We start from the raw sequence: 281,398 nt of genomic DNA, 5'->3' as shown, positions 1-281,398 counted from the left end.
TCATCGGGGTACAATATATGTGCAGTGAAACCTGGTCTGAAGTTGCTGAAAGGCTTAGTACCTGAGGTACACAGGTACACGGTGCATGTGTCATACCCCACAGTTCTCATGAGGCTTGTCCCACCTTCTTTTGGACATCCTTGGGTCAGTTTGAACATAGGTGGATGACAACATTAAAGTCACACAGACCAAAAGCGGACGCACACACACTTTCAGATACTATAAATTAGCCTCAAGCTTCCCTTTTACTGCAACTTTTCAGAGCTGGCAATCTTTCCTAACATTAGCAACACATTATTCGTTTTTAGTTAACACTGTCAATCCAAAATATATGTTCTCTATTATTGTTTACAAGCAGAGGTTTGTGTGTTCAATAAGCAGTAAGTGGAAGGTGAACAGGGATGCATGCTAGCTAGAGCAGCTGAGAGATGAGTGGAAATAGTAATTTGCATATTCATAGTCTGCATACTGAATGAGGCAAAGGTGTAAAGTTACATCTAAGGCATTTAAAGGAGTTCGGTAAAGTTGGAAAGATATTCACAGATTCGGACTTCCGGCATCAATAACTCATTAGTGATACGTTGTCAAAACATAAACGAGGCCTCTTTCCCATCGTTGTAAGGTAGACAATGTGCTACAAGCCCAGTTTTATCAAAAGTAGCTGTCTTTCAAGCTGCAGAAATAACATTGGTGTCAATGAGCAGCCGGCGGTGAGACGAGTGGATAGGGACCGTCTGCAAATTGCAAAACCGCTACAGCAGCGAAGAGAAACACTACACAGATATTCAATAATCAGTCTTATAGTATCAATCATTCTATTGCAGCTATCATGCTGTTGTTGATCATACATTGGTTTGATAAAAAATCATATTTTATGAATTTTTCAATCACTTTATCACTGCAGTGTCACTGAAAAATTTTATGTCTGCTGTTTTTAAATTCTTGACATTTTTAAAAATTTTTTAAGAATTTTTACACATTTTTTATGCACTGCAGTATTTTTAAATCAACTATAATAATTTTTTTATTAAAAATTTATGAATTTTATTTGTTGCTGGTTAATTTTTTAAAATCATTTAAGAATTTTTACACACAGTTATCACTACTTATTGTATCAACTTGGTTGTTGGTTTTTAAAATCATATTTTAAGAATTTTAATTCTAATTGACAAAACTTTTATGTACTGCAGTGTCACAATATTGCAACATCATCTGATGTCTTGTTGTTTAAAAAATTTAATTTTAAATTTTATTAAAATTTTATTAATTTTTATAATTTTTCACGAGCCATAATTTGGTTTGATATTTTTTTTAAATCATATTTTATGGAATTTTTATTTGTAATAAATGTAATAACTCACTCTATGTACTGTATGATTTTTATTAATAATATTCATATAACTTCACTTTTACATACTGTAGAAGAATTAAATCTCAGTTCAACTATCATCTAGCCTGTTGATCATACTACAACACTTTGATATATAAACAAAACAACAACATAATTCTAAAGAATTTATATTAATAATAAAATTCAATAACTTCCCTCTTGTGTACTGTAGAAAATTGAAACTTTGTCCAACTATCAACCGGCTCCTGTTGATCATAAGAGCCTATCTTGCCTACAGCCTCTTCAGCTATGGCTGTTGCACATCACACAATACCAAGGCGTATCTTTGTTTGGTAATTGGGCTGTCGTCATGATTTTTTAAATAAATATCAAACCAAGTGTTGTAGTATGATCAGCAGCATCCAGTTGATGGCTGCAATGATTTTGGTGACACTACAGTACATAAAAGTGGAGTTATTAAATTTTATTATTAATAAAAATTCATAAAATTATGATTTTTAAAAAGAATATCAAACCAAGAGTTGTAGTATGATCAGCAGCAGCCAGTTGATGGCTGCAGTAAATTTGGTGACACTACAGTACATAAAAGTGGAGTTATTGAATTTTATTATTAATAAAAATTCATAAAATTATGATTTTTTAAAAAAATATCAAACCAAGTGTTGTAGTATGATCAGCAGCATCCAGTTGATGGCTGCAATGATTTTGGTGACACTACAGTACATAAAAGTGGAGTTATTGAATTTTATTATTAATAAAAATTCATAAAATTATGATTTTTTAAAAAAAATATCAAACCAAGAGTTGTAGTATGATCAGCAGCATCCAGTTGATGGCTGCAGTAAATTTGGTGACACTACAGTACATAAAAGTGGAGTTATTGAATTTTATTATTAATAAAAATTCATAAAATTATGATTTAAAAAAAAATATCAAACCAAGAGTTGTAGTATGATCAGCAGCAGCCAGTTGATGGCTGCAGTAAATTTGGTGACACTACAGTGCATAAAAGTGGAGTTATTGAATTTTATTATTAATAAAATTCATAAAATTATGATTTTTTAAAAAAAATATCAAACCAAGAGTTGTAGTATGATCAGCAGCATGCAGTTGATGGCTGCAGTAAATTTGGTGACACTATAGTGCATAAAAGTGGAGTTATTGAATTTTATTATTAATAAAAATTCATAAAATTATGATTTTTTTAAAAAAATATCAAACCAAGAGTTGTAGTATGATCAGCAGCAGCCAGTTGATGGCTGTAGTGATTTTGGTGACACTACAGTGCATAAAAGTGGAGTTATTGAATTTTATTATTAATAAAAATTCATAAAATTATGATTTTTTGAAAAAAATATCAAACCAAGAGTTGTAGTATGATCAGCAGCATCCAGTTGATGGCTGCAGTAAATTTGGTGACACTACAGTGCATAAAAGTGGAGTTATTGAATTTTTATTATTAATAAAAATTACATAAAATTAAGATTTTTAAAAAAATATCAAACCAAGAGTTGTAGTATGATCAGCAGCATCCAGATGATGGCTGCAGTAAATTTGGTGACACTACAGTGCATAAAAGTGGAGTTATTGAATTTTATTATTAATAAAAATTCATAAAATTGTGATTTTTTAAAAAAATACCAAACCAAGTGTTGTAGTATGATCAGCAGCATGCAGTTGATGGCTGCAGTAAATTTGGTGACACTATAGTGCATAAAAGTGGAGTTATTGAATTTTATTATTAATAAAAATTCATAAAATTATGATTTTTTTTAAAAATATCAAACCAAGTGTTGTAGTATGATCAGAAGCAGCCAGTTGATGGCTGTAGTGATTTTGGTGACACTACAGTACATAAAAGTGGAGTTATTGAATTTTATTATTAATAAAAATTCCATAAAATTATGATTTAGAAAAAAATATCAAACCAAGAGTTGTAGTATGATCAGCAGCAGCCAGTTGATGGCTGTAGTGATTTTGGTGACACTACAGTGCATAAAAGTGGAGTTATTGAATTTTATTATTAATAAAATTTTAAATTATGATTTTTAAATAAATATCAAACCAAGAGTTGTAGATGATGATCAGCAGCATCCAGTTGATGGCTGCAGTAAATTTGGTGACACTATAGTGCATAAAAGTGGAGTTATTGAATTTTATTATTAATAAAAATTCCATAAAATTAAGATTTTGAAAAAAATATCAAACCAAGAGTTGTAGTATGATCAGCAGCATCCAGATGATGGCTGCAGTAAATTTGGTGACACTACAGTGCATAAAAGTGGAGTTATTGAATTTTATTATTAATAAAAATTCTTAAAATTATGATTTTTTAAATAAATATCAAACCAAGAGTTGTAGTATGATCAGCAGCATCCAGTTGATGGCTGCAGTAAATTTGGTGACACTACAGTGCATAAAAGTGGAGTTATTGAATTTTATTATTAATAAAAATTCATAAAATTATGATTTTTTTAAAATACCAAACCAAGTGTTGTAGTATGATCAGCAGCATGCAGTTGATGGCTGCAGTAAATTTGGTGACACTATAGCATAAAAAGTGGAGTTATTGAATTTTATTATTAATAAAATTCATAAAATTATGATTTTTTTAAAATATCAAACCAAGTGTTGTAGTATGATCAGCAGCAGCCAGTTGATGGCTGTAGTGATTTTGTGACACTACAGTGCATAAAAGTGGAGTTATTGAATTTTATTATTAATAAAAATTCCATAAAATTATGATTTAGAAAAAAATATCAAACCAAGAGTTGTAGTATGATCAGCAGCAGCCAGTTGATGGCTGTAGTGATTTTGGTGACACTACAGTGCATAAAAGTGGAGTTATTGAATTTTATTATTAATAAAAATTCATAAAATTATGATTTTTTGAAAAAAATATCAAACCAAGAGTTGTAGTATGATCAGCAGCATCCAGTTGAGGGTTGTAGTAAATTGGGTGACACTCCAGTGCATAAAAGTGGAGTTATTGAATTTTAATAATAATAAAAATTCCATAAAATTAAGATTTTGAAAAAAATATCAAACCAAGAGTTGTAGTATGATCAGCAGCATGCAGTTGATGGCTGCAGTAAATTTGGTGACACTATAGTGCATAAAAGTGGAGTTATTGAATTTTATTATTAATAAAAATTCATAAAATTATGATTTTTTAAAAATAATAACAAACCAAGTGTTGTAGTATGATCAGCAGCAGCCAGTTGATGGCTGTAGTGATTTTGGTGACACTACAGTGCATAAAAGTGGAGTTATTGAATTTTATTATTAATAAAAATTCCATAAAATTATGATTTAGAAAAAAATATCAAACCAAGAGTTGTAGTATGATCAGCAGCAGCCAGTTGATGGCTGTAGTGATTTTGGTGACACTACAGTACATAAAGTGGAGTTATTGAATTTTATTATTAATAAAATTATAAAATTATGATTTTTTTGAAAAAATATCAAACCAAGAGTTGTAGTATGATCAGCAGCATCCAGTTGATGGCTGTAGTAAATTTGGTGACACTACAGTGCATAAAAGTGGAGTTATTGAATTTTATTATTAATAAAAATTCCATAAAATTAAGATTTTGAAAAAAATATCAAACCAAGAGTTGTAGTATGATCAGCAGCATCCAGATGATGGCTGCAGTAAATTTGGTGACACTACAGTGCATAAAAGTGGAGTTATTGAATTTTATTATTAATAAAAATTCTTAAAATTATGATTTTTTAAATAAATATCAAACCAAGAGTTGTAGTATGATCAGCAGCATCCAGTTGATGGCTGCAGTAAATTTGGTGACACTACAGTGCATAAAAGTGGAGTTATTGAATTTTATTATTAATAAAAATTCTTAAAATTATGATTTTTTAAATAAATATCAAACCAAGAGTTGTAGTATGATCAGCAGCATCCAGTTGATGGCTGCAGTAAATTTGGTGACACTATAGTGCATAAAAGTGGAGTTATTGAATTTTATTATTAATAAAAATTCCATAAAATTAAGATTTTTAAAAAAATATCAAACCAAGTGTTGTAGTATGATCAGCAGCAGCCAGTTGATGGCTGCAGTAAATTTGGTGACACTACAGTGCATAAAAGTGGAGTTATTGAATATCTGTGTAGTGTTTCTCTTCGCTGCTGTAGCGGTTTTGCAATTTGCAGACGGTCCCTATCCACTCGTCTCACCGCCGGCTGCTCATTGACACCAATGTTATTTCTGCAGCTTGAAAGACAGCTACTTTTGATAAAACTGGGCTTGTAGCACATTGTCTACCTTACAACGATGGGAAAGAGGCCTCGTTTATGTTTTGACAACGTATCACTAATGAGTTATTGATGCCGGAAGTCCGAATCTGTGAATATCTTTCCAACTTTACCGAACTATTTAAAGGCACGAGAGATTTTCTTTAACGGAAACAGCGTATAAATATGTTTATTTGATGAGCAGAGATTTTTTAAAAATTTTTTAAATTAATGTCAGGAAAGGAACTTTAACAGAAAACATATGAATAAACCAAGTATCAAACACTCACCTGCTGAAGGACTGACGGCTGGCTCTGAGGACTGAAGCTAGCATAAACTCATCTTTTTTTCAGAAAAGCGTCTGGTTAGCCAACGTTAGCTGCTTTAGTGTCTCACAAACGTTAACGTTACACCGTGCTTAGCCCTGTCCGAAACTTCGAGAAGCTACACTAAGGTGAAATTTATCATTAATACCATTTATTGAAGATGTTTTTACGTCGCATTTCGGCTTTTCGAGAGAAAGGATTTCGACGATGCGTGTCTGGTTTATCGTCCTACCTCCGGGAAAGCGTACAGCCGTTTCCTGTAACTTTGTCTCACGGGAGCTTCCGTTACTGTCCCCAGCGTTGCTAAGTAACGTTCCGTTACTAAGCAAAAAAAGTTATTCAAATTGAGAAGACATTAATATATGTAGAAAATTGTTTTTAAAAAGCTAGGGGAAATTTTTTAGGGGGAAAAAAAAGACAAAAGCCAGAGGGTAACTATATTTAAAATTATTATAATTACATATGACCTTCCTTTTTGTGTTTTTGTTTGTTTGTTTTGTTTTGTGTTGTACTAATTTTTAGGCGACTTTCTTGTACTTTTTTACAATTTTTTTTATTTACAAATTTCTTAATAGTTTTTGGGTGATTTCGTCTTCCGCTGCTCGTTGTCTTCTTTCCGTGTTTTTGAAAGAAATCGAGCCAGTTGCCCAGGTTTCAAGGGGTTAAACGAGGGAAACTAGCTTAATTTTGAATAGTATCATTTTCATCATAATAATCAAAAATGCAGTAGCAACAGTTTAAAAAAAATATAGGCCTATATCGTTATTATTATTATCATTATTATTATTAGTGGTGGTAGGTCTACTAGTAGTGTTATTTAGTGGTAATAGTAACGCTGGTAGCCTGACATAGGCTGTTGTTATTGTTGTTGTCATCTTGCTCTGGAGTGATAACACAGGGCTGTTAGTGTAATATCACCCTGCCTGGTTCCTCTCTGCTGTCAGTCTACTTAAAACCACGTCAGAGCGGCCAGACGGAGCGGACTGCACCCGGTCGGAGCTCAGTCAATGCATGGACTCACACATGCACAGTACACCACATGTTACTAGGTCTTGAACAGTTTGGTCTTTGGGCATTACTCACCTTGTAATTGATCGTTTTTCTTCCTCTGATCTGGGGACAGTTTGTATGCATCATGGAGCACATGTCGTCTCCGGTCAGGTTCCGCAGCACTAAGAGAGGTACGTCTATAACTGACTGAAGTCCTTTATTTATGCACAACCTGCATCACTGATTTATAGAAATAACTTGTAGTTTCTGCTATATAAATTGCTCAACCAACTGAAACATCATTATAGCGTTTTTAATATCCGTGTGGAGATGTATATTTGTGTATGACACTTGTATTCTTGTATTCATGGTGACCCTTTTGCATCTTATTTACTGTATTTTATCATCTAAGTCTGTAGAATGGACCTTATTTATTGATATCAAAATGGTATAGTAAAGCTACTTACCTTTTTATTTATTTATTACAATAGCAATCATCTTTTGTTCCAATCACTCAGTTTTGTTCAGTCAGCCTATATGCATTTTTTATTGTTTTGTTTTTTTCCTTACACACATTATATTTTCTCCCATTCTGCCATCCTTTGCTCAAAAAAAGCTACAAATTTCCCAGAAAACAAGGTAGGACACGTTTGTAGAATAGTCTTGAATTACAGTGTTTATAGCTTGTGTGAGTGTGTGTTAAGAGTTAATCTCCAAACCCCCACCCGGTCAGAGCATAAGAAGCTGGGTTAAGCCTGCTGCAAAGCTTTGTGGGTAATGAGGACTGACAGGTAGAGGGACACTGGATGAACCCTGATCAGGCCAGCGGCACTGTGGGCCACTGCTGTCTTCAGAGCAGCTCAACAGGACGATGACTGGAGAAATGTTCATCTCGTGTAAATCAGAAGTGGGGGTTTGACTGTCCTAACTGCTCATGGTAGCAAATAGAGTCCCTCTGTGAGGAGATTACCTGTAAGGTATCCAAAGCAGGTGTGGATATCCACTAGCTTTGTGTGCATAAGTTCCACACTGAAAGATACAAGTTAAAATTATCTTTAAAACTATTCTTTCTAGTTTGTACATCCAGTTTGACTCAGTGTTTACTCACCTCCAACTGTTGAGTGTTGTTTGTCTCCCCTCCCTGCCTGGACAGATGGATGAAGTCAGGCCGCTGTAATGGTATAATGGGATCACAAGTCAGGGCTAATTAGTGAAGAAAGGGTAGCCACTACAACCAAAGACACAGAAGACTCGTCATGCATTGTACTCAGAGAGCGTGACCCTGACTGCGGTCATCAGCAGTCAGTTAGTGTTGGTCTTTGCACCTGTAAATTTATGTTCATATATCAATTATCTATTTATGATATAAGTTACCTTATACATAAAACAGATTCGCCTTTTAAAACCTAAATAGATTGGCTTATTTTTTTTTTCAAAAACAAGGGAAGAAGGCAATGAGCAACAACAGAAGAAAAGGCCCAAAAATTACAAAGAAAGTAGTAAAAACTTCAAGAAAATGACCTGAAAATTTGTGGGACATCTCTTATCAAGTTGCTCATTGCTTTTTTAACCATGTTTTCAATAGAATGGTTTAACTAGAAAGCTGATGTCAATCCAGGTTTCTAAGGGTTCACAGTATAATTGTAAAACGTCGCAAAACAAGGTGCTAAAAACAAACATATAGCCTATACATAAATGTGAATACATGCATACAAACAAACAGGTATATATGCATATAAACACCCAAACACAAATGCTCTTTACATATGCTTCACCACACATATTCACATAAACATTGGCTATATACCATACAGTTTATGTTATATAGATGCAAAATAAAGAGGGACAGAGAGAAACCTTATTAATCCCAAAGGGAAATTCAGGTTTCAAACAGCTCATTACCTTATTGAGACCTTATAAAACTGGCATCCTAATAAAATATATTTTTCATAGAGAGTTTTATTATTTTATTTTTGAAACTTTTGATCTTCCATACAAAACCAAGTGTAACTCTGCTGCCTCCTTTCACAGTTGGCCAGTCTTTCCATTGAGGACCAGGAGGACACTCAGTTTCCGTTCGCCATGAGGGATCTGCCTCCCATCTCTCAGCCTGGTGAACAGCACCATGCACCAGTCCACCATGAGGCAGAGGAAACTGGGATGACAACCAACGGGAGACTCCCCAGCCTCTCTGGGACTCCCCCTCTGCCCCATCCCATCCCCTGCCACGCTGCTGGCTCTCCGACAGTCCCTCATAGACCAAGTCGTGTGGGAGCAGACACAGAGTTTCAGTCCCATCCACTGAGGCGGCAGCTCGCCTCTCAGGTGTCTGTGGATTGTCCACTCAGCCCAGCCTCGCGTCCACACAGCCCTTGGGGACGCTTTGACCCCTATGTCTCTCCAGAGGTGTGTGTCTGTGTGTTTGCCAGAGCCTGTGTCAGAGGTCCCTAAGTTACATTTGTTTTAGCATTCAAGTTTTTCCAACAAATAACAAAGTAAACAAATTAAAAAGTGTCCTTGGACACTGCTTTCAAACCCCCTTAGAGAAGCATAGCAAAAGTACAGAACACTATGAATGAGTAATCATTTTTATAAACAATAGAGGGGTGCAGGAGTCCTAAAACTTGGAAATGAATCAGCATTTTTCACCTCCAGTTCCCTCATCCCTAAGTCAGTGGGTTTTTGGTTTGATGTTTTAAATCAGGTCCGTAGTTAACACGAGGTTAAGAGATTTTTAAGATTTGTTCTTCGATAAAAAATACGTAATCAAATACCCCACTTGTAAAGTTTGAAGTTTTTACGTGTCTTAAAAAAGGCGGTTGCTGATAAGTAGCTAAATGAGACTACAAAACGTTAACACGGCGCACACAGTTTTACAGCCTCGTTGCGGTGGCGGCATTAAATCATGTGACTGTGGTGATTGCATTTATGGTTAAAAAAACAAGTGGCGTTCATTTGTGAAGATTATGTTGCTGAACAAAGCATTTAAGTATGTATGCTTATTTTCTGCAGTGATCTAAAATCCAGTAGAAAAATCCCACTGGGACCAGGGTGATGCTAACTTCATCACTGTACCTCTCTATATGCACGAACATAAATGTATGTTGGTGTTTTCTTTCTGCAGGATCAGGACAAGGAGTATGTGGGCTTTGCCACATTGCCCAACCAGGTTCACAGAAAGACGGTGAAGAAAGGTTTCACATTCACGCTCATGGTGGCAGGTGAGTCCTCATGTGTCGGCTACTTTTACAGGCAGCTGTAATGTAATGTACCGAATGTGACATCTCTCCCATAATGGGAATTTTATTACAGACAAGCAGTATTAAAAAGAAAAACACAACAAATCACATCTCCACATACAAACATCTAGAAAGATTCAGATGATAACATCTGAGTGGACGTCACTTAACAGACTCAATGGGCCTGATGCAGCAAAATTCTCTTAAATTTCTCTTGATTTTCTGGTAAGAGAAAATATGTAAATATAAATTAATATATAACGCCCCCCCCAAACACTATATAAGGGCAGGTTTTGTGCCATGTGCAAAGACATGACCAAGACTGGAGACATAACACCAAAAAAGGCTGTAAGAAGAAGAAGGACTAATACAGTAGTGAAACTGGGGTAGGCCTACTGTTAAATAAATTTAAACCAAGTAAATGTGATTTTAGGAAGATGCTTTTAAGTATTAACAGTAAAAGTACACATGTAAAAAGGTTTAAATAAATTTAATAAATCAAATTAAAAGAAAATGCAGCAATTCCTCAAACATAGAGTATATATGAGATCTTACCTCAGTGAAAAGCCTCTTACCTCTTACCTAAGAGAAAAGCAAAAATAAGACAACATTGGTGAATCCCCAAAATCATTTGGTACTAACAAAATTAAATCCTGGATACGAGCAAAAATAAGAGAAAATTTGGCCGTATACAGATTCTTGCATGAGGCCCATTGTTAAGAAACGCCTTCATCAGTGTACATTACAGACATACCTGCTCTGAATTCTACATTTGTCAGCCATGATTCAAAATAAACTGGGAGACAGGTGTTCTGTCATCTCGTTTTATGTGTGGAGAAGTACTTTATTTTTTGGGACTTTACGAGTTGAAGTAAATTATTCAAAGGAATACAGAAATTGCACAGCTCAAGGTGATGTTTCAGTCATGCTACATTAAGAGTCGGGGCTGTGTGTTTCTCTGTATAGGGGAGTCTGGCCTCGGTAAATCTACATTAATCAACAGTTTGTTCCTCACGGACATCTACAAAGACAGGAAGGTTCCTAACGCACAAGGTGAGATAAGTTCTGTTATTTATCTACATGTTACCCATGTAAATGAAGTGGGAAAACAAAGTGCATTTTAATGGTCTCTCCAAAAAAAGACATTATTAGCTGTAATTTTTCTTTTTCAAAATGTGATGCTGCAGCTACTCTCTGACCCTGAGGTGTGTGTGTTGTTGTGTATGTTTGTACACACTGTTAACTTGTTGCCTGCGAAGATTTAATCACTTTGCACATGCATGTGGCTGCAGAAAGGATCGATCAAACAGTGGACATCGTCAAACACACAATTAGCATTGAAGAGAAAGGAGTCAAATTGAGGCTCACCATCATTGACACACCAGGGTTCGGAGACGCCGTCAACAACACAGAAAGGTGAGGTCATCAAAATGTGCCTACCCTTAAGTGTTTTTCAAGCAGTGTTTGACCCACTGCTATTTTGGTCACACAGTTGCTCTATTGGACCAGAAAACATGTTGGCATTGTACATTTCTCCAAACCAAGGATACGTTAAATTTGCATTATGTAGCGGAAAAGTTGAAATTTTACCACACTGTGGTAACTTGTGGTTAGGTTTAGGCACAAAACCACTTGGTTATGGTTGGGAAAAGATGATGTTTTGGATTAAAATATGTGGTCTTGGGGTTACAATTCCAGCAGGGAAAGCAGCAATGTGCCAGTAAGGAAACAAAGGCTTTTTGTGCCTAAGAAGCTGCTGTAACCATAGCGACAGGTAGCTACAAAACACCCCTGTTTGGTGCTTTAAAAAAGCCACTTGAAACACAGCAATGACTCACTGAAAGAAATCAGTTTTGCGTAATATTATCAGCCAGAGTTGACATTCTTTTAGTACAGGCAGTTTGAAAACTTGACTCAAGCGCTTCAGCCACAATCTCGGAGCAGATACAGTCTAGAAAATCCAGCTTTAAGCTGAACAGAGAGACAACTGTACCAGACACTGATTGTATGTTTGTATCAGCTGGAAGCCAATAGAAGACTACATCGACCAGCAGTTTGAACAGTACTTCAGAGACGAGAGCGGGTTGAACAGAAGGAACATCCAGGACAACAGAGTCCACTGCTGCCTCTACTTCATCTCTCCGTTTGGCCACGGGTACGCTGACGTGTTTCACTTACGCACATAGTGCTAAACTAGTAAAACAGAACTGCAGCAGCCTCAGCTAAAAGTTGTTTGATGTCTTTTGGGCATGTTCCTGCCTGTGTGCGCTCACACACTCATGCATCAGTCTTCGGCCTGTGGATGTGGCGTGTATGAAGACCTTGCATGAAAAGGTCAACATAGTTCCTGTTGTGGCCAAAGCTGACAGCCTGACGCAAGCAGAGGTCTACAAGAAGAAGATTAAGGTATGAGACCATAAACGAATGTTGTCTTCTTTATTTTTCTCTATTTGTCACAATTATTCTCGTTTCAATGTGTTCACTCTAGATCAGAGAGGAAATCAAGCAGTTTGGGATCAACATCTACCAGTTTCCTGAGTGTGATTCAGATGAGGACGAAGACTTTAAAAACCACGACCAGATACTCAAGGTGCTTCAGTTAATTTGTCCAGGTTGAAATGTATCATCTCAGCCATGTTGAGACTAGGCGGGTTTCCACTAACCCTCAAATTACGCAAATTGAAACTGCAAATATAAAATACACATTATGGAAACAAGGCCATTTTGAAAAATCTCCCATTTATTGCAAAAAAGTTTTTACGCTCACGTGACGTGGTATTTCAGGAGATTCGAAAAAGCCATTTTTTGTAAAACTGCGATGGAAACACTTTTTGTCTTTTATAGGTCACATGATGCTATGGCTATGTGCTTGTCAGTAGAAACTGGCTCCCTCGTGATGCAGCAGGTACTACAAGAGCTGTTATTGCATTGCATATCTCTTCAAAAGTTGAGCGGATCAGCTGGAAGTTTTGAATTTACAATTCCTCTGTGAAATTGTGGACTATCAGTTCCCCGAAATACCTCATACATGGCCACTCACACGTATAAGGGACTTGCTTCTCCATTAACCCTCGCATAACAAGCCTACGTTGCCTTTGATTGGAAATAATGACGGCTAGTGCGGTGGCTGCATTATAAATAAACCTGCTAATGTTTTGAACATATATCGCCGTGCTTCTCGGAATCTTATTGTGAGAGGAGAAGTTGCGTAACATCACTTAATGGAAACACAGTCATCTCGTAATTGTGTTTTATAGGCCTTTCAAAAATATCGGTTAAATTTTGCGCTAATCTGTAATGGAAACCCGCCTACTGACAGTTTATTGTTTCTGCTTCTCTCTGCAGGACAGCATCCCGTTTGCAGTAATTGGGAGTAACATTCAGGTGGAGAGTGAAGGTCGCAAGTTCAGGGGTCGTGTCTATCCCTGGGGTTTGGTAGAAGGTACTGCAGATAAACACACACTCAGTAGTTTTTTTTTTTTTTTCAGTTTTGTTTGTAATTTTACTCATTTTCAGTAAGCTTACACTGTGTCTTTGGACATTTTTACTTTGGTGAAACTGATTTTGTATCAGTGTTATACATTACTTTGGTTCTATCTGATAACAAGGAAAAAACTGTCTGATCTAGTGGCATGTTGTTGTTGTATGGGCAGTGGAGAACCCTGCTCACTCTGACTTCCTGCTGCTGAGGAACATGCTGGTGAGGACGCACATGCAGGACCTGAAGGACGTGACGGCAGAGATTCACTACGAAAACTTCAGAGCCCAGTGCATACAGAACATGACCCGCATGGTGGTGCAGGAGAGGAAGCGCAGGTGGGTGGAGTCAGGACACGGTTTGATCATACACTATATGAAAGAAGAGGACGTTTCCTCTGTGGAAGTGCCTTAAATCTGCAGTCTTTCTAATGACCAGCAGGGGGGGCAACTGCACTAGAAAAATCAGTCTGATTGTAAACAAATCTATCTAAGAATAACTTCTGACTCAACCCTTTGAAACCTGCATCAGAAAGTTTTTTTGTGCTGAATTCAGACTCCTTTTGAAAGCTGTTCAACCCTTTCATACCTGAGCAAATTTGTTTGATTTTTTTTTTAAACATGGGGGAAAAGGCAGTGAGCAACTGGCAAAAAACGTCCCTCAAATTGCAAGAAATTAGTAAAAGATGCTCTTTTTTTCAATTTTCAGCACTTTTTGGAGTAACTTAATGGTTTGTTTGTTTGTGGGGTTTTGTTTTTGTTTTTTTCCCTCAGTTAATTATTTCCTAACTTTGTATTCATTTCTTGCCAGTTTTGGTGCCATGTCTGGTTGTGTTTGGTTGCTCATTACCTTCTCACCATGTTTTTTCTAGACATGAAACCACTTTGCTCAGGTATCAAAGGCTTAATTACCTCAGTAAAAGCATGGTCTCAATTGCTAATTTAAAGTCTTTAAAATGCATGATGTTAATTTTGTTAATTATCGTCCCATTTAGAGTTAAAATAGAGTTTCATGGCGACCTGTCAATCAGGACAGAAACATAGCAACACGTATCCTCCCCAGGTCCATCCTCATGTCTGTATGTGGTCACTTCTGGTTCCAAAATACCAAGATAGTGATGGCCAAAATGCCAAACTTGAGGCTTCAAAGCAGTAATCCACAAATCAGTGGGTGATTTCATAGTGGCTACATCCTCTATTTAACTATAGTGAATGAGTTTGATTAATTGGTTGATGGAAATCCTTCCACGAGACATTAAAAGTGGAGTCTCTGTTTATTTGTGAACCCCCATTATTTGAATACATATCACAAGTTTAAATATAATATAGAACAATAAATCCTTGCAACAAGTGCACACTGGCATTTTACGATGATTGAGATAGAAGTTCACACAGGTTGGGTTTTTCTCTGTGTGTGTGTGTGTGTGTGTGTGTGTGTGTGTGTGTGTGTGTGTGTGTGTGTGTGTGTGTGTGTTTTAGTTTGCGTGAGAAGCATCAAGAGCGGAGCGAGGCTGATTTTCCTCTTCCACTGGCTGCCTCTGACACCGAAACAGAACAACTCATCTTTGAGAAAGACGAAGAGGTACGTTTCTCTCACAGACTCTCTTGTTCACTCACTCGGTTACAGAGGCGATACCCGCTCACTCCATTTGTTCCCCTCTGTAGCTGAGGAGGATGCAGGAGGTGCTGGACAGGGTCCAGGAGCACATGCAACACAGCCAAAGAGGTGGCTTCTGATTCTCCAAATATTCCCCGAAAAAGGAGACAAACAAGGAGCGCCCGGGAACATAGAGGAGGCGCCGTTTATGATGCACAACAAGCAAAGCAGATTGAACTTGTATTAAAAGGAAAGTAGCAACATTGAGGTCCTTGTCTGATCACTGTTCCCAACGACAACCTACAGTGATCAAAGCTGGAATCACGGTTCTTCGAGGATACAAGGATGACATTAGCGCAGTCTTTCGGTGCGATTCAATACACAACACAGCATCCTTGAAATTCGGTCATTTAAGATTCTTCTTGATTTTGAGATACACCAAGGTAGTCTGAAAAAATAATATTTGTTCCCTTTGTGGTAGTGCTTCTAATGGCATTTGCTAGAATTGACTGCGGCTAAATGAAAACAACCGACCAGAGCCCAGAAGTCTTTAAAGCAGCTGTCAATCATCTCTGTCACATATTTTAGTGCACTGTTTAGCAGTAACCTGACCAGCATGTTAAAAACAGTCAAGCCTAAACAAAACACAGATAAGAGCAAAATGTTCTCATTTTACAGCTGAACACCCCGCGCATTTTATACTATTTCTCTCGAAAAACACTCTTCTAGGTCTTGTGGGGCTCGGCTGCCTGTATATATAACTGGAGAGTTAGTGTTCGGCTGCCAGGCTAAAGGTGAGGGATGACGGCCTACCTGTTGCCTCTCTGTCCCTGAGTCGACAGCATTTACTCAGTCAGCATAATCCCACACTGCTTCGATTCAGCACTCTGTTCATGGTTTAAATGTTAACATTAAAACAGGCCTACAATAACAGGAAACAAAACTTCATGGGGAATGGAGGAAACATTCTTTTTCCCAAAACCCTCTGCTCCACGGGAGCTCCACACCTGGTCTAAATCAACTCTCTTAATCACTTTCCACCGCATCCCTCCAGACTCACACAGGCTCCACCTCTGTAAGCCCAACCCACTGAGCCTGACAGCCATGCAGGACAGCTGAAAAAAGAACAAGTGTTATGAGACACAGTACACGTTTCTGAAAAGATTTGAAGTGAGAAAGTTGTATATTTGATCAGTGCTGCCTGGTTTGACAGTTTGACTGCAGTTCACACGCTGACTCGGAGCAAACATTGACACAACTGAGTGCAGAAGCACTGACAAAGTGCCCATAGTTTGCTGAAATATGAAATATCTGCATGACAACGCAGTATTTTATCACCTTATGTCTCCCAGAGAGGAAAAGTTACATTGACAAAGTGAATATTGTCGGTTTATCGTCAGGTTTCTTCTCCTTACCTGCTTATCTTGCAGAAACTGTAACCATGAATGGACCCAAGTGACATACTTTGATATTTCCAACTGTTTAATCCAGTCACCATCATTTAAGCCAACAAAGATCAAAACCAGGCATCACATAGTTCAGTCTGCTTTAAACTCTACAGTTTGTCTGGCCAAATTAGCAAAATGTTTGCTGCATGTTGTCATGCAGCACGTCTGGATCCCAGGTTCCCCACATCTTCCTGTTGATGTCACATCTTATTGCTTATTGCATGTCGGGCGTGTAGCCCAACACAAAGCTTACAGGATTCTTGCCAAAGTCATCAGAGGCATTACGAGAAGGCAGAGGAAAGTTTTTTTTCACAAACTATCTGTGTCATTACAACTGTCAGGATATAACGACAGTTTGAGCAAATAAGACAAGTTATTTTTATAAAGGTTATTAACAAGAGCTGTAGTTCAGTTTGTTTTTTATTAATGTCTTTCAGGACAGCCTCTTGATTAGTAACAAGGACGTAACACTGCCATCTAGGGGACATTGTAGTGATGTTTAATTTGGGTTTTATTACTTTGTTACTTGTGAGTCAACTGTATTTTTATTTTTTTTGTATTTTTTATCTTTAACCTGCTGTTTCGTAAGGACGTGGAATAAAAAAATGTCAATAAAAAAGATGTATGCATTTTTTTTTAACACAAGACCAATAAACACAGGAGCAATATGTGTTGTAAATGTAATAAGATTTATTAAGAATCTTTATTATTTCATCAGCATAATTCTTCATCATTAATATGTTTTATCCATTATCATCACTGTTATCTTAAAGAGTGGACAGTTAGATCTAAAAGGCAGCCCAAAGTTTACAGGCGATATATAACTTAAAACTTTCTCCATAGGGAAAACATGTTTTTATATTCATATATAATATCAATGTAGCATGAGGTCCAAGATCCTGCCCACGTTATACAGTATTGTACATGGTCCCAAAAAAAAACACAAAACAGGAAAAACAAAACGTTTGAACAAAAGAAACTAAACGGCAATCTACATGCAAAACAAAACCAAAGAGAAACAAGCATTATAAATTTTAAGATACATACACTCATATGCCAAAACGTGCATACAATCACAAATTTACAAAACTTTCATACGTACATACAAATATTACAAAACTCAAATTGAATATTAGACATTATTATGTTATCAAGAAAAGAGCATCACCTTTTTTTCTTTCTTTTTTTTTTTTTTTTACTTTTTCCACTCCATGTCTCAGTCCAATTCACAAAAATGGAAAACTTAAAAACATAACAAAAAAAAACAAACAAACGAAAAAAAACAATCAGACAGTAAATCTTTGTCTCTTTCATTCGCTCAATGTGTTCGTGTTTTGCCAGAGTTGTCACAGTGTTCAGGAAAACTGAGTATAGGCACACACGATAGCACCCGAACAGACTCATACCATAAATCACCTCTTTGTAAAAAAATAGCTTGCTTGCTACACACACGCACGCACACACACACACGCGCGCGCTCACACACTCCGTCATGCACAGAGCAAACTGTAGAACCAAAAAACAGAGCCATGCTACAGGTACAGTAGGATTAACTATAGTACAGAATATAAAACATACTGAGTACAGTCACATATAGACATAAAATACACAAACAGCAGAGGAGGCGAGGAGCGGATCGACGCGACGTTGACGACACACACAGATGATACACTTCATGGTGCGACACGTATAGGCTGGCAAGAAGGCTGTGGAGCCGTTTTGAGTATGCGAACATAAACACACATAGACAAACACACACAAAAGACACACACAACGAAAAGTGGGTGACACAACACGTTTAAAAATTCAAATATTCTGAAACTGGCTCTCTGAACTGCAGCAGAGGGTTTGGCGTGGTGTTCAATATCATTTGCTGTTGAAAAAAAGGTCACATTTGCTGCCAATAAAATGAAACTGATATTCAGCCTAAAAAATACTTTTCCCAGTCTTTTAAATATTATTGTGCTATTTCCAAACTTTTCAAAAGTTTTAAATGCAAAAAAAACCTATTTCTCCTTGTTTGGCACACAAAAAAATCTTTAAGAGGCGGTGTGTGAGATTTAGGGGGATTTATTGGCGTCTGAGGGTAAAAATTTCAGATGAAATTCCCTGGTTTGGATTCCTTCGGTGTTCAGGAGCCAAATTATTGGCAGAGGTCTCTTCCTCTCTGAAATAACCGATTTATGTCGGTAAAAACACTGAATAAAGCAGTTTCACTTATAAATCTGTTTTTTCATGCTACTTGTCGCTGAGGGGCTGCTGACTGCGGTAGCTGATGTGAAAACACACACGGCCCAGTCAAGAGACAGCATTTGATTTGTTGCGGTACAACATCTCCATACAAAAGGACTTAAACAGCTCATTCTAAAAGGTAACAAATCCTAACGCTTCATATTTTCAGGAAAATATACACTAAAGGAAGCAAACATATTATATCATTTTCCATTTCTGCCAATATATCCCCCAAATCTGACACACTGGACCTTAAACTCAAAGTCCCGTTAGTAGCTTTTCTTATTCTCACAGCAGTTGGAGATTTTCATTATGTAGTATGTCATATAAACATACGTTTCTGAGTTAAGTTCTTTTGTTTCCACTGTTTTTTTGCCGGTTTTAAAAGCCTGTGCAGGAAGTTTGTGTTGTGTGTTGTGTGTGTGTGTGAGTAACGTCAGAGCGAGGGGTGGATGGTACGAGGCAGCAGAGGGAGCTGTTGCATCAGAGTGAGGAGGATGAAGCTCTGCACAGAGGAGAAGCTGTCACTGAATGTTTCGAGAGCAGTTGAAGGGGATCGTTTCCGTCTTTGAACCAAATTCACCTCCAAAATTTCAGGAGTTTGTGATAAGATAAGCTAACAACTTAAGAAGTGGACTCTTGTTCAGAGTTACGTCCAAACGATCTATAACAGGCCGTGATTGGTTCCAAAACATAACTTTTACTTCTGATCAAGCTTTTAACTGTGGGGCAGCTAATCATGCCGAAACTGGAGTGCGACATCTTTATATGATAATAGTTTTCCAAATTTAACTCTCAAGTCTTTTTAGGGGCTTTCCGACTGCTCATCTCAAACGCGTCGCTCCACCTTTAACTGTAGTTTGGTTGACTTCCTACAAGGAAACCCAATAACCAGCAGGCAAAGGTCAGGTCGCCTCGAGACTTCTCCACGAGGCCAGTAAAAACAGATGTTTCTGTATGTTGAGCAATCCAAACAACCACTGACCTTTAACCCTCGCCCTCACTTCTGGAGTTGTTCCTATTTCAAAAAAGGGACATTCCACTGTTTTGGAATCGCTCTCTAAAATGAAAGCTACAACGGGAAGTGGATAAAATAAATCCACAGCTGAGTGGGACACTTGCACACATTATCAGAAACAGAATTCACATTTTGAGATGCTGAGGTTGTTTCTTTTTCCTTCTTTGGTTTTATTTATATTTACCATTGTTGGATTAACGAGGTATTCATTATTATTAGCATTATTATTATTAACAGCTTCAGATTGGAGCTGGTCTTATCACTGCACTGCTCATTTTTTTTCTTCAACTATTCGTTATGTGTTTGGTATCAAGTGCAGGGGTGAGAAACCTTCATTTTGAAGAAGATGGAAAGGGATTAAAGGTCCAGTTTGTTTGATTAAGTGGCATCCAGCAGTGGGGTTGCAGAATGAAAACTTCTCCAGTGCGCCAATTGTGTAGAACTACGATGGTCGACGCAAATATGAAAGAAATGCATGCATATCTAGAGCCAGTGTGTGGTTTGTTCAATTTTGGCTACTATAGAGCAACATGGTGGACTCTGTGGGAGAAGACCTGCTCCGTATGCAGACGTACGCGCTTTATTCTAACAAAAAACAACAAATCTTTGTTTCAGGTGATTATAAACTTATGTATACATCAGCACTGTATTTGACTCAGTTGAATCAGACTTGGCTGTTCAACACAAATATCCGATGATTCATTTCTCTGAAGTTTGGACGAGTTTAACCGGTCGATCAGTGTGACACATAATCTAGTAAAAAAGCTAAATGCCCTAACTAGGGGTGTGCCGTATGACATCATTCAAGATGATACCTGTATAGTTTTAAATATGATGATGCAAGAATTCATAGCATGATGATGGCGATATTCTGACTTGGTGACATAATGATGTCATACCGTTACACGCACGGCAATAACACCAGGCAGGGCTGAAAGCGAGATTTCGCCCGGCTCCGCACTGAAAACTTTAAGAAAAACCTTTATTCTGTTTTTTTATAACTATAACTCTTATTTGTAGCAACTGTATTTTCTTGAAATTAATGATAAAATATTTTTCGGTGATTTGTCATATCATCAAGAATATTGTTATGGCAAACATTTCATGGTTGTCTTTTAGAGCCATATCGTCCACCCCTGGCCCTAGCAGGGGATTGGAAATGGACAAAACCATTTTTACTGACACTAAATATCAAACAAAACCTGAGACTGTGTCGCATTAAGTTGCAGTGAGCTGTAAATTCATAAGATCAAAGCAGATGAGAGAAAATAATGTTAACTCAGAGTCTCTCCTCCTCTCTGCCACTGCAACAGCGTTCAGCTTAAAGCGGTCTTATGTGACTTCAAACTGACGATTTGAATCTACTACTTTCAGCTGTCAGCCCTCGTAAACGGTCGACGCCACGCGGAGCTCCCTCCTCCTGCTCTCAAACACCTCAGTGACATTATCCCACCTGAAGGTCCCATGTGACATCATGATTATGTGAACACAAAACCGGGCACATACTGCATCGCCATGACAACAGCCTGACACACACAGCTTTCTCTCTCTCTCTCTCGTGCGTTCTCCCTTGATGAGTGAATGAACAGTTAAGGTAAGTCCTTGATGCCTGAGTGTGAACTGAGCTTATTATGTTAGTGCTTCTGGTTGTAAAGGAAGGAGAGGAGGAAGGAAGGAAAGGAAGGAGGGAAGAAGGCAAGAAGGAAGGTAAAACAGAGTTCCTGTCTTTGCAGCGCAGACAAATGTCACAGTCTTTTTTCACAAACAATGGCCTGACCCACCGACTCTGCTTATATGTTATTGTTCACAAACTAACAGAGCTGCGACCGAAATATCTCTGGAGATATTCATCACAAGTTGTCCGACAAAACAGTTGATGTTTTTTTTTTTGTGTGTAAATTTTCAGGTGTCTGTCAGAGATTCTCTGCTATTGATTATTGATAGGAGTGTGAAAAATCATCCAGAAGTTCTGAATCTTTCTCTCCTTCGACTGAGTTCCATCATCACTTTTTGTTTTATTCTTTCAGGCCAGTTTGACGGGGAAGGTTGGGACTGTAACCATGGTGACAGGGTTGAGGACAGCAGCCTGTCCGACCAGCTGGGGGTGAGGGGCCAGTACTGCTGTGGGTTTCCCTAGTGATGGGCTCCCCTGGCTGATCACGGCCGCGCCGTTCACCTGGGGGCCGTTAGTGTTGGCTTGAGGATTCGCCTGGACGTGCGGCAGAGTGTGGTGGGTGAAGGTGTGGGTGATGTGGCCCACCATGGTGGGCTGGGAGACAGACACGCCCTGGGGGTACAGAGTCGGGAGGTGGGATGGCAGGGGACCTCCCAGGTGAGCCACCGGGTGGACGGTGATGTGTCCGATGGGCTGGGCGGCTATCGGCTGGTGAGTGGCGGCAGCTGGTGCTGCCGCAATTGGCTGAGGGATGGAAGCGGTGGGGCCAGGCGACGGGGCGATGTGCGTTAGGTGCTTGAGGTGATTGGCTGGCAGGCCGTGATTGACAGCCTGGATGACTGAAGGGTGGGAGACGGCGGCGTGAGCGATGACGGTGGGCTGGACCTGCATTGCTGGCGACTGAATAGGATGGGCGGGCTGCGGAGGGGGCGGAGCTGGGGCTGGAGCAGGCGCGATGGCATGAGGAGGAGCAGAGGGGGAGGGCGTGGTCAGGACTCCAGAAAGAGGCAGGGTGGCGTGCTGGATTGACAGGTGAGGGGTGAGGAGCTGCTGGGCTTGTAAGATGGGAGGTGTTGGTTTGGGGAGGGACGCGGGAGCTGCAGGGGCAGGGACGTCCTCGTCAATGTCCTGCTCAAAGTTGTCTTCTCCTTCTGTAGACGAGAGAGGAAACTGTTAGTCAACATGTTATGATCCATTGTGTGTGTGTGTGTGTGTGTGTGTGTGTGTGTGTGTGTACATCGATGCTGAGATGAGACGGTGTGATCTGAACCTGTTTCGGTTTTTGAGCTGCAACACTCAGAGTTGGGGATGTCCCGATCTAATCTCAAATACTGGATCGGAGGCCGATCAAGGCAGCTTATAGAGCATCTGATCCTTTGTTTTGTGTCAGCTGTCACGCAGGTGTATGCAGAGAAATGCGGAGCGCAGCCTTCATCACCTCTGCTCCACGCAGCTGTCTCTCCTCTTCTCTGACCTTACGAGCAACGGCTGAGCTCCACCCGCCACAAAACACCACACATCATAAACGAAAACGCAGTACGAGACTGTTTATTTACGTTACATACTGAAGTTATGAGCGGTTGTTTCAGTTCAGCTTGTGAGAGAGTCTCGTGTTTTGCCTTTTGCGCTGTTTCTCCGGTCTGTCTCCGAGGAGAGACGATGCTGAGTTCACTACAATCTCACTCGTCACTGCGAGCAAAAAAAGCCAACATGGCTTATTTTTTCAATGAAGCGTAATCTGCCCAGAAGATGTGCAGACACGAAAATTAAAACTCAACAGAATGACGATCATCCAGGTTACTGAAACACAGACTGCACCGCAGCAACAAACACTGAACTCTTAAAGGGACGGAGACATTCCCCTGAGACAGTGAGGAGGATTAAAGGGTTTGTCATTTTATACTTTATTTTATAGAATAATTAAATATGTAATAATAGGCTAAGTAAAACAAACAAACAAACAAACAGAAACATGAAGGAGCAGCTTGGATGCAGATATTTTTCATAACTTTAAAGAAGTCCCCCCTGTGCAGAGGTAATATCTCGGAAAACAAAAGTATTGGATTGGTAAACTTCAAAACCACTTCAAAAAAAAAAAAAAACATGATAGGAACATCCCTACTCAGAGTGAAGTTTTAGAATCTGACCACATTTTGAGTTGGGTGTTGTTAGCTTGTGAGGACCAATCATGGCCTGATTAATTATTATTATTATTATTATTATTATTATTATTATTAGCCAGTGTGTCAGAGCTGCTAACCTGTTAGCTTGTGTGTGTTTGTGTGTGTGTAAAAGAGAAAGAGAGGGAGAGCGCAAGGGGGAGGAAATAAAAACTTGGACTGACCTGATTTTGCAGAAATTGACTTTTAACCCTTTTTGGTCCGAATGTCTTTACATGTATGAACCGTTCTTCCTCGACCTGCAGCCACAGAGCTTTCAAACTAATCTTTAATGACAAGAGCCGAAACGGTCTGCATGGCCGACAGACCGTTTTATTGGCTATTTTACACGGTCAGTGTGAGCACAGTTTGTGGCTTGCCGTTCAGATCGCACAGCGTGGCACATAAATCGCCATGGTTCCCTCGTACAGTGGGAGTTGGCAACATTTGTAAAATGTTTGCCCGGCGTAACTGGCACGAACTCTCCCATGCCCTCCCTTCTGTTAAAAGAAAGCCTCATCTGCTGCTCCTCTTCTTGTAATTTGTCGTGTAGAGGAGCATCAGGTTGGCGTGTATGTCTGTAAGCTGTTACCTGAGGCGGTGGATGTGGAGGCCTGGTCGTCCTCCGGCTGGATGGTCTGTCGGAGCACTTTGTCGATCTCGATGACATCCATGCACTGGCTGAGCTCGTTCTTCAGCTCGGCAAGCCGCTGCTGCGTAGCGATCTTCTCTCTGGCCAAACGCTCCATCTCGTGCTCAAACTCCTTCTCCTTACGCTTCAGAGTCTTTCGGGGGAGACACAGACATCAGAGTAAACGAGGACTGCTAAAACATCTAACAGTGTAAAACACTTCGAACAGACAATCACGGTACGATGTAGACAGTGTCAGTAGTATGTGGTTGGCTCATCAATGCTCAAATAAAAGCATTTACTCACAACTGAGGCTGCAAAAAACAAACAAAGGCCAGAAAACAAATGTGTAAAGAATATCTGTAACATCTGTATCATGCAAATGTTGTATAAAATTGATTGACATAGGATTGTTTTTATTAGCACAGTTACAGTCATTCTACAGTAAATCTTGGTCCCTCTGTGCTTTTTAAAAATTGTTTATTCAGTATCCAGTCCAAGAAGTCTTTTAAACTTTCTTTTGCTTTGTTGTATTTTAGGAAGCCTTGTGTAACACCTTGGCTGAGAGAACACAGATGAAAAATAGCCTCCTGGCTTATTCTGGCATTTTTATAGCTTCTTTATTTATTAGTTTGCACTGTCCCTTCTAAGATAAACTAAACTAAACTACACTAAACTACACTGAGTTTCTCTTTTACTGTCCTCAGTTCTGATCAATCTTGTCTTGCTTTGGTGTTTTTTTTTTGGTCATTCTGTCACACAGCACACCATGATGGGGGATTGTTCTGTCTCAGACCATTGTTACTACAGGCTAGAATTAGTTTAAATAATGCAAAGGACTAGCACTGCAACAGAAAAGGGAATTAAGACTTTCTTTCTTTCTCTGTGCAGTCTCATCTTGCACAATCCTGAATCACAGCGTTCTCAGCGTTCCCCACGCTCTCTCAGTTTCATACACACACAGGAAGGCACGCAGATTCAAGCATGCTCACGCTGCATTTGTTATTGTGATTTACTGAAGCTCCTCCTATTTCCTGGATATCCTGCTTGTTTTTTGAGGTCAGAGTGAGGGTAAACGCTCTGCCGTGTTTTATTTCCACCAATCACTCAAGTTCATCATGATCCAAACAACTCTGACGTCACTGATTACTGCGGCCTGAACGTTACAGTCATATAAGACTGAATGAACGTATTAATCCTGAGCACAGTCACTGTCATGCGCTGAGCTGCATGTGTTTGTACAGAAAAACTCAGCAGGAGACACAAAAGAAAGACAGAAAGACAGAAAACTAATGAGAAAGAGTGTTTCCAGCCCCACCATATTGTCTGCGTGACCCGCTTTCTGTGTAGGTCAGCTGACGCATGAACACCACACAGTATGACAGACTAAGGACATTAACAGATTACTAGGGGAGGAATGAGGGAGTGGGGGAGGAGGGAGGTACAAGAGGAAAATCGGTGGGTAAAGAGGGGACTGGAGGGGTGGGAAAGAAAGATTATATTGGTGACCAGAAACACAAATCAGTGAAACTCTGGTGCATTTTTGCTCTGTGTAGCTGGTAATAATAATAATAATAATAATAATAATAATAATAATAATAATAATAATAAGAAGAAGAAGAAGAAGAAGAAGAAGAAGAAGAAGAAGAAGAAGAAGAAGAAGAAGAAGAAGAAAGAAAGTATTTTTTTTAAATGCAAAGGCAATATATATGTAAGAAACAAACAATAATGCTTAAGGGCAGACAAAATGTATAGTAAAATTAAACAAGAGATCAAGGTAAGGCAAAAACATATTAGAGAGAGAAGATAATGAGAAGTAAAGAAATAAAACAATTAAAAAAACAAAAATAACAATAACAACTGATACCAATAAGATTACATATAATAAAAAGAATATAAGCTGTAAACATGCAAATAATAGTAATAACAAAAACCAAAAAGAAAGAATAAATTAAAAATCAATAAAAAAAAAAAACAGACAACATCCCACAAAAGCAAATCTATAAAAATGGGTTTTAAAAAGTGATTTAAGAGAAGTCACTGATTCTGCGAGCTTTATCTCCTCAGGCAGGCTGCTCCAAAGCCGTTCATTATGTCATCACATGACTGAAAACGAAATATCCAACAGACTTGTTTATTTGTTGACGTGAGTTCTGAAATAAAGCCATGACATGAAACTGTTTAATGTCCAACCTGCGCAATCAAAAAGATGAAATAAGGATGGAAATATAAGAAAGAGGACATAAAATAAGCAAGGAAGGAAACACATGATCCAACTAGAGGGGGAAAAAAAGCTGTTTACTCACTGCTGGCATGTGACAGCCTCACACGCAGGCAGCAAACTTTCCTCATGACTCACATCCAAATTCACAGCCCTCTTTACTACCAGTCCAAACTGGTGAACTTTGCCATCTTTCAACAGCACATCTTTAATCCAACTTCAGCCGCGACTAATTCATGATTTTATTCTGAATTCATCTATTGATTATTTTCTCATGTAATCTATTAGTTGTTTTGTCTATAAAACGGCAGAAAAGGATGAAAAAATGTGTTTTTCAAAGGCCAAAATGACAACCCAAGGATACCCAGTTTACTGGGAAAGTACAGAAACCACAAACTATTCACACTTAAGAGCTGAAATCAGAGAATTTTTACTTTAGAAATTACTCAAACTGACTGAGGATTAAATTACCTGGCAATTAATTTAATAGTTGACAGCTAATAGATTACTCCTTGCAGTGCTTACAACTGTCATTTCAAGTTGTATGTCCTTCCCCTCAGCCAAAAGTGCTTAAAAGCACAGAAAAGGCTCTACTTTCTACGGAAACTTAAGAAGCCTACATTCCAGAACAAGATCCTGCTTAACTTTCACAGAGGAGCAATGGAAAGCAGACTAACTGGAAACATCCCAAACTGGCATGGCTGGTGATTAAAACGGCCCAGAACATCACTGGTTCCCATCTACAGAGCATCAGTGACCTCGGTGAAGTGAGGTGTCTGCACACAGCCCAAAGCATACTGAAAGACAGCAGCCACAGTCTGTTCACCCTGCTGCATTCTGGGAAAAGACACAGAAGTATCCGTTGCCGAACCACCAGACTACAGAGCAGCTTCTTCCCCGGGGCTGTGAGACTCCTCAACTCCTCCTTCAACGCCAAAAGATGGAGCAGGATTGAGGATCACCTTTAAATTTTTTGTAATTTGACAATAAAGTTACGTTGTACCTTAAAAATGATTTGATATGCCTCGTGGGCTGACATGAAGGGAGAGACTGCCGTCAGCTACAGAAAATAATCTCACTGTATGTTACATTAATTTCATTTAATTTATTACACACAACACATTTCCATAATCTTTTCAAAACTTTCAATGTCTTTTCCAAGCCTGCTAATGTTATTGTGAAATTCCACAACTTTTCCAGGTTTTCCCTGACTGCGTGAACCTTGTTTATAGTATGTCTGCGGCATAAGCACCCTCACTGAATGTACTCCCTCTACAAGACAAAGCATGACACTACTGACACACATACAGTCACACAGACGACAGAAATCCTTCGAAACACGGACATTTTCCAGCTCCAGCCTGTGTTTGTGTGCATGTGCATCCATGAACACCACTTCAAGGTCTTCAGACCCAGACACCATTAGGCCTGCAGCAAATCACCAAGGAAACAGCTGTCACCAAGAGCAGTTTCCTTGGCAACCTCATCCGCAGTTTATAAAAAAGCATAAGGAGCGATCTAATTGGGTGAAGCACGGAGGTAATTACATGTAAGGAGTGATGTAACTGGACAGTTGCCAGTCGAGCGCCTCGGATCACTCCCAAACCCCTCCTCCCGCTCCCCCCTCGCTTCCATCCCACACCCCCTCTCCTTCTTCCTCTCCCCATCTATCGCTCCCTTGACACCCCCCCCCCCCTTTTCCCCTCCTCCTCTGCTTCATCTATGCCTCCTTTATCCTTTTTCTTTCAAGACGTCCTCGCCAAGAGAAAAGGTGAAATTGACTCGAGCGTGATGAGATTTGGCCTGACAGGTATGGCTGCCTTCATCGAACATGCATCTGTGTGGACACATGTGATCCTCAAAAGGTTGATATGAGGACGAGGCAGACAAAAAGTGTCAAACAGGAGCGGACGGAAGCGCTTTAAGTCCTGAACAATCGTTGCACCATCATCCATAACCACTGACAAAAAGACCAAAAAAAAAACAGGATTTGATTGGTTTAGTCTTTACATCACACACTCATACACACTCTTCCATGCAGACATGGAGAAACAGACTACAGTGCCCTGGCCACCTGCCGCCTGTTGCTATGGTTACCAAGGGACATGACACCGACAGCAATGAAGGCTGAGAAAAAACGGTGAAAAGACAAAGAACATCTGATACAGCTGTTGCAGATCTGTATCTCTTCCTCTGTTATAACCATGGAAACACTGCCATACCGAACGTCGCTCTGCAGTCTAGAGGTGCAGAGCAGATCGGAGTGGGTGAGCGATGGTGACGTCACCGGGCTCGCGCTAGCCATGTGCTCACATCTCACATGGCTCAGTGAGAGGGAGAGAGACACAGAGATTTGCAGGTTTACACAAGGAGAGGTACTGAGAGAAAAGACGGGGAAAAAGAGGGGGCGAGTCACCTGCCTCCAATAAAACTGACTGATGCTGTAGATCGTAGGTGGAGAAATACACAGAGCAGCAGCTGAAGTATATTACTATATCTATATTATATTACTATTATATTTACTATTTTTTTCTTTTTTTATGCATTCATTTATTTTTTTCTGATTAACAGGGTTTGGCTAAATGCTACTTTGGAGTTGACTTTTCATATTCATGTCATTTTTGAATATAATGTGTAGAAATGTTATACAGCTGAAAGAGAACAAAGAAATGTATACACTGCGTAAAAATTAAGTTCTAAAAAAAAGAAAAGAAAAAAGTGTTTTTTTAAATACTGTGTGCATCGCTCCGTTAACCAGTCTGTGCATCAGGGTGGACTGAGAGTACCTACTGGTTGCTGGGACTGATGAATGATCATTTGTACTATCAGTTATTTTGCGGATTACATTTTTGATTGATCTATAAATGGTTGACTCTATAAAAACAGAAAAAATGTCACCGATAAATTTCCAGAGCCCAAAGGTGCATCTCCAAATAGCTTGCTGGGTATGAAAACCAAAAACATTCAGTTCACATCATATGAAACAGAAAAACTCTCACATTTGAGTGGCTGGAAATGAATATTTGACACTAATACTTGATAATTATTGATCAGTTATCAAATTCATTGTTAATTTACTTTCTGTCAACGGTCAAATTGATTCATCAGTAGCTTTTATTATTATATATACTGGTGGCATTTGTTTTTTGTGGCTGATGAATAGTGAGCAGCTCTCTGTTACTTTCTTTAAAAGAAAGTAAACTTTTTGTAAGCTGTGCGGGACGGATTTCCTCACCAGCAGCTTGGCTTTGCCTCAACGCCATTATCATCTCATGTCAAAAACTGTCTCAGATCCCTGTATGTTGTGCTCCCTGAAGGCCAGTCTTGTTTTTGAGTAAGTTCTTCATCTCGCAGCCTAATTTAGCTCCTTTCCACCGACTCCCCGTTGCATATTCCACTGAACTCAAAATCACTAAGCTTCCACTCCACAAAACAGGAACCACTTCATCTAGCTCCGGGCTGAAATTCATTTCTGCCAAAGTGCAGAAATCCTCCCTCGTCTACTTTTGTAGAATGAAAACTCGCGTCTTCAGGCTACACGCTTCCCTCCCCCGCACCACCCTCAGCAACGCAATGTTACCACTCCACACAACTACAGTATGCTACGGTCAAAATGTTTACTCCTTCACACTCAGGACAGCCAGTCCTTTTTCTGTTTCATACTTCATCACACTAAATCGCTTCAGGATGGAGTGATATATAACACAACCTCAGATTAGATTCTCACTAAAATGCTGGAAAGTTTAAGTAAACTTCCAGCATGTTATAAAAACAGCAACAACATAATAGTTATATAATATAATAGTTATAATATATACTAACATAATATATACTATAATACCATAATATAATAGCTTTGTTGTGAGCTGGTTCACCATCATTTGGCAGAAACCATATCATAGTCACAAGAGACTTACCAACACAAAACAGCTTAGAGGCTAAACAAAACAGGCATTGTATATCAATTATAATGGACCAAAGCCAGTGTTGTTCCCAGAGCTGAACCAATCAATTCACAACCAGAGAAAGATGAAAACAATAAACTGAAAAAAAAAGAAGAAAAGAAGCGAGTAGGACCCAAAATAATGCGTGGGGCCGCACTAGTATGTTAAAGAAGTATTTCACTGCCGGGAAGATGGTCTTCTCATAAAACTGGGCTGTCTGTGCAGTACGCAAATACTTTTGAAATTGGTGCTAAACCAGGACAAATAATGCTCCCGCTGGTGGGTGAAATAATATCATTTGCCTGTCTGAAAACAATATAGTGGGTGGCTGGCGGCAAAGGATCTTGTGTAACAGTTAGTAACAGTAAAATAAATGGTTTCCTTCTACAGCCTCTGTTTTTACAATACGGGAAACAGTATGGCACCCACCAACTGTTCACAAATTCTTATACTACAGCCTATCAATGCGCTAAGGAAATAGCTAAGTTTGAAAGAGAGTGGGAGAGAGGGGCGCGTCTCCCTCTTCATCCACTTCTAACCTCTTTAGTCATTAAGCAGGTGCTAAAACTGTAGTTCAAGTATGTGCAGCCAGCATATCTGGGCGCTGGTATGATGGAGGTGAGTTTACCACAGTTAATTTACAGATACCACCCACACAGTTATGACACCGACTGGTGGAGAACTGACAGAGTATTCCTCTAATGTAAGAAAATGTAAGAAAACTCTACCTGTATGTAACGCAAAGCACTCCGCAGAACACTGAGGTTGGAGGTTTTCTTCTCATCCACATTTGGAACGTTCTTCTTCAGCGTCTCGAAACACTCTTTGAGGTGCGCTCGCCTGAAGAGTCACAGTCAGAGCAGAGAGAGGGTCGAACTTTTAAACACGGGTCTCATTAGCTCACTGTCTGCGAGAATATTTGCCATTTGTTCGTCAGTCAAATATTTGTTTGAAAGGTTAAACAAGTTGAGGTCATTTAAATAGCTTATAGCTCTAATTTTGCATAGGTTGAGGAATTTCGAGAAACAAACACAAACCTTAATGTGCATGTTGTGGTCAAGCTAAAACAAACGGAGCTGCTTTCCTTTACACTGGCTATGGTTACATGCACACCAATGTTCGCTTTTTATTTTTTAATTTTGGGGGTCATATAAACAGCATAATCTGTTTAAATATTCAGAATCAGGACGTTTTTTGAGTTTAGCATTTTCCGATTAAGATGTGTGGGATAAACCAGCATCATTCGGGTTTTAGGAGCATTATTTGGGCGTGTGTACAGCAAATTCATAATATTAGTCTCAGCTGCAGTTTGGGATACAAAGCCTCTTGCCTGTTCACAGTCGGTTCTGTGCGTTGTCATGGATACGTTATACACAAATCAAATTGCCAACATATTGCAAAGCTGTGAGGTAGAGATGCATGCAAAAGAAAATCCCACATTTCTGGTCAGAAGGAGAAACACACTTGCTTTTTAACTTATTGAAATATTTCTGATACATGCAAATATTGCAGCACATACTTTTTCAAGAAGGACGGAAAAAGAGTCAAACAAATCCACTACTGGAAGAAAAAAAAAGTTTTAAAAAAAATGGTATTTTGATGCAAGGAAGCAAAATGACAAGCTGTGGCTCCAGCTGTTCTACTTTTCCATATTTTAAAGTGATAAACGGCATGTTAGGGCATGTTAATCGGATTTGCAGAGCTGTGTATAAACTGGAGTGTAAGAGCAATATTAATTTTCATTATATATGTAAACAGCTTAGGAATACTGTCTTTTTTGTAATTAGGGCAAAAAACTGACTATTTTGTGCATGTAAACACACTCAATGAGAAATTTCTTACGACTCACCTGTTCTTCTCCAGCTTATTATGCACCTCTCTGGTCCCCGCTCTGAAAACACAAAACAAATGATCAAACACAATCACAAATCCATCTTCATTCTTACATTACTTAAACACACACACACACACACACACACACACACACACACACACACACACACACACACACACACACACACAAACTGACCCTCCTGGTCTCCTCTTCCCTTCCATCCCTCTCAGGTCCTCCATCGTCACCCCATTAGGCCGCGGCTGAGATGAAGGGGGAGCTTGATGGGGAACCAGTGCATGTTGAGAGCTGGGGCCGTTAGTGCTGATGGAGGCTGAGTACTGAATCTGAACCTGAGGCTGTGATTGGCTGGGCTTTGCATCAATCAGCTGTGGACCAGTCTCTACCTTAATTGGGGTAGTTTCTATCTTAACCGGGGAAGTCTCCATCTTAATCTGAGAATTGTCTAACTTAATTTGGGCAGTCTCGACCTTAAACTGGGGGCTGCACAAAAGGTGAGGGGAGGCCGGCTGCTGCTGCTGTGGAGGGGAGGAAGCGTTCTTGGCTGGCGGCGAGCCGTTGAAGGACGTCGCCGCTGCAGCAATTTGTGTTGTAAGGGGAAGGCGTGGGACCGAGGGCGTCGCAGTGACAACTGGGACCATCGGGATGACAGCAATGGGGACTTGAGGAGGTGGGAGAGAGGGGGGTGGAGGGACAGGAAGGTGATGCGGCTGTTGACGGTGGGTTTCATCGCCCCAATTGATGTGGTTGGTTCTGATTGGCTGAGACGACGAGGTCACAAGTTCCACACGTCTCGACTCCGCCTCCCTTTTGATGAGCTCCTTGTCATTGCGCTGCTCCTCTTCTGTAAAGAGGCGGGAAAAAAAGATGCACACGTGAGTGCGCGATGGAAACTATTGACAAACACCAAAGAAGTTATACAGGACAAAAATAAAAGTTTTAAAAAAAGACCTGAAAAAAAGAGCTACTATAATATCAATGATAATGATAACAATAAACATACATTATTGGCCTATTAAATTTTCTCTAACTTCATTTTATTAAATAATTATAAGAATTTAAAATAGAATTTTTTGGACATTTTTCCTTTTCAGGTAATTTTTGTCACCCTTTATTAATTTCTTTAAACTTGCAGGATATTATATGCCATGTCATTGATTTTGAATTGAATTTTGCGTAATTATGCCGCCTCGCTGTTCTGTAAATAACGTACGAGGGGGGACAGAATTGTGTCGCCTTTAAGCCACCATGGGGAGTAGTACCAACGTCAAAACGGTGTCTGAATAAACAGGACAGCCAGCAGGACGGGACCAAAGCAGCACAGGTGTGACGTTTTGTTGACATGTTATGCGTGCAACCCACAGCGAGAGATTCAAAAGAGAGCTGTTATCAGTTAGCAGCTAACTCACAGAAGCAGAAAAGTGTCTGTAATGTCCGCAAATTGGGAAAACAATGAGATTCGGGAGCTCCTTACCGTACGAGCAGAGGAAGAGATCAGCTGCCATATAACAGGGGCAGTAAACAACTGTTATTGCCACGTTATGCCTTTGTTATTGTTAATAAAGCGCTGCCGACTCATGTTATATGTCACACTAGAGGTAGACACTGTCGTGTTACATGTCATGACCGTCAAACATCTTTTGATTGTGGGACGCCAGAATGCCGTCTATAATCGCACACAGCCGAATGATGTCTGTGTTTGTTTGTGTATAAAATGCAGAGGCGGCGTAAAGAGGGGACTTCATAGTGACCCTATAGTGCAGTCTCTGTGTAAAACACGAGACTACTCTACTCACGCATCCTGACTAAAAATTCGTGTCCAAATCCAAACCAATGATGTAATTCAGTTAATCTGTGCCGTTTCATAGTTGTGCTACAGATCACTTTGTCATATAGTGAAGATCTGAACACTAAATGCACACAAACACACACACGAAAAATGATGTCATCTGAGACTGTTGGTAGGGGGAAATAATCACAGAAATCATGTCCGCGCCTGTGTCCTGGCTGCAGAGAACCCCCCTCTGTCTGCGCTGTGAGTGGACCGCTCCAGCACCGAGCATGCAGGGTTACGTCTCGATCGTCTGACCAACAGCAGCGGACTGTTGTCAGGGAGCCACTGTGCTGGGTCAACTGGAGTTGGCACCATGACAACATGTAAACGAGGCATGAAACGAAAAACCCGAAAACGAAAATTTAAAAATCACACGGTGGGATGGGAATGTTCCCACGCTGAGCTCATGTTGAGTATGCAGACGCAGGCACACACACACATACACACACACACACCTAATGGTATGAGTGAGTAGTTATCGCACACCGTAGCAGGCAGACTCAAAGCAAAGTGGAAAGCCCTCCGTTACCATGGAAACAGCAACATTAGAAACAGAAGATCCCAGGGATTCCTCAAACCTGCACGACGCCAACACACAGCTCAGCCATCACCACCATTATGAAAGGAAATAGAAACACCACATGCCAACGTGCCCGGCTGCCTGTTAAATAACACTTTCATTTCTTCTCCACATGAAACTGCAAACTCCTGATGATGACGCAATCCTTTCTCCCCGTGAGCAACAGCTCACCTCAGAGAGGTTAAATACAATAATGCAACAAAACTATTTCTCCGCTCTGGATGTTGTCGTTAAATCTGTGGGATTTAACAAAAATCCAGTTGTCTAATAATAGTGCTGCCTCGGAGTAACAGTGTTATGCCTCAATTATTCATGGGCTCACATCTCTTTTAACTCCTGCTGAGCAGCAGAGGACAGATGAGCAGTACAACTCCCTCTTTCTTTGAGCATTACGCTCAGTAGGACGGCATGAGATCTTACAGCATGATGTAATGAAACCGGACGAAAAAATATTCTGCAACTATTCCGATCATTGATGAATTTATCATTTTGTGGTTTCAGATTCACCAGCGTGTCATATATGAAAGCTGACGGAATATTTTTGGCTACCGTTCAATCATGACAAGCCATTTAAAGACTGACTTTAGGCTCTGGTGATTAGTAAACTCGTTTCACTATTTTCTGGCATTTTACAGGCAAAACAGATCATCAATAAATGGTGATAATAATCATTTTGCAGCCCTAGATCTGCAGCAGTACAGCAGTTTTAAGGTTTACCTTAAAATGAAAATTGATGGTTATCATAGTGTGTGTTTTCTTATCTATACTGTAAAAAAGAAACGCAACTAAACTCACCTTTTAATTTGATTATTTCCAAAAGGAAGACTTTATGCTCATACTTTCATTTTAAGTAAAGGTTTTGAAGTTCCAGTTGTAGGAATAACACATTTGTAATAAGTAAGTAACCCTTTCGTTTTCATTCCCTTAAAGTCTCAGCCAATAATGTTTTGTGAAGTGAGAGAAATTAGTAGATTTAGCAAAATATATATCCTTAAAATATAAGGAAAAATGTCTAGGGAGAATAGGTAAAAACTATATTATTAATAATAAGTTACATATTTAAAATTATGTTACAGAACAATATAATTTTTAAGCACTTTTAGCCATGTCTTTATTTTCCTTTTCTTTTTATATTATTGATTTCTTACTCGTGTTTTTCAAAGAAATCAAGCCAATTTGCTAGGGTTTCAAAGGCTTAAGAGTTAGTCTGACTGATAGTAATTATTCTGTGATACCTCGATATTGTGAAGCTATTATTGCACTGTAAAAATAACACACCATTATAACCCTAATTGTATCATTGTAAGCATAAATTTTATCCGGTTTCTGAGACATCATCTGAAATAGTTATTAAAGTTTGTTATTGACAAATATGAAAATGTTGGTCTCCATAATGTATAACAGAAAAAAACTGTTTTAGTTTTGTTTTTTTAAGAATTTGCATACATTTTACTTAAAATGATATACACTCTGCAATTATAAAATTTCATATACTCAGCCGTAATGTTAAGGATGCACTTCCAGTATGTTATTTAGGAGCCAAACAATGCAGCAGAAGTGAGGGGCCACAGTTACAGAAATAAAACAGACATGCTGCTCAATAATAGGACATAAGTTGCTATGAGCTGCGACCATGCTGACATATTCATGTACTCTGAATTGTTCTTCTGGCTTTCGTAGCTATATTTCACGCACACCATGCTCCAGACTGCCGATTGCACTCAAACGTAAATTACATAACTTCTGCATTGAGGGAGGCTGGGCTGGGGGGTGAGGAGGGAGGTTGCCCTACTTACCCCCCTTTCTCTCCCTCTGACCCGCCACTGTCAGTAGCCTGAATGGGAAGGGCGGGGACGAGGAGTGCGCGCGTGTGTGTGTGCGTGTAGGTGTGTATCCAGGAGAGGAGGGGGGAAGTGCGCACGTGGTCTTTGTGGGCGGACCCGGGCACGCGGGAGGGCAGGTATGCGGGGGGGAGGGGGTTGATTTGTCTGACACGTCATCAGAGGGGTGAAACACACAAAAAAGCAGTCCCCCGTCTCCTTAAACCACCTCACAGATCTTTGTCATCAATGACAACTCGTCGGTTTGAAATAAATATTAGAAAACTAATAAAAGTAATATGTTGCATGTGCTCGCGCGCGGACACACAAAAGGGAAGGGGTGAGCGCGTGAGGGCCCGCCCCAGTGTGTGTCATAAGATAGCTGAGCAATGTCAGGGTATTATGTAAAGAGCAGCCTCTGCTCGCCACCGCCCTGCCGGTGCTCGACGGACAAAAAAAAACTGGGGCAAATCGATCCTAAAAGCTCTTTTTAGTGGAACAGATATTTGAAACAGTGTTCTCTTTTTTAAAAATATGAATCGGCTATTTTATCAGAATTTTAAAATATATATATATATATATATTAAAAAAGTGCAAGAGCAACAACGTGCGCATTCTACAGATTGTTACTTTCTAACAAAAATACAATGCATGAATGCACCACGGTTTATTGACAGGAAATCCTCTGCTGTACCTCTCACACACATACGCGCGCACACATGTACAGTGACTCACAAGTGTTGAAACTGTCTCACACTGTGTGTGTGTGTGTGTGAGTGTGTCTCTCTCCCTCACACACACACACCGAGAGCGCGCAAAGTAGTTCGGAAAACAACTTTGGCTGTTTCCGCATTAAAGGAAGACAAATGTATGCAACAACTCGGGAATCACCGACACTTTGCAGCGACTCCTTTTTGGCATCGAACCAGGCCGATGAACAAAAACTACAAACGCTTCCGTTCGTCATAGGCGGGTCGGTTGAAATACAAGCTCAGACGTTGGTAGCAACTAGACACGGTTTCCTCATAAAAGCAGTTGAAGATGCAGCACTCACTAGTATTTGGTGTCATATACACAATGCGCCAGTCTCAACTCACCACGTGTGATCTGTTGTTGCTGGGCTTGCCATTCCAGATATCTGGCCGCCTCCAAAAGTGTATCGATGCTCATTGCGCGTAAACCCTCACGGCAGGCGACCCGGTGGCCCGGGACGAAAGGAGGAAAAAGACCGAGGGGGTTAGGTAGTGTCCCGGAAGGTAGCGCCGTGTGCACGGTTCACACCCGCAGGCGCAGCTTCTCGTCCCCTGTGTTTCTCCCGAAAGCAGACGGGTATTTTTTAATCCGCCAAAGTAGATCCTCGCATACGAAAAAAATAGGATTGCAACAAGATGGCGATGCGAGCACGGGAATACACACAACAAGGCGAGTCGTGTTCTCGTTAAGGCCCGCCCCTCCCGGATTCCTGCCCCGCCCTGTTACTACGGCCTCCGACAAAACCCGGAGACCGCATCACGACCTCCGGCTCCGCACGACGTGAAGTCAGCTTCTGATTCAGCAGTTAAACGAAAGTAACTGCTTAGCGGCCGATCCTCGGCTTTTTGCATCTTACTTAGGTGAGAGCATGTTGTTTCCACATTTGTAAAATCTATATTATATAGAGAGGAAATGCAAAAAGGTTGATTTCATTGCTTTTGTAACGTTTACCACATCATGTCTACATCTAGGTTACATGTGAGAAACACAGTGAAATTCTTTTTTATTCCACTATTTTCACAATTAGAATTAGGATGGAGGATTTGGGTCATGTTAAATAAAAAATATTAGATTTCAACAATAAAGCCACAATATTACAGGAATAAAGTAATAGTACTATGAGAAAAAAAAAGTTGTAATGTTTTGAGAAAAAAAAGTATAGTAATATTGCGATAATAAACTGACATTACAAGAATAAAGTATGAGAATAAAGTTTTATAGTTTGCCGGCAGTGTTTATTTCCGTAATATACCATACCCTTTCTAGGAAAATTACGACTTTATGCTTGTAAAATTACAACTTTTTCTCGTGAAAAGTATGACTTTATTCTCTTAATATTACTTTACTCTCATGAAATTAAGTTTTTTTAATCGTGAAACTAAGATTTTTTTTTCTGTTAAAATTACAACTTTATTCTCATATTATGAGTTTATTCACATAAAATTACAACTTTCCTCATAAAACTACGACGTTATTCTTGAAATATTAAAAGTTTATAGATAGATATAATAGACAGAGCATGACAATAACAATAACAATAGAATAACAATAGAATAAAGGTTTGACAGATCTGAAACTATTTTGAATAATCTTTAGCCTCCCTGGGATAACCAGATTTGGTTTAAGTGTAGGCCTGGCTGTTTTGACAGAGACTTGATCAACAGTGGTCAACATGTGAGAAAAACACTGACATTTGCCATATTCCATATTTACGGATAAAATAAAGTTTTTTAAATTTGGCAGTGGGTTTCAGGCAGTTTTGCCTCAAATGTTTAATATGCTGTCACAACAGTCATAGGTGCAAAAAGCTGAGATTCAGTCGCTACGCAATGAAAATTACTTTCCCATAACTACAGAATCGGACGCATCGAATCATAAGCGTACTTCACCGTCGTTTCCGCGCGGTCGTAAGCCGTTAACCGTGAGCCTTGATGGGTCTCCATAATACAACCACGGTTAGGCCTCCCAACTCAAAACAATGACATTACACCCATCATAAAATCAGTTTAGAAGCTCCTGGGGGAAAGAGGACTCGTGGTGTGCTCGCCTTTCTTCGTGGGAGTCGTGAAAATGAAGTCCCGTCGTCGTCGGCGGTCCTCCATGTTTTCGTCGCAGCCGCTGGCCCGCAGCGCATGAAGAACAATCAGGCGCCAGCGAGCCAATCAGCGCTCAGAACAACAAGGCATGGTGCTGGTCCACATGGGCACCCGCCCGGCCCGAGCGCGGCTCATTTGCATGGCGAGAGCGTGACTGGCCACCCTGCTGTCTCGAGATCAGAGCTGTCAATCAAACGGCGAGGGGCGGGCTTTACTATACTCTGTCTGAGGGTGATGGTGAGGAGAAGCAGCTGGCCGAAATGTACTAACGTGATGATTATTCAGCAGGCTACGTTCAACATTCAAATTTGAGAGGAAAGTTTAGAGATTTCCACTACTATTAAAAAATATGCATTTCAGTTTGTGGAGTGAAACTGTGTACAGTCTGAATGTACAGCAATATCCAAACATCATCCAATTTAAAATTAGAAATAAAGATATTTTCACAAGGTAGGGGCGTAAGGGAGGGCTTTGAGAATCACCAGGTGTTTACATGGATTTATATGTAGATAGGGATGTGGATTTGTTTGTACATGGGTATGTGAATATATTTTTATTTTCTATATAAATAGTTTATTGTATATCAGATGTACTGAATGAAAATAAAACAGTTGGTCAGGATTTGAATATCTGCAGTTAATTGATTAATAAAGTCTGTATGTATGTGTGTGTGTATATATATATGTGTGTATGTATGTATATATATAATATTTAGATGTAGAGTGTATATGCGTATGCCGATATATATTGGATTTCTATAGGGGATTTTTTGATAATAATTTAATTATATGTTTAAGGGGTAGGATTAAACAAGGTCATACTTCTTCCAACTCTTTTTCGCACACGGAAATTATTGATGGCATTTATTGCTTTGTTGGGTTTTTTTTTTCATTTTTCTATTCACTTGATTTTTAATGTTTTTTTTCTGTTGTAGTTTATGTTTACAGAGTAAAGACATCAATTAATCAATTTAAAAAATAACCAAAAACTTTTGTATAAAAATCCTTCATAATGTTTTGGAAGCATATATTGAGGTTAACATATAGATCAACAGCTATTATGTGATTGTGCAATAGAGGCTACTGTAATTGACAAGCTAAAATTTACCAGTTAAAATGTTGTTGTCACTTTATGAGGGAAAAAGAAAAAAACCCAAAAGAAATAAAATATAATATGGAGTTGAGTGGCAGCCAAATGACCTTAAGAATATGTCTAATCTGTTTATTAACTGTTTAAAAGCATTCATTATTAGGACATTTGTAAACACTTATGTTTTTAGTTATTATTTTTACCACAATACTTCTCTTTTTAAGAATGTATCTTTTCACTTCCCCTCTTGCCAGTTAACTGCATTTCTTATCCAGATTTTCGTTTTTATTCTCTCACCCACTGTTTCTATCTCACACACTGAAAAGTGTTGCATCACAAGGATTTTCTCTTTCTCTGCAACTACTCATGGTTTCCATGTGGTATGGTGCGTGTAAATACTGCTCTGCTTCTGCAGCATGTTGTGCCTTCTATGCCGGGACTAATGCTAGATGTGTTATCTATTATTTGATTATATGTAGCATGCGATGTAACAGCAGTGGTGTTTTATGCAATATATCTCCTGCCACCCAGAGGAAAATTCAATATAATCAATATTTTATGTTTAATATTACAGTGGTGTGTTTGTCTATACACTGTATACAGATGCAGGCATGTGTGTATGCGTTGCTGCATGGTAACAGTCTTTGATTGGACACTGCTCAGTCATATACATCCTTTACCACATCACAGGGTCTGACTGTCTCGGCCAATCAAAGCAGCAGCTCAGAGGTACATTAGAGCTGGCTCCTCCACGCCACGCGTCCTGCCTGCACATACAGACCTACTAACACCATTACTATCTCTACCGTAACGCCACGGATTAGCTTGTCCAGATATCCTGGAAAAAAAGAAAGAAGTACCTTCTAAAAATGGGAAACAAACATGTGTGGGTGTGAGGGGGGTATGAGTCATTTTGCAACAGGCTGTATGGCAGGATGGATGACAGAAGATGAATCAGGCAGGAAAAGGGGGAGGAGGGAGAGAATAGGGAGGGGAGAGCTGCTGCACATGGTAAGCACATGAGCTGCATGAAAAAAAAAAAGCTGTAAGGATATTATGCATACACAGAGGAAAAAAAGGGAGGAAAAGGAGGAGAAGGGGGTGGCTTGGAGAGGCACGGACGGTGGGAGGGATGTGAGGCTGGGACGGGGCTGACCCAGTTAGAAGTGCTGCATCACTGGTGAATCTCGAGAGCAGAGACAAAGAAAAAGCCGAGCAATACAGGAGACTTTAAACAGAGAAAGTGAGAAAGAAAGGAGATCAGATGGCAAAGAGTGTGTGGGGTCACAGACACGATCGTTCGTTTGGCTTTGATTAAACCAAAAACTTCAGGGGTGGTTGTGGTGCTTCTCAGTAGCAGGTGGTTCTAACATTTCTCATGCACAAATGGGGAAGAATTAAGACATATTTACAATAAAAAACTGACTTCCATAACCCTAAATTTCAATAAAGGTGGTATACAATGTCACCCCTGACGTGTTTCTTTGGTCAGTTTCCATGGGTGAAAAGTTCTCTAAACTTCTTGGATAATTACAATTGATTAGATTCAGATCTCAAATGTAACTCAGTACATTTTACTCAAGTACTGTATTTAATACCATTTTGAGGCACTCATCACTCACTTTGTATTTTCATTTTATACTCCTTTCTTCAACACTATGTTTCAGACGTAAATATTGTACTTTTACTGGACAGCTTAAGTTAATTGCAGATTTGGATTATTATTACAGTATATACTCATTAAATGATTGATGGTCATATTTTTGCACTTTCACTTAAAGGGACAGTTTAGAAAAGTCCATTGAGAAAAACAGTGATTTAACATTGTAACGGACTGATTGAAGCAGCAGTAAACCATCAGCTTACATGTTCAGCAAGCTAAAATTATTGTTTTATGGTGTCTGGTGGCTTTGACAATAACTGGCTTCCCAGTTGAAACGCACTTTCTGACAGAGAGGTAAAGTGGTGAAAATACTCTCAATATAGCGTACATGTATGTTATTAATTTATTCAGGTTGGCTCCAATGTTGGACTCCAGCCTGCTTCTCCAAACTGTGGGTGTGCCGACTGACATCTACTGTATGTAATACACTGACTACAGATAGGTACTCCATACAACCCCACTTCAAAAAATTCTAAAATATCCCTTTAAATAAAATGTTGAATGCAAGACATCTACCTTTAATAGAGTAAGTCGTATTGCTAATTTTAATACATCTGAGTACTTCTTCCACCCCTGCAAAATACTTAATCGAACCACAATGTAAATTACAAATACAAAAGTCCTCGACTTGGAAAACATGGCTGAGTTAAAACTGTCATCATTTTGAAAGGTTTCATCTGTCATTGTGGAGACATAATATGTGTTTCTCCTCTCAGACTCACGATTGTCAGATATATTATCTTTTCCATGACATCCATGTGACCACTGCTCACTTGTGAAAGGAAGCAGCAGGTTTTTTTCCCTTATAGGGACATGGACCTCTCAGCACATGCTACCACTAGAGAGCGCCGCATCCTGCATCAAAACTCCTGCAAAGCTGCTCCAAACCTCATCCCATCGTCCTCCTCAGGCTTTGCAGGGATTAGGACGCTGGTCACGTAAACTATAGTGGGACTCACGTAAGCTATACTTGGGATGACACACAAACCTATATATTAACGCAGGCCCTGCAGCCGTCTTAGCCTCGCTCTGCACTTGGAACTACTCCTGTTTGTAGTATATGTTAAATAAAGAAAATCTAGCCCGCTGTGTGAAATAGTTCAAGCCTCTGATAGAATCAATAGTGCTGCATCTCAGTGAGGCAGGTCTGTTGTTCACACTGACCTTGAAGCCTCTGGACACTTCCATATCATGCCAGCTTATCGGGAATCAATGCTGGCTCATAACGCTCTGCTGCGCCTTTCACTTTCTCTCTTTGCTATAAATCTGTATTAGTAATAGTTTGTCAGATGGAGAGAAATGGGTGACCTAGAAGAAATATAAATGAGAAAGTGAGCTGCTTCTTCTTCTTCCCTGTTTTGATGCCTTTAGCTTGCATGAGGGGAAAAGTGTGTGCAAGGCATGAGAGAGTAGTGGCGGGCGGATGTAGGCCAATGTTTCTACTCCAGTGCCTCTGTTGAGAAACAGGAGTTTCAGACTGAGACAGGTTTATTATCCTTTCATTAACCCTTTGAAATCTGAGATTGGTTTGATTTCATTCTAAAACATGGGAGAGAAAGGTGACCAACTTTGCAAGAAATGTCCCACAAATTACAAAAAATTAGAGAGGTTACGAGAAATTTATATAAAAACAAATAAATAATTAAAATTAAAAAAGAGGGTAGGATTATTAGAAAAGTATCTGAAAAGAAAATAGGGGAAAATGTCCAGAAATATATATATTAAATTATAGTAATTTATATTTTAAATTGTGTCTCAGAAAAAAATAAAATATATAAAATATTTTTATTTTCAGCAATTTTTCAGGACATTTTCTTTTTTCAAAATATTATATTATATTTAATACATTATTTTTTGCTTATTTTAAGGTAATATTATTGTAATGGGGTTTTTTTTTTGCTCATTTCTGGGCCATGTCTTGTTAAGTTGCTCATTGCCTTCTCCCCATGTTTCTGAAGGAAGTCAAACCAATTTACTCAGGTTTCGAAGGGCTAAGTCCCATGAAGCCACATCTCTGCACACACATTTAGCTCCCCTGTTTCACTCCCTCATACTGTCTTCCCATTGGTAATGTCCTTTTACTACATGAAATTTGTGCTCTAATAATTTTCCTTTTCGCCATCATTTACGCTTTACTCCGCCGCTCTCTATCTCCCCACCCTCACAGACCTGCAGGACGCAGCAAGGTGTGGTGCCTGCACACTTGCCATCCTGGCAACTGTTGCCAGGATACCACAGAGCAGAGAGAGAGTAATTGCTGTGTGGGTGAGTGAGCAGGTGTGTGTGCGAGCACAGACGTAGGCTGGGGTACCGTACATAATTGATAAGGGGGCCTGAACTGTCCCTGTTGCCTCCTGATGTCTTTGCCTCTCCAGTCTGAGCTTGCAGTGTGTAACTGGTCTTCACCTGAGGAATAAATGTCAAAACTTATTACACTGCTCTCTCCACAACACACTTGACATCTTCAACCACATTCTCATCTTCTCCAAGCTCATCTTTCATTTAAAAACTCTACTACTAGGTCAGGACTGATCTGTTTTTCCTTAATTTGAATCAATAACAGCAATGGCAGTCAGTCTGCTCAGATTAAAGTTACCTAAAGACACTAAGAGGCCACAGTGAAGCAGCAGACCAAGATCTGTGCACCAACAGCCAGTTATACATAAATAATCGCTGTCTAGAGGAGCAGTTTTCCAGTTTTTGTCTAGTGACCTATTTCTTTCTCAACACTTTTCTCAGATGATTTAAAGGAATAGCACTCACACAAAATTACATTTGAATGTCTGTTAGTCTTCCTGTGTTATGTCCAATATGTTGGAAAACAGCAACATATTGATTTATTTAAGGACTGAGGACCACCTTTGACAACAGCAAACTATATCAAAACATCCATTTTCAAACTCTCAAGCAACTTCTACTTCTTATTCTCATTGTGTGGGTTAAGTAAAGTAGTAAAGTGATCAGACCCAATTTTTCAAATTAAAACTTATACTTAATTTTTTTGCATTTAGTTAACATTGGTCTTCATGTTCTAAACTATTTGCCCAATTGAACCAAATTCTACATTTTAGTATTATCAACTGTCGTGGCACCACAACCTAAAGGAGAGACATCATTGCTTGAGAATAATCTTACAACTAAAAGAAAAACAGAGAAAACTGCCATAGTCTTGTGTTGTTGATCAGTTTCAACAAAAGTTAATGGCAAGTGCCTGTGTGCTAAGCGAACCATATCAGGGTAGCATTTAAATGCTGCTTAATAAGATTAAATATGTATTTCAAAATGTGAAAGAGTTAAGAAGTTCCCTTACTCTAACATGCAAACTTCTAGTTTAACAGCTACCTTTAAATTGCAGTTATTCAGATATCAAAGACTGACTTGAATGCAAAGTCCAAAGTGTCTACAGGTATCAGAGACATAATTTTAATGACACTTTAAAAATATTTTTTAACAACTTTAAAGACTGATTTTTTACAAATCATCTTTTTCTTGTTTATGTATTACAGGTAAGTATTGTGGTAGGTAGTATACATGTGGTTCACTGCAGAGGTAGGTTTCATGTAGGACTGTGGTTATTAAGAGTTAGTTATGTTGATATACATGTTGCCAACAGGTTAGTGCAAATATTTAGTATAGTGGCATTATACTGCCATGACTTTCATGCTGAAGAGCTGAAATTGTTTCAAAAGTAAATCAAAAGATAGATGAATGGTAAAATGTTTACACAATATTCTTGTTGAAACCTCATAAATCTGAATTTAAGACTATTTAATGACTTTTATAATTGAATTTAAGACATTTCAAAGCTTTTTAAAGACCAGCAGACACCCTCGCTGTGCCTGTGTGGTCACACAGCTCCTGAAATCACAGGTACATTTAACGTATTTAATGTGAGATGAAGTGAGAGATGTGCTGCAGTGTCTGACCTCACTATGAAACTGTGCGCTGGTAAATTCTGTCAGACTCCTCGAAGCTTTCCTTCACCTTATTTCACCTCCTTTTCCTCAAAAAAAAACACAGACAAATAAATTACTTATATTTACAGAATTTTATTTCATTATGTTGCAAACAATGACATCCAGATATATTGATACACAACTTTTACTGTGCGTGTATGTGCATTTGTGAGTGTATGTGTATGTGTGTGTAAAGAGAGCAGTGAGACCACAGAAAGCAGAATGAAAATCCCGTGTGAGGGAGCCCTCAATGGGTTAACAAGGCAGAGATAGCGAGCAAGAGGGCACTGGGCGATTCTCTGGGGCAACATACACACACACACACCAACCTCATAAAAGGTGAGCAGACTTTTTCCTCTGTAAAACACACTTTTGCTATGGGCCGTGTGCCTGTGCTCTCAGCAGCTTAGGGATCATTAAGGTCCTGTGAGTGTCTACTAGAAAGCAAGTTTGTTAAAAGAGATGAAGTAGTATGAATGAACACAGTGGGTGAGAAGCTTTGCCTCCTCTCTCTCCTCTGACCATCAGAGCAGAGACGGTGGAGCGATTCTCCTGTCATAATATACAAACACGCACACACTCACACAATGTATACACACATGTACACGTGCACTCACCCACAGAACCTCGTGTGATTCAACTAGGGAGCTGCATCCGGCTTAATTTTTCTCCGACTTGTTATCATTTTCTCTTGGACAGCTTCCACTCATTCTCTTTTATGCTTACTTCCCTCACACCTTCTCTATCACCATCCACGCAGTGACAGACCACAACAATAGAGGCATGGAGTAAAACAAAACTAAACAAAACCTAAACCCCCTCAACAAGGGGTGCCATTGGTTTTTCGTGCACTGTCAGTTAACTGGAATCCACCTGCGCCAGCACACAAGGATATTTACCCTTTGACCTGACAGGAAGTCATGACAACAGTATGCAAATTCGGCAAATTTAACAGTATACAATTTTTTTTTTTTGTTTGATTCACCATGCAAGGAATACTTCTTATCTTTTTGAGTGTGTTTATGTGTCAGAGATTGCGTGACATTTATTAAGCGTACCCTACATCCAGAATAATTTACATAAAAGGACAATAGTCATCTTAATAGGGCTGGACTGATGTAGGGGAGGAGGGAGGGAGAGGGGAGCGGACGGGGAGGAGGTAAAGCGCCATGGTCAACTATGGTTTGGAGTGCGAGAGGTGAGGGGCTGGGCGGGGTGTCAGGACAGGAGGAAGAGGGCTGGGGTGCAGGAGAGGGGTGGGACAGATTAGGGGGGGGCTTTAGGGCTGCTTTTGGAGTTGGGGTTGGGGGCAGGAGAGGGGAAGAGATGGAGACGGTCTCAGCGGCACTCCCAGACTTTGACTGTCTGATCGACGCTGCCTGTCACCACGTAGGGAGCAGTCTTGTGGAAATCTGCAAGAGAGGTTAACATTTGTTCAGGTATGCTGCATTAAATATGAACTCAATAATTTAAACCATGAGGCTGAAATAAGTCTAATGCGATGTACAAAGTGACCAATTCAGTTTTGTTAGATGTGAGACGCTTTTATCACTGCGTCTTACCCAGAGAGGTAACAAAGTGTTCATGGGCACACAGGGTCTTCATGCAGCGTTTGTTCTTGTAGTCCCAGATCCTAATGGTTTTGTCATCAGCACAGCTCACTATGAATCTGCCTCCAGGATGAAACAAAACCCCACGTACCCAGTTGTCGTGTCCCACCTGAAAAGACGAGACTGATTACACACCACTGCCCTCATTCACTGGCAGCAACGCCGAGACAGTCATAGAAATTATCGTTTTGACGACTCACCAGAGTCATAAGGCAGATGCCAATGCTGACATCCCACATCTTAATTGTTTTATCTCTGGATCCAGAGAGAAGGAAGGGGCCAGGTTTTCCGCTCTTCTTGCTCTGAAAAACAGAGACACAGGCAGGATGTAAGAAACAGAGACTAACTACATAAAAAACAATACAGCAGTCTGTCACTGAGAAAATGTTTCTAAGATATGAAGAGATTTTCATGCTCCAGAGGCATGGCTTTAAGGATGGCAATGTCCGTCAGTCCAGATGAACTTCCTGACTTTTCATGTAGCACCATCATAGGGTTCAAATCTTAGGGGCCGATCACACCGAGACACATCCCTAGAGAAGCGTCGCTAGCAAAACCATTGTTTCCCTATTCCACTTTTGGCCACGTGCACACAGCCCCACTCCACAGGCGCTCCCAGCTGTTTTTCAAGAGCGCTTACAAGGCATTTTTGGAGATGTCTCTCAATGTGATCGCCCCCTTAATTTGTCCATGACATTTGCGTTATGACTAAATACAAACAAAACAAATGACATTCCAATCAGCCTCAGTTGTACTTTGTGCTTACGGCTAATTAGCAAATGTTAGCGTGCTAACACACTAGGGGGCTGTGTTCACTAAAACATTTTTTTCCTGAGGCCAACTTAATATTTTTTAAGTTCTTTGCAATGGGAGCACTGGGTATTTACACTATGCAACAAACGCCAGCAGCGTGATGAGGCTCTGAGCATTTATTCTGTGCTGAATGCTGCCTGTTTGGCGTTCCTTCTGGTCTCCGTATGTCAAAAAATGTTTAACTGCGTTCATCACTGTCACTTTTTACCCAACCGTTCCATCATAGTGGAGGAGGGACAAATAACGCAAAGATCAACCGTCACAACTTCCGTGTACAAGTGCTGGACAACATTAACGGAGGAGAAATGTGTTAATTTAACTACACATTTTCACAGAAAAAATTTCGGAACTTTTTTTTTTTGCCCTACTTGCATATAATTGTAATTTTAGCTAGCTGGCCGATATGAAAGGAGAGCGTGAACGTAGGGTAAAAATGAACAAACGTATGTTTGCTGCAGCCATTCCTTCATTCAGAGCAAGTACACCAACATTTTTACTTCCGCAGATGTTCCATATGATTGCAACCAGACGCAACCAAAGCATTTCCGTTGAAAAAATATATGCAAGGTTTTGTATAGAGCATTGTGCAATATCTGATGTAGGGTAGTTACTATGAACTGACCTGTGCAGGGTATGTTTGCAATTGTTATGTGTGGGGTATAGCACCTCAGTGAAATTATTTTATGTAGGGCGTCTGTGGTGTATTGATTGGGGGGGATACTGTGTATTAATTGTAGTTTGTTTAGATACGTGTGTGGCCATGTCTTTTATGTTTCTCTCGACCTGGTGTATGGATTCAGGGAAGATACTGTGTTAATTGTAGTCTGACTGTATATGTATGTTGCTGTGTTGCCAGTGTCTCTCATATGTCCAAGACAAATTACTCCTTAGGGAGACAATAGAGGCTAATCTTATCTTATTTTAAAAATTGCTATCAAATGCTCCCAGCTGAGCGTTTCCTGAGGAGTACCTGGCGTTTTTAGGCAGGAAAAAAAACGCTTTGGTGGACACAGGGCCTGAACAAAGATTGTAAAGATTATGGTAAACATCATACCTGCTGAAAAGCATGTTAGCACTGCCATAGTGAACATGTAAGCATAATGATGTTAGCATTCAGCTCATAGCTTCGTTGTGCCTAAGTGCAGCCTCACAGAGCCGCTGCCATGTCTGTAGACTGGGCTATAAACATAGATTCAGATATGTAAATGCAATGTTTTTAAAAGTCTCACAAGATAAGATTCACAGAAGTTTTCACTAATTCTTCTTTACAACTCCTCCAAATGTTCAAAGATGACCATCATCAAAAAAGCCTCACTGGCTTCACTGAAACAGTGCTTCTTCTGCTTCATGTTACAATTTTATTTAATAAAAGTTTAGTGATATCTTATGAGGCAATCACTGCTTCAGTGCGCATCGGTCGCCTTTGCTCTACACAATCGTGGGAAACCCTCCAGCTGAACCCAAACATACACAAACATCCTCTGTAGGTAAATGTAGATCCTGCAGCAGCTGTACATACCTCTGAGCCTGTGGCCTCCAGGATGGTGGGGTGAGCACTGTCAGGGGCCCAGGCGATACACTCTACAACATGTTCATGCTCCCGCAACTCCGCTTTGCACTCCTTCGAGGTGACCACCCAAACACGCACTGTCTGGTCGTTGGAGCAGCTGGCGATCAACGAGCCGTCCTGGTTGGGACGCACCATCCTCACCCACTCCCTGTGGCCTGTAAATGTCTTCACACAGTACCTGTAGATGGAAATATTGAAAATAAATTCAATTATGAAAGAGCAGCTTTTAGCATAAATTAATCACAATCTCATGCAATATTATCAAGGACAAAATTAAAACCATAGGAAGGAAGATAGAAAATATGGAAATTGGATATAGGAAAAAAAGAAAAGAAAAAAATATGCTCAAAATGTAAAATTACATGAATCCTAATCTCTGCAAGAGCTTTAGGGGGGAGAGTTGAAACGAGGCACCCCCTCACTTACCCAGTGGCCACCTCCCACATCTTGATGGTCTTGTCTCTGGAGGCAGACACTATGTGGTCACCATTTGGCATGATGGCTACAGACGACACATTGTGATCGTGGCCTGGACGACACAATCAAGAGTTCAGTTGTGTAAATTGTCCGAGTTCAACTCAATATTTAAACCACTAAACCAGATGAGCCCAAAGTCACAGTGTACAAAAGCCTTTGAGATTTCTAAAATAAAACTAGCCCTTCATTAGAAACAACTTGGTGTTCAGTTTCTAAAAAAAAAACTAAATCCCAGAATCAGAAAAATAATTTATACTTATTTCTAGTGAACTGTAGCTACATGGACATTTTCCAAATTTTAGTGCAAGTCTTCTTGAGTATCATGAGTCTGTGATAAAACTGTGTGCTGTGTGCTTAAAATAAAGTCTACAGTGACTACAATATATGTAAATCCATTTGCTGGGTCCATTTGAAAGCAAAATAATGCATAATTCCACCATATCAAATACTTCAATTTAGTAGTTTATAAATCTCTCTTACCATGCATCGTTCGGATGCACTCAAACCCCTGAAAGTCCCAAAGCTTGATGCTCATGTCAGCTGAACATGAAGCCAGGAGCTTTCCCGTCTGGTCAAAGGAGATGTCCTGCACAGAGTCTGTGTGGCCCTTTAGGGTTCGCTCAAAGTCTCCTGCCTCATAGTCCCACACCTAAAACACAGACAGTGACAGTCAGTCAGGGAGGCATTTCAGTCTGACCTAATTATCAAACAGAAAAATACCTGACTTAAAATCAAATGTGACAATAACATTTTAATTAAGTCTAGTGGCCTAACCACAAATATTGCTATACTGACATAATTAAGTGTCAAGTCCTCGGTCGTTTCATGGCTGTAAAATCAGATGACTATTTTTTTTCACACCACATTCAACAGGCAGGATGGGGTGCGGGTTACATAATGTCTTTTGACACTTAAGACGTAGTTTCAACTGTTAAACACAGTTTAAATGGTTCAGAATATCCTTTCAGAAAAAATTGTGTTATATACATTAAACATTCTGCTGACATTATTTCATCCATAAAAGGCCATGAAGGAAAGAAAGATGAGTTGAAAGAGAAACAGATTTGCATGTTTCCCAAGGTGCTGTGCTCTGGGAGTGTTGCCTCTGACAACACAAACATCAGCCTATCTCCACATAGATGAGCAGTGACAAAGCAGAAAAAAGAAACTGAGGAAGGGGGGGCAGGGAGAGAAGGGGGGAGGGAGGAGGAGGATAAAGGGAGGAGGCAGGGGGGTGAAAAGCGTGTTGAAGCAGAAGCGCTGAGGATAAAAAGGGACAACAGCCTCAGATCTGCAGTACTGCTTTGATCTGAGGGGTCAGAGCTGCAGAGGCTGTGTTGTGGTGTGCTGAAACGCTCACTGATTTTGTCTCTAAATGCTGCTGCACGCAGCCATCGATTTAATATTCCTGCTACAGACACATTTTCAAAGCAGCGTTGTCCTTAGAAACAATTTGTCCAAGATTTTATATTATTTGAAGGTAGCAAAAGGAGCCTTAACAGTTCTTGAGTATACACAGGACCTCTCAATGGACAGATTGATGCATAATATATCAGTGTTATAATGCCGTTGTTTCTTGAAATTGACAGATATATGGCAGTGTTTTTGAGGCACTATTACAGAATGTCAAGATTGTGCCGTCTTGGTTTTCTTAAACTTTGAACTTTTTCTCTTTTTTTTCAAAATGATCATATTGTATTATCACACAATTATGCAATGTATCGATATCAATTCTCCCTGTGTACTGTCACACATTGGTAGAGAGTTGCCAGTTGCCAGATATAAAAGCCCCACAGTAAACCCCAGCGTCTGCTCAAACTGCCAAAAAAGTATCGATCATTTTGGAGGCTGCAGTGATGTGAAGTGTATTGAAACAGAAAGACAAAAAATAATGATACCATTCATGGGGTTCCTACAAACAGGGACAAGTCAAATTCAAAGACTTTTTCAAACTGTTTTCTCCATAACCGTTTGTTCCAAGAGAATTATGCAAATTTGTAAAGGAGCAAACATGCTTCCAGGACCTAAAATGAACTTATCCTTAATTCCCTGGTTATCATTATTCATTGATGTGGTTGGCAAAGGACAAAGAAGCAGTAAAAGTCCTCCCTGCAACCAACAAACTCAAAAAATCTATTTGACAGCCCCAATACCACCATCATACCACCCATAGGGCACTAGAAAGTAATTTCAAGCAGTGCCATTCTTGGCTTCCATTTAAAACGTTTTCTAATACATTTCATAAAATGTTTTATCATTCTGCTCTCCTCTTAGTTATATTTAAGTGCTTTTTCAAGGACCAAGTTCAAAAATGTCTGATTTTCAAGATATTTTAAGGTATGAACCCTGTATTCATTCAGTGAAGTATTAAGGCAGGGATGTTGTACTGGATTGCATCAGATGTAGCTTAGCTGCATAAACTTGGAGCTTCATGTGTAAACCCTGTTTATAAACAAACACACACACCTTGATGGTAGCATCCTCTGAGGCTGTGACCATGACAGAGAAGACAGGGTGGAATATGACACGTGTGACCGGAGCACGGTGCCCGCTCAAGGCGTATCTCTCTGGGGGACGGGGAATCCACTCCTTGGGGTCTCTCTTCTGGCCCACTGGTCCTCCATGTGTCATCTCCTCCTTCGCTTCATTCAACTTTGACTCCAGCTCCATCACCTGAGGCAGGGTGGCGAGTCAAGGAGAGGAGGAGTCAGAAAAGAGGTAGCAATGTCATTATCACACTGTCCATCTGGAGGCTTAGATTTGTAATAAGATGAAATAAAGGTGTTTTTGTATTTCCTTTTTTCTAGGATGGTGATGTCACACAGAATGGGCATTACATTACATGATGTACAGTATTTGTTATGACACATGGCCATGAGATGAGTGTACACACGTGAAATGTACAGTATTTATCAAACAGCTCTGGCAAATTTAAAATACACTATGAGCTTGCACACAATATTCCTTACCTTCTTCTGTAATCTGATGACTGAAGTCCATTTCTTTTCCAAAAGCCCTGCATACTTTTTATCTACCTCTTCATTCTATGAATGAAGAAAAGAAAAGACACTGAGAAAGGGATCAACATTGTTCTTCATAAAAATTACTGTGCAGTATTTTTTGTCATTTATGTTGTCATTTTTGTGCACCTGCCTGTCCTTACCATATCTATCTCTGCCTCTTTCTTGAAGGTGGAATAGGCCTCCTCGTATCCATTGGAACGGAGGTAGTCTGCTATAGCCCGGTTTCTGTGAAAAAGAAGAGGAATTAAATCGAATTTTAAAAAGGTTTTGGGTGTTACCCTCTGCCAATGCAAGTAGTCGGTGTTTCCTTTGATTAGGTGCAAAATTGTGACAAATGAATTACATTAATTTAAAAAGTAGCTCCACCTTAACAGAAATGCTGGTTCCTCCTTAAAAGAGAGGGGACCACACCCTGTATAACAGATGGGAGCAACAAGATTCAAATTTCACAGTTCCAGCTTAAATGTCAGCAAATCTGAGTGAGGGCCATAAGAAATAATCCCTCAGAGAAGAATACAAAACGTAACAACCGAATCACTGGGAAACTGTTCTGTGCTGCTATGGAAACCATAGACTTGCCACAAATAGAGAACACTGTGTGTGAACGACGCAAGGACAGCGCAACCATAAGCGCTTAAAAACACAACCATAAATATACGTATAGACTCGCACACATACACACAGACACGCACACACACACAGACGCACGCACGCACAACCACACATACACACACCGCTAAATAAATGACTGGGACAGCTCTTGTATGAGATGAAGGGTGAATATTTCATGAGTAACGGTGCTAAATTTAGGCTGCAGCTTCAGGGCCACTTTGAACGTCTGATAATTGTAACCCTTTCTGTTATAGACTTTGAATATAGGGTGGTACTGGCAGCAGGATTTCCCTAAATTTTCATTTTCCCATTTAAGTTCTTTTTTTAACTCATCAGAACATTAAAAAATCCAGATTTTCTTGAACAATAAGGGAAACACCATGATGAGAAGATAATATGTGTGCTCTTATATGCCGTCTGCACTGGGGTGTTTTGAACTGGGGTGCATACCGTGAGATCATCCAGGCACAGAGCCTCACACATCCTCCTCCTCCCCATCCCCCTCACTTCTTTGCCCATGTCATGTGGGTTATGAAATATTCACTAAGTAGCTATCAAATGAAGCACCTTGAAGCTCACTTCTCTCCACATTTCCTCAATGATCCCACATTCTTGTAAAGCTGTGCACTTTCTCACAACATCAGCATTACGCTCTATTGGAAGACTTTGCCCAAACAGCAAAATAAATTCCCGTTTTCGATCAAGAGAGGAAAACATGTGATGTGCATTCGTGCATGAGGTCAAACTTCGAGGCATTGCTAAAAAGTCTACATGTATGTTAACTTAAACTCAAGTGTGTTTTTATCTACAAGTCTGTTCTTGTTTGCATGAGTAATGAGCACACACACACACACACACACACACAGAGACAGAGAGACAGACACACAGACACAGACGCACACATTTACATCCAGGCACTCACAGTTCATCTCTTTGTCTCTGTGACAGCACCATGGCGGCTGCTGTTCTCTCCCTCTTGGGGGAGGTGAGGGTGAGGTGATGTGCTGGGAGGTCTGCCTGGGAAGTTTGTGGTGAGGAGGTGTCCGATCCCTCAGTGATGTTTCTTCCTTCAGAGACTCAGGGGTGGCGAAAAGTGTGCCACGCAGAGGGAGGTGAACTGGAGATGAAGCTGTCAATCAACTGTTGGGATGAAGCTCCACGACTGTTTACTGGCCAAAGTCTTTCTCACTGATGAGACCTGCCCATAACCTGATGAAGAGAGAAAGGAGAGAGATGTGAGTAAAAACAAATCAAACATACAAAAATAGTAATGCTGCGTTCACATTATGAGCAACATAACAACAGCTTGACCAGCTACATTATAGCAGTCGCTGCGGAAGTGTTGTTGGTACGCTCGTTACTAGAGGTCGACAGCTCATCTGCCTGACCGATTATCAGGGCTGATATTTGGCATTTTGCTGATTACCTGTATCAGCGTTTTATTTTAATGTTCGCAGATAAAATTATTTATTGATCAAGTGTGTATACTACACTCAATTCACAATATTGGTTGACCCCTACTCATTACTGTAGTTACGTCGTCGCTGACTTGTGCGTGCATGCTGTTTTCCACAAAGAACCTCGACTGAGCATCAGCTAAAGTTTGTATTACGCCATGAAAATCTCTATGCTTATGATCAGTGTCTGAGCCCTATTTTGACATCACATTTCGTCATCCCCTATCATCCCTGCATGCGCAAAGAGGGACAGACAGCAAACATGGTGTCAGCTAACTAAGCTGAAAAATGCAGCTAAAATCAAACCATATGACTGGCTGACGCTTTATCGCATCATTGGAGTGCTGAGAAAAGTTGAAGCTAGCTCTACTTTCATTTGTAGCGTGGCAAACCCATCAGCAGCGACTGATGGGTTTAGACGTCAGTCTGATGCTTCATGTCACCAGCTTCCACTGAAAATGTATTGTAGCCTGTTGCTTTTTCACTCGTGGTGTGAACGCAGCGTAAGAGAGACTCAACTGATGGCAGCTGAAAATATAAATTCTAGGACTGAAAGAGAAATTAATGATTACATTTGGTTGACAACTTTCTATATGAGTAGGTTACAAGACAAGTTATTTAGAAAATATCTTCTGAAGTACAGTTTAAATGTTAACAAAAGAATATTAGATCACAGAGGCAGAAAAGGAGGGAAATACATCAACTTTTCAGTAAACAATGCTGGGAAGTAGGGTAAAAGCCATCGTAGGGGCTTTTTGTCATCCTCCTGTTCATTTTTGCACAAATCAAATCCTTTACTGCTGCAACAAAATTTACTAGATTACATAAATTCCCAAGTAAACTGAGAAAAACAAATTAATGTAAAAATGAAAACTAAAAAAGCAACTTTCTTCCTTCTGCACACCTGATCTGAACCTCTGGATGTTGCTTAAACAGTGATACCTTATAGAAGCTGACTTTGAACTCATTAATGTATCTCAGATGTAATCTTTTGGCTTCATCAAATGTGCAAGTGGTAAATGCTGACTTTGCCTGTGGATGTTTAAAACACCTTCTCTTGTTGATCTAAATTTTGTGACCATCCCAATAGAAGAGCACAGCTCATCAACAGCACACGCTGACAAATCAAAACACAACATTCGGTGATTGTAAAGCTAATACGACTACTCATATCCTGAGCTTCCACACTGCTGGCACCTGGGGCCACAATAGCACTAAGCTGCTTAGCGGCCAGACCAGACAACCTACAGAGTGTGTGTGAGTGTGATTGTGTGTGTGTCTCTAAGTGATAGAGACCACAAGTCCTCCACAGAGCTGACAGTGCAATGTAAAGAAGGGACGGGACGGTGGCTAACAGGATTAACCCCCGACACGGAGAGAGGACCTTGACAGCAAGCCGTCCTTGTCTATATTATTGTCTGGTGCATCGTTCTGGTCTGTTAAACCGTCCCTTGCCAGTTGCTTCTTCTAAACACAAAAGACTCCTCCAAGAAAATAAATAAAAGAATGATGCCCAATTGGAAACTGGTCACAGCATTTCCATTTTTTTCCTGCATATATTCCTACTATGCACATGAGCACTTGAGCCGTTCCTGTTGGTGAGAGCCTGGCAGCCGAGCAGACAACAAAACATTTACCCAGGGACATATCTGAAGTGTCCTAGAAAGAACTCTCTTCTCTCCTGCCTGCAAACATGATGAGCGCTCTGAGCTGACAGGACAGAGCTAATGATTTTAGCTGAACAGCACTCTCAGCATGGTTCAAAAATAGCCATTTGACCAAACAGACCAACCTCCAAACCATTACATAACCGAGACAATCTCTGTAGCCTCTGCACCTGCGCGAGACTGCTGAAATTCACCAATCCGTGTTTGAAATATATATTTTTAGAAAGAACAAAGAAATGAATGAACAATCAATAAACAGTCAATAAAAGAGTATTGCACGAGTCCTCCAGTTATCACTACAAAAGGCAAATGTACAGTTATCTGGGTTTACAGCTAAACAGTGAGAACATGGTCAAAGTCATAAAAAGGGTTCAAGGTCCTGACTATTTATCGGGCTTATCAAAAAGAAGTAATGGAGAGAGGATTTGTTTATAATCTGTGCAATCCTTCAAACACTCCTTTTCTCCTAAAATGCAACAATTGCTTTTGATTAATTTGCCCAAAGATTATACCAAAAGAAGAGGAAAGCCTAAGCGTTTACAATGTTCTCATAAAATATGCATCTGCTCATGTATGGACAGCACCTGTGGTCAGTTCCAAGTGATAAGCACAAATTTTTGCTTGGGACTTCGACCTCCAGATACACTTTATTATTTCAGTATATGTCAAATTTCACATCTCTGTCACACAAGACGGTGCCTTTTGACAACATTATACAGATTAGGTGGTCTGGGGTTCAGCTTTGAAAGACAGTGGTTTAATTTTTAATTAGTGCTGAAACAGTCAGTTGACAGAAAAATAGTTGAATATACAACGTTGAAGGTGCTGATTCAAATCTATAACGTTAATAATCTTAAATTATAGATAGGACATCATATGAATGGAAATTCAACTGTGAGAACATGACTTCAGAATTAATGTAAAGCGATCAGAGGGAGAGAGGACGTTAGTATCACTCTGTTGGAGTTGGGAACTACAGAGCCACACAGCTGTACTGTGGTGTTACAGACAAAGTGGCGCTCCTTTTACCTCACAACTCTGCAGAGAGAACTCAAACCCGACACCAGACAAGCCTAACATCAACTTACTCATGAAATTACAATTTATTACTCTAGCAACAGTTGATTTGACCTGCCAACCGGCATTGTTTGTCACTTTGACAAGTGAAAGCAACGATCACTACCAGCTAAAATAGAAAGTTGTTTCCTGAATGTTTTGTACATTGATCTTAGCAAATAAGACAGAAGAGATAAAAGCTTTGTTTGCGTCAGACTGTCTGTATAGTAATATCATGGATGTACAGAGAAAAATTATATTTTCAAATGTCATCAAATCATTCTTCACATTAAAACCCTCTAGCCTCATTTTCTTTTGCAAATGGATAATGGTAAACTGATATGGACAAAATATAGGTGTACAGTCAAGAAAGGATCTGTTTTTTTCCCTGATACAGATCATGAGTTTTTGGTTTTTCAGCAAGAATTTACAAAAAAGACCACCTGTAAAACGATGACCTGGTGGCAGGTATAACCATCCATCGATCTGGATTGATATATCAATTCAATTAAGCAATTTGATCAATGCAAAGTGTAAACATGGATTCATACCATCATCTGAAGTATACGCCTTTATTTTGAAATTCTGCATCACCGTCAAACAGCGGCATGCAGATGATGGCAAGGAGCCAGGAGGAAGACGATGAGGATGAGGATAACGCTATTTACTAGGGAATAAATCAGCAGCAGATTTCTGAGAAAATAAGGGTCAACAGACAGAGCATGTCATATGCAAACAATGAGGTTACTGGATTAATGGAGACGTACTGTATCTGCCGGGCTGGGCATCTCACTCCGCTAACTTGATGCAGCACCACAGCAACATTAACATTAGCGGCTCTGTTTCAACAGTATCATGCTGAGAAAACGTGCATGCAGGTTGAAATTCAACTGTGCTGTTCTGTCAGGAAATGCAGTAACTAAAACCAGCAGTGAGTAAGTAAAAGTATAAATAACACATGTCAATACATGTCACTAACCGTTTGGCAAATTTATGCAATGTAACAGTGCTTAAGCTAATACTGGGCGATTAGCAAAATAACTTTTTTTTTCCCCCTTGAAAGCGGGCAGTTATCACTGAGCCGGATTTTATACTTTTGTTGAATGATCTTGTTGTTAATCTGTTTTATGGCTGTTGGGAGAAGGTTACCTTCAGAGCTTTAACAGAGCCCTGACGTTTTAGGAAAAAGATCATAACTTGGGTTCAACTGGAAACATTTCCTCCAGAAAGGTCTTTCTGACAGAAAGCCCTGAAAGTTAACTGATCCCATGTGCTGTTTGTGTGTTAGTGGTGTCAATTTAAAGTAAACTTTCCTGCACTTAACTGGTTACCCAATCATTAACAGCATTTATATGCTGCTTTCATCTTTTATGACCAAAAGCAAATAAGAAAGGGGCGGCAGCTTTTCTGTAACAGATTGTGTAAATGTGGCATATGATATCGTTTCATATCAAATGCAGACCTCTGAAATGAATTGAAAAGAATTAAAATCTGTTTGCGACAAATATCAAATATCAAATTGTTGCCCGAAGTATCAATGTAAATATCATGATGGAACTGGTGATTTACACCCCTAGTGGCAGGAATAGCATACCCTGACGAGAAGGACCTCAGTTTGAACTCTAGTGTGGTCATGCAATAAAGTGACATATCTCTGAGCAAGAACTGACCCCAGCCTACACCTGGGGAGCATGACCAGATTGAAAGTGTGAGCAAAATAGAGGGGAAATGACAGTTTTCCCCCTTAGGACATAAATACATAATTTATTTTTAAAAATTCAACACAATGACATCGCGCTGGCCAGAGTTTCAAGCTAGGGGTTGTCTTTATAACCAAATGGAATTAAAAGGAATTAATTTTATGAGAAGGCCAGTGAAGACCTGCAGTTCTTATCATGTACAACAGATGAAAACCATTGACACTCCAAAATACGCTCACCAATTTTGGGACAGCGACCTGCAAATAGTGCTGGGCAAATACTAAATATGGTTGTTGATCAATCTTCTGTTAATACTGTGATAGGATTGTATTTTGTTACCATTCAACATATTTCTGCCGTCTAATACAAATTTAATAAACAGATAAATAAAAGAACCAGATCGGACACAGCATCAGCAGATACTCAGTAGTTAATGACTCTGATCTGGCTAATGGTTAAAAAAAAGAGTTGATCAGGGCATCGTAAAGGAAAACATTTATAAATTTACTGACGACACCTGTCCATGTGGAGGATACACAGCATGACGACCACAGTTCATTTATCTGCCACTCAAGAAACTGAGATGTCACTGGGAGATCTAGCGGCCTCCCATCTCTCTGTATCCACTTAAAATCACAACACAGACAAAAAAACCAACATGCCTCTCCTACTCTCTCAATAACTACCAAATGTAACCACACTGTATCTTCCTGGCTTCAACTGTGAAATGTAATACGGTGAACAGATGACCTGATTAAGCTCCCATTAGGTTACAATAAAATATCAGTGTTCTGAGTAAAGACATCTTCAGATTCTCTCTGAAGATTTTAGCCATGATCAGCTAAACCAGTAGCATGTTCAGCTGTGATGTGACACACACTTAAACGCTTGTCTCCCAATTAAGAGCAGTTTCAATTCTGGTGTTAAAACTGCAACATTCAGAAATTGATTCTAAGATGTTTGATCCTCCAAGGAGACCATCTGACTCCATGTGCAGGGCTCTCCTCAAGATTACTGAGTTACATATCATTGTAAAATGTATACCTTTGGGTTGTCTGACTGTTAGTTTAAAAAAGCAAACAAAAACAAACCAAGCAGGTGGTACAACGTTGCTCTGCAACATAAACTTAGCTGAATGATTACCAACATTTTTACTTAATCTATCAGTATTTTTTTTTTTCAATTATTGTCAATAAAAATCCAGAAAAAAAGATTTAAAAAATATCCAACAAAGCTTTCTAAAGCCTGAGGTGATATCTTCAAAATGTCTTGTTTTGTCCCAGTAACAGTCCAATATTCCTTTTTTTAAATTTACAATGATACAACAGAAAAAAAGCAGTACATCCTCACACTGGAGTAGCTGAAATCAGAAATGATCATTCCTGCATGATATTTGACTTAAATCATCAATTAATAAAAATAATTTCTGATTTATTTCCTGTTATTCAAATAATTCTTTTATGGGCATTTATCTTTGTCTTTGAAATGCTTTCATAACTAACTAAATAAATAAATCCATATAAACTGTTTAAATTATAGTTTCAGCCTTTGTGGAGGGACATCACTTTTACATCATGATTACAAGTAGAGCCACACGGTTTACATGTCTTGACTCTTTTCTTATGAATTAATTCTCAAGTCAAAAAAACAGCTATGAGACCAATCGATCGCAGGCATCATTTGTGGCTGCATATCAAGCTTTTAGTCGTCATGTTTGTGTCAAGCTGTTGTTCAGTGCTCCTCCTTATGGGTGACCTTCAGGCCAAACAAGTCCCTGCTGGCACAAACTGAACCACGATGACAATGGTTGATTACAAATCCTGTAACTGTCAGCCTATACTACTTCATGACATTTGTTTTAATTAGTGATGTGTCCTCATAGCAGGGTTTAATGTGACTGCCCAACAATAAAAACACTCACTTTCAAAGTTTCTCAACCTTCATCTTAAACATACTGCTGCATGTCATCAATGCAACCAGTCATGATTTGATGTGACAAGCCAGTGACAAAATTTTGAAACAGCTTAGACAAAATATCAAAACATAATACCAACAATGTTTGATTTTCCATGCACCTGTACTTCATCTGTGTGATTATGATGCAGGGTAGGCATTTGCTATAACTATTCTTTTTTTTTTTTTTTTTTTTAATTTGGTTCTTTCTTTAAGCATAGGTTTGACTATATAGTACTTTGGCATGGATGTCTATGTTGCTTTCTTGTTATGTTTATGAAGTGTTTAAATATAATATGTACAAATGTTGTATACTGCTGAAAAAGGAAATGCATACTATGTATTGGTGTTGATGGAAACTAAAAAAAACAAAGTTCTAAAAAAAATATGTTTGGTTTTCCAATAAAATAATAAATATTGTACTTAAATAAGCAGAGCTCTGCTGATACTTGGACAAAAAAATAGAGAGCGGGGCAGCAGACTGAAATTCAGCAGAAACAAAAAAACATTCACTGCACTGCAGACACCTAATTGAATTCAAAACATCTAAATGATCAAACCCAAAGATACAGAAATGCTTTAAAAAAATTAAGCTCACATAGAATATTTTACCTACTGTTCTACAGACAAGGGCCCTAAGATTTAATGCTGTATAATAGCTGCTACTGAACAAGTAGGCACTCACTTAGGCAGTTAAATTGAGCTCACGAGACAGATTTGTTCATCTCATGTGAAATCTGTATAGCTTTTGTTGATGAACAGTATTTCGTACTGATACTTGTCAAGTCTCCACCCTGATTGTGGTTCATCAAACCTTGGTGGATAAGGAGTATGCGGTATGCATTAAAACAACCCATATTGGCTTGTTATCAACACAAGATGTCAAGATATAATGTGACAGGGCAGTGACATAATGTTGAAATAGCTCTGACATCAAAACATGTTTGATTCCCCAATTGAATAATAAATATTTTACTTAAACAAGCATAGTTCTTTTCATTCTTAGAAGGATTTAAAGTGGGGATGGAGGATGAAATGTGGCAGAAATAAAATATTCACTGCACTCCAATCAACTTTCTGAGTTAAAACATCTAATAGATAAAACCTCGAGATACAGGAGTGCTTTGAAAAAAAAATTAGTTAATATAGAACATCCTGAAATACACCCTGAAAGGTTTACAACCTATTATACAGACATAGGCCCTAATATTTAATGCTATACAGTAGCAGCTACTGCACATTTAGGCTACTGGGAATTCAATCAGACAGTAAAATACAGCTCATGAGACAGTTTTGTACATCTCACGTGAAATCTGTTCAGCCTTGTTGATAATCAGTATTTCGCACTGATCCTGGTGAAGTCTCCACCCTGATTGTGATTCATCAAACGTTGGTAGATTACCTTAGAGGAGCTTGCAGTTTGCATCAAAACCACCCCAATCCGTGTAATGCTGCTTAAATATTTAATAAAACAGCACTGAGTTCAAAATCTGTCTCGAGTGACGTCTTTCCAAGCTTCGATGGCCACAAGGGCAAAGTTGCAGCAATGGCTCAGCAACGCCCTTTCCAGCTAACGTTAGCTTAGCATGATAACGTAGACGTTAACCGGAGCTGTCACTTTGAGCAAACTGGATTTACACTACCACAAAGCCACCACACCAAAACACACAAAAGGGCGTTGGTCCACACGGACAAGTGGCTAAACAGCACCGATTATTGCTGAAAATAAAATAAGATGTAACCGTTGCAATTTAAGGGGAATTGGATGTGTAACCCAAGTTTGATTACAGGGCTAACACAGCAACGTTAGACAACACTAGTTTAGCTGTTAACGTTATTCACTGAGAATTTTCCACAAACAAATAGAGTCAACGGTCAGCATTTGATTTACGCATTTTCTACCAACATTATAATATTTGCTGTGAAAAATACGGCAGCAGGCTGACAGCACCTTAGTTAGCTTAGCCGGCTAGCGTACCACGTTAGCTCATCCCCAAAGAACTTCCATAAATAGACGCTGCTAACGTTAGCCAAATGCTCAGCTAGGCTTCACAACAAGTGTCTCCATACAAACCACGTACTGACCGAGAGGCGCCGAACTGCTCTTGAGATGACAGTCACATTCACCCTCGTTGAATAATATCACAGATAGATCATCCAGACACGCAGTCTCGAAATCGATGCTCCTGTGAATGCCAACTTTGCCACTTAGCCTAGCTTAGCTTTCGGCCTCTCCGCCATTTTGAGATCGGAACTGGAAAGCGCAGACACTGCAGGCAATTCGTCGTCAAAAATAACAAGTCTTTCAAGTGCCAAAACAAAAATGTGGCCGCGTGTAAAAACTAACAACTTACCCTCTGACAAATGGCCATTCTCATATCTCCTCGAGTGGTCTAAAACTGCGATGGGAAGCCCTGGTTTTGGTGTGGTACTGTGACTTTTCACATCACCCGGCACGGTCAGTCAGATTTTTTCTCCTCCCTGGTGCCGCCGCATTCGCCCGGCCCAGGCTAACGGTCGCGGTTGGACATCGGCTGCGCGCACGTTGAGGTGAGCGGAGGCGCGCAGCGTGCACCGCGTTCACTCTTGAAACACATAAATCAGCTACATTGTGTTTTTATTTATTTTACAGCCAAATTTTAATTTGAGCGATATGATGTGAGCATCTCAACTATTTTATTATTCATTGAAGTTGAGTGTTGTAACTGAATGTAATGTTGATATTTATATTTCTTTGTCTTTTTTTTATTTTACTGTATGTTGTATTTCTATGTAATCTTGGTGTAAATGTTTTTAGCATAACTGTTATTGTATGCACACTATTGTATGTAACTTTGATATCTTTTTTCCTCCTTTTCTTTTCTAAAAGTTGGAAACTAGCAGTAGCTATAATTAATAACAATAATGATAATAATAATACTTATAATAAGAATCATCACCATAATAATCATAATAAAAGATGTCATCAGTTATTTTTAAATTATTTATTTATTGCTAATGTTTGGGTAATTTCTTTCATTGCTCATTGCCCTCTTCACATATTTTTTTTAAAAGTTTAAACAGAACATAAATATCTAAAAACATAATATCATAGATGTTGCGCTCAAATTTGTCTCAACAGCTTTGCTGACTAAAAATATGCCAAAAGAAGGCATTCCTGCACGTGCAAAAAGATGTAAAGCAACAGAATGAATGTTTTATTCATCATATAAACTTTTTATGTAACCCCCGTGTAATCACCAACATTTTGATTAGTAGATGTAATGTCATTACATTTTGTTAACTGTAACTACAATTACATTTATTTTGTATTTTAATTACAGCAATCAGTTTGATGTAACTAGTAACTCACCAACTCTGAATGGGACTTGTTCTTATAAAATGAAGACATGAGATGCTCAGATGTTTATTATTTCCTTACAGTCTGGATATTAATGACAACAACATGGGTTAAATGGGAGCTAATACACATTCAAAACAATCAGAAAGATTTTATTTTTTAATATTTAGGAATATCATGTTCTGAGATGTGTTCATGGCACAAGTGTGAAACCCAGTGGAGACAGAAGGGACTGCGATGACAGTGCGACATTTAGAAATATGAAATTTTGACTTTTAGTAGGCCTACACTGTTGCTAATTTTTTGTTTTCTCAGTACTGTGCTTGTCCATTCATCTAGCAGCTTCATGTATTTAGTATGTAGGGTTCCTGCATTTATCTGACAAAAAGGAAGGGGGTTAAACATACTTGCCAGCAACAGCCTGCAGTGTTAATTAATGGATCCCAAATATTTCAACAAGAGCTATATCGTTAGATAAGGTTCTCTTCAAAGTCCAGTCCTCCACAGACAGCAGAGCAAACTCATTCTCCAAAAAGAGATGGCTGCACTTGTCTATTAACTGGAAATAGTTGTTGTCCAAAGGCTATTTGCCAGGCGCTCATTTACCATTGTTACTTGCTGTCCGCAATCATTTCCATCAGTCAGACTGACTACACAGATATTCTACTGTTTCTGTCCCTTTGGTCCATAGTTCAGGGTTGTTGTCCGCAGTTCTTTTTTTCCAGTTCATCCACTTGAACCTTTTCCTTTCCATTCAAAGAAGTCCTCAGGTCTGCAAGTTCTTTTAAACTAGAGAGAAAAAAACACAACACACAGAGTCTGTGTACATTCATCATTAGAATAATCATCAGGTGAGATGAACATCACAACCAAAACATCAGCGTTTTTTTTTTTGTCCTACTTCGGTGTTCACCTGAGGGGGATGAGAATGATTCCACATGTCAGGTTAAGCTGCTGAAGGATTGTGGGAAGGCTCGGTGTGTTAAACTGGAGAGAAACACGAGAGAATAATAAGTATCGCACAACTTGTAATGCATGTGGGCAGTGGCACATGCTTGCATCATCCGTACAAACCTTAGGAGGTGGAATACAGGCACTAGGTGTGTTACTGTAGATTTGGTTGATGGCTTTCTGGAGGATCACAGCCTGCTGAGTGAGGCTCTGCAGGTACTCTGAGCTTTCCTTCGTCCTGCCATGGTTCTCCCCAACCTACATGTGTGAAAGTAAAAAAATATAACAAAGATTTTCCTAATAGGTGATAGACTTACATTATTTTACTGTTCTGTTTCATTTACTTATTATTATTTCTTCTAATTGAGTTATTTTGTGTGTGTGTATGCATTGACAGATATGTTTATATGTAAGTACATACGTACATACATATATGTCTTTATGTGTATGTGTAGGTGTATGTATATGTTTCACTAGTATTGCTTTGGTTTTTAGACAGCACTTTCTGCTTTTGCTTGAGAAGTGCTCCACAAATAAAGTTTATTTTTATCATTATTATTACTATTTTAAAGCTCACCTGGCTCTTATATATTGAATAAGCCTCTTTCTCGTGTTGCAGAGCTGATCGAAACTCCCCTTTACTCTCATACACAGTGGCGAGCAGGTGATGACTGCACAGAAGACATACACGAAAAGGCAGAGCAATAATGAAAACTCTCATACACAGGATATGAAGGAAGGGAGCTGCACAGGTCACAGAGACCGGTATTTCAAAGCATTTGTGTCATTTTCGCAGATTGTCTGTGACTGTAATGTGTTGCAATCTGTTTTTTTATGTTTAAGAGTAGAAATAAACAGAGAAACATGACAACAAATAGTCTCACCTGTGTGCATGCTTCAGGGATGCGGCAGCGTGGTATTTTGAGGTTAAAATTAAGGCATTCTGTAGAAACTTCAGGGAAAGCTCGTACTCCATCAGTCCATGAAGTACTAAGCCGAGCATACTCTAAAGTAATGGAGCACAACAGTGACATAACAGCACTGACATATTCTCGTATAAATAAGGCTTTAAGTTGCCATTGCCTGCATTTACACTTCTCACTTATCTTATTTACAACATTTTGTTTATAAAAAAAAAGAAGAAAAATCTTTCCTCAAGTTTCCTCCCTTTAACCAGTAATTATACTATAAATATTAAAATGGGTAACTCATGTTTTTTTGTATATTTCAGTAACAACTGATGGCGTGTACCTGCAGAGAGAGAGAGGGGAAGTTTGCAGTATGCATTAGGAGGCCTATTTGGTTGAAAAAACTTAAACTTAACCAAAGACACTGTTAATCTCAGTTTGTAAAGTAAAAGAACATTTTACTTGATTTGATGCTAAAAGAATCCCCATTTGTTTTGTTTGTGTGGCTGTTGTTGAAACTTTATCTTGGATTAGTATGACTTTCTTAAATAACAAAATCCTAAAATTACCATGCAGTACTGACTATAGAATGTGAATAGACAGTTTAATGTAGGGCTGGGCAAAATATTGAAATAATATTGATATCATAATATGGAACTAGGTTTAGATTTAAGATATCGAAACATTGTAAGTGTTGTCCTTATCTGGTTTTCAAAGGCTGCATTACAGTAAAGTGATATAATTTTCTGAATTTGTTCTAGTATTTGCCTTTACCTACTTTGTCAGTACATTTAAATTACTACATGATTATTTATCAAAATTCTGATTGTGTAAATATTTGTTGAAGTACCAGCAGTCAACCCTGCAGTATTATTGCAATATCAACATCGAGGTATATTGAGGTAGATATTTGATTTTCTCCATAACACCCGGGCCCACTCTAATGTCTAAAATGAACAAATAATAACTAAAAAAGATTTTTGTTGTGAATAAAGAAGAGAGACAGAAAGCAACACTTTGCAGGTGTGAGGTCTCACTTACATCCAGCAGTGCGACTTGTGGATGATCTTCTCCGCTCACCAGGAGGGCGAGGTACCGAGCGCGATACAGCAGCTGTAGGGAGGTCGACTGCCGGCCTCCAGCAAAGCAGTACAACGCCAGATAAGTCTGAATCACAAATAGAAGAATACTTCCATATTAACTGATATTTTACATTATTGGGATTAACATGATGCAACCATCTGTTTGTGGATTGGTGAGAAGGTAAAGGAACTCACGTAGTCTTGTATGGTCTGTGGATGGTCTATACCTTGTATTCTTTCACTACTCATAACAGCCTTCTCCTGGTGGCTGAGGGCCTGACAGACATGGAAAAATGATGGAAACAACAAAGCTCACAAATTGTAGTGGGTGACGATTCAGAAGTCTGAAAAAGGCATTTCACTGCACATTTTACTTATATTATTGTGTATGTGAGAAATAAACCTAAACTTGAAACCTGAAACATGAGGCTAGGTAAAAGGTCTAAATGAACTGTAATGTGTATTTACGTCTGCATATTCTCCCAGGATGTAGCAGATCCGTCCCAAAAGACGCAGGCACATGCACACGTCTTCATGCAGGACCCCACATACACTGCTGAACAGAGTCAGGGCCTGGCTGATCAGCTCAAAGCCCTCTTTGAGAAGACCTAAAAGCAAACATAAAACTCTGCTGATGGGCCTTGAACGTACAAAAATTATAGACATATGCCCGTCACATGATACACACTAAATCCACCGTAGGATCACTGGGCTAAAAGGGATTTTTTAAAGCTTATGTTACTTTGTTTTGGACAATGCACATTTGTTGCTTATATATATTCACAATGCATTGCATGTTTTTTTATTGTGCAAATAAACCCTTTAAAAAACATTATTGTTTTTTAGTAAACATTTCTTGGTGCAAGTCATTTCTCAGAATAATAATAATAATAAATTGTACTTATAAAACATCATGTGGACAAAATCGGGCACTTCAAACAGTGGTTTTATTTATTATTTATATATATATTTATTTTATTTATGCTTAACCAGTTCTGCTTTAGTGTTGCTGGTAGGGAAATAATGTTGCACCAAATTGCACATCAGCATAATGTTACTCCATATGGGCCCTCCTGGTAAAAATTTAAACATATACTGTATTTCATGTATGTGTTTGTATTTACGTCTCACCCTGCTGCACTGCCACCTCTGCCTGTCGCACGAGCCACGTGGCATCCGTTGCTGTAGGCTTGAGATGTTTGACCACAGGGAACATGTTGACGACATCGTCCTCACTAAACACGGGCCTGTGCCGGGACTCAAGCAAATACTCCCTCAGCTGCACCTAAATACAGAAAAATAGAAAAAGGGAAGCAGCTGCATTTTAAAGCTGCATGTTGCACTTTGGCAGTCACAAGTCAATGCTGCAGATGATTTATATCTGTAAGGTTCGTTGGACTTGAGCAGCAACCAAAACTCTTGTAGCATCATGTAACCAGACCTATGACTTATTAAGCATCAAATATGAGCAAATTTTTTTTACAACATTTCTCCCTCTCGTCCCTTATGCTCAACTTTGATCTATTGCAGCTCCAGATATGTTTTTGATGATACAGCAGGTGGGGTTTCCACTGAAACAAAATGTCATAGGTAAATGACTGATGAAGAGAAGACAGATGTCTGACCTGGATGCCCGTCTTGATGGCAATTTCTCTCAGTAGGGAGATCCTCTGAAGGCTGTGCTTTTCTATGACTTCATCCATACTTTGACTGAACACAGAGAGGATGACAGTGTAAAATCCTGTTGCACATATCCAAAAACACACACAGACACACAGACACACAGACAGACACACACACACACACACACACACACACACACACACACACACACACACACACACACACACACACACACACACACACACACACACACACCCATCTATTGTGTAGTGGAAATAATCTCCAGCCTCAGTCCTGATCCGGCCCCACAGCTCACTGTGAGTCAGTCTAGCCCACACACTGTCTGTCAACGAGGTGCCTCGACTCCCGTGGCTCCGCCGCCGTCGATTTCTGCGGCGAGAGAGCAGCTCATCTGAGCAGGAGTCGGTGACACAGGAGGAGAAGCTCAAGAGGCAGTTTAGGAAGTGACTGACAGCAGCAGAGAAAGCTGCAGGTTCCACATCCTGGGAGACAAGATGATATGTTGATATTAGAAAAATGTATGTTGGATTGCTAAATATTCTCATAATATTTGACTTGTTATTGAGCTCCTCACCTGTAGATAGGTCCTGAAGATGTGTTTTGCACTCCTGACGATGACTTCACTGAGAGAAATTCTCTGTGAGGGAACAGTTGATCAGATCAAGAAGATTTCAGCAGTTGAAATCCTTTATTTTCTGTGTTTTTTCCAAGTTCTACATAACATGAAGTTGCATTTTGTTCTATCATACTATTAGATAACTTTAGACCAAGAACCTAAAAGGAAATTTTGATCGCAAGTAAGTCTAAAACTGAGATGGAACGATGAAGTTAGTCAAGCTCCAGATGTGTTTTTGTTCCAAATTCTTGGGGAGTATATAAACTATAAAAAATTTTTTTGAATCCTAGATTATAGTAAAAAAGGTAACACCTGCACACTTGTTTTTCGATAGCCTTGCACCTACACGATGTGCATATAACTATACTTTTCTCATCCTTAGAATATAGGAAATATATAAAAAAAAAACAATCGTTCCATTGAAAAAAAATCAATTTTAAAAATTGTGAATGTTCAAAACACTTATGTTTCAAAATGTTCCAAGCTAAGCAGATGCTTACTTTTGATTGCTAAACATATATTTTATTTTTCCAGAAATTCACAAGAACTAAAAAACATCATGAGGACATCATAGTGGCCAAAACATGTTGGCTTTTTTAATGATGTAGCCAGTATAATATAGGCTTTTTAATGTAATTCCTCCTTGTTTTTTCACAAGTGCCTGGAAATTATTCAATAGTTGGAAATTTTTTCAATGTAAAAGTAAACTCAAGAGTAAGAGATATGCAGCTATGATGACTATATATATGAGTTATATGGCTATAAGAGCAAGTACCTGTATGTGGCCGAGTCTCCCTCTGTCCTCCACCCTGTCCAGCTCCCTCAGTAAGGTGCCCAGGTATCGTACGTTCACACCCCGTTGGTGTAGCACTGACGTCAGGGTCGCTCCATCCATCGGCAGTGCTATGTGGTCGAGACAGTCCTTCACCTACCACACACACACACACACACACACACACACACACACACACACACACACACACACACACACAAGCAGAGCTGTAGATATCACGTTAAACGTCATGCACATGATAGATCTTAACATTATTTCTCCACGAGACTCACCACTGCTGGAATCTGACTGGACAGTAGAAAAGCAGCTGCGTCCCACAACAACTTTCTCTGATGCTGAACCTCCTCGACACACTCAGAGGGGAAACGAACACCTGCAGCAAAGACAAACACACAGTTCAACCTGTCAAAAGAAAAAATATGCTTTATATACCTGTGTGTGAGTGTGCGTGTGCATGTGTGTTTGTGTTTGTGTGTGTGTGTGTGTGTGTGTGTGTGTGTGTGTGTGTGTGTGCATGGGCTAAAGTGTGTTCGATACCTGGAGAGCAAACGTTAGGATTGAAGCGGATGTCAAAGCAGGAATCACTCGCTGATCCAACAGCCTCACAAGCTTTCGTAATCACATTCCTTCTCTGAAATTCTGCAAAATGAAATATGAATACATTATTAATAAAACAATCCTTACCATTTTACTTCTAATCGATTATTAGTTAACATTTGCACATTTTTGCAGTTTCAGGGTCTATTAACTGTGATGTAAGCGTATGACTGGATAATTGAAAACCACAAAAAAAAGAGAACATCTCCCTTAATTTTAATAATAACAATCAAATAAAAGACATTTAATCTGAATAAAAATTTGACTACATATTAAAGTCAATATCATTTAACAAAAAGTTGCATACCAATAAGAAAATTACCATCCTATATAGTAAAAACTTTAGATATTATTTAGATATCCAACATTAGGTCCATTTATTTGCTGTTCTATTGCTTTCTATCATATTACATGGTCTTCATCAGCGAGTGGAGTTTGCCCATATGTTGTGGACTTATTGTTTAAATGAATCTTACATATTTATTACACATACTCCTCCTCCTTTTTAAGCCAACATGAACAAGTAGTCGTTAAAGTGCTTTTAAAACCTGAATAACTGAACATTTCTCATTTAAAGACAACTGAGCAAATTCCACCTGCTGAGGAAGATTTTTTAAACATATACTGTATTTCATGTATGTATGTAAGATTTTTATTAAAATTTTCAGTGAAGTATATTAAAAAAGTTGCTGGGAAATTGCTGTAGATGATTGAAAGTTTCAGTTTTGATTAAACATTTCCCAAAGGTATTTAAACAAAGTTTTGTGTTGGAGTTTGTTATATTCCAAATTCTAAATTTTGACAGAAATGTCATCGTTATTGTAAATGCATATCAGTTCCAGATATCAGTTATCTCATTAAGTACTAATAATCGGTATCGGCCCTGAAAAAGCAATATTGGTCGACTCCTAGTTTCCAAGGTCAAAAATTATAATAGAAAATATAATATATTATAATATAATTAAAACCTACTTACATGTCATATTACTGTACATCTATCGTTTGACTGTTTCTCAGCCTGATTTCTCCCTGCAGTTGCACAAATTCTCCTGCTTCATCAAAAGGTTTTATCATTTCATTTCATTTAACAGCTCTCATTCACCCATTTCAGCACCGGCTGCTTATCATTTAATTTCATTTAACAGCTCTCATTCACCCATTTCAGCACCAGCTGCAGCTGTATCTTCAGTTCTCCGCTCTTCACTCTGCTCTGTGGCTTTATCTTGTTCGTCCGGTTGGATGAGCCCCTGGGACATCTTGGAATAAAGTTCAAACCTGCAGCCGAAAACACATAATAAAATGGATAAGATACTTTATTTCCAAAGCTCAGTTCATCCTGCTGGTTGAACAGTTACACGGTTGCTGCATTTGTGTCCAAACATTCAACAAACGGTTCGAAATTTCCTCTTCCTCACCTGTGCTGGACGAAGGCGTCTATCAGCTCTGGTCTCAGGCTGGCTAAGCCGTGAGGGTGTTGCCGTGGGTAACCAAAGCTCTGACACTCCTTCGGCACATCTATCCTCTCCTCTGTCTCAGAGAACTGGAAGTTAAGGTCGGGGGGGAAGGTCCTGAGAAGGTCCAAGATGTAGGGTCTTCCGTCATTACCCAGGATGCCTTTGGTCTCGATGCCAGAGCAAAGCTCCACTGGGTTGTTGCTGTGGTTGAGGACCTGGTGACGTTGGATTTTTAGCGGTTTACTGGTTTTATCCAGAAGCTCAAGAAACCTGGAATAATTTGGAGAAATTTAAAGGTATAGTGTATAGGATTTAGGATTCAGAAACACAAGTAGACAAATGCAGACACATTTAGTTAAAATAAAACACAAAACCAGTTGAATACATGAACAAGTACAATTGTCTAAAACAATTTCAGTGACAATTTGAATAGCAATCACACTGACAATAGGTGCTATTTTCTCGATCCTTCACAAATGACTAAAATCACAGAGAGAAATCAGCTGAGCCCTTAATAGCTACATAAGGAGCAGGTCCTGGTCCCCAGAGTCCACCATGTTACACTGTCATGTTAGCTTTGAACAGGCAAACCAAACACTGACTTTAGATGAAGCCATTCTCATTTAGCATTTTTGTGTCGGCCAGCGTACACAGCAGCCCCTCCACAACGAGCCAAACAGCTTTGGGAAAACACTGATTTTACCATGAAACTCCTCTTTCAGTGTTTTTACAGGTTTGAATCACTGAATCCATTTGTTTTGGAGAGGAGGAGACCTCTGCAGATAATTCGGCTCCTGATAAAAACCTCCTGAACATTGAGTAAAAAGGTGAGCACACATTGGCAGGTGCTGGGCTAGAGGCTGGTGTGCAAAAAGCTGAACAGCATCGTAGAAACACTGATTAGTAACATAGAAGTGCTTTATTCAGTGGTTTTTTTTCTGCTGGTCTGTTTGTTTTCCAGAGGAAGAAATGTCTGTGGATAATTTGTCTCCCAATAAAAACCTCCCAAACAATATAGGAATCCTAACCGGGAGCTCAGCCTTGGCAAACAGGAGAAGTTTCAGCTGGTTGAAGTCTGCAATCCCCACTGCTGGATGCCACTAAATCCAACACACACCTCCATTAATCATGCTGTATATACCTAAATTATGACTTTGTTGCATTTTTGTGAGTGTGTGTTTTACCTGGGGTGAGTAAACACAGTTTTTCCATAGTCGTTAGAGCCGTAGACGACACTCTGCTCCTGATTTTTCTCCAGTATCCCAGGAACAATGGTCTGAGCGATAACACGGATGCCACGATAATCAACAACTGCTGTTCCAAGAGTGTGAAGCCCCTCTATGTCCACAGATGTGTACGCCTGTAGCAGAGCAACACAGGCATTTTTGTTTTGATGGCAAGAACATGAAGGGATTCAAAAACATTTCAGAGTGAAAATATGAGAAAAAAATTGTCTTTTGTATTTTTTTTTGGTTTATGGCTGTTTAACATTGTTTTTCCCTTTAAAATCTGCAGTCATACCCTTGCAATGTAATACTAGCAACACTTTTAAACAGGACACATTAAATGCTCGCTCCTCATGCACTTACCTGAGCTCCCCTCAGGTCACAGATGGCTGCAGCATGAGCAGCAGCGTTGCCCCCTAGTGGGTGATAGTGCTCAGATATGTCGAACCCCAGGCTGAAGAACAGGTTGTTCCAGATAAACATTTGCATGTGAGGCGTCTCCCCCGGGTTTAACGGCATAACGTTACCGTCGATAACAGCTACAGCACCTCGTGATGCAGCTGCAACAAAGTCACTGTTGGTCTGGATGGAGGGATTAAAATCTTGGTTAACACAGTTTACCTTTTTCATTTTATTAAAGAGCAACACAATCTAATCAGAGCAGGAGTAGGAAGGACTAATTGTCTCTGATTATCTCATTAAAAAGGACATGAACAGTACAGAGGAAATCTTAACCCTTTGAAATGTATGTAAATTGGCTTAAATTTCTTCCATAAACATGGGAAGATGGCAATAAGCAACGAAAGAAGAGATGACTCAAAAATTAGCAAGGAATTCGTAAAAAGTACAAGAAAATTACTTGAAAAAATCAAACAAACAAAAAAGGAAAATTAAAAATTAACACAAAAGGAAATGAATTGAAATTTGAAAAGGAATTGTGATCATTATAAATACAGTCTTTCTCTATCTTTTTCCTTTTTTCCCTAGCTCTTTATGAATTTGTTGGGTTTTTTTTAAATTTTCTAATTTCTTGAAATTTGTGAAACTTTTCTTTTTTTTAAATAAGTTGCTCATTGCCTTTTCCACTTGGTTTTGAAAGAAACTGCATTAATTTGCTCAGGGTTCAAAGGTTTAAATACTTGTGAAAGGTGTCTGAAAACAGTACAAGAAAAGTGATCTTGATCCAAATTTCAAAGCATTTATCAGAAAGAGAACTGGAAATATGTTTAAAAATCTGTGGTCTCACTTTGAATATGCTCCTCTCTCTGTGCAGCCGCTCCTGAAGGGAGTTCCTGGGGAGTTCCCTGCATCCCTGCAGCTCCTCGTTCCAGTCCCGACTCTGTAGTCACAACACACAACCTACACATCAGCATCACAATCAACATCAGTCAGCCCCAGATGCACCAGGAAACATATTTATATTTTTTTCCAAATGTAGCCTCTTTCTCCAATTTCATGTCCGCAACCTGCCCAGCTGTGTGCTCGTCCTGTCCCATGCGACTGGTGTGTGTCTCCTCTGCTCGGACGCAGTCGAGGGTGTGATCTCCATGACGGGCGATCCAGGTGAACACCTGGAAAGGCGCAGCGATCCGCTCATAAGGGTGCTGCTGAACTCTGGTTAACAGAAAGTGACAGAAAACATATTTCACAGAGCCTCATGTAGAACTTAAAATGACTGCCATTACTGTATTTCCATCGACATATTGCATTGATATGAACAGCTCTGCTTCATGTCCCTGGTACTGTATTAACACGAAGTTTCCAGCTTGATTACAGTTTGCTCACCTCTTCCTCTGCAGGGCACTGAAGGTTTTCCTGAAAGCAGGGCTGACTTGACTTAGCAGCTCGACCAGAGAATGGCAAAGGATTTTGGGAGCTGCAGGTTTGGGGTTGAAGTTGAAGGCAGTTGATCTGAAACAGATAAATCCACGCAAAGGCATAGTTTCACAGTTTTGTTCCTTTTGGCGGCGTCTTCCGTGAATGTGATTTTTCCAGGGAATGTTGCAACAGACAATTCGTAGAATTGCAAATGCAGGAGCTCTTATTAGTGGGTTCAATCAATTGTGTTACCTTAATCTGCAATAGATAGAAATTTAACAGACAACATTTAAATGAGATTATTACCTAAAGGGATCACCAAAATGATTACTTTTAATCCTTTGGGGGACATGAATGTCTGGTTCAAATGTCAAAGTTGTCAAGATTGTATACATCATCTGGAAAATGAAAAAAATAAAATTTGGTTGCCAATCTATTTAACAAATTTGGACAACAGTAGTGGACGGACATACTGACACCGTCATCCCTGGAGTCACACTGCTGGCACATCTAAAAAATCTTCACTTTTAATGGCTAAGCAAACATTTCAGTGGCTGGACAGTTTAACTGCAAACAGTTTAGCACTCACTGGTTGAGGTAGAAACCACGTGTAGAGGATGTGATGTTGAGTTCTCTGTCCTCCACAGTCAGGACGTTGAGGTACATTAAGTCCCCGTGCATCTTCCTGTTTCCTGGAGGAGGATTCCAGCTGCTCATCGTCAGAACCCGCAGGCACTGTAACGGCTGAGATGATACTTTTTTAAGTGTCGCTTCACTTTAACTGAATAGATATTTGAAAGATTATCGGCCTGGCCGATATTTGGCATTTTGCCGATTACCTATATGAGCATTTTATTTTAATGATCACAGATAACATTAATTGATTAAAAAGTGCAAAGAAAGTGTCATAAAAAACTTGCAAGGAACTTACTGTATATGATGTTGAAAGTTTCAGTTTGGATTAAACATTTGCTAAAGGCATTTACACAAAGATTTGTGTTGGAGTTTTTTATATTCCAGATCCTAAATATTGACAGAAAGATTTTCATTTTTATTGTAAATGCATATTGGTTCCAAATATTGGTTATCGGTCTCATTAACTACTAATAATCGGTATTGGTTCTGAAAAACCAATATTGGTCAGCCCCTAGTGTAATTAAATATTAATCTATCGTATTTGCTAATTCAGAATCTGATTTCTCACCTTCCAGTCTTCTCTGAGTGGCTGCAGTGGAGTAAGCGGTCGCTCCTTACATCCAGGGAGGATATATTCTGGAGGGCTGCAGTCAACAGACTCCTTTTCAGAAGCTCTCCTGTTCCCCGCGCTGTCGCTGTCTGAAGGGAGGAATATAGAGGTGAAAGTATCGAATTATGAAATGATGAATTAAGAAATGTTCAGACAAAACTAAATGTGAGGAGGCAGTAAGAGAACAATATTACCATTGTCTCCTCTGGTGAAAAATGTGAGGTACGATAGTGAGCTGCAGTTCACTCCGTTGAATGCATCTGCGGGGTCAAGGCTCCTCAGGAGATCACGTACGTGTCTGAGATGAAGACGAGCGTCACGCACAGTGTACGAATCTGCAACAACATCAGAAAACCTGCTTATAAAGGGTTCAGTATGAAAGGAAAAGTGTTCTCTGGTTGAAGTGTTGCACCAAAAAGATAATACATAAATATAGTCAATGTAAATGAAGCAGTGCAGCATGAAGTGACTGTACTGGAGAAAAATAAGATCATATAATGAGTTATTAATGAATTATTTAATAATTTTATTTCTGTTACATGCATCATGAGAAACAAAGATTATTTCACACACATTTTCTCAACATCAAAAAAAGGAAAAGGCTGAAGCCCAAGGCTTATTTTTGTCCTATATTAACCAAAGATCGACACAGAAGAACAGCAATACCAAATAAAGAAAATAAATGAATTAATAAAAAAAAACAGTATACTCTAAACTATAATCCTCAATCTTTTACACTAAAACAGTAATTATACTAAAGAGGGGAGGTGCTGATTTATCGTAGCATTGACTGGTTAGTGTGTAAGGTAGTGGGGGAGAAAATATTCTGAATATAATGTAAACTTAAACAGATACAGTACATTGCAGTTTCCTTGATGGTAGATTTTGGTTCATGAAAGTTGCTAGCAAAACAACAAAGTAGCCCACATAAAATAAGCACACCAGAATTGTCAAATAGGTCAGACCACAGTGTTTAACTATATATCTCACAGTAACGGCTAAAAATGACACCAGAAATAAACAAGTTTGCCAATTACACATATCTAGACAATCGATATCACAGCTGTCTACCCGTAAGTGATTGTTGTTGTTAGCTCAACGTCACCGAGATTTGGCCTACATGACACTGCATTAGGTTTTCTGAATTTTAGGCCACCCTAGAGGGCGCTTTATTTAGATTTATCAACTATAGAGGCATTCAAGAAGGCACTTTTGCCGGGCCACCGGTGGTCTGAAACATGATAACAGTTTAGATGAGAGGTCAGCATTTTTCTAAAAAGGGCCGTTCCGTAACATGTCAAGCTCCAGATGTGACATCTAACAAAACTGGACTGAAGTCAGATGTTGACATTGTTGCTCTCTGAAGAGAACTTCCCACTTATTAATCACAAAAAGACAACCTCAAAAGGAGACAGAAAAGAACGAGGCAGTTACCCTCCACCACCTTGATCAGCGCTCCGTCCTGGAGGCCCCGGATGGAGCTCAGCTCCGTGAGCCCGTCGAGCGTCGTGCCTCCCAGCTGGAGGGAGAAGCAAGTGCGGTGGCAGGTGATCTCGTGCTCCATCAGCACCTGGTGCAGCTCCGCCACCAACATCTGGCCTGACACCTGAGCATGGAGGAGAGGTCAGTGATTCAGAGAGATGTGAAGATACAGCGAAGTGTCTTTAAAAAAAACAACGATGGGAGCACAGCAGAACCTGAAGCTCAAAACTCTCTGTTCCCGGAGGCTGAATTCTGACAGTAAAGTTTGTCTCTTGGAGATCAACTATGTCACGAATGCTGAGCTGTTTCCTTTTATCAGCATCAGACTGGTGATCATCCTCAGGGCTTTCTTCAGTTTGACTCAGAAGCACTGCTGACAACAGAAGAGACAAAATAAAGGTGTGAGGATGAAAGCTGTCTGCGTGATATGGAGGATAATTTTCCTCAGTATTGCAATTAAAAGAGAAAACAAAAAAAATAGACTTTTATCATATTCAACTGCAGGATAACCAGGTGATAATTCAATGTTGAAAAGAAAGAGCAAACTGGAAAACTACATTTTATAATGAAATGATAAACAGATATCATTAAATAACATCTTGAAAAGAAAAGGGAGATTGCTATTCCTTCAAAAGAAACATCTGATTTTTCAGCCTGGATCCTATGTTACCAAGATCTATGTTGAAATAAAGAATTTGAGCAACAATTTTTGAAACTGGTCCAGTATTAAGCGAGTAGGCTGCAGCCATCACACTGTAGCCTGTCTCGCACAATAATGGACTGATATCGAACACGGCGGTTCACATTAGTCACTTCAACACAAAACACTAAAAAAAAAAAAAAAAGGAATACAGATTAAAATCAATTAAAATAAGCAATTACCTTCTAATTTTTACACATCCCATCCTTTTTGTGTTGACCTTTCTCATTTGGCTTATTGCTTTTCTTTTTCAAATTGCCAGTTCACAATATCAATTTTTCATTTCAAAATGCAATTTCATTTTCTAGTTTCCTTTTTATTTTTAACATAAACTTATGACCTGGATGTCCTGAGTACTAAAAACAATACTAATTTAAACGAGTTTATGTATTTCCTTATCTAATTTTAATAAAATTAAAATAACAAATAACAAAATTATCCTCCATAGCCTGATCACCCACTGAAAAAGCTACAAGTATAGAGTTTTCAATATCACAGGACACACAAAAAAAAAATAACAGAGAAAATACAAGCAAAGTAAAACAAAGTTGAATTAAATCACAAACCTTTTACATGTGGTGCTGCCAGAAAAAGCCCATCAACTAAAAACAAGGTTGCTTGTTTCTCTTCCTCCTCCACCTGTGGCGGAGCCGTCCTGTTGTCATCCTCTTCGCACTTTGCCGGGTCCTGACACTGATCGTGATCCGTACCTAAAATGGATTTCTCTGCTGTCTCATCTATGTGGTCTTCGTACATATTTGTTGCTTTTGCTTCCCTTTTATTTCCATTCTGATCGGACGCCACAGGTGTCTCTCCCGCGTGGTCATTATCCTGATTATTTTGTTGCGTCGGGTCTGCTCGACACTCAGTGGGGTCAAAGTTTACCACAGTTTCAGGGTTGTTGATGCTGCATTGTTTCGGCTGGACGTCCTTCTGTGACTGAGTGTTCTCCACATTTTTGTTTCCAGTCACCATCACTGAGGTGCAATCTGATTTCATGATTTGAAATTTGTCCTTAACATCCTCCTGTGTCGGCTCTGTGCGGGCAAAGTCTGCATTTACCTGAGCAGCAACAACACCCTGCTGCAACATAAAAACATTCTCTTCATGTGTGTTTAACTCATTTAAAAGCTCAGTATTTAGTTCTGTTTGAAATGGATGCTTTATTGAAGCCAGTTCTTCGTGGATGTAATTCCCTTTCACTTCTTCCTGTTCACATTCCCTGTCTTTGTCTCCAAAGAACAATTTGTTTTTCTCCACAAAAACTTCCATGTCAGCCCAAGTCCCAGAGTCTCTCCTTTGTTTTTGTCCCTCTGATGCATCTGAGTGTCTCTCTGGTGATGTCTGCGCCTCCAAGAGCACATCCAGCTGTCTCAGTATTTCATGTTCTTCCACATGCATCTCGTTCGTGTCAGTATTTATTAGCATGTTTACTTCTCTCCCCACAGTCTCTTCATTGCACATTGCTGTTTGCGCCTGAACTTCTGCCTGCGACTCTGTCTGAGTCTGCACCCCCTTACCCATCTGTGTCTCCACTACCTCTGTTTGTGTCTCAACCTCAGAAAACCCTCTGCTCCTCCTCCTGCTGCTCCTCTCTTGTCCATCATCTCCGGGCTCATCCACCCTCACTACCTCCTCCTCCTCCTCAGACACCAGCAGACACACCATCGGCTCCACCAGAGTCACGTCCCCTCCCAGGTTGCTGCTTAAGATGATGTCAGGAAACAGGAAGTGCTCTGGTTCGAGGGCTGGGTTTGTCACGCCGGTGGAGACGGTTAACAGGTCGTCCTCCAAGTCGTCCGTCAGGCTGGGTGATTCACATTCGCTGTCTTCGCTGGAGAGCAGAGGGGATCTTTCTGCCTCACCCTGGACTGGTGCATCCTGACACTTGAAGTAGTTTGACAGACTGTGGCAGCACTGCACTATATTTCCCATGATGCCTTTGTGTACCAAACAGCAGTACAACTGTGCAGGTGGCCTGAGAGACAAGAGAGAGGCGCAGTGTTTATGCTGCTTCAGTGACAATAGACTGGAAAGAAAGAATTAGAGATTGATAACAAATGGGGTTTTATTTTTGCAGCTTCAGATGATGACTTACAATGAAATTCTGCCTTTCAACCTGATGTTCATTTACTTGTGAAACTTAGGGACCCTTAGGGACTGTTTGGAAGGCAAGGCAGCTTTATATTTGTAGCACATTTCATACAACAAGTGCTTGTTGTGCTTTAAAGAACAATAAAATATAAAAACATAATAAAGGAAACCAATTTCCAATAAAAGAGTAAAGAGATAAAATATAAAAGGTATAATTTATTACTAAAAATAAATATATTAATAAATTAAAAAAACATTAAAATTAGCAAAAGTGCGGACAAGAGGTGCAAAGGTGATTTAAAATGGTTTAAAATCAAGTTTAAAACAAGTTTGCAGTCATTAATGGGTGGAGAAGGCAATGTGAAAAAGGAATGTTTTTTGCTTTAACTTAACAGTGGTCAGCGTCGGGGCTTGCCTAACATTATCTGGGAGGTTGCTCCAGGTTTGTGCTGCATGATAACAAAAAGCTGCTTCTCCGTGTTTAGTTCTAACATCATCATCCTCTGCCGCTTTTCCTGAGGTTTCTTACATTTTTCCCCCATTTCAGAGGTTCTTTTTTGGGAGTTTTTCCTTAGGCGATGTGAGTGTCTAAGGGCAGAGGGATGTCTCATGCTGTAAAGCCCTCTGAGGCAAACCCTGTTTTGTGATAATGGGCTTTATAAATAAAATTTACTTGACTTGACTAACATTTGGGACGGTTAGTAGGCCAGCCCCAGATGTCCTGAGTGCCCTCGAAGGTTCGTGTTTCACAAGCATGTCAGAGATATATTTGGCAGCTGAGCTGCAGAGTGATTTATAGACAAGCAACAAGATTTTAAAATCATTTGGTGCATTTTACACGGTTTTCATTGTTCAGTTTTGATCATTTTGGCTGTGTTGTGTATTTTTGTTTGCTCCTACAATAAGTCTAAAATACACTGTGTAAACAAAATTGTTACATTCCTACTGTTAAGTGCACACAAAAAAAAGCGCTACTGAAACCCATTCAAACTGAAATGTTTGATCCCACAGCCATCAAAGCATAAAACATGCACTGTATTATTTCTAGGTGTTATTCTGGGCTTTTGCCTAAGAATTTGTAATTTTTACTATTTCCCACCTGATGGTGTCATTTTTACCATGTTTGGCATATGGAGAAAATACATGCTATTTCCACTAGGTGAACTGTCACAATCAATGTTGCTGCAAATCACTGTCATATCCTAGGCTGTGATAATAATAACAAAAATCACAAAACAAAATCTATTCTAAACACTTTAAATAGTAAGGTCGCAGCAGAAATTCATGTGTATGGGAAGTAGGCCGACTGAGTATTCAACTGGACAAACAAGACTTGGATTATCCTGCACAATTTATGTGAGAGTTTGTAAAGTGTACAGTTTTGCTGTTGTTAAACAGGGTCCTCTCGGACTTCAATACACCAAGATTTTCTAGATTTTTGGATTCTCGTTTCTCCGTGGAGGCATACGAGAGAAAGAAAGTTTTCTTCATGAATTCTAGGTAACAATGGATGAGTAATCGATGTACAACTGGTCATTTTTTGAAGTATTCCTTTAAATGCATGATTAGTTTGAATTAAACTGCTAAATATAAACTACAAAAGGCTTTGTCACTATCACATGTGTGTCTGTTTGTGTTGCACAACACAAGCTGCTAAGCATCTTAGACAACAGCTGATAACAGAAAGATTATTAAGTACTCCTGTAGTGGTGTCACCTTACAGAGGAAAGGACTGGAAAACCTTGAAGCCTAAATCTCATCAGATGAACTCTGGAATGACGTTGGATGTATGGAAATCCTGGAACACAGAAGAGAGGGAATATAAAACTTAAAAATTAGATTTTTTTTGCCTTATAAAGTGCCAACATGAAAATAGACTAAATAGACCAATATTTTGAATCATTATTGGAGTTTTTATACAAGCAACACATCTTATTAAAGCACGGGAACACAAAGGTGCAGCAGAAAACATGTGCATGTATCTCAAACAACAGAAGAATAAAATAGCATTAATCTATGGGCCCTACCAGCAAGTGTAGAGGCAGAGGTTGAGACTGCCAGTCTGTGTCATCTTCTCCAGACTCCCCTGCTGTCCAGTGTGCATCCTGCTGAAATCACACAGCTGAGTTTCCCAGTCTTCCCACTACATCAGGAGGCTGCCCTGTCCTCGCTGTTACACAAACTGTGTGAGTGCATGTGTGTGTCTGCCCTTCATGGCTGGAGAGGAGCTGAGAGAGAAGCATGTAGGCCCTCTATTCACACACATGCACACCCACACATCTAGTACCCATGCGAGTCCAGAAGAGGGCAACCTGTCTGCCGTTCATGATGTAACTTCCTGTATCCAGACCGGTCCATGCTCTCTCTATCAACCTTGAATGTGAGCACATGCGGGAGGGGTATAAATAGCAGAAGGTCTGGCGCCTTTCTAATATTATGATACGCAGGGCATGACACAGCAAACCTCTTCCCAAATGCAAAGTCTTGTAAACAAACCTGCAGGTTTATGTCTCCGGTCCTCTTCACACATACACTTTAAGGCACGAGCTTTCTGAGCGCAGCTCTCTGGTTGCCATGGCAGCGCTGCAGCGAGACATTAACATTCAGAGCACGGTCTCCAAGACAACTGTGGGAACATTCTAGAATGGGACGTTTGCGGGGAGACAAGTTAGATGTGTACCATGTTACCATGTTACCACTGCATGTTAGTATGACAGCAGTGTGTGGTCGGTAGTTTTGACCTTGTGTTGTACAATGACAATAATGATTGTTAAACATCATATTTCCTTTTTTTTTCTCACCAATTCATCAGTAGGACAAGACGTTTCCAGACCCTTAATTCCTCTCATAACAAATATCTGACACTAAATCTACTTTTTATAAAAATTACATAAAAATTAAATACGTGAATAGCTATGTTATAATGAATTGTAATATTTCATCCAAATTTCCACATTACATTTTTGTACTTTAAATGACTGTTTTTTTCTTTTTTTTAAAAAAAACTTTCATTAAAATAAAAATGTAGAGTAAAACCTTTGAGGTAAGAAACCCTCCTTACCTTTGCTGGCTATCTAGATTTATTTATTTATTTTTAGTTTTATTCAGAAACAAATTCTGGCCATTTCATCAAGTTGTCATGTGAACAATACAAACTATTGACTGAGCATACATAAACAAACAAACAAATACATAGATAAAATGTTTTTTAAGTCAGAGGTCTCTTTAAAATGTAAAACCTCATTCATAAATACAAGAAATAGTGACTTGGCTGTAAATAAAAATCTCCATCTATGGATAAATTGCTTAGCCGAAATAATCAAACAATTGTACCTCATATGCCCTTTTGCTGTGTGCCAATAGAACACCAAATTTAATAGCTCTATGTTACAGATTAGGACCTTGAGTGCCCTTTTCTGATATCCAATTTTGAAATGATCCCCCAAAAGTTCTTATATTACTCTGTGCAAAAAAATAAAGCAAGTCAGCAAGTTTGCTGGAAGAAGACATCCTGAAACTAAAAAACAGTAACTAAAGTTTTTGTTTTACTAAAGTAAAGGCTAAAAGGCTTCTAGGTAATCCAATAATTCTTTATTTGGTTAGATAGCTCATTTTGATCTTATGGGCTTCCTGTCTCCTTGCAAGACTTTTATTTTGGTGCCATAACAACAAAATGAGCTACTCTACCAATTTGTCTCCAAGCAGTGTGTTGGTTTGTGCATCATCATCCTGCACATGCTAAAATCTTCTCTATTTTTCAGTTTAACAGTAGGGTAAATTTACTTTGTTCTATGTTAATCTCCCCCAACTTTACTCTGCAGTTTCCTGATCATTTATCAACTCACAGTAAGAATTGAATTAATTTAACTTGTTCACCACATTTGATCACAGGAAAACTGCTGGTCCATGTTAATAACAAGAACAACAGTAATTACAGATTTATTTCGCCTTTTGTGTGCTTTTACATGCTATGTTGCTAATACATCTAAAAAGTCGAAAAGATGCAGGTTGCAGATGATGGACAGTCAGATTGTGAGTCATCACAATCTTCCTGCGCACCTCCTCAGAGTCCTCTGAACTCTCCACCCCCTCTCTCTTTTAACATCAGATTCGTTTGACTGTAAAAGCCCAAGAAATTTCCGGTGATACATGTATTTTTGTACTCTGTGTGTAGGTGTTTTCCTTTTTTACTTCTTTGGCACCGTCAGCAATGCTCACAGATCTGGCTATATTTTAAACTCAGTCAAGGTTTGGTTGTACTGCCACCCAGTGTAGGACTTTACATGAAAGCTTCTGAGCAGCAAAATGTTCCAGATCCAGAAGAATTATGCTGACATTTTTTAATTCTGGTGAAAATTTATATTATGTACAGTTTAAGGCACATTATTCTTTTGATTAATCAATAAATTGTTTGGTCTTTAAGAGATTTTTTTTTATCCTTAAGAAATGTGTATTTTTTTACTAGCAGTCCAAATCCCCAAAATATTCAGTCTAGAATGATGAAAAAAGAAGGCAAATCCTCACATTGGAGAAGCTGAAAGCAATTTTTTTGTGCTTAAACAATGACTTAAATAATTGGTTATTTGACCACTGATCATTTTCCTGTTGATTGACTCCTCACTTAATCGACAAATTTTTCAGCTCTTGCAGTATTGATACAAAAAATAGACATCAGAAGCAGATATTTCGCCACAGATGTAAATAATAAAATTAAAGGAGATGTATGACTTTCAGAGTCTAAGACGGGATTGCAGGCACACACAGCTGTAAATATGGAGGTGACTGATCTTGTGGCTAGCAGCTATCGGTACTAGAGGCATGGACCGTGTTAATGATGGCAACAGTGTTAGAGTGATGGCTAACATTGATTGGGGGGGCAAGGGTGGAGGCAGACATGGGTTGAACAACTTTATGAACAGTAACTGCTGTATGAGCACAGTGCAGAGTGGTAGCAATCAGCCAACCAGTGGGACACACACAGGGACTCACATGCACTAACACGTCCCCCTCTACCACAACAAAGAACAGAGAAGCTCAGATTATGACATACAGAGGAGGTGGGACTTACTTCTCTGCTTGAGATGACATTTCACCACTGTAATTTTAAATAGCAAATAGTTGTTTGCAGCTATATTAATGCTCTGAATGCCATAATGATGGGTGAATTCCATTTAACTGCTTCAGTTTTAGGATCCTGGTATTATGCATGACAAGTATCTGATGTGACCATAGATTGTGTGTGAAGATGGTTGACATGCCCCAACTTACCCCCGCAGTGCTAAAGTGAGGTTAAAATATCCCAGATAAGGGGGTTGCCATCTTGAGTTGGATAATCTGTGCGGTTGCAATATCTGCGGTGGAGTTCCCACCAAAACATCCGTCCGGACGAATCACAAGCAGCTCCATTGGATGCGAGTGCACGGATTGGTTGTAACAGCTGTCAATGATGGCAGAAAATCCCATTTTTGTATAATTAATGACTGACTAAAACCAAACTGATCACAAAAACAAACACTTGAACAAACATCAGGGTGATGAGAACTACCTTCAGTGACAGAAACCATCTTTGGGAAAAATGTATTTGGCATGTACTTTGAGTTTTTCGTTTGACCTATGTCCACTCACCAACATAGAGGGGCGGGTCTTAGGACCTCTACTGCAGACCAGGGGGCGATCCAGACTGAAAAGTTACACTTTAGGGGAGCTGTCATGTTGTCCATCTTTATATAGTCTATGGCTGTGACAGACCCACTAAAGACTTTTTCAAACACTAAAAACAGAAAAGACACCAGAGATACAGATCTGCCATTATCAGGCACATTGCATGAATTTAATAAAGTGCAAATCATACAAAATGTCCCTAAACCTTCTAGAGTGACCGTCCTCACCTGGATTGCAGCTAGTGCAGTGAAAAAGCAGGTTGCCACCACTTTGAACAGCACGGTGTAGGTGTTCACAGACCCAGAGGCATGGCTACTAATTACAGGCAAAAGCCGTGATCAACAGTGTTAAAATCAAAAGGCATCCCCATAAAACAGAATCACTATTCAGTCTTATTTTTGACCCACTCATTTCTTCACATTTTCAAAGTACATGCTGCACCATCAATGTGACGAATTCAGTTAATACGTTGTAGTGTAGGTTTGATCGCTCTAAATATCTAACTCACTTCCTGAAATCTACAGACAATCACGGGGTTACATCTCTCTCATCTTAAGCTTTCTCTAGAATAACTGCATCAGTTGATTTTGGCCGAAACCTGCTGGAAGACAACTTTGTCTTTTTCATCTTCATCACAGGGCCGTTTCTCCCTCTCCTGCTCCCATGTCCACCCTCCTGTGTACCCTGCTGTCCTCTATGTCCTCCCACTCATCCTCCATCCCCTCGTCATCCTGCGTTCTGATGGGTCGGTTCAAGCGAAGGAGGCGGTATCGAAGCGGCACCAAGAAGAGGGCTGGGTCAGGCATGGGGTGTGGCCTCTGTGGTGATGTTACTCTCTCCTGCGGGATGCAAGCTCTGACCCTCTCCTCCCTCACGCTGACACGCCTCCTGTGTCTCGCCTCTGGTTGGCTGGGAGAGGCTGGAGGAGGTGGAAACAGAAGCCAGTCTGAGCCCTCCTCTTCATAATCTTCATCCTCCTCCCCCTCTTCATCATCCTCCTCTTCTTCCTCCTTTCCTCTGGGTGCCTCCTGTCCCTCTGCACCACACTCTGTGTTCGGCCGCTGCTGAAACAGTTTTAAGCGTGCGGTGTGGAGCTCGTGGCAGAGGGTCGTCGTGGTGACGTTTTGGCGTTGCAGCTCACGGCTCAGCAGCGTGATCTTGTGGCTGCGGCGTTTCAGTTCCTCCAGGAAATGCCGTTCTTCATCCCTGAGGCTCCTTCCCAGAGCTGATGCCCGTGCACGGCCAGCCCGCAGCTCCCCACGTGCAGCGACCATCACGCAGTGCTGGTCCTCCAGGAGGCGCTCTGCAGCCTCACAGCGTGCTGCCAGCTCTGCTTCCTCCTCTGAGAGACATAAACACTCACAGTATGAACTGAAGTATATACAGATACAGAAAGCAGTGTAGATATTCAGATTACTGCATCCGTTAGGATGTCATTCGATTTTTCTATGGTCCATGTCAGTGCTTTTTTACTGGCTTCAGTGCTACGTGGATAAATAAATAATACACAATGTTTGCTTTTACCAAGGACTTATTGGACTGAAGCACTTGACAGACATGGATGAAATGATATACACAGCATTCAGAATAAAAATAAGCACAAACATTTTTGAGGAAACAGTTTTTTCAATTCTTATCTATCTATCTATCTATCTATCTACACAAAGTTTCTGAAACATTCCATTTTCTTGCATGTGACAGACTGACTGTGCATACCAATACCCATAAACCATAATATTTAGTGTGCCAGAAAAGATTTAGTATATCCAAATTATAGACTGTATATAAAGATGGACGACATGACAGCTCCCCTAAAGTGTAACTTTTCAATCTGGATCGCCCCCTGGTGTCTGACTGCTGTATAAGTCATAAAGCCCGCCCCTCTATGTTAGTGACTGGACATAGGCCAAACTAAAAACTCTAAGTACATGCCAAATAAATTTTTCCAAAGGATGGTTTCTGTCACTGAATGTAGTTATCTGATGTTTGTTCAAGTGTTTGTTTTTAGATATGTTCTGTATTAATGAGTTATTCAATCACCCGCCATGACTGACAGCTGTGACAGCCAGTCCGTGTACTTGCATTTAATGGCGCTGCTTGTGACTGGTCGGACGGGTGTTTCGGTGCAAACTCACCCACCGTGACTCTTGCTACTGCGCAGAATGCGGCTCTCAATGACATCACCATCATAAGATGCCAACGCCCGTAACTCCAAAATTTTAACCTCACTTTAGCATAGCAGGGGTACGTGGGGGCATGTCGTCCATCTCTACAGTCTATGGGCCCAATACATAGTAAGTCATGGGCAGTGTGCCAAAAATACCAGGTTGTTGTACTCCATGCAGTTTGATTTTGCAGTGTGCAAACCAGCATGCTTTTCTGGCTCCTCTAATCCAAAATCCTCTGCACAGCAGCAGATACATCTCATCAACCGAGCCGCAAACAAATGACAGCTTGACAGCTGACACTGGTCATAAGGATGGATGACAGCGCGTTCAAGTGACTGATGATCATTCAAACAGTAATAATTGGAGTATTAAATGTTTAAGTAAACAAAATAATCAGAAAAATTACCGACCATAAAATATTTAAATAATGATGAAAGAGAAATGCATATGCAGTTCTACTGTTGTGAACATAATATGTTCAATTCTGCAATGTATGCAGATGTAACTAAAAAATTTAAAACTACATACATTTGAAAGTAACAACAGCAGAGCTGCCCAGGCTGAACTCTGTCATGTCACTACCTAGTTCTCATTTTTGGCAATTTTTAAGTAAGTCTGCTGTGGCTGAATGATTGTAACTAGTAGCGGAAACAAACTATATACAACAGAAACTATTAAACGTAAATAGAGTGTTTTATGGTTGATACTTGATTGGCTTTATAAAGTCAGTATCTGTGCCGATACTGATCCAGCATATTGTATCAGAGCATTGCAATTTCTAACAAATATACCAACCAATGATACATTTAGTAATGCAAATATATCAAAAGGAGTAACGCTGGCAATAAAGAACATTTTTGGTGACAGAATTGACATTTTTTTTCTCTATGTCCTATCGGGGATTGCAGCTTGTTTATTAGTACAAGACCAATATGTATCACAAATATTATCAGCAGCAAGCAAGAAAGCTGCAATAACAAACAGATCAAACCTCCAACACAGTCTGGTTGGATAGCTATTGTGACGAAATATCAAAATATGGAGAAAATTTATTTTTCACTGAATCTACAGGCTGATGGATTGTGTTTGTGTACTTTAAATGATTTATGATCCTTAACCGTATGAACTGACATATATATATATATACTATACTATACTATACTATACTACTATATACTATACTATAATGTTTGAGTTAATCGGTGACCAACTGTTTGTTTCTGTTATGTTTTTGTTGTATTTTAATGTATATTGTTGTATAACATTGTACCCATTCCTATCATGACGTCCCAGTGGAGTCCCAGTCCGCCTCTACACAGCTTTTGTTCTTTCCGCTCTATAACTCCCACATTTCATCTTCCCACTTTTCAGCGAGGAGTTGCAATGTCTTACCTTCTGTGCTTCTGTCAGGAAACCTGGAGTCCAGCTCACAGCTCAGCTCTGCGGCCCAGAGGAGGAGAAACACAACATGCAGACAGACAGAAAAGGTTAGGACAGACAGACAGTGGATTTTGTTCTTTGAAACCTTTAAGTTGTAAAAAAAAGACCTTGTTTTCCATCAGGAGTAATGTACGCCCCATTTTTATTGTGGCTTATGTTACGAGGAAATAAACCTAGTAATTCTCAATATTCTGACCACTTGCTTTTTCATTAACATCATTTATTTGAACTTTTACTTTAGAAATGGTCCTACCTTAGAGGAAATAAGTTTCACGATTTAGTTGTACTTTTGTATCAAAATTACCTTTGATACTTAAGTACAACAAACATCAGATACTTAAAGACTTTTACTTAAGTAAGCAAGTCTCTTTTACTTAAGATATTGTTAGATATAGATTACAAAATATTGATATATTTTATGTTGTTATGGACTGTATAAAAAACTGGGATAGTTCATGTTGTACTGGGCTGGAAAGTCATTTATGTAGAATGTGAATGTATGTATTGGAGTAGAAATAAATAGGTGTACTTCTTCCTACTCCTTTTTGAACATGTCATATTTAAGTGTAAGTGGCTGGAGCATTTGTTATTGAGATTGATGTATAGGCCGTTTTTATTTTGTGTTTTTTTTTTTTTTTGGTTCATTGCACTTGCTGTAAGGCTTGTTTGCTTTTATTTGTGTTGTTTTTCACCTGTTTGAAATAAAGATTCAGTAATTCATACGGATTCGTTCATTCAAGATACTCCATCATCCTGCAGACAGACAGGTGGTCAAGAGGTCAAGTGGCACATATGGAGAGCAGCAGGTGACACTGACCATGACAGCGCCTCTTCAGGTGTGTGATCTCCAGCTGCAGGCCGGTCAGCATGGCCAGGTGCTCCTGCTTTAGGAAGGCGATGCCTCTCTCCACACTGGCCACCTGCTGCTCCAGCTTCCCGGCATCCATGGCTGCACCCCCACACAACCTGCACACAGATGCATGAAGCTGGATGTCTTAGGAAAAGGGATTTCCCAGTGCAGCTGTTTAGTGTCCCATTTCGAGCTCTGACACAGAGCAGAGCCTCAATATTATGTGTCAATTACATTATAATCATGTAAAATCACTTATTTATTAAGCTACAGTGATAAAACCATCTGTGCATCCGCTACATATTATATCTTATTGAGGTTTTCTGCAACATTTAAGCGCTTTATTACCAAAGCTCTTATATCTAATTTGCAAAATGCATGCACTCTCTTCTTTAATCTCATTTAGTTTAATTTCTCACCCATAAAAGCTTTCTGATATCTGCATCGTTGCTCACTGGTGCTCCGTGTCTACCTGTAACTGTGCATGCATCAGTGTAACCGTGGCCTACCTTGATACTGAGGCGGTATCCTGTGCAAAGCGTCTCTCATGGATCCTCGTATCGCCTGCTATCTCTGTCGTTGCTGCAGCACAGACGGAGAAAACAAAAGAGCCGTGCAAAAAAAAAAAAAAGAAGCACCGCGTGCAAAACGGCACTTTCTCTCCGTGCTCTCGGGTGAGCGGATTCACCGTAGCAGCAGGCCGGCGGTGTGCCTCCAGTGTGAATGAATCCTGCTGCAGTCTGAGCCGAAATAACCTCCTCATAACCTTCTGGTTGTACGTGCAGTGCGGTGCTGCTGCTGCTGCTGCTGTACTCACAACAAAGCAGCCCGGTATGAGGGGTGATCAGTGCCACCGCGCAGCAGGAGGAGGAGCTCAATGGAGGAGATACTACCAGCTGTTATCAACAAGAAATTATACATTTAAAAAAGTCTCAACTAACATTTGGGCTACAATGTTATGTAATATTAATATTTTTTAATCAATCTTTTGGAAAGACCAATAAGGCCATTTGTTTATTTTCAGGGGCAGAAGCTGAATCCTGATACTTAAGTAAATATAATAAAAAAATATGTATAAAAAAACTCAATTCATCTTAGTTTTAATATCTAAATATACTTATCTAAGTATCAACAGTGAAAATACTCATTATGCAGTGTAAAAATGTTCTTGAATAGGGGTCAGCAGATTATCGGGGCAGATATTTGGCATTTTACTTATCTGTATCAGCGTCTTACTTTGATGAATAAATTAATTTTAAAAAGTGTAAAGAAAGACACTCACGTCAGTCACAGAAGCACCCTTCGTGGCAGTATGAAACACACTGGGTGGCAGCAGTTTTAACGCTGCAAGCAACTACACTACAGTAGGATAGAAAGTGAGACCGCCTGTATAGGGTTGGCAGCAAATTCCCCCTCTAAAACAAGGGCGTATTCCTGTTCTGCTATTAATTATTGTTTTCATTATGGAGTAAACTGACAGTTTATGATGCATCAGAAAATATTGAAAAATATCTACATCTCTACAAAAATCCTACATTTGAATTTAAAAATTACTAAAGGCGTTATTTGATTATCAAAATAATTCATTGATTTTCTATCAACTATCAATTAATAATTCCAGCTCTAATTTTGTAATACATTTTAAAAAAAATCACAATCCAAATCGTATATTATAATAAACTTTTTTTTATATGATAAAATGCTGCAGTTAAAAAAACTAAGCTGTACACATGAACCATTAATTCCATAATATTCAATATTATCTAGCTCATAAAGAACAACAAATTAAGTTAAAATTGATTTTATTTGCTCTGTGTTGTGCTTCATGACATACTGTGCATAATAATGCACAAATAACACAGCAGGTAGAATTAAAATGTGTTTTTCTTTGTTGCCATCTGTTTTTTTGTGAAATGGTTGACGAGGCTAATCCTCTCCTGGCTGCCCTCCTTTTTCTCAGTCATGCTGAGGAGGGGAACACGCTCACTGTGTAGGGAGGTCTCGTAGTATGGACAGACTTTTAGATGAGCAGATATAGGAGGGACGTCAGCCATATGCCATGAATCCACTAAGGAAAAGAGGTTACTGAACTCCCAGACCTGGAGAGACACAAGAGGACAGTTAGGAGGAGAGAAAAGTAAAACATGGATCGCAGTCAGTATGGGATGGTGATGATTTAGCATGTATATCTTACAGGTTTGGCCTTCCACTTGGCTCGTCCACGTGAGTAGGTCTTCTTCTCCCAGCGGAGGGTGACCATCCCTCTCTCCTGCAGCTGAGTGGAGCACACTTGTCTCATCAGCTGGGACACTAGAGCCAGCTGGGACAGGGACAGACAATCCAGGAAGCTGGCCATGTGGCACAGCACCTCATAGGGCAGCGAGCTCAGAGGGTCCTCCCCTCCTCCTGCCCGACCTCCTCTCTTCCTCTGCGAGGCGGAGGAGCCCACTGAGCTCCTGCATGGCCGGGAGGAGTCACCCACAGGGGCTTCAAGAGTCGGACGCAAGTTAAAAGTCCTCAGCTGCTTACTGCAGGGAAGAGAAAATACGACTGAGGATTTCATTCATTGAAGCAAATAAAAGCCAGAGAGAAATATAAATTAAACTTGATCTGTTTGTGTCAAAGTTTTTGTTACTTTACTGAGTTGGGAAGTGTGAGCAGGTCAAAATCTTAATGATCATGAAGACTGATATCTTGTTAAAATTCTAATATCAGCATCTAAGACAATAACCAGGATATTGAGCCAGGCAGGCTCGCTTGCTCTGGAAAAACTGTCTGGAAATTGTTGATATTTGACGTGAAAAGACTTCTGCACAAATTGAGAATACAACAATCAGAATTTGAAAAGAAACTGATAAAATGGACTGTCTGTAAGACCCTTCAAAGAGACAACATTAGTGCTGTGGCTTGTTGTGTTTTAGTTGAATTCAAAACGACTCCAACTTTCCATGGTTTCATACTGGGCACAAACACCACTTTCCTGAGGGAAAGTCCTGTCTTGTTTGACCAAGCCATCACCCTAACCTGCCTTCTTATGTGGATTTTTGGTCTTTATACTACTTCCATCTCTACTCTAACAAACAGTGCATTGGTCACATGATCGCAGCCTTCACAATTGTGTGGGTTATGCATAAATTTAGCGGCACTATTTCTCCTAAGTACATGTTCAAACAGTACATGAAAACAGCCTGAACAGTGAGCTGAAACTCACTATAAAGCCCCTTAAAGCTGGGAGATGCTGCACATTCAGGTGATAATTCTATGTAAAATCATCACTATAAGTGACCCCTTTCACATTGTTTAAAAAAATAACTTATGGCCCCTATTTAAAGACAAATGGTAGACCCAAATATTGAATATGGATGTGAAATGTGCTCACTTGTAGGAGACGGTGGCTTTATGTGTGGAGGGCTGAAATCTCGTTTGGCTGTAGGTGCATCCCAGGTATGATAGAGGGCATCTCTGCTCGAACCATCCACTCAGACTCGTCTGGATGTCACTGTGGACGTTCCTAGAGAGGAGAAGAGAATTTATACACTTATTAAACACGCCTGTTTCAGATGAACATTATTTTTCCTACCAGCTGACATTTCTAATTGGTTACACCCTTTTGATAATCGACATGACAAATCAGCATTTGTTACTTTAATGTTAGTCCTTAGAAAATGACGTGACAGAAGTAAGGTCAGTGCAGTCAATCCAGTCAAACACACCCACGTCAGCAGTATTAACAGACACCTGAAATGTGTGGCAAACTCTCTGCGGAGGAAGGAGTGACCGCAGATGAAGGTGAAGATGCAGTTGCCTCTGTTGTGTCTGCCGCTCAGTCTCTCAGACTCCAGCTGCAGACGAAGCTTCAGCGGCTTGTCCACATTCAGCTCTGTCAGGGTCGTCTTTGCTTTAAACGGTGCTGAGCGGAACCAGTGCGTCTGCGTTCCCACGTTGCAAAACATCCCATCGTCTGCCTTTGGCTCGCTGATCTGCATGGAAACCATTCAATCACAACACGTGACTCATTCTAGTAAAAGGACCATACCACTTTTTTGCATTAAGTAAGTGTTTTCCACTCATTTCCATCACAAGATTGTTGTATCAAAATGAAGCTATCAATAAATTCACCATAAGTCTTAACAGCATGCAGGGGCTCAATTCTTACTTAGCCAAACAATATAAAAATAAACTTGGAGTAACTTAAACTGGTTTAAGCCAAAACATACATAATTTAAAAATATAATATGCATATTTATTACAGACTAAATGTTGTAGCTGGTACTATAAATATTTTATTTAGCTTTTTATCTATCGTGTTCAATTCAAAAATTCTCAAGCAGCTTTACAAAATTCCACTTTCATCTCCCTCATCTGGTCATGTATGCAGTTTATATATTTTTATGTATAGAGTCATAAATATCTGACTGACCTTGTGACCCCTGACCTCCCTCTCAGCGTAGCCCAGCAGGGTAGCCTGTATTTCATCGCTATACCAGTCCTCTTCGTTGACTTCGAGGTCAGATGTGTCCACACCACGAGGCTCGCTAGGAGGCTTAGTCGAGTCGTACTGATGAATCCGCCGCGAGCTGTAGTGATAACTGTCAGGGACCTTTTAGCAATAAATAAATAATATATTGCATTACATTAGACACCAAGATCTTCCAATAAACACATCTTTAAAAGAGCAAAGCAAAAATCACAATAAGATCTCTTCTTTGTCCCCGAGACAAAACTGAGTTCAATATAACATGAACAGAATATTTTGACTGTATTTCTTAAATTCAGTTCCTGATAAACGTCTCCCTCTTGTCTCAGCCCGATCCTAATTCAAGATCTTAAAAAGCTCTTTTTCTTCTCTCACTTCAGTAATCTTTGTCTGAAATAATCCACTCTTGGGATTACGGTGAGCTACAAAAGAAAACTCAAACAAGTCTCAACTCTGTATTTTATCTGTTCTCAGAGTTGAGAAACCTCTGAGAAGCCTAAGAGCACAGCAAAATAACTCCTGCTGGTTTATTCTTTAGCTCCTTTAGCTTCTTATTTACATTGTGGAAACTGACTAGAATTTGGTAATCTCCCAGGAAGAAGCTGATTTATTTCTCAGAGACAATGAAAAGACTATCATGAACAGCAAAATTATCCTCAGAGAGTTCATACGAAAATCAAAAACAACTATTTTTCGTCTTACCTGTTGTGCTATTTATCAATCTAAATTGTTTTGGTGTGAGTTGCCGAGTGTAGGATATAGGCTGTAGAGATGTCTGCCTTCTCTCTAATATTATGGTATTAGATGGCACTCAGTTTGTGGTGCTCAAAGCACCAAAAAAAAAACAACAAACAAACACCAAAACCTCTTCCCACACATTAATGGTGTCCTCCTGTGCTGATCTGTAAAGTTCATTAGCTCAGTGGTGCCAGATGAGCTAGCAGTAGATGCACACTTTCTTCTGCATGGTGATATGGTTGGTGGGTGTTGTTCGGTAGAAAAAAAATTGTCCCTGTATGAAAACTGCTCACAATTAGATATTCTAGATTGATAAATGGCACTACAGATAAGAGTACAATTGATTTTGGGTTGAACTGTCGTAAAAGCCGCATTTGGCCACTTTGTAATTGAATGTGTTTCATGAAGGACCCTTGCTAACTGCTGTAGTTGATTTCGAACTTCCTGCTGGAGGACCAGTACCTGACATCAAATTTTGGGCAGAAACGGGTCTAAAAATTTGGGACTATGTTACTTTCACAGCCCACGGGGAGATTCGTGTAAGAACAAGTTTATCACTCCAGTTGATGCATACTGACAGCTTATAAAGCTGATAAAACTGTTTTAAAAATGGAGTTTCTACTCACCTTGAAAGAGCGCAGGGTCTGGACTGGGATAGGCTCCAGGCTGCCATAGACAAAATCTTCCTCGCGTGGTGTACAGGCCTTGATTTGTCCGAAGGTGAGCAACATGCGCCCATGATGCACCATATACATGTTGTACTCCTGTGGGGTGAGATCCTGCCCCAGACGCTCCAGCACCCCCTCCTGCCACGGGGCATGACCTGTCTTACTTGTGTCTACAGCCACGGTCTCTTTTTTCTCTGTGTCTTTGTCTGTCATCTTCTCGTCTGGCTTTGGGGTTTCTGTGGGTTTGTTTAGGTTTTCCTGAGCGACAGCACAGCCGCCTCTCTCCATGCTGAACATCATCTCAAACAGGTTGTATTTCTCGATGTTAATGCCCGTGTTTTGTCCCACATTGATCTGTACAGGCTCTTCAACAACATTCTTCTCACACGAGCTGTTTTCTGCAGGAACAGGAGTGTGGAGACCTGCAGGAGGGATGTAAAGACAAGAGATGGGGAAGATCAGACATTACATCAACGTATTGTATTGACTTGTTTGTTGTGTCATTGATTAACCTTCATTGTCATCCTTGTTTGTGGCACCATTAACAAATCCGCCCACTGCCGTCGCCTCTTTCTTTTCTTCTTTTATTACCTCCTCTTCCTCTTCCTCCATCAGTTCTGGAAAGATTGGCTTAACTGTCAGGCGGTCGTAAAGTTCTGACTGATCTACCAGGGCCATGGCGAGATCCAGAGGTTCCTTCTGCCCCTCATTTTTCTTCAACACGTTCTCTTGCAGGACTATGGCGCTGTGTGGGTCTGTCTCATTAACAGGCCAGCGGAGCCAATCCATGGAGCAACACACCACGCTGGCAGGACACACCTGAAGGTGAGCTGCCTGTGAGGAGCGGGGCATGTGGAGCGGGCAGCCATACTCAGAGTTGAGGCAGGGCACCCTCACGTTAGGGCAGAGCAGCAGGTGATCCTCTTCTTTGCAGTGGTGGAAGAGAGCGCCACAGAGCAGGCGGCAGGGGATGACCGCACAGCACACAGAGGCCTCCACCCGAGCCCTGCAGCGTCGGGTGTAGCAGGAGTCACAGTGGACATGCTGTTGCACCCTAGAAGTTCGAGAACGGTGACTCTGAATTGGATGAGAAAGACATAAAGAGGAGCCAACTGGGATAAAAGATGAAGATTAACAACACAGAAAAACAGCATATTAAACATGGTGCAGCAAAACTCTTTAAAGTCTGTTACTCACCATGTCTACGGGACCTTGAATCAGAAGTTTTGTGCTCCTGCAAGAAAAATTCAGAAAATTAAGATTTATTATTTAATCAGTATAATCTGCCACATGTAGCTGTGTTGTGGTCAAGAACACCAAAACCGAGACTAAGTCATGACAAAGACCAGACCAGTATGACCACAAAAAAAACCCACAAAACAACCACAAGGAGGCACAAAATGACCAAAAAGGGAAAAAAATGACTTCAAAAAGACACAATACAACTACAAAAAAAGACTCAAAATTACCTTAAAGAGACACAAAATGACCATAAAGAGATACAAAACTACCACAAGAAGACACAAAACGACAAAAAAATACTCAAAACAACAACAAAGAGAAACAAAACAACCACTAGAAGACCCCCAAACATGCATCAAAGAGACAGCAAACAACCAAAAAGACACAAAATGACTTCAAAGAGACAAAAAAACAACCACCAAGAGACACAATATGACCATAAAGAGACACAGAAGAGAAAGAAACCCCATATGTAGTTGTATTTTAGGAGGGGTGGTGGGGCCCTTTGCAAATCTGTACCCAGGGCCCCATTTTCTTAATACTTGCCCCTGGTCTTTAGAGCAATCCTGAGAATTCAAATACTGGTAAACAGTGAATCACATGATCCTAAACCATTATGTCTTGTAACTCCTGAAAACAAGGCAATATCTAGTTGTAATCCATCATCAGCAGTCACATATTTATTTTTTTTGACCAGGTAAACCAAAGATTGACTTTTTTCCTCTCTGTTTTATTTGAATAATTTTTAGATGCTGATGTGGTCCAGTTATCCAATTATTCTCAAGAGTTTTTGCGAGCATTAATGCTGTTGGTGTTGTTTTTCCTCTCTGATTATCTCATGACTTCTCATATTCACAACATAAACCCTCAGATTGGGAACCAGTGACGTACTCTAGACCACACAACAAATCAACAGCATAAAAAAACAGTTTGTCAGAAACATTTTCCCCAGTGCAACAGCTTTTGTCAATCTTGCAATTTGGCTCCAAAGCACTCTTACCAAAAATGCCTTGACATTTACTTATTCCATTTTCATGCTGTTTCTGTTAAATTAAAAAAAAACTGCAGTTTCAGTAAAATGTCAACTATGGAGTAATATTATTCAGCTAACAAAACCAGACATTATCAGAGTATTTCAACACATTCACATTGGGATCAAAGCTTTTCTAGTCTAAGGTCTTACCAAGGTGCCACCGCAGACGTTGCTTTCCGTCCCTGTGCCTTTTGAACTGGCAGGATAAAATTAGACAAGCAGCAACAAGCAGGTTCAGCAGGAAATAACTCCCCCCTCAGTCTCTGCAGTGGATTCAAACTGCAGACACAAAACTGAAACTGAAGACTTTCAGTCTTCACTCTGAGGCCAAAAGCATGTGCACCTTTTTCCTGTACAGACCAAGTAGTTCATTTGTTGGACGGACTGCAGTGACAATGCTTTGATTCAGTCTCCACTAGAGGACACTGTTTGGATATTAAATCAGACTCTGCCTCATTTTGCTGTCTGCAGGTAGAAATCAATTGAACGCAGCAACATAATGTGAATCAGAAGAAGGTGAGTGAGACCTCCTGTTTTTTAGACTCTGAGGGGGCTGGTAACCCACACCATGTATCTGACCACCTGTGTAACATTTCTCAGTCAGTGCTCAGCTCTATTTATAACACACACACATAACATTGACACACACACTCACGGGGACACTTTAAAGCGCAAGACGGAGTACAAGGAGTACGTTTCTCTCCTTTCCAGTCTCTTATAGCGGTAGGATAAAGTCTATAACCTCACTGTTCCCGTTGACTCTAGTGCTGCAGGACCCTGTTGCAATCCTGCTATTGTGTGTTCACATGCCAGACTTTGACATTTATAGTTTCGTCTTTGTTTGCAGGACTGACCTACAGCTTCAGATACAAAACTGGTGCCAGAGGATCTGAAGCATGGTATGGTCTCAGATTCAGTTTTTCATTTTTATCTCCCCATAAGGTTGTAAAAATCATCTTATTTTCCTGTGTTTGGCAGTATCATACACAGTTTTTTCTCTTTTGACTTTTCTTTGAAGCTATATAATGTATGCACAGAGTGAAATAATAAATCCAAGGACTCCTTGTTTAGTTATGGCTGAACTGCTCCCTAAAATTTCAATGTTTTTGCATTTTTTTATGCACAAATTTAGCCTGAAACTAGGTGTGAAGTTCGACCTCCACCTCACATGTGGGGGTCAGTGGAGTAAATAGAGGTTAAAGCCTATTTATGTTTTTTAAATGATACAAGGACTGATTTAGTTTTCTTGACTCTGACAGTCTGTTCCTTCTCCTTCCTCTCCTCCTCCTTAAACTCATTCAGAGTCAGCGTTCTCGAGCCTCGAGGGTGCGAGGACATGTCCACTGTGACTCCTGCTACAGCCGGCGCTGCAGAGCTCGGGTGGAAGCCTCTGTGTGCTGTGCGGTCATCCCCTGCCGCCTGCTCTGTGGAGCTGTCTTCCACCTGTGCAAAGAAGAGGATCACCTGCTGCTCTGCCCTAATGTGAGGGTGCCCTGCCTCAACTCTGAGTACGGCTGCCCGCTCCACCTGCCCCGCTCCTCGCGGGCAGCTCACATCCAGGTGTGTCCTGCCAGCGTGGTGTCCTGCTCCATGGAGTGGAACCGCTGGCCTGCCAACGACGCCCATTCTTATCCAAACACAGAGCTGCATGAAAACCTGCTCAAAGAAAGAGAGCAGAGTTTGGACTTCGCCATGGCCCTGAAAGACCAGGACGTCTTGTTTCACTCCATGAAGATGAAGAAATTGTTCCCAGAGTTGATCCAGAGTGTGGAGGAGGAGGAGAAAGAAGAAGAGAAGAGGGAGGAGGAGAGGAGGAAGGAGAAGCGGAAGCAGAAGAAGGAGGCAGCAGAGAGGGCAGCTGCAAAGGAGGCCAGTGGTCTTACATGGGAGTCTATTAACATGTTTGACAAGCATGACCCTGATGAAAAAGAAGAGGAGGATGAAGATGAGGTTGAATATGTGCAGGAGCTAACCCAGGAGGAGAGAGAGGCTCTTGCCAGGGACACAGGAGTGAATGCTGATCTGTTAGAAAACTACAACGCCTGGGAGCGAATGTTCACTATGGAGATGGGTGGTTGCAGGGAGGCTGGAGTGGCAGGCAGAGGCCGGGGATCGTCTAAAGGGAGAGGAAAAGAGCTGGGCACTCTGACCGAGGAGGACACAACAGATACTTGTGTGGGTGCCACGGCATCAAACACCTGCAAACAGGGGAGCAGTGCATGCATCGCCCCCTCCACATCCTCCTCTTGTCTCACTGAAAAACTGAAGAAGAAATTTGTGTACGGACACGTGGAGCCGATGAAGATCATCACTGTGCGTACCTTTAAAGCCCCGACCAGCTTCTCTGCCAAGCAGGGCCGCATTCGCAACCCTGGTTTCTACAAGAGGGAGAGTCGAGCTGTGGATACCAGCGACCTGGGGCTGGCACCAGAGGAGATGCCAGTGTGGGAGGAAGTTCAGGTGAGAGTTAAAAAATAAAGTTAAAATTGCAAACTTGTCACCAAATTTGCATATCCAGCAGTTACAAAGCAAACATAGCAGTGATTTTAGAGAAGGTGAGTCCAGTATTCACTCCCTATGTTTCTGGTCTCCACCAACTTGAAGGAAATGTCTGTTTCTTTATCTGCTAAATGCTCCACTGTGTTCACCATCACGTTGCTTACTTTGTTGGTCATTTGTTTGCCGAACAGGTAGAGCACAGTTTGGAGCTTTTTCACTAAAAACAGCTGCCTATTAAAACTGAAAACACATCATCATAAGTCATAAGACCAAAAAAAAGAAATGAAAACTTAGTAGCAGAGGATTTTTTTGGACAAAATTTAAGACAAATATAAACTGATGCACAAATTGGTGCATAAAAATTTCACCCAAATGCAGAAAATTTAGTATTTGATGCTCAATTTTTTCTGGCCGTGTACCTCCAAACTCTGTTTTGTATATTTGCTCCTCAGGCCTCTCTGCTGTGCTCCCTGGAGAAAGAGCAAAGGGGTCACCTGATTGCAGAGAGCGTATGCACAGATGGTCTGTTGCAAGATGAGGGCACACAGACCTACAGCTTTCTGTCCGCTCCTTTCCGGAGACACACGTCGCTGGCCGACTTGACCGCTGCAAAACCACTGGAGCTGCACCTTCAGCTGCAGGTGGAGAGCGTCACCAGCCGGCACCACAAGGCCAGCTCCGCCTTCACGTTCCTCTGTGGACACGCCTTCCAGCGCAGAGAATATGGCAAACATTATAGGTGGGATTTAATTTGTGTTTTTTTTTCAAATACGATTTAGAATCCATATTTCTTAAAGGCACAGTTCATCCCAAAATAAAAATATTATACCTTTCCTCTCACCTGTAGTGCTATTTATCACTCTTGATTGTTTTGGTGTGAGTTGCAGAGTGCTGGAGATATCAGCTGTAGAAGTGTCTGCCTTCTCTCCAATATAATGGAACTAGATGGTGCTTGACTTGAGGCGGTCAAAGTGCCAAAAAATACACTCGAAAAACTCAACAGCAATGGTTCTTTCCAGAAAGCATGACCCAATTACACAAGATAATCCACACATCTTGTGGTGTGCAGTGTTATGTAGGAACTTCTTTCTTTCTACTTAGCCACATCAGTCAACCATATCACCACACAGAAGGAAGAGCGCATCTACTGCCCGCTCACCCAGCAACACTGAGCTAGCAAACATTACAGCTCAGGCGAGGACGCCATTAATTTTTACATCTCGCACTGTGATAAGCACAACCTCTCGTCCATGAGTACATGCATGCCTCCTTCTGTGACATGATGCTGTTGCCAGGTGTAGTTCAGTAGAAAGAAAATAGTTCCTACATGAAATGAGCTCCACCGAGTGCCATCTGGTTCCATTACATTTGAGGGAAGGCAGACAACTCTGCGGCCGATATCTCAGACACTGGGCAAATCAGACCAAAACAATCAATACTGATAAAAAGCACTGGAAAAATATGTATTTTTGATTTTAGGGTGAACTGTCCCTTTAAATTCTTGCATGTATGCAGGAAATTAATTCCATAATAGGTCAGAAATGTTTGCTATCCTCATAGTTTTAAGATGAAAAATGCCCATCATTTTTTAGGTCAATAATGTTTTAGTTTAAAGGTTAAATAACGCTTTTGGACCAAACCAACACAAACAATTACGTCTCATTTTCTATAACTCGATGTGCTCTCACATGCAGAAACATCCACAATGACATCCAGATGAGTGTGAATGGATGGTTCGAGCAGAGATGCCCGCTGGCGTACCTGGGGTGCACCTACAGCCAGAGGAGGCTGAAGCCCTCCACACATGAAGCCACCGTCTCCTACAAGTGAGATTACAGTTCATCTTAGTTATTACCGTATGTGGTATTGATGCTCCTTTTTTCTCACTTCTTTAATTAGATCTGTTTTATCTTAAAGCAACATGAAAGTAAAATGTAAAGTCATGCAGAGCAGTGAAAGTCTAACGCACCTTTAAAGACCACAGTTTCCACTTCCAGCGAGGATTTGGGCTGCTACAGCCTGCGTCCCACCATCCCTGTCTCTCTGGGTGAAGCCTCCCAGCCTACCAGGAGCTCAGTGGACTCCTCCACTGCTCAGAGGAAGAGAGGAGGTCGGGCAGGAGGAGGGGAGGACTGTCTGAGCTCACTGCCCTACGAGGTGCTGTGCCACATGGCCAGCTTCCTGGACAGTCTGTCCCTGTCCCAGCTGGCTCTGGTGTCCCAGCTGATGAGACAGGTGTGCTCCACTCTGCTGCAGGACAGAGGGATGGTCACCCTCCGCTGGGAGAGGAAGATCGACAAAAATGGACGAGCCAAGTGGAGGGTGACACAGATGGTGAGTGAAGAACCAGTGAACCAGGAAAATGTAGGAGTAGCAAAAGTGATTTTTAATCTTTTCTTGGGGGTCAAAACTGAGGGGAGAACAGAGCAAAGTCAAGATGAAATCAAGTAAGAGCAAAAGCCGGACTTCTGAATTTATGACCAATATTTTACAAAAAAGCAAAAACTAGTGACAAGTATTTTTCCTCCTTTCTTGGAAATATTCAGTTATCTCCCTTGCCTCTCTCTCTGTGACTTCAGGTATGGCAGTTTAGCACTTTGTTCTCTCCTGTGGACGCTTGGTGCCTCCAAGACATCCCGTCCATGTCCGAGCACCTGAAGGTGTGTCCCTGCTATGAGAGAGAGTCCAAGACAGAGAAGATTCGCCTGCCGCGAATCAGAGAAGAAGTCCAAACTAAGGCGAGCTGCAAAGGTCCCACTCTGGTTACCTTGTTCCAGCAGAAGAGGATCATGATGTAGTAAATGCTGGTTTAATCTGTTATTATGAAACAGGTTACGTGTTGTCTGATTTTTTCCTCTTCTCTTATATGTGCTGCCACTGCTGTTCACTGTCATTTAAAAATGAAGCAGAAAATTCCAATAAAAATAAGAAAAAATGAGTGAAACCTGAGTGATCTCATTAGCATGGTTTACAGAATTAAAAACATATCCGGAGCATCTTTACATTGAAAAGCAGTCTCTAATAGTCAGTGCAGACACTGCCCAGCTAGCTAGCAACACCATTACATGTTGACATTTAGTTGAATTTAGGTTGTGACATCAGGTGACCACAATTTGTCAGGACAACGAATACCAAAATCAATTTGATGTAGAATATTGACGACATGATGCTGATATTTTGTTGGTTTTAAGTTTAGTAACCACAATCCACTGTCTTCCCAACGTCTCACGCCCATCAAGATATTTAGCTGTAAGGTACAGCATAAAGAACAAAGCCCAGTGATGCTAGCAGACTTTGGTATTGATTGAATTTAGGTTGTGACGTCAGGTGGCCAAAATTCAATGTCAGGATGATCTGACAATCTGACACAGAATACATTTTGTTCATTTTGTGTTGTTGTTCAGTGACCAAAATCAATGTCACCTTGGCTTGGAATAACTTAGTCATGAGGTATGGAGAATAACACTCAGTATCTGTAAAGTGTTATACTGCTAAAGTCAACACAACATTAAATTTGCTATGTCACTAGACATTTAAAATACTGTCAACCCGATTTTGATTTCAACCAATATGTCACACTTGTCCAACGTCTTTCTGAAGTCACATTGACATCCGGTGCAAGCTGGGATATAGTACATCTTTTGAAATGACACATCGTGAACAAATACTTGTTTGATACAAAGGTGCCACTTTTGATAAGAAGTGCATCATTTTAGGAGACAATAAAGTAATGAAACTGAACTAACAATATACTATTTAATGTTAAGTGATACACAGAAAATGATTTTAAAAATGTACGTATGTGTAAATCATGCTCTAGATGAACACAGCTCAGGATGTATACTGGTTAACTGAATGAATGCATGATACACAGATCTAAAAGCTATCCTGTGTAATTATTATTATTATAATCTAACACCCAAAAAAACCATCCTCTAACCTGTGCTTGATGTTTGCTTTCTATTATAATAGCAAACATTTAGAGTTATAAACAAACACTATAAGTTACATCGGCCTTCAGGTCCTTTAAACACATAGTGAGATAGAAACAGAGTCATGTTTGCTTGCTCCCTCTAGTGGTCCTTACTGGTGTTGTGTGTACTGGAAAGGAGGTCTGCTCTGAGCAGTCTGTAAAACAGCACTATGTTCATGATGGAGATGACGCTCAGGCTTACTGTTCCCGTCATCAGGACGTAAAGAGGCACAAATTCACTGTGAGCTGCCAGCCAGCGGGTCATCCAACCCAGCGTGCAGACCCGAAACACCAACAACCTGCAGCAGGTGAGACAGAAAATCTGTGAGACACTGTGTGAAAACCTTCATGACCAAACTGCTTTTCAATTAACAGCATAATTAGTTTAATTAGTGATCTTCAGAGGTGCTGGTGGGCAGATTTTGTTATTGTTGGACAGAGCCAGGCTAGCTATCAATCTTCCCATCTGACTCAGCAAAAATGAGGATAAACTTATTTCCCAAAATGTTATAAATTATTTCTTTGGAGGAATATTCCTTAAGAGTCATCAGTGAATAACATTATAATAAACGTCTTTGGAGTGAGCTAGAAGCTTATTAAGGCAGGCTGAAATATATACATGATCATATTGTTATTAGCATATGACAGCGACACAATCCACAATCCAATCCCCTGGGGCTTCAACAAGCGGTCCATATCCAAAATATCCAGTGAACTATATTCATAATTATCTATTATTTATTTTAAGTTTTTACTGAATTTTTTTTTTTTTTTTTTTTTTTCAGGTCATTTGTTGCTTTGTTGTCATTTTTTCCTTTCTTTCTTTCTTTTGTTCAGTTTTTTTATTTTTTTTATTATTTTTTTTTTAGAAAATTTTCAAGTAATTTTCTTGTACTTTCCACAAATTTCATGCTAACCTCTTGGTCATTTCTTCTTTTATTGCTCATTAACTTCTTCCCATGTTTTTTAATTTAAAAAAAGCCAATTTGCTCGGGTTTCAGAGGATTAAATAAATCATTTGTATTTTCAGAACTGCTGGCTCAAATCCTGAATAACAGAGTTTTACATTCACACCCTAACACTTTGCCGAGCAAGTTTTGTGCGAGAAGAATTAAAAGCCCGTCCAATATAGACACCTGTCTCAAATATAAGGATTCACAGAACTATCAATATACAGTATGTAGTAGAGGGTCCCTGCTTCATCTCTCTCTCAGGTTTCTTTGGCCTGAAAAACATTACAGACCCCCGATCTAACCTACTTATTATCTCATGTGAAAATGCACAGATATGTTCACATGTAAATCTAGTAACGTTAAAATGACACATAAACACCATAAACACCATATTGTCCAAAAGGCAGTTTGATTGTTATTTTTCACATATGACTTTTGTGAAACCTCTGCGGGAAAATCACCTACGTTCCCAGGTTGAGCCAGCTGGTCACGCTGTAGGCCACAGAGGGGCGAGGGGCTGTGATGTCACTGCCTGGTCTGCTCCTCCGTCCTGACAGGAGGAGGAGCTGTCTGACGTGAAGGAACACGGAGTTGATCTCGACCAGCAAAGACACCACAGCGTAGCCCACGTAGAGGCGGGACGTTACAGCTAAACCGAAGCAGGAGAGCACCTGAGGAAAGAGTTTGAACAGAAGAATCAAAGGTTAACACACACAGACAAACATACAGCAAAGATTCATTCACAAAAAAGCAGATTCTAAAGCTGCTTTATGTTTCTTCTGCACAGGAGAGGATCAATAATCAATTGAAAGAGTTCTGTCGTATCACTTTCTAAGGATTTAGAGTATGAAATAGCCAATATGTTAACGTCAGTAACCAACTTATTCATCATTATAAATCATAATAGGCATTCAGAAGGACAAGTTTCAAGTCACAAAAAGTCAGCCAATGAAATAAAGTTTGCCTATATTTTATCTTGTTATTTCATCAGGAAAACCTCTGCAGTTGGAAAAGTTGATACGCTGTTTTAAGTAGATTTTTGTCCAGATGTTTTGTTGCCCAGAAAGTTAGTGATCCAGCTCTCCATTTGAGTCTTGATGTATTACAGTACTGCGCAAAAGTCTTAGGTCACCATATATTTGTTCTTTTAGCAAAGTTGTAAATTATTTCCCAGTCTCTTTATTTAGATACAAATAATACAGAGTACATGTACAAAGCATTAAAACACCAAAAAAGTCAGAACAAAATGTTTTCTTTAGACTAAAGTCAATGTTTAGTTTGAAACATGGAATCATGCAACCATAACAAAATGTAGCAACATGGTGTAAATACATCCGTAGATTAATGTTGTAAATCTAATATTTTCTGCCAAAAAGAGTCCTAGACGGGAAAAAATACTACTAAAAACTTAACTTTAGCCTGTTGAAGTTGATTCATTCTAAAACGTTTGCATTTTCAGTACTTTTTACTTATTAACTGTATGTTCGGGTTGTATTTTAGTAAATAGACTACTGAGAAATAAATGATCATTATAACCTTGCTAAAATAGGTTTAAAGTGACCTAAGATTTTTTTGACAGAACTATAGATTTAAAAAAAATAAATAAATACGTTAGAGGGGGATAATTTCATTCCTTCTTAAACCATGTTTAAGAAAAATGACAATAAATCTATCTTGTATCTTGTACCTTAACATACTGAAGGCTGTTTTTTATGCAAACTGGCAACCATTAAGTCTGATTAGAAGGCTATGCTAAAACTGATAAATCTCCCCCTCAAAACAAACAGACTTTGAACTATGAGGAAATAACGGTGCTCAGGGTGTAGATTTAAGTGTTTTACTGCCTTTCCTGTTAAATCAGCAACTCAAAAGAGCCGTGCAGAGAGACTAATCAGCTCAGCTTTAAGCAGCTTTTAAACACTAAAGACGTGTCTTATTATATTTTACAATGTTGTGAGACTAAAGTCACAAACACTGAACTGTTGCCCTGCCGGGGGTGAATCAGGTCACGACCTCAGGGATTAAACTGTCACACAGATCAAGGCTGAATGAGGGGACGAAGAGCAGTGAAGGATGACTGTGCGATTTCATTCACTGACCATGTCGCAACACACAGATATGTGAGGGTTGGACAAATTTAGAGGAACACCTCACAACCATAATTACAAATACGAATACCGGAGTAAAAGTAGTAATACCAAAATGATAAAATACTATCTAAAAATGTACTATTTGGATCCAAGCACCAAACAAACAAAAAAAACAAATATAGCAAGGCGAAACACAAAAAAGAGTGTGAATCTGGGGTTGACTTTGACTTCCCTTTAGCTGGTGAGCTTACAATCAATAACTGACAATCCTGCATTATATACATTTAAAGCTAAAAATGGACATAAAATTCAAAGTTTTAAAAATAAAGAAGCATTATCTCTGCAAGTCAGACACAAAAAACAGAAGTTTCCAGTAAAACTTAAAACTAGTAATGTAATAAAAGGCTAATGCTAAGTGTTAGTGCTATGAATCATGGAGTCAGAGGGTTAAAAATAAATGCATCTGTTCATCTGTTGTCGTCTGTGTTTGAAACATTATATTTGCTTGAGTTTCCTGTATTTGTAGCACATTTCTTTATGCTACATTGTGAAATCTGTGATGTGCTTCTCAATTTTCTTTTATCTGCAGTGTCTTAAGCTCTCTAGGCCACCGTACCACACACACACGCACACACGCACACACGCACAGTCGGTGTAGAGGTTATTACCACAGAGTGGTGGAGGAGCACCTCCCAGGACTGTTTACATGACTGATTCAACGCCACATCCAAAGAGTCGTGGATAAAATAACCTGAAGGAGAAAGTGCAAACCAGTGGGTAACGTCACAGCGGCTACGTCCGTTAATGATACAGTCTGTGATGCATTCATACACAAAACATCACAAAGTGTCAAACTAGTTCACTGTTTTAGTTTGAATTTCTTTAAATATTAAATCTTTCAGAAAGGAGGGGGGGTGACGTTGTTATCACTTCCAGACTCTACCATTTTTAATATCAGTAGATTAACATTAATTGATTTAATTATTACTGCGTGACCTGGAAGTCTGATTCGAAAAAGCCTCATTAATCCAAACTGTAAATAAGTGATCTGCTGCTGTTGCAGAGGACAATTGGGATTCATGTCAATAAAGTGACACGAGTTGATATTAAGCCTAAGCCCTGTCTAATGATGCAACTCGTGTGTAAACCTGTGAATGTGCGTGTGTGTGCGCTCCAGTTTGTCACCTATAGACACAGCTACAAGGCTGTGGGAAAGCAAGGAGTGAGAGGAGATCAGGTCCTCCGCCATCTGAGGTTGAAGGTAGAAACTACATGTTGAGAGAGTGAGAGAGAGATTACAAAATTAAAATAAATTAAAGCACCAAACCTGATGATTACATCTTTACATACCATAAAACAGCCCATGTTCCTGTCAGCGAGCTGTGAGCTAAAGATGTGCTGATATTCCTCCACCTCCAGGCTTTCTTGCGTGCCGGCTCTGGTGTTGGCAGGAATTTGATGATTGCGTTGAGCAATTTGAAAGAGCACGCGGATCCTCCAACGACCAGAAGTGTTGACTTTAAATCCATCTCTAGATTTTCATCACAGAAGCTTCACTTCAGATCTCATGTGCTCCTGTGTTCACATTTCAGCTCAAATACTCTTTGAGGAAGGAGCTGCTGAGGTCTCTTCAACACTCATTCCTCCCCTCACTCAAAGTGACAAAAAAGGTCACTGATAACAGGGTAAGGGTCATGTTGACATGATGACACAACATACAAAATTTCTTGGCAAATAAACTCCAAAGATAAATCAGTTGCACTCTTGCATCACCCAGCATGAAACAAGCATTATGTTTTACACATATCTCGAAACGACAAACGAAAAAAAAGGTGTCTGGTTGTAAAAAGGATTATTGGAAACTGTTTTATTGTGTTCTTGAATTCATGTAATTAATTAAAGGTGTGCTAACTCAATATAGTCTGTATTTTTCCTATTTTTAGTACCAAATACTATCATCCAGTTCATGTAGCGCACACCATTCTATGTATTTACACTTTACACCTGACGATGGGCCCCATCACCTCTCCTACACAGGACTGGAAACACGCACACGCAGATTTTGTGGTGATTTTGCTTTTTTTCTGTAGTCATTTTGAGGCTTTCTGGTTTATTTGACCCTTTTTGTATTTATTTTGTGTCTCTTTGAGGTAACTTTGCATTTTTTTGTTCGTTTTGTATCTCTTTGTAGACTTGCTGCGTCTCTGTTGTGGTTATTTTGTGTCTCTTTAAGGTCTTTTTGTGTCTGTTTGTAGTTGTTTTGTGTCTCTTCAAGGCAACTTTCTGGTTTTTTTAATCAATAGGTAATTTTGGTCATTTTGTGTCTGTTTTGCCTGTGTCTGTAGTTATTTTCTGTCCCTTTAATAGTATTTCTTGTCTTTTTGTGTCTCTTCCTGGTCGGTAGCTACAAATACTTTGGAGATTTAGATTAATTATACAAAATATAATAAAAAAAAATGTATGATGTATATTTGTAGGTTTGGATGAGAGGGATTGATGTGGCGAGTATATTAAGTTTTAAATAGCCCCATCTTTAGCAGCTGCACCATTAAAGTCCCTAATTATAATCCAACAATGTGCATTATTCTGTAAACGGCCATTCTGTAATGACTTCTTTCATTTTTGGGACTTCAGTAAATATTGGTGCAAATATCTCTGAATGCAGGACTTTTACTTGGAACAGAGTATTTCTACACAGTGGTATTGCTTCTTTTACTAAAGTAAAATATGTAAATACTTCTTCCACCACTGCCCATCAACACTCTCATGTTTATAGCATTTAAAAAGTGAATGATTTTAAATCCTTGCAGCTTTGCAATGATGGATCTTGAAACTTGAAACGGTGTGTGATCTCCACCGGTTTTGTAGGTTGAGCTTTTGTCGCCTGTCCATTCAGAGTCAGCTGCTGCTGCTTCGTCAGCCTTTCTCTATGCTGCCGTTGTGAAACACAAAAGACCGTCATCGCCTTTCTCTGGAACAATAACGGAGCTGAACATGACCACTGACATCACCTAAACTGTTCAGCCCCCGGAGTCCCAAAACTCACTTTTTGGTTGATTTTTGCTCGTCTTATCAAACATCTCAAAAACATCCACCTTTTCACAGTCTGCCAGGATCGAGGGATGAGGGTTGGGAATGGATCGATTGCCGTGGAAACGGACTCCTATCCTATCATTGAGCTGATGCGCAAAAAACAAACTGGGAACACTGGACTGCTGTTTAAGAAAAACTTCTTTCAGCGGAGCATTTGACAAACTTTGAATGTTTCTGGAGGAGTTGTGTATATCTTTGTGGAGTTATAACTGAATCAGAGACATGTCTGGGACCAAACAACGTGAGTAACCTGTCTAAATATTTATTGATTCATTTACAGTCAGATATGTTTTCAATCTTTCACTGAATTTTCACAGCAGTTGAATCACTGGGTGTTTTCTGAAGTAAACGCAACAATCTGCTTAACTGTTTAACTCCTTTAAATTCATTTGACATTTGTGTACATGCGTGTGCGCTTACTTGTGTGCGTGCATGTGTTCAGCCCATCAGGAGCATCCAGACTCTGATTTGGACGAAACATCGGAGGAGCTGACAGAGGTGGTGTGTCTGGAGTCAGACCTGCAGGATGGACAGTAAGGAAGAGGGGGGGTGCTCACAACCTGGCAACCTAAAATCTGATTTTATACATCAGTGCTTTATCACTGATATAAAATGATTTATGCACCATTCATCAACAAATGATACCAGCCACACACACATATGTAACCAGGCCTGTTAATCTGACAAACAAACAACCTGGCAAACCTTATTTTAATGATGGATCAGTATATTACTGATTTATCGAATGATCAGCCTGGACGCCAGATGAAAATGTTGGTATTAAGCATAGAGAACCCAAGTAATGAGTCCTAAAATCTGGAAATAAAATTCGTATTTCAGTACCTGCACTTCCGTCATCTTGTAGTCAATCGGTCATTTGAATGAGTTTTTGGTCAGATGTCTGAAATAAGGTCTGTGGTTAACACAAGCTTAAGAGACTTTTACATTTTGTGCGACGACATAAAATACATCAGAAAATACCCGACTGTGAGCTCTGAAGCTTTGATGTGACAATTGCTACAAGCGGCAAAATGAAACAACGGAGCGGCATCACACCGTGCCACGCTGAGCATGACTTTACAGCCTCTTAGTGGTGATGACGGGTCCGCTGGGTGGTTCGTTTATAGCCTTACATTAGCTTTTTAATTCTGGCGATTACATTTTAGCTTCAAAAATCCTGAAAATGGTGCTTATTTAGAAATATTATCCTGCTGCACAAAACATGTAAGTATCATAGATGTTTTTTACCACAGAGCTTATTTTCTGCAATGATCCACAATCCAATAAAAAAATCCCATCGGCTTTTCCATGAGGGAACAGTTAGCTCCCGGGCTGACCCACAGAAAAACATCCCTGGGGCATTTTATCTTTAAAAAGCTTGAATATATTACATTTAAACCTTTCATACGTATTGTATCAAATGTTCTAAGGTGACATAATATAAAGCTGACTTTTGTCACTGGGAGGTTGATGGGACGGTAGATCGCAATCTCGGCCAAGCCAACAGAAAATAATACTGTTCATTTTTTCGGCAACTCTTCAAGGTGCTTCCACTGGTGTTTGCGGAACTGAGCCTGGCTGTTTTTAGCGGCACATTGCTGCATTTCTAAGTGGTATTTAAGTCAGTGAACCATGGTATTTTCACCACCACATCATAGCATTTCCAAGCAGCATTTGAGCCACCACACTTGGGTGTTTTGAGCCAAAACATGACCTTTTCCTAACCTTAACAAAGGGATTTCTATGCCTAAACCTAACAACACCGCTACAAAGCAAGTTTCAAAACATCCGTTACAAAATAATGTACAAATGCATCATGTCAGTTGTTTGCAGAAACGTAAAATGGCAACATCTTTTCTGGGGAAGGGGTTGGAAGGATTGACGAACCATCTTTAGACCTAACCAAGCCTGTCTTTCTGAAAAACAAACAAACGAACAAACAAAAAAGCCCCTAAAAGACTTGCTGCTCAGCAGGCATCATGTTTACCATGTTTAGCATCTTCGTTTAGCGTGTACGCATACTAATGTTTGCTAATAAGCTTTAAACACCAACAGTTCTGGAGATATTTCAGTAAAGACCATAAAAATAAACTCTGCGGTGGCATTAGAGGAAAAAGTCAGGGCATCACCAGCGTCTGTGGGATTCATCCTCAGGGGTCAATAAATGTGCAAAATTTCATAACAGTGAAATATTTCAGTCTGGACCAAAGAGGTCCAAAATTGTAACTATTTTGATGATCAGTTAATGGTTTCAGTCATCTTTCAAGCAAAATGTTAAACATTTGCTGAGTCCAACTTCTTCAGTGTGAGAATTTGCCTATTTTCTTTGTCAATTATAACGGTAAATAAAGAGTCTTTAGGTTTTACTCTTGGTCAAAAATGAAAAGTCAGGTCTGGGAAATACTGATACTGATTTACTAATAGACAAATCATGAAAATAATCATCAAATTAACCCTTTAGAACATTTAACATTTTAGAACAGAAGCATTTAAACCTCTGGAACCTGGGAAAGTTGGTCTGATTTCTTTTAAAAACAAGGGAAAAGGGAAATGAGCAAATTGGCAAAAAAGGTGTAAAATGTGAAAAGAAAGTTACTGAAAAGCTAGCTGTGGGGAGATTATTAGATATCATCAAAAAAGCCTGAAATGTCCAGAAAACTATATTTATAATTTTTAAAAAAACATGTTTTAAATTATGTTACAGAAAAAAATATAGAATTTTTTTTCAGCACTTTCTTCAGGTCCTGTTCTTGTTTCTTTTTGTTTTTTATTTTTCTAACTTCCTTGTAACTTTTTTACTAATTTGCACATTTTTGGGCCTTTTTTCTCTCAAGTTGTTCATTGCCCTCTTCCTGTGCTTTTTAAAGAAATCAAAGCAATTTACTCAGGTTTCAAAGGGTTAATCACTACTGAAAATGACAATTAACGGTAGTTACGACCCTAGTCGCAGGAGCCAATAATATATCTTTAACATTAGATCCTTAAAATTAAGACTCAGAAAACTGGAGTAGAGTGTAGAGCTTTTAGTTATAATAACGTATAAATGTGTCATTATAAACTGCTCATATACATGAATACAAAACTCAAGTTTATCACATAGCCACTGCATTAAAAAAGATGAGTAGCCTTTATCACAAAGCTCGCAGGCCTAGTTAGCATTTAAGCTAATTTTAACATTGATGTTGACAGAGAAAAGCTATTAGCGTCTATTACTACAACATAAATGTTATACTAAAATGGGATATACACAAAGACTATATCAAAGTGGACATTTACAGGCTATCACAGACTGTGTCAATCACATGTACTAGTTAACAAAATAAAAATTGCAGGTGCAAAACCTCTATTTTTAATTAAAGCTCATATTTTTAAATGACTTGAGATCTAATTTGGGTGTAAAACTGATTGCAGTGTCTGTGTGTGTTTGTGTGTGTGCGTAATACCTCAGGATGATGGAGGTTGAAGTGGGACATCACAGCGTGCTGTTGACACGCAGCGAGGGCAAATACAGTGCCATCGGTAACCAGTGCACACACTATGGAGCTCCACTGAGCAGAGGTAAAGAGGCTGGAGGTGTGAGTTTGAGGCTGAGGAAGACAAACGTCACATCTTCATTCAACATTTGGGCAAAAGAAAGCATGATTTCATTTATTGATGCTGTACTAGTTTGTCTCAGTTTACTGCCCCCCCTCTCTCTGTCTGTGTGTGTGTGTGTGTGTGTGTGTGTGTGTGTGTGTTTAGGGGTCATTTCAGGCCACACAGTGCGCTGCCCGTGGCATGGCGCCTGTTTCAACTTGCAAACAGGGGACCTGGAGGAATACCCCGGCATGGACTGTTTACCCTGCCACAAGGTATGAAGCAGACAGACAGATATGTATCTTATAAACAAACGTTTGCTGTCATTTTTAATTTGCCTTTTTTTCTTTTGTAGGTTAAAATTCAAAACAGCAAAGTGTATGTGTCTATAAACAAAAAGGTAAGAGGGATAACTTTCATTTTTCAATTATTGCCATGGTGCTTCCTGTCTTGATACATAATTGTTTGTGGAAACAAGCACCTGCTTTTTGATTAATTTACTTTAGTGATGGCTTTTTTGTTGGTATTCAATCATTTCAACTTGTATTTTTGAACTTAAATCAGCTATAAAACATCACCTGCCATTAAAACTAGCCCTTAAAGAATAAAGAAATGATAAAAAGTATGAAGAATACATATATATATATATATATATATATATATATATATATATATATATATATATATATATATATGTTTTCTATGAATAATATGAACAGTATCTCTGTTCTATGCCTACAAGTGCCTACAAAGTCCATTTGAAAATGAATCAATTAACAGTTCAATTGCAGATTTACTAGAATAGAAAAAAATGAAAATGGTACAAACACAGAATGGGAGAAAGTTGTTTAAACAGCTGCAAAATGGAATTTAAATAAATCGAAACTCCACTTACATACAAATATGAATAGGCTACAACTATTTATTATTTTGGTGACTAACAACATGTTCTTCATATTTTTGCCCAATTTTGTTTTCAAATAACTGCTTGTTCTTCGTATTGACGAGTTTCTATGATGGCACGTTTCCTTCATGGTTCAGACTCTCTGGCAGGAGAAAAGAGTCAAAGGTATGGGAGGCGCAGTACCAGGAGTTACTCACACTATTCTGCTGCTGGGAGGAGGTGAGTATGGACCATGCTATGTGTGTTGCTGTAATTTAAAACTGAAACAATTTATTAATCAATAGGCTGACTGAAAGAAAATTAATCAGCAACTACTTTGTTAGTAATTATTCACTTTTGGAGCAAATATTCTCTGGTTCCAGCTTCTCAGATGTGAGGATTTGCTGTTTTTATTTTGTTGTACATTGAATATCTGGATTTTGGACTGTTGGTGAGATGAAACAAGATATTTCAAGACTTTACCTTGAGCTCTATAGACATGTTTAGTGTTTTCTGACATTTTATAGTAATTGATTAATTGATTAATCAGTTGTTGTAGCCATGGGGCCATAACTGCATTTACTTTGCAGAATTACTATATTACTTTAAAATGTTTACCACCTCTGCCCTACGCAGTGTTTGTAATTTTGTTATACCACTTTATTAACAGTTAAGAATAAATAACTAAAATCTTAACAACAAATTAGGGCATGGCATTATATTGGTTTATCAATAGCCTGTGAGACTATATATTATCTTTAGACATAGCCAAAGTGTTATGTTTTACTGTTTTTTTACAGTGAAGTGACGTCATTTTCTGAACTTACCAGACTGTTCAAGTATTTGTCCTTACCCACTTAGTATAATATCCACGTTTCTGATGATTATTTATCAAAAATTGTGTAAATATTTTGTGAAAGCACAAGGGGTGGGGGAAAATCGATTCATATAAGAATCTCGATTCTCGTTTTTAACGATTCAGATCGACTCAAAAATCCGAAAAAAATATATTACAATTACAAAAATTTACATCGATTAGAGACCGCATTCACTAAATACAGTCTATTCTTAACCCTCTAAAATTTCTATCATTTCGAAATGTCGCGTGTCTTACTGTTTTCGCCGGTGAGAGCTGCCGGCTGTGCCGCTCAGAGGGATGACTCCGATGCATCGTAGCTCTTTTAGAGGCCTCAGTATCCAGCCTGGGAATTCAGGTGTTTTTAAGGGACGTTGTTCAATAAATACATAATGACAGATCCGACATTAGGTGTCTTCCGTCCATATTTTATACATATTTCGATGATAAAAGTACATTAGCATCGATGCTAAACGCCATATTGGTTTCCCATGGTTCCTTTGGAGAGGTCAGAGGTTTTTTTTGCGCTTGTCCACCAATCGGAGGACGATCCGACGCTTTGTATCCGCTTACGTCATCTGGAGCAAACTGGACTGTGATTGGTCTAATCCGGCTGTATCTATCGCTCTGTGTTATTGGTAGCGCCACATGCATTAGAATAAACTCTGCTAGCACCTATAATAATAATAATAATAATAATAATAATAATAATAATAATAATAATAATAATAATAATAATAATAATAATAATAATAATAATAATAATCATAACATTATTTATTTTTTCACTTTCTGATTCCCAGCACTTCGAAGAACAAGTGTTGGGAATCAGAGAGTGAAAAAATAACAACAAAATAACTTGTACATAATAAAACCTCCATAATTTCATACACACTTTGCTTTCATAATATGTCTCTGACAAAACAGACTGGAGTAGATCCTGAAATTACACCTCCTACATTTTGAATTGGGAGTCGATTTTAAATCGGAAATCATTTTGAATCGAGAATCAATTCTGAATCGAATCCCAAGAATCGAAATCAAATTGTGAGATACTGAAAGATTCACACCCCTAGAAAGCACACAAAACTTTAATATTGTCGCAATATCTATATCTCTATCTATATCTATCAGCCTATCTATATCTAGGCTGTTTGATAGTCTCCATATCATCCAGCCCTTCAACAAACTGGACTAAAACTGTAAATTAGGACCATACTCTAACTCTAAATATATGAAACAATGGTTTTATCAAATGATTTTAAGCACTTAATATTTGTTTTGAACTGTTATTAAATATCCTTTTATGCTGAATCGACCTGCTTGCCTGTTTAATGTTCATTCTGTCTGTTTTCATTTGAAGCACTCTATTATAATGCCCTTGCTGTAAAGCAACTTGATCTGCTTATTATTGTTATTATTATCATTATTATTACAAATTACAATTAAAAAAAAATCATAGTTATGGTTAAAATGTGTAAGTGCAAGTAAACATCAGTGAATGAACTATATATTTAATATAATGAATAAATCATATGTCAGTAATATGTTTTCTGTTTGCGTGATTGTGTGTTGTTAAACCTCAGGAGCTGCGTCCCTGATCTGTGCTGAGACTCTGCGGCAAGAAAACTTTGGCGGCAGAATCATCATGATCACCAGAGACGACCTTTTACCTTACGACAAAACACGACTCAGCAAGGTGGAGTTAATGGCATGATACAAAGACCAACATTGATTAGTGCTAAATATGTGTGTATGTTTGAATTATTACTTAAACTCTCCACCCACTTCACAGGTAATGAATGTTGAGAGCGACAGTATTCTGCTGAGGAGGATGGAGTTTTTTCATCAGCACGACATCGAGGTGTGGCTCAGGAAGGAGGTGAGTTCACTTCAGTTTTACGATATATTTCCTCAGCTTTCTTGTGGCTACATTCCTTCACTTGATATTTGTGTTATTTTGAACAGGCGGTGTCAGTGGACACAGACAAGAAGACAGTCACATTTGATGATGGTTCAGTCCAAAGCTATGACCAGCTCCTTATCTCAACAGGCTGCAGGTACAGACAAATACAGACACAAAGACAAACTGTTTGTATGTGTACAACCATTTCATTTGAAACCAGGGCCAGGCCAAGCCTTTTGGGGCTCTTCACAGCCACTCTTCATCCCTAAAATCAGTGCTTGCCATGGGGTCCATGTTTCTCCCAAGTCAATAGTTCAAGGTTCAAACATTTGATAAATAATCACATATTCAATTCTGCTTTAACACTTTTACTTAGAACACAAAAAATAAAACATATTGCAAGAGTAAACAGAAATGACCCTTCAAAATAAAAGCTCCCAGAAATTCCCTGTATTTTAAAATAAAGTGTGCTTTTTACAATTTCAGAGGCACTTGCAGTCCACTCAGAATGGACCCATGACCTGCTTTTGGACTGCGACTCACCATTTGGGAACCTTTGCCCTAAATGTGCACACAAATAATTAAAAAGCAGTCCTCAAGACTAGGCAGATTTAGTGGCTTGCAAAGACTACAGATTGCAACCGGCTCTCCTAAACAGAACTCTGTTAGGGTTCATCATTCAAGAGGATTTTACCGGGAGCCGAATTATCTGCAGAGGTCTGTTCCTCTTCAATAAAAATGCACCCAGGAAAATAAACCGATGAACACACTAAGTAAAGCAGTTTCAAATTTTAAAAAACAAAGTATTTTTCTGACTCCTAGGCTTAATCCTAAAGCCTAAAGCCTAAAGCCTAAATCCTACACCCTGGACCTTTAGATAGAAAGCATGTGGTACTGAAAGTAAATTAAGAAGAACATAAAAGGTAGTTTATTATGATTTTAAGACAAATACTCCATTTTTTTATAGTGCCTTCAAATCTCAGATGTTTTGTAAAGAGTCTCCAAAAAAAATTATTTTTAATTTGGGTGCACTCAAACAAAGTCAGGGAGTGTATCTTTCAGAAAATAAGCTCTGTGGTGAAGATATGTTTACGATACTTACATGTTTTGTCCAGCAAGATAGTATTCATCAATGAACAACACTTTCAGGATTTTTGAAGCCTAAATGTAATCATCAGAAGTAAAAAGCAATTGCTAGGCTAATACAAGTTAGACTACCATCGGCTCACCACCGCTATGAGGCTGTAAAGTCATGTTCAGCACGGTTTGGCGTGATGACGTTCTGTATTCTCATTTAGCCATTCGTTAGCAACCGTCTTTGTTAAGACACATAAAAGCTTCAAAAATTAACAGTGGGGTGTGTTAACCACAGACCTTAATTAAGGCTTTTAACCGAAAACACATTTAAAAAACCCCGTGACGAGGGGACTGGAGGTGCTGACATGCACACAGAGTACAATTCATTTGGGGGCCTCCTTGTGGTCCTACGCAGCTTCTATAAACCTGTAGACCGTTTACTGCACATTAAGCTTAATCTTCAAAATTAAACAACTCCAAGTGGAAAACATTTCTTTGTTTTCTTTACAACACTTATGAATTATTATGTATGCATTCTTAAAAATATATAGCACAGCTTACAGACAATAAATTAAGTAAAGTTTACTTTTCAAAGTAAACTCTCATTATCAGGAAATCACGCCCGGACACATTTCTTTTGACTGCAACAATTGTGGTCAAAAATATTTTACTCAGTCAACAATGACCAACAGCAGATTTTAAATCGTAATAATAACAATTCTATCTTACCTTAACTTTATATCTGAAGAGTGGTTGTTGTTGCAGTAACGCCACACTGAACTGCATTGCTTATAAACAGATTTTGGCCTGTCCTTTAGAGCAAAGGGTCTGGATGTGCCCGGCATGAAGTTGGACAACGTCAGGATGTTGGAGACACCAGAGGACGCCCGACAAATCCACACAGCCTGTCTGGGCTGCAATGTTGTCCTTGTGGGAACCTCTTTTGTTGGTACTGTGTCTGTAGTTTGCAAAATATGCACATATTTTTCCATTTTTCTGCACTGGCGATGTGCAGGAAATGAAAATAGACTGTAGAAAAAAAGATTACATCCAATCTGCTGCCGTGGTTTATTATAATTTTTTCTCCCCACCCTTGGGCAGCCCTATGGGGGAACAGCACTTCACCACTGACACAAAATAACCCCAGAAGACACTTTTAAAACAATCTAGTTCAGTTGATTATATAAGACATGCAAAAAACACAAAAAATCCAGGATGAGAGGCTGCATGAGTAACAGTCCCCTCAAAAGAGGCCTTTGTGATCTGCTGCTGTCACAGGAGCTCTGAAGCCGCTCCTTCCCAGGCCAGGTGCACCTCATTAGGTAATGCAGCACACCTGTGCAGAGCTGCAGGAGAGAAAAAATGGACAAGAAACATATACAGCCAAAACATTTTGTAAAATTTAGATAAAACATAAAGAGCTGTGTTTTTAAAAAAAATTTTTTATGAAGGCCCAAAACCTACAAACAGCTGTAAAAGGTTATTAGATGAGTCAACTCTGTGAAAGAAAGAAACTGATTATGATAAATAATGTTATAAGTTAAATATTTAATGGAGTGTAAATAGAAATATAAAGCTTTAGATTTTTCCTTTAACCTCCAATCAGTTGGTGAAACAGAGAATAGCTTTATCCCCTTTACCACCAATCAATTACCTTATTTTAATAATTATTTATATTTTACACCTCTACTTCTCCATCATTAATGGTTTGTTTTTCTTTTTCTTTTTTTTGGCTTGGCACTTAGTTAATTCTCTAGTCTCCCATGCTACAATGGGGGTTTCTATGTATTTCAAGGGCAACGAGTGACTGAATGAATATGAATATATATATAATGACACAAAATAATAATTATAATAATTAAAAAATACATAAATGAAAAACTACAATAGAAAATATAAGGAAAACTACCATAAAAACAAACCAAAACAAAACAAAATAAAGTTTTGGGGCTTCATAGCCTTATAGTTTTTTCAGTTAAATATCCTTTACTTCCTGATATTCTCTACTTCATGCTCATTAACACTTTATTTTTTCAGGTATGGAAGTTGCATCTTATTTGATAGACAAAGCCTCCAGTATCACAGTGATCGGCAGCAGTGAGCTGCCATACCAAAACACACTGGGCAAAGAAATTGGCAAAGTTACCATGACGGTAAGAAAATGAGAATGAGTTCTGTATTCCATCTGCGCAAAAATGTAGTTTCAGTTCAGCAACTCGTACTTGAAACTCTTTGTTCCTGCAGATGCTGTCAGAGAAAAACGTGAGATTCTACATGAATGACAATGTGACGGAGGTCAGAGGTGTGGACGGCAAGGTGACGTGGGGAAATACACATTGTGCCAATTTTTTTATCACTTCAAATTCAGCCTCGAAAATCAGTAAACATAGAGTGAAATATGTAAATGGAAACACTCCCAGTACTTCATGTCCTCTGTCTGTCATTTCCTCCTCAAGGTGAAGGAGGTTGTGCTTAAAAGTGGAAAAGTTATCCCAGCGGATGTTTTGATTGTTGGTATTGGTGAGTGCACTGCAGACATTTCTGTGATTTCACATTTACACACAACTCTATACAACTTGCATTAATCCCGTAGTGCACAATTCATATAAAAACAATGAAACATATTTGGATAATCCTGAAGAATGCTTACAGTGAATTATAGTGCCAGTATTTGTTAACTGAGTAACTATATTTGAGGTGCTGGTAGGCAGACTGAGCCAGGGTAGCTGTTTCCCTCTGTTTCCAGTCTTTGTGCTGAGCTAAGCTAACCAGCTGCTGGCTGTATTGTCATATTTACATTTTCTGTACAATAGAAAGAGAATGAGTGCATTTTCCAAAATGTCAAACTTTTGACACGATGTTTCAGAGCATTGAACAGTGCAACAACACTATCACTATTTCTGTAAATCCTTCTCACTCTTTTGTCCTCTTTTTTTCTTCCACAGGCATCAAACCAAACTCAGAGTTTCTGCGGGGCAGCAAAATACAGATGGACTCTAAAAACTTTGTAACAGTTGACAAGGTCAGCTTTTTCACCTGATTATCTAGATCCCATTCAACACATAACAATCACCTCTTTTTAAGCTTCAATTGTTATTAAGATTTATGTCCTCACTGTTTGGGGTCTTGCAGACTCTCACAAGTTTTCCAGGACTTCAAACAACACAGTAGTGTTTTTAAATATGTGGTTCCTCATATCAATTAGTATAATGTACACCATTAATCATCCTGCCTGTATCTCCCTCCTGCAGTACATGCGCACCAACGTCCCCAGTGTGTTCTGTGGGGGCGACCTGGCCACCTTCCCCCTGGCGATGGCCAGAAACCAGCTGGTCAACATCGGACACTGGCAGATGGCACAAGCACATGGTAATATAGTAAGAATGTAAATATATTCAAAAAGTCCTAAAGGACAGACTTCAGATGGATAATATTTTCTTTTATTTTCAGTTAAATTAAAATATACATATTGTTGTTTAGGGAGGATAGCAGCTCTGAACATGCTGGATAAAAAGACTGAGCTCAGCTCAGTTCCTTTCTACTGGACCGTCCTACTGGGTAAAACCATCCGATATGCAGGTGGGCAAACACACACAAACATGAACACACACACACACACACACACACACACACACACACACACACACACACAGTGCAGCCACACTAAGACACCTTCCCTAGGAGGTTATACTTTTTAATGTTTTTAAATAATCCTAAAGTCATGTATTTGTTTGAATTTTGACATTTAAGAACCATTTAACCCTTTGAAACCTGAGTAAACTGGTTTGATTTCCTTTAAAAACTTGGCTAGAAGGCAGTGAGCAACCCAATAAGACATTTCCCAAAAATTAGGGAGAAATTAGTTTAAAAAAATAAGTGACCAAGAAAATTACCTGACAGTAAGCAAAAAAGAAAAGCAAAACAAACGGAAGAAAATTACCTGAAAAAATCTATATACAGTATATATATATATATACATTTTTAAATTTTAAATATAAAATCACAATAATTATTATTATAATTTTGATAATTTTCTAAAAACTTCCCCCTTTTTAAAAATATTTTTCAAGCAATTTTATTGTCACCTTTTTCTATTTTCTTGCAATTTGTGGGACATTTCTTGCCAAACTAGTCATTGCCTTTTTCGTCATGTTTAAATAATTTTGTTCAATTGGTTGTGAAAGGACATCTGAATGCAGCACAAGAAAACGGATGTTGATCCAGGTTTCAAAGGATTAATAAAAGAGCACTATATGCACAAACTATATACACTTAATCACACCATGATGGATCACTGAATGTAACTCATGTTTTCATTCCTGTTATGTGCAGGATATGGGGAGGGATACACTGAAATAGTAATGAAAGGAAAATTTGAGGACAGGAAGTTCCTGGCATTGTACATCAAGTAAGTTGAAAAAAAAAAAAAAAGCCACTGATATTGACAAAAAAAACCCAAACATCTGTAATTAGAAAAAAAAGGGTCCTTGTATATAAACATAATGAATTTACTTCCACATTAAATGTTTTTTTTAAACTTTAGGAACGATGAGGTCATAGCAGCAGCGAGCCTAAACTACGACCCAGCAGTGTCTGCAGTAGCTGAGAGATTTGCTACAGGAAAAACCATCACGAAGAAAGAGGCTGAGTGTGTAAAACATTTCTGATTTTATGCCACATTCTTTCTTTCCAGTTATTACGGGTTTAAAGCAGCACTTCAACTCCGGAATGATTATTTGCACATATTACCCCGTGTTATGATAAATTTGTGAAGAAAACTTTATTTTTCGCGCATGTCTCCATGGTGAATGAAGAATCCAAAAACTGAAAAATTCATGATAACTTGAAATAATAGGGGGGTCCTGTTTGACAACCACAGAACTATATTAAAACATCCGTTTTCAAACTCTCACTGAATGCGTGCAATATAATCCAAGTCTCATTTATCCAGTCTTATGCTCAGTACTTTGCAGACAGAAAGTCCTTTCGATCAAAGAAAGAGAATGTTTTCTGTTCTTTTCAAAGTGTCATTGTGTGACTTTGGTGTGTTAGAGGGTTTATTTGGATTCAGCAAAGTCACATAATAACAGAAACAAAATGTTCATCGAGGCAGTGGAAGACCAGCAGCTCCCATGTTCGGCGAGGTAAAATGACCAGTTTTGGCTTTGAAGTTAGATACGTTTCACTTTCACTCCAGCTCCAAGTTGGAAGGGGCTGTCGGTTTTGTTTTTTTTCAGTGAAAAGTATTTAAAACCTCTTAAATTTCTTAAATTGCCAGTGAACTTATGCCACAACTCCTTTTTGTATTTTTTTCTTTTTCAAAAACCTTTTTTTGTTTGTTTGAATTTATTTATTTTTTCTTTTCATTAATGGTCCTTTTGTTAATTGGTATTATTATTACGGCAAACACTATTAATGTCTCAAATGCTTTTTTGGCAAAACCTTCTCCACACAGCTGCTTCCCTACAATAATTATTTACATCTTCTCTATACACATCTACATTTGACCTCTCTGTTATAATATCCTGTATATTATTAACCTGCACCCACGTTTTTATCTTATCTGTACATCTGTTTGGGAAGTACTGAGCATACGACTGTAAAAATGAGGCTTGGATCATACTGCATGAGTTGTGTGACAGATTTTAAACGGATGTTTTGATATAGTTTTGCTGTTTTAAAACACGGTCCCCAAAAACTTCATCAAGACTTTTTGGATTTTTCGTAAACCATGGAGGACAGAAAAAGAAAGTTTTCCTTAATGAATTTAACATAACACTGAGTGAGTAACTGAAATTAGGAAATTAGGGGTGAGGTATTCCTTTAAGTGACCTTTGGGGTTTTAAAACATTGTCTGATAATTCTGTTTCAGAAAATCTGATATTTAGGTCTGTGACTTGAAAATATTGGCAAAACACGAGAGGAACAGCCTGCAGCGATCTGTGCATCAAATGATGTAAAGCCACATAAAAGCATCTTTTCTTACCTCTCCCTGACAGATCAGAGGACCTGAGCTGGCTCCAGTTGTCCCGATCTACACTTTCCTCCACTGTCAACACGTCGTCTGTACAGTGTTGACACGCAGCCAGAATGTCATTCATCTGTCTCTGCGTTACCATGGCTCTCACCAAGGACGGCGAGTTTAGAGACCTGGATTAATGTGTTTGACTTAGAAGAGACATAATCCACAGTGAACTTAATATTCACAGTGTGAAGTACTGGATTATGTACATCATACACTCAGTGTGCAGGTGAGGGGGACTCCACCATGCAAACAACAGATACCTCAGATGGATGCAGCTTTTGGGACTTCTTTTATAATCTTAATATTTTTTATGATTTCTTTAGAGTTTTTCATGGTTTCATGTCTCCAGAGGTATTTCAGTGACAGTCCAGAGACGTCACACTCATGATGCCTCACTATGTTCTCTGCTGTTGTAAAAGGTGATGTATGATACCTTTTACTTGGATGCGGCTACTGGAAAAACACAAGTCATTTACTTTTAGCCTTAATGCCCACTGCGGCCGTGTGCGTGGTCCGGTCAGTGAGTCGGAGGGGGGATTATGAGAACAGAGAGGGAGTGCTCAGCTCTTTGAGGCAGAGATGCTGAAATAGGCAACGGTAACAAAACACACCAACAGGGAACAATAGGCCTCCGACAAACAGCACGCAAATGCAGTGTGACAAAACCTGCACAAAAGAAATGCTGGGTTTTTCTCTCTTTCCCCGTCTGTCTCTCTGCTGGTTTATCACTGTCTTTTCCTCACACCTCCTCATTTACTTTTAGCTTCACTTCCTGTCAACAGCATGATGCCTCAGTTGACTGTATCCAGGGTTCAACTGGTGCAGAATTTATTTTAAGGCCAGTATCGGCTATAATATTTTAAGGCTTTTTTTTTGGTAAGGATGGCAAGAATTCATTTTTTAAAATTTAGATTATGATCAGAATATTGATACCTTGTGATATAATACATTTTTGGAATATTGAATTAAGAAATGATTTATTGAAGAAAATTTTTTTTTTTTTTTTTTTGGGCGAAAAGAGCCCAGCTCAGTTGCCAGAAGAAAATGTTGGCGTTGTACAGTTCTGCAAACCATAAATACATAACATTTGTATGTTTCATACGTACTATATCAGTGTTTCTGAAGGGACTTATTGGTGAGCTGACTTGATTACTGTAAGGTGTAAGGGATAGTTGGGGGTGTGAAACCAGCGCCGGATGCCTGCCAAGTAGGGTTGCAGTGATATAGGGTATTTTTAAGGTTTATGTGGTATGAAAGTTGGCAATTACCATACTGTGTACATTTGTTTATTCACAATATTGAAAAAAAAAAATACAATTAGATGTAAAATCTCACGTTCATTTTAGTTCTTTTCAAAAGGGAGACTGTGTAAACGCATGTTAATTTAAAAAATGGCCTCGAGTCTTCATTATAGTGAGAAAACATGTATTCAAACAAAACTATTTTCATCCCTTTAAGGGTTTTTCTGACCGATTATATAATAATTCTGTAATACTGTGATACCGTGATATTTTCTGAGACATTATTGTACCGTGAAAATTTCATAGTGTTGAAACCCTACTGCCAGCTGCAGACCTCTGCTGGAAACCAACAAACAACAAGTATCGCTCTTTTTTTGAGTTATTACTGCATTTTCAGCAGTGTTTTAGTCACCAAACGTGGGTGTGTTTCCAGCAGGTACAGTGCCGCAAAATTGGTCATTTTTTAAGGAGACACTAGTGCATTTTCTGCTGGGAAAGTGCCACAAAAAGCGCTTTTTCTTTCTTTTTTTCAGTGAGACATTGCTGTGATTCATGCCGAGAGACTGATATCTTTCCCTAACCATAACCACATGATAATCACAGTGTTGTTAAAATGAAAAGAAAGGGAAATTTTCAACATATCTGGTAATAACACACCACTAATCAAACATATCCATGGTTTGCATTAATGTACAATGGCAACATTTATTCTGCCAACTGGGTAGCAGCAATATGTCAACGTTTGTCAACAAATTTATGCAGAAAATTAAAAACTTCCACTCTTGAAGCTAACTGTTAAACATCATCCATCTTTCTGCTTATCTCAGCGGCAGAAGGCAACACTGACTGTCCTGATATTCCTGCAACCTCACATCTCTTGGAGAATCGCATTAACGGCATTATACTACTGTTAAGTAACAGCTTAAAATGTTAATTTACCTACAGCATCAGATTTATTGTTACAGTAAGTAATTTAGCTTTATTATGTATTTTTGAGGTAAGACAAAATGCTAGCTTTGTTCTCCTTAGGTGTTCTCTGCCTCTTAGTTACGATGCTGAAAATCAGTCCTCATGTGAGTAACAGCTTTGTCATCAACGCAAAGTGAATCCTAAAGCCCAGGGAGACATGTCTGGGATGTACTTGTCATTTAAACTTTTTTTGTCATGTGTTTCACTTTGTTCATGCATAAAAACTCTCAGGCACAACTTTTCTGTCTCTTCTTGAATTTATTGACCTTTCACTTTTGGAACATCTGATCTGCTGCGGAAACATGACTTTTCTGCCATCTATCGTCCAGCAGTGGAAGTGCCTCTCAGATCTCTGTAAAAATGTATCTTTTAAAATTTGCTTTTTTAACCGGCCTTTTGTAGGTGAACAGTATAGAGCAGCAAGAAACAAGCAGGAAGAGAGAGAGGGCTACTGGATTCAGGACTTTGAACATTATCAGGATGTCTACAGGTGTCAGACACTTAAATTTAATGCTTTTAAAGACTTTTTACAATATTTTGAATTAAATTTAACACTGATTTTTGCACGGATTTTTTAAACTTAAGCATTGGAGCGAAGTATAAATGTAAGTAGTGCATATGTGGTCCTATGCAGAGGAAGGCTTTATGTACAAATCCGTATATTGGAGTGAGTTTGGTTAATCCACATTTTGGCCAACAGGTAAGTACAAGTATAAAGTTACAAAGCAGTATTAGGTTCAGTGATAAGTTTAGAGATTTGTAACAATAAAAATGTAAACTTTTACGCACGAAAGCTTGAATTGTTGTGACATAAATGAATTATAAGATGGATAAATGAAATTGGATAAAATGTTTATGGAAATAAGACGTCACAAATTCAAATTAAAGACTACCATTTATAAAAATTGAATTTTATACATCTGAAGACTTTTTAAGGATCAATGTTGGATCCGCAGACATCTTCTGTAGATCACCGGTATATCAGGTCAGGTCAATATGTTTTACAGTTTGAGCTTTTGAACGCATTTTATTAGAAAGTGTAGCTGCATATATAAGACATTGTTATTTAGTAAAATTAACGATCGATTAATCGATGAATCATTATTTGAAAAATGAAACATAAAACGTTGCTTATGTCAAATAATACCAAATGCATTTTATCCTGAGTTTAAAGCTCACAGCAACATACTGTATATATTTTGACAGCATGTCATGGCCTGTTGATTAAGCGATTAAATTTCACGTTTGATTAATTCTTAACGACCGCTTAATCGATCATGGATACATTTTTATCATCCCTACCAAAAAACAAGAAACACACACAAAAAAAGAAATGAAAAAAAAAGAAAACTGCTAATCTGTATTTTGAAGTTCTTCAACTGAAGAAGTAAAACAAAAATGTCACGTGACCCCTGTTCATTTAACCCTCCTCCACCTCACGGACCTGTGGACACGCAGATGTCAGGGGGGTTTAGTGGTATTATCCTGATTGGGTTTCAGTCCAGAAAGATTACATAATTTAGAAGCTCAAGATAAATGGAGCAAATCCTCTATTAAGTTTTTAACAGACCCATTGACCAGGAGCAGGGCCTGTCCTCGTCCACTGATCGTCACGACACTGTGGAGACGTGTTTGTTTCGTACCTGACAGAGAAGGCATTTCTGTCAGGCGCTTGAATTGGCAACATGCTCGGCTTCTCTTTAGTCCAGCGTCTTAACACCACCCAAAAATCTTCACCCAGTGGCTAAATCTGTTTTAAACATAGTGCCTAAAATAACATCACAGCATAAGGCGCTTACTTACTTCTTTAATTCAGTTTGTGCTCAAACGCAGTAATGACTCCTGTTGGTCAGATTCAGTCAAAGCCTTTTTCTCTTCACCCCCTTTAGGAAAAGTCTGTCTCAATGCACCCTGGGTCTCTTTCAACAGAGCGTCTCTGTGTGGGACGTAACGCTGTCGTCTGTTGGCCCTGTACACCTCCAGCCTCTGCTCCTCAGCCTGGGGGTCCTCCAGCACTCCCTCCCACCTCAGGCTCTCCCTGGCCTGGGCGCTGGGCTCTCCACTGCCGCTGGTTTTGTTTGTCGCTGGCAGCAGGGTCAGTGAATCCTTTGGGTGTTTTTTGCTCCTCTGGCCGCTGCCAGTGAGCCGTTCTCCGTCTTTCTTACTGGTGGCACTGAGCTTGAGCAGCTGGGCTTGAGGCTGACCCGGACTCTGTGGGGGCAGCAGGGACACGGGTGAGGTCTCAGGGGGCAAAGATACAGCCTGAGGTTTCTCTGTAGGGAGGCAACATAAACATGTAGGACAAACAATGCTCAGGGTTTAGATTACTAATGACTCCCTCTGGAGTTAAAGGGCTAATGGCTTGGTTTACAGTAATGAGGCGTAATAGACCGGTGAGTGGAAGCGACACTGGTGGGCCTATTCTCTGTTGACCTGTTCAACCCTGTCGAAAATCCTCTACCATCACCACATGATCCTTCTGCGTTTACATTGTGTACAGTTACAGGAACCTTGGTTTGAACTGCCAAAGTGATGATACATTAATTTAACAATGTTCAAATTATTGTTTTTCCAACTCGTGGTTCAGTCTGTGCTCCTTGACTCTGTAGTATGACTAATTTTAAATACAAGCAGTGGGAGCGATCTTTGGGCTTTTCAGTATACACATATATATACATATATATATATATATACATATATATATATGTATGTATATGTATATATATATGTATTTCATGGTCTGCTCACAGACAATCTGCTTTTCCTTTACATAGCCTCAACAGAGCCTCAGGTCCCACATCTATTTTTCAATCAATCTTCAATAATCCCTAATTTGTCCGGGGAATGCATGAGGTTGTTAATTTCCATCTCTCTGCATGTATACATATATATATATATATATATATATATATATATATATATATATATATGGACACACACGTGTGTGTGTGTATAATCCATGATGCGCTGATATTTAACTGTAAAGTTATCTTATCTTAAAAAAAATAATCCTTGAATTTGCCTTGAAAACAGCAGGTTAATATAACTCCTGACTTTGCATCTATGTGTTACCTCAGTAAACCAAGTCTAACTTAACTTGAACATGACAAAGAGGATTTTGACAATGATGAAGTAAGGAGATCAGCGAGTTCTGTTTTGTTAACATGTTTACGAAAATATATGATTGACTTAGTTTGCAACCAGCATAATACAGATATAGGCCTATAGCACACTTAACTTGGTTTACTGAAGTTGCTGAAACCTAGAAAGATTGATTTAATTAAATTCATAATTTTTAAGTTCTGACAACTTCACATAATCAAGTACATATAACTACATTTTAAGTAAACTTAAGAATTGGATATAAAGCAAATATAAAGTAAGACTAATAGTTATATTTACTTACATTTTTCAAGGCAATTGGTTTTCTAGATATTTTTAAAAGTAAAATTACAATGTCAGATTGAACAGTGTAGCCTGTAATCTATCATTAATCAAATAGGCTATGATCCCCCGACTACCCTTTGTGTCACTAATAATGCCTCTGTACAATATTGAACGCATCATCTTAACTAATATATGATTTTTTACGTGGGCCTATAATCTGTATTTCCCCGCCACTAAAAAAGTGTATTCACCAAAAGTGTATTTACCTGTGTTTTCCGAAGAAGTGGCAGAAAGAGTGGATTTCTGTCTCTTCTTTTTCTTCTTCCTTTTATTGTCAGAGCTCCTGGATGGCTGCAGCACCTTACAGTTTTTGTTTCTGTCTTCTGGCATGATGTAGTCTGCTGATGAAGGAGGTCTGTGCAGGTGAAACAAGTTAACCGAGCCTGCGGACGGTTGTGCCGCAGGAAAACATGCTTTTCTGACGACTCCTGCGAGGATAACGGCTTCAGTCTCGAGACAAACTTTGTTTTCGGTGATTTAAAATAAGTTTGTATGTTGCACAACAAGGCAGGAGAAGGTGGGAAATGTTGGTTGCTACATTGCTAATTTCTTCTTCTTCTTCTTTTTTGTTGTTCCGGAACACGCGAGTCCACAATCACGCTTCAACGCCGCGTTGCCGTGTAACCCGTTTCCATGGCAATAGGACACACCTTCTCAGAGAAATGTGAAGATTTACATCCGGGTAACTCTCGCTTTTTAGAACAGGCCTACATTAAACCAAAAAGAGGACACTTTTTTTGGTTCTTCATTTTTAAAAATGCCAGTTTCTCCTCTGATGAAAAGTAGCTTACATCATTTATTTATTATTTTAGCAATATTATATATATAAAATTTGGCTGAAAAAACTACCCTCCTTCTATACTTTTAGAGATACTTATTTGTAAATAAACTTGAGGGCAAATGAAAATTTAAAACTTTCTCTTAAATTTTGAGTTAGGTTTGTGGTTTGGGGAGGGTCATGCAGTTTACCCCAATCAATCATGACGCTCAATGAAAAATATTTGTTGCTTTGTGGAGGGTTAAGATTAAAAGAAAAAAAAGTCACCTCAAATGCGACCCCCTCCTCTGTTATAAAAACTACAGTCCCTTAGAGTCTTATGCTTTGTCCTTCCATTATAATATAATGTTTTCCCCCTCTAGTCTATTTTCAGTGTCCGTGTTAGTTAGCATGATCATGCTCTGTCCTCAGTAATCGGGGCTAAAAAAAGTGATATTTAGTTCAACTACACCTGTTACAATTTAACAGACACTGAAACCCTCTGGTGGACACAAAACAAATTTGATCAACGCAAGCAGAAATTTTCAACTGCAATGCTTCCTGTCGTCACTGGGAAATTAAATGTCAATACGAGCAAAGATACATGATCATATGAAACCAGAGCAGTGTGAGACCTGGTGGTCTAAGCTATTTTAAGCCCTTGGAGAAATTTGGGCAGTGGTCCTTTGGCCATTTAGAGCTGGACAGAGGTAGCTGACCTTTAGCTGAAGACAGAATAATAAAGAACAAGTAAGAGATTGTCAGTGCACATGTAAATTTTATATTATTTATTTATATTATATTATTATAATGACCATACATTTTATTTGTGTAATATTTAATTTCATTATTCTCATAAAATTGATCTCTTGGTGAATCTTTTCAGGTTTGCAAAGGTTTAAAGAGAGATCTTGTGACTTATTAAAGAAAAGATAATACAGTCTTCTTTACAAATTAAGGAATAAACTCTTAAGCAATAAAATCATAGTTAAATTCGATACACTCGGGGGTTTGCCCGTGCAGCCTAACTGGGTGTTTAATTACCTATGGTGGCTAAAGTTTACTTTAGATAGATACTGTGACATTACAGAGTCAGTTTACTAACTTTATGACTCTTCTCTACTTGTGCAGCTGTTACACTATGTTTTTCGCTTTAATAAAGATGTTACAGGTTGTGGTGCAACAATAACACTGTTGCCTCATGGCTTTAGAGTTTGCACGTTCTCATCGGATTAGTATGGGTTTTCTTCAGGTTTTTCAGTGTCCTTTTACAGTTCAGACATGCAGATTAGGTTCATTGGTGACTCTAAATTTCTTGTAAGAGTAAATATGAGTGTGACTTGTTGTCTGTCTCAATGTGTCAGTCCTGTCGTAGTCTGTCAACCTCGGGTGTCAACAAGTGTCAGCTGGGATACGCTCCACCACCCCTGCGACACTCAACAGGATCAGCGCTTACAGATGATGGATGAAGTAGTTTAAGAAATGTAAATCATATTAAAACCTACAATAACTGATTCTTTGGCTTGCTGTGGGTCCAGCAAATACAAGCTGTGAAAGCAACGTTGACATATTGTAAACTTTTAACAATTGCCTATTTACACACCCAGCAGATACACAGAAAAACAGTAACATTAATTTGTTGTGAGTTGTGTATTTCACCTGATGAACATTCACATTCCTTTTTGCACTGTTTGGGTATTTGGGGCTCCACCTACCCCTGAGAAAAATATCTGGCTCTTTAGCTAAATGTTTTCTACAGCTAGTTGTTTACTTTGTCTTTTCAAGGTTAAGTGCTGAGCCTGAAAAGGAAAGAGGCTTTCAGAGCTTTTTTTCCACTGAAAACAGCTGCCTGTTGCAACCAAAAACTACATACAAAAAATTGTAGCTGTAGTTGTAATAGCAGTAGCAATAGTTGTAGTTATATCAGTAATAGTAGTAGAAGAAATAATTGTAGTTGTAGTTGTAGTAGTGTTAGGAGCAGTAGTATTGAGAATTTTCAATTTTGTATCAAAACAAACAAACAAAAAACATTTGCAAACTGATTAGTCTAAGTGGGAAAAAAGCTGTGTGCTAATTTTCAAGGAACTTGATGCTATTAATGAAACCATGTTCTTTTAAATCGCTGCATGCGGATTTTATATGTCGCCTCTGACAACATCCACAGCAAGCGGCCTGGTATTTCCCGGGGAGTTTCCATCCTATTCCTGTTCCATAGAATCCAGTCCACCACTGGTTCCTCAGTACTTTTCAGTTCCTCAGTCTCACACACACACACACACACACACACACACACACGCTGCATTTCTTAAGTTAATAAACCTGATCCTTTGAAGCACAATCCCTTTTAGAGTAGAGCACACAACGTAACCTTTCTTATAATTACTAGGCCACTAAACTTGGATGCTATGTTCTGTCAGCTATTAAAACATACACCCACCAGTGCTAAGAATAGCCTCAAACTCTGAGCTCAAACAAGTCTGTCCTGCTTCTGCATTTCCCCCCACATATCTGAGCTCTTCCAGTAAAGACTTCAGGAAGAAGGAAGACAAATCATGACGCTAAGTCAGAGAGGACACATAACACCGATCTATGCATTGTGACCAAGTTCACCGAGATGCAACATAATAAAGGTGTTTTTTAAAGGTCCTCTTCTTAAATACGATGGCTATGAGGATATCACAAAAACATTATATTTTGCATTTTTACAGGCAAAATTAATAGCTAATGGCCAACAAAAAACACATTTACATGTATTTAATTGTTCACACAACCTTTGACCCACAGCTCAGTGTTTATGTGTTGTGAGCCATGCCTCTTACGAGTCACAGACGATGAGTCGGGGAAGATGTGACTCGCCCGCCTTTTTGTCTGGTGCGGACATCAAAATACAACCGATCTTGACTTGCAGTGAGTGCATTGGCATCTGCTTGCAAAACTGTTTTTAACGACAGCTTTTGAAAAATGCATCAAATTAAAATCAGTTTGGATGGGACTCGTACATAAAAGTCTTAGAAATCTCCATCCAGTCAGGGCGTATGTTTTACAGAGAGGGGGTTTAACCTCGCCGGTATACCTCCAGACAGCCAGTACAAAGTCTCCAGAGAGCAATTATATCATTTTACATGGTGGAGCGGGTTACTGTGTGTTAAATATATTGAGTAAAAATACAGAGTACAGCTTGTTCTTCGGGGTGAACTAGATGTACCAACTTAAATGTTGTTTTTTTTCACCTGGAGAGCATCATGCATTTGTGTTTATATGTGAGTCTGTGTATCCGTCTGGGAGCGTTACTTGTAGATTTAGTTAATTTGGTCATATTCCCTTAATATTTGTGCTTCTACCATATTTAAGTAAACAGGCTATATAGTTAAAGGTTTTCTTTTATATTCTACTTTAGTTGTGTTTATTGTTGTTAGTTCCTATTTTGTTGTGTTGTAGCCTCCAAAGTTAACATAGAGTCCAATTACGAGCGACATGAATCAAAGAATTCTTTAAGCCATTAAAAATGTATTCATCCTCATGATTACATATTTTATCTATAATTTACATACAGTGCTTGTTAGCAGGAAAACTGGATCCACTCTTTGCAAAACACTGTGGCTCTCAAAACTCGAACCAGCGAACCACCAGCTATTTCACAGATGAACTCATAACAAAAGACTCAAACATGCACACAGCAGGCTGTGAAAAAAAGTGAAGGGCACATTTTTAGAGTCAATAAGCTACTCATACAACACAATGCTGTGAGTGAGTGATATGATGAATTCTCTGTCCTTTATTTCCAATACTGATCGAACATAATATTATAATGATGATCACTGATTCATAATGACTTCCACCTCCACAAATTCCGAAAAAGGACATAGTGGCTGAATCAGAAGGCAATGAAGGTTACCAGCTAGCAATGGAGTGAAAATGGAGTGACTGACATTTCCACAGAAGCGGCATCCATATCTGTCAGATCTGTGTCACTTTTACTCAATAATATTCAAATTCTTATATATTCTGTGGAAAAATAATCTCTAAAGTTGTTACAAAACTGGCAGAGGGAGGACAAGACGTAGGAATGAGACAGCGAGTTTGGTCTCGTGAGGATTTGCTGTGTGTGTCAGGTGACAGTGAGGAAGCAGATTTCTCAAACTGCAGCAACCTTAAAGCTGCAGAGTGACAAGCTCAGGTTCACAGAGAGAGAGAGAGAGAGACTGCGGAAAGAAGACTCGCCTCACAGTCTTTGCTGTGTGGGAGTGTCCGTGTGCATCTGTGCTGAGAGGTTAACACATTCATCTTGACCTGCTGATGTATACGTGGAGGCAATGTTGTGCCATTAGTTGCAGGTTCAAACCAAACCCTAACAGATGCTTGGTCAGAAAACACATCCTGAATCTTTTAAGTATTGATGTATAATGATAACAAGACGTTCAGTACAGAAGCAGAGGAGTTTCATATATAATGTCTGACATGGATTATGGCATCATCCAAGTTTATGAACATGGCTCCGTTAATCTGTTTAGGGGCCCGGGGGAACACGTAATGATTGATTTATGGATAGATTTTCTTTGTTTTTTTTGTGTCATACACACAAAGTAGCCAACCCTTATGGGCTTATAAAACACTAAAAGTACTGTTGCAGTGGTCATACTTTTCTTTATGTTTTGTTTTAGGTTTAACCCTTTAAAACCTGAGCAAATTGGTTTGACCTCTTTCAATAACATGGGTAGAAAGCAATGAGCAGCTTTACAAGACATGCCCCAAAAATGATCAGGGAATTAGTTAAAAAATAAAGAAAAAAGTAACATGTAACAAAAAAATCTCCTGAAAACAATCAAAATAAACAAATAACAAAAGTTAAAATGTCCCAAAAAAATCATAAAAATAATTGAAATATATACATGACCTAACTGAAATTAGGGAAATTTTGCCTCGACTCTTTGAACATTCCATGACTTCATGTTTATCCGTTTAAGTTTTTTTCAGTGTGTTCTTGTTTTTGTATTTTTCTGCGTATTTTTTTAAATTAAGTAAGTATATGTAAAAAAAAGTATGTATACATTTTTATAATAATTTTAAATATACCATTAAAATACTTCATCTGTAATTTTCTGAACATTTTTCCTAAGAATTTTTAAATTTTCCTCTTTTTTTTAAAACTAACTTTCTTTGTCGCCTTTTACTAATTTCTTGCAATTGGCGGGACATTTCTTGCCAAGTTTCTCATTGCCTTCTTCCACATGTTTCTGAAAGAAATCAAACCACATTGCTCAGGGTTCAAGGGTTTAATATGCATCTTCGGCATCTCAACACAACAAAACAGATGTCAATCCAGGTTTCCAGGGGTTCATTTTCACAGCTCAGTGTTAAACAAATTTCTTGCCTAAACTCAAGTTTCATAGTTATGCAGCGAAAAGAAATCAACATAAATAGATAAACTATTAAAGTACTAAAATGAATTGAGGAGATTGATCTATACATGTGCAGCATGTAAGCACAAAACTGAAATAATGAAAGCCTTAAAATTAGATTTTGACACAGGATGTACCTTAAAGTGGGGCTATGAAAATTTATGGGAAGAAATAACCCAGTCTCTCTCTTAATGAAATGTTAACTCACGATCAATAAAATGCACCACTGCTCAGTTAACACTCTGAAATTTTGCTGCATTGCAGCGTTACTTTGTAGATAATTATTATCGTAGAAACACTGTCCCCCTTTTAATGAGTGAGGTAGAAGTGAGACTGTTTTTGGCCAAACTGAAAGGTTCAGTGTGTAAGATTTAGGGTGATATGTTGGCAGAAATGGAATATAATATAATTAGTATGTTTTCTTTAGTGTATATTCACCTGAAAACAGGAATCACTGTGTTTTTGTCACCTTAGAATGAGCCATTTATATCTACATAGAGATCAGGGCCATGTCCACTGAGCCTGTCATGTTGCACTGTCAAATTTCTACAGTAGCCCAAAAGGGGCAAATCAAACTATTGCAGCAATAACCATATGGATAAATATGACCAACTCTCTGTGTTTGGTGGTACTCACTGTTTTGTTTGATGATCCAGGGTGCTTCGGGGGTGGATTGATTTGCAGGAGGTGTGAAGAGTTGCTGGGTGAGGCTAAAGTGATTGGTCTGTCACATCAAAACGAAAAAAAACCCCAAAACAAACAGAAAACCAGCCATGCACCAAAATAAACAGGCCTTTACGAAAAAAAAAGTTCAAATCAATAGGGGCGATAAGCGAATATATTACACAACAAAACTAAGATTTAACCAAAAACATTATGGTTGAAGACTTTATCCTCTTGGTGTCTTCCCTGCTCAACTAATTTAGCACACCTGCCTTTAATGAGCGGATCCTGAGACGCCAGGCCAGGTGATGCATTCAAAATTCAATTATAAGGAAATTATAAAATATATAAATTATATATTAGAAATGGCTCTAACACAAACACTGGCTCAAGATATGGCCATTCATGTTTTCGTGATGGCAGCCCCTCTGATGAGAGGGCCAAAATTGAAAAATAATACATATATATAATTTTTATCTATTTATTTATTTAGAAATGGAACTGTTTTTTTTAAGTGTTTTTACTGATTTAAATTACTGGATTTGTTTGTTTTGGAGAGGAAGATACCTTTATGGATAATTTGGCTCCCAGTAAAAACCTTCTGAACAATGAACACTGAAGGAATTCTAATCAGGAGAAGTTTCAGTTGGTTACAAAATGAAATACTCACTGCTAGATGCGTCTAAATCCCCCTAAATCTTACGCACAGTGGCTTTAATTCTGTGGTTTTGTAAGTAAATAAATAAATAACCCATACATTTATAATAAAACCTCGTTATATAGATTAACAAACTACCACATTTACTGTATTTCAAAGCATATCATATGGTCCAACTTCTCATATGAGCTACTGAAACTTGTTTTTCAAGACACTTATGAATAAAAATCTTAAAATATAGACTTTGTTTTCCATCCTGAGCACTGAGCCTGTAATAAAACTTATTTTACACTGTTTTTTTCATGAATTTCTTCTCCTTCATCATAAGATGTTGAAAAGGGGTCGAGTAGAAAAATACATTTAAAGGAGTAACAAGGGGGAAAAATGTTCACACAAATTAAAAAGAGATTTTTATGGTATTCTAAATACCAATACTCTTGGTGGCTTTTGGATTTGTCAGTCCTTTTAGTGTTTCAAAGTACAGTTTGGGATCATGCTTAAAGTGGTGGATATTGGGTTATCTCTCATTTCATTATAGATGAAAAATTTTCAATAAAGATGAGAAGGTTCAAAATGAAAACATGAAAACTGATCAAATCTTTTTTTTCCCTAATCATCATAATAATAATAAAACTTTTTTTCTGAGAATTTATCTTGGTTCCAAAAAACTTCTCAAAAACATGTTCAAAATCAATCCACAAACATTTTACATATATGCATTTATAAAAACAAATGTAGATTTGCTTCTGTGCCAGTTAGAACATATACAGGATTCAGAAAGATCGTTTCTGTATTTAAAAAAAACGATTTGATTTCGTGTATACATTTTAAATACACTCCACTGACCTTAATGCTGGCTAAATATTTGCTCTTCACGCCCTTGTGTGTGTGAGTTATCATTAACAGGTCACTCTGCTGCCTCACGGGCTGCACGCAGCGTGCACACGTCAGATCCGTGCAGATTCTGACGTCCGCTTCTCGTGGCTGCTACGTCATTACGCTGCCAGCTGATCGGAGTGGGAAGCCGGGTGTGTGTCTGACTCGTGTGTGTGTGTGTGTGTGTGTGTGTGTGTGTGTGAGAGAGAGAGAGAGAGAGAGAGAGAGGGAGAGAGAGAGGGATGGGAGTGGGGCAGGAGTTGTGTAAAAGGGGCTGAAGTCCTGCGCTGCGTCCTCCACTGCTGCTGCGCTGCAAAGAAAAGTAGGCTCACCACCGCTAGATATACAAATGCTGCCAAACCGTTTTATATCGCGGATGCGAAACAAGCAAACAGTCATCGACACGCCCTGCTGAAGGTCCAGGACTCCGCCGGAGCGGTGGGCGAGGCAGCCTGAACTCCGCTGGACCGTCCAGATGGGTTGGCCTCGCAGGAGCGACCCGGCCGGTGGTCAAGGTGGGGCGTATTTGAGGCTCTGAGGCTGTCTGTGTGTTTCTGCTGGCTAAACGCTTCTTCCTGTCAGCCTAATTTAGCCTGTGGCGGCTTGATGACCCAGTTTGCGTTGAAACGGCAACTGGGAAACCAGTCTTTAACATTATACAAGTAGGTAAAAATCACCTCTCCGGAGCTGATTTCTAGCTGAAAGTGTCCGCTTTCTGCACAATTTGACGGCGTCAGATGGTCGAGGGTAAAGATTTGATGTTATAGGAGTTCTGGTTGAAGGCCTGTCTGTGTGTCATGTAGATCATACTATGTCGTCCAAGGCCCACTGACACACAGGAGCGGATATAATTTATAGGCACACTAGAAATTTGACCACAGTCTCTCAGCTCCTGCAAACATTTAATCAACATTAAAAGATGATTGACACGGTGAGGCGTTTTTTTTTAAAAGTGCACATGCAGTTATTTAAAGGCTGATAGCAGCTATAGCGCTGCTTTAAATGTGCTATAAAGTCTGAATTATGCCTACATTAACACAGACTGGATCAGAAACGCCAACAAAGGCGCACACACAGCATGTTATCAGTGCTAAAAGATTTCCAAATGTGTTTTTTTTTTCTTCCATTTTATGTGTCAGGGATTCATTTTTAAAAATCAAAAAACTTGTACTCAAAGCCTCCAGAGAATTAATTTAGTCATTTAAAAGCTCTTTACTGTCAAATGTTGGATTTACAGGCTATAGCAAGCAGCGAGCTCTGCGTTTTATGTAAGCCAAACATGTCAAAAAGTGTCAGTATTCAAATCCCCTTCAAATTTGCTGAGTTCATAATAGGCCAAGGAAAAAGCCTGTGCTCAAGTAGGGGATAGGTGAATATCAGGAAGATAACTAGGACTGAGTCATTCCTTGGAAATGCAGTGACACCGGCAGTCATCTGACAGTTCTTTCTTCAAATAAAAGATATAAACACAAGTTAAATACTGTGGATGTTTGTAAGGAGAGGTAAAAAAATTCTCAAAGCAGGTGACGTAACAAAGTATTTAGGCCTCCGTATCTCCTCAACTCATTTATTTACAGTCCTATCTAGTCTTGTACACTAATCTAAAAGCAAAGTGCAGTATTGTATGTGAGTAGTGTCTCTCTGGGGTACTGGTTAAGGAGGGGAAAGCTTGCTGTAGTGTACGTTTCATCGGTGGAGCCCGTCTTACATAATTGTACAGCCAGAGTTCAGTGTGCCGGTAGGAATGCGCAATAGGCTGTGTCACGAGCTGCATTTGTGCCATTGCAACCCGGAGTGTGACATAAGCCGCCCTGTCAATGAGGATCACATGGCGATGACACGGCGTCGGTTAAAAAGCAACTCATCTTGACTTCATGTGTCGTTCGCCCTGCATCCAGGCAAAATATGCAGCGCTTGTTTTATTGCCTACATTTGCAGAAGTGAAGCCATCTTGCTCAACTTGGGCTACACCCTTCATTCCTATTGCGTGCCTTGTCAAGGGAGGATGGGGCAAGAAGGGATGTGTTATGTAGGTTCATTTAGAGAAAAAAAAAAATCCAGTTCTTTCAAACAAAATGGCACAGACAGCCTGAGGACAGGCTTACAGGCCTCATACCGCACATTACCATCTCCCTGCATGTCATGAAATCAGAATGGCATTCAGATATTTCTCTTACCAAGTGAAACACACCCTTTATTTGTACTGATCTCGGGGTTAAAGTCAGATAGCCTTTAAAGTCCAAACAGCTTGCAGCAGAGCAGAAGAAGAGGCTCTCTGCACTACGATCAGCGTGTTGCCAAAGCCACCGCCCTTTCCCTGTCTTTGTCCCCATTCCCAGTCGAAAATGATCGGTCTATATTGCAGACTGCAATCTGGGGCAGTAAACTCTCTCCAACTGGGCCACACCCACAGCAGAGGAATGCACCTGGAGTGATATATGTAGTAAACATTTAATAATCGCTTGTTAACGTTCACAGAGCTGTAGCAGCTGTATGCAGATCTGTCACTGCGTGCCGCAGTTCTTAACATATGTTCTTGTGCAGTTTCAACGCTGGCTGACGGTCAGAAAGATAATTGAGGTGTTGCATCTCGTCACCTCGCATGGGATCCTCAGACCAGGGTTCCTACTGCTGATGCACGTTAGATTTAAGACTTTTTAAGACTTTTTCCAGTGCCGCTCAGAATTCGATTTAAGACCAAAACAAAGCAAAACCTCATGAACTGTCAGCAGTTACTTAAGATTTGAAACAATTTTGGCCCAAATGTTTGGAGCAAAATAAAATCTGGCTTTTGTTTGTCTTGTGGCGGAGACAACAGGAGAACCGAATTGGGAAATACCTGCCGTTTGTTGGCGATTTTGTTGACCTTTTTATTAGGACTGTAAGTGGTAACACATTATTAATGATGTGATTAAAGTGTGCACTTACTGGGTTTTTAAAAAAATCAATCAGACATTCCCGTCTTCTAAAGGCCGTAGCGGTTGAGTTAATCTGTGTTTCGGAGCTGGTACCGTATGAAACTAGAAGACTTAAGGAATCCAGTGTTACCGTTATGCTAGCCTCTCACTAAGGGTGCTAAATAACGCTCCACAGATAAGCTACATGTTGGTGATGGAAAAAAGGCATGATCATTTCATCTGGGTCTTTTGACCTCTGACCTCCAGATATTTGAATGAAAATGAAAATGTTTACAGACGTGCCCACGTTATGCTCGTCCCATGCAGCTTTTTGCTGTTAGACATACTTTACCGTGTCAATATGGACTTCAAAATTATTTCGACATGCAAAATAATGGAATTGAAAATGCAATGGACTATTGACTAAAAAATTAAAAACATTAATTGTTTGCCAGCCCTACTTTTAATGTTTCTCACACTTTCTTGATTCCATTCCTTTTATGCATTGCCTTAACTATTTTGTTAACCACAAAATTTTGGTTAAAAACCCAATTTTCTTTGAATCTGTACTTCCTTATGTTGTCCAGGGAATGTCGACAGTTAACTAGCAGACATTGGACCTCGTGTCCTCAGCATCCTGACTGGAAACAAAACATTAATGTTGTTGGTTCCACTGATGTGGTCTTATTAATCCAAGAGGCATCTTAGATATGATTTTTAACAAAGGGGTTTTATCAATTTTTTGAGACTTTAAAATGCAATGTCAGAGGAAAAACAACTGCATTTTTAAGACTTTTGAAAGATTGATTTAAAACATTTTAATACCAATTAAGGCCTTACACTTAGATGAAGGATTTCAATGCCTTTTAAGGCATTTTAAGGATCTATGGGAACCCTGCCAGACAATATCATGACCTGAAACATAACAGGGTCAAATGAGTGGGCTTGTATGGAGCGAGGTCTCCGCTCTCTATCAGAACGCTTTTTTCCATCTTCAACAAAAGTGCGCTGCTACTTGTTCAGGTCTTATCCGTCTTTTATTATTGATATTTGTCTGTAACATTCAAGCTCTCTAGATAAATATATCCGCTCTTGCTCTTGCAGCTAAAGCTCAGTTATATCAATAACTCAACTCCTCCTTGCATGCACATGGTTCCTTCACACCCTCCTGTTTGCACACCATCATACCTATTTCTCTCTGACACGCACATCCTGCCGGCTCCACTCCAGTGTGTCTTTCCTCTTTCTTATCCGCCCTGTTGTGGCACAGAATGCACGTCCCAGATAAGCTCAGCCTTTTGTGTATTAGACTGTGCGTTATCTCTTTTTACACTGTTGCCCCATGTATAAAAGCCTGTCTCAAGGCCCTCCACACTGGCTGTCATGCGGCTCTGTCTGACTCCCTCGCTCGGATAAAGCCAGAGAAAGAAAGAAAGACAGGAAGAAAGAAAGAAAGAAGGAAAGGAGAGGGGGTGGCAGAGAGAAGGTGAGGGTGAACCTGACGGCGAAGCCACGTCCGCCTCGTCCGGTGCAGACCAGATGTAGATAGAGAGGGTGAAGGATAGAGGGATGGAAAAGGAGGAGTGGAAGCGACTGTGCGAGCCCACAGCAGCCGGATGGAATTTCTAACATACGCAGCTGGAATGTGAGGAATGCAGGACAGTCTGATCTGACCGAGAGAGAGAGGGTGGAGAGGACAGACGAGTCAGGAAAGGCTCAAAACGAAGAAGCGTTATGGGAAAGAGTGGCACAGCAACGGAGTCGGGGGCTCAACACTGCCCGTCATTGTGAACATAAACATACAGTCACTGTTTGTGGAGGGAATGGCACGCTATGGAACAAATAACTTATTCAGCGTCAGTTTGAGGTTGTGGCAGTCGTAGTCGACAGTTATGACCGTCAGCCGTCCTGTGTGGCCCGAGGACTTGTACTGTACGTCCTCCTCCCCTGACTTCATTCGCACCAACACTGGCAGAGCGCGGCCTGTGTGGGGGACGAGGGTGGTGGTTCACTTTATGATGGGATGAATCTTTTGCTGAAGATCCACTTTTTTTTCAATGTACACTACAAAAAATTGTGTTAAATCATTTTTTTCGCCGTTTTTTTTATTAATCATGGTGGTGGCATGTCTGTTGGGACGGCAGTGTCATGATCGCTCCACCTCTTTGGTTCAGTCTGTAATATCTCAGTTACTGCAGGGTGGATTACCATTGTATTTGGTACCCTACCCCCGTAATAACTTTAATGATCTCTTAACTTTTCATATAACGCCATCATCAGTTAAAAAAATTGAGTTTACTTTAAGTTTTGTTAGGGAACTTAGTAACTAATTGACATGCTGTTTATTACTCTGGTTTGTGAATGTTTTGAGAAAGGGGCAGGTAAAATAAGATTTTTTTTCATCTCCCTGCTCCTGTTCGATCATGTAATTTGTACTGAAGTTGTTTTTAATCTAATTCTGATTGTTGGACATTAACAAGAGCGAAACAAATGAACATGAAGTGAAAACTGATCCAACACTCTGGTTCATAACCACAAAACTAATATGAATCCCATCAGCCTCAGCTGCACTTTGTATTTAGCACCACTCAGCAAATGTTAGAGTGCAAACGCACTGAACTAAGATGGTGAACATAAATATCAGCATGTTAGCATTGTCATTTTGAGCCTGTTAGCACGCTGATCTTAGCAGTTAGCTCATAGCATCACCGTGCCTAAGTTGTGCCTAACATAGGTGTCAGTGGAGCTTAAGACTTAACGCCAAAAACACACCAAGCAGCAGTGAAGTCTGCCTTGAAGTGTGGCCAAACTAAAACTTACTGATAGTTTAAATTTTAGCATTGAATTGCAGCCAGAGAATACCTGCAGCTAATCACTCAACTGTGACTCCTGCGACATGCTGACTTATATTACAAAGAATTTCTTCTTGTCTGAAACACTCGAACACACTTTCATATCAATAAATCACATTCATTTTGTTACACAGAGCTTCTGGGAGATAATTTCAGTAACTTCAAGTAAAACGCTTTACTTATCCCATATCACTGAGCACCATGTAGCACAGACATGTAATGTCCAAATCACACGCAGTCCCTTGGTAATACTAGTGCTGTGCAGCTAAGGCTTTAGTTATGTTTCCCAGTGGCCAACAGCAGCACTACAACTGTAAAAGATCATGTTACCCTCTAAAACTGCTATTACAAATCTATTAATCTGATGACCAGACACTTTGACAGGCCCCAAAAAGTCATTTATTAGTCTAATAAATTCTAATACTTGTAAAACTTTTCAAGACTCAAGAAAGCCATTGTATGAGCATGACATCTTGGGTCGAGACACTCAAACGCAGACGCAAATCAGGAAGAAAACTTTTTTTTCCAGTATGGACCAAGCCCCCAGGACGTGTACCAGGCTTTGAAGCACTTTTTACATAGTGGCCAAAAGTTTGTTTTTCTTAATTCATCCGTGGTAGGCACGAGGTGAGCAACTGTCAGTGATCGTCTCAAAGTGCATGACGCCAGCCAAGTTTAGGAGCCGATGTTTGTTGCCTCTTAATTAGAAAAATGATTTACACAACCGTAAGCGTGTTGTGTGGAGCTGACGATAGAGCAGGCTGGGTAAGATGAGCAGTTACACAAAAATTCAACGTTTGAGTTTAGAGGATTTATGAGACTTTGATTTGATTTGGTATTGAGTGTAAATCTGACACAGCCTTGGCAAATTTCTTTTAGTGGATTAAAAAGAGTATTTGATCTGACTTCTTTTTTCAGTGTACATCAGTCACAAGTCAGAACAGGCGTTTGCTTGCTGACTCATCAATACTGACATTTGTCACGTAGATACATTTGCCAGGAGGTGGAGGAAAATCTTATTGGTGTTTTTCCATAAACAACCTTTTTATTTTTTCCATATTGATCACAGTTATATGTCTGAGTAGAAATGACTCTCTGGCCCTCTCCAGATGATCTTGAAGTAAAATCTAATCTAAGTGTGAGACAAAATTATTTCTCCCTGCAGCGGTGTCTGTAAAATGTTCATAAGTCTCGTTGACCCCCTCTCCCCTGCTGTGCACAGTCTACAGGCCGCGGGACACTCAAATACCTGAGATTATTCTGGTTTTCCTTACTGCAGGAATGTACAGCATGTGTTAGTCATCGTCAGCCACAGAAGTGGAGCATGTCCTCAATATCTTGAGATCACCACAAGATTACATTCTTTGAAGGCAAGAAAAGCACAGAGCGGCTTTAGCTTTACGTGTGGTCAGTCTTCAAACTCTCAGTATGTGTAACCTCACTGTGCACATTTTATCTATTTTTACATGCAGCTATAAGAGGACTGTCTTTTTATTTACCTACATCAGCTACGAACAATATTCACACCTTAATGTTTGGTAAACTAAGTGTTTAAGTGTAAATCATGTAAGAGTTTTGTGTTTTCGCAAACAGTAATCAGTTGTCAGACAGGAAATGGAACTACGGTCATGCTCGCCGCTCTGTGAGGCTCTTAGGCACAGAGCTCTGAGCTAAATGAGTATGCACTGTAAAATAAAATAAGCCAAATTTTACTGTCAATAACTGTCAAAGTGTTCCAACATTTCAACCTTTTTTTATTACTTACAAATCTATTTTGAAATTGCATAAATGATCTCTTATTTACTAAATTGTCTGTAATCTAATCGTTTATGTCTGTTGTGGAAACTCACAGGATTGTTTAGTACTTTTAAAGGTCTACTGTGTAGGATTTAGTGGCATCTAGCCATTGGGGTCGCAGAACTGAATCTTGGTTTCTGAATCAGTGTTTGGTTTGTTTGTTCTGGGCTACTGTAGAGACAACATGGCAGACTCCGTGGGAGAGGACCTGCTCTGTGTGCAGATATAAACTGCTTATTTCAAGGTTGACAAAACACAATGAGTTTTATCATCAGGTGATTATGAAAACATGAATATTTCTACCATTTCTGTTGATAGATGCCAGTAGTTGCAACCACACTTAAAAGTAAATCACTTTTAATTCTACATATGCATATGAAGCCTACTTTTGCATTCAAATTCTGTAAGAAAATATGGTCACTTGTTAGCATGTTAACATTAGTGCAGCACAAAGTACAGCAGGGATTATTATCAGTTTTTCAGCAACGGTCTTATAAATATAGTGGCTTTAAAGGTTCGATGTGTAGGACTTTGGGGCTTCTACTATGTTTATCTACAAAGGAAGCGGGTCCTCTTCATGGATTTATAAAAAGAACTGGATACAGTGTTGGAGGCAGGGCGTTGTTCATTCCCATGAAAGTTGCTCAGTGGCACACAAAGCCAAAAACTCTCTACTTCCGCAGTATGAAATTACCCCGATCTTCCGCGTTATGTTACGCCTCATCCTATGGGAGAGAACAACACTCCATCACTGACCCAAAATAACCACACAAAACACCTTTAAAATAATCAGATCTATGGGATTTGTAACAAAAGACTTGCAAACAAGACTATAAAAATTCCAGGCAGAGAGGCATTAAAATCAGCTGTCCCAACAGCAGAGGCCTCTCTCCTCACAGGAGCTATAAAGCACCTCCTCCTTCCTCAGCCAGGTGCAATACGTCTCGTTGAGTAATGCAGCACACCTGGGCGATCTACAGAGGGAAACGGGACAACAGCACAAAACAGCCAAACAGTCGTAACAAGGCCCGCAGAGACGTAGGAAGGCCGAGTGCAGCCAAATTGGACCAAGTGAATTGTGGGGGCTAAAAAAAATTAAGATTTACAGATGTCTCTTTCACAATGTAAGTCTATGGGAAAAGTCTTTATCGGCGTCATGTGATGGTGTAATTCCACTTCTGGCCAGTATGTAAAATTGGCTTCAAAGATAAATAAAAAACACTGGCTCTAGATAGTTTTTTTGCGTTGGCCAACGTAGTTCTCCTACATGCTTGGCACACAGCAGAAGTTTCAGTTGGTTACAATGTTGCAACCTCACCGCGAGATGCCACTAAAGCCTATGATGTGGACCTTTAATTAAGATAAAATGTATTTTTTATTTTCATTTATTTTTTTTCTGTGAACATGAAATTCAATTTCAGTTCTCATTTATGCTTTACGTTAGATACAGACACAGACATAGCCTTCTGTCTGTTCTCTGCGTTCATTTCGTCTGCAGTTGTGCCCTTTAGTGCTATCTATTGGCTGCATCTATGCCGACATAAAGGACGCATGGAGGTATGAGGACAGTGACATTTACGTTTGAAATGGACATATCAATTTTAGTGCATTAAGGGAGTGTAAATGAGCCATAAGAGAAATCTGCCTGCCTAAAAAAACCCTTCTGAACACACCCCAAACAGTAGCTACTCTGCTTTAACACACGTAAACCTGCAACCTAGTGAGACTTATACAAAGTGTGTTTTGAAACACTTACAAGCTTCAACATGCAGAAAACATAGATCAGGAGCAGCTGCAAGTTTCCTCTCTGGGAAACACCCAAACATCCACCTGATTAACTAGAACTTCTAAAACAGGTTGCACTTCTGAATTCTGAAAGGTTTCCAAGATCTCTGCTTTCGTGTTGAAGCTGTCTACTCCTCTTCATCGCCTCTCGCTCATGCTTTGTAACCACGGTAACTGACAGAAAAAAAGAAAACGGGCCGGTCTGAGAATTTGAGCATCATGAGTAAAGAGAATATCTAAGAATTTCTTGCTGGCACCGTCTAACGTGCAGAGGCAGAGCCGAGCAGCTGATGCGTGTATCCCTCCTGGTAATCTGACGCATGATCTCGTGTGCATCTCCCCAGTCGTTCGTACATATCAGCTCATTTCACCCACTTACTCACAGCTGATTGCACACTCTGTGGCTCGACTGCACCCACTTACTGTACGTGTGTGACTGGCTGAAGGCCACCTCATACCCACGCTACTGGAGCAGCGAGTTTAGAGAGGAAGTTAAAACGATGTCTTATTCTCTTCCTGCAGGTACATGTGCACCAGATGAAGGAAAGAGAAGAAGTCGTCACTATTTGTGCCTTTAAAGCGCGCTGTCCGTCACTCCAGGCTGTCTGGTTTGTACTCTCACGCTCTCTGGCTGACTCCCAGCAGTCCCTCACCCTTGGCCCTAAATGGCTGACACACAGCAGTTCTTCACTGGCAAGCTTTATGTTCCTGTAGACATGCTAAAGCTGCCAGCTGAAGAACTGCTCTGGTCAGCCCAGCCCCGGATGACTTGAGAAGAGGAAGCGGACGAGGGTTGCTAGGAAGAGGACTGAGGAAGGCGGTGTTTCACACGCTCAGCAGCCAGGCTGGACTTTAATAGTCGGCCACATTTGAGTGGCCATTGTTTATGTTCCTGTGTTAATCACATGTAAGGTTTATTTCACTTTAGCCAATACAGTGTGTTTATTTGTGGTCTTTTTCCGCTTACATTTTGTCTATGATGTGTTTTTTTTTCTCACAATAAAGAACAAAATATTTTCTCAGACTTTATTGTTGTGGACCAAACTGCACACTGTGGACAATAAAAGGCATTCCAGCACTGAAAGCTCTTTCGTCCAAAAATAACAACACACACACACACACACACACACACACGTATGCAAAAAGAAAAAAAAAGTGTCACACTCATCCCTTTTAACTTTTAAGTCTCTGGTGATCCCATTAAAGGGGAGCAGGAAAGATCAGAGAAAATGGAGATGCTCTTTAGATGGAAAACTGTCCTCAGAAGTGCAATAACTCCTGAAAGGGCTGTCTGTTCTCACATTAACGAGTCAACGAGATGACATTTAGTCAGGACTGCGTGGATCCAGTTAGATCGTTAAGATGTGAAACCAGAGGGTGAAAAAAAAAAAAACACACTCAGTGTCTGCTCCTGCACAAACTACACTCTGTCACAGAGTGAGGGAGGTAGTGAGATAATTCACTAAAATAATCTTTATAACTGTCCAATATTCACGGTAGTGTGTGTTAGTTTATTTAGAGTCAGAGGCATGTTAAAATCTTACTTTTTTTTGAATGCTTTAACCCTTTAATACCTGAAAAAATTGGCTTGATTTCTTAAAAAAGCACAGGAAGAGGGTGATGAGCAATCTAACTGGAAATGACCCCACTAAAGTAGCAAGAAATTATTAAAAAGTCACAAGAACATTTCCTGAAAAAAACAACAACAAGCAAATGACCTGAAGAAAGTGCTAAAAAAAATGGGTTTTTCTTCTTCTTTAAGTGCAGCTGTGACGTCACCATTCTCACAGGATCTGCACATTGCCAGTTTAGACAGCATTTTTCAATTTTACACTCTGGAACCCGGTTTCAAAAGTTTGTGTTTTCAGGCCTACAAAACACTGTCGTCATGTGAACGAAAGTCCAAACCACAACTAAAGTTTAATGTTTCATGCAAGAAGCGTTGGCGTGTAAACAGCCCCTTAATCACATTGCTGCAAAAACTCTAAACACAAATTGTATCATTTTGCACACTTTCATCCTGTTTTAAAATTGCATGCATCTTGGGTGATTTGATCATAACGGCCACCAAGATGTATTTCCAATCCGATCACTCAAACCAGGATGTGGTGGTTGTTTTGGTGATAATATGCTTATGCTCTATAACTTACCCATTTTATGGTGAGTTGGATGAAGAGTTGCTCAGTGGAAGCCCTTTTGAACGCTGCTGACAGCGAGCTCTCCAGCTGCACTGACACAACTGCTGACGTGAGTAGGAAACATGCTGAAGAGCAGCTGACAAAAGTGTCAGCTGCAGAGGCGTAATGGACATAGGTGTGAACAATGATGTGTCTCGGCTATCCACGTGTGCACAGATCACAGAAATGCATGTTAATACCAGGTTTAAACAGGCTCTTTGTTCACCTGGAAAACAAAAAGCCACACCCTAATCATCAGTTAGTCTCATTCACATCACACCTGTTCAGACCTAATCAGCAAAACACGCCAATCAGGCCTCAGGTGACATCTACTGTGATGAGGTAAAATGGAGCAGCATGGAGAACGGAGATGAAGGCCAATGCAAAAAACAAAACAAAAGCATTGTTTGATTGAGTTTGAACAAGTGAGAGGTGTGTGAGAGTGTGTATAAATTAGGGTGTGGCATGTTAAAGGCAAGTTTTTCCTGGTGAACAAAGATGCGATTTGTGCTTAGAGTTTTGAAACAGGAATAAATATATAAATAAGAATAACTACTTGAATGAGAAAACTGAAATCGTGTTTAGAATTTACCAGTCTGGAGTTTTGTTATTGATATTCAAGCTTCAAGTTTGGTGTGCATAATTTCCTTTTTTATGTGCATGCAACGGAGAAAACTGTAACTGATGCTAGATATTCTGAGCATCCTAGATATTCATATGATGGATGCGTGAATTGTTTTAGTGGAAAGAAACAAGACACTACTCAGTTTTTAGTGTTTCATTTTGCAAAAGATTTGTGGAGTTTTGACAAAATGGTAACTCTTTTCAGTTTTGTGTTGAGAATTTTAAAATTAGTTGAAAGGATTGGGCAAAACTGTAAAAGTTTCACCCCTTATTGTATTAATAGTGTTGTTTAAAGTCCCTGGGATGATTACGTAACTCACCTGAGGCAGGGAGAGATGAACAAACACTCTTGCCGGAGAGGATCCACGTCCCTCAGGTGCAATCATTTAAGTTAACGAGAGGCCTTCCTCCCTCTGTTATTCTTTTCTACAGCAGCCACTATGTGTGCAACCTCTTAGTTCATACCCTTTAATACTTTGCTTTACCTCATTATTGCAAAATATTTGTTGATGCTTTGGTTTATTCATAGTTTTTCTCCTTGCAGAGCTAAAACCACACACACACGCACACACACACACACACACGCACACACACACAAACTACCTGCTTCTCCTTCCTCATGCATAACAATTAAGTCACAAGGAGCAGATTACGTTCAGAATACACATCCATACACATTTACCTATACCTGTGTGTATATTACATGTATGACAAAACTGTACAGTGAACTGCTTTGCCCTGTGTGCAGAAAAAGCAAAATCCACAAGTGTTAATTATTTCTACTTATCAGTGAATAGTTGGTGCTTCAACTTCATATTCAAATGATGGTTTTTGTGTACTGTGTTGACATAAAAACACAATGTTTTGCAAACTTAGCCTGTAATTTCAAAGATAGTGCCGAAGCAATCGGAAAAAAACCTGCATTGCTGAAAAAGTGGTGTTTTCCAAACCTTTCCTTCTTGTTCTGCACGTGCTCCAACACAGCTGATTGAAATTAACTCATTAGACTCCTGAAGCTGCTTTGTAACAAGCTGATCATTTCATTCAGCTGTGGTGCAGCAAAGAGGGATCTAAAATATGCAGGACAAGTGGTACTCAAGGAGAGATTTGGGAAATGCTGTAAAGGAAACATTTTGTTTCACTTTTAAGAATTGGAATTAAAATAGACACTAATTAAATATATATTTTTTAATGTTCACAAATTCAGATCCAAGTTTCACAGTTAAAATAAATCAATAAGTTTTCTCACTTTATTTGTCAAATTTAGATCAGAAAACTCAAGTCCAAAACAAGAACATCTGGGCTACCCTGGTCAGGGTAGGCAATCGAACCTTTAAAAGATTCAAATTCAGCTTTTATAAATTACCAATCAAGAAATGTAATATTTTTATTTCAAGCAGGTGACTTCAGAACAATTAAATTCAGACACATGGATTTTAAAGTTAAATATTTAAACCCTGCGAAATCTGTGGCATTTAAATTTCAATACTAGATATTCAGCGGCTGTTAAAATTCAGATTTTCTTGCTTCTGCAGATAAATATATATTCGGGAAAATAATCTGAAACTTGATTTGCTGCACCTTGAATCTTCAACTGCAGGGTCTTGATGCAGTTTCCTGAAATCACCACTAGATGGTGTAATAATCTGTGCAAAATTTAAGGTTAAAACATGGCTGAGGGCACCACAGAGTCCTGCCTCGCAGAAGAGTGGAGGGGAATGAAGTCAGACTGGATTATTGTCACCTGAGGTGGACGAATATGGTGAATTCTCAGTCGACTGGAACTTACTCATCATAAATAAAATTTTCCTGAACAAAACTATGTTAAAACTATATCCAGAATACAGGCTGTTATGTTATTAAAGTAGAAAAAAAGTGTTATCTTAATTAACGTAGTTCCAGTGCAGCACCATTTGTTAAGTGATCATACTGCTCACTTTCATTTACTGGAGCTACTTTTGAGTAGTTGATCAGTGATGAATCTGATTTTCCAGTGGTGGAATGTAACTATATTTACTCAATAATTTTAGTACAAATTTGAGGTAGTTTTTATTTTTATATTCCTATTTCAATAAATTTGAGGAAATATTATTATTTTCAATCCACTACGTTTAGTTTTGAATTGTTTTACAGAATGATATTATAAAACGTTTATAAGATATCAGGTGCTGTTTTAGATAAAAAACAGTGGTTCTCAACCTATTTCATGTGAAGGACCACTAAACTAACACACATGAGGTCATGGACCCTCATTTGATAAAAAGAAATCCTTCAGGGACCTCTATCTAAAAAGATTTTGGTTTATTTTGGGAGATTTTGGAGTAAAACTTTTACTTGGAAAGGTCACTTTTATGACTCTTACTCTCACAGGGCTGAGCATTATATCAATATTGTTTCAATATCATGATATAAGACAAGATATCGTCTTAAATTTTGGACACTGCAATATTGTAAGTGTTGTCTTTTCCTAGTTTTAAAGGCTGTGCTACAGTAAATTTATGTTTGTTTTTTAACTAACGCCAGTGTTCTGTTTTTTTTCTGTTATTTCCTTTTACCCACAGAGTCATTATATCCACATTACTGATGATTATTTATCAAAAAATTATATATTTGGTGAAAGTAACAAGTCAACCCTAAAAAATGTCGCAATATTGTTACTGAGGTATGTAGTCAAAAGTATTTTGATATTTGATTTTCTCCATACCACCCAGCCCTACATACAAATTGGGCTAACTTTTATGGTGAATTTAAACAGTGAAAACCTTTGATGACAATTGCATGTAGTGGAGTAAAAAAAGTAGGTATGTATTAATTAAAATAGGATTATATGCCTAAAGTTGCCAACAAATAAATTGTACTGCAGTTAACCATGTGGTCATAGATGGAGGCCATTTTAAACAGGCTGTTAAAGAAAGAGTTAGGGGGCGAGAAAGTTTTGTTGCGCAAATGTAAACTTTAAATACTTGACAGTGAGGCTTCTTTTAAAAATGGCAGAATGAAACTTTACAGATGGACCTGAGTCAGCAGGGCGTGCTTGTGTTATAAGAGGCTTATGGTTTATAGTGTCTACCTTGCTCCTTTCCCAGTTCTCTCTCCCTAACACACACCCTGTGCGGTGTCCTACATGCTGATCCTGCTGATGCTCCCCGCGCGTAAATGGAAAGCTTTTACGCACCGCGCGTGATCACTTCGAGAGGTTTAATTGTTGTTTTTGCATTGTCACACGCCTCGCCTGGTGCATAAGTAGGCCTCAGACACTGGGGATGTGCTGTGGAGATGTAAGGGATGCGGTAATACCTCACTACATAATAGAGAGGGGGGGGGGGGTAAAAGGCAAGGCGTGCGTCCGGACGCTCACCGCCAACTAAACGCGAGAGGGACTCAGACGTCAATAACATCTCGCTCATCAATAAGGCATTTTGATGGAGGTAGCCTGCTTAATTAAATAGGTTGCCTTGGAGGTATTGGGCTCTCTGAATTTATAATATTTAATCTAATGACCCCCCATGGAGCACATCTGAAGGACGTCTTTCTTCAGCATCTCCATCCACTGGAAAGCGGCTCGCTCACACCTAATACGACTTGGAGATTTCTTATCGTTCAGTGATGGCTATCAACACTGATGCTACCTTTGGGAAAGGCGCCCTCGGCGAGAGGGAAGTTTCCAATCCCACCGACTTCCAGGACACGGAGAAGCTCCTGAACACCGCGACCACCGAGCCCACCGGGCAGAGCAACATCAAACCGTCCGACTCCTTCTCCCTCAACATCAGAGGGAGCGTCCGGTCCCTGGACGCGGACCAGAATGGACACAGATCGCCGCTAAAGTCGGGCTCCATCGGGCAGTTGGCAGCCCCACCCAAATCCTTGTCCCGTCTCAGTCTGGGCCCGCTGCCCTCCCCGGTGCCGCCCGGGTCCGCACCCTCGTGTTACCTCTGGCTCGCCGTGCTGTCCTGTTTCTGCCCCGCCGTGCCGCTCAACATATGCGCCCTGTGGTACGCGCATGTGGTGAGTGTTAAATATATTTACAGCTTTCGATTTCTTTTATTATAGATACTTATCACTATATATCTGTGCTTCAGATGCTTGGAGTTACTCTGAATACAGTTGTAAGTTTTTTTTCAAACAAGTGTCTTGCTTCTGCTTGTTCTAAATAATGAATTGTTGATCTCCTCCCTCCCTTTCCTCTCCAATTAGTCGAGGTCTGTTCTCCATACAGGAGATCTAGAAGGAGCAAGGAAGTATGGGCGTCTGTCTATGCTGCTCAGCTTTCTGGCGATGCTGCTGGGTGTGGCTGTCATCGTCTTTGTAGTGTTGACATTAGGTATGGAAGAAAGACAGAACAAACACACACACTAAAGTGTAAAGCTGTGTATGTTCATTTCTCTTTTCTCTTCCTCTCAGAGATGCAGAATTGAACTGTGGGATGGATGGAGTTTCCTTTAACTTCATCTCAAATTTGCACAGAGGAGAGGAGGAGTGTTTGGAAGACGAAAAAGCACAAAATCTGAGTTGGAAACAAGCTGATGGGACTCTAAGAAGTTGTTTCTCTTTTTCTGGCAACACTCATGGCCAATAACCCCACAAACTCAGGAACAAAAGAAAGGAGAATGAAGGCAGAGCTGGAGTGTTGGAGCATCAGAAAGTATAACTACTCATAGTCCAAACTAGTGTTGCACTGAGGTACACGCCTGCCTGACACACATTTAGATGGCACTGCTTATTTAAAAAATGCCATCATTAGATACAAGGATGTCCTAAAGACTAAAGAACACATAGTACGATTTGTATGTGATGCTGAAAATAAATACATACATCCTATTGGACTCAGTGCACCTCCAGCCTGTAATGCTGCACTGCCTGCCCTGTTTGTTTAAACATTTGCAACAAAGTAATGACTAACTGTGGGAAGATGTATATACTGATTTCATACACTGTTTACATCAAGTTTAAAACTCATGTTTATCACAGCAACGCCCTGCTGCAGTCATAGTGTGATATCTTGCTTTGCGTGCTACTATGATAAACTGATTCCTGGCCGGACTGAGCTGCCTGGATGTCTACACCTCATTACGTTTACAATATACTGCAAGATATGAATGGGACTGTTCTCCCTGTATGCACTGCTCTTGGCACTCCGATGTTGATGTTTATACATTTATACTGTATGACTGGTTTACTGTGCCATAGTTCTGCATGTTGGAAATAAACTTGAATGAGCATGACAAACCTGAGAGTGAGCTCATCACCTTTGTTTTACAAGGCACCGCCAATACTATATAAAGAAGTATAACATCAACAATCCCAGCAAAATATGACTTTATACATTTATAAAGAGCTAAAATTATGACAGGATATAAGCAGCAATATATAAATTCCAGGATGGAATTGCAATAATTCAGAAAATAAATTAACTCTCCAATTGAAACGAATTCAATCAAGACTTTTTTCTTGTTAATATAAAATCTTTTCTGATGTTTTGAGGAGAGAAAATTACGATATAAGAACTTTTTTTTAAAAAAAAGTCTTGAGATACATTAATTTTTTGTTTTTATAAGAAAGTTAAGGTTCCGTCAGTTGAATCAGTGGAAAGTGTAGAGCAACAGGAGTATGGTGCAGACGCCAATCACCCCGCCTAGAATTAAAGAGTCCCGCCTCTTGCGCAAATTGATTTTCTGGATGAGGCTGTTGATGGCTGGGAAACGATCTGAGGGGAGGAGGAAGTGTGGTGAAGGAAAATAATTAAGATCCCAGTTGGCCCTCCCTTCCCTTGCAGTTAGACACAGAAAGCAGAAAAAAGCAGAGAAAATACATCAGCGGGGCTCCAAACACATCCAGGAGGAAGAATAAGTGGAGCTTAATGGTGTAAATCTGCTGTAGTCTGTTCTATCAGCCTCAGAGGAGAGACACAGTAAAGGAGATAAAGACAAAGAAGAACAAATGATTAAAGGATACTAGCCAAAGTTGTGACCCTGGTTTGAATGGACTTCAACATCCCACGCTGAAATGTGATGTTCTCTTTGGTAGCCATGGCGATACTGGAGGAAAGAAGAAACCACGAGGGATTAGTTGGTAGAAAAAGAGGCACATATCTGTCTTCACAGCATCACATTAAAGGGACAGTTCTGATTTTCTGAAGTGGGGCTGTATGAGGTTCTTATCATGGATAAGACAGTGTGTTAGATACAGCAGATGTCAGTCAGCACCCCTCCAGTTTGGAGAAGCAGTGCGGTGTCGATACAGAAGATAAGCAAAATAGGACGGAGGCAGCAAACAAAACATATTTTAGCCACATAAAAGTCAGAAACAATTTAATTTTATGCTATATTGAGAGTATTTTCACCACTTTATCTTTCTGTCAGACAGCACGCTCCATCCCTCTCGTCAAAGCCACCAGACACCATCGACAAAAACAGTCAATTTGGCTTCCTGAGCATGAGAGCTGCTGGTCTACTGCTGCCTATCAGTTTGTTTGTGTTAATGTGTGACTTTGGTGATTGTAAACCAACTTTTTAAAATGCAAAAGTCGTGCAATAACACAAACACATAATATGTGATGGAGGCAGTGACAGACCAGCAGCTCCTTTGGTCGGCAGTGACAATGTTTATGTGCACAAAACATTGTGGTTTTTTATTTTCTTATTCCCAAAAAGAACATATTGTTGCTGTTCACATGTATAATAAAAATCAATATTCCACTAATATTTACATGCAGCCGTACATATTCCGAGTAATGAGCCCAAACCACAGACTGTTTGTAAAGACAGACGATGCGTCCCCACTTATCCCCGCCATGCTAAATTGAGGCTTAAATATCCCAGATACGGCTGCTGCCATCTTGCGCTAGTGACGTCATTCTGAGCCAGATTCTGTGCAATAGCAATCTCCACGTGGGCGGAGTTATCGCCCACACACACCCGTCTGACAAATCGCAAGCACACGGATTGACACACTATTTTGATGCACATTAGTTTTAGGTGGCTTAAATATGTTTTGTTGCTGCCTACGTCCACAGCAGTACGTAACGGTACATAGTTCAGCTTCTGTGTCGAACTCCAGCCTGCTTCTCCAAACTGGGGTTGTGGTGACTTACATCTTCTGTATGTAAGACACTCACTCTGGATACGTACGTCATACAGCCCCACTTCAAAAGAATGGAACTATCCCTTTAAGTTTAATGTTTCAGCTGAAGAGCCAGTAATTAAGGCATGATGGTCTGCTTTAATAGACCTGAATGTGCAGTTTGCTTATGATGTGTGTGTGTGTGTTTGTGTTTGTGTTTGTGTGTGTGTGTGAGAGAGAGACTGAGTAGGGTGAGTGGGAGTAAAAGGAGAGAGGAGGAGAGTGAACAGGGCAATAAAGCTTACCTTATCGCATTGTCAATGAGACTATCTGAGCTGTGAACACAAAAAAAGGAGAAAAAACAAAAACGTCAGATCAAGTCAGCTGAAAAACCTTCATTTATAGTCTTATACACACATTTCAAATTTCAACACAGCTTAAAAACATTTAAAATATACTGAAATTCCTTTTTTTGCTGCTTCACCACTTTTATGAGATGATATATATATACATATCCTGGTTTAAGAGTCATGAAATGATACAACAGGACACAGGGAAAGCCCGTGCCATAAAACCAAACGGCTCTTTAGGTCTATTCTCATAAAAGGAGCACTTCCTGTGATTCCTGCGAGACAGGAGAAAAGTGCTGGTTAATGGAGAATTTTTAGTAAAGTCAGAGCCAGATTGGTCAAATCAAACCTCCATCATAGCCAATTAATCTCTATAACTGACGTTTTCAGGATGACCCCTGTGTTATTTGCTTTGGATGAATATAAGCAGGACAGACACACAGACGACCGACACTGAACACACACACAGAAGATTTACATCAGCCGCCATTAGCTGCTGGGATAAGTGACGGACAAAAAAATGAAGTGTTCAGTCCAGAGCTGAGCAGAGCATATAAGGTCAGCGGCATGCATCCTGCCCGACTCCACTGGAGACCAAAAATCAATACTGTGCTTTATACTTCCTCCTCATCTACTCGTCTACCTCTCCCACTATCTATCTACTGCTGTGCTCTGCTTTTTCTCTCTGTTCTTTACAGGAGAGGCAGCTTCTTGCTTTGGTTTATGTTACTTTTTTTATTTTCTTTACTTATAGGTCAGGGTTCCAACAGCTTAAGGCAAGTTGGATTTCAGACTTTTTATAAGACTTTTATAATGCCACTTGGAATTTAAGGCCAATTTTGAAATAACAAAAAGTGAAGGGAAAAAAGTCAACAGAACTGGGGAAACACCTGGGTTTATAGGTGGGTTTTTGGGCTGGGGTGATTTTGTGATTCTTGTGGGATTTCACTGCCTTAATTCTCATTATTATGAGTTTTGAAAAACTTTTTGCATAAGAAACACAGAGCCTCATATGCACTGCCTTGTCAGTTTCAGCCATGTCTTAGTTAATTAGTCAATTTTCACTGAATTTGCACTTCCTTGTGTCTTCCAGAGTGCAGTGACAGATGTGTGGCAGACAGCAGATCATCTGCTCTGAGCATCCCGGATGGGCAAAAAAAAAGTGTTTTTGGTTGATTTATCCTAATCAGCATGACATTAATGTGAATTTTAAAGTTGCAAAAGTCGATCAAAAACAAAAAAACCTGTCATGTCCTGTCTGAGAGCGACATGAGGCTGGATTGAGACATTAACACGTTTGTCTTTGTTGCTTAGTTTTTTTTCTCTTCTTCAAATCTGCAAAGCTAACTGTAGAGCTTCACAAGTAAAATTGTACTAAATGAAAATGTATGATAAATCGGCAAAACCAAAACAAACCACAGAAAATGACTGGCTCTAAATCACACCATACATCCACTGCTCATTCTCTCCTAACAGCAAAAACTGCAACATTACACATTGTACTTAAACTAATGGCACTTGATTACACAATTAGATTTTTTGTGCACACCTGAAATTTAAAACCTTTAAGATACAGTAATTGAGTCAAAAACAATTACCAGTTTTATGTGACGTGTATGGTTAAAAGCAGAGTGATACTGAAAGTTTTAAACCTGTTTGCTCAGTCAACAATTACATTTAGTGGAGGCAAGACATCGTGTCTCAGAAGGATCCATTTCAGGAAAACACCTCTGGTTTGTTGTGTCTGCGAGGCTGAACAGCAGTTATGGTTGTTAACAATGAGTCAGAGGACTTATGATTCACTGTGAAACACACCGAGACTGTCTGCAACTATGCAAATACCACACAGCAGAACAGGTAATTAATAAACGAAGGACACACAAATAATCATACTCAGAAATTCCTTCATTTGAAACAGAAATAGTGACAGCAGAAAGCATGATTACAATAATTGGCTATTTCTTCCACAAAGCCACTGACAAAAATATCAAATATCCATAACATTAAAGGCAAGGCAAATTTATTTATATAGCACATTTCATGCCCAAAGGCAACCCAAAGTGCTTTACAAATTACTGAAGTCAAAGTTTATTGTAGCTTAATCACTTGCTCTATTAAAGTCCAAAATAAAAAATCACTGTTCGCCTCAGAGCACTTTGGATAAGAAGCCCTAAAACAGGGGAAAAATGGTAGAAACCCCAAGAACAGTAACTGAGGACTGATCCCTTTTCCAGGACGGACAGACGTACAAAAGACGTCGTGTGTACGAAGCAGATCAAGTAATATATATGACAAAAAACAAAAACAAACACAGAACTGAATCTCAGAATGTTGGAAACAATCACCATTTTTCCAAGAAATGCTAAAAATACATCTTCTGGCAGAGCTATGAAGGAGTTTGTTTTGCTATCAAAAGTCTCCTGGTGTAACTCTGTTAAGCAAACACTCTCCTCGCTTTAGATTCTGTGGAAATGAGGGCAAAAGCTGAATCATTAAAACCTCTCACAAGATACAGACCAGAATCACACCTGTGCAGAATAACTGACGCACTGCTTCAAACACCTCTACATGTGTCAGCGTCTAACTCGGCTTCGTGTCTGGGTCCACTGCTCAATCTTCATGGAGTCTTTTTATTTACACTCACATGTTACACATTAAGCTGCTGCTGCTGCGTCCCAGATGTGTTAATGCAGAGCGCCAACAACATTTCAGTCAGACAGCAGAGATAAGTGTCACAGTCATGGGATTTAACAGCACAGCTTTTTCTATTTCAGCATATCTCTTCATCTTTTTAGGCTCGTCTGTCTACATTTCAGCACGTCCGCTGTCTTACAACACCAGCAACAACAACATGCCCATCGGCTGCAGTGAAAGGAAGATAGGTGCAGAGAATAATGTTAGAAGTAAGTTCAGCTCAGCATCTTTATCTGAGTGTCTCACACGCAACTTTCATAACACTGTCGGCTCTGATATCGTCTCCTTTTCAGGTGATATTAAAGAAATAGTCTCTCTGGGTGACATCAGCAACATTCATGTTTCTGGAGCAAACCGAGGATGCATCGGGGGAATGAACGACTTGACTGTAGCAGGTGGGTTATCCTTCTCTGGGTGGACAAAGTGGGCGGTGGTTTATTTTTGATTCATTACTCATTTTCAGAGATGTTTACAGCACATATCTGAGCACCTTTAACTGTTTCCAATCTCGTGTTTAAACAGGACGAATCCCAGCCAAGTCTAATATTGGCAACATCAGGAATGTTAAAGTTGGGAACAACTCAGGATCGATTGGTTCTGGGAACCGCATTCACATTAGCTGAGGTGAGAAAGGGGCGCACAGATTTACTAGACACACAGGACACAGTGCTGTGTGTTTTTGTGTGCATATAACATGTTTGCGCGCTTATCTGTTTTGTTAATAATTGGTTGTTTTCAGTGTTGTTTTTTTGTCTAACTTCTTTCTCCATGACTTTTTCTCTCTTAGGAAATTGGATTCTTAGGAATTGCTCTCAGACAGATCCAGGAGTACGCTTGGACCATCCCTGAAATCTGATTGGCCATCTGTCCTGTCAGTTTGAACTGTTTGACCAGTAAACTAAATTCTAGTTTATAGGTGTAATTTAGTCTGAAACCTGAGAGGCAGTAATTTGCCAGAGTAGTATCTCGCCTGACTAATTTTACATACAAATAAACTGACACAACTGTTAAAATGTTTGTTCACAAAGGCTTATTGATTTACATTTGCTTTTGTATGATTTACTTTTGGAGGAACAATCTTTACATTAAGTACGGAAGCTTTATTTTACATTTGTGTGGTGTCACTCTGTTGTGTTGTGAATCTGTTTATCTTTTACACTAAACTATAAACAGGAATTGAAGACACTGCAATGTTAGTGATTAAAGGAGGTATGGGGAGTGGAGACAAGAATGGTAAATTGAAGCTATGATGTGTATGTGCCTGCAGCAGTGCTCGTACTTTATGCCCCTCCTGCGTATGTCAGTGCCCCACAAGGCCCACCCCAGTAAAAAACAGTCTGGACATGCCACCAGACAGATCATAAACTACTCTGCCAAAAATGATGTTTTATAATGAAAATACCTTATAACCTATAAACAACAAAGGAGAGATTCATGCTTTGAATTCAGTAGAGATTATCACTATTCATAAGCTTTAATATAAAAAAAACAAAACAAATTAAAATAAACTTAATATGCTGCACAGAACTGCCTTTCTTTTCTTTGTTTTTTCATTGTTTTTTGTCAAAGGAAACACATGAGGTGTTTTCTTAATGTAATATGATTCTTAAAATAGGAAAGATAAGTCTGATTAAAAAAATTTTGGACATCTGATTGACAACTGAAAAACCTCAGTTAGTGAGGATATAAAGGAACCACAGTAGGACTCAGACTGACCAGCCCACCATCTAGTGTATCAACGAGGATCTGAAATACAATCCAACAAAAACAAAAGTGAGATTTCCACAATTTCTGCTTGAACATGGATACAACTCTGTGCCTTGTCTTTGAGAACAGACAGACTGAAATGTCTCAAAAACACACATCACTGAACTTAGCAGCAGCTGAACAATAACTAGACATGCCGGCTGAGGGGTTCAGTGTTGGCCGGTTCAACACTTTGGTCCTCTGTGATGAATTTCCATGAAATTTTGTACAAACATTTATGGTCCCCAGAGGATGAAAAGGACATGTGACTTTTCACAGCCCTGAATTTTCTTTTCCTGACTTTTCCTGCCTGAGTGACATCTGTAGTTTTTAGTGTCTCAAAATGTTTGATCTGTATAGACTGAAATTAATAATAAAATGTGAGGAAATGGCAAATCGGTCTTATTATCAGGCCAGTGTATTATGACACAAAGGCAGCAAGGTGGGGCTATATGCAAACATATGGACAGATATGTGATTGATCCACTGATGCTTCTGACTTAGTGGACAAATTTTTAACTTTCATAAAAGAAGCTTGAAAGGTGTAAGAAATAAATAAAACCCTACTGATGGTTTCAATGAGATCATTTAAATAACCCGCTCTGCCTGATGTCTTCCCTCTGTTGCATAATGTATTTCTGAAAAAAACACACACTTACAATGTATTTACTCTTAGGGCCGTTTTGACAATAGCAACCAACATGCTGGATGATTTAGAATCAGCCAACATGTTGGTCGGTTTATTTAAAGTTCTATTAACAGTTAAAAACGAATTATTCGCACACAACTGGTTGAAAATTGGCAAAGTTTCCCTTTAAATGTCTTTGCTGTTCCCAGCAACCACACTGCTGATTCACAAGTTTTAGTCCAGCGCTGCAACAAACTCAAAATGAAAGTGAAGCTTGGGGTCATACAGTCGCTAAACCAGAACTCAAAGTTCAGGTTGAAGTCAGAACTAAAACTCGTGAGTCGTAGTGGTTTTGTGATTTCAGTATGGGACTTTTTTTAAAAGTAGAAAGTCTGAAATTTGAAGTAATTCATTCAATTGCTTCTATATTTTTATCTTGTGTCTTATACTATTTAAATTCAATATTTTTATCCTTCCTTGATGTTAATTGTTTTGCACTAAAATACCATTTCAAATTCCTTGTTTATGTAAATGTACTTGGCAATAAACCCAGATTCTGATTCTGATTAAACATTTGATTGATGAACCCCACTGACTTTGTTATGTTACATGCCAAATGAATATCAGGGTCTTCTATGAAATACTATAGAGGGTCAACTTACACAATAAATGATACAGAAAAAACAAATCAACATATCACATGTCACAGCACTGGCTGAAAGTACATGTTAAAAGTTCAGAGATGCCACTATTTGTCTTCAAAACTGTGATCAATTCATGTAATCCTTTCTATAAATAATGTATTAAAAAAATAAATATATAATAATAAATAATGCATAAATTTCATGCTGGTCGATTAGTATGTGGATAAATTATGATATTATAAAAATGCTTGTTTTGTGAATTAAATGAGCCTGTAATTTAGAATTGTAAGTTTATTGTTTTAAATAATCCATGAATTCTGAATACAATAATAACGTCCAATTTGTGGTCTTTTTTTTCTTTTTTTTAGCTAGAACAAAGACAGTTGAACAGCTTTTGTCAAAAGAAGTAAACTGAGAGGACACTCATGAATCCTGTTGATTTTACAGTAATTGTTAAAAAAACAACCCACTACGAGGACAGCAGTGACCAAAGCTGTAATGTATTCACAGACATTTAAAACTGGTTTGATTTCATAAAATTACAATATTGACCAATTTACTGAGCACAAATTTGGCTAATAAAAAAAATTGGATGAATAACCAAATATCTTAGTGAGGATATATGAAGTGCTGTTCCTTCAACAGAAAAGATCGAAGGCAATATAAAGTGTAATTTAATCTGCAAGACAATGACTTTGTAACTGCAGGGGCCCTTCACAGTACAATTAACACAAGAAAAAAATTCTTGAAATTGAACCTCAGCTCATGACAAATCTCACATATCCCCTTTTAGGCTCCCTGGGAACAGAAGAGTTTTGCTGAAAAAACAAAACACCTGTTAACCACATAAAGGAAGTTTCTCCTCGGAAATTCTCAAAGACGTGAGCGTGCATGAGCAGGACACTTATAAATGCTGAGTCTTCTCACTTCACTTCAACAAGCTCGCCTCACGGCACAAGACGAACATCTCAAACCAGTGGTAAGGTGAACACTGTCCGTTTCTCAGACAAGTGCTGTCTTTCAAAGTTACGATCTTAATTTTTATTTTGCATTGTATATTGAGGCTATGATGGAGTCTCTTCATCTTTCACACTCAACGGTTTGACTGAACTAGTTTAAATTATAATCAGTTTTACTTCTCTCTCTGACTGTATAGATTTCAACAGGAACAATGGCGAAAGTTGCTGACACTGAAAAAATTTTCATTGGCGACAACGCAGGGAAGGTTGGCGCTGAAAATGCCATTGACGTTACAGGTAAATTTGAGTGTGACTGTACTTTCCTGCCAGGTTGTCTTGACAGTTTAATTGAATCTTTTTCTCTCCTGACCTCTTTTACAGGAGGTGTTGGACAAAATGCTGCTCTGGGAAACACCTCTGACATCACCGTCGTAGGGAAGAATACGGAGAAAGCGCGCATTGGAGCAGAAAACAGCTATAAAATAGAAGGTGGGTTATCCCTCATACTGCAAAAACTTTATGAACAGTTTATTTACGGCAGAGTTTTTGTGGTTAATCTTTTATTCTTTCTCTCAATCCTCATATTCCAACAGGAGGACTGAAATCTGGCGACAGTGTTGGCAACACTGCTAATGTTTTAGTCGGTAGTAACTCAGGATCTATTGGTGCTGGAAACAGAGTCAACATCAGCTGAGGTAAGACGACAGATTCACTTGCCTCGTTAGTTTCAGATGTCTGCATATGAAGTGCTTACATGTTAATTTTTCCTGTGAATTGTATAACTGAATAATCATTTTCTCATGGACACTTTCTTTGTCGTTCTCCCTTCCAGGAAACAGCCCACCAATTGAAAACTCTTCCAAAAAAATCTGCACCATTTGTTAAATGTTTAAGTCATGATTTAAAATTGGCAGAAAAAAATAATTAATGAGAAGAATGTAAAAAAAAAAATACAAGTGAAAAGAAAGAATAAAGGAATAAGAATGAATAAGGTACCTGCTGTATGATGCTGTCTTTGTCTCAATATTTACTTTTTTTTTTACTGACATTGCCCAGGACTTTGGTAATGTTCTTATATTCTTCATTTTTACATTCAAACTTTGTCATGAATTCATTGCAAATGACAAAGCAATAGTTGGGTTATCAAAAAATGTGGAACATATATTTACTTTTAACCTATGATGATTTACTATAATGTGATTACACACTAATAACCTCCTTTCAATATATTAAGCAACTTCTGTAAAAGGTGGCTGCACCAGTTATGATTTAGTTGCTGCATAAAGAGGCTGCATATACTATTACTACAGAGGTAGAGGAGACTACGAAGAATTCAGAGCTTACTATGTTTGAATCAATAAACACATCGATTTTTACTTTAGGTTCATGCAGAGAAAATTAATAAAATAAAAACATCACTGGGCATCCTATGAGGACACTTACAGGAATACAGTACACTAAGTGTGAGTGAATGTTGATTTTAAATATGGTTAAATTAAAATTGGAATAAAAGAAAAAAACATTAAAGAGGGTTATCTCTGGAAAATACACCTTGTCTTTCTAAAAGAGATTTTTCAGCTGAATCTTAATATCTGTGCTCAAGATAACATCCAACATTTTGATATGAAAAAGAGATTAATGTTAGGATATCAAATTTATTAAAACTTTAAACAACTCAGGACAGCTAATTGGTTGTATGTATGTATAGACACACACATACATACATACAGTATATACATACACACACACGCACACACACAAATATATAGATAGATATGAAAATGTTAATGTCAAACAAGGGCTGAATGATATGATTAAAATCAATATCACAAGTTTGTAGTATATTTGTATCTTTTAAATATTAGACACTATATCTCAGCATCTAACAAGCTTAAAATTTGAGTTATAGCTTGTTACATAAATGCATATTTGTATAGAATCACACCGTTTTAAGTTCAAGTGAAAAAAGCTACAAATGCCTCTTTGGTAGTGAAGTCATCTGCAAAAATTGGCTGATATAAATGCTTATTTTTTAAAATGTCATGATAGAAGTTGAAGCAGTTCTAAGATTAATCCATAATAAATGTTCTGGTTTCTCTATAATTAACATCAGCTGATGAAGCAGTGTTAAAAACCCCCTTTAGACTCTGTGGGATGATTTGAGTTTTGCAGAACAAACAAAACATCTTCTAACTATAAGGAAGTTCTCATCAAAGACATCAACACAATTGTGCCGGACACTCGGAACAGCTGAGTCTTCTCTCGTCAAATCAATAAGCACAGGACCGACGTGTGAAACCAGAGGTAAGACAATAACCGCATGTGTCAACGTCCGTTGCTCTGTCCTTAAAGTACAATTATATTTGTTAGAAGGTTATTTTCTACTTTATATTTGTATTCAGCTGATCCTGTCACTGATGTTGTCTTTACAAAGGTTTTTATGTCGAAGAAGTTTCAGCAGGAACAATGGCGCGCAACATAAGTAACAGCACAGACATTGTCGTTGGGACCAACAAAGGGAAGATTGGCGCTGATAATGTGATCAACATTAGTGGTGAGTTCAACGTCTGCACACTGGCTGTGATTGATGACCTCTCTCACGTCTCTCATAACAGTCTGTAGTTAGTGTACGAATCAGCGATGAGTTGAGCAGAGAGTAGTTCAGTTCAGTTCACTGTTCAGTTATTTCATATTGCTGAAGGAAGTGTATGATCATCTATCTGTCTGTCTGTCTATCTATGTTTTATTTATTTTACTTTGTTATTCTAAAGGAGGAATAAGATCCCAGTCAAATCCTGGGAACTCATGTAAGACAGGAGGTGGGACTGGATCTGGATCCACTGCCTCTGGGAACACCAGTGGTGAGTTCTGTGATTCATATGGGACTATTTCTACAGAATTTAAATAAAGTAAATAAACAGTCCTAAATATTGGTTAAGGAGTACTCCACCAATTTATCACTATTTTATGGTTTATACTTATTCTTTTTTAATTTCTTAATCTTATTTAAGATCCATTTTGCTTATTTTGTATGTTGTTCTTTGTCATGTTTGTTGTTTCTTCAATCAAACTGTAAAGCATTTTGAATTGTATTTAATTTGTTTAAAAGGTGCTATATAAATAAAGTTTGATTGATTGACTGAATTTAACCTTGCACTTCTGTTCTGTTATCAGTTTTTAGTATGGAAACTGATGCAGCACAACCACAGATATTGTCTTTTTTTTTATCCGCACGTTCTTCTTACTCAGTAAAACCTGGTGCCTACATTACCCACAATGCTCCTCGACAGCTGACAGTGTGGTCAGAGACTGTTGTGGGTTATGCCAGTAGCAGCTAATGTAGCCTTGAGTCCATAGCCTCAAGCAGAGTAAGGAGTGGACTACAGAGGTGGTAACTTTCAGATTTGTAGTCTTCAGCCCTAAGCAATGTTGACTCAAGTGACATCATTTGAGGCAACTTATCAAACTTTGCACCTCCCTTTGGAGTCCCAAGAACCTGTAAACACACTTTCATGTGTAAAACTTTTGTATTTTCTCTTTAAAGGCACAGTTCAGCCTAAAATCAAAAAATAGACTTTCTTTCCTCTTAACCAAAGTGCTATTTAAAAATCTACACCATTTTTGTTGTGAGTTTCTGAGTATTGAAGATATCAACAAAACGAATGTCTGCCTTCTCAATATATATACGATCGTGCATCAGCTGCTACCTACCTAACCTAGCACTACTGAGACAGCTACCGTCACTGCTCAGCCGAGAAGGACGCCATTAATGCTTGTGTCCGGTGCCGTCACAAGCACCAGTCCCTCATCCATAGACGCACACTTCCTTCTGTGCATTAATATGTTTGGTGGGTGTAGTACGGTAAAAAGAAGATAGATCCTATGTAAAACCGCTCACAACAAGGTATGTGAATTATCTTATATAACCAGGTCATGATTTCTGAAAAGAGACATTGCTGGTGAGTTTTTCAAATGTATTTTTTGGCGCTCTGAGCCCCACAAGCTGAGTGCCTCAGACTACAAACTGTGCGACTAAAGTGATTGCATCTATTATTTTTGTGTTTAACAGGAAGAAAAGCAGTCAATGTTGGCAACGTAAGTAACATGACAGCTGGAGACAACGCAGGGGACATTGGTGCAAAGAACACCTGCAATGTGAGCGGTGAGTGTCTCCTATTGTTGGGAAGTTAATAAAATCATCATGATTTTTGATTCAATATTCGTGCAATAAATCTGAATCTGCACGCTAAAACTGTGAGTAAGATTAAGAGTTTATGGGATTTTGTTTAATGTATCATTCTTTGTATTCCAACAGGAGGAAAAGAGGTCAAAGTGGATATTGGCAACATAAGTAAGCTAGATGTCGGATCCAATGATGGAGACATTGGTGCAGGGAACAACTGCAATGTAATGGGTGAGTTTTTGTCTTACACTGATGGGAAGTTTGGCAGAAATGGGCAGATTCTTTAAATACAAAGGATTATACCTTATACAGATCTCAGTAAAATTAGCAGGGATGCTGCTGTATTTATTATTCTTTGTATTTCAACAGGAGGAAAAGGAGTTGAAGTCGATATTGGAAACATAAGTAAGATGGAAGCTGGATCAAACAAAGGAGACATTGGTGCAGGAAACAACTGCAATGTAATGGGTGAGTTTTTTAGTTTATGTAACTTTATTTTATGGTGTATTGGTATTTTATGTATTTTTAACTGTAGTTTATTTAATAATTTTGTATTTTAGTAGTTTACAGCAGATTAGAGGAAATTTCAAAATATTGTGATATATATTTGTGCATCGCCATATAGCCTAAAAGATATTGTGATATTGTTTTAAAGAAACATTACTGTTGGTAAACAAAATTAAAAAATAATAAATTTGCCATTATGTGACATTACGTGGAAGGTTATCCTTGGAAAAATTACTGTAACCATTAGCTTCATTACACACAACAAAATTTCATGACTTTCCCAAAACTTTTAAGGACTTTACTAATTCTATTACTTTCCCAAGCCTATAAAGTGAGACTGTGAAATTCCAGGACTTCTCCAGTTTTTCCATGACCATAGGAAGCCTGCATGTCTGCTGAAAATGATCTGATATTCCTTATTTATTATTCTTTGTTTTTCAACAGGAGGAGAAGGAGTCAAAATAGGCATTGGCAACATAGGTAACATGACAGTTGGAGACCACGTAGGAGGCATTGGTGTAGGGAACAACTGTAACGTGAACGGTGAGTCTTGGGAAGCTGCTTGTAGAAAAAGGCACTTTGATTATTTCGCACAGAAGTACGAGAGATTATCAGTTAATTTGATTTCATTCTATTTACTTTTCTCTTTAAATTAACAGGAGGAAAAGGAATTGAAATAAGTATTGGCAACGCAATAAACGCAGACATTGGGTTCAATGCAGGAGGTTTTGGTGTAGGGAACAATATTAACGTTAACTAATGTAAGTAGGAGTTTTAGTAGTCACATGGACACAGTTTACATCTGCTCATAAACATGATTTATGTTTGTAGATGTGATTGTATTGTTAAAATCGCGCATGCATTATTTTCAAACTGTGTTTCTCCATCTCTCTCTCTCTCTCTCTTAGGAAAATCCAGTCCAAATGAACATGGACAGCCAACCAACAAACAAATAAACAAAACACTGAAATTGAAAACTAAATCCTGACGTGTCTGTGCAGCATTCTTTGTAAATTTTTCTGTTATTTGCTTTCATTTGTTTCACAATAAACGGTGTTGGAGATAATACTTTTATTGTCTTTACTGAGCTATTTTGGACAGTTTAACCTCTGACAACTACAAATAAAGTATTTAATAATTAGTAGGTAAAATGGATAGAAAAAGTCTTCAAGCATTATAATAAAAAATATAGTGAATGCAGCTGTAAACATTCACTGCAGGTTTTCTATATGAAGTTGTACTTATTAAGAATATTAAGGGCATATTTACTTATTAAGGGCATTGCTTAAAATGCCACTGTATTTACATCACACTTCATTACTTTAAAAACTGAGTTCAGGTGAACAGTAACCTGTGTGCATGTATGCAGAAGAAATCAGTTTCCTGGATTACACTGACAGTTTTCCTTGAAGCGGTGAAGTCCAGTGAATTAACTGCCACGCTGCTCAAACTGAGCTTCCTCTGATTTTGTTTATAAAAGGTTAAAGCTGTTCAGTACCTCAGTGGATAAACAGGATGAATCTACAGTATTTAATAATAAACAAAAGAATAATAAACACAACAAATTGAGCAAATTAAAATTCTGACCTAATGATTGCAGTAGATGAAAAGGTTTGGGGATCACTAAAGCCATTAGGATTAACCCTCTATATGGATGTAAACATCTGTATAATCTTATTTGAACTACCATCAAAATACAAAGGAAGGAAAAAAACAACAAAATATGTCCATTTTTCAGTGGTGTTTACAGACCTGAAGAATGTTTGACACGTTGTTCTGCAGACTCGTTGTGGCCCAAAACCGCACTAAGTAACCTAATAACTAGAGACCTCCTGAGCTGCTCTTAAGGGTCGGTATCAGGTCAAACGCTGCGTATTTTGCTGGGTCAACACTGGTTAAAATAAAGCTGATCAAAATGTCATCCTTTCTTTACTGTACTTCAGAGTGTTTTGTCCACCTCGGCCTGCCAGCGTTGCAGAGCAGCTATCCTTTACAACAGTCTGGCTCTTCAGTTTTCACATATCAGTAAAAATTTGTGTCTGAATGCGAAAAAAAGTGTCTGTCCACAGCAGAACAGATTCACTAAACTCTGACGCTATCATTACGTTTTAAAAATGCTATTATACCTAATTAATATTAAATTGTTCAGTAACTTGATGACAAATTACACATGACTGTTGTCTGTTTTCAGCCAAAGACCGTGTTTGAGGGGAAGAAGCTCCACTTTGTTACACCACTGTACGACTGTTTCAACAACTCCAGAGGAGTGATACGTCTCTGACTGACTGTGTCACGCTCTTTTGAAGTCATATTCTCCAATTAAACTAAATTTTATCATTTCAGTAATTCAAGAACATTAATATTTATGAATAAGGACCTCCAGTATGTTGATCAAACAGCTTGTAAAAAAAACAATAAAGAATTTTTTATTACGTAGGCTGTTATTTCAGCATGTCAGATACACATTTGATTAACACTTGCATTATATGTGTATGATGCTTATTTTATTTTTTTTGTTTTACTTATGTATGGTAGAGTACTATATTTTAATTTGTGAAGCACTTTGTAACTCCACTTTAGAAAAACGCAGTAGCAATAAAGTTTATTTTTTAATTATTATTATTATCATTATTATTATTAATGGCAGATACACATTATTAATGGACTAAGATAAGGGCCGAAAAAGTTTGATTAGGACATCCCTATACTAATTTTATTCTATTCTTTTTTCCTCTTCCTGCTTTCATGACCAAATTGCTGACACATTGGGAACTCGTTGCTGTAATTCAGCTGTAATTCATTTAACAGCTTCTGCCTTGAAACCTTTTTCCCACCACATCTGCTGCTGTACTTCTGTTCTTTTTTTTTCCTCGTGTTAATCTTCCTCTATTTGACTGCACTCATGACAAACTGCTTGAGAAATACATCATCAGGCACAAGATAACGTGACTTAAAATGTGTTTGGTAAACCACGGATATGCATACGTGCATCCCAGGTAACCCCACAACTTCCTCAACAACTTTCATGATGCTAGTTTTAGAACAAAGGCTACGCTGTCTCATTTCATCATGAGCTTCATAGATTACAGGCTTTCTAGGTCTTGTAAGTAAAATGTTATATAAATAAAAGCATAAATCACTGCTGGTTCTCCCGATGGAGCCTTTGTCATAATGGACACAGATAAATGATAGAATAAAATTAGGGATATCCGTTTCAGTTCATTTTGCTGTTGATAGTCGACACCCATTAACTGCCGCTAACTAACCGGATAATTTATAAAAGAAAAGAATAAATACATTAAAAATGCAAAATACAAGAGGCCTTTAGTTTAACTAAATCACCTTTAGCGCTGCATTTTAAAGTACGAGATGTTTAGAGGTGGCTACATTTGTGTCATACATGCCATGCCTTTAATTTTCAGTTGGCTTTACTGAGCTAATCGTATTATCATGGAAATATGTCCTAGGCACTCCTTTTTTGATACCCTTGTGAGAATTTTGGGGTGCACTATGAGCACACATTTCACACACTGTAACACTCAAAAAATAAAATGGCAGAGGGTTAATAGGGTGCATTATGAAGTAAATAGGGAGGAACTTTGTGTGTAGCTCTTGGCCTTCTTGAAAACATAAATACTGTTTTTAAAGAAACCGCTTACTTTCTGAGATGTTCATGTTCCTTCAGGAAAAGTTCAGTTCTTCTGTTATTCACTCCTGTGCTGCTCTTATAGGACCTGGGTAAGAAAACAGAAGACAGAGAGACATTATGGGGAACTGGATTGACAAATTGAAAAATAAATTCAATATTTGATTCCATTTTTGATATCACAGAGGAAAATTGACATTGAGAGCATAAAATAGAATTTTTGTAAAAAGATGAATTAAACAAGATTATATGACAACGACTTCTCTTTTTTTGGTTAGTAGCAGAGTGCAGCAGGGTGACTTAGTGAACACTAACAAAGAGGAAGTGCAGCCAGCATCAAAGTATTGATAATCAGTACGGCCTCCCTGTCAGGAGATGGAAGAATCCAGAAATGATATCAGATTTAAATAATGTCAGAATATTAGTTCATATATGAGTGTGTCTGTTTATAGTCGGGGATGCGCGATATTGAACAACTCAGTTGATAATATAATAGATATTGATTCCCAACCTCATTATAGTGATCATCAAGTCTCCTCTGTTGAGTAATTAACATCATATTATGCATACTTGTATCGTGATGGCCCACAATGCTTTTCAGTGTATGTAACATTCATTCATTGTGCAAAATAAGAAAAACACTTGAACTTAGGGTTGATGTTTTGTACATTTTCACTTTGTCAGTTAAACTTTTGACAAAGTGAACATGTGTGCAGATATGTTAAGCCAATATCTGCCGATAGTGATGACATGCCGATTTTATCTTGCCTCCCTATTTACAGCATGTATGTGAAATCTTTCCATGACTAACACTGTCTGCAAAATGAAACTAAGTCATAACTTAACACAAAAAAGGTTGTAGCTTAGCGAAGTGACAACAAACGATGATGATTTCAATGGGGATATCGAGAAAACATGTTGATTTAAAACAGCCTCGATAACAGCGTCTATCTTGTCTGTAACCGTCTCTGTTCTTTTTTTTTTACTTCTCATTAGTTTCTGCACACAGCCTGATTAAAAGTGCGTTAGTCCCACTCATGGTGCTCATTGGCTAATCATAAGTCCCCCTGCAGCACTCATTGGATCGATTTTTTCTTTTCCACCAAGAAATTGATGTTTAATGTGACGATGCCAGACGACTCAGTCACCTCAGCGGAGTGGGCAGATTTAAAGGTCTGGACCCAGGCGGGCTCTGTTTGGAGGTGCGTTATGAAAACCTACAGAAACACATTACCCTTTGAGCTGCTCAGCAACTGACTATCCAAAGAAGTCGGCACCAAAAACAAGTTTTCCCCATAATGCTTCAGCCTGAAAGAGGTGTTTCACTCCCTCCTATTAACTGATGCCTGGATGCTGATCATGTACTTCCTGCGTTCAGGCTTTTAAGTGATCAGCTCTGCTTAACCCACAATTCTGTCCTCCATCTCTTATTTACACCATCCCCTCCCTATTTTTTCTGATCATCAATTCATCGTCCATTATCTCTTCTGCCCCCCCCTTTCACTGTCCCTCCATTTCTCTCACCTCCATGAGAATAATTAACATTCACTCTCATCATTTCTGTAATCCATCAATATCAGATTAGGACAATGTATCTCTCTCCTCCTCTCTGTCTGACTGTCTTTCTCTGTCTCTCCTCCACCGATAAAACATTTCTCTGTATCAGTCAGGCCAGATGTAACCACTCTCCCTCAGCTTGGGCTGAATGAAAGCCTTGCGGTTTGATTTACTGTAGAAGGCACTTAGGAGAGATATCCCCAGAGAAAGAGAGAGATAGATACAGACAGAGAGAGAGACAGAGAGGGAGTGAGACACAGAGACTGAAACAGAGAGAGAGAGAGAGAGGGAGAGAGGGAGATCGGCTAATAAGAGGAGGTGCCTCTTACTGGAGGATGAAATATAATAGAAGCAATGGAGGCTATGAAGGGTGGGGGAATTCAGCAACAAACTGGACATTTCTGCCTCCTCCTGGTTAAGGACAACATAGCAGCATGTTTTTTTTTTTATTTTATCTTATTCTTTGTCTTTTTACTGTCATGTTGTAATTTTGTCATGTTGTGTCTGAGCTGTTCTGTATTCTGTGTTTATATTGGGGAAAAAAAGCAATTTTTTTTTTTAAGATAGTCCCTTTGCACTTGCATAAAGTTGGGAGACAGATTTGAAGAAAGAAAAAATGGTCAAAAATCAATGCAGGGACTTAGAGTATCAATTTAAAGATTAAAAAAAGACAGTCTCTATTATCTATCTTTTTTCTGTTCACATTAATGTTCCAGAAAAGTCTGGACCATATTTGCCAGGTATTGTCTCAGGATTCATTATAATATATCATTTTAACCAACAATGCAGCATTTAGAGCTGAAGTGGTCAGCTGGTTGATTTAGTTGACAGAAAATTAATCTGCAATAATTCTGATATTCAATAAATAGTTTAAGGCATTTTGGAAGCAAAAACACCACAAATATTCACTGTCTCCAACGTCTCATGGGAATATTTGCAAGTTTTCTTCATCTTCCACCACTGTGAGTTATATATCTTAAGATTTATAAAACTAGCTGTTTTAATTACTGTGGGAACACGCAACAGGCACTCACTACTTTTTTGCATTTTATAGCGTAAATAATTAACCAAGAAAATAATCAACATATTAATCATTAAAATATTTGCTAGTTACAGATATAATTGCATCTTATTCTAACTTAACAACCACACAGCTGCATTAGAGGAAGATAAATCTGAACAGAACTGAATGTCAGTGATCGCTGAACTTCTCTTGCCGGATGTTGCGTCCCATTTTAATCACTGTGAGTCCCAAACTTGCAGGTAATACTCTTAATATAACAACAAATTTAAAATAAACTTCATATTTCAATAGAACAAAATCTGGATAACTACTTCTTGCAGAGTCCGTTCTTAATCAAAAGTTCAAATCTGTAACAAACACTGGCAACAGTAAAGTTGTGGTGAATAAAGAGAAATATTAGAGGATCACATTTGCTTACAATATACAATTTCTTTTATCATTAAAAGATGTATGAAGGTGCTCACTCAATGTCTCTGTGGACAGAGCCTAGTAGGTCCTCTCGCTCTCGCAGGCTGAAGAAGTTGTTTTTGGTTTTGTGAAACTCATGAGTGTAATCCTGTGGGATAAAACAAAAGCCAAAATAAAACCAAATTGAATTTTAATTCTATGGATGTTTCTGCGGCAAAGTACGGAAAACACTTTAAACACATAAAATCCATTTCAGCAGGAGAAAGAAACACAGAAAAGTTATTGTACATAATGTACCTGCAAGATGTCTCTGTGTCTCTGTAAGGTGTGCATCAATGCCGCATTATGTGACGAAATTCCCGGTGTGTTTGTGTATTCTGCCAACTTGTCATTGACTCCTGTGAGCTGAAAATTAAAAAAAAAAAAGAAGATGAAATTGAAAATAAGAAGTCGTTAGAAAATGACTTTGGGGGGGATAAGTGATCTTAAAATAACTTAACAGAACTGAATGACTTAACAAGACTATGACTATGACAAAAATTACTTTCAGTGGATGTATGAACTGTAATAAGCTTTAAACCAATTCTAACCTAGCCCCCCCCATAAAATAAACATTGGTTTTTCGCAATATATAAAATAAACTACGATAAATCACATTCCCTTTGGTATTTTTGGCATCACATCTATTCCATCACCTGTGCCTAAGGCTTCAACAGCTGCTTCTGAAGAGGACACTAAATCTCCTTCAGCTGGGCTGTTAGTGAACATAAGTGTGCTACTTGACTTACACTGGCCAATAGCTGCTCCAGTTCAGTAGTCATGGCCACGAGCATATTGTCTTGAGACGAGCCGACAGAATCCGACCTGATTTAAGAATCAATTGGAGAGAATACTAAAATGTTCAGTCATTTTTGTCATTCGAACAAAAAAAAACAAAAAACAATTACATTTGACAGACTAAAGCATGATAATTAAAAAGAAAAAATTTAATTTAAATTTTTTTTTTTGACCCAACACCTAAATATTGATATTACATTAATATTGTAGGCTTGATAATTGGTGCTTCCAAAAATATTGACACAATGTGAGTTTTTTTAACAAAAGCACACATACAAAAAAAAACATCACTAATGTGGATATGACTAAATGCGTAAAGACAAATAACAAAAGCGATAGAACCGTCTGGTAAGTTTAGAAAAATACTTCGCTTTACTGTAATTCAGCCTTTAATACAAGTAAAATATTTACAATATTACAACATTCAAAAATCAGAGACAATATTGGGTCCTATTTCACATTATCAATATAATATCAATATATTATCCAGCCCTAATGCCCAGTTATTGACCAAAAAAAGAAATTGCCAATTACACTAGATATCATATTATTGAAATATTGTGTCATTAGTTATTCAGTAGAAATGAAAAAACAATGCTTTGTTAAAACCACGTGTTTCTGGAAGTCAGCATTGATGACTGTGTCAAATTCTATATCCAAAGTCAGCAAAAGTCAGAGTAAATCCACATTGTTCAAATAAAGTGAGTGGTTTGCAGCTGACCTGCTGTCTCTTGTCCGCTGGTCCCGGCTGCTGCTGCTGCTGTAGCTGGTGCAGAGCTTACTGAAGGAGACGAGCTTGAGGTCCAGCTCATTCTCCAGCTGTCTGGCCTGTTTACGCAAATCTGAGTGAAGAAACAGAGAAACACTCAAAAAGTCAGGCAAAAAAAGCAGTGACAGAAGACATCATATAGAAAACACACACACACACACACAAAAAATGTGTGGACCAATAAGTTGTCACGGTTGGCATTTAGTTTGTAATGGCATAAGACATACAAGCCATACATGGCTTGGTTTTAAGCCTGGCTTGAGTATTTCAACAAGACATGACATTAAACCATAAGGGCCACATTGTTTTTGTCTAATGGAAACTGTCACTTTTTAATGTTAAGTCGATGATCAGCACCCATTACCAAAGTACCTTGTTTAGAAGGTGCTTTTGATGTATTTATTTTTGCACAGATTGAAATGCACCAAATGACAAAAATAAAATACAGTGCAGGGAGAGGCAGAAAAAGTGAGCATATTTTAAGTTTAACTTTCACAATATTACAAAGAACACAAAATGAACATAAGGAAATTGTAATACACACAGATATACACACAGATATACTGTAAATACAGTATAACAAATAACATTTAAAAAAATATAATTTCGGGTTTTAAACTTTGTTTAAAAAAAGACAAATAAATCTGCCTTCTACTCCTTCTAAAAACTCATCAAAAAAATGCAACATGAAAGCTATGTGTGCTCAACATTGTTTAGTTAGTGAGTTAATCGATATATATAACTATATCGAGTTATATAGTCATGAAATTGATGACAATAGGTGCAAATGTCTATAATAGGTTATGGATTAATACGTAAAAACAAAACAATGCATTGGGAGGTTCACATTCTCGTAGTTTTTAATGTGGAGACTTTCGTTTGTATAAAGCTGTAAATGCTTTGATTTACTTGTTTCCATTGCTCCTGCCAACAGGTAGCAGAGCTTTAAAAAAACATTTTTTTCTTAAACAAACTTAAAATCACTTTCAGTCGACTCACTGAAAGACGTCACGTTAGCTTTTAATACTCACATCCGCTAATAACGATAACTTCACAAGTTCGACGTTTATGGACGTTAACGTCAGACAAGCTAACAGGTTAGCTCATAACCAGCTAAAGAATAAAACGTTTATTAACGTAACATCTTACGGAGCATGTCAAATCATGTTTTCTTGAAACGGCGAAGAAACAAAAAGATTTACACGTAGAGAGTTGTTTTAAATCAGACGCTGAAACATTATTTACCTTCCCAGTAGTTACTGCCGGTTGCCATGTTTGTTGTTACATGTCATCATGAGCCGCCAAGGAGCAACAACTGTCGCAATTTTTCACATGAGCCACAGCGTCCTCTGGTGGTTTCCGGCCACAAGCGCGCCACTCACTGAACCAATTATTATCAAAATATACTCGGTAACAATTTAAAATTGTAAATATATAAATTTTAACTGACAAAAAAGGATTGGATTATTAAGATATTGCAGTTTTATTATATCTTTATTGCAGACCCTCAAGGTTTATTGTTGTTTTGATTATTTATTTCCTCCACATTTTTTTATTATAAAATTGAATTTTGTTTTATTATGAAATAATGTTATACAACCTCTATGTTGAAAATATTGAATGCAGGCCTATATGTGTCAATAGATTTTGAGGAAATATAAAAAAAGTTATAACTACACTACCACAAGCCTTTATGCTTATTATCCCAAGGGTCAAAATGTGAAACATAATAGGCTCATTGCTTATTGACAACAAAATTCTTAATTTCTTAAAACTTAGTTTCATTGTAGTGACTGTTCCTCTACTTCTGCTTAAGCAGTAAAAATACCATAGCAAAATACCCAATTAGGGCTGAAAGCTCTGCATTCAAATGTGAACAAACAGAGAAGTTGTATCAGCAAAATGTACTTGAAGTATCAAAAGTAAAAGCACTCATTTGGCAGAATGGCTGATGACCATATTATAGCTATCATTATAGGGTATTATTGGGTTATGGTGCATTAGTGTGTAAGCATCGTTTTAATGTTTAAGATGCTTAAATTGGCCTACATTAGTCCACATTATGCTCTTGTAATTGAATCTATAAAAATGCCTTATATATATTCATCTTTATTTGTATGTGAAATCTTCGTCTGTGAAGAAACCATAGCTATAAAAGTAAGTTAAGAACAAAATTTCCCACTGGAGTATTCAGTTGCAGGATGTGGAAATACTCAAGTAGGGCACAAATGCCTCAAAAATGTGCTGGAGTACATGTACTTGCTTACTTTCCACTACTGGTAGGCCTATTATTGGAATGTTATTACAGCTTTCATCCATCTTTTTTCATCTTAAGTCAACCTGAATTAGTTTCCAAAGTAGCAGCACAATTAAAAGGCATTTTATCTTAAATGCAGATGGCACAAATGGAAATCTGGCGTGTGTAAATATATCAGGGGGAAGTGGCCTAGTGGGGTGTAACTGATGTTTTGGTTGAAAATTAGTTATGAATATCAATTGAAAGTTCCTGAAGAGCTCTTTCTACTGCCAAAATGGGTAGATGTCCAGAGTTATTGATCAAAAACCAAAAGACTTAACCCTGAACACACTGAACTGTTTGGGGCCAAATGGGGCATAAGTGTACTGATGCACCTTAAATTATTATTTCTCAAATAACTGTCAAAATATTGTTCATTAAGAATATTGTCATCCACATGTTTATTAAGTTTTGATATTAAGGTAAAAAATCATATAACAAATTAAAACAAATCATGGTCATTTTTTTGTTTTGGCTGTCTTGTTAAGTTGGTCAAATATCTCTTATGCACCTCTGGTTCTCACCAATCGAAATCTAATTGAAAAAAACTTAAATTTTCCCAAAAAGGGTAACATTACTCTGACACAGCCTGTTTGTCATGGAGCTTAATTAAATTTTCAGTCAATTTTGATAGTTTGTGTGTGTATTCAACCCCTCAGTGTCATGTTTTGCCTTGGATTTCTTGTTAACCAGCTTTAACGTGGATAAAATCATCTAATTCCAAATTGTTTGGTAGCTCATATATTGTGAATCATCTAATTCCAGCCCTTCACTGAATTCTTTGATTTTTACTGAAATATTCAGAAGGACACAATGTCTTTTTTATGGCTGCAAATGGAAATACTGCAGTTTTTGTACACCACTTTAAATAAATTTCCCCCAAATTCAGTTTAACATATTTGCTATCTTTGGAACTTTTCAGACCAAGACAAATTAAGTTTAAGTTTTGTGGATTTGGACACCTTTATGAGAGGTCAGTGAAGTTGAAAAGGGTTAATTTGAATCTGAACCTTGATTTTTTGAGATTCACCTGATGAATCCATGTTTTGTAGGCTGATTATCATAATTTTTAGCTGTTCGCTGCTCTCAAGTGGTGTCAAAGTGTCAGTGTAGAAAGACAAAACACAGATGTGATTAAGGTACGTCACTCGTATTGTGAATCTCTCTGTTTCTTTGCTCATTCTCTTTATTCATCGTCTTGAACACAGGCAGTCATGGAAATCACAGTAACAGCAAGACCGGTGATCGTGTTGATGTAGAAGACAATGACGATGATGAGGATGATGATGCCATCATTGGCGGAGATGAAAAAGAGCAAAAACTTTGAGGTGTTTTCACCGTTCTGCAACCAACCTCAGCAGACGAGGCCTCTCTTTCACACTGATTCAGCTTTTTCTCTCAATTCTGTCATTCCTATTTTCTGTCTTTCTTACATCTTTCCTTTCTTTTGTGATGTTTCTTTAAAAAATGCAAAAGTGCTGTGAACAACTGACACCAGTAAGCACCTGAAGTCCAGCTCGGGATCCTGCTTTGACTAGCTGGGCCGACAGAGCCGGGGAGAAGGAGGCTGGGGGAGAGGAGGAGGAGAGGGAGGGATGGAAGTGCAGGAGGAGGGAGAGGAGGAGATAAGGGAGTGTAATGAAGGCGCCTCCCTCTCAGTGCTGGATCCTCCTGATAGACTGAATCTGGGGAGTCTGGGAGTGGGAGCCAAACTCACGGTAACACTTGAACTCTCCTCCGTGACAGTCACACTCCAAGATGTACTGGTGGCCACGGTAACCAGGGTACTGGTAGCACACAAAGCTGCAGGAGAAAACAAGAACGTGCTTATCAAATGCAAATTCTTAATTCTTGCACGATATTCCCAGCCAGTGTGTGTTTGCAGCTGTTGCCCAGGACTAGCTGAAGGTGTGTAAATCCAGGGGCCCCATGCTCTTCTTCTCTTGATAAATGACTCTCCCACACACCTTTTGAATGACTTTTTGTTTTTACAAAGTCAGTTCAGTTCCCCTTCCTTTATTTTTTTAATTTCTTTTTTGGAACTCTGATTTCCTTTTTTTAAAGAAAATGTGTTTATTTTGTATTTTAAGTTTTCACCATTATTCTACAGGACAGTGTTAAGCGTGAAAGGGGGAGAGAAAGGGGAAGACGCGCAGCAAAGGGCCACAAGCCAAAATCAAATCCATTGCTGCTGCAGCAAGGACACAGCCCCGTTGGCGCCCACTCCACCAGGCGAGCATCCGGGCATTCCTGATTTCCCTTATTTGGGTGAAAGACATGGCAGTGTATGTTGGAGCTCCAGCAGCGTATAGTCACTTTACTCAAGCTTTATTTAGAGACTAGTGCAGGGGTGGACTAAACCATTTTGCAACTTTAAGGGGTGAGAGGAGTTTTTACTGTTTTTCAACCCATTTATTCAAACAATTTTAATTTAGTTTTTGCATTAATTACATCATAATAACGCAAATAAAATCAAACTTTTCATCCAGCCTTTTCAAATCCCCCCTCAAATTGGGGCCCTGGGTAATCAGTCCTACTTTTGCCTCCACTAAAGCTTCACATCAAACATCACGACGATGGACTTACGCTCCACTCTGAACCTGCATGGATCCAACCTCGTTGTTCATCCAGCCCATGGCCTGCAGAGAGGGGTAGTCATCAGACAGCTCAAACTGACGACCGGTCATGTTCTCCATCTCGAAGATGGTCATGCGGGACTCCTTGTGGTTCTGCACAAGGGAGGAGAAAAGGAGGTTTTGCACAACTTAAGATGAAGCTAAGCTCAAAATGGCCTGGCTTTTACAGCGTTGTGCATTAGACCTACAGCACAGCAGATGGGTCTGAAGGAGATCATCCTCTCAATGCGGTAGGAGTTGCTGCCGCTGTAGGCCTCGAAGCGAGGGTAGTCACCCTTCTCCAGGACAAACTGCTGGCCGCAGAAGCTGGAGTGCTCATAGCCAACCCAACTGTGAGCAGAGAGCAAAAGCAAATGAAATCAGCACAATAACAGAATCTTAAAAAAAAGGTACTCAATTTTTAGTTTGTAAATTGTCAACGAGGAGAAGCTCTCTGGGTACGTACGCGCCACACTCGACCTTCAGGGAACGGATGTTCTCCATCCCACACTCCATGATGTTCTGGCAGCTGGCGGTGAACTCCATACGCCTGCCCTGGAAGTACTCTTGATCGTACACGGTGATCTGTAAAACACAGAAATGCAAAAGTAAGTTAAGGTAGCCCAAGAAGGATACTTTATAATTGCGCCTAATCATGCATTGGAACTTCTTGCTGCTCCCTGTGCTGATGGGTAATGTAGTCTTAAGCATGTACATGACGCTTACCTTCCAAGGGCCCATGGGCATTGGAGTTGTCAGAGCCATTTTGTCTTGTTTTTCTGTACTACCTGTGGGGAAACAGACAGTTAGTCAGGCCTGTGAACAAACATTTATAATTTCTAAAAAGCACCAATTTCACCCATCCTGTCGGCTACTCTAGGTGGCATTTTAGCTTTCTTAAACTCTTTCTTCACTGTTCACTGTGTTGTGCATTTAACTCCCAGGTTTTTGCCTTGACTTTACAGTTTAAGCCTAAAGCCTCTCATATCCTTTCCTTGATTTGTTTTAAAATGAGTCCCTTATTTCCTGCAAAGGCAATAAACTCACTGCTTTGTCTTCACTGGTACCAGTTAAGACTCCCTGTTGTTAGTTGATATACTGCATCAGAGACCCTTACTAAACCATGTCCATAGATTGGGAAACTGTACTGTATTGTTAACTGGTTTGACCTACCCAAACTGGTGAACTGTGTGTCGCAGGGTTCCACTGACCGGTCTGCAGAGACGGTGTGTATGGGGGTATATATACACACACGGGTGACAGGGGCCGGGGGGGAGGCACGCCTGGACTCATGTCAGCACTTTGCTTTGGACTCCATTGTTTTGTTGTGTGAGCCACAGAGGGGTTAACACACACACACACACACACACACACACACACACACACACAGAGTAATTCATGCAAACACAAAGAGGGCATACGTCTATACTGCGTTACCTCTGTGTCAAATCTATATGTTGGGGGTGAAAACAGAGAACCCTTTCCATCTGTTTGTCAATTGGTTATCAAATAGTGGAATTGCAGTTAAGTTTTAAAACACTTTATGTTGCTGTTTTGATGTATTTTGACTTTAAATAATTCACTCTCAAGGTTTTATGTTTTATTTTTTAACATTTACACTCACAGCATGTTTTAAAGTGATGGTGTAATTAATTAAATGAAAAAAAGACACTTGTAAACTAGTCACTAGTCTTTTGTCGTCATATTAATCTGAATATAAAGATGTAAATTCTTCAAAATCTGCTTTTCTTTTCACCCTTGGACACATTTATGTGACATTTGTTGCAAAACTCCAAATAGAGTTTCCCAGCAATGAGTCCTAAAACCCAGAAATGAATTTTCATTTCAGCACCTCGGGTTCCCTTGTATACAAGGCAATTGGTTTTTTTTTTAATGTATTTTTGTTTAGAAGCCTGAAATAAGGTCTGTGGTTAACACAAGCTTAACTGACTTCACGTTTTGTTCTATGACATGAAATATGTCAGTAATTACCCCACTCATGCCTTTTAAAACTTTTTGTGTATTAAAAACAGCAGTTTCGAACAAGTAGCTAAATGAGACTACAGAACATCATCAAGCCGAGACGCGCTGAATATGGCTTTACAGTCTTGTTGTAATGAGGATGTGAAATCATGTGACCATAGTGTAGTTTGGAGCCTAACATTAGCTTTTTACTAATGGCATTTGCATTTAGGCCTTAAAAATCCTGAAAGTGGTGTCCATTTGAAAAGATTATCCTGCTGAACAAAACTTGTAAGCATCATTAATATTTTATTTTCCACAGAGCTTATTTTCTGCAGTGATCCAAAATCCTATGCAGAAATCCCTCAGACTTTTTGACCAACAAACCAGGGCAATGCTAACTTCTGCATCAGCCTATAGAAAAGCGTCATGCCTGGATTACTCTACTAAGGCGAACAGTAGGGGTGTGGAGTCAAGTCACATGACTTGACAAACTTAAAAGACTTGAAACTCAACTTGGACTCACAAATGACTTGTGATTTCACTTGGACTTAAAGCTTTTAACTTGGAAATACTTCCCTCAAGCCCAAAGATTAAAAAGTATGTTTCTAAAAAATGTGCCATGAAGCAGTGAGTTTCCTTTTATTTACCAATTTAACTACATCATTCAACGCTTAATTTCCCAGATGATCAACTTTGTGTGAACCAATCCAGCAGCAATCAGTCAAGTTGCATGCAAAAACTGCAAAAAACTAACATTAGGTCACTGAGCACCAGCTGGAAAAATATATATAAGAGATAATTTTGTTCACATAAAAAAGGAGGCGGTGGTCATCAAAAATCAAATTTCATTACACAAAATCTGGGGTTCAAAAATTAAAACTTCGAACAAATTTGTTTAAACAAATAAGTAAACAGAACAAAAAGTATTCTAGATTTTTGTAGTTTTTAATATCTTATTAATCTGTTGTTGTAATGGCATTACGTTTGATGGAAGCGCATATGACTTGTTTCAGACTAGAAACTCAAAGTTTAGGACTTTGGAACTTGACTCAGGACTTGGGTGTAAAGACTTACTTGTGACTTTCATAACAATGCCTTGGTCCCACCTCTGATACGCTAATGAATAATTTGTTAGATAAATTATTAGTTAAGTATGTATTCAACCAATCACATGCTTGATACTCAATAATAGGGATACATGATGCTATCAGAAATGATAAAAATCATAAGTCTTCTCCTCAGTGTTTATTGTCTAGTATTCAGGTGTGGTGGGATATTTTATTTTTTATCTGTTTTTGTATGATGTCATTGTGTGCAGTGAGTTTGTCTCAGCATCCCCAAACTTCCTGCTCATTAATACGTGTGCAGCACGTGCACCAGACATAATTTTTCTCTATCAAGACTCGGATCAATTGTTTGTCTCCACCCTGTGATGTCTCATATGAAAATGCATTTCAACGTTCAATGTAATCTAATTTCCTGAAACTTGAACACCAAGTTTCATGACGGCTGGAAAAACTGGATTAATGGCATTAACACTGGATTTGAAATAGGAAAATGGTGGTCTTATTTATTGATCATTTAAAAAAAAAAAAAAATCCATGGTGCGGCAGAAGAGGAACAAGTTTTTTGAGAGTCTGATTTATAAATAAAATCTTGCATCAAAGAACCAGCCAGTCCAAACTGATTCAGCGGAGAACACGGTGCTAAGTTTGTGGTTTTTAAATGGAAGTTGTGAATGAAAGTACCTGTTGCTATTTTTGGGAAAACCTGTCCAAGTGAATAAAACAATAGGTTAGCAAGAGGTTAGCAGAGGGCAATGGCACCAACTAAAAGGCCTCATTGGCAGGAGTGGCAGCACGTTGGCATCGACTGATGAGCTGTATATGAAAGTTTCACTTTCGAGTAGCAGCGTGAATAGATTATTATTATAGAGTGAAAATACTGCAGTTGCTGTATGAAAGAAGAGAGGACCAAACTTGAGCTGTGCATTACTTTCTGTGTTTTTGATTGATCTGTACCATGCTGTCATATTCTTACCATTAAAGCATTGAAGCCATTTTAAAGCATATTTAACTACTTGTTTAATTTATTCCAAAAATCAACCAAATAAAAGTTGCTGTACAGTATTTTACAGCGTTCTTCATCATGTCATTAAAGTACGAAAGCACAAATTGGACAAAACAGAGAGAGCAGCTGGTAGGTCCACCCACCTCTCTCCTCTAGCTGCACTGAACAATAAACATTTAGGAATGGCTTACTGAGGTCAGCACATTGCCCAGACTCTCTGTCTGTGTTTGTGTGTGTGTGTGTGTGTGTGTGTGTGTGTGTGTGTGTGTGTGTGTGTGTGTGTGTGTGTGTGTTAGTGAAATTCCCTGATTGTGTCTAAAACAGAGAGAGAGAGAGAGAGAGACATGTGGATACATTACAAATAAAATCACAACAACAAGGTTTTTGTGGTCACATTCCTGATCAAAGTGCATTTATCTCGTCACAATACAAGACGGGATATGCATATGTGTTTGTGTGTTTGTGTGCGTGTGAGCGTGTGTGTGTTTCTGCTGATGATAGCAGCAGCAGCTCAGACGTGACAAAGGGACGAGCAAACTCAGCAGGGCGATGTGAAGAGCCCACAGTGACCATATAGCCGACTCTCGGTGTGCATATACACATCGACATAACAAAACCTCAGTTTCTTCTATACTTGTTCAACAGACAACCCTGCAGCACACACACACACTCTTACACACACAGCAGCCACACAAATAGTCTGCATATTTAATACTAATTTCAAAGAAACAAGCTAAAACATACAAATCTGTCTTGATGTCTGTTTGGAAAAATCCTTAAATTAGCTTTTTCCAAGCAGGGCTTTTGCGACGCTGATAATTGAAGCACATGTGCTTTAACAACCAAAATATTCTCTTAATTTAATACCCTGCATACTTTAGATCAGGATCACCAACCAAAATAGATATTATAGTGACAATAATCATTCTTACTTCTTCCTCAGCTGCGCAGACATGGATACAGGTTTTGCAGTAAATGCAAAGTGCCTCTAGGGTGCAACATCCACACATAAACTTTGAGTTTACAGGTCTGTGACAATAATTAATTTAGGAAATCATCTCACTCCTAATGACCTCTAAAGCTTGCTGAGGTCAAGCGGTGCAGGGCCACATGTGAATCATTTATGTAGTAATTCTTGAGCGGCTCATGGACGTGAAACACTGAATTTTTAGTGCCTTTAGGGGCTTTGTTGTTGTGGATGCTTTTAACTGCACTTACAGTTGGTTTGGCACAGTTATCATCACATACAGAGCTGCTGCAGAGCTGTGATGGAGACTCATGTGTGACTGAGATCTCCAGTGAGTCATGCAGAGACTTTACATGCATCAGTAGAGAGTGAAAGAGAGACAGAAATAGGATTAAAACCTCACACAGGCTCCTTCCTCGGCTTTAACATCTAGGTAACAATGATCTGGTGTTGCCTGTTTGTGGGGCCAACATGCCTAAATGATTTTTTCTACATTGCAGCAGTTGGAAATCTCTTAAGCGCTCTGCTCCTCGCACTTGGAGTAGCCTCCAGAAGGATTTGAAACTAAGAGCACTGGTCTCTGCCTGATTTTAAAGCTCTCATGTGTAAGGGTTAATGAATTGGTTGGTACTTGTCCAAATGCTTGTCCTAATATGTCCACGTTTACTGTGTATCTTTTATGTTTTTATTGTGGTTGTTACCTATAATTTTTTCTAATGCTGCTGTCTTGGCCAGGTCTCCCTTAAAAAGGAGATTGTTGATGTCAGTAGGACTTATCTTGTTAAATATGGGTTAAATAAATAAATAAAATAAAAAATTATGACAACAGCTGTAACAACAGCGGAACAACAGCTGCCAGCTAGAGAAGAATTATTTGAGGATGCAGATCTTAGACGTAACACAACTTTGTTTGAATTTCAGACGACTAATTGCAACACAAGCAGTTGTGGATGAAATATTTTAAATTACTTGCTTTACTTAGTTATTAAGCAAAAGTTGCAATATCAAACTATGAAAACACTTCGCTGCAAGTAAAATTCCAGCATAAAATTATTTTCTTCAGTTGAGTGAATTTAAAATATCATATTATGCAGAATGGCTCTTTTGAGTGTTTCTGGATCATTATTATACTTGCATGAAATGCAAGCAGATTCCTTAACACTGTCAGGGGTGAAAGAAGTAACATACTAAGATTCACTTAAAGATCAAGTATGTAGGATTTAGAATATATTTGCAGACATGGAATACAATATACTAACTATTTTTTTTTAATTATATAACAACCTGAAATTAAGAATATCTGTGTTTTGTTACATAGTTATTTATAATTATAATGATTAATTTATATCTACATCTGGTGCAGGCCTTCATTCATAGGGTTTGCCGTGTTGCACCGCCATGTTTCTACAGTTCAAGACTGAAGAAAACACTGGCTCCATATAGAGCCATTTGCATTTTCACCTTGGCCACCGTACTGAGCAGCCCTCCATAATGAGCAACTTCAGAAAAAACATTTTTGAAGTGAATTTTAATGTGAAACCGCTTTATTCAGTGTTTTTACTGGTTTAAATAGCTGAGTCTGTTTGTTTGGGAGAGGAGGAAAAATATTGTGATAATTTAGCCCCTTAACATCTAGATCTTAAGTCATCAGAGAATGGTGGTGAGTACATGTTGGCAGAGCTCACAGCCTGTTTGCGACAAGCCAAACAGCATCAGTGAAACACTGATTAAAATGAAACTGGCTCATACAGTGCTTTTCCTGTGTTAATCACTGGATCCCTTTGTTTTGGAAAAGAAAAGACGTCTGTGGTTAATTCAGATCCCAGTAAAAACCTCCCAAACAATTAACACCAAAAGGAATTCTCACCAGAAGTATTATGGTTGTAATCTACAATCCTCATTGCTAGATGCCACTAAATCCCCCTGATAGTTACACACTGATCCTTTAAGCAAAAGCAGACTTTTTACTTATATTTAATTATTCAAAAATACTCCAAGTTACAGTCTTGCTTTCAAATAGATAAGAAAAAAAACAGCCTCTCCCGAAGGTGGTGACATTATCAAATGAGTGCTCTGCAGAGGCATGTTGGATTCACACTTTCATTCCAGTTGAGCCTTTTGGCCTGAATGAGAGAAATCATTTGTCATGTTTCATATTAACCACACACTTGCAGTACTTGTATATATGTACTTATTTGTAACTTAATTTTTTCTGTTTTTTTGATGTGTATGTAACGCAGAGGGCGTGAAACTTTTGCAAGGCCCATGCTAAGGAAAGAGAAGACGCGCGCGCGCACACACACACACACACACACACACACACACACACACACACTGGAAAGAGAAGGGTGTTTTAAATTATTCGGCAGTTTGTTCATCTTGATTGTTGTGCGCGTTTTGTCGGTTGAAGACGCGCAGACGCACCAGCCGCTCTCAGTCAGCCGCTCAGACGTCCCCCTCCCCTCCTTGACAGGAACGGCCATCTGCCGCCTCTTTTTCAATTTCAAACCCAGCAGATTATTTCCCACCGACTTCTAGCTTCACTTGACACAACAGAAATAGCGTCTCAGAGAGCAGCTGCGCAGAAAAGCAGCAGGAATCAACCCGCTCTCTCTCGCCCTCTCCGCATTTTGCGCTCAGCCGACGGGATCCGCGGCCGCTTGCATGCAACCAGTCTGCGGAGACAGACTGCAAGCTGATAAAGACGATTTGAATTAAGCACCGGATAACAGACAGCAACTGTGCATCCTTCGGTGAGGGAGGGAGGGGAGAGGGAGGCAACTGTTTTGTATCTTGGAAGCCCTGGGTTAGAGAGGGGGAGGAGGAGCGGAGAATGAGCTATTCTTGTACCAGCAGAGGCAACAGCCAGGACCCATCAACCGCTAAGAAGCCTGCCGGTAATAATCCGGGCAGAGACACCGGAGGCAAGGACAGCAGCAGTAACGGCAGCCCGAAGCAAACGGCGGCGATGAAAGTGAAGAAAGGCTGCAACTCGACCGACGTGGGAGTCCCGGTGACCACGGAGGAGGACCTGCTCGGCAGCGCGGTGATCACACCGGAGGATGTTCTGGGCTTGCAGAAGATCACAGAGAGTAAGTTCACCGCTGCTGTTTGGGTTGTTGATTGACACAAAAAAAGACGAAGGTCTTGAAATGTTACAGCTCCTGGATGAGTCATGTATCACGTCATTACCGTGTCCCCTTATTTATGTAATCCACATAGGCCCTATTCAAACACATGGTGATGCATCACGGGAGCACCCTCTCTGGTGAATGTTGACCTGTCTGCAGATGTGCTTTAACCCCTTGAAACCTGAGCAGTATAATTTTGTTTCTCTGAAACATAATTTTAAATATAGGAACATGTCAAATTGTAATCATTACAAATATGTTTTTCTTGACATTTCCCCTAGTTTTTGATTATTCTCTATTATTTCTTCCCCCTTTTTTAAAGCAAAATTTCATGTCATTTTCTTCATCACTTTTTTTACTGATTTCTTGTAATTTGTGGGACATTTCTTGCAAGTTGGTCAGGTACAGAGTAAGGTACAGAGTGTGGGGCTGGGGTGAGCCAGGGGTCATCCTTTAAAGCAGCCTGTATGCTTCCTTTGCATGAGTTCACATTAAGTTCAGTGCAGAAGGTTTCAGAGAATTAAAATGCCCAGGTGTCATGTTTAATTAAGTCAGGTAGCTTGGGATTCAAAATAATCTCATCAGGAGCATTGTATGCACCAATATGAGAGTAAGAGTGGTATTATATCAGTGGTGGAGAAAGTATTTAGTGGAGGTCGAGGGTGTGATACCGATACAGATTATTAGTAGTTAATGAGACCGATAACTGATAATGAATTTACAATAAAAATGAAAACCTTGGAATATAACAAACTCCAACACAAAACTTTATTTAAATGCCTTTAGCAAATATTTAATCAAAACTTATAGCATCGTATACAGCAAGTTCCCAGCATCTTAAATACAAGTAGCAATACTACAATGTCAAAGTACTCTATTACAGGTACAACTACTGCTTTCAAAATTCATTCAGTTCAACTGAAGTACAAATAAAAGCAAAATGAATTAATGCAAAGTGTAAAACATTTGTTATGCAGACAAATAGCTCCTGTGATTGTTATATATTACATCATTGCATCATAGTTACGGATAGATTCACATACTGTTGCAGTAGGTTGAGCTGACGCTAACTTAACTGGATTATACTGTGCTGTTGAGTAGTTTGATCTGTGACAGTGCGCCATATTACAGTGGCTGACCATTTGTTTTGTTTTGTAAAGCTTAATTAGAAACTAACTAAGTGTTTAGGCTCCATGTATACAGTTTGAAAACACAATATAAGCTGCTCATTTATTTCCTTTTTGTCATAATTGTAATTCAATTGTTATTTACGACATCTATTGCACGTCTGTCCGTCCTGGAGGAGAGATCCCTCATCGTCCTCCATCATGCCACTCTTCCTGAGGCTTTTTCCCTTTTTTTGCCTCCGTTATAGGGGTTCTTTTTCGAGAGTTTTTCCTTAGGTGAAGTGAGAGTCTAAGGGCAGAGGGATGTCGTACGCTGTAAAGCACCCTGAGACAAACCATGTTTTGTGATAATGGGCTTTATAGATGAAATTGACTTGACTTGAATTGACTTGATGAACAAATTAATTTTGCTATGTATTTTCATGGCTAAGGGAAACAGTTTGGTTGCTGCAATTACTGCTGAAAAAAGCTTAAAATACCTAATTTTAATTGCATATTGATTATAACGAAAACGCTGCTGATTACTTATGAATGCTGTTTTTAATTATGTCATCTCTAAGTCTCAGCAAGCTTCCCACAGAGAAACACAGACAGCGATCACAGCCAAGAATGTCTTCTGTGCACAGTAACACCTACATCCATCATCAACTCAGCTCTTAAACCAGTAGTTAGCTAACAGGTGGCCAGCAGGGCATGGGACTATTTAAAGGCCAGTATAATACCTTACTTACACAAGAGGGTTACACTGGTTGATAAGATACATACTGAGTGTGATAACATGCAAACACTGTCGGATTTTCTCCCAGCTTTTTTAAACAGTGTGGGTGTTTAATCCCGCCAGCACACATTTTTCTTTACTTCTTCATGTCCTGATTTTTAATCTCTTGAAAAAAAGCAAATATACCTTCACAAAAAGTCACATTTTTCCATCATCTAATCCTCTTTCTCTTTGCCATGTTTTTGGTGATACAGGAAGCTTATATTGTGGTGATTTATGAGACCTTGCAAGTCCAGTCCAGTGTGATCCCAGCTTACTAAATGAAGAGCTCTGGGGACAGACTTTGGCTCAGCTTGTGTCTTACCTTTTTTACTGGGTGCAAAACATTTCCACGCCTGCGTACGCACATCATTTGACGGGTATCGTAGCCAGAAGACACCCTAAATTTGAGCAGAGGTTGAGGTTGATAAAACAACTTTTGAGTGTCATTCAGGCTTAAATAAAATCATTTTGTGAACATTACTGTCCATGGAGTTAGTTACTTGTCAACTAGGTAAGTTAACATGGTTTTTGTCCTGTAGACTGACGTTATTTGTTTTGTTAGCTGACAATTACATGTTTGCTGCTGCAGGCTGACAGATTAGATTCCATTAAAACAGCTCTCCTGGCCCTCACGGTTTCGTGTTGAGCGGTGCATCGGTGCACTAAAATGGAACGGACTCTCTGACCATCAACTGTGGAGCTTTGCAGTTTCTTTAAAGGAGCAGTGGATAACATTTAGTGGCATCTATCTGTGTGGATTACAGATTGCAACCAGCTTAAACTTCACCCATGTGCCAAACCTCAACTCCTGTTTAGGACTTCTGTAGTGCTCATTGTTCAGGAGTTTTTTTACGGGGGCCGAAATATCCGCAGAGGCCTCTTCCGCTCATAAACAAACACCCACGATTGAAATCAGTAAAAACTATGCAAAACACAGTTATCAATAAAGCAGTTTCACATTACAAATCACGGTTTCTCCTCCACTGTTTGGCTCATCACAGACAAGCTGCCAGTCCAGCACCTACTAATGTGTCTCACTTTTTTTCTCTGATAACTTAAGATCCAATCATTTTTTTTTACCAGGAGCCTAATTATCCACAGAGATGTGGAAACAGATGGACCCAGTGATTCAAACTGGCTGGCTGGTTATCATGAATACAATTGTGATACTAATACCAGTAACCCGGTACCAATAGATTTTAGGTGAACATGAAAGAAAACATGCTTGTTGTATTATGCTCAATTTCTGCCAATATATCTCCCTAAATCCTACACACTGGACCTTTAGATTTCCATTAACAAGTCATAGTGCATCATTTTAAAAAATCATAGTGCAATTATTTTGATAGATATTGCGTTTTGCGATATTAGTGGGAAAAGTGATTTTTGCATTTCATTTTTCGCTCTCAAATATGTAAAATGTTAATTATGGGATTACTGCTAGTGTCTTTTTCCCAAAAAGCTTGTTCCCTTATGATTTGTTGTTCGGGGCATCTCTGTGGCACAGCAATGCTTCATTTATAATGGTATTTTGTGACATATTTTATAACTCAGGATGTTTTGGATATTGCTCTTGGCAGTGTTGTGATTTGAATATTTCAATTAATTGTGCAGCCCTGCCTTTGCCTGCAGCTGTATTTTGACACATATAACACACATTTGTGATTTTATCCATAAGTCTGTTGCTGGCGATCCCTTGAGTGAGTCAATGCAGGAGATGGTTGTCCAGCTTTACAGCAACAAAGCGATGGCAACATGGTAATGTTTCTCTCTCCCACGCTGGGCCTTATTATGGTCTTGGAAACTCTCACTTTCCTATATCGCAGCATCATCGCTAGAGGCAAGAGGAGGCATGTGTGAATCACCACAGCAACGTAGATACATACTTGAATCACTATGGCAACGTGAAGCATCTCCCCGTGGTTATAGCCGGCGGAGCGTGCGTCTCTGCTCTCCCACACACTTTCTCCTCTACTTTCTTTCTTCTCCTCTACTCCGCTATTTAACAGTGTGCTGTCACTTGTTGGATTACACACAGAAGTGGACATATGCACACTTATTCTTGCTTGACATTGCTTGTAGCGATAAAACTGAGCAAGAAGCAACCTGAAAACAGTCACTGAAGCCCTTCTGTTGTTTTATGACTCGTCGTTTTTTTTTCCTGCTGCTGCACATCCTCAAGTGGCTGAAATTGATTCTCTCTCGAGACACAATTGGCAAAACTCAGCACAGCTAAACCAGGCTTGACAGCAGTCCTGAGTCAAAAGCTTTGTTGTTTTAAGCTGCAGCGGAGATTCACTTTCCCTAAGTCCTCAGAAAAGTGACTTTCAAATTGCGTAAAGTTGCCACTAATCATTATCTGTTCCATCTGTTGGGTAATCAAGGCAAACAGCTTAGATTGATTAAGATGAGCCAAAACAGGATTTCTGCTCAGTTGACTGATCTGATCCAAATTTATGTTCTTAACTGATAATCTGTCGAGTCAATGAACCCGTCACAACCGTCAAAGCTGCAAGAAAGGTTTTCTTTTTTCTGATTAATCAGTTGTTTTGTGTAGTGCTGAAACGATTAGTTGACTATGTATAACTATGTTGATGGTGGATTAATTGCTAGGCAAGCAAATAGGCAAAGGTTTTATGATTACAGCTTCTCAAATAAGTCAATTTTTGCCTTGCGGTCAAACAAAACAAGTGAAGACATAAACCTGAGTTCTGCAGTGTCAGATAGACTAAAATATGCATTTTTAAAAGATTATCTGCAAAATTATTTTTATGCTTTGTTCCAGTCACAGTCGGAGGACAAAACTTCTCAGATGAAATTTCCAACTTCTTTTATGTTATAATGTACAACTTCTTTTATGATGCTAAATGTAAACAAAAAAATGTCTGTCTGTTACAAACTGATATGTCTTTGGCAAGTGCACTCACAACTGAGTGAGTGTAGCGTAGTCTACTTGCATATTTAAATGAGAGATAGTTTAACTGCAGCCAACTACTTAACAACATTGGCAACATCATTTATTTGACTTTTGCCTTTATTCGGATAGAACAGTTTAAGCTGCGGCTGCTGCGGCGAGGACACAGCTTCTGTACATGGGGCGCCCGCTTTACCAGGTGAGCTACTAGGTGTCCCACTGGCGACATATTGATGTGAGCATATAGCGTGTATTATTTTGATTGAGTACAGACAAATATACCGTACGTTGCCGTGTTTAACTGGGCATTTAGAATGTGCACTTCCATAGGTGCTGCCATTGTTGTGTGATGTCAAACAGCTTGCTTCTTCATAAGGTCAGAAAGAAAATGAAAAATGAAAGTCAAAACTTTAGGTTGTTATTCCCTTGTGCTTTTTCTAGTAGGAGGTTGTAAATTTTGGAGTTCTGAGTTGATGGGAATGCAGCATAAGTTGCAGCCCTCATTTTGCTTATAAAATCTGAAAGTGAATAAAAACACCCATCACAATCTCCCAGAGCTCATGGTGTTTTCAAATAGCTCATTTTGTTTTGAGCATGCATTTAATTTATAATGTAAAAACAGAGAAAAGCTGCTTTTCTTTGTATTTAAGAAGATGGAACCAGCAAATGTTTGGCATTTTTACTTCAGTGATCAAGCAGCTGTTGATTAACTTCCTGTTGACTGACTAATTAGAAATAATATAATACTAAGTCTTTGATTAAAGTACTGGTGTGAGACAAAAGGATAACATCAGATGTAGAGCTGCAATGATTATTTTCCTAATCATTTATTTGATCAAAAGAAAATTGAGTCACTTTAAAATGCCAAACACTCTAGTTTTTGCATGAGGATTTTGCTGCTTGTCAGTGTCAGGATTTGGACTGATCAAACTAATCAAGGAAAAATTGGCAGACTATTTAATCATGGAATAATCATTATTTGAAATCATACTCAGATTATATTGATGAATTGTCCTGACAGGAAAATACTTGTTGAGACAGAGGACGGATATATTATTTTCTACATCTTTGTATTGCGTTATCATACGATAAGTAAATGTAAGATAAAAACAATAATTTGATTTTAAAGATGTTTTGGCTTTTTTATCTAGTTAATTTCCACTCCAAGTTTAACTTATGTAGTGTAAAGCGTCATATTTGTTGCTATGGTTATCAGGGTGTTCTGATACACAATTTTAACAGACACCTTCCAGCCAATCAAAAACATGTGTATTCTGTAGCCACAGTACATTTTCACAGGTGTGGCATTTTATTTTTAGAAATGTGGTTGGTGGTTGGTGCTTAAGTCTGTGTGCGAGCAATCAGCCTGTCAACTTATGAACATCACTGCTGTTGATTCAGCAGCTTTAAAACTACATTTCTTGAGTATCTTTAAATTGATTCACAGTGGTTAAACTTATTTTTGTCTCAGCTGAGTGACAAAAGAAAACAAACACGACTGCGTGTGAGCTGGCCTGTTCACCTGTGGTGTCTTCAGTGTGATAGAAAAACGACCAGATTACCCGTGAGAATAAATGCTGTTTTACAACCCACAAGGCCCAAAGCTCAAATAACCTACTTAGGCCTGCAGTTCTGGTCCTCTTTTAGCTGAGTGCTGCTGCAGCACTGATGCTCTTAGATGCTCCATACTGTGAAGTTAAATGAGGTAGCAGGTGATGAAACCACATCAACTTATTTGCTTGTCAAAGTCATAATAAGATGACACTGATGTGTTGGATAATAGAGACTAAAATGCGGAAGTCCGTTAGCCTCTTAGAAGTCCCGGTTCCCTCGTCAAAAAGTCTATGGGTTTTTTTAAAATGCCCTAAATAAGGTCTGTGGTTAACACAGGCTGAAGATATTTAGATGTTTTGTTCTGCAACATAAAATATGTCCACTTAAACCCGATTTTTGAACTTCTAAGGTTTTACTCGTCTTAAAAAAGGCGGTTACTAACAAGTGGCTAAATGGGACTACAGTGTTCGTCGGGGACGTTGGACATCATCACAGCGGACACAGAAACTCATTAAATTAACTTGTCCGCCGCTACAGCTTTACAAACTCGCACTCGAACTTGTACATTTATCTGTTTATAATATTTTTCAATCGTGTTTTAACGTGTTTTTACAGTGTTTGTAGTGGTGATGTTTAATACATGCGACCGCGATGTAGTTCGTGTATAGCCTAACAATAGCTTTTTGCTTTTAATTTACACTTCAAAACACACAAAAGTGGTGTTCATCTGTGAAGATTATCACGCTGAACAAAACATGGAAGTCTCATAAACTTATGTTCATCACAGAGCCTGTTTTTGGCACTAACCGGAAATCCCATTCAAAAATCCCAAAAGGTTTTTGACAAGGGAACCAGTGTGATGCTTACTTCCTGTTTGGCCTACAAAAATACGTCATCCCTTCACCGCTCTATTAGGGAGGGCCTAACAAATGTTGTTGACAACCCTGATGTAAATGTCTGTGATTCTTCACTTTCTATTTGACCTTGTCTCTCCATAGGTCTCTTCTTTTCACTGTCCCTTATTGTAAAACCATACCCATTTTTACCGCAGCACTGTTGCCATGACATTGCGGTCATCAGCAGGCAAATTGAGGTCAGTTTGGATGAGATGTGTAGCTCCTCTAAACCTGCTATCAAATTTCATCACAGTTCATGGCAGGGCTGCAACAGTACTTTCACTGTACAATAACCGTACCAGGAAATATTACAGTGAATTTACGGGACAGCAAGTTAAAATGATACAGTCTCTAGTGTCATTGCTGACCTGTCATAAGCGCCGTCATCTTGTTTAATACATAACATGAATGCCACTGTCAAACTTTTAAACTTTATATAGAAAAATAAAACAGTCGAGTATTCCCACTGCACTGACAGATCTGATTCAGCTGGCATAGTCCAATACAGCCCTAAAATAACTGAAACTTTCTAAAAATAAAATTGCGTGTAAAAAGTCTCCCTTTTGAAAATAACTTAAATAAAGGTGAGATTTTCTGTCCAGTTGCATTTTTTCAATATCGTAGACAAGATAGTCAATTTTCATACAACGGTACATCCTTGAAACCAGTACATCACTGCAGCCCTAGTTCATAGTACTTAGGAGAGGAAATTATTACATATCAAGAAAGCTGAATTTAGGCAAGAAAACACAAACAAACTAGAAGTTCTGTTATTTAAAATATCTTCACCGAATCCTAATATCTATATTTACACAAAAATCCAATAATCTGGTAATACACTCCTTCGTGACCTGCTTCATTAATACCTATCAAACTGTTGTCAGCAACTATAAGTAATGTTACGTTGATGTGCTAGCTTGGCAGTGCATCTCTTGGTCTGTCTGTGTCTTGCTTGCTTGTCAAGTACTTCCAGGGAAAAAGTGAGTGAAATATAAATATTAATTCCGTTTGATGAATGCCAACAAGCAACAAAAAATACACAATGCACTACTCTATCATTTTAGAACATATACTGACTGGATAATGTAATATTTTTTCCTGGTTTCTCCCTCTGACTAATTATATCAACTATTTTTTATTATTCATAAAGATTAATATATTTTATCACAATGCATTTACACTCTCCTGTTTTTTTTGTCTTAAACTAGTCTTTCACTGAGTGTATTTATAGCAGCATCCCGATTGTCACGTTGCAATAAGAATTGTGTGTGTGCGCTTGTGCACGTGTGTGTGTGCGCGCATGCGTGCGAGTTTGAGGACCCTCATCAAGGCACAGTGAGAGCAAATCAGCTGCATGTTTGTCCATGTGTGATACTTTTCAGTGACCTGGTACTTAAAGGCCTGACTGCCGCTGCGAGGTGAGCAAAGGTGCAGGAGACAAAATGTGTGGTTTCCATGCCAACAGGACAGAGGGCTCCATGCCGGAGAAGTGGCAGAGGTCCAGCAGTAAACATTAGGAGCTGGCTGTGTTGCATATGTTAGAGAAGCACTCGGGGAGATGTAGGGAAGCTTGTAGCTCATGTGGGATAAACGAATGTGTTCATATTCAGCTGGCAAAAAAACCTGAGTGAAAGAACTGAAACACAATCACACAATAGGCGTCATGCAAGTGTTTCACAAAAGTTGAAGAAACAACTCTATTGTGAAACTGGTAGGATAGGAGGACAAAAAGCCAGTCTCAATAGCAGAGACGTTACAAAAAGACAGAAACTCTAACAGGCAACAAAACTGAGGGAGCAAGTACAGATGAGAAACAAAGTCCCAAAGATAACCAAAAAAACAAACTAGAAATAAATCAATATTTGAGGAACACGGGAGGGAATCCAACAAGAACCACAGAGATGAATTTAGTGAGCAGTGCAGACAAAAGCACAAGGGAGCACAAAGATTAAATACACAAGGAGAGCAGGGAGATAACGAGGGACAGGTGACAGCAGGTTGATGACTAACAGGTGAAAGAAATCAGGGAGAAGCAGACATCATTAGGCCTTTCTCAGTCTGCCGTCTCAACAGTTATGTGTTCTTGTGGACTTGTGAAATGTCATCAGTCGCAGCCCAAGTGCTGTTCCAGTTCAAAGTTCACATCTAGCCAAGTTTGGTCCAAATATCCAGATGTGGTCTTGCTACACCTATTTAATAGAGGATGCTTTGGGACATGACTTGTGTGGACTTAGGACAGCCATGTATCCCATAATGCATTTTGCACCAATAGTGGAGGCAAAAGACTCACAAATCTAAATTAGAATTTTGTGAAATTACTAGTTTTCCGAGATGTGGGGCCTCCAAGCTAACTTGGCAGTCTAGCTAACGTTATTGCGTTAGCATATCAGTAAGTTAGCCTAGCTTTGGGAAGATGAAATAATGCGCACACATGTAAATATTTATTGATTTATTTATGAATGAAAACAAAAGAGGGCGGCACGGTGGCTTTGCACTGTTGCCTCACAGCAAGAGGGTCCCTGGTTCGAATCCCGGTTGGAACGGGGTTCGGTCCAGGCGGGGGCCCTTCTGTGCGGAGTTTGCATGTTCTCCCCGTGTCTGCGTGGGTTCTCTCCGGGGTCTCCGGCTTCCTCCCACAGTCCAAAGACATGCAGCTCAGGTGAATTGGTGACTCTAAATTGCCCTTAAGTGTGACTGTGAGCATGTATGGTTGTTCGTCTATATGTGTCGGCCCTGGGGACCTGTCCAGGGTGTACCCCGCCTTCCGCCCAATGACAGCTGGGATTGGCTCCAGCCCCCCCGCGACCCTTACGAGGACAAGCGGTTACAGAAAATGACTGACTGACTGACTGAAAACAAAAGAAGGCAAGATTGGGTTTATATCGTATTTCATTTTATTGTTAACACTACAGTGAAGATATGTAGACATGTAGGCTAATGCCAAGCCAAGCTGAGATGGCATCATGAAGCACACTGCTGTTCCAGTTGACCATGCTGCTTCCTCCCGTCCTCGGGAGTTTGCACTCCCAAGTCAAGCTTACATAATTCGAACTTCGAAATCTGCAAGTCTGAACTTTGTACTGAGAAAGGCCTAATCACTAAGGTGGGAAATGACAGTAAGTAAAAAATTATGTGACATACAAGACTGTGTTCGAAATCGTTCCCTTTCATTGAAATAGTTCACTATATAAGCTGTGTCCCAATTCAGGGTCTGGTGACTACTTCAGAGGCACCTCCGAAGGCTACATCAACAGTTGTTAAACGGGACGGTCTAGCCTTCGGAGGATTTCGTGGTTGCGTCACCCGATGTTCCTGCCCTTACCTCATGGCATGACAATTGATTTCTGCTGTCAAGGCTCCTTAGAGAGAGAAAGAGAGAGGGAGAGAGGAAAAAGTACTAAAACAAACAAAAGAAAGAAATGATGGAGCCAGAACTGTTGCTTTTATTTTTTTATTTATATTTTGCTGGAGGAGAAGCATCTCTGTTGGCGTCAGCAGCTGATTTAACTCCGGGCAGCAGAGCCTTGCTGCTCCTCTGCTGTGCCGAGCTGGCTCTGCATTTCCATAGCTAGTATGCTAGGTGGCTTCACGTTAGCATTACTAACGTCACGTATTCTTAAAGAAATGATGAGGTTTTAATGTCCCTCTAAGTTTAACATATCTGCCGTTTGATTTTCAGATTAGTAAAAACCCACATGTGAAATCAACTCTCTGAAAATTCCAGCGAAGTGTGTGAAATCTCATTAGGTTATTCCCTATATAGTTCACTATTTAATGCATACTACATAGATAATAGTGAGTTAATGAGTGAGTGAATAAGTGAGAACTTATTTAGGAACTTATCTTGAGCATAGGCCTATGTCGATGCCACTAACTTGTAAGATTACCTGTCCCACCTATGGGAAGTTTCGTACACAACAATACTATGAACTACAGCCATGCTAGCAACTCTTTGAGGCTGCACTGAAGCACAGTTAATTTAATGAATTAAATGATGAGTTAAATGCTGAGTCAGCATACTAATATGCTCACAGTGGGTAATCACATTATTTATGACTGCTTTTGTTCAGATTTTAAAATAATATGCCAATTTTCACAGAAAAAAAAGATTATTTTCACTCAGTTTTTTTGTCCCCATATATCCAAAAGTTGTGTTTTCTCCTGCAAAAAGACATTTTCACCCCTTTTTGGTTTAATTTGAAAAGCATAAGACAGTCGAAACAAAAGTGATGAGCGAGTCCTAATCATTTTAAACTATCTAGCTGCCTTTGCTTTCACTTTAAGATGACCCACAGTAGACCTATAACTAAAACTAATATCACCAACTTTAAAGCTTCACTTTTGCACACAATTAGGCAGTGATGAAAGAAGTATAAGTTTTTTTACTCAAGTAAAAGTAGAAATACCATAGTCTAAAAATGCCTAATTAAAAGTAAAAGTCATGGATTAGTTTTCTTCTTCTTCTTCTTCTTATTATTATTATTATTATTATTATTATTATTATTAATAATAATAATAATAATAATAATAGATTAGTATGTAGAGCAGTATTTCATATACTTTTTATTTACAAAGTAACTGGTAGCTATAAGGGCCAATTAAATGTAATTAAGTAAAGGGCACAATGTTTCCCTCTGAAATGTTGTAGAATAAAAGAATAAAGTAGCATGTAATGGAAATAATCAAGTAATGTATAAGTATATTAAAATTGCTCTTAAGTAGATCACGCATCATTTTTGACTAAATGTGTATCCTTGCAGGGGAGTGAAAACTAGTAACTGTGGAAACTTCCAGTAAGGATGAACCCACCAATCTGTAGCTCAAGTGGGACAGACTGAACTTGATCCCATTATCAGCGTCGGCCGCAATTGTCGCCAGCATGCGTGTTGTGTTTATAAGCCTTTAATATCATTTTATGTGCCAGAGATCTTAAAGCCTCATACGGGGAGGTTCCTAAGATCTGTCCTGTCCCAGCGTTATCTGGGTGAACTGCTAAAAAGAGCTCGGAGCTGTTTATTTTGGCTGAATCTAGGTCGTGTGGTGCAGTATGTGTTGAACTGTGCACTGGCGTATTCAGTTTAGTTAACTGGTGATTTCTGCTACATCTGTGGTGTGACAGGAAGGATGTCAGCGGAAAGAGGATTTAAAAAAGCACAACTAAAAGTATTTAAAAAAAGACTTCACTGATATGTGGTATACAATGTGCCTCTTTATTTCTCTGTGCTGCTCTTTACATTTACTTTGTTAAATCATCTGTCAATAGTCCACTTTGCAGCTGCTTTTAGGGATTTACCACAACATATGTATGGTGACAAAGCAAGCAACCAAACAAACTGGCTTTGTTATTATTTAAAAAAGGCAGTCAATAATCTTTTTCCTAAAAAAAAGTTTCCAAGAGCCTGAAGTGATGTGGTTTTTCCAACCAACAGTCCAAAACCCAAAGACTTTTCAAGTGATAAAGACAAGCAGCAAATTCTCACAATATAAAGGCTGGATCCAGATACTGTGTTTGAAAAATGACTGAAACAAATAATTGATTATCAAAATCGTTGGAGATTCATTTTCATTCATTTGACTGATCAATGAATCAACTAATCATCGCAGCTCAAATGCCACGTGCAACCATGATCTGATGCAATTTTGCAAAAATGATGAGAAATGTCTTGTATTTTGGACACATTGTAGAAAAACATTCAAGCAGGAACCTCTGTGACAAATACCCGGCGTTTTCTGTGACTGCTTCACAATAAAGCCACCTGAAAGTTTTATAGTCAGGCGCGTCTGATCACTAACTTTGATTGTAAAAATACTTATCATTTATACCTATAGGAGGTCGGAGGACCGAATGTTTAAAATGAGTTTTTTACAAGTGATCTTCATCAGGAGTTTTTCTCAAAGGGCACATCTGTGAAACAATGTACATTTTACTCCTTACTTTTTTATTTTCATGCTTTAAACCAGTCAGTCAAAAACACCAAAAAAAACATCAACCAAAATGTCACAAACACTCATGTAATTGTGTTATTTTTGTGCCTGTCATGTGTGCGGACACTTAAACGTCACCAGAATACATTATAGCCTACTGTATTAGACATGACACGCATATATAAGATGTAATAAAAAGTGAAAGTTATAAAATCTTGGATCTGCAGGTGGACTCAGTTGTCCAGTGCTGTGGACATAAGTCTGAAGTTGCTGAAGGATTTCTAGTTCGAACCTGCTGATGCTGAAGTTTGAAGAAGTGGTTTGCAGACGAGCTTCCTGTTTCCAGCAGCGTCTGACCGCTGCAGAGTTATTGTAACGCTCACAGCTCTGCTTTGACTGTTTGTAGTGTGCTGCATCTTTCAGCTTTGACTGTGATGACCAGACAGTTTGATTTCACAAGAGTTGCATTTGTTAGTTTCACTCCTTTCAACACACACAGACACACTGAAAGCTTGGGACAGGCTGTGTTTGGAGGTGTTCACTATCACAGAGCTGACTGTGGTAAACTAGAGTCTGTTTGTGGCTTCATTAGCGTCTACCAGCCAGTTGTCGTCCTGCGTGTGTGTACGGGTGACCTAAGGTAGCAGACTGCTTGTAATTCACTACAAACACCTCAGGTTTTGTTAGAAAAAGTGAGAGCACACACACAGAAACAAGCAAAAAACTCTCGTTTAAAGTCATTGTCCTCGTGGGACTTCATTAGGAGACTAGAAGGTAACTATTAGCACTGGGTTAGCAAAAGGACGAGGACCCCACCAGCTGTGCTACAGTGTAGTTCACACGCGCAGACGTAGACACACTAAGCTGTTATAAATGCTACCACTCCATGCAGATGATGTGTGTTATTAAGCCTTTAAGACCTGGGCACATTAGCTTGATTTATTTCAAAAACATGGAAAGAAGGCAGAGAAATGACCCAGATATTAACAAGATATTAAAAAGTTACAAAAAAATATAAAAATTACCACCAAAAAAAGAGAAACATAACAGAACAAAAACAGGGTATAAGCTGAAAGAAAATTCGAAAATAAATAAAAATATTAAATAGAATTAATAACATTAAATACACATTTATTTTGTTGTTTGTAACCTAATTTTGAATATATAATTATGGTAATTCTAAGTATAATTTGGGCAAAATGTTCCCCTTTTTTGATAATTATAATAACGCTCTTTCTCCATTTTCGAAGCTAATTTTTAATAATTTCATGCAATTTGTAGGACATTTGATGCTGACTTTCTGAAATCCTTAAAGACACATCCTCGAACATGTGATGCTTGCTCTATCCACTGAGCCACCAGACGCCTCCTGATTTTTTCTTCTTTTTTTAAAATCAAACATATTGCTTAAATGCTTGTGAAATGTGTTTGCACAGCAGAAGAAAACTGTCAATCCAGGTTTCAAGGAGTTAATTAAAATGTTGTGGCTGCTGAAGGAGTTTGCATTTTGTGTCTGTGTGTGTGTGTGTGTGTGTGTGTGAGTGTGTGTGTGTGTGTGTAGGCTGTGTCATTTGGCCGTGTGTTCAGCGCTGTACGCAGAGCTGATGTGTTCAGAAGAGTCGACCTCAGCATTCAGACTGACAGAAGAGCAAAGGCATCAGAGCGTCACGACGAATCAGATCAGCTCTGTCAGGAGCACTGACCTCTTACAGTAACGGAGTCAACAACACGCTGTGACTTCAAGTTAAGGATGCTCAGATCTGACTTTTTCAGTCCTGATACCGATTCCTGGGCTTTGGGGATCAGCTGATACAGAGTACTGATCCAATACCAGTGTTTGATTAATCCCTTGGAACTGGATTGGCATCTGTTTTCTTGTGCTGTGTTCAGATGCCTTTCACAAGCATTTAAACCCTTGAAACAAGGGCAAATTGGTTTGATCTCTTTCAAAAATTGGCAACTGGCCAAGAAATGTTGCACCAATTGCAAAAAAATAAAAATAAATTGGTGAAAGGTGACCAAAAATCGCATTATAAAAACTAAAAAAAAAAATAAATTAAAAAATAGGGTTTTTTTATCAATTTATTATCAATTTAATCAATTAATATATATATATATATCTTTTTTTTTTAATTGATTTTTTCCCTCTATTTTAGCACTTTTATTCAGGTTATTTCCTGTATTTGTTCTTTTACTTTTCTCTCTTTTTTGTTAATTTTAGGTAATATTATTGTAATCTTTTACAATTTTCTTGTTCATTTGGGGTCATTTCTTAATAAATGGCTCATTGCCCTCTTTGCATGTTTTTGGAAGAAAGCCGATTAGCTAAGGTTGCAAAGTAAGTTGCATATCAAACTGTGTGGAAGTGTGATCATTCTTGTGTAAGGAGAAACATCATTCTGTGCTTTCTCATGAAGCAGTTAGTAAAGTAACAATTAATCACCTTTCTGATGTTTATTAATGATAATAATAATAAACTTTATTTATGTAGCACCCTATGCACAGAGAATGCAGCACAAAGTGTTTTGCATCAAGCTCATTATAAGCATTGAGTGCTTCACATGAAAATAGACAGAATGAACATAAATCAGGCCAACAAGGCAATCCAATATAAAAGGAAGTTTTAAAACAGTTTAAAACAAAAATTAAGTAATTCAGCAGTTTTCATTCAAAAGTGGTGGTGATTTGAAATCCTATTATCAACATCTAAAGTATTTGGCCTTGTGTACACTATTTATTTCTGCACCTTTTAGGCCTCTCGAGTCAGTAACAATCAGAGCCTATAATTCCCATTTAGTAACGATGACTGAAGTACCACTGATGTCAGTGAGGGTTCACAGGGACATCGTGTGATGAGTTAATGAAGCTGGCGGTATGAATAGCCACAGCCGTGCGTAATTGTTGGTTTCCAGGTGTGTTACATCAGCGGTTAATTTCAGTTCAGACATTTCAAGTATGATGTCAGTGCTGAACCTCGAGTCTCTTCCTGCACACACCCCTTATCTATCACACTGGCTCTTAAAGTCAGTGTTAAATTTGGCAGCTGTTTTAGATTTGTCTTTGGATAAAAATGCTTAATAGATCAGTTATTACTATTTATCCTTTTTATCCTTCCTTTGTTTTTAGTTGATAAAAAATCATGACATTTCAATCAACTTGAAATGTATTAAAAAGTTAAATACAGACTTAAGCATTTAAGCAAAAAAAACTGCATGAGATTTATACTTAGAGCTGAAGGCAACATCTGGGAATATCATGATGTGTTTTGGTTGGAAGCTGTCGATAAAGAACAGCCGGTGTGTTGATTGGCCAGTCATTGCTGCCATCATTACCGGTTAAATTTGTGGCTGCTGGTGTGAGGCGATGGAGGGAGAGAGCAGGCCTCAGCTGAGACGATGACAGAGAGATGTTGCAGTTACACCTGCCGGCCTGCGCTATCATCGGATCAGGCAGGAAGCCGGAAGTGTGTGCTCTGCTGGGGAACCCTAATAAGCGTTGACACTGCCTGGTGAGGGCAGGAAGGATTAGAGGAATAAAAATAACTCTGTGTGTGTGTGTGTGTGTGTGTGTGTGAGAGAGAGAGAAATCCTATTTTGTGAAGAAATGGCTTCTCTAACACAGTTTAACATTAACAATCATGTTAAAAAATCCCTTCAGGTGGTCACAGAGAGCTCTTTAATTCACGAGTCAGCCGAGAAACGTGAAAATGATTTGAAACTGCATTAAGGATTGAATTTATATATCATCATTTGAATATGCTGAATTCAGAATATGTGATACCAGAGTTGCAGAGCTAGTGCTAAAACAATACAGTGTTTGATACAAATAAAAACATGTTTCAAATCTTATTTCATTTAACAAAATAACTGCTCAGTGCAAAAGTAGGAAAAAACCAACTTTGCCTGAATTAAATCTTTTCCTAAATTTCCTGAATATGATCAGGAAATATCAAAGAATAAGTAAAGTCTCTGCTTTCTATGTTAACTTACACTTTTTGACTGTAAATACATTTTACTTTTAAAACAATTGGGCTCAGTCCCACTGTCTCCCTTTTATACATTGATTACAAATTGAATATGCCTGGTGTTTTTTTTTTTTGTTTTTTTTTACAAAACAGGGCATTCATTGTATTTGTGTCTGACTCCACTTCGCTCTCTCTGTCTGTCAGATTATCTGTGCAGCCCAGACGAGAACATCTACAACATTGACTTCACCAGGTTCAAGATCAGAGACATGGAGACCTCCACAGTGCTGTTTGAAATCACTAAACCTCCATCAACAGGTGAGTTACGGATGGATTTCTTTCACTTTAACTTGTATTTACCTTTAAAATACATGCAGTAAACAGACATTATAAAGCAGCTGAAGACAAAACACGTCCATTAACTTCCCACAAACACATTGGTGCCTATATTCTAGGGGTTGACCGATATTGGTTTCTCATGTGCGATACTGACTAATAGTACTTAATGAGACTGATAACCAATATTTGGAACCGATATGCATTTACAATAAAACTGAAAGTCCTTCTGTCTATATTTAGAATTTGGAATATAACAAACTGCAACACAAAACATTGTTTTAATGCTGCTAATGTTTAATCAACGGAAACTTTCAACATCATATAGAGAAAGTTACCAGCAATTTTTTTTTCATACAGTCAAGTGAAAGTTTAAATAAAAATGGATAAATAAAAACTGTATCCAGTATCAAATGCCCTTTGAACATAGCTCCCCTGTTAAATAACTATAATTATTCATAAAAAGAAAAAAAGATTTTAAAAAAACAAAGATTGCATAATTGATGAAAATTTCAGGACTACACAGTTATACAAAGTTAATGTCTATCTCATTATTTATTTTGTTTCCATTCCGATCAAATATATTATCGTCTTAGACAAAGCAGGGGAGAGGAGGGACATTGACCCAAATGCCGGCCGATTTGTCCGTTACCAGTTCACCCCCGCTTTTCTCAGACTGCGGCAAGTTGGAGCCACGTAAGTGAGAACGTGTGTGAATCTTTATTTACGAGCATGTGTCCTCTGTCTCTCTCTTTGTTTTGCTCCTTGTTTCTGTCTCACTCACCTTTTGTTGTCCTGTCCTCGTCCCTCCAGGGTTGAGTTCACGGTCGGAGACATGCCGATAGAAAACTTCAGGATGATCGAGAGACATTATTTCAGAGAGAAGTTGCTCAAGAGTTTTGACTTTGAGTTTGGCTTCTGCATGCCCAGCAGCAAGAACACCTGTGAACACATCTACGAATTCCCACCTCTGTCTGAAGACATCAGTGAGTCTGTTTTTGGCTTTATAGCTGAACTGAAACATATTCTTGATCCACACAGTTGACATTGAGTTTTCTGTTGTTTGAGTCATTGATTAATGAAATACTGGTACTTGTTGCAGCTCTGATAAGCAGTCCAGCTGAAGAGTTTTTTTTCCCCTTTTATTGTCTTTAAGGGTTTTTAGTCTCCTAAAGACAATATCCAGCATTTCACAAGAATCATGACATGCTAACAGCCCTGTGATGCTGTAATTGGGCATGCTAAAATGCAGATGATAAGCAGGGTTTCTCTTTTTTAACTTTAATGTTTATTATGTTTTAGTTTGCATATACAACCTGAAGTTCCATTCATACTAACGCGTGACTTTCTTTCCACACTAAAAAAAGAAAGTACACCTCTCTCTCTTTCCCTCCCTTTCTCAAAAAAAGCATAAAATTAAAACCCCACTCAAACAAACACAGGGAGGAGTCACAGAGGAGGGGTTGTGATTACAGGTGACACATGTTGATTTATGAAATGTTATAAAGATCAAGAAGGTGATTATGATGTACTCTGTGGAGGACATGAGTATCTACACCAAATATTCTCTTCTTTTTGCTCATATCCAGGGTTTCTTTTTATTTTGTTATATTCAGTGATTATTTGGGTTCACCAAGTTTTCTTATTTTTGCTTTTCTCTTAGGTAAGAGAAAAAGTTACAAGTGGTCCAGAGCGCTCATACCGAGATAAAAGAAAAACGTTAAACTTTCACAGTGCACAAATTATTGTCCAACACAAGGAAAACTATGTTTTATATTTGAGTAACATTTAAAATGCATTAATATTATTTAATCAGATTTAGATAGTGGAATTTTAATGACTGGATTATTAAATTTCAGGGATAAAGGGAAATAACAATGTGCGGCCTATTTATCCAAATTACTGTAATTTCAGTCACTGTGCATCCCTCTGCTGACCAGAGCTGAACTGTAATTAAGTACAAATCTGCTCCGCTACGCTTAAAATATAGTACTTTTTACACCATTACTATTATTAGATAACCACTTTACAAATTAAGATTTTTTTTCCCCACACAAACCACAACTTTGAAAATATACAGTGCAGTGCTGCTGAAACAGTTCATTGTTTAATTAGAAAATTAACTGGCAACTTTTTTTCTGTTGTGTAAGTCATATTTAATACACAAAATAAACATTTAGTGGTTCCAAATCACATATATACTGTAAGTATGAGGGATTGCTCATAATTACAGTGCTTACATACTTACTTTTGTTTTATTAATGTATTTAAACCTTTTTGCATATGCACTTTGACTTTTACAACTTAGATGCATATTCCTGAGACCACATTACATCATGTTATGTACAGTCTATGGTTTGAATGGGTGATGTTACTCCTGCTGAGCTCAGTTTGGTCAGTAGAGGGCGCTCTAAGCTTTGCACTGGACTGACTGGGCACCCGTAGCTGACAGCAGCAGAGTAAAAGCGAGTTCAGGTGTGTATGCCACAGGGAGCACTCCGGACAGGAACTGTGCTTTTGTGTTTTTCCTACAGGTAAGCTGACTATAATCAACAGCCTGGCAACAGACCACAGTAATATGTCTTAGCAGAGCCTCAGTTTGTAACTGTAACAGTAAGAGACGTTGTATTTGACCGCGGTTAAGTGTGTGTGTGTGTGTGTGTGTGTGTGTGTGTGCCGCATTTGTATCAAAGATGGCGGGCGCTGATAGAAACAACTTAGTACAAAGTTAGTGACTTTCTGTGTGAGTGAAAGTAAGTGAAATGAGTTACCAGAGATGCACGTATTTAAGACACAAGTGTGGGAAAAAACTGTGTGAGATATAATAAACCGAGTAAATGTTTTAGGAGCGAGGGTTATCCGTTGGTATTGTCGAGCGGGCTAAGCTAACGATGCTCATGCTAATTCCCGCTAATATGCTAACGTCACCGCTCATTTTTATTCCTACAAGTAATGGAGTTTAAAGGAGCACTTAATGGGTTTGAGAGAATGAGTGTGTACCAGACTAAGTGTTTAAATAGTTTTATTGTCATTTCTAAGATAGTAGTGTGAGATAAATATAATATTATGGGTTAAGAGCAAGTTAAATAATGTCAGTTAATAAGCATATCTATTGGTGTTTAAAAGCTGAGAATAGCTGTGATAAAAGTAATAAGGCAAGTTCATACAGTCACTCATGCTAGAGTACCGTTGACATATTGAGATATTAGTTTAATGGTTTTCATGTAAATTGAGTTTCTGCATTACTTGCCTGTGTATTTGTTAAAGAAGTAGTTTGGCACTTGAAAAAGAGTATTTTCATAACTAATGTTACAAGTTATTACTTACCTGTAAACTCTGTATAGGAGAAATGTATTTGAGGATTGGATATTACACCAGCCCCCAGCCAAATACTGGTGACATATTTAAGTGGCTGCTAGATTTGCTTTACTCATCAGCCAAAATAACAATGGTTATCTATTGAGAGGCTGGTAGATTTTGGAGTTCAGCAGCCACAGTGGACATAAATGTTAATTTCCAGCCCTTGTACTGAACATGGGTATTTTGGCAAAGTAAGCTGTGAAAGAGGATTGTGTATTGTACCAGGAGTAACGTGTCTATGGCAGCAGATTTTGCTGCTGAGAGAGTGCTGTTTCATACAACTCTTTGGTACAGGGAGCTGAAGACATGCAGGCAGCAATACAGAGAAGGAGAGAGGAGAGTCTCTCCTTAGAAGTGGTAAATTTTCAGCCCACAGCAACTTAGTACGACATGGTCTCTGGCTTTTGTTTGATATTTAGCATTGGCAAAAAATGTTGTACAGTTATGATCCATGGTTAGCTTGTTTACCATATTAGTGCTATCACACTGAACATCCCAAGGAGCCTGTACAAACTTTCAGACTTTGTATAGAAAACAAAACAAATTGTTGAATATTTATATTGAACTGCCAAATCTGATTCGACATAATTCAGTCAGGTACAACCCTACGATAGATGTTGCAAATTCACATTGTATGACGTTGTATTGCTTGTATTAGCAGGTAAGTATTTTGCATTTTTGTGTCATTTATTCGTCATCTACATGGTGTGTAAAGGCCTTTATCCCTTTCATCATCTTGTGACCCCTCAGATTTATCTTGGGACCCATAGAGGTGGCCACAACCCACCAGATTGGGAACTATTGCTCTAACAGTAGTGATGTTTTTGTGTTTTCCAGTCAGAGAGATGGTCCTGCACCCATACGAGACACAGTCCGACAGCTTCTACTTTGTGGACAATAAGCTGGTGATGCACAACAAGGCAGACTACTCGTACAACGGCGGGACGTAGAGAGGACGCGCTGACACAAGAGACAGGTGGATGTACGGACTGACCTGAGGGACAATTAGAGTGGGGTTAACATCCTGTCAACCCAGTTCTCTCTCTCTCTCTCTCTCTCTCTCTCTCTCTCTCTCTCTCTCTCTCTCTCTCTCTCCCACCGAGAGGACGTCATCCAGAAAACGGCCGTACAGGTGTGTCACTTGAAATCTGTGTGTGTCTGTGTGTGTTTGTAAGCTCATGCAACTCTGGCACAGCCTAAAACACGGTATATACACACAAACACACACATAGGTCAAAGTTTGGTTTGGCGTCGCTGTAACAAAGTGTTTTTCTAACATGATAAACCAGCAAGTAAAACAACTTCCTTGGAAACATCAGATGATTTTTCGCTGTCTAGCCACGTCATGAAGTGAAAGAAAAAAACGAATCTTCAGATATAGATAGAAATTATTTTTTTCATTCGTCTACATGTTAGGGTTTAGGAACAAATATTGCATCTAAAAACATAAGTTTTTAGGAATTCAATAAGAGTTTTTAGAGAAATTATTTCTCAGAATCCGTGAGTGTGTGTGTGTGTGTGTTTCTGTACTTTGTGCGACTGTAAGTATGTCCATTTGAAGACTGATGACTGGTCTCGTGAAAATATATGAATTTAAATGTTGATAATGTGGTCATCTGGTTGGCAGAGGTCAAATAGATTTCCAAAACATGTTATCACATTGTCTACACATTAAGCAGTAGTTAGGGATGCACTGATTCATCATTCAGATGGTGACGGTTGAAATAGCAAACTCAACGCTTAAAAATTTGAGTCCACAAACCAATAAGTGACATCACAGTGGCTACATGCGTTATATTATATACAGTCTATGGACCAAACAGCAGAGGGAGATCGCACTGCGTTACATTATGATGCATTTAAGCTCTGTAATGTAAAATGGTATTCCAATGTTCTTGTGATGTCTCTAAATTTAATTTTGTAAAACGTAGTTTTTGGCGAGAAACTTGACTGCTGTTGAAGGAGATATTTGCTGATGTTTTCACAGCAATATACAATAGCTATTAAGGAGAGAATTATGATAGTAAACTGGCTTTTGAAGCAGTTATTTTGTTATTAAAAAATGTTTTTGTGTGTGAAATGTTTATCAACGGTTGCTTTATAAGTTTGCGTGATTGAATTTGTGTTCATTCAAAAAAAGTGTAATGAAGGGCTTAATTTCTTAAGTATAGTTTTTTCTTTGTACCCCTGGCACAAAAAGGTGAAATAAATAACAACAAAAGCAAAATAAACAATATATACTATATATACGTAAAATATAAATAAATTGGTGCTGACCCTGAATTCCACAATCAGTGCGTCCCTATCAGCAGTTAGTTCATCAGACCTGTTTCCTGTTTCCTACGTCCTTTTTTCCTTATTTATTTCTTGAGCCGTTGACCTGTGTTGACAGTAGAGCGTACTGTATATGTTTATTATGTTCGCTCAAAGCACAAAATCTCAACAGAGCCAACAATTGAGAAACTCGTAAAGATGAACTGATCCGATATGACCATAAATGTACTTTGTCATCTGGGTACTAGTTGTACATTTCCAGCCTTGTGTTGCTTTGTTTAGGTGATAAAAAGGCTGTTGATTTGTATGTCGGAGTCTACTTTGCTTTGCTGTTAGCAAAAATTAAACTTAAACCCTCCCCTCTCGTGAGAGAAGAAAAGGAAAAGTTGCATTTTTAAACGTTGATATTTTTACAGTCAGACTTTTGTTGCAAAACTGAGGAAGATTTGGGGGAATGTAGCAGAAATCACCCTTAGATCTCATATATTTCTAGTTTGGTGTGCTGTCTAATCTGTGTCTGTGTCTTTGTCATCACTCTGATGTCCATTTGTCTCTTCTCTGTTATCCAATTTTTGTCTTATTGTTTTCAGACACATTCCAGTGAGGTAGGACCTGAGGGTGTTGAACTCTTGTTATTTGAAGGCATTGATTACACAGAGAATCAGTACTGTCTCGTCACGCGGCAAGATATCATGCACACTTATCTCTACATATGTTGAGACACAACCTGACTCAGAATAGTTCTCATTTTTTCTGCATATCTGCACATACTGTCTGATTTGATGCACTTGAAAATCAGTTTAGTAGTTCCACTAAAGCTGCAGTAAAATCCATCTGTCTGTTACAGTAAGTTTGTTCAAACAAATGCTGCAGATTCTTTACAAATACATCCTGAGCCAGGTCTGTGAAGAGGTGCAGACAGCTGAAAGGAAATGACTTTAGTGCGCCCGTCATGTGAGCAGATCAGCTCAAGAAAAAGGTGCAAATAGAATCACATGTCATTGGCTCAATGTGATTAAAATCTGTGTGACTTATTTTGGAGCCTGAACAAGATGCTGATTGTATGTTAAATGAAAGTAAGTAGCAAACTTGCTGGGTTTAAATTGGACTCTGTTTGTTTAACAGAGATGAAGACAGAGTGACTCGAATGTTACGTTAAAAAAGTGGCGCAGATATGTAGAACAGATTTATTTATGACTGATTGTGACTCGTGTACAAATTATTTTGAACTGATACGTTTTTGATGATCCAAATGTCAGTGTGACTGAACAAAAGGAAATAAAGATTTACGTGACTTTTTGAAATATTAGAATGTCTTGACTGGTAATGTCACGGGTGTCAGCTATAGACTGTATGAAAAGATGGACGACACGTCTCCATTTCCTCCCATTACATAAAGATGAAGACAAAACATCCCATATACGGCTGCTGCTATTTTGCGCTGGTGAAATCATATGGAGCTAGACTCTGCGCAGTTGTGATCATGGCATCATCGAGTTCCCGCTCACACACCTGTCCGACCAGTTGCAATTAGCACCGTTAATCATGAGGAGCCTGATATACATACTGATCATAAAAAGCTTTCAATCATGTCATCAGCCCCCTTTTATAACGTCAAATAAGTAACTAATGCCAAACTTATCAGAAAAGCTTGAACATAAATCTAACATGGAGGGGGCGGGGTTTATGACTCCACCAGCGGGCTATTAGGATGTTTTGGCTTCACCTGTAGGGAGCTGTCATGTTGTCCACTTTTATTACACAGTCTGTGGTGTCAAATGAATGAAAGAGAGAGTTCATACTTTGTTCACATGATGACGCTTTATTTTCACTAAACAAACAACGTGGTACGAATGTTGCCGGGACATTTTGTACACGTTTATTACTTTTACCTGTAGTAACCAGACTAGACGCTGACCTCCACTACAGTTGTATACTGTTGGCAGCCTCTTATCACAAAGTTATCCTTCAACCAGCCTTTTCATCTGTACTCACTGTACCCTATAGTAGTAACACCTTCCTGCTACTGATGTGTGCGTTACACTGAATATCTTTTTTTTCTTAAGTTTCTTTTGAGGTTTTCAAATGAAGCTTCTAATTACATTTAGTTACATTTTATGTTGTCACACTAAAAAACATACGTTCCTCCCGTTTTTGTGCAGAAAGGAGAAGAGCAAACAGTTTTTTGACCACTGTGAAAATGTTTTTTGTGAAAAGATGAATGCTTAAAAATTGTATGGTACTTAAAAGTTGGATTTGTTAAAAGAAAAGCTCAAGATTTTGGGAAAATGCTTCCATTCTTGCTGAAAATTAGATCAAGAGATTGTTATTATCTCTACTATAAAGGTCAATTCATAGTGTCCACATCCGTGTGTCTGTGAGGGTCCGCTTTGATTCATGTGACGTAAATTTCATTATCCCCATCTCTGCATCGACCTTATACAGACGTCTGTGTGCAGCAACCTTTCTTTTTTTCTTTTTTTTTGACTATGCCAACTGTAGGCATAGCAAACATGCCAAAACATAAAAGTTGAGAAATGTAAATGCTTCTTCATATTAATAACAGTGTACCAAAAACACTGATAAAAAATAAAAAGTACAACAACAACAAAAAAAGACTCAAGGTCCAACAAAAGGACCACAGTAATAAGTTAAATCAACTGATACAATTCATTCAATTTTGGCTCATTTACATATCTGGTGTAAACATCACTCAGAATAATCACATTTTAAATAATCACTCAAACAGGCATCATTTGTGAGTGATAAACAGATCCACAAGATGACGTCACATTTAGGGAAACGTGTACCAGGAAGTGACCTCGGGTTTTGTGTTTCTAACGGACACAAGTACTGAACACTTAACAGGGCAGTGTCTGTCTAATGATGAAGCTTATAATGTGATAGCTAATCACGCTTATCTCAGTTTGGTTGTAAATCGATGTCTTTGGTTTTCACCAAGGTCTGGTTTTATAATCTATACTGGTTTGTTTGATACAGAATATGTGGTGTTTTAATATGGATAATCTTTTTACTCTCCTTTTTTAAAAACCTTGTTTATTAAGTGGTGAATATTTTTGGCTAATTTATAGGGCATTTTTTAAGATCTGAAGACACTTTAAAAACACCTTTCTCCACCTCTCTCTGTGCCCTCCCTTCACTCAAGGTTGGCTATTTGTAATGTTGACCCAATCAGGCATTGTGCCCATGTTAAACATGGCGTATCCCCAAGTGTTGATGCCCAAATTAACGGTCAAAATCCCAATGATGTTCAGCATGAAGCCAGCCTTCACCTGAAGAAACAGACAGTGACATTCTGATTAGCGTGCAGTTCGAGGAAAGGTCAAAAACCACTGTGCAGTAAAAAACTTAAAAATGGAGCTTCCACAAAACTTGAAACATCTCATAAAAATCACACAGATGTTTCTCTACAGTCTTTGTTAAGGACATTTCTCAACAAAGGCACAAACCTGAAACTAATATCATCTTGTAAATTAGATCATCTAAACCAGTAATACTCAATTTTTGGTTGACGGGCTAAATGTGGCCCGCGGTAGGGTGCCAGATGGCCTGCCAACTATTTTCTCAATTCACAATAACAATACATTATGTTGAACAAGTTGAACATCCTTGCCCTAAACCTTACTGATATAACCGATTCATGACACATAGACTGTGTGTATAATTCTCACCATGTCCATGACTTTGAGTTTTCCAAAAGAGAAGGCGATGGCGTTGGGTGGCGTGGCCACAGGCAGCATGAAGGCCAGAGAGGCAGCGATGGTGCAGGGCAGCATCACGTACAGCGGGTGTATCTTTATAGCTACGGCCTGTAAGAAACACAGCGCGGTTAAATACACAGAGAAGCTGTGCGTGTTTTCTTGTATGTGTGTGCATGTTGACGCCTGTTTACCATTGAGGCCAGTATGGGCAGGAACAGGGTGGTGGTGGCCGTGTTACTGGAGCACTCTGTGAATGTCGCCACCAGCAGGCTGAGGAGCAGCGAGATGGCGAAGGGGGGGATTTTCTCCAGAGGTGCCAAGCTCTCTCCCAGCCACGTGGACAGACCTGACTCCTGGAAACAGATGTTTTTAAGCAGAAATGTTTAACTCTTTGAGAAAGGAGTCTTAGTTATTGTTTGCCATACTAGCAGTGACAGAGCAACTACTAGAGAATGGCACACAAGTGGCCGCTTGTACTGATCACGGCATTTTGGACGGTTCTTTTCCAGCAGACTGTAGACTGTAGCAAGAGATGTGCTGAACGTCCCAGAAGCTCATTTAAAGATGCTCCTCGTCTGTTGTTGACAGGGCTGCAGAGCACGACACAGAGCAGGCTGTGTTCTCCTGCTAACAGTACTTCGTCTGAAATTCAGATTTCTAATGACTAAAACCGCCACTAATCTTCGATCCATGTCCTTCACAACTTGACTTATTATAATAAATTAAGAGGCTACTGCGAAACACATTGGTAAATACGAAAAATAAGCACAAAATTAAAATATTTAAAAAAACATTTCAAAACATGACATTGTCTTGTAAGGCACTGAATCAATAAATCTAAAGAATAAGGCCTTGATTGTTATTAAAATGTGTTAAAAAGATCTTAAAAATAATGAGCCATGGGAAATGTGATTTTTCTGTATTCTTTTTCTGCACTGTAAAATATCAAAATATTAAGAGTGCCTCATCAAAAAGTCATATTTTATGTTGCAATTAATATTTGGGCAACAATCTCCCTCGTCTCAAATAACTGATATAGGTTCATGTTTTTTTCCTTCAGTTTTAGCTGCTGTAAAATTAGTAAAATGCTGTTTTAAATTGAATTCTGAGTGGATTTCAAAAAGTCTTAAATCCCACTTTCTGTACATAGCCTACTTAATTATTTCGGGTGGAAAAGCAAATCTCCCTGCCGGCCTTCTTACAGTCAAGATGGTGGCAAAGGTCACAAAAAATAGCTGACTTATTCATTTTGAATCCAAAAGTTGCCTAACTTTCATATATCCTAACATTGCAATGAATTAAGATGCTCCAATGCAAAATGAGACTAAACTTTTTCATGAATGTCGGTTTTTAAGGCCATGGCGAAGGTCAAAATGTGGTCTGCAACAGACAGGGAGACTTGTTCTTAGATGAGCTGATTTCCGGAAAAACCTGCACCCCCACCAACTGGCTGATAGGTGTGTGGAGTCTGCAGTAATGGCACTATAAAACAGACATTTCAATAATTATGAGTGACCACAACCACAAGAGATCTTTGAGCTGACAGAATCAGCCTGATAGGTCCAAGATTAGCTGCAGACGCTGACCCAAACAAGCACTGGACGAAACTCTCGTCCCCTCCAAGCTCACGACTGGCAGAGATAGTGACGTTGAGCTCAGAGCTGCAGGAACTTGCACTTGAAAAGCTGCATAAAATAAACTAATTATTGATAAATAAAACTAGCATTCACTTAGTGATTAGTCGGCAAACCCTTTCGTGTTTGTGTGTGTTTACCTCGCTGCCAGCAGCCAAAGCGAAGCCTCCTCCGAGCAGCAGGATGATGTTCCAGGGCATTCGCTCATGGACCACCTGCCAGTTCAGCAAAGTAGTGGGAGTGTTCACCGTCTTACCTGTGAGAGGCAGATGAAGTGTGAGCATGAAACAGTAATTAGTTTGAAAGTGCAGTGTCGTATCCGCTGGGTAATCATCACCAAGTGCTCTGATGAGCTGAAATTTAGGTCACGCGAACATTATTAAGGCATTGTCTTGTTTTGTTCCATAGATGTGATGAGTGGATTTATTTAACATCTCACCTTCGTCGTCAGTACCGTAACCTCCACACTTTGGGATTTCGGATGGGATGACGAAGAAGAGCATTGATATTAAGATAGCGACGGTTCCATCTGACACAAACCTGAGGGACATAAAGCAACTTAATTCCACATATTGGTTAAATATGCTGTCACAGTGCAAACGCACAAGCTGTGGATTTAAGAGCAGAGATCATTTGTGATGTAAACTGCTACTGTTTAAAGTCAGAGACTTAGACTTACGCTCCCTCCTTATTGAAGAGCACTGTTGCCCAGCCGTCTATGAAGCCCGGCTCCCTGGTGAACCACAGGACCACCAGCAGGACGAAGACACTGAGCACCGCCACCTCACAAAACCTCATGGGCCCCAGTTTCTTGTACTCCTGCCTCATCACCGTGTACGCCTCCTTATCTCTGTCGGTTCTTGAGCCGCAGCCAAACGACTGCCTCAGGCTGAGGAGGAAAGTACAAAGTGCAAAGATGCCGCAGATTGGTTAACAAATCAAAGAAGTGATGAAAGATTTTATGCAGGAACTAAATTCAGTGAACTGTGAATGAATGAAATGAACTGAACTGTAAAGTACAGCATTTTTTTTTTTATAGTTTGGACTGTGTCTTTCTTGAAAGATGATTTTCTTTACAGTTTATTAAAATACTAGAAAAACTAAGAAGTTGTGGTGAAGCATAAAATAAAAAGCCCTAACAGTCCAGTGTGTAGGATTTTGGGGGGGGGATATATGAGCAAAAATGGAACATAATGTAATAAGTATGTTTTCTCTTGTGTGTAATTACCTGAAAATACGAATTGTGTTTTTTAACCTCAGAATGAGCTGTTTATAATTACATAGGGAGCGGGTCCCGTCTTTAGAGATCGCTGTGTTGCATTGCCATGTTGCTACAGTAGCCCAGCACGGACAAACCAAACACTGTTTCTGGTACATTCAAGGCTGTTCTCATAAACTGTTTCTACATTTTCCTTCAGAAAGTAATGCACCAATATTTGAACATATCCTACCATGTAATCATTAGCCAGTAATTTGTGCATAAACCACAAATTTTGGAAGGCTGTGATTACGTTACCAACGTGTTGATGAGATTAAACAAGCAAACTGAGAAGCGCGTTAAGAACCATGTGAACTTAAAGTGAACTTTGCTGTTTGGGTCAGAAAGTGCAGTTATCGGCTGATCCGACTGAAACAAAACTTCACGTTGAAAACACTGTCAATACAGTGTCTATTTCGACTGATATTGTATTTTTTAAGTAGGTGTTTTTTTAAAGTGGCTAAAACACGGTGTGATATCATCCCCTCTATACAGCACAGTAATGCTGAGCTGTGCGGTGCAAGTCCCGTCTGTGTCTGCAAACCGGTACCGCCAACCACCAGCTACTGTATGAAGTACACTGACTATACATAAGTACCTCATACAGCCCACTTCAAAAATCCTGAACTGTCACTTAAACACACATCCTCACCATATATTTTTTTCTAAACCAAACATCCTATCCACAGTAACTTGAATTGCCTAAACCTAACATCCGTAACTTTACATTAAATATTTAACTTAATGTTAAGGATGTAACATCATTCGTGGGGCGCTAATTGCTAGGTTACCATACCAACTGTTAGATGAGTATACGTTGGCCACCATAGCTGACCTACCTCTGCAACGAGGGTGCCGGATAGACAGATATTTATTTAAATGGGAAACTGCTTTATTCAGCGTTTTTACCGGTTTAGGTCACCTGGTACGTGATACTGTTTTGGAAAGGAAGAGACCTCTGTGGATAATTTTGCCCCTGGTCAAAACCTCCCGAACTCTGGAGGATTTCTAACCATGAAAATGTTTAGCTGGTTGCAATCTGTAATCCTCACTGCTAGATGCCATTAAAACCCCCTCTAGATCTTGCACGCTGTTCCTCTAAGACGCAGACTTACTGCCTGAGCATAAAAGCTGACTTTAAAAGGAGCGGTGATTGCCCTGACACTGTCATATCTCTTACATGAGATATGACAGCAGCAGAAATAAATGGTAGCATGGATTTGTCCCTGATAATGGCTTGTGCTGTTTTATTGCACCTTGAACCATAAATCTCAAGCAGCAGCTGTAGTGTCAGCACAATGATAACGTGCGGCGTTCGTAAAACTGGTGAACTTGACATCACAGATTACTGTCTGCCTGTGTGGCTGAAATTAGTAACTCGAGACCTTTTTCACTGCAGATGTTAAAAAAAGGTGTTGCTTATAACATTAATGATGGCTCTGCATGCACATTACCAGGACCCTGAAACTGAAGAAGCTAAAAGGAATTCAGCATTAAGTTGTTTTTCGTAAGGAACTTAAAAATGTAATAATCATTATACGGATGTCATTCCACTGTCTTTACTGAAAGCAAAAGTGTGGCATTTAGGGAATATGCTCATCAGAAACTGAAAATGAGGAAACAGCTAGCCTGGTTCTGTCCAAACATGTTTAATGTGTCAAAAATGGTTTGATCCAAACAAGACACAGTTAGCTTCAGGGGTTCTTGCGGGTGGATTTTATTTATTTAAATGGAGTCTGCTGTATTTGGTGATGATAATTTCTGGTTAGTCTGTTTCTGGTTAAACATTAAGGACCTCACTCTTTAGCGAAAAGGTCCATTTCGATAGTGATCCTCTGCATAATGTTTTTAGACACTTAGAATAACAATCTGAGCCTGTCGGTGGTTAAAACAAGCACTCTAAATGGGCACAAATCGATAGTGTGCAATTGCCCGTTAAACGTTTACATTGCAGCCTGTGTTGGGGCTGCTGGCTGCAGCCCTCTCTCTTACCATTTTCAAAATTTGTTGTTTTGGTCAGTCATATAAACAGAAAAACATGGGAAAATAAGGTTGAACAATACTGAAGTTACCCTTTAAGAAGAAACATTCCTTATAAATATATATATAAAAAAATAGCTGCATCCATGTTTTGTAAGTGGGACAATATTTTTATATTTAGGGGTAAATGAACACTGAAACATGATAGTGAGTATGTGAAAAGCATCTCTGTCTTCATTGCTCACAGAAACATCTGTTAATGTCTGTATGAGGCTGAAGTTTTCTTACTTGATGCCCAGGAACATAAAGTGAAGCCAGACGAAGGTCAACACCAGCATGAGCACCATGTTGGGGAAAGCAAAGCCAAACCAGCTGGCAAAGTTGATCACATCACCGTTTCCAGGGAAGAGCCTTCAAAAAAGAAAAAAAAAAAGATGGAGAGATGAGAGGAGGAAAGGGGGTACAAACAGCTGGAATAATATTCTCCTTTATTTGTTAATGCCTTACTTGTCGACTTGACCCTTAAGAATGATGTTAGGGGTCGTGCCGGTGAGCGTGGCCGTGCCTCCGATGCTGGCAGAGTAACACACGCTCAGACTCATCCCTTTGGTCAGGTGCTCGTACTTCATGTCCATCGCTCTTCTCTTGGACTCCTGCAGTGACTCTGGACTCCACTCATGTTCATCTGGAGACCAATGTATTCGGTAAGTTAAAGTTATTGGAAAAGTCATCTATCAAGCTGACAGTTTTACTTACACACGTTGTCCTCCAGCTGAGCCTTGGTGTCTGGCTGTTTCTCAGACTTTATTTCCTGTTTAGTTTGACCAATCTCGAGCTCAAATGCTTCGTTGTCCTCGGCTGTAGCCTGAAAATCTCGTTCGTCTGCCTGGGCCTCTGTGGCTTTCAGCTGCTGCAGCACAGCCTGGGCAATGGGCAGCATCATGGCTGTGGTAGCTGTGTTGCTGATCCACATGGACAGCAAGGATGAGACGATCATGAAGCCCATCATTAACCTGTGTGAGAGGGCAGCGGAAGGGATGAGGACGGTAATCGTGAGTACAGCAGAAATAGTGGAGATCAGATCTGTTGTGTTTCTGTTAAGTAACTGAGTGCTATTTTTTACTTTGCAGCGTCTTTTGTCTAAATCCTGCATGTCTTGGCAAATTGATGTCTTTCTTTGTTTTTGTTTTGTCTATATGCATGTGTTGAAGTTTTAGTGCATCGATCAAATGACTTTTTAAGATGTGTGCTTTTGGCATGCATAAGGCTGTGGAGAAATCACTCATAAGTGGCCAACAGTGTGAATCCACAGAGCAGCCTACTATCATACTGAGAGACATTTCAGATCGTAAGAATCCTTTGCTAAGTCCCGCCCCTTGACTGTCCAATCATAGCATCAGTCTTATCCAGCTCAGACCAGGGTCCGACAACTACACAGCTGCGCTTCAATGACTCATTTACATTTGGTATTGTTGATTTCTAGCTAGTCATGGTGAAACGTGCCAAGAGTAATAATAATACTCACTACCTGTAGAGGTTGTTAGAAAATATGCCTTTCTTCCTTTTTCCAAAACCAAAATGAAACCATGAAAAGTCTATCTAGTTATTGAAGGTTTACTGGATGTATACACTTGCTGTTTATGACTAATGACTGAAATAGTGAATAAAAATCTACCCTGCTTTATGGGCACAGTGGAGGGAAATAGAGTAACTGCTTATTTTCAACCGGCTCTGTGTCACCACAGTGTGTGTAGATTAATGGTGTTTGACTTCCCTTTGAGCTCCCCGCATCTCCGCTGGTGGAGGTCCCAATGCTGGCTGCATTGGGGGGGGCAAACAACTGCACCTTAGATGTATGATAATAACTAGATACTGGATACCAAGGTGACGCCTATTTAATTGTGCACCTGGGGCATATGCCAAAAAGGTTTCTAGCTTCTGCTTTTACATCAATCGTATGTGGCTGAGCATTTCCAGTAATGTTTCTCCCGCTGGACCTGCCCACTAGTTCCTGCTCAGCTCATAAACTTTACATTGAGATGATGTCACAGATTTGTAGATAGCTTTTCCCAGCTCGAGGAAAGTTTTATAAATATTAAACCTCAATAAATTAAAAAGTCAGAATAGAAAGATTTATAATTTACCTTGTTTGCAGTTCGAGGTGTCCTGTAAAAAGTTTTGCAGACGTATATTTTACAGTGGTGGTCTATGGGGAAAAAATGCTTCTTTCTTTTTTTTTGCTACAATACAACAAGTAGCCACTGGGAAAAAACTGGAAGCAAGGCTGAGCTGCTGTGCTCTGTGCTGACCCAGAGCTGGCTGAAAACTGGCAAAGTTTCCTTTTAATGTCATTGTCTCCTGTTTTAATTGCCTGGTGATGTGATGGTTCACTTTTACACTGTGATCTGTAAGTTAGCTTCTATCTTTACCTTTTTAACCATATTACTACATATTGAGCTATATTACAAAGCTTTCTTACAGGGCCGGACGAACGCCAACCAGCAGCAGAACTCGGAGAGCGATGCGCTTATGAAGGTTCCACTGCTCCACTGCGATGGCCACCAACAGGCCACCGATGAACAGCATGTTAGAGTCTTTCAGGTACTCAATGCTGACCTGAAACAAATCAGACACTAAGTTCAGCAGACGAATCAAAATGAAGCACGAAAATAATATAACATGTTCTAACTGATATAATGACCTATGAACCTGCTAGCCCATACATAAAGTAACATCCACTTTGTTTTATGAGCTATAAAAGTCAAACACTGTGGTCAGCAGATTTGACTGTCTGTAAAATATTCCCTAAAAAAAAAATGAGTCTGGGAGTCAAATCATCACTGGAGAGGACTTTACCTCTCCAGCCTTCATGATGCCCATCATGGGGAAGAGGATGACTGGCAGTAGGGCAGTCACAGCCAGGGGCATACACTCTGTACACCAGTACAGAGCCATGAGGATGATGGCATAACCACATCTGGCCTCCTGTAAACACACACACACACACACACACACGGGTCAGAAGAAAAGTGGTAGTAAAGGGCTCAAGCCAAATTCTCTAAATGAGAAGTGACAAAGATCACATCAACAGTGCACTGTTTTACATGTGAAACATGCTGAGATATGCAAAGACACAGATACAGATGTTTGACACAGACAAAGACACACACTTTACAGTAAAGTCCATATAGTATTTCAGCTTTGTCTTATCTGCGGCCTCTCTTTAAAAGGTAATAAGACTTTACACATGCAGATTGCAACAACCCTTGACCATAAAACAAACAGTTTGTTGTGCTCTTGTCTCACAAGATAAGTATTTATGGGTCCTCAGTAAGATCACAAAGACCGCTTAAACTACCCGACACTAAACTTTCCACTGCCCACAGGTGAGACCTTGCCTAACTCAAAATATCTGCTTTTAAGTTTGATCAAAGAATAAAAATATGTAATTATTGTAACATCCATATTTACTTTTACAGCGCACTGCAATAGTATCCTATATTTGCAGTTACTACCATTTACTTTACACACCTACTATAATTAATTTTACCACAATTACAATACAACTACTATTCTGTACAGTTTAACATCAAATGCATCATAATTTCATCAAATAGATATTTTAAGTTACATTCACGCTTCCCCTTCCCCCCTATTTTTAAATTAATGGCTTATTATTTTTCTTTAAAAGACCTTACATTACAGGAACAGTTCATCCTTTTGGGAAAAACATTAATTGACTTTCTTCTCCTCATACATTTAATAATTTTCTTTCTTGTCGAGTTTGCTCTGAACTGACTTATCCTGTTAAATAAAGGCAAAATAAATAATAGCATGTATAAAGCTCACTAATTAATATGCTGTATGTGGTTTGTTAAATTAGTACAAAAGTCAAAGTAGAAGCACCAAGTTGCGGCAACCAACAGTAAGCTGCAACAACAAGGAAACTATAAAAATAGCAATAATAGCGTTTCCCTGCAAGACTCGAGGAAGTCACTGCTCCCAAAGTCCATCACATAAACCCCTTGTTAAACCACATTTTGACATTTCCACACTTTGGTAACAAATAAGACATACTGTGTTTGTGAGCTCTGGAGGAGCTGGTCGGTGCAACTTAACGTTTAACTAGCAAAAAAAAAAACAACACAAAGAGCGTATTTCCCAAATGTTGAACTATAGATAAATGCAAGAATGAGGTGCGGAAATTAGTTAGCATTTTAGCATGGTTCCTTTGTCTCTGGTCTATGGCTTTTTGAATGTGTTTTTGGTTAGACACCTGGAATAAGGTCTTTGGTTAACACAAGCTTAAAACTTGTTGTTCTAAAACATAAAATCCATTAGAAAATACCCCCATTGTGAACTCTGAAGCCTTTATGTACCTCAGTGAAGTGGTTGATAAGAAATGGCTGAATGAGATTACACAGCAGCATCAATACAAACGAGGCCTTGTTGTGGTGGCGACATTAAAGCCAAGCGTCTAAAGTGTAGTTTGTTTATGGCCTAACATTAGCTTTTTACTTCTTGTGATTGCATTTAGGCTTTAAAAATCATAAAAGTCGTGTTCATTCCCAAAGATTATCTTATGACCAAAACATGGAAGTGTTGTAAACGTTTGTTTGCCACAGAGCTTTTTCTGCAATAATCCAAAATTCAATGGAAAAATTCCACAGGCTTTTGGGGCGATGCTAGCTTCAGAAAAACTTTATACCTGCAACACTCTGTTACTTTATACTCATTTAATTAATTAATTAAATTATTATTATTATTATTATTATTATTATTACCAGTCTACCAAACTAAATGTATACATACACATACTTACACCTGTCTTAGTATATTTTAACTTATTTTATTTTCTAGCTCCATGGCCTTTGTAATTGTATTTGAAAGTCCTTTCACAATGGTTCTTTTACACTTTGTCCCGATGCTTTTGATGTTTTATGTAAAGCCCTTTGAGCTGCTTTGTTGCAGAAATGTACTGTTAAAATAAATGTGCCTTCCCTTATATATGTCGTAGCATCTTTACATAGTTTAAATCATCCTGCAGTGAAAAATAACCAGACTTAAAATTCACCACTCACTCCCTCAATAACTTTGCATGCACTGGGTAACAATCTTTTTACAGTAAATACAGCAAGTCCATAAATAAAAATGAGCAAATCAACATGCTGATGAAGAAGTTGTTTGGTTGCAGCATTTAAACACCTAACAGGTTATATGGGTCTTCAGGTTTAAGGTGAAGGTATTTCTATTGATCATGTTAGGAATTTGACCCTACAGACCTTATCTTTCTTTAGGATTGAGTGGTTTACTTTGGAGAGCTGAGGAGTGATAAGTAACAGTTAAAGCACAAGTTACAAAACAATTAGTCTGAATTTATGTAATATTAGTTTTATAGTAGATGTATTTTGTCAATATAATCAATTTGAAGGTTTATGTTGTGGTTTACATACTGATAAACCTTCATTTTGCTTGGATTTAGCTATGAAAGTGGGCCTCAAAGTGAATTTTGTAATTTGAGGCATCATGATTAAGATCTAACGCTATATTTTTTTAATTATGTGATTGTTTCCTTAATTTTGCCAAATGAGCCATTGACACAATTTCTCAAAATTTTAGAGAAGACTACTCATTAAAATGTCTCAAATTTTAGTAAGATAGATTGTTTTTTTCTTCATAACTGCTTGCAAGGCCAGCTGGCAGATTAATTTAACAGGTTGAGCTCAAAACGACAAATATTTGCTGTGAATGTGAAACCATGTGTGCACTTCTGTTGTAATCACCTCTCCAGGTCTTTATAAGCAGGAAAGTATTAGCCAAGCATAATGATTAAGTGCATTTGTTTCCATGATGTGTGATGTGTACAGTGCATTGAAGATGAGATAAAAGAGCCACATACAGAGAATAAATATATTTAGCCACAACTTTTACCTGTTTTAGATTCTGAGAACCACCTGTGATGCTCCTTTAGTCAAGATAAACAAATTAAAACCACCAAATTAATTAAAATAAAGTTACCTCTGCGCTAACACACAGTCACACTCACCGATGTAGGGATGATGAGAGGTAGAGGAAGGAGTGCAAGCGGAGTGACAACAATGATGATGAAGTTTCTGTGGTACCACAACCACTTCAACCAATTCATGGCTGGAAAAATTGACAAAAAGCAACACAGGAAAGAAAACTATCCAGGAAACTCAGAGCCGACAGCTGATCAAAACTAACAAGAGTAAATTAACTGACACACACTTGAGCTAACAGTGAAGCAAATTTTAAAGTGGAGGAAACACAGATGTGCCTCACAGAAACCCTCTGAGGTGATGAGACCGATCTAACTGCAGAAAGACCCTTTATATTCCTAGTGGCATATTAAACATTAACCCAACAACAACGACATCATAGTCCCTGACAGAGGGGCAGATGGAGGTATTAGGAAAGAGAGAAAGTAATAGGAAAGGTAGAGGGAGGTGGGGGGACTGAGACATGAGGAGAAAGATAGCCAAACGATAGTTTTATTACCTAAAGGACAGCAGTTTTGTCAGGTCTTACCAAAGGTCAGGGCCTGTGCATGTGCCAGCTGTGCTGAAAGAAAGTGAGGAACAGTTTGTAGGCTACAAACCTAAAACTTTAGTCCTGATTTTTAAGAAGAAATGCTGCTTTACTGTGTTATCAGAGTTACAAGACAAAAGTGATTGTAACTTATGCACCTCTTTAAAATGTATTTTCCTTAATTGTATGCATTTTTTACACTATATTTTTTGCTTTATTTTTCTTAAAATGATCTCAGTGGGTTTTATTTTTCCACCTCATGTTATGCATTCTATTTTTATGCTTATTTTATCTTACTTTTACTAGTATTATCCAGTTGGTTTTGTCCATGTGAAGATGCATTCTGTGTATTCTATTCTGATCTTGTTTTATTTTTGCATGCTGGCTTTATGATGTCTTTATGTCTTCTATGTCTTTTAATGTGAAGCACTTGGTGCATGTAATTTCTTTGTTAAAGAAAAGCACGTTGGGCTGCATTTCTTGTTTGACATGTGCTATACAAATAAAGTTTATCATTATTACTATTATTATTATTATTATTATTATAGGCAGAGGTAATGTGTGTCTGGAGGGTACTTTAAAAAATATTGGTTAAAAACTGTATTGCTTTTTATGTGAGGTCTTAATTAAATGCAGAGAGTAACACCACCCCAGTGTAGTTTACAGCATTGTGGGAAATGTGATGGCATGTGGTGAGGTCATAGGTCAGTGGCATTGTGGGTAAGAGCAACATGGCTGCAGATGACGAACTTGTGACAGCTGAGTAACTTTACTCGACACGTGGTCCTAGAGAGGCACACGGTAATTGTTGCTTATTTTGTTTCATATTGTTAATGTGCCTTACGGTAATACTGGTGATGTATTTTTGATCATTTTGTTGTATTTCAGCACATTTTGTCGTGCTAGGTGGACCGCTTGACAACAGACAATAGGCTGAGAGTCAGTGGAAAACATCAGTACGAAGCGTGGCCGTTAGTTCTTTGGACTGCTGTAGCTACAGGTGACCTGTGGTCACCCTGTAACAAGTGCAGTCAAACACAAGCCCATGATGACTTAACTACCTGAATTCATGTTTGTGGTGGCTAAAATGTAAGCAAACTGTGCTGTATCATTGACATTGCTGAATCAATTAGCTGATTTTATTATTCTTCCCTATTTGTGCCACTGTTCCGCTATGTTTTAGTGAAGGACTCGGGTTTTATACATTTGTGTGCATGTGAATGGAGATGGAGCTTTCGTTCAGAAGTCAGTGAAATGAATCAAGTATCAGCACGCTAAAACTGTAACCTAAAAACAACAAGTATTTCAGCTTTAAGGGCAGGTTGCTATTGACCGAAAACAAGAGCGTATAGATGTTACAACAAGTCTGTAAAGCAATAAAGAGCAACACAGGAACAAGAACTATCTCAATATACCATAACAGTATCAGTATTTATGATCTTACACAACACACAGAAATCACTGACAACTCTCTGTTGTTTTTATAACTTATTTTGTGAGATAAGGCCAAGGAGTTCAGTCATAAAACAGCTGGTTTTACCCTGTCAACCATATTAAATCAATACAAAGTGCTTTTGTTGTATCACAGAAAGCATGTACATGGAGAATGCAGCTTTTTTGTTTTCTGACAACATACATAGAATAATGTTTCAGATACAACCATAAAAAAAAATCTAAAAAAGAATAAATAACGGCTCAATGTGGTGAAATTAAATGATAATTATTCATGCCCACTGCCCACAATTCTGAATATTTTCCAGTTATTTTCCACTTAAGTACAGATTACATTTAGTTTCTAGAGAGTTCAACAGTTTATTCCATTTCCGCATAAAAAGTTTAGTCCTTCCATCCAAATAGAGTCCAATTCTTTTTTCCAGAGTCACAAACTCAGACATCAGAGATATCCACGTGAATGCAGAAGGAGGGTCGTCCCCAACCCACTTTGACAGCTTTCCTCTGCAGCCTTATAAGTGATAGAGAGTTGGGAACTTTTCCACATAAAAGAAGCTTTGCTGACACCTGTTGACCTCGTGCTGTACAGACGGTTATGCATGTTCCAGAAAAAGTGAATTTTTTCCCCAAAGCAGTGCATGCATCTACATGCATGCACTGCTTTTACCTTTAGGACAGTTTGATGACATTTTTTAACCAGTTCTTGCACGTTTGTCTGAATTCAAACATTTAGAGACAAAGTACTTCTTGCCTCTGAGTGTTTGGTATATAACTTTTAATAGACAGAAGCTATGGAGAGAATATGCATATAAAATCTTCAGTTCGCACAGATTATTTGGTCTGAGTTGTAATAATAATTTATCACTTATTAAAGGTACAGTCTAATTTTTTGCATGGAGGATTCAAAATGTCTCCAATCACACTAAATGTTTCACCACATGCCATTATACATACTTATACATATATTATAAACTTAGGGATGCCAAATTTTCATATGACATTCAATGTACTATAAGAGTAAAGGAGGAAGTTTTTAATCTCTGAAGAAATAACCCTGATGATGTCGTCAGAGTCCTCTCATCTTTGATTTTAGATCTAAAAAAAACACACTACAAACTGGAGATGTGGGGGTTAAAAGAAGTAGAGAAAAATTGATGTCTTATTAACTTACTACTAAGAAGTAGTAGGATACGGCAGAAACCCAAGTATTAATATCCTCATTGACTGATACAAGCAACACTGAGAAAGCAAAGTCCAACCTCCCCACTAATCTGTCCTCACCAGTTTTCACTGCTCTTCACTGAAGACAAATCGATTTTAAAACAATGCAGACTTCATTATTTCGACTGGCTGACACACTGCTTGACTACAGGGCCAGAAATGCATCGATCTGAGTGCAGATGACGACAAAAATGCTGACGCTCTTTGACAGAAAGAGTTTGTATACAAAAATAAATAAATAAATCTTTCAATATGATGGCGATGTGCTGGTTTCACCCTCTCCATGGTGCCAAATCTGTCAGACAATCATCTGTTGCTCATGATCTAAAATAAATTAACAGGTACTCCACAGATTAAAAAAATTATAAACTTAATTTGTCTTATTGTAGCTCTTAAAAAAAGGAACTCTAGTGTTAAGGGATGCATTTGGAGGATGGCATTTTGTTTACTTTGGGGTTATTTTTTTACACCAGAGATCAATAAGAGGAAAAAGGCTGACCTGGTTACACAATGTTTGAGCCTCATTTGACCAGAAGTTAGATGCACACTTTATATCTGATTCACAAAACAATAGCAAACTTGTGTAGTATCAATTCTGGGTTGTAATTTTGCATTTTAAACATTTGCCTTATTGAAAAGCATCTGAGCTACACAGGCCGTCAACACAAGATTATCTATTTTTTCTTGAAAAAAAAGCTGCAGGTGGGTTTTAAATTTGATAAATGTAAATCAGTGGGTTTATTTTGTGCCTTAATGTGAGCATGTTCATGATGTTTCAGGGAAAAACAGGACAGAGATTAGCTGTCACAGTTTAATGATTATCACAGCCGAATGTGGACCAATCAGGAGAGCAGATGCCCGGGGGTCAACAGCTACTGAAAACTATCTATTGATCATCTGCTCACAGTCCTGCACCCCAAAGTGGGGCACTCAGCTCAAAATTATCTGACTGTAATTCACTGGTGTAGACAGGCGCAGTGCTGCCTTCTGAATTCAAAACCAACATTTTTACTTTACTGTCGTGTAAAAGCAGGATATTTTGTGAGTCGTCATGAAGCCAGCAGCGGCTCTGCTGGGCCTCGTCCTCCTGCTGGACACAGTCTTTGCTGCGGAAGGTGAGTCCCACAGATTGTGTTTTTTTCAATTTAATTAATGTTGAAGTTCAGGGAAATATTATTTATGAACACTGAATGCAGCTACATTTAATAAATATTAAAAAGCAAAGACAGACTAGAGGCTTGTCATTGTAATGTGTTTATGCATGTAAATTACACTGCGGTGAGATATTTGACATATAAAATGTATGATTATTATATAATTAACACAGTGTAGCCTATTATTAAGGATTTTATTTAATGCGTAAAGTAATAATCACGTATTTTTCGATGCATACACCATGCAGTGGATGTGCACTTAAGAAAACAGTGACATTTTGCGTTTGATGAAAATAGTTGCTTTTTAAATTCTGTTTAAGGGGTGTTTAATACATTGTGTCGTCAGCATAGATTCGTTCAGTATGTTTTTACTTGAAAAAAGTAAAAAAGCACCTGTGTGCGTTGTGGCATCACAAAGACTTACATATACAAAAATGAACCCTGTATTTCAAAGTATGATGAGTTCTTGGTGTTATTCTGAGTCTGGTGCATGATTTTGTGCATCTAAAGTATGAAGTGAGGTATAGTACTAAAATGCAGTTCTCAGATTCTTACTTGAGTATTTCCATGTTATGCTACTTACTGTAACTCCGCGACAGCTGTAATTACCTTTCAGATTAAATGTTTACACATGACACAAAATATTCACACTATTAAAAATTAAATCAGTGATTCTCAACCTTTACAGCCTCTGACTCTGTTGATTACTAAAAAATTCCAATATTTCACACAAAAAAGAAAATATTTCAGAAAATTGAGGAATACTTGTGTGGCAGAATTTAGTTTTTTGTTTTTTTTCTCCTCTCATGACCCCACAGATTTATCCTGTGACTACTGGAGGAGCTCTAATAGGTTGGGAACCACTTGGCTAAAATCTCTAGTTACTGTTGCACTAGATTGCTTGCAATGGAGTTTTTTGTTTTTTTGCATCGCCATGTACTTTAAATGAAGTAAAGGACATGAGTACTTCTTCCACCACTGGTTTCTAAATGGCTAAGTCTACATCAACATTGAAACAAACAACCTGCATTTCCACAGAGTCCTGTGTGGGTCGCTGTGGCTCCTTTGCATCGCAGAGGAAATGTCAGTGTGACAACATGTGTGTGTACTATGGAAGCTGCTGTGGGGACTTTGACACCGTCTGCCCTAAAAAAAGTCAGTCAAATATTACCATTTCACTGAATAAACTATTTTCTTTGTAATGAATTACGTTCTTGGCTTTTGTAAATCAGTAAATTTTACTGAGGCACTTCTGTTTCGCCCTCAGTTGCTCGTGGAGATACCTTCGAGGAAGGAGATGAAGTAACAGAAGCAGTGACGACTCTTCCCCTGAGCACACCAACAACTTTCATAACAACTTTCAACACAGTTGCAGCAACCACTCCCGCCTCTCCCCAGCCCACCACCACACAGGAGCCCACCCCAGCTGTAGACCCTGACGCAGCGCCCTGCAGCGCTCGACCTTTTGATGCTTTTCTGCAGCTGAAGAACGGGTCGATCTTTGCATTTAGAGGTAAACCTGGACGTCCAAAAGTATTTCCATCCTTTAATTATGTACAGTTTCTCAAATCTGGACATCATTTACATGATATTTTTTAATTTTCAGTTGAAATGTTGTGGATTATCCTGGTTAAATAAAATGGATTCAGTCCTTCTAACGCTAATCTAATGGCTACTTTTCCTCCAAGGTGAATACTTCTTTGAGTTGGATGACAAGTCCATGCTTCCTGGTTACCCTAAACTCATCCAGGATGTGTGGGGGATCTCTGGACCCATCGACGCTGCATTCACACGCATCAACTGTCAGGGAAAGTCCTACATCTTTAAGGTAGAAACTTCTACTGCTCCAGAGTCCGGGAACATTGAGAGTTTTTATTAAGATTCCCAGTCAGTTACGGCTGCTCTTTACATGGGAATCCAGTTTATTAACCATTAAAATCAGTTTTCATGCTAACAAACACTTGACTGTGAAAAAAACCCCAAAGAACCATATACAGTGTTGATTTTTCATTTTCTTTGTCCCCTTTATAAAACCTCACTGCTTTCAGTTTTGTTTTTATTTTCCTTAAGGGGAACAAGTACTGGAGGTTTGACGGCGATGTCTTGGATGAGGACTATCCGCGAGACATTTCAGTCGGCTTTGATGCCATACCAAATGACGTTGATGCTGCGTTTGCCATACCAGCACCAAGTCACCGTGGCAAAGAAAAAGCCTACTTTTTCAAAGGTACTTTTGTAAGATAGTGTGATATTTTCCAAGTAGTTAAAACAGCAATGTTTTATGAATTGTCGGCCCCATCACAGCATGCAGGGCAGCCACATAAATGCTCAACTCCATGACTGAGTGATAGAGTTGACACCAACGTTGCAATTTCCCCATTTCTTTCAAAACGAATAGGCGTGAACATGGTGGACGGGCTGACGGATGCTGACAGTCTGTATCACTGTAACGTTATTCCTCTGTGCAACATGGCAGCAAAGAGAAGACCAGTGGCTCCTTCCCAACTTCGTAGCCCCTTTCTTCTGCCCCCCTTTCTCAGACCACACCCATCTTAAGATGCTGCCTTCATTTTGGTCTCAAGTACACACCTGTAAAGTTTCATATCTGCATCTTCTTTTGAGCATCAATCAATCCTCAAACTGGTTTCTGTGGTAGAAAAACAATGGTAACCAGAACCACATTTTGTCATGGTGACACACACGAACACAGACTTACAAGTGAAAACAGTATCAGCCATTGCAAGCTAACTTTTCTCTTTTATTTTATGTTGTCAATTATTTTGCGGTTTGTCTTGGGGGCCGCAACCCCGGGGTTGCAAATCCACATGTGGTGGAAATATTATATTTACTCAAGTACTTTATACAAGTACAATTTTGAGTGAATTGTACTTTATTGAAGTGATTCCATTTCATGCAACTTAATACTTATACTCCAATAATAATAAACAAAGCTTGCATGATGTAAAAAAAATGCTATCCAGCAGTTAAGTAGTTTCTATTAGTCTCACCTTCATCAGCTGAAAGATTTAAGGTCCAGTATGTAGGATTTTAGGGGGATATATTGGCAGATATGTAATATAATTTCAGATCTACGCTTTCAGTAGCTTATAATTACTTGAAAATACGATTTGTTGGGGGGGGTAGCTTAGAATGAGCTGTTTATATTTACATACAGAGAGTCCACAATGTTCTTTCTAGTAACCTAAAATTGACAATCCAAACTCTAAATAGAGCCAGTTGCATTTTCTGTGACATATCAAAATGTCTGCTGTTTATGTGTTTGTCTCTGTCTTCAGGGGACAAATATTACCAGTATGAGTTCAAGCACCAGCCTTCTCATGAGGAATGTGTCCACATGAGCCGGTCCTCTCCGTCTGTGCTGTTCACACGATACACGGATCTCTTCTGTGATCAGACATGGGAGGATTTCTTCATAGAGCTCTTTGGAAGCCCAAGTAAGCCTCAGCTGTGTTTTTGTGCTTTTTTGTGTATTTACATATCTGTTTGTCTTTAATCACCTGTTATTTTCCCTCCTCATTCAGTCAGCAGTCCCCACACAGGCCCTCGTTTCACCAGCAGGGACTGGCAGGGTATCATTCCCCCTGTAGATGCTGCCATGGTGGGACGAGTCTACCTCAGTCCCAAACCTACGCCATCTTCTCCTCGTCAAACAAGGAGGCGCAGCAGTTGGAGGGGGAGGCCCAGCAAGAAGCGTGCACAGCGAAGAAGGCTGAGTCGCCACGTGTTGTTTGATGATTTGTGGGGTTATGATGACTTGTTTGACTATAGCGATTACAGCGACATCTTTAGCGAGACCACCACGCAGGAGCACAAAAGCACCCCTGTCCAAAATGTGTATTTTTTCAAGAGAGGTATGAAGCCATTTTCATCCTTAGGTCAAGATGCCTTTAAACAGGATAGAAATCTCTAACAAAAACATACAAGGGTGATTTTTTTGTGCTGCCTGCTTTAACCCCCTTTGGTTTGTATGTTTTTTTTTCTTTCTGTGATGGCAGATAAATACTTCAGAGTGGATCTGCAGACCAAACGTGTGGACTCTGCCAACCCTCCTTACCCACGATCCATTGCCAAATACTGGCTGGGCTGCGAGCATGAAGAGACACCTGACGCTTCCAGGGCAGAGAAGAGATAGGCCAGCTGACTGAGTCCGTAGTCCGGAGAAAAAAAACAGAAATTCACTCTCACTATAAGCACCTCTCATGTTGACAAGTCTCAATTACAGTATGGACTTATAATAGCATGTGTTATTTTTGTAGTTTGCATTTTGTTCACAATAAATACCCCCTCTGATGTGCCGTCTAATTTTAGGTGGATAGGCTGAAACTGTGCATGATTTAATAAACTTGACATTTCAGTTCTGTGACTGCCTTAATCTTCTTCTTGTCCGTAAAATGAGCACACACACGCACGCACGCACGCACGCACGCACGCACGCACGCACACACACACACACACACACACACACACACACACACAAATTAATTCTCTAGATTGCTATTAATACACCCATAACCTTAACACTGACCCTGCCAGCTACCAAAGCCGAATTCTAAAAAATCAGATTTTGTTAATGGTCAATTATCAGTTTAAATGTTTACTTCAGTTTTATTTATACAGCCCATTATCACAAATTACAATTTGCCTCTGAAGGTTTTACAACACAAAACACACAACACCCTCTGTCCTTGGATTCTCACAGCGGAGAATTTGCTCAACATCTCTTGCCAAGTGAGTCGCTACTTTTTTTTAGCCATGTTTTAACCCAGTTTGCTCAGGTTTCACAGGTTTTAACATTTGTAAAAGGGCGTCTGAACGTAATAAAAGAAAGTGATGTCGATCCAGGTTTCAAAGTGTTCAAAGTCTTAAAGTCAAATTTGTTTTCATAAACGGTCACACTGATATATACCTGTTAATTCTCTGACACACAACTGTACCTGCACACACTGGCCACTGTTGGTCAATATATTTACCTACATTTTTACAAAGAATAAAAGACTGTTGGCCTGTGTTGAACTGTGACCCTGTTCCCTGCTGACGTCTCCTGTCATCTGTTGCGCTCTTGAAAGAGGGGCACCATCTGCTGGACAAAAGACTGCAAGGGAGGACAAGGGAGGGCTAATAAATACACAAAGTAAAAAAAAGAGAGCATTTCACTTTACATCTGTCTCCATGTAGGATGCACACAACATAATTTCTAACACTTCTTATTACAGTGTTCTGTTTGCATTCATGCAACACTGATGCATAGTTGCTGCCTGAATACAAGCAAACAATAAAGTCAGTCTTATATCATGTTTTGCTTTTTCATTTTAGATTTGTCAATGAATCCATTTGTTTTCTTTGATCTATTTTGTCTTCGGTCTTTGTCACGAATATTATTGAAATCGCTTGAGTGATAAAGCGTCTTTGAGTGTCCTGAAGAGCGATCCATAAATAAAATGCATTATTATTATTATTATTATTATTAGTAGTAGTAGTAGTAGTAGTAGTAGTAGTAGTAGTAGTAGTAGTAGTATTTTATGTTCATGAATGCCTCTCCATCAGATCTTCCCCGGACAACTTTTTCGGTTGCAAAAAGTAACCGACTCCTGATTGGCTGAGCCACGTTCGAAACCGAACGTAAAGTCTGGAATGAAGAAGCGCTCGTGACTGCAAACATGTCAACAAAAACAGCGTTTATGCAGCTTGTGAGTAACACTGAGTGAACTTTAGCAGGCTTGACTCCCCGTAGAGACCAGATATCTTACTCAAATACTCGTTTTACCTTTACGTGTAACATTTTAATATCGATTTTGTTTTAACGAGCTGAAAACCACTCAGGAAATCACTTCCGGTTCCCACTGTGATGCATGTTTCCTTCATGCTACCGTGGTATCTTGTTATTATAGGATAACAAAAAAAGCTGTTACAGTCTGACTAAACATTTCCGTGTAATGTAGTAGCTTTATTGCAAGCACTGTTCATTGAACCTGCGAGGAAAAGGCACCGCTGGGATTCGAACCCAGGATCTCCTGTTTACTAGACAGGCGCTTTAACCAACTAAGCCACGGCGCCACGTGATGACGAGGAGGACAGTAGACGTTATGAATGAAAACCACACACAATTTCAGAGTTAATATTTTAATTCGTAAAATTTATGTACACTTTGTAAATAACTTAATCTATACATTTAATTCACCTCAGAAAGTCCTTTCTTCAGGAAAGTCTCACCATAAATAGTCTAGCTCAGTGACACTCAACTTACAGCTAAATCTGGCCCCTGATAGTGTACTGGTTGCCCCCTCCAACCGTATTTTAATTTGAAGTAAAAATAAAGTGATCTACATTTTTTTTTTGTATTTTTAGCATAGGCTACATAAGGTGCCAGGGTGTATAAAACTGCATAAAAATAGAGCTTGTTTATCAAAAAAATAGTGTCAGTGGAGGATATGCCCCTAATGTTTACAATTCAAGAAATGTCCTTAAATCCTACAAATGTCCCAAAATTCTGCAAATGTCCTGGAATGCTAGAAATGTCCTGAAATCCTAGAAATGTCCTAAAATCCTAGAAACATCCTAAAACCCTTAAAAATGTCCTAAAATCCTAGAAATGTCCTAAAGTCCTAAAATCAGGTATGGGGCTGCTGCTACTGGCCACTGGCCTCCTGTCATTTTTTATGGCCCCTAAGCAAAGCAAGTTGAGTATCTCTGGTCTAGCTGTTACAGCTTTATTTACAATGTGGTTTTAAATAGCCTTTTTTTCTTTCATCACTTAACCCAAAAGATAATCTATCATTGCCGCTGAAATGTCTAAATCCGACAGACTGAAATCGCCCAGGTCCTGAAAGCACAAATTGGACAGGTCGTCCAAGGACTCGTGTGTGCTGGAAAAGCTCTGATGGTCTGGGACGCTCTCCTTGGGTCCAGGATGTCCGACCGCAGCGCAGCGGCTCCCCTCAGGCTGGGGTCCCTGTGCACCCCTGAGGAAAGCCTCAAAGTCCTCTGTGAGATCCCACTCACTGAGCCCGCTATGTGGGAACACGTCCCGGCAGTGATCAGTGAAGTTTGCAGTTTGACTGTAGTGATCATCGGGTAGTCCTTGGAGACCATAAGGGGAGCTGGATGTAGCTTGGTCGGCAGCGACAGGGGATGTTGGTGCGGGCAGGGACATGGCCTGGATACCCAGGATGCTTGAGAGCCTGGTGGACTGAGGTAGACTTGGAGCAGGGTAGCCTGGTGGGGACGGTAAGCTGGCAGCATGGAAAGACGGAGTCATCTGGGGTAAAAGTGGACTGGGACTTTGAGTGTAGGACAACTCATGATGAGGGTTGACTGTGGAGGGTCTGGGGACCTCTCTGGTTGGTTTCTTGCTCTTGAAATAGCGCGCGCGTCGATTTTGAAACCAGACCTGTTGTAAAGAATGAAATGCGGTTATTCGTTTGTAATGGCACACTGGAGCATTATACAAAATTACGCATGGGAAGTCTGTGAAGCACATGTCATACCTGGATTTTAGACTCTGGAAGCCCAGTAATAGATGCAAGAGACTCCTTGATTTTAATGTCCGGATACTGTGTGATGGAGAAGGTCCTCTCCAGCTCGCTCAGCTGTGCCTTGCTGAAGGTCGTGCGCTTCCGGCGACGCTGGGTGTCCGAGCGCATCTTGTGGGGAGCATCATGACGCACTGCAGGGAGAGGGCAAAATGTTAGTTACTTGTTCGTTTTTCTGACTTCTGAATTGCAATTAAACACATTTTTAGGTGAGACAGTAAATTTGGAGATGTGTGTGTATAGATGGACTTTCAAGGACATGGTAAAACTCTGAAATATTTAACCCTTTGAAACCTGTGCAAAGTGGCTTAATCTTTTTCAAAAACATCAGAAGCAGGCAAGGAGCAACTTAAAAAGGAATAACCCAAATATGTATTTGAAAAAAAAAAAGTACAACAAAATTATACAAAAAAACAGCACAACAAAAGTGGGGAAAAAAGTAAATGACCTGTAAAATGTTCTTTGATATAATTCACTTGTTTTTGCTTTTTAAGCATATCTTTAATTTCTCCTTTAACTCTCTGTTTTGTTTTTCATTTTACTTTGTATTTAACCATTATTATTACTGTTTTGTCATATATTTCTTGTACTCTTTTCATTAGACTATAATGGTAAAGTTAGAGGTATATGCTGAATTAGTAGGGACCTCTGTGAAGTAGGATATACTTAGACTTGTTGAGGATGGACATGAAAAGGCCAAAGGAATGATACGTATTTGAATTTATTTTGATCATCTCCTCTGTGTTGTGTTTTCTATGTGACATTTCTTTATGTTGAATAAATTAAAAAAATAAAATAAAATTAATAATAATTCTATAACATATTTTTTAAAAAAGCTTTTAAGCTTTTTTGATCATTTTTTTTCTTTCCCTCCTTTGTTTTTTTTTGTTTTTTTTAAGAAAAAGCCAATTAGATCACATTTCAAAGCGTTAAACAATCAAAAACAAAAAACGAGAAAATGTTGGCATTATCTCCCCTTAGCTGTTGTCTAAGTGTAACAAAATAAAGGTATTCAGTCATTTACCTCTGCTGGAGTCCTGTGCGTAATCGTCGTTGTTGTTCATATCCAGGCGCGCAGCGGGCCAATAATGTCCCGAGTAAAACGTGTTCATCTCCGGAAGGTTACCTGCAAAATCCAACCCGTATGCCATTCTTCTCAAAACACAGAGCCAGAGGGAGTGTGCTCACTCAAGTCTCTCCTCGACAGTGGTGAAAAGCAGGACACCAGAGGCTTTTATACTTCGCTTGACAGACACAAAACGACCCCCTTGCACCCCACCCTTCTGCACAGCTCCGTGGATTTGGTCAAGCCTCACAAACGCGTGCCTTTGATGTGTTACACACCTATTAACGGCTGTCCGGCTAATAGGTGATGACCCATTAATGTGCCCATTTAGCCCAGACTGAGCTCGTCCTGTTCTGCAGGAGTGTGAGGGTCACACTAGACTGACATCCTCTGGGAAATATCTGCATCTAAGATCATTTCTAGACTATAATATATAAGTTTGGAGAGTATAAAATGACAAAATATGTTTGTTTTTTTATCCCACGGAGTAATAGACTACATTTAAACATCTTTTCCACGTTGTTTGTTGTTATAGACCAGAATTCATCGCCGATTGTAGACCATATATTGAAATAATCATTAAATATATTAAAAATGGAAAACCCTGCAAATAACTTACAAAAGTACTGCATACCCCCGTGTTTACACTATGAATGTTTAGTTTTGTTACATAGGCCTACACATATCCTGTTTGCTGTTTTAATTGGGCTAAAATAGATGTCCTGAACTTTAACTTTTCATCCTTGAATAACCAAAATCTAAACGTCTGAAGACAAATAAATGTAAACGTCTACAGTAAAATAGACATGTAATAGACATTTATTAAACATCTTTTCAAGTGCTCGATGGAAATTCTTCACTTAGCCCTTGGCGCGCGGGGTTTGGGTAAAATATCTATTTGGTTTTAGACTCCCAAAGTCATTTAATAATAATATTAAAAATAAAATAAATACATGTTTGGCTCGGTAACACAAGGCTAATGACATGGCAGGTAAGACAACAGTCACACTTTTCAGTCTGAGGCACATCCTCTCCTCCACAGCGCTCTGCCTCCTGGTGCGCATCAGAGGAAAAACTGTGTGTGTGGATAGTGGAAGTGTATTGTGTCGAGGTGACAAATCAGGCTACTTTTTCTCCTTCCTGGTCGGTTGCGTTTCCACCGATCGAGACATCAAAACACCGGATAACGCACAGTCCAGTGCGCAGCCAGTTCCCAGGCTGGTGTCAGACTCACAGTGTATGGGCCATTAGAAACGGAAATTTAAATTTCTAAATATAAGTCTCACACACATCGCTAAAAACTAAGACATAAAAATGGTTTAAAGTGAACTGTGTGTATTTATTGCTTTAAGTTTTTTTTTTCTTTTTTCTTCAAATATTGACATGTATGCATTTTGGTGATTATGTCTTGTCAGGTGTGGTCATATGGAGAGCACGTGATTTTGGAGCCATAACAGACTGAAGATGAGGCATTAACACCGATGATTGGCTCATAACTGCAGTAAAGTATTCCTCATTTACTCCTACATCCGCCAACAATAGACCATTAAGATCATAACTCAAACTGCTGCTGACTGTCACATGATTCACATTAGGACAACAATTATATCGAAACCGAAAAACTGATGGGCTGCCGAAACAGGGTCACGTGCTGCTAGAGCCTCAGTGACCCCTGAAACTGAATATGTTTGTCAAACAGAAACATGGAGTAATGGTTATAGAGTTTATAAGCGTCAAATCAGATGGAGTAATTACTCTTGTATTTGGCATTTACGATTTATAGATATTTCCAGTGTATTAAAATATATTTTTGTTACTTTTTTCTACAGGCATGTGGACTTTTGCACAGACCCTGCTTTGAGTTTTTTTTGTAAAACTGCAGATACTAAATTGTACATATTTTTATGTTGCAGTACTTTTGAAGTATCTCGACTCTATTTTTACATATTCTATTCTACATTTAAGTTCAAGGGTGTTTCAGTACTTTACCTTATTTTTTATTCCTCATTATATGTTTTTTTTGTGTCTAATGTATGCACTAAAAACAAAAGCAAATTATTTGTAAGTGAAAGCCTACTTAGCAATAAGTCCCTTTTCTTATTCTGATGTATAAAGTCAGTCCAGCGTCCAATATTTGTTGCTTTTGAGACACAAGCGTGAGAGGTGTAAATAAGCCACTGGGTGGCAGCATTAGACCAGTTAATAAAATCAGAATCAGAATCTAGTTTTATTATCAAGTACATTCACATATACAAGGAATGTGTCTTGGTGTTTTGGTGCAAAACAATTAACATAAATGAAGAATGAAGTAGTGAATTTATATAGAATAGAACATAAAATTTAGAAGCAATTCAAATATATATAATGACAAAGTAGAATATAAAGGACACAAAAAGTATGTACAAAAGGTGCAACGGAGGGACTGTACAGTTTTTTAGAAGTAGAGTCGCAGTGCAAATATCTTAAGTTTAAATAATTAAGCTGACCTAAAGTGTGTATAGTACAGAAGTCCTGTTCAGTGTATGTTAATGTAACGCATAAAAACGGATTTCACTTAAAGTATAGTTTCATCAACACACTATATCTATCTATCTATCTATCTATCTATCTATCTATCTATCTATCTATCTATCTATCTATCTATCTATCTGTCTGCCAGTCATGTTATATTCCAAATACAACATAATTCCTCAGCAATATAACAGGTTTTGTTCAGACTACAAACATTAAAAAATGTAATGAAAGTAATGGGCCTACACAACCCAGACAGATACAGTAGCTGAGTACACAGTCAGGTGACAAATTAAAGGGGAATAAAAACAAATAGAGAATTATAACTAACTAACATTCTTCCCACACAGGGTATGTATGATAACACTCTCCTTCACCATCATGGAAACACCAAATGATGGAACGCATTTTGGTTTAACCCCTCAAGTAGAGCTCAGACACTTCTGTTTTGGGGACTTGACCTACTTCAAGAGGCTTTATGTTCTTTTTCCCCTTAGTTTGTCATCTATCTATATATGTATGGGACAAAAATTAATAAATAATAATAATAATAAATAATAAAAATAATAATAATTGTGGTTAAACACTAAAAATGATCATTGACATGCATGTCAATTTAGACCCATTCTTCTTCTTCTTCTTCTTCTTCTTCTTGTTATTATTATTATTATTATCATTATTATTATTATTATTATACAGATTATATAGAGAATTATTTTATTAAAGCTGGGGGGAAATTATAAGGGATTTTTAAAAAAAAAAAACAAACAAAAAAAACTATATATATGGTAATTTTCAGGTAATTGTATTGTCCTTTTTACTAATTTTTAGGGAAAAAACTATATTCATAATTACATATTGAAAATTATATGACAGAATTATAGAATTTTTAAAGGACTTTTCGTCAAGTGTTGTTTGCTTTCCGTTTTATTATTGTTTGCGTTCCGTTTTGTTATTGTTTTCTTTCCGTTTAGTTATTGTTTTCTTTCTTTCTTTCTTTATTTATTTCATAATTTTCAGGTAATTGTACTTTTTACTTATTTCTAGGGGGAAAAAATCATAATCATAATCATAATTATCACAATTACATATTTACTTTTATGTTACAGAGTTATACTTTTTTTTGTCTTTTTGTCATTTCTTGTTTGCTTGTGATTTTTTTGTTTCTTTCTTTCTAATTTTTTGTACTATTTAAACAAATTTCTAGTTAATTTTTGGGTCATTCCTCCCTTTGTTGCTCATTGCATTCTTCCCAAGTTTTTAAAATAAATTAAGTGAATTTGCTCAAGTTTATATGGGCTCAAAATACTAATCTTACTTTAAAAAAAAACAAACCTCACAATACACAAACTGTCCTTTCTGTGTCTGAATGCTGCAGTTTATACATCACAAGCTCAGGTGTGCACACAGAGAAATGCTGGTCTTCTGTGTCCACACTTTTCTCTAAGAAATCAGGATTGACACTCAGGTGTGAATGACGCTGTGCTCTCCTCTCCCTCACCTACATCCTCGCTCCTTCCCTCACAATACACAAACACCATTCCTCAGTCTGCTGTTTGATGTGGAAGCTCCGTCCACATTTCCTGTCAGCCTGAGAGATTTTTGGGCCTGATCCAGTGTGCTGCGTGGCTGAGATGAGGAGGGTACTCCTCGCAGCGTGTCCCGTGCTGTAAAAACCCTTCTTGGATCTGAGAAATAGAAGCTGAGTGTGATTCCAGTTTGGCTTTGGATAAAAGAGCAAACCACTCAGAAGGGAAGGAAGGGAAAGCAGGAAGCATGATTTAGTGCAGCTATAGTTACAAAATAAACAGATATTACGGCTCAGGAGGAATGCCGAGGACAAGAAGCTGAAATATTCTGTCAGCAGAGTTTACAGCACTGAGATGTAGCAGGTCGGTGTGACTTCAGCTTTGGATGAAAGTTCAGAGAGCAGCAGAAAGTCCGTGAAGGAAATTGTGGTTTTCAGCTTTTGTTCAATTAAATAAATTTATTATGTAGACAAAACAGTCTAAATGAGGATGAAACACCCGGGTGACACTTTGAATACTTATAGCCATCCAAAAAGTTGTCACTGTCAGCTCTCTGTACATTAAGACATAATGCTGTGTACTGTAATAGTGTTTGGATACAAAACGTCAGTGGTGACATATATATATAGTCTAATGAGGTAAAGATTTTACAGATATTATTTAAAGAAGCACTCTTCTAAACACATTTTAAGTCATAGGGAAGTATTTATTCACACGAAGTTTTACCAAATTGAAAAAAGTGCAGCTCTAAAGAGATCTAAATCAGATCAACATGTTTCTGACTCTTTCACAAGGGTGACTTTTGTGTACTGTTTATGTTTGGTGTTGTGTTTTTCTCCTGTTGACACGTGCTGCAAACTATCATGAGCTATAGAGTCTGGTATATGGCATCGGGGGACATGTCCTTATTAAAATAAACATAAAATTGATTAATTAAATAAATAAACTCCTTGACTCAGGTTTTATTCTGATTTTAGCTTTACTGGAGAGATGACGGGATTTCACCCCTGAACAGGAATAAAATTCAGGATTTCCAGGAATATCAGACTGGATCATCATGTCAGATACTTCACATGGTGCTGAGATTTAAAGCTGAAGTGCGACTGCTGGCATTTGATAAGAGAGGGCTAAATCCACAACAGAGAGCTGAATAAATACTGCATTTGATATCATTGTTGATTTTGATATTAGTTTATACTTCTCTTACGAGTAAATTGTTTCTGATTTATTTTGATCTAATTATTTCGATAATAATACTCTACTTTTCATTCTTTTAAATCTTTGCTTTTGATGATGATGATACTCAACTTAAAAATGTTATTCAAGGATTTTTATACATCAGATGTGTCATACACACACACACACACACACACACACACACCAGACTAGAGTCAATAGCCAGGCTAGCTGCTCTGTGAAGGTGTACCTGGGTAATGGCTAATGTTAACAGACAAAGTGCAGTGCAAACATCAGAACAAGAATCATCTTTATGGACCCAGTGTGTGTACACATACAAGGAATTTGACTTGTTTGCATCGCTCTCATGTCGGCTTACACAGAAATTGATATAAAAGCAAGGATCAGGGACAACAAAGCTTGATAAATTATTGACTGAACTATTATGTACGCAAGTGTGTGTGTGTGTGTGTTTGTGTTTGTTAAGGGACTGTTAGTTAATGCTGAGGGGAGGGAGTGTGGCAAAATGGGAAAGACACTTCAAATCATTTTTAAGCATTTGGGAGGGAGTTGTGGTTTTTGATTTGGCGTAGGGGAACATTCAACTTTAAATAGCTGTTTTTTATATTTATTTATTCCCAGAACCCAAAACCAATAAATGGATGATATAATTCATGTTTTTTCAATAAAAAATCCCAAAAGCAGGCAGTTTATTATGATCAGAAATATATATATATATATATATATATATATATATATATATATATATATATATATGTATATATGTAAAATGTTAGCATTTGTGTTTATACATTATTTTGTTGCAATTTTTTTCTTATAATTCATAATTCCTTTTTTAATATATACATAAGTATTTTGTCATATCACCAAGCATAATGTTATCACAAAAAATACCCTTAAATACCTTTATGTTATTTTAGGGTGATCATTGTAGGACCACATCACCATCCTAGCCACCCTACTGCCCCGATAAATAAAGCACAGTCCCTAACTTATTTAACGTGAAAAGTTAAAAGGTCGACCTCATTGTGTAACTATAGGAGAAATGTTGGATTGGAGAATTTGAAACAAATGGTCATGGTAGTTTATTGAGTCAATGTGATTTTTTATTTTTTTTTTAGCCAGGACTAAAGTGGTGTAACTGAGGGATTCACTGCCATGGAAACATGAGGCTAATGCGGCTAAAGCTAACCCCGCGGCGGCAGCTCGGTCCTCCCCCTGCAGGGGTGTGACCTAACGGCGAAGGACAGCAGGGTCTCTCCGCTGTTCAGCTCCTCTGCTGCTGCTTGTCTCACCACCAAGCCCGAGAGGCATCTCAAGACATCAACCGTAACTCCAAGAAATCAGGTAGGAATTAAACAAAACCATTTTTGTAGCGTTTTCTCGCTGTTGTTTTAAGACAGTCGATCTAACGGCTCGGCGACGGACGAAACTGTGGAAAGTTCGCCGAAAACGACCCGATAAACATCATAAATGTGTAAAGAAAAACAGCCCCGTTAACTGTCAGAACACCGATTTATTACTGCTACATATTAGGAAGATGTTAAATCATAACTGCAGAATTATTTAAGTTCAATAACAAAGTTATAATGGTGTAATGTCAAGCTAACTGTAGGCTACAGTATGACCTGCGCGGATGTCATTATTACGGTTTATTGTATGTTTAACTGCACCTTTAACTTTGACCCAGTTGCTGTTTCTCATAGAGGTTTCCTATTACAATCCTATTATAACACATTCACCGTTTTCTATAAACAAAGAGCAGCGCAGACAACAGGCTACCATTCAAGCAAGGGGCATTTAAACTGGACCACTGCAAAGAGGTTATTGGCTGAACTGGTTTCCTTCAGGCTCAGCGTCCAGTGGTTTGACTGCTTTTATTAAAAAGCAATATACTGTTGCATCAGTCCAAGAATTATTTACATGTTGAACTCAAGTAAAACTATCTTTTTCCCTCAATCTGTATTTTTTTTTCAAAATGGACACTTAAGGACAGTTTAAAAAAATATTGTCCAATTCAGTAAAGATTAATCAAAAGTATTAGTAGCAATTGAAATAAAAAGCAACACAAAACCAAGACAGGACTAAGACAAGGCCAATATTACAAATCAAATCATCACCCAGATCAAGACAAAAACAAAAACTTAATCATAAAATAAAAAAACAGAAAAATATGGATATGTTAAAGTATGTGTATAATGATAAGAGTAATATAATAAAACATAATTTTTGTGTGTCATTTGGACAACTGCCTGTCACATCACAATTTAAAAGTAAAACTATCTCTGACACAATGTAGAAAAATACTTCAAGTAAAAGTCATGAATTCTGTTGCATCAAGTACAAAATGCAAAATGTACTAAAACTATCAAAAGTATTAAGGGATTCACTCATATCGGATTATAGCTGCAAAAAGTAGTTGATTGACAGAAAACTATTTTGATAAAAGATTTGTCTTTATGAGTCCTTTAATGAAACAAAAAACTGCTAAAATAGTCTGATTCCAGCTCCATTGAATACATTTAGGATTTGAACTGTTTGTTAGACAAAACAAAACATTTAAAAACTCAAGCTTTTGTTCTGGGAAATTGTGATTGGCATTTTTTTTTTCGCATCCTCTGATTATTTCTTGATTAAACAGGAAATAATTGAAACATTAATTAATGCAACAGTAATAGGGCTAAAACTAATAATCGGTTTCATTATTGATTAATGCATCACTTATTTTCTACAGTGTGTGGTCTATAGCCAATCACATGAAATGATTAAACAGTTTCAGTGTCCATGGACCAGACAAGAGTTCAAAAAAAAAATGGAGCAACTTTTCCTTGCAAACTTTCACATGTTTAAGAAATCAAAGGCAGTTATTGTACTTAACTTGATCAATGTTTCGGAACAGCAGACTAAAACTATCTGTCTGTTTTTTGTTTCTTTTTTTCCTAGGATGTCCCGGGAGCAGCAGGCGGTGGCTCGCGCCAGGAAAGCCTTTGAAACAGGCAGGTCCAAATGTTTAGAGCATCGGATCCGCCAGCTGAAAAACCTGCAGCGGTTATTCACTGAGAAACAAAGCGTGATCTCAGATGCCATCAAGAAAGACCTCAATAAGGTGAGCAGTGAGTGGTTCTTCCTCGGTGTCCAAAATAATTGATACCTGGTCTCAGACAAGCTTGCGAGTCGGAGTCTGAGAATAAAACTAATTTGAGTTTGTTGGCTCAGACGTTTGTGTTTCTTCGTTTGTTAAATTGAGCTACAGGCAATTAGCTCCTAGTCGTTTAGATTCTATATACAAACTGTAAATAGTGATTATTACAGGTTTTCATGGTTTCATCTACACGACATAAGGATCAGACACATGCCCTTTTTGCACAAAGATTACGCAATAGGGCCGCTAAGAAGTCCCTTCTGTATGTCACCTTTGCGTTTTTGCACAGAACCAAACAACCGTGGCATCATGCCCCTCCAGTGTGTGGTTCTAGACAGCATGCCAGCATCGCAGAGCCAAAAGAGGCGTGACATAAAACACAACAGCATCTGCCTCTAGTGTGACATACAACATACATGTCAGCAGCGCTTTATAAACAAAAGCAGTGGCAATAACAATTGCACAGACAATCATTTACTCCCCCTCTAAGGCCTCCTACAGACTGTTAGATTTCATCTGTCTTTTAAGTTTAGTGCAAGCTACACTGTGTGACACTGTGCATTTATGAGTGTCGAAAAAAGTTTGAAGAACAGGAGGAGAAGGAGAATGTGGCCGCGGTCGTGGCTGGGGAGACGAGGCCAACTTGGCACACCAATTTTGCAACGAGAGGTGGAAGTATTTATTAGCATTTAGCAAAGTCATGCTGATCTGTGCATCATTTCATGCTGCATTTTTATTGGTTGGTTAGTAGACGTAGATCGTAACAATCTGACATTGCCAAAATTTTATCCCAGGCTGTCTTTGATCAGAGACCACGACAACGGACGTTCTTGAATCTCTCTCACTATATGACATAGGACATCTGTTTTAGAGCCACAACCGAAGATATCGCCACTTTTCTTTCACACTGGTCATCTTTCAACTGCGACAGCCCAAAATCGTACAGTGTACACTGGGCTTTATATGGCAGCTGATCTCATCTTCTGCTCGGAGGGTAAGGAGTTCCAGGATATCTTTATTTCCAGAATTTCGACTTGTCATCAAAACGTCACACCCATCCTACCCATGGTCCCATCCTGCCAGTTATGCCTGTTAATAGAGACATCGTTTCTGCGCTGTTACTACCTCCCATGGTGGATTAAAGGCAAGACCACTCGGTCTCCTCATTCTGCAATTGCATCTTATGTAAAGAACGGTAAGGTGGCATGACGGTGATATTCCCACCTCGAACAAGCAGTGTAAAAGGGGCTGTTGTCAGAGATAGATCAATAAACTCCTGCTCTTCTTTTCAGTGTTGATCCTGGTGTTTCCACAGCTCAAAAACCTTAATCTCGACAGACATTAGATGTCTAACATTTTGACAGATTAGAAAATAAGAACAGAATCAAATGAACAAAAAAACGAATAAGATCTTTTTTACAGAAGAATCTAAGACACTCAAAAACAAATCACATCTCAAAAGACAACAGTTGTGAAACAGGTTTAAAAAAATGACGTAGAAGGTAGAATATAAACCACACTAAAATCTCCACAAAGGATGTAATTCAAGTTCTTATGAAACTTTTTGGGTTTGCAAACAGCTTTTAGAATGAAATATACCATTAAAAAAAACCAAGAACATCAGCATGTCCAATATTATTGTCTTCCAGAGCGAGGTGGGGACGCAGATGTACGAGACTCTGGGTCTGGAGGGCGAAATAGGCCTCGCCATCAAGAAGCTGAAGGAGTGGGCTGCTCCTCGGCCCGTGGGGAAGAACTTGCTGACCATCTCAGACACCGTCTTCATCCAGCCGGAGCCGCTGGGGCTGGTGCTCATCATCGGGGCCTGGAACTACCCCTGGGCTGTCACCATCCAGCCGCTCATAGGAGCCATCGCCGCGGGTACTTTTGCATGCTGCGTGTGTGTGTGTGTGTGTGTGTGAGGGGTGTGGTGGAGGAAAGGGCAGTGTGTGTCTGCATGTGTCTGATGTAACAAGGTCAGCGTTCACATTCTATCAGGATTTTATTGTCACTTCCCTCTTTGATGACCTTTGAGAGGGGATCTGTCTAATCTCTGACAGATGAATTTTGAAACACTGACGCAAGACTGCTGTCCTTTGTCCACTGTCCTTTGTCCAGCAATTTCAGAATTACAAAAACTAGCATTAGGGGTCAACATGTGGAGTAGAGGCACATCAAAGCTCACATAACTCTCAGATGATCAACTAACAAACATGCAGAAACCACAAAAGCTCAGTCTCATTTTTGGAGGCAGTGTGTATTTTCAGTTCTCTTTTATTTTATTTTTTAGTCCTGGTCAGTTTCTTTGTCTTGTGATTGTAACCAGTTCCTGTTTAATCCAAGCATTGCCCAACATTCTTCATTCCTTAATCTTCTTTAATCTGTTTGTGATTAAAAGGTCAAAAGCCACTAGAGATTAGCAGTAGATTCTGAGGAATATTTTGTGTCTACTAACGTTTATTTAACACACATGCAGGTGATTGTGTGTCCATGTTGGTGTGTCTGCACATGTGAGAGTACATTTTTCAACCTTATGCATTGTTGCTATCAGCACAGGCTCAGAGGACAAGGCTGAATGAATCACTCATCTCCAAGATAATCAGCGAACTCATGAATGATTCATGTCTCTCTCGAAAGCTTCCCTTTAATGGTCACCCAGCTCTGAGTGTTTCTACTGGAGCTGATTACTTTGTGATGCAAACCTCAGTGTGGAGTGTTTGCTTGTGACTTTTTAGCATGACACAGCAGTATTTTTACAGTCTTTTGTCTTATTCTTTATTTACTTGAATCTTTTGTTTGTTACTCGTCCCCGCAGTGATAGTTTTACATGTTAGTGTTACGATGGCTGCTGCAGGTCCACAGCTCATTTGGATAAAACCTGTTTAGACTAAAAACATCAATGGCTGGAAGGCTTAAATGAACTGAGTCCTGTCAGGCTGCAGTGTTTGCACAGCGTGGACTTTATTCTTTGCTCCAGCTTTATCTGATCTTACTGTTAGAATCGTATCTGCAGAGCAAGTCACAAGTCAGATAATCAAAATAAAAGACTGGGTCAAAGGCAGCTGACACCACCAGCCCCAGACAAAATGATTAAGATTTATATTATATATATTGTGATATGAAAACATAAGTACAGTTACAGGAGCAGAAATTGTGTGTGCTGTTGTCATCATGCACCACCTTTTGACAGCAGATAAGAAAAATATAAGAGCCTGTTTACACTTTGTATTAACGTGCATTTCAGTGGGGATCACCTGAGTCCATCATCCTTTTTCAGCTGCCCACCTGTGTTTAGATTATGTTACTGCCCACATCACATATACTAGAGGCCAAAGGGCCCTGTGCACAGTTATTGTGTCTACACTCTCGCTTGCTGCTCACTAGTCTTGATAGCGCTTGGGGAGAGTCCAGTGCAGCTGTTTTTCCATCGGGCAAAATGATGGACACACATTTTCAATTAGAAATTAGATATAGAATAAGAAGTATTCAAGAAAAAAGTGCATTATGCCACCATATGTAACACAATATATAGATATATGTTTATATTTACATATGAACATGAAAACATTATAAAAAAGAAAATATAAGAAAAGATATGTTGTGTATGAAATAGAAATATAACAAATATGTCCAAATATGTGCATCATACTCCGAATGATGCAACAGGACAATAGGTAAGAATTTGCTATTAAATAAGAGTTTATTGTACAGTTGAAATTTTGCACAGTTGAATTAATATTGCATGAAAATGTAGAGGGCTTCAAGTCAAAATCGCATATTGTGTTTTGCATTAGAAACAGTAGAGTACCACAGCTGAAAATATTCATAAAAAATAAATTCTGGGTTATAGCTGCTGCTGATGTGTAAGTCCAAGGGTCTGAGTCACTGGACTGGATTTGGACTTAATATCAGGTATAAACAGGTTCTAAAGGTATATTAAAGGTTGCAGGAATAAAATTCTCCATCTTAAATAGTGATAAGTGCATTTTATGAATGACAATGAAAAAAATGGGAGAAAGTAACTTCAAATAAAATTGGCCAGATGTAGCATTTGTTTGATAACCAACAGGTAACATGACAAAGAGGTACTGTAGGTGTAAGTCAGATAATCTAAACTAGCACTGAATGGAAATGTCTTCGGAGTTGTTGTGACAATCTATAGCCATGTAAAAATGCTCTTATGTTAGCAAAAATAAACAAGCAAGTCTCAACAAAACAGATTACATTTGGACAGTGCATAGAGCTAAACAGACATTTCCCTCAGGACTGGGTACGGACCACAAACACAGTGCACACTGACTCCAGATTAGTGCTAATGTTGCTCTCTGAATGCAGGTTCTATAAATGAGCATCTGTTTGTTAAGTTCCCACATCAACTAAACAAATGCTAATCTCAGTGCTGTGTTCATAACTTATGTCTGCTGCCCCCAAGTGGCCAAAAATTCAAGTTATTGCAGGTTTAAATGAAGGTACGCTGGTGGCAAACAAGAAAAAAGGGAACAGTTTTAGAGGAAAGAAAAATAAATGATCCTTCTGTCTTGTAATATCTGCTGCTTTTGTTACTTAATTTTCCAGGTAATGCAGCTGTGATCAAGCCATCCGAGGTCTGTGTTCACACCGCAAAGGTCATGGAGGAACTCCTGCCGCTTTACATCGACAAAGTAAGGATGAGTCACCTAACATCAGTTTAACCCGTTTCCTAGAATTTGTTAGACGTGAGTATTGTTGTTCCTTACAGACGCCTCTTTGCATATGACGTCATGTATCAGCAGGTAAACAGCAGGAAACACTGAGCAGATGAAGTGTTGTGACAACTGCTGCATGTTTTTAGTGACACCCCAAACTTTTAAGTGTTCCACCAGACCCCTGGGGACAGTTAACCTAGAGGGTAGAAAACAAAGAGTGTAAAAATAATGGATGCAGGAGCCAGGAGTGACCATTTTTGGACGAGAGGCTGGTGTTGTGGAGAAGCTATGGGTGGATCTGACTGTAAGCAAAGGACACTTTCGGTAGATAGCCTGTCCACAAAGCCGCTTGCCCATTAATTATGCCTAATTTAAAGCCTTAATAAAATGTAAAGCGGTGAGTTACATAAAAATTCACCTCCTCTACAGCTGTCACGTTGAAATTAGCTATAGAGAACAATGTTCACTGATGTTCACAGGCTGTAAACATGTTTTTTTCTGTCAGTTGTGCTGAATTCGCTTCTGCAGCCGGTCTCAATTGTCCGTAAGAGGAGCTGCAGTTTTTAGCACTTCAGTGTTTGCCTCATTTTTCAGCCCTGGAGATTTCTGTTAGGTAGAGGAAGTTAGCGAACTTTAACTAGTAACATCAGCCTGACAGCAGCGTATAGTTAGTGTATAAGGTACACAGGTATAAGATGATTAAGTTAGTAGTGTTAGCACGTCTGAAAGACAAGGCATTGATCGCGTCCACACCAGGCAAATCGATCAAGTTGTGGGAAAAATAATTTTCCTTCGTTTTATGTGGATCACATGCAACATTAGTTTCAGTTTTCTGGTGATGCAGGTCTAGGTTACTTTAGTTGTACCTGTAGGTAGCTTTGTTTTGCAGTTAAAAGAGGAAGCAACCATCCAGACACATTCAAAAGTACAACACATACTGACAAAAGACAATAAACCATGACATTAAGTGCTCAGATGCCTTGCTATTAACAGAAGATTGGTATAAGGTCAAACATCACAATATGACACTAAATAAATAAATATGCGCATATGTTGCTATGACTTGTTGCCTGCAGGTTCATCCAGCCCGTTTATGTCGTTTATGTCGTCGAGTTCCTCTCTTTTCAAAAAATGCAGTATAGTTATATGGAATTATCACTATCTGAATTTAATGCACCATACTAGTCACATGATTGCAAATATGTTATACATAACTGAACAGTAAATTTTATATAATATCAATTATTTAAATAATGGTGATGATAGGTTTAAAATAAAAATACTTTCTTAAATGGGGTTATTTTCAAGCATTTTTTTCTGCTGGCTCTGTTTGAAATGACACAGTGTACCTGCACCTGTTCACCTTAATTATAGTAAATAAACTTTACATGCACAATCATGCACACAAATGCTCATAACGGGTAACGTAAAGATGCTTGCTTGGCTGTTTAAATGTGCAAATAACCTGCAACCATTTTGTTTTTAAATCTCTATTATTTCTGCAAAATATTTACACAGACAAAAAAGACGTATCACAAGACTGAATTAAAATTGAGCGCTACAAAGACATTAACAGGCTTCTTGAGGATCTTTGTACATTCTGCATTTTGGTTACTGAATGTGTGTTTCTACTGTGTGTGTCAGGAGCTTTACCCCGTCGTAACCGGAGGAGTGTCAGAGACCCAGGAGCTGCTGCGTCAGAGGTTTGATCACATCTTCTACACCGGCAACAGCACGGTGGGCAAAGTGATCATGGAGGCTGCTGCCAAACACCTGACGCCTGTCACGCTGGAGCTGGGCGGCAAGAGCCCCTGTTACATCGACAAGAACTGTGACATCAGCATAGCCTGCAGGTCAGAACATTATTACATATGGTTTGGTTAAATGCATATTTTTATGGCTTGTAGCTGAAACCTTCCTGTTAATTTTTCCACTATTGTGTAGACGTGTTGCCTGGGGGAAGTACACTAACTGTGGTCAGACCTGCATCGCCCCAGACTACATCCTGTGTGAGCCCAGCATCCAGGACCGGGTCATCGAGGAGGTTAAGAAGTCCATAAAGGTAGTGAAAACCTGAAAACACACAGCAAAAAGTAATTTATGCCACAGTTACTTTAAAAAACAAACAAACAGGTGATTCTGTCCAAAATATTCCTTATCAAAGGCCCTAGAATGATTAATAGCTGGCAGCTGTTATTTCAGAAATGTTGTCGAAGAGGAAAACTAACTGGGTTTAAAACAGAAGTGTATCAGTGGTTTTGGAGAGTATTTCTTCTGGTAATTAGTTTTTTCAGTAATATTTGTGTGTTAAAGATTGTTTCGTCTGGCAGGAGTTCTACACAGACAACCCAAAGACCTGCCCTGACTATGGACGCATCATCAACCAGCGCCACTTCAAGAGGATAATGAACATGTTGGAGGACAGCACCGTGGCTGCAGGAGGAGACAACGACGAATCAGACTGCTACATCGGTAATCCTTCTGACAGCCGCTAACTCCTCGCATAAAAATCAATCAGGACTGATTTTTTAAAGGTTTTCATCATGCAATAAATAAGACAAATTTAAGAAATAAAGAACAGACAATGAAAAACATGCATTTGGTAAATAGTGTTTCTCTGTCGGGTTTAGCCCCCACAGTTCTGCGTGACGTGAAGCCAGAGGCAAAGGTGATGCAGGAGGAGATATTTGGACCTCTGCTCCCCATCCTGTCGGTCAGCGGCCTGGATGAAGCCATCAAGTTTATCAATAAGAGAGAGAAACCTCTGGCCCTCTACGTCTTCTCATCTGATAACAAGGTATTCACCAACACACATGGAAACAGACTTCCACATGTAGTATGTTGATTCAAACTCACGAACATAACACGAATCTTCTCTGTAAAGGTGATCAAGAGAATGACGGAGGAGACCTCCAGTGGAGGACTGCTGGCAAATGACTGTCTCGTGCACTACTCAGTCAGCTCTCTGCCTTTCGGAGGAGTGGGTGAGTACACGCAGAGACAGCTCTTGCAGAAAGGATACCATAAACAAGAGTTCACTTACAACATCTTTTGCTTATTCTCTCATACTCCTTTTCCACCAACATGGAACAGGTTTTGTTCTGATTCCAGCACCTAATTTTGAACTGTTCAGAGCATTTCGACCAAAAAATAATTGGTTTCGAAAATGGAAAGTTGATTCATTATTAGGCAATAGCTGATGGGTCACAAGGCTGCATTTTTAGCCAATGACTCTATTGTTCCCCACCCACACTATGAAGCTGCAGGCAATCAAAGCCTTTTCCAAAACCAGAACGCTTCCAGTACAAAAATCTTGTCTCGTTGCCCACACACACATATGCTTGTCTGCTGAAGAGCCATGTACAAAGCCCTAGACTAGTGGCAGTGGGTTAAAAATTATGTAGTTATTTTTGCAGGTTTACCCGAGATGTACACAAGCTAATTTTGGCAGAAAATAAATACAAACCATGTGTACAGTGCATCATTGATTACTTTTAAAATTGATTTCATAACTTTCAGATCTCCACTGGTTGTCTTTCATTTCAGTTTTGTTTGAAAAACTTGGCAAAGACTTTAAACTTGCTGGAGATAATTATTCTATCACACTGAACATACTGTATCTTTGGTTCAGAAGCAGAAACAGGTTTTCATATAAATAGAATAGAATCCCTTTATTGCCATTATATACCATATATATGCCATTATATTCCATACAATGAAATTCAGAGTGCTACTCTGGTAAATTGCCACAGTTAAAAATATAATCCAACACAGTCATCAGATTTTACCAGATAATTAAATAATAAAAATATGGAGGAGTAAAAGGCATAAAAAGCTGCTGCAGTGAAAGCAGCGCACAGTCACGGTGTGGTGGTGCACAGCAGTCAATATGAACAAAGACAGCAAGTACTGTAAGTCAATATTAAATGGAAATGTACAATTAAAATGTGTAAAATATAAATTCTAACATGACGTTCAGCTCAGTGTTTAAAATGAAGAGGACTGAATGTGCAACATATTGACTAAACAAAAGAAAAAAGAAGAAAAGAGACAGAAAAATAATATGTGTAATGTTAAATATTTTGTCAGTGTTCAGTTAGCATTATGTGGTAACCCAAATGTTTTGAAATCTCCTCTCTTGTTGGTTTGTTCATGAAAATCCTGACATCAGATATTTTAGTGCTCACGGTTCAATGAACTGGAGTAACCTTCCTAATACACGAAGTTTCCAAAGTTTATCATAAAGTCTATTTTCACTTGTGAAGCACCACTTTAATGCAGCTTACGTTCCTATATTCTCCCACATCAACATAGTTTTCTCTGCTTTCAACTCTGTTCAGTTTTATATTGCCTGAGTGACATCGTCCTCAGTGTCACAGGCTGGCTGATTTAAATCCACCAAACAAGGGGCCGATGTGTCAAACCTCCTGCGTGTGTTTTCATGGACAGGAAACAGTGGTATGGGCTGCTACCACGGCAAGTTCAGCTTTGACCAGCTGAGCCACCTGCGTAGCTGTCTCATCAAGCAGCTGAAGATGGAGGGTGTGAACAGCATGCGGTACCCGCCTCACACAGCCAAGAAACTGGGCTGGGCACGCTTCTTCATCCTGCAGAACGTAGACCTGGGCTGGATTGGACGGATGGCGCTCCTGGCCGTCATGGCAATGGTGGCTGCTGTTGTGCTGCAGGTAAGTCGCAGAGGAAAAGAGAAACACAGCAAAGCACCGAAAAGATAAGAACATGTCGACATTGTGTGGCGTGAGAAAGCCGGGCGCTCACTAGTTCACCCGGTCACCCCACGTACAAAGGAGATGTACAAAATGTACAAAGGCTGCACGTCACCCCTTCTCTCTCCCCCTCTCACGCTGAAGCTGTCCTGTCAGATAATATTTCATTTTATTTATAGATGACAGTTGGATACATTTTCCTTTTCTTTTCCAGAATTATCTCCTCTGAAGACGTCCGGCTGCTTCCCAGACAACAAGTGTCTTATTTCCTCGGCCTGTAAGACCAGAGATTTTATACCAGCTCATCAACGAGTTTCTGTGTCAACCAGGTCGGCGTCTGCACAGAGCCGCTATAATACACCTGTAAACACCTTTAATCTTCAATGTGGTTATTTAGGCCTTAATCTGTTTTACATTTCATTAATGGTGTCAGAAGTTTATCGCAGCTCAGTGTAGCAAGCATCTTATTTTAATGAGGTAATTATTTATTCCCATGTATGGCTCTTACATTTGTGTAGTACGCTCTACTTTAACCTGTTAGATCAGGTTTGCATACTTAAAAAATACCTACATATTGTAACGTACAATATAATGCTGTGATCCTGCTCTGAACGATTTTAAATGAAGTAAGAAAATGTGTAACACTTTACTGTGATATCAACGAGACTTGTAGCATTTGCTAACAAACAATTAGTGTTCAATGAAGGGCTGAAACAGATAAGGTTAGCTGCAATTTCTGCATAATGAAATGTTTTTGCCAAATATTAATGTTTTTATTTCGTTAACTTTGTGTCCTTTCCATTTCACTGATGGATCAGCCATTAACTCAACATTCAGCCTGAAGGCACTTGATGTTTTCAGTGTGGGTTTGTTGTTTTTTCACTGTGAGAGCAGACGAAGACAACATGTCCAGTCTGTCTCTGAGGTGTCAGTGTTTGGTCCCAGAGATTTTAGTCCCCCTTTATTTCACTACATCCTGCTGGAATCAAACAGGATCATGTAAATTATGCTTTTATTGCATTTTTAACAAAAGCACCAAATGCCTGTAACAAAATTAAGCAACATCGTATTATTTTTGTTAACCTTGAAATAACAGTAGTTGCTAAAGGTTTTGTTCTTTTATCACACCATTACAATTTTAAGGGCTTTGTAATGAATATATGAATAAATATACATGTATTTCTATATTGAATTATTATTCAAATAAATATATTTCTACATGTATCCATTTGGGATTTGACTTTGATTTTATTTTTGATTATTTATTTTTCGCATTTAGACTTTAAATAGCGTGGAAAAGCGCAGGTGTTGCTGATAAAACACTAACGATGGCTCTGTTCTAGAAAAGTGTGGCAGTGAGTCTTGAGCCAGTGTGACAGTCGGCCAGAGTGTGTAACCCCAGGAGCAGGGAGCGTTATTCTAGCAGCGGTGAATGCAATGTTTAGACGCTAACCTGCAGCAGAGATAGCGGCTACAGAGGTCAGGTAAACTCATTTTCTCTATCTTTGTACCTCCAGATTTTTCAATATTTTCAAAATCACAGTCTTCAGCCCCAGCTAAAGCTGGCAATGTGACATTATCTAACGCAGTTTATCAGACTTATTACAGCTTATCTAAAATGTAAACAGGTTTTTTAAACATGGATGAACCAGCTAAAAATAGATGGTAGACTCCTTTTCCATTGCTAGTAAACTGGAGCTGTGTACATGCCTCTGCAGCAGATCAGTGTACCTCTGTGTATTTGTGTTTTGGACAGGCCAAGGAGCAGGCCAGTAGACAGTCAAAAGCAACATGGATGGCCGTGAAAACTTTACAGTGTTTACTTTTTTTGTATATCTCTTACTTATTCCGCCTCTATTTCCAACTCGGTGCAGACTAATTTGGAACAATGTTTTAGCGCTGCTTAGGTGGAGAAGGACAGTATTTTGTGGCCCGTCATTGCATCTCGCAGGTTAAGGGGCTAAAATTAGTGCATTCACCTACGTTTTTTTCCCTCGGTGCTGAGTCTGAGACGCGTAATACCCTTGACTACTACAGAGTCATTTGACCCGGGTGTAAATGCTGATTATACACATACGTTAAAAAAGCCAGATGTACGTGGTGTACATTTTTTTCACATAGGCATTCATACTTCCCAAGACCTGTAAACAGACTTTGTGTAAGATAGGTAGAGTTCCTCTTTAATCCTGTAATTGTCTGTTGTAAATGCACTTTGCGCTTGAACCCATTTTGAACTGGCATTGCTGGGACTGTGGCGCAGTTTTTAACCTAAAAAGGGAGCAAATATCAGTTTAACACACAAAAAAACAGTAAATAACACCACAGTATCTGCTTTTGCCACCAGGTGTCTGCCTTTCCACATTTACACACCTGATGACTTTCTTAGAGTGACTTTTGCTCACCCTGTTACACACACACACACACACACACACACACACACACACACACACCTTTTGTCAAACTCATGACCATCTTTGGCCCACCCTCAAATGCAGTTCGGTCAGTATGTGAAGGTAGCTGAAATTAGTCTGTCGGGATCTTCTCTGGTCTCTGTGCTGATCATGGACTTTTCTGTCTACCTCCTGACTCTGCTTTCTGTCCTCTCTCAGTGCACAGGTAGGACACGCACACACACACAAACACCTATAGGAAAATTAAAACCCAATCAAATACCGTGCTTGGGTTCAGTTTTTTGGACCCAGTTTACATTTTGGCCACATATTCTTTTAATTTGGGAGTTTTTCATTTTAAAAATCTTTATTCATATTGTTTATTAAAAATAATGTTACAGAGGTGAAAATATAGATTAAAAAAATATATATAATGATATATATATACTGAATAGACTGATTCATCATTTCATTATGTTAGATGATTTGTGAATATGGCATCTTACCAAAAAAAAACCCAAAAAGTAAAATATTTCTGCAACACAAAGATGTATATATTTTTACTAATTATTCTCCGATCTTTGCTTTTTTCATGCAAATGATTGGCCAATTTGACATTTTAAGGGCAGTTAAAACAAAATGGTTAAAAAGAAGGCTTTAGTTGAACTGGCTGTATACAAAAAGTGATGAGTGCTTTTGAGTGGAGCTGGTTTAATTATTTTCATTACCAATTAATAATCCACTGATTATCATTAACCAGTTTTAAACCTTTGGGTTCATAAAATATATATTTTTAAAGCAAGCAAACAAAAAACAGTGAAAAATACCTGTGGAAAAACTGTCAAGCTCAAGGTGATGTCATTGAATGACTTTATTGGTACGAACAACAGTCCAAAATGTTTAATTACAATGTAAGACACCAAATCCTCCCATTTGATTCAAGATTCCTTTTATTGTCTATCAGCAAAGACATCAGAGATACAGAGCAGAACGAATGTACGACCATGGCTGTGTTTAAAAACAAAGAAAGTTGTATATAGAGATTTTAAATAAATAATAATAATAAAAAAACTCTATGAATAAATATGTATTAAAAACTGAATAAATGAATCAATAAATAGTTCCTGGAATTGACACAGGAATAATGGGGGAGAATTATTGCACAAAAAAAGGGGAAAGTTATCACACGCTTGTGTTGTATTGCACAATTTACATAGCAGCTGCCTAGTTATGGCCAAGAGAAATGACAAGGAATTGATGCATTTTTGCAACTTTAACAATTAATCAAATTAATCAGCACAGTTGCTCATGAACTTTCAGTTGATGAACTAATTGGTTATTGGATTAATCTTTGCAGCCCTGGTGTGAGAAGATGTTGCTTTGTTTTACAGGAGCTTTTTTGTGATATTCAGAGCGAATGATTCAGAGCCTGAGCTAGCATTGTCTGCACGCGGCTCTCAACATGGAGGTGGCTGAGTCAGCACTTAGCTGCTAACAGTGCTGACAGAGTTAACGGTCTTAAGGGGGTTTTATTAGTAGTAACTGTCGTATAAGATGCAGCCATTAGCTTTCCCGTGGGATACAAACAGGGACTCGTGGGCTCAGATTTACCAAAACACATTTACCAAAACAAAGAACAGAGAAGCTCAGATTACAACCATGGATGTATTATAATAACTGTAGATGTCAGATGCCGAGATCAATCAATCAGATTTTATTTGTATAGCACTTCTCATATAAAGAGACTGAAACACAAAGTGCTTCATACACACACACACACACACACACACACACACACACACACACACACACACACACACAAAACATGAATAAAAACAAAACTCTTATGAAGTAAAACACTAAAAAAATAGGAGTACTCATTAAAACCAGGAACTGATGAAACACTACCATAAGTGAGAAAATACCAGAGGCAGAATAAAACCTAGAAATAGAAAAGTTGGGAACAGCTGATTTATGCAATATTTGCGGATGCTGGATCATTAAAAATTATAATGTAGGTTAAGTGTAAAGAAAGGAAAAGAAAACAGTGGATTGTCTCATGTTTGACTTCCCTGTGCTGCTTTTTTTTTGGCACAGGTGTATGAGCCAGGTGGAGCAAAGCCAACCTCCACCTGTGCATTGTTCTCAGTTGGTGAGAACTCTTGTCCCCTTTCAGAGAATGGCATTGTGGGAGACAGCGGGGTTAATCTGTGTTCCTATATTAGCTAAATGGGTCTCTATAGCGCCTTTCATTCCCACCGCGGAGTCAGACGCTGGAGTTTCATTCACATCAGCCACACAATACACAACCACAGCACAAGACTATAAAAGACTTCACCAGCTCCTGTTTGATGGACACGTTTAATGCAGCGGTGCAGTTACAGAGTTGGATAAAGCTTTTTCTGAGCCAGCGATCCAATCAGTGTAACGGCAACCACACCTGATTAAAAATTAGTCTTTAACTTGCTGTGTTTGGTTCAGACACAATCACTGGAATCAATAATGGACTTATTTTAACGTGCCAAGTCCCACTATGATTATTGATTTAACAGGCATTACGATCACAGCTTCAACACTTGTGAATTGTTATAATATACAAGAATGCCAATGTGTCTATTTTAGTTTTAATATCATACATCAGCCAATGGTCTATTTATTCAACTCTGATTGGTTGTTGGGGCTGTTTTTGTAATGCTAACAGTGAGAAACAAAGAAAAACCTCACAAGTTCAGTACTTTTTATTCCCAACAATGTCTTTATTGATTTTAGCAGCAATAAACAAGGACATGCACATACAAACTCACTAGTACATGTATATATGCATGCACAAATACACAAACAGAGAAAAAAACAAAGAAAAGTCTGATAAAATCTCAGTATGATGACTAAAGATTTTACACACATATAACCCCAAAAAAAAAACAGAGTAAAATAATAATACTTTTGAACCTGAGCACTTTTTGTTTTTAACAGTGGAGAAAAACTTGGCCGGATACATAAATTAAAGCTGTCATTGTGGTTTCTTTTTAACCCTACATGTTCAAGTTCAAAAGTTATTATTTTCAGTGTTTGTGTAACCTCCAGTTAAACTGCAGTGAGCTCAGCAGCAGGTGAAGAGGTCGCTGAGTGAGTCCTGTGACCGTCATACATCATTCATTTGTCAAGTTTAGTTCATTTAACTGCTAAGAGACAATTTATATTTTACTGATGAGCACAAAAACGCATCTGAAGGACAGGATTAGTAATATGAGGATTAATAATTATCTTGGCCTGTGTGTGTGTGTGTGTGTGTGTGCGTGTGTGCGCGTGTACGCGTGTGTGTGTGACTTTTACTTGCTCAGACCTCTCAAAGTTTAGCTGCAGCGCACAAACACATCAGCAGGTCAGTGAGTAAGATTGCTGACCGAGAACAAAAAACACTGTGGCTAATGGAGCGTGAAAATGAGAAGCATTAATACTCAGTTATTAACTGGAAAAAAACAAAAGTGACCTGGACAAGAGCTCACTGTGTGTCTGTGTCTGAACTGAGTGCTTTGCTTTCTCTCCAGCTCAGTGGTGTTACCAGAGCCAGTACTCCTGTGACGACACATGCAGAGGTAAGACCAAATGGAAAGACTGCCATGTGTTTGAAGAGACAAACCCAAACTTGAAAGAACGCACTTGAAATATCCTTCATAAGCTTGTTATCTGTAAAGTAAAACCACTGTGTGCTACTGTGTAGCATTTAGCTGCTCAAGAGTCAGATATTTTCCTCAGGTGTTGATGGAGACTAAAAACAGTTAAAAGAGTGAATATTGGTCATACGTTCATCGTATGGACATGAAGACGACTCTGAATGAATTTAAATGTTGTTTTATGTCTGCTGGATGTTTAAAATGGCATTTATTTACTCAGATGTTCACCCCATTCATTTAGTTTTATGATGACATGTTCGCCGCTTATTTCTGCTGAACAAAGAAACCAGTTTTAGAAAACTAAAAACTTTTTTGTCTGTTGTTCTGATGTCCATCATGCAATGCTCAGAAGCATCTTTATCAGATCCTCCTGCCTCTTAAATGCTCACTTCTTTCAAACATCACACCTCTAGCTTTGTGAACAGCCAGAATAAAATGTTGGCGTTTGGGTTGTTTGTGGGGTTCATGGGTTGTTGTGTTGACTCACAAGGCGTCTCAAGCCCGAGCACAGATAACCCAGATGACATCATCACACTCGGCTTTTAGCAACTTAAATTAAAATTGTCATTCTTGATATTGTAGATATTATCTTTATGGTTTTACAGACAGTTCTTCTGCAATGCATCAAAACAGAAGACTATAATGTTCATTGTCAGTACTACTACTACTTATATTTTCACAACAGTCCTGGTGAATGTTATTGTGTTTTATGGAGCTTTAATGATGCTATGAGTAAGAAGAACTTTACTGAATATATGCAGCCTCGACTGACCTGTTCTCTCAGCAGCATGGGTTAAAAAACACCAGTGTCAGTGAAGCCTAAAATTGAATGACTTTGGTGCTGCTGTTTGTGTTCAGATCCCACCCGCTGGGCAGCTCAGTTTCCAAGCTGTGGAGGATTACGCCAATCACCAATTAACATTGTCACCAGCAAAGTGCACGTCAACAGCGCCCTGCCACCCTTCAACTTCATCGGCCACACCAACACAATCAACATAACGGTGGAAAACAAAGGACACTCTGGTAATGATGAGCCCCATTTATTTTTCTCTTCCCTCCAAACTGTTTTCCCACATGTATAAAACCTCTGGTTTCTTAATATACTGTAAATCTGACACCTGTTTTCTTTTTCATGAAGCTCACTTTGCTCTGCCGCAGTCGGTCCGACTGACTGGAGGAGCTCTGCCTGGTCACTACAGAGCCGCCCAGTTTCACTTCCACTGGGGAGGTGAGGGCAGACCAGGGTCAGAGCACACCATTGACGGAGAGAGGTTTCCCATGGAGGTACGTCACAGAGGAGCCAGTTTATCATTTTGTTGGTTTGGACATGAAAGTGTCTTCCTGGAAAACATCTTTTAGTCAGCACAAAAGTTAACTGTAGCTGTGATTTGCATGTCTCTCATTTGGGGGCAGTATAACATTGTATAAGGTCATATTTATTGAGATTTTTAATGAGCCTTATATTCAAATTGGTATTTGCCAGTTAATCAGAAGTGATAATGAAAAGAGTTAATATATTTAACAAATGTGTTTGAAATTGTTGGGTGCACTGTGGTTTAAAATGTCACTCGCTATACTGTGACTCATTTTGCTATGTTTTGCATTTCTAGATGCATATAGTCCACATCAAGGAACCGTACGGCTCTCTGGCAGAGGCGGAGCATGATATGGCGGGTATAGCTCTGCTGGCCTTCCTGTTTGAGGTAATACATTAAAAATACAAGTTATATAATATAATATAATATAATGATCACAATAATAATCAAGTCATAAAAATGTATTTTCCTCTTACTGGTAGTGCTTTTAATGATCTAGATTGTTTTGGTGTGAGTTACAGTGTTGGAGATGTTGGACGTAGAGAAATCTGCCTTCTCTCAAATATAATGGAACTAGATGGCACTTGGCCTGTGGTGCTTAAACCCCCCCCAAAAAAACAATTTAAAAATGTAAAGGCAATGTCTTTTTCTATAAATTATGACCTGGTTACACAAGATAATCCAACATGTTCTCAACCCAGTTTGTCACATGTTGCTGCCCTGTCAGTGGACTTCCACGTCCACACATTACTCTCAAGGTGTCCTTCTGTGTCTGCTGCTTATGTTTCTGGGTGCTGCTACTGTGATGTCAACAAATGCACATGGTGGGATGACATTGCTGTTGAGTTTTTTAAATGTATTTTTTACATTTTGAGCAACATGAGCAGAGTGGAGGGCCACCTTGTTTAATTGTGTTGGATAAAAGGCAGATACGTCTCTGGCTGATATCTTCACACTCAGCAACTCGCATCAAGATAATCTAGATTATGACCAGCACTGCAGGTAAGAGGAAGATTTTTTTTAATTTGTGGTGAACTTTCCTTTTAAAATGTGTCTTCATGACTACATTCTGGATAAAAAAAATAAATGATAAAGGTTTGTGTCATAATACTGATTAACTGGCATTTCCTTGCAGGAAACAACAGATGATCATCCTGATTTGGATGCAGTAATAGCTGCTTTGGGCCGAGTACAAAACAATGGTATGACTATGGTTTCTTAACTTTTTTTCTCAGTGAAAAGGACTTTTAATAAAATCTATGTTTTTTCAGTCTATTGTTCATCTTTACCCTATCTAATTTTCATTCCAAACACTTTTTCCCCTTTTTCTGTGTTTAGGCAGCAGCACAGTGATCCGAAACTTTCGACTCAGTGACATTATCCCATCAGCAAAGGACCTCCACAGTTACTACCGTTACGTGGGCTCCATGACGACTCCAGGGTGTGAACAGGCTGTTGCCTGGACGGTGTTTCACAGGACCTTACCCATCAGCAGTCGACAGGTGAGCTACTATAGATTTAAGGATCGGGGGCCGGCACACCAGTGACTCGTCCTGGTTGTTTTTCCTCAAAAAATCGGTGAACTCTTGATGTAAAACCAAGATACAGTTGAGGCTTTTAAAGTACTTTAGATCGTTTATCTAACGTTATCATTAAAGAGATATATAATCCCAATACAAAATAAAACTGTTGATATTATATTTTTGGGAATGGAAAATAACAATTGTCTGCAATGACTTTATTTTTTGAGAGCTAGAAGTTGAACATTGGAAAAGTGAAAAGTAAATGTTGAAAGTCTGAAGGATCAGTGCCTGAAAAAAGCCACTTAAAGGCACATTTGTGTCCCTTTTTTGCAGTATAAATATATTACTGTGTACTGTAACCTTTGACAAAAAAAAGTTGAGTCTTTTCTTCTCTACTCCAGCTGGATGCAATAGTTAAGCAGTGTCGATTCTGGACGGGACAGCCCATGACCGACATCTTCAGACCTACGCAGCCTCTGGACGGCAGAGTCGTGTACCGGTCCAAGGCAAGTGCGGCTCTGACGAGTGTGATCCATTTGTGGTTTGGCATTTTCTCAGTTGTGCTCGGGACAACGTGTCTGATACACTGACTCAGCACATAAAAACACCTGATTTAAGAGACAAAAGCTACTGTATGTATAAAGGCAACTTTAACCTGTGTGATAGTGAAACAACAAACTGTGGTTTATTTTTAAAGTTATTCATTAAACGTAATGTCACCTGCATTTGCACACAAACTACGGTGCGCTAAATCCAGTTATTGTGCAAAGTGACAGGAACTCAGCTGTGCATAGCACTTAGTCTCTGTTGAGTATTAGTGTGTGAGTAGGATCTTTACCTCAGCAGGCCTTAATGTCAACTTTCCTTATTTTTTGTCATTAGGGGTCAATATTTTATATCCACAAGCTATAGCTTTACATCAACAGTAATCTGTTGTTCCTTTTATGTGTTTTTTCAGTGAGTTAAAAGTGTGATAAGTAAAATCAAAGTGTAGGATTTGGGGTTTACAATAGGTTTTTTTCCTTCTGATAGTTGCAAGCTGAAGGACTTTCCTTTGTCATGAACTGCTTTTTCTTCTTTACTTGTCGTGTGTTGTTTTCTTCACTGTCGTTCAGACAGTTAAAAGTAGATCAGAACATCAAGGCATTTCTAGATGCACTGTACATTTCTTAATTTTTTAGGAAAAACCAAACGAGTTCTACATGTACATAAATGCCTAAGATTCCCTGCATTATACATTATTTTCTGTTCTTGCCTATGAAATCACTCTCTTTAAGTGCTTTTATGCGTTGCTTTGTCTGTAATCAACTTTCATTAAACTAAAACCAGGGGGAAATGTGCTGTCAGATTTACTGTTAAAAAAACAATAAATTGACAGTATTAACCAATGAATTTGTTTGAACCCTTGTGATATTACCAATGAGACTTTAATATTTTGACATTAGGGACACTCTGATTGGGCTTTTTAGAAATAATGTTGATTTCATGTCAGTAAAATCTGAAATGGATCACTGATAGTTTCTGTTTTTTCAGCATTTTTACATAAAGTTTCTGTATAAACACCATAAAAAAAGATGAGTTTCATGACTGTAATCTGGTCATGGTAGCAAAACCTAATGTTAACATTAAATGAAAGACAGACAATAAAAGTTAACACATATACATAACTTAAAATTCTATCTGTTTTTGCCTCTGCTGTAAACACACACCTTTCTGTGCCATTAAACAGCACCATCTTGAGTGTGTGTGGGTGTAGACAGGAGGATGAATTGCCACAGGTGAGTGGTGGAAATCAGTCAGCCTTAATAGATCAGTGTGTAAAACTTAACATTTATTTATTGCCGGGTCCTCACTTACACATGACTGATGCATGATCAATTGACATGTCCAATAGTAACAGCCATAGACTGTATATAAAGGTGTATATCTGTATAACATCTGTATATCTTTATATACTGTCTATGGTAACAGCCAACTGAAATGTCACATGTAGTTAAAAAGTAGGAAGAAGAATGTCTGAAAGGCAACGTAGGTTTCAAGTCATAAATAAGTCCCTTTGACCTCAGTCTGACATTTTAACAGGAATCTAAATTGTGGCAATAAACCTGATTCAAATTTTTAAGGTGAAATTAGGTTGAGGTCACTGTGTGTGTTTCTTCAGCCAGTTCCTCAGGTGTTCCACCTGTGCAGCAACGCTACTCTTGGCTGTGCCTCCAGGGGCGCTGTACTGCTCCACACTGCTCGTGTAGTCCCACACTGACGATACGTCGCTTTCGAACAGGGGGCTGAAAATGACAGAACGCACGCAGGGAAGAGAACGAGAAGGGAAACAGATCAGTGTGTTGGACAAGGGAATGAATAACCCGTTTTTAATCAGGTTTTTTGAAGTAGCCCTTTTGTGTTTCTGCATGTAAACACATGTATCGAAAAGAAGAAAACGGGATACTGCTGCATGTATACACCCTAGCCTGGTTATTGAGAGATGCCGACTTCCTGAGCAGGCACAGCTTCAGCCAAGTCATGTAACAGATGTATAAAAAATAGCGGCAGCAACATTCTCACTTCCGGAGAAATGAAGAAATTGAATTTTGTCTTTTGGTAATGAAAGAGGCTGCGTATCTTCATCCACTGCTCCACTGTCCTACATGGTGATGGGAGCAGAGAAGAATGTCCAATGTAGTGTTTATTATTTCCTGTCCCCCTTATCTCCCATTGCTGGTTTGTTTTTGTAAACATCACAGTGCCTGCGCAAATAGACTGCAGTCGTCAGTAACTCTGTTCGTGGTATTTTCATACTTATGGGGAATATGAATAACCACATATTGCTGTGCTCATGTACACAGCAAATTCCAAATATTATCCTGATCCTGTTTGTGTGTGTGTTTGTGTGTGTGTGTGTGTGTGTGTGTGTGTGTGTGTGTGTGTGTGTGTGTGTTTGTGTGTGTGTGTGTGTGTGAGTATGAGAAGAAGACAGTCACCTAATAGCTCTCAGGTCGTCCACAGTGAGTTGATTCAAGGCCACATTTTTGGATTCAGCTGCAAACACAGCTTTACCAGAGATACCATGGGCTTCTCTGAACGGCATCTGCAACACAGAATGACAGAGTGTGTTTCAGCCACACTCAAATTATTATCTCAGCATCTTAAGAATATTCAAACTGCATCATTACATTAAATAAAGCCTGAGATTTTTTTTTAAAAATTTATTTATAATATCTTTTTAACAACTTTATAAAGATATTTTTACAATAGATATTTGGATGGAAATATTTGAAACACTACTAGCAGTAAAGATTGCTATCTTTATTCTTTATTTTGACACTTCTTTTCCTCACCTACCTCACTTCCTTTCCTTCCCTTGCCTCTGACTGGTTGCTTCAACTCTTTCTTCACTCATTAATCTGATTGAGTTCACCTGTTAACTCCCTATCTAAACCCTGCAAACCCCATCACTCGCTTGTTCTTGATCATCACACGGAGCAGCAGTGCTGGTGAGCAGAGTCTCTTTCTCCTAAGTTTCTCCTGTGCGTGGTTAGTTTAATTGAGAACATTATTTATCATAATTAAGGTGGAAATTTGTTTAATTTTGACTCAAGTTCGTAATTTTCTATTTAGAAAATGCATGCTGTTGCTTTCTGAGCAATGCCCACAAACGTAAACCTCTCCGTCTGAACCTCCTCCTCAACACTACTCACCCCTTTTCTCACAAGGTAGTAGGCCAAGTCTGTGGCCAACATATCCGAACTGAGTGCCGCCTCCATCACACTTTGGTTAATCTGAAACATAAGAGGAAACAAACTCATTTTCATCTTGTCTTTCAAAAGGCTTAAAAATCTTTCCTCTTATAGGCTTGGTTGCACCCACAAGGATGAAATTAACCTAATGTTACGTCTAATCTAAATCTAAATTAGATTTAAAATGAGTAAATCCAGATTTGAATTCAACAGAGCTCTGTTGCACAATTGAAATTTATTCTTAGTTTAGTAAAGCCAAGTTTATTTTTTAAACCAAATTTAAACTGAGTTTAATCAGGGAAATTAAAACAATAAATTAATACATTAAATAAATAAATACCTAATCAGCATGCTATTGGCAGCTAGTAAGTATAAAAGAGCGGTGGAGGGGGGCGGGGGTGTTAAATGTTTCAGTGGCTCCTTTTTCGTAAACGTTACATTACGTTACAATGTTACATTGTTGCTAACTAACAATAAGTTGCTATCTTGACGGTACTCATGATGACAGTTGGCCCGGTCTCCCTGTTCAGCTCCAAAACAGTTTCCTTGGTGAACCAATATTTTGACAAAAATTCATCATCACAAAAATCAAGTGGGTTGAGTTTATCTTTTAACTTTCTTCGAGTACCTGGTTGATCATTTTTCTCAATTCATCTCAAAAAGGCAGCTATTTTCTACCTAGAGCCTTTTAGCTCCTGTTGTTTTTTTGTCTAACTGACAGGTGGGAACAACAATATTTGAAAATAGTCTAATATTGGGAGAGACCGCTGCAGCCGGCAGTGGTGAAACAGGCTGCAACGTAACCACTTGGAGCATGTCCATTGAAATTGCTTGTTTTCGCCACTGACGGGATCAGATTGAGTGTCTTAAAAATTCAAGGAAAGGTTTTAGTCTTCCTAATGAGAAGTCTCGTTCTAAAATCTCACAAGAGATTTTTTTTTTTTTTGCCAGAAGAAAACGTTGGAAACATCAGTGTGATTTGGAGAGAGGATTGCCAAGAGGAGTGTTTTGGAGCACAGAAAGCTTTGTGATTTACAATGTCAATTCCTCTAACGTAGGTGCATGCAAGGAATAAAACAGTAGTAAAACAGTACTGCTTTTTTTCTAGTGTAGCCAAACTAAGGAGGTCATCGTTTTTGTACAAAATAAAAGCAAGAAGTCACAGTTTTGATCCACAACCTCTTTGTACCCATGAGGCCAATTTGTGCATTTTTTCTTAAAAATAACAGTGACTTAAGTCTCTGACCTTGAGAGTTGAAATGACTCCAGTTGTCACCTGCAGCACAGCGTGAACAGTATCGTAGCAGTCAAACATGGCCTCCTTATCCTCCTAGAAAAGAAAGACAGCGTCACAAAAAGTCAAAAGGAAATAATGAAAAGAAAAAGGGTTGTTCCCATAAAGTGAAAGCACTTAAATCCCACCTGCAGGTCTTTGTTGTAGGTGCTGGGCAGGCCCTTCAGAGTCATCATGAACCCCGCACACTGGAATACACAAAGTCAAAACCTGAGTTTGACAAGAGCACTGCAACAAGTCATACAAAATAAAAAAAAGCTAAATGGACCCCGTCCAAATGAAACGGTTCATCACAAGGGGTTTGTATTACTAAACTTGTACAACAGTAAAGCAGTAAACTGTGTCGAAGCACAGCAAGTTTAAATGCTGCTCTGACAACAAAAAAACTTTTACACAGAGCTGCCAGACTTGATACTGCAAAAAAAAAAAGAAAAAAAGGGGGTAGCTTTTTGGCACAAAAGCGCTGATGTTCCAGAGGAAAGCTTTTAGGAGTGAAGTTTGCTGTGGAAGCACAATCCCCTTTTAATCAGTAAAAGAGAACTTTAAAACAAGAAGCAGCAGAGCTTATGGGAAATGTGGTCTTCACTTGCACTAACTGCAGTGTTTTCATGTGTTTGCTGTAAATATACCAAATATCAGCATTTAATTTCACAAACCTAAAGGGTCTTTTCAGCATGACTAGTTCCTTTTCCACGCTATGCATTTTATTTTACATCATCTGGCCCAAAGAGTTCGCAAATTTGGGCTAATGAGGAAAAACAACAAGCAAAGTTGGCCCTTCAAAGAACAAATAAACAGATGATTTAACAAAGGCAAATCTTTAGTCGGAGGATCTTACTCTGCCAAAAACACGACCTGCTTTACTCCTGATCAGCTCCAAACTGTCAGCATTCTTCTTCTGGGGCATCAGACTGCTGCCCGTGCTAAACACGCAGCAAGTGAGAAGAAAGAAGGGAAACACTGTGTGTTAGAGTGATGTACTCAGGGTGTCTACAGGTAAAAACAAGTTAAATTTAAGACTTGACCATTTTAATAACACTTAAATTTAAGAGTAAAGTTGATATGGTAACACACACCAAATGTGAAAATATATTCCATCCTAGTAAAACAATGTCAGTTCATAATTAACAGGAAAGTAAAATGACACAGCACAGAAAAAAATAAACTAAAGCATGCTGGTTAACACGGTCTAACGATGCAGAGTCACTGTGTGATCGTAAAGCATATGAAGGCGAAAAGTTTATTATTTATTAATTCATATTAATGAATTGCTGTAATGTGAGGCTTTGTACAAACACCACTAATTAATAATTTAACCCAAAGCTGTGCAGTTACTTAGCATTATGTAATTAAACCCAAACCGACCTGTAGGCATCAGATAGTGAGATGAAGGAGAACTCTTTCGTGCTGTACAGCATCAGGTCCTCGGCCATCTTACTCAGATGGGTCACACACAACGAAGCCCAGAACAAGAACTCCGCTAAAAAAAAACAGACATTTTCAATTTAAATGTAATATATTTTCATTGACAGCTGACCGACATGTATGATTTACTCACCAACAAAGTCCCTCTGGCCCGTGGCATCCATGCTGTTCAAACTGATGCCATCAAAGTCCAGCTCTACAGGTGAGGAGAAATTATAGTTTCAGTTTTTAATATTTTTTTAAATAAATTAACAAGACACAGGACGGTGATATGTCTTTTTTTTTGGTTGACCTTTCCGCAGCAGCTCCCTGTCAATGTCAAACGGTGTTCCAGCGATGGCACCGCTGAAAACAACAAGAAAGATTCTTGTTAATCGATCACATCCAGGGATGTAAATCAGTGTCGGACACGTGTGTTTGTTTGCTGCATACCTGCCGAGAGGTAAAACATTAACTCTTTTCTTGATCTCCTGAAGCCGGTCCACATCTCTGCTCAAAGCAACAGCATGACTGAGGGTTGGTCCAACCAGCAAATTGGGAAAGAGCAACACAAGACTGACATGAACAAAACATCACCTGATATATGAGGTGAGACTCATGCCATGTTTGTTCGCTCTAAAAAGGTCACCTTAGAATCCAGTGGCTCCATCTGATTGGCTGAGCCCTCTGCATGTGGGTGTAACCAGGAAACAGGACGTCAATTTCTCTGAGGTTCAGAAAGAGCTATTGTGACAGAAGACGCTGCAAGGCAACTTAAAAAAAGAAAAAAAAATCACAGCAACAAGTGTGTGTTTGAGTGTAGCTGTGTGTTTCTGTCTTACGCTGCTGCCCGCTCCACCATGGTCGACATCAGCTGCAGGGCATTGTCCGTCAGGGTTGAGATGGCATCTCGCAGCCACAGTCTCATGTCAGTAACGACCTGCGCGACCAAAACGTACACAGCACGGTCTCATGATATCAGCGAGTCCTTAAAGTGAGGTGATCTATGGGCTGTAACTCTAAATGATGACATAATAATATTTTAAAGACAAACCTGGTCGTTTCTGCTCCTGCCGGTGTGCAGCTTCCCTGCAGGGGCACCAATCAGCTCCTGAAGAAACAAAACAGTTAAAGGAATAAAACATTAATGACAGCCCTTACAAAGCCTCGAAAACTAAATGTAAACCATGTGCATGTGTGTGTATAGCCCATAACTAACATGCTAATTATAGTGAATAATTCCTCCCAACGCTCCATGTGATGTTGACACGAGGTGTTATTAAATGGCAGCAAACTAACATAACCTCTGAAGTGAGAAAATAATTGCATGCCACACCTCTGGAGCTAAACTGACAATCTTAAAGACTAAACAGGCATATCCTGTTTAGTCTTGATGGTTTGGCTTTTTCCACACAATGCCTCTGGCCAAAATAAGACATCCATTTATAAGTTTTTATAGCCATCATTCTCATGGTTTATTATATTAATGTACACAAAAAGCTAATTATTGACATCTGGAAATGCTGCGACATTCAGTGTAGTTCAGTGTGTTAGTGCTACAGTGTTAATGATGTCCTGAACTACAAAAAGTAGCAATAAAACTTCATAATCGTGTTATTATCTGGCTGACAAACATAATTTTGCCTCCTTATTGAGACAGAGGCCTTAAATACAGAATTTTGAACAATATAAATTACGTGAAATCCAATTTTATTCTGCAGAGTTATGAAAAACAAACAGGCTCCACCTCACCTTTAGCCTGCGCTCATTGGCAGTGTGAATGTCTTCATCTCCAGCTTTGATCTCAAAAACACCTTTGGACCACTCCTCAGAAACCTGGAGGATATAAGGACTATGTGACTGAGTAGGCTAAAAACAAACAGTGCAATTAAATAGTTTTGCTTTGCTATGAATAAACACAAACAGCTATTTCAGATCGGTGGTTCCCAACTGGTGGGTCATGGTCCAAAAAAATACACTTGAGGGTGAATTTCCAGCACAGGGCTTTCATTTCAAGATGCCACTTCTATTTGTTCTTTCTTCGTTTTTAGCCAACATGTTTACATTTTGTGAAATAAAATTGAATATGTGGTCATTTATCTAATGTGTGAACCTTGAACTAATGACTAAGGAGAAGTCTGGACCAGTTGGGAAACACCATTTTAGACGGTAATATGAAGCAGCACACATATTTGGACCCACTGAATTCTAGGCATCAGTAAGTATTTATGGTAGTTTTGTGTTTCTGTGTTTGTTCAGGCTGCCCGATGTAGCTCGTTTTGCCAAAGCACAACATGAGGTTAGAGAGAGCACCCGGAAACCCGACCTGGCTGTGTGGGTGAAAGACTTGCTGAAACTGTTTGGCAGCTGACATCTGTCACATGATGGTAGTATTGTTCACCACAAACTCAGCATAATACAGACAGGAATTCTGCGCCATGGCACATTTTCAGCTGTCATCCATTAACTTTCATTTACACTGAAGGGCACACTGTGACAAACATACCCATAATGCAACAGCGGTGCATTTTCTTGCACGTCAGTGTGAGAACTGGGATCACAAAGTTCATAATCATAGTCATTCGCTGTAAATTGTCAGCTTGGATTTATAATGTGGTGAACTTTCTTTTTTCCTGACAGCGTGCAGCTGTGTGTGAGTATGTGTTTGTGGTTATATATAATACATAGTAAGGACAAAAAAAAACACCACAGTGAGGACTTTTTGGCCAAATTTAGGTTACAATTAGGTGTAGGTTAGGGAGAGGCATGGGATTAGAGACCACTCTTTATTTATCAGAGGAGGGGAGTGAAGCTCCTTCCCTGAGTTTTTCGTAAAGTGCATGACCCTCCCTTTCTGTCTATACAGTCTCTGACTTTGCTAAATGCTGTAATTTTGACAATTTCTGCTAAGTATTTTTAAAGGACAGACAACTGCATGAAAAAAGCTGAACTATTTTTAAAAATTGCCAAAAAATCTTTGATGATAACAAAAAACATTGATAAAACCCTTGAAGGGCAAAAATAATCGCCAAGATTTTTAAAAGAAAAAAAAAAACAGCTTTAACATTGTCTCCAAGCTTTGCCAAAATAATGGAAAAAAATCACCAAAATGTATTTTAAAATCTGCTGAAAAAATATTTTTAAAAAGTGCCTCCCCAGTGCTTAAAAAGTATTTGTCTTCCTCTTTTTGCACCGCCCCCTCTCCTCTCATGATTAACGAACAGTGCCTTAGGGGGAGGATAAGTGTGTGTGTGTGTGTGTGTGTGTGTGTGTGTGTGTTTACCTGATCCAGCCCATGTAAAATCTGGTTCATCTCATCCGTGGTGACCAGCTTTGTCTTCTCCAGAGCTTTAACATAAGCCTTGCTCCCTCGGATGTCAGCATCCCACATCCTCTGGTCATAAGCGATGGATGCGTTGAACTTCTCCATGATCGGATCAATGTCTCCAACGAAACGACCTCCCCAAAGTTTACTTCCCTAAAGTGCAGAGGAGGCACGTGTGTGTGTGCGTGTGTGTGTGTGTGTGTGTGTGTGTGTGTATGTATATATACACTCTCTGGTCTGTACACCGCTAAACATACATCGGCTAAAACAAAGAATTGCCCGCTAGCCGGTGTGACGGCTCACTTTAGCAGTCAGCTGGGTGTTAAAACAACAATAACACAGATGGCGGTAGTCGGATTTCCTATGGCAAACAGTTAATCTTACCTCTGTGTTGGCCATTTTTGTCGGTGTCTGCACCAGTTGTGTCCAGTTTGGGCTGAGGGGACGCTGAATAAGAGCTGACGGTCAGACCTCGCAGCTTGTAGACGTGCTGCGCGAGTCTGTGCGCGCGAGCGAGGTAGACTCGACCAGAGCCGCGTGTATCTCTTTAAAAGACGTCACTGAAGTCGCTTGAGCTCATATTGCGTCATCTGAAGAATGGTAGGAATAACATAAACTATCGCTACATTTATATGTTCAAAACTAAATCCCTATTCAATTAAATTAGTTCAACGATTATATAATTCTAGTAAACCAGTTATTCACCACTGATGATTTGTTGTTTGTTGTTGAACTGCCCTGAATACATTTG

At 38.9% G+C, this 281,398-nt stretch overlaps 22 protein-coding genes, 1 long non-coding RNA gene and 1 other non-coding gene across 36 annotated transcripts; 11 read left to right on the top strand and 13 right to left on the bottom strand.

The window, feature by feature from the left end:
- Window positions 1–5,767: 5,767 nt before the first annotated feature.
- On the top strand, window positions 5,768–17,293 carry LOC121952930 (septin-5-like). Of its 3 annotated transcripts, XM_088088839.1 has the most exons (13): window positions 5,769–7,110; window positions 7,536–7,558; window positions 8,951–9,325; window positions 10,044–10,140; window positions 11,125–11,211; window positions 11,451–11,574; window positions 12,179–12,313; window positions 12,447–12,564; window positions 12,647–12,748; window positions 13,504–13,600; window positions 13,812–13,974; window positions 15,115–15,217; window positions 15,301–17,292. In XM_088088839.1, the coding sequence occupies exons 1-13, from the start codon at window positions 7,065–7,067 to the stop codon at window positions 15,370–15,372; spliced, it is 1,542 nt and encodes a 513-aa protein (XP_087944965.1). In that variant the 5' UTR covers window positions 5,769–7,064; the 3' UTR covers window positions 15,373–17,292. The 3 variants fall into 3 exon arrangements, with proteins under 3 accessions (XP_087944964.1, XP_087944965.1, XP_042355748.2); XM_088088838.1 differs by having other exon boundaries at window positions 5,768–7,558; window positions 15,301–17,293; XM_042499814.2 differs by lacking the exon at window positions 7,536–7,558 and having other exon boundaries at window positions 5,775–7,110; window positions 15,301–17,288.
- Window positions 17,294–17,348: 55 nt separating this feature from the next.
- On the bottom strand, window positions 17,349–38,077 carry mntb (MAX network transcriptional repressor b). Its single transcript, XM_042499868.2, has 6 exons — window positions 37,744–38,077; window positions 32,590–33,256; window positions 32,410–32,451; window positions 31,289–31,400; window positions 24,357–24,549; window positions 17,349–22,756 (listed from the first exon to the last, which is right to left on the bottom strand). The coding sequence occupies exons 1-6, from the start codon at window positions 37,814–37,816 to the stop codon at window positions 21,954–21,956; spliced, it is 1,890 nt and encodes a 629-aa protein (XP_042355802.2). The 5' UTR covers window positions 37,817–38,077; the 3' UTR covers window positions 17,349–21,953.
- An 8,203-nt stretch (window positions 38,078–46,280) lies between these two features.
- On the bottom strand, window positions 46,281–64,684 carry LOC121952978 (lissencephaly-1 homolog B). The gene is made up of 11 exons (XM_042499870.2): window positions 64,496–64,684; window positions 55,231–55,517; window positions 53,837–53,921; window positions 53,643–53,717; window positions 53,140–53,346; window positions 51,154–51,322; window positions 50,623–50,725; window positions 50,146–50,374; window positions 48,014–48,115; window positions 47,766–47,922; window positions 46,281–47,615 (listed from the first exon to the last, which is right to left on the bottom strand). Exons 2-11 carry the CDS (start codon window positions 55,260–55,262, stop codon window positions 47,542–47,544), a joined length of 1,233 nt encoding a protein of 410 aa, XP_042355804.1. The 5' UTR covers window positions 55,263–55,517; window positions 64,496–64,684; the 3' UTR covers window positions 46,281–47,541.
- Window positions 64,685–65,531: 847 nt separating this feature from the next.
- LOC121952565 (clustered mitochondria protein homolog) lies at window positions 65,532–84,421 on the bottom strand. Of its 4 annotated transcripts, none has more exons than XM_088088707.1 (30): window positions 84,120–84,420; window positions 83,809–83,890; window positions 80,565–81,976; window positions 79,514–79,671; window positions 79,251–79,422; window positions 78,011–78,151; window positions 77,775–77,905; window positions 77,160–77,314; window positions 76,538–76,663; window positions 76,219–76,366; window positions 75,999–76,091; window positions 75,116–75,334; window positions 74,711–74,886; window positions 73,488–73,796; window positions 73,229–73,347; window positions 72,013–72,114; window positions 71,748–71,848; window positions 71,458–71,610; window positions 70,641–70,703; window positions 70,301–70,548; window positions 70,048–70,132; window positions 69,554–69,707; window positions 68,891–69,030; window positions 68,618–68,698; window positions 68,382–68,507; window positions 67,317–67,438; window positions 67,010–67,103; window positions 66,556–66,690; window positions 66,395–66,468; window positions 65,532–66,270 (listed from the first exon to the last, which is right to left on the bottom strand). In XM_088088707.1, the coding sequence occupies exons 2-30, from the start codon at window positions 83,850–83,852 to the stop codon at window positions 66,174–66,176; spliced, it is 5,178 nt and encodes a 1,725-aa protein (XP_087944833.1). In that variant the 5' UTR covers window positions 83,853–83,890; window positions 84,120–84,420; the 3' UTR covers window positions 65,532–66,173. The 4 variants fall into 4 exon arrangements, with proteins under 4 accessions (XP_087944833.1, XP_087944834.1, XP_087944835.1 ...); XM_088088708.1 differs by having other exon boundaries at window positions 79,514–79,668; XM_088088709.1 differs by having other exon boundaries at window positions 83,814–83,890.
- A 3,474-nt stretch (window positions 84,422–87,895) lies between these two features.
- Window positions 87,896–93,423, bottom strand: LOC121952963 (uncharacterized). The gene is made up of 4 exons (XM_042499853.2): window positions 92,721–93,423; window positions 92,179–92,327; window positions 91,314–91,361; window positions 87,896–89,095 (listed from the first exon to the last, which is right to left on the bottom strand). The coding sequence occupies exons 1-4, from the start codon at window positions 92,972–92,974 to the stop codon at window positions 88,386–88,388; spliced, it is 1,161 nt and encodes a 386-aa protein (XP_042355787.2). The 5' UTR covers window positions 92,975–93,423; the 3' UTR covers window positions 87,896–88,385.
- A 573-nt stretch (window positions 93,424–93,996) lies between these two features.
- On the bottom strand, window positions 93,997–100,368 carry LOC121952870 (F-box only protein 40-like). The gene is made up of 9 exons (XM_088088117.1): window positions 100,337–100,368; window positions 99,292–99,328; window positions 98,607–99,171; window positions 98,053–98,516; window positions 96,632–96,811; window positions 95,950–96,191; window positions 95,591–95,722; window positions 94,406–94,739; window positions 93,997–94,310 (listed from the first exon to the last, which is right to left on the bottom strand). The coding sequence occupies exons 1-9, from the start codon at window positions 100,351–100,353 to the stop codon at window positions 94,083–94,085; spliced, it is 2,199 nt and encodes a 732-aa protein (XP_087944243.1). The 5' UTR covers window positions 100,354–100,368; the 3' UTR covers window positions 93,997–94,082.
- Window positions 100,369–100,719: 351 nt separating this feature from the next.
- Window positions 100,720–105,816, top strand: LOC121952859 (F-box only protein 40-like). 4 transcript variants are annotated; one of them, XM_088088119.1, is made up of 7 exons: window positions 100,720–100,885; window positions 101,217–101,268; window positions 101,672–102,829; window positions 103,321–103,607; window positions 104,563–104,694; window positions 104,866–105,202; window positions 105,448–105,816. In XM_088088119.1, the coding sequence occupies exons 2-7, from the start codon at window positions 101,266–101,268 to the stop codon at window positions 105,664–105,666; spliced, it is 2,136 nt and encodes a 711-aa protein (XP_087944245.1). In that variant the 5' UTR covers window positions 100,720–100,885; window positions 101,217–101,265; the 3' UTR covers window positions 105,667–105,816. The 4 variants fall into 4 exon arrangements, with proteins under 4 accessions (XP_087944245.1, XP_042355644.2, XP_087944246.1 ...); XM_042499710.2 differs by lacking the exon at window positions 100,720–100,885 and adding an exon at window positions 100,969–101,092; XM_088088120.1 differs by lacking the exon at window positions 100,720–100,885 and adding an exon at window positions 100,969–101,092 and having other exon boundaries at window positions 104,866–105,315; window positions 105,448–105,671.
- Window positions 105,817–106,014: 198 nt separating this feature from the next.
- LOC121952856 (TLC domain-containing protein 2-like) lies at window positions 106,015–122,230 on the bottom strand. 2 transcript variants are annotated; one of them, XM_088088121.1, is made up of 8 exons: window positions 122,005–122,230; window positions 116,421–116,564; window positions 113,398–113,496; window positions 111,235–111,415; window positions 111,070–111,152; window positions 110,553–110,635; window positions 108,260–108,465; window positions 106,015–107,140 (listed from the first exon to the last, which is right to left on the bottom strand). In XM_088088121.1, exons 3-8 carry the CDS (start codon window positions 113,456–113,458, stop codon window positions 106,942–106,944), a joined length of 813 nt encoding a protein of 270 aa, XP_087944247.1. In that variant the 5' UTR covers window positions 113,459–113,496; window positions 116,421–116,564; window positions 122,005–122,230; the 3' UTR covers window positions 106,015–106,941. The 2 variants fall into 2 exon arrangements, with proteins under 2 accessions (XP_087944247.1, XP_042355641.2); XM_042499707.2 differs by lacking the exon at window positions 122,005–122,230 and adding an exon at window positions 118,551–118,801.
- On the top strand, window positions 112,793–127,892 carry aifm5 (apoptosis inducing factor mitochondria associated 5). Its single transcript, XM_042499706.2, has 19 exons — window positions 112,793–113,218; window positions 113,420–113,510; window positions 116,426–116,535; window positions 116,719–116,828; window positions 116,909–116,953; window positions 117,595–117,676; window positions 119,879–119,991; window positions 120,088–120,174; window positions 120,261–120,352; window positions 122,094–122,224; window positions 123,313–123,428; window positions 123,520–123,591; window positions 123,732–123,795; window positions 124,221–124,297; window positions 124,527–124,644; window positions 124,756–124,854; window positions 125,608–125,683; window positions 125,819–125,923; window positions 127,275–127,892. Exons 1-19 carry the CDS (start codon window positions 113,200–113,202, stop codon window positions 127,351–127,353), a joined length of 1,686 nt encoding a protein of 561 aa, XP_042355640.1. The 5' UTR covers window positions 112,793–113,199; the 3' UTR covers window positions 127,354–127,892.
- Window positions 127,893–130,641: 2,749 nt separating this feature from the next.
- LOC121952858 (uncharacterized) lies at window positions 130,642–133,598 on the bottom strand. Of its 2 annotated transcripts, XM_042499709.2 has the most exons (3): window positions 133,164–133,598; window positions 131,314–131,783; window positions 130,642–131,153 (listed from the first exon to the last, which is right to left on the bottom strand). In XM_042499709.2, exons 1-2 carry the CDS (start codon window positions 133,285–133,287, stop codon window positions 131,323–131,325), a joined length of 585 nt encoding a protein of 194 aa, XP_042355643.2. In that variant the 5' UTR covers window positions 133,288–133,598; the 3' UTR covers window positions 130,642–131,153; window positions 131,314–131,322. The 2 variants fall into 2 exon arrangements, with proteins under 2 accessions (XP_042355643.2, XP_042355642.2); XM_042499708.2 differs by having other exon boundaries at window positions 130,642–131,783.
- A 7,925-nt stretch (window positions 133,599–141,523) lies between these two features.
- LOC121952146 (uncharacterized) lies at window positions 141,524–151,665 on the top strand. The gene is made up of 2 exons (XR_006106431.2): window positions 141,524–141,825; window positions 151,164–151,665. It is a non-coding gene; the product is annotated as an uncharacterized LOC121952146 (long non-coding RNA).
- A 5,102-nt stretch (window positions 151,666–156,767) lies between these two features.
- LOC121952266 (trafficking regulator of GLUT4 1-like) lies at window positions 156,768–158,665 on the top strand. Its single transcript, XM_042498836.2, has 3 exons — window positions 156,768–157,450; window positions 157,640–157,766; window positions 157,847–158,665. The coding sequence occupies exons 1-3, from the start codon at window positions 157,049–157,051 to the stop codon at window positions 157,858–157,860; spliced, it is 543 nt and encodes a 180-aa protein (XP_042354770.2). The 5' UTR covers window positions 156,768–157,048; the 3' UTR covers window positions 157,861–158,665.
- Window positions 158,666–158,744: 79 nt separating this feature from the next.
- On the bottom strand, window positions 158,745–181,811 carry LOC121952264 (Golgi SNAP receptor complex member 1-like). Its single transcript, XM_042498830.2, has 9 exons — window positions 181,702–181,811; window positions 180,409–180,529; window positions 179,639–179,714; window positions 179,148–179,255; window positions 178,907–178,998; window positions 175,875–175,949; window positions 160,810–160,839; window positions 159,398–159,480; window positions 158,745–159,149 (listed from the first exon to the last, which is right to left on the bottom strand). The coding sequence occupies exons 1-9, from the start codon at window positions 181,727–181,729 to the stop codon at window positions 159,025–159,027; spliced, it is 738 nt and encodes a 245-aa protein (XP_042354764.1). The 5' UTR covers window positions 181,730–181,811; the 3' UTR covers window positions 158,745–159,024.
- LOC148187272 (uncharacterized) lies at window positions 167,396–168,520 on the top strand. The gene is made up of 5 exons (XM_088088045.1): window positions 167,396–167,545; window positions 167,723–167,822; window positions 167,907–168,014; window positions 168,119–168,220; window positions 168,358–168,520. The coding sequence occupies exons 1-4, from the start codon at window positions 167,477–167,479 to the stop codon at window positions 168,217–168,219; spliced, it is 378 nt and encodes a 125-aa protein (XP_087944171.1). The 5' UTR covers window positions 167,396–167,476; the 3' UTR covers window position 168,220; window positions 168,358–168,520.
- Window positions 169,686–173,283, top strand: LOC121952265 (uncharacterized). Of its 3 annotated transcripts, none has more exons than XM_042498831.2 (9): window positions 169,687–169,829; window positions 169,960–170,079; window positions 170,297–170,386; window positions 171,595–171,687; window positions 171,841–171,939; window positions 172,078–172,176; window positions 172,660–172,758; window positions 172,875–172,976; window positions 173,124–173,283. In XM_042498831.2, exons 2-8 carry the CDS (start codon window positions 169,992–169,994, stop codon window positions 172,973–172,975), a joined length of 669 nt encoding a protein of 222 aa, XP_042354765.1. In that variant the 5' UTR covers window positions 169,687–169,829; window positions 169,960–169,991; the 3' UTR covers window position 172,976; window positions 173,124–173,283. The 3 variants fall into 3 exon arrangements, with proteins under 3 accessions (XP_042354767.1, XP_042354765.1, XP_042354766.1); XM_042498832.2 differs by having other exon boundaries at window positions 169,729–169,829; window positions 169,975–170,079; XM_042498833.2 differs by lacking the exon at window positions 172,875–172,976 and having other exon boundaries at window positions 169,686–169,829.
- Window positions 181,812–183,916: 2,105 nt separating the features above from the next.
- LOC121952853 (beta-crystallin A1-like) lies at window positions 183,917–186,629 on the bottom strand. The gene is made up of 6 exons (XM_088088954.1): window positions 186,541–186,629; window positions 186,094–186,155; window positions 185,834–185,952; window positions 185,577–185,718; window positions 185,339–185,481; window positions 183,917–184,555 (listed from the first exon to the last, which is right to left on the bottom strand). Exons 2-6 carry the CDS (start codon window positions 186,130–186,132, stop codon window positions 184,408–184,410), a joined length of 591 nt encoding a protein of 196 aa, XP_087945080.1. The 5' UTR covers window positions 186,133–186,155; window positions 186,541–186,629; the 3' UTR covers window positions 183,917–184,407.
- A 6,134-nt stretch (window positions 186,630–192,763) lies between these two features.
- Window positions 192,764–215,441, top strand: unc119a2 (unc-119 lipid binding chaperone a2). Its single transcript, XM_042499804.2, has 5 exons — window positions 192,764–193,461; window positions 210,845–210,958; window positions 211,573–211,672; window positions 211,790–211,962; window positions 215,174–215,441. Exons 1-5 carry the CDS (start codon window positions 193,203–193,205, stop codon window positions 215,284–215,286), a joined length of 759 nt encoding a protein of 252 aa, XP_042355738.1. The 5' UTR covers window positions 192,764–193,202; the 3' UTR covers window positions 215,287–215,441.
- Window positions 215,442–218,409: 2,968 nt separating this feature from the next.
- On the bottom strand, window positions 218,410–231,537 carry slc13a2 (solute carrier family 13 member 2). Its single transcript, XM_042499271.2, has 12 exons — window positions 231,251–231,537; window positions 228,061–228,189; window positions 227,684–227,820; window positions 225,961–226,217; window positions 225,712–225,889; window positions 225,493–225,615; window positions 222,646–222,855; window positions 222,406–222,506; window positions 222,107–222,222; window positions 220,524–220,685; window positions 220,303–220,440; window positions 218,410–219,903 (listed from the first exon to the last, which is right to left on the bottom strand). Exons 1-12 carry the CDS (start codon window positions 231,347–231,349, stop codon window positions 219,772–219,774), a joined length of 1,782 nt encoding a protein of 593 aa, XP_042355205.1. The 5' UTR covers window positions 231,350–231,537; the 3' UTR covers window positions 218,410–219,771.
- Window positions 231,538–235,330: 3,793 nt separating this feature from the next.
- On the top strand, window positions 235,331–239,961 carry vtnb (vitronectin b). Its single transcript, XM_042499359.2, has 8 exons — window positions 235,331–235,541; window positions 236,619–236,735; window positions 236,848–237,093; window positions 237,269–237,408; window positions 237,651–237,807; window positions 238,877–239,035; window positions 239,123–239,452; window positions 239,597–239,961. The coding sequence occupies exons 1-8, from the start codon at window positions 235,478–235,480 to the stop codon at window positions 239,731–239,733; spliced, it is 1,350 nt and encodes a 449-aa protein (XP_042355293.2). The 5' UTR covers window positions 235,331–235,477; the 3' UTR covers window positions 239,734–239,961.
- A 1,357-nt stretch (window positions 239,962–241,318) lies between these two features.
- Window positions 241,319–244,308, bottom strand: LOC148187271 (uncharacterized). Its single transcript, XM_088088494.1, has 3 exons — window positions 244,155–244,308; window positions 243,086–243,264; window positions 241,319–242,988 (listed from the first exon to the last, which is right to left on the bottom strand). Exons 1-3 carry the CDS (start codon window positions 244,279–244,281, stop codon window positions 242,353–242,355), a joined length of 942 nt encoding a protein of 313 aa, XP_087944620.1. The 5' UTR covers window positions 244,282–244,308; the 3' UTR covers window positions 241,319–242,352.
- trnat-agu (transfer RNA threonine (anticodon AGU)) lies at window positions 241,582–241,655 on the bottom strand. The gene has a single exon. It is a non-coding gene; the product is annotated as a tRNA-Thr (tRNA).
- A 6,311-nt stretch (window positions 244,309–250,619) lies between the features above and the next one.
- Window positions 250,620–263,211, top strand: aldh3a2b (aldehyde dehydrogenase 3 family, member A2b). The gene is made up of 11 exons (XM_042499737.2): window positions 250,620–250,780; window positions 252,377–252,539; window positions 254,225–254,456; window positions 257,151–257,236; window positions 258,905–259,113; window positions 259,205–259,322; window positions 259,591–259,732; window positions 259,891–260,057; window positions 260,145–260,244; window positions 261,710–261,948; window positions 262,202–263,211. The coding sequence occupies exons 2-11, from the start codon at window positions 252,378–252,380 to the stop codon at window positions 262,214–262,216; spliced, it is 1,470 nt and encodes a 489-aa protein (XP_042355671.2). The 5' UTR covers window positions 250,620–250,780; window position 252,377; the 3' UTR covers window positions 262,217–263,211.
- Window positions 263,212–264,491: 1,280 nt separating this feature from the next.
- ca4c (carbonic anhydrase IV c) lies at window positions 264,492–272,389 on the top strand. Its single transcript, XM_042498652.2, has 8 exons — window positions 264,492–264,603; window positions 267,926–267,973; window positions 268,910–269,074; window positions 269,190–269,335; window positions 269,662–269,754; window positions 270,503–270,569; window positions 270,706–270,869; window positions 271,292–272,389. Exons 1-8 carry the CDS (start codon window positions 264,549–264,551, stop codon window positions 271,478–271,480), a joined length of 927 nt encoding a protein of 308 aa, XP_042354586.1. The 5' UTR covers window positions 264,492–264,548; the 3' UTR covers window positions 271,481–272,389.
- A 311-nt stretch (window positions 272,390–272,700) lies between these two features.
- On the bottom strand, window positions 272,701–281,190 carry asl (argininosuccinate lyase). Its single transcript, XM_042498651.2, has 16 exons — window positions 281,032–281,190; window positions 280,606–280,800; window positions 279,075–279,158; window positions 278,377–278,433; window positions 278,165–278,262; window positions 277,972–278,049; window positions 277,776–277,853; window positions 277,636–277,688; window positions 277,477–277,539; window positions 277,284–277,398; window positions 276,757–276,841; window positions 276,047–276,106; window positions 275,871–275,954; window positions 274,586–274,666; window positions 273,869–273,975; window positions 272,701–273,175 (listed from the first exon to the last, which is right to left on the bottom strand). Exons 1-16 carry the CDS (start codon window positions 281,044–281,046, stop codon window positions 273,031–273,033), a joined length of 1,398 nt encoding a protein of 465 aa, XP_042354585.1. The 5' UTR covers window positions 281,047–281,190; the 3' UTR covers window positions 272,701–273,030.
- Window positions 281,191–281,398: the final 208 nt, after the last annotated feature.

This window comes from Plectropomus leopardus, chromosome 15, assembly GCF_026936395.1.
Source record: "Plectropomus leopardus strain MGB_pleo_1.0 chromosome 15, ASM2693639v1, whole genome shotgun sequence".
NCBI lineage: Eukaryota > Metazoa > Chordata > Actinopteri > Perciformes > Serranidae > Plectropomus > Plectropomus leopardus.
Note: the sequence above shows the minus strand (reverse complement) of the source record. Positions and strands in the feature narration are given on the sequence as shown.

Excerpts from the sequence above, each read along its gene's own strand:
- slc13a2 (XM_042499271.2), bottom strand. The coding sequence starts at position 231,349 with ATGAATTGGTTGAAGTGGTTGTGGTACCACAGAAACTTCATCATCATT. Across the intron at positions 225,616-225,711 it reads CTTAAGGGTCAAGTCGACAA|GCTCTTCCCTGGAAACGGTG; the intron begins GTAAGGCATTAA and ends TCTTTTTTGAAG. Across the intron at positions 222,223-222,405 it reads TTACGGTACTGACGACGAAG|GTAAGACGGTGAACACTCCC; the intron begins GTGAGATGTTAA and ends TGCCTCTCACAG.
- LOC121952266 (XM_042498836.2), top strand. The coding sequence starts at position 157,049 with ATGGCTATCAACACTGATGCTACCTTTGGGAAAGGCGCCCTCGGCGAG. Across the intron at positions 157,451-157,639 it reads CCCTGTGGTACGCGCATGTG|TCGAGGTCTGTTCTCCATAC; the intron begins GTGAGTGTTAAA and ends CTCTCCAATTAG.
- LOC121952565 (XM_088088707.1), bottom strand. The coding sequence starts at position 83,852 with ATGAGATTTAGGCTTCAAGGTTTTCCAGTCCTTTCCTCTGTAAG. Across the intron at positions 77,315-77,774 it reads CACTCAGAGAAGACTGGAAG|CCGTTACAGTGCCTGCGGGT; the intron begins GTGAGAAATCAG and ends GTATCATCTCAG. Across the intron at positions 69,031-69,553 it reads AGAGGTGGCAGTGCAGCAGG|GTCTTCTCAAAGAGGGCTTT; the intron begins GTGAGACGTAAA and ends GTTTGCTTTTAG.
- LOC121952853 (XM_088088954.1), bottom strand. The coding sequence starts at position 186,132 with ATGGCTCTGACAACTCCAATGCCCATGGGCCCTTGGAAG. Across the intron at positions 185,953-186,093 it reads TGCCCATGGGCCCTTGGAAG|ATCACCGTGTACGATCAAGA; the intron begins GTAAGCGTCATG and ends TGTGTTTTACAG. Across the intron at positions 184,556-185,338 it reads ATGCAGGTTCAGAGTGGAGC|CTTTGTGTGCTACCAGTACC; the intron begins GTAAGTCCATCG and ends TTTCTCCTGCAG.
- LOC121952265 (XM_042498831.2), top strand. The coding sequence starts at position 169,992 with ATGGCGCGCAACATAAGTAACAGCACAGACATTGTCGTTGGGACCAAC. Across the intron at positions 170,080-170,296 it reads TAATGTGATCAACATTAGTG|GAGGAATAAGATCCCAGTCA; the intron begins GTGAGTTCAACG and ends GTTATTCTAAAG. Across the intron at positions 171,688-171,840 it reads GAACACCTGCAATGTGAGCG|GAGGAAAAGAGGTCAAAGTG; the intron begins GTGAGTGTCTCC and ends GTATTCCAACAG.
- aldh3a2b (XM_042499737.2), top strand. The coding sequence starts at position 252,378 with ATGTCCCGGGAGCAGCAGGCGGTGGCTCGCGCCAGGAAAGCCTTTGAA. Across the intron at positions 252,540-254,224 it reads TCAAGAAAGACCTCAATAAG|AGCGAGGTGGGGACGCAGAT; the intron begins GTGAGCAGTGAG and ends ATTGTCTTCCAG. Across the intron at positions 259,323-259,590 it reads AGGTTAAGAAGTCCATAAAG|GAGTTCTACACAGACAACCC; the intron begins GTAGTGAAAACC and ends TTCGTCTGGCAG.
- aifm5 (XM_042499706.2), top strand. Across the intron at positions 113,511-116,425 it reads TCAGACCTGCAGGATGGACA|GATGATGGAGGTTGAAGTGG; the intron begins GTAAGGAAGAGG and ends GTAATACCTCAG. Across the intron at positions 124,298-124,526 it reads ACTTTGTAACAGTTGACAAG|TACATGCGCACCAACGTCCC; the intron begins GTCAGCTTTTTC and ends TCCCTCCTGCAG.
- LOC121952963 (XM_042499853.2), bottom strand. The coding sequence starts at position 92,974 with ATGAGGAGGTTATTTCGGCTCAGACTGCAGCAGGATTCATTCACACTG. Across the intron at positions 92,328-92,720 it reads GATACCGCCTCAGTATCAAG|GTTGTGTGGGGGTGCAGCCA; the intron begins GTAGGCCACGGT and ends ATCTGTGTGCAG. Across the intron at positions 91,362-92,178 it reads CCTGAAGAGGCGCTGTCATG|AGCTGAGCTGTGAGCTGGAC; the intron begins GTCAGTGTCACC and ends TCTGGGCCGCAG.
- LOC121952870 (XM_088088117.1), bottom strand. Across the intron at positions 95,723-95,949 it reads GAGTTTGCCACACATTTCAG|GAACGTCCACAGTGACATCC; the intron begins GTGTCTGTTAAT and ends TCTCCTCTCTAG. Across the intron at positions 94,740-95,590 it reads AAAGCCACCGTCTCCTACAA|TAAGCAGCTGAGGACTTTTA; the intron begins GTGAGCACATTT and ends TCTTCCCTGCAG.
- asl (XM_042498651.2), bottom strand. Across the intron at positions 278,050-278,164 it reads ATGGTGGAGCGGGCAGCAGC|AGAAATTGACGTCCTGTTTC; the intron begins GTAAGACAGAAA and ends TCTGAACCTCAG. Across the intron at positions 277,854-277,971 it reads TGGAGCCACTGGATTCTAAG|TCATGCTGTTGCTTTGAGCA; the intron begins GTGACCTTTTTA and ends ACCAACCCTCAG.
- mntb (XM_042499868.2), bottom strand. The coding sequence starts at position 37,816 with ATGAGCATCGATACACTTTTGGAGGCGGCCAGATATCTGGAATGGCAA. Across the intron at positions 31,401-32,409 it reads AATAAGCTGGAGAAGAACAG|GCGAGCGCACCTCAAAGAGT; the intron begins GTGAGTCGTAAG and ends GTGACTCTTCAG. Across the intron at positions 24,550-31,288 it reads GTGCTTTGCGTTACATACAG|ACTCTGAAGCGTAAGGAGAA; the intron begins GTAGAGTTTTCT and ends CTCCCCCGAAAG.
- LOC121952930 (XM_088088838.1), top strand. The coding sequence starts at position 7,457 with ATGCATTTTTTATTGTTTTGTTTTTTTCCTTACACACATTATATTTTC. Across the intron at positions 11,575-12,178 it reads GCCGTCAACAACACAGAAAG|CTGGAAGCCAATAGAAGACT; the intron begins GTGAGGTCATCA and ends TGTTTGTATCAG. Across the intron at positions 13,975-15,114 it reads GTGCAGGAGAGGAAGCGCAG|TTTGCGTGAGAAGCATCAAG; the intron begins GTGGGTGGAGTC and ends TGTGTGTTTTAG.
- unc119a2 (XM_042499804.2), top strand. The coding sequence starts at position 193,203 with ATGAGCTATTCTTGTACCAGCAGAGGCAACAGCCAGGACCCATCAACC. Across the intron at positions 193,462-210,844 it reads CTTGCAGAAGATCACAGAGA|ATTATCTGTGCAGCCCAGAC; the intron begins GTAAGTTCACCG and ends TCTGTCTGTCAG. Across the intron at positions 211,963-215,173 it reads ACCTCTGTCTGAAGACATCA|TCAGAGAGATGGTCCTGCAC; the intron begins GTGAGTCTGTTT and ends TGTGTTTTCCAG.
- LOC121952856 (XM_088088121.1), bottom strand. The coding sequence starts at position 113,458 with ATGTTTCGTCCAAATCAGAGTCTGGATGCTCCTGATGGGCTGAACACA. Across the intron at positions 111,153-111,234 it reads GGAACATGGGCTGTTTTATG|TTTCTACCTTCAACCTCAGA; the intron begins GTATGTAAAGAT and ends CTCAACATGTAG. Across the intron at positions 107,141-108,259 it reads AGCTGGCTCAACCTGGGAAC|GTTGTTGGTGTTTCGGGTCT; the intron begins GTAGGTGATTTT and ends CACCTGCTGCAG.
- LOC148187271 (XM_088088494.1), bottom strand. The coding sequence starts at position 244,281 with ATGGCATACGGGTTGGATTTTGCAGGTAACCTTCCGGAGATGAACACG. Across the intron at positions 243,265-244,154 it reads CGCACAGGACTCCAGCAGAG|TGCGTCATGATGCTCCCCAC; the intron begins GTAAATGACTGA and ends CTCTCCCTGCAG. Across the intron at positions 242,989-243,085 it reads TTCCAGAGTCTAAAATCCAG|GTCTGGTTTCAAAATCGACG; the intron begins GTATGACATGTG and ends TCTTTACAACAG.
- ca4c (XM_042498652.2), top strand. The coding sequence starts at position 264,549 with ATGGACTTTTCTGTCTACCTCCTGACTCTGCTTTCTGTCCTCTCTCAG. Across the intron at positions 267,974-268,909 it reads CTGTGACGACACATGCAGAG|ATCCCACCCGCTGGGCAGCT; the intron begins GTAAGACCAAAT and ends GTTTGTGTTCAG. Across the intron at positions 269,336-269,661 it reads GAGAGAGGTTTCCCATGGAG|ATGCATATAGTCCACATCAA; the intron begins GTACGTCACAGA and ends TTGCATTTCTAG.
- LOC121952858 (XM_042499708.2), bottom strand. The coding sequence starts at position 133,287 with ATGCCAGAAGACAGAAACAAAAACTGTAAGGTGCTGCAGCCATCCAGG. Across the intron at positions 131,784-133,163 it reads CACTTCTTCGGAAAACACAG|AGAAACCTCAGGCTGTATCT; the intron begins GTAAATACACTT and ends GCCTCCCTACAG.
- LOC121952264 (XM_042498830.2), bottom strand. The coding sequence starts at position 181,729 with ATGGCAACCGGCAGTAACTACTGGGAAG. Across the intron at positions 179,715-180,408 it reads CAGCGGACAAGAGACAGCAG|GTCGGATTCTGTCGGCTCGT; the intron begins GTCAGCTGCAAA and ends TTCTTAAATCAG. Across the intron at positions 160,840-175,874 it reads GAACATGAACATCTCAGAAA|CTCAGATAGTCTCATTGACA; the intron begins GTAAGCGGTTTC and ends TTGTGTTCACAG.
- vtnb (XM_042499359.2), top strand. The coding sequence starts at position 235,478 with ATGAAGCCAGCAGCGGCTCTGCTGGGCCTCGTCCTCCTGCTGGACACA. Across the intron at positions 236,736-236,847 it reads CACCGTCTGCCCTAAAAAAA|TTGCTCGTGGAGATACCTTC; the intron begins GTCAGTCAAATA and ends TTTCGCCCTCAG. Across the intron at positions 237,094-237,268 it reads GTCGATCTTTGCATTTAGAG|GTGAATACTTCTTTGAGTTG; the intron begins GTAAACCTGGAC and ends TTTTCCTCCAAG.
- LOC121952978 (XM_042499870.2), bottom strand. The coding sequence starts at position 55,262 with ATGGTGCTGTCACAGAGACAAAGAGATGAACT. Across the intron at positions 53,718-53,836 it reads AAGAGGCAGAGATAGATATG|AATGAAGAGGTAGATAAAAA; the intron begins GTAAGGACAGGC and ends CTTCATTCATAG. Across the intron at positions 51,323-53,139 it reads CAGAGGATGCTACCATCAAG|GTGTGGGACTATGAGGCAGG; the intron begins GTGTGTGTGTTT and ends TCTGTGTTTTAG.
- LOC148187272 (XM_088088045.1), top strand. The coding sequence starts at position 167,477 with ATGCTGAGTCTTCTCACTTCACTTCAACAAGCTCGCCTCACGGCACAA. Across the intron at positions 167,546-167,722 it reads ACGAACATCTCAAACCAGTG|ATTTCAACAGGAACAATGGC; the intron begins GTAAGGTGAACA and ends CTGACTGTATAG. Across the intron at positions 168,015-168,118 it reads AAACAGCTATAAAATAGAAG|GAGGACTGAAATCTGGCGAC; the intron begins GTGGGTTATCCC and ends ATATTCCAACAG.
- LOC121952859 (XM_088088119.1), top strand. Across the intron at positions 102,830-103,320 it reads CAGTGTGGGAGGAAGTTCAG|GCCTCTCTGCTGTGCTCCCT; the intron begins GTGAGAGTTAAA and ends TTTGCTCCTCAG. Across the intron at positions 105,203-105,447 it reads AGTGGAGGGTGACACAGATG|GTATGGCAGTTTAGCACTTT; the intron begins GTGAGTGAAGAA and ends CTGTGACTTCAG.